The 288,358-nt window shown below is 35.0% G+C and overlaps 11 protein-coding genes, 1 long non-coding RNA gene and 1 other non-coding gene across 16 annotated transcripts in view; 6 read left to right on the top strand and 7 right to left on the bottom strand.

The window, feature by feature from the left end:
• The window catches only part of LOC128548772 (achacin-like), a 21,942-nt gene extending 12,911 nt beyond the window's left edge, over positions 1 to 9,031 (bottom strand). Inside the window, exons 1-3 of the mRNA XM_053524222.1 lie at positions 8,255 to 9,031; positions 7,988 to 8,032; positions 1 to 87 (exon numbers count right to left, since the gene is read on the bottom strand). The exon at positions 1 to 87 is cut by the window's left edge and continues 123 nt beyond it. Of these exons, the coding sequence (XP_053380197.1) occupies positions 1 to 87; positions 7,988 to 8,032; positions 8,255 to 8,375 (253 nt within the window). The 5' untranslated portion in view covers positions 8,376 to 9,031. The remainder of the gene's footprint in view (positions 88 to 7,987; positions 8,033 to 8,254) is intronic.
• Positions 9,032 to 12,776: 3,745 nt separating this feature from the next.
• LOC123561733 (L-amino-acid oxidase-like) lies at positions 12,777 to 29,133 on the bottom strand. Its single transcript, XM_053525154.1, has 9 exons — positions 29,002 to 29,133; positions 26,974 to 27,163; positions 26,291 to 26,398; positions 25,495 to 25,713; positions 25,097 to 25,211; positions 22,796 to 22,924; positions 21,982 to 22,156; positions 21,547 to 21,707; positions 12,777 to 21,064 (listed from the first exon to the last, which is right to left on the bottom strand). Exons 1-9 carry the CDS (start codon positions 29,027 to 29,029, stop codon positions 20,861 to 20,863), a joined length of 1,329 nt encoding a protein of 442 aa, XP_053381129.1. The 5' UTR covers positions 29,030 to 29,133; the 3' UTR covers positions 12,777 to 20,860.
• A 16,101-nt stretch (positions 29,134 to 45,234) lies between these two features.
• Positions 45,235 to 78,155, bottom strand: LOC128548771 (uncharacterized protein DDB_G0271670-like). Its single transcript, XM_053524221.1, has 8 exons — positions 78,151 to 78,155; positions 77,491 to 77,663; positions 77,153 to 77,227; positions 75,909 to 76,392; positions 74,785 to 74,961; positions 74,436 to 74,592; positions 73,159 to 73,261; positions 45,235 to 45,302 (listed from the first exon to the last, which is right to left on the bottom strand). Exons 1-8 carry the CDS (start codon positions 78,153 to 78,155, stop codon positions 45,235 to 45,237), a joined length of 1,242 nt encoding a protein of 413 aa, XP_053380196.1.
• Positions 78,156 to 83,100: 4,945 nt separating this feature from the next.
• On the top strand, positions 83,101 to 116,841 carry LOC123553611 (L-amino-acid oxidase-like). 2 transcript variants are annotated; one of them, XM_045343295.2, is made up of 12 exons: positions 83,101 to 83,235; positions 88,684 to 88,797; positions 90,734 to 90,913; positions 93,736 to 93,936; positions 95,055 to 95,244; positions 95,770 to 95,853; positions 96,145 to 96,372; positions 96,723 to 96,837; positions 98,906 to 99,034; positions 114,079 to 114,247; positions 114,690 to 114,850; positions 115,872 to 116,841. In XM_045343295.2, the coding sequence occupies exons 1-12, from the start codon at positions 83,178 to 83,180 to the stop codon at positions 116,079 to 116,081; spliced, it is 1,839 nt and encodes a 612-aa protein (XP_045199230.2). In that variant the 5' UTR covers positions 83,101 to 83,177; the 3' UTR covers positions 116,082 to 116,841. The 2 variants fall into 2 exon arrangements, 1 of the variants encoding a protein (XP_045199230.2); XR_008367452.1 differs by lacking the exons at positions 114,079 to 114,247; positions 114,690 to 114,850; positions 115,872 to 116,841 and adding exons at positions 103,600 to 103,762; positions 105,176 to 105,462.
• On the top strand, positions 105,076 to 108,288 carry LOC123553648 (uncharacterized). Of its 2 annotated transcripts, none has more exons than XM_045343303.2 (4): positions 105,076 to 105,233; positions 106,578 to 106,685; positions 107,274 to 107,366; positions 108,011 to 108,288. In XM_045343303.2, the coding sequence occupies exons 1-4, from the start codon at positions 105,200 to 105,202 to the stop codon at positions 108,157 to 108,159; spliced, it is 384 nt and encodes a 127-aa protein (XP_045199238.1). In that variant the 5' UTR covers positions 105,076 to 105,199; the 3' UTR covers positions 108,160 to 108,288. The 2 variants fall into 2 exon arrangements, with proteins under 2 accessions (XP_045199238.1, XP_053381132.1); XM_053525157.1 differs by lacking the exon at positions 105,076 to 105,233 and adding an exon at positions 105,977 to 106,016.
• On the bottom strand, positions 108,793 to 113,148 carry LOC123553632 (putative nuclease HARBI1). 2 transcript variants are annotated; one of them, XM_053525155.1, is made up of 3 exons: positions 112,948 to 113,148; positions 111,089 to 111,271; positions 108,793 to 109,391 (listed from the first exon to the last, which is right to left on the bottom strand). In XM_053525155.1, the coding sequence occupies exons 1-3, from the start codon at positions 113,109 to 113,111 to the stop codon at positions 109,172 to 109,174; spliced, it is 567 nt and encodes a 188-aa protein (XP_053381130.1). In that variant the 5' UTR covers positions 113,112 to 113,148; the 3' UTR covers positions 108,793 to 109,171. The 2 variants fall into 2 exon arrangements, with proteins under 2 accessions (XP_053381130.1, XP_045199237.1); XM_045343302.2 differs by having other exon boundaries at positions 108,802 to 109,391; positions 111,017 to 111,271; positions 112,948 to 113,145.
• A 1,710-nt stretch (positions 116,842 to 118,551) lies between the features above and the next one.
• On the top strand, positions 118,552 to 130,107 carry LOC128546172 (L-amino-acid oxidase-like). Its single transcript, XM_053525153.1, has 10 exons — positions 118,552 to 118,788; positions 120,077 to 120,286; positions 122,593 to 122,782; positions 123,308 to 123,391; positions 123,685 to 123,912; positions 124,265 to 124,379; positions 125,940 to 126,068; positions 127,589 to 127,757; positions 128,205 to 128,365; positions 129,143 to 130,107. Exons 1-10 carry the CDS (start codon positions 118,710 to 118,712, stop codon positions 129,350 to 129,352), a joined length of 1,575 nt encoding a protein of 524 aa, XP_053381128.1. The 5' UTR covers positions 118,552 to 118,709; the 3' UTR covers positions 129,353 to 130,107.
• A 21,529-nt stretch (positions 130,108 to 151,636) lies between these two features.
• LOC123553597 (aplysianin-A-like) lies at positions 151,637 to 166,492 on the top strand. Its single transcript, XM_045343288.2, has 10 exons — positions 151,637 to 151,753; positions 153,252 to 153,461; positions 156,427 to 156,616; positions 157,133 to 157,216; positions 157,535 to 157,762; positions 158,121 to 158,235; positions 160,544 to 160,672; positions 164,479 to 164,647; positions 165,097 to 165,257; positions 166,065 to 166,492. Exons 1-10 carry the CDS (start codon positions 151,675 to 151,677, stop codon positions 166,272 to 166,274), a joined length of 1,575 nt encoding a protein of 524 aa, XP_045199223.2. The 5' UTR covers positions 151,637 to 151,674; the 3' UTR covers positions 166,275 to 166,492.
• Positions 166,493 to 179,179: 12,687 nt separating this feature from the next.
• On the bottom strand, positions 179,180 to 206,109 carry LOC123553585 (L-amino-acid oxidase-like). Its single transcript, XM_045343281.2, has 12 exons — positions 206,008 to 206,109; positions 204,657 to 204,766; positions 194,070 to 194,123; positions 192,699 to 192,908; positions 192,029 to 192,218; positions 191,217 to 191,300; positions 189,831 to 190,058; positions 186,907 to 187,021; positions 183,056 to 183,184; positions 182,530 to 182,698; positions 181,742 to 181,902; positions 179,180 to 181,125 (listed from the first exon to the last, which is right to left on the bottom strand). The coding sequence occupies exons 2-12, from the start codon at positions 204,742 to 204,744 to the stop codon at positions 180,913 to 180,915; spliced, it is 1,641 nt and encodes a 546-aa protein (XP_045199216.2). The 5' UTR covers positions 204,745 to 204,766; positions 206,008 to 206,109; the 3' UTR covers positions 179,180 to 180,912.
• A 2,409-nt stretch (positions 206,110 to 208,518) lies between these two features.
• On the top strand, positions 208,519 to 240,268 carry LOC123553574 (uncharacterized). Its single transcript, XM_045343272.2, has 28 exons — positions 208,519 to 208,663; positions 209,650 to 209,758; positions 211,019 to 211,205; positions 211,595 to 211,678; positions 212,039 to 212,186; positions 212,538 to 212,677; positions 213,185 to 213,367; positions 214,349 to 214,574; positions 214,955 to 215,544; positions 216,511 to 216,759; positions 217,173 to 217,373; positions 218,189 to 218,416; positions 218,953 to 219,210; positions 219,897 to 220,088; positions 220,304 to 220,456; positions 220,954 to 221,115; positions 221,832 to 222,018; positions 222,962 to 223,149; positions 223,865 to 224,026; positions 224,776 to 224,913; positions 226,326 to 226,496; positions 227,901 to 228,077; positions 229,211 to 229,498; positions 233,945 to 234,136; positions 234,394 to 234,555; positions 235,146 to 235,181; positions 235,393 to 235,477; positions 236,664 to 240,268. Exons 2-28 carry the CDS (start codon positions 209,663 to 209,665, stop codon positions 238,450 to 238,452), a joined length of 6,672 nt encoding a protein of 2,223 aa, XP_045199207.2. The 5' UTR covers positions 208,519 to 208,663; positions 209,650 to 209,662; the 3' UTR covers positions 238,453 to 240,268.
• An 11,599-nt stretch (positions 240,269 to 251,867) lies between these two features.
• Positions 251,868 to 287,960, top strand: LOC123562676 (NXPE family member 4-like). The gene is made up of 7 exons (XM_053524220.1): positions 251,868 to 251,872; positions 259,903 to 260,037; positions 260,696 to 260,841; positions 276,446 to 276,723; positions 278,487 to 278,770; positions 282,497 to 282,681; positions 284,506 to 287,960. The coding sequence occupies exons 1-7, from the start codon at positions 251,868 to 251,870 to the stop codon at positions 285,171 to 285,173; spliced, it is 1,701 nt and encodes a 566-aa protein (XP_053380195.1). The 3' UTR covers positions 285,174 to 287,960.
• On the bottom strand, positions 262,985 to 263,056 carry Trnat-ggu (transfer RNA threonine (anticodon GGU)). The gene has a single exon. It is a non-coding gene; the product is annotated as a tRNA-Thr (tRNA).
• Positions 266,881 to 272,413, bottom strand: LOC128549062 (uncharacterized). The gene is made up of 3 exons (XR_008367451.1): positions 271,705 to 272,413; positions 268,649 to 268,734; positions 266,881 to 267,513 (listed from the first exon to the last, which is right to left on the bottom strand). It is a non-coding gene; the product is annotated as an uncharacterized LOC128549062 (long non-coding RNA).
• Positions 287,961 to 288,358: the final 398 nt, after the last annotated feature.

Here is a 288,358-nt window from a genome sequence, read left to right as displayed (position 1 = left end):
TGTCTCGAAGACGCCAGGCGGCGTAACTTCCGGAAATTCCGGCGCCTATTATAGCAATATCATCACAGCTGGACGTATCTATGTCGTCTGGAAGTCAAAAACATATATATATAAGACATATCATTTCATATTTTAAAGAAGTACAATAACGCGTTGTTCCTTGTATAACACACGTCTTTTGAAATTGCTAAGAAATAACCTTTGATTGCAAATATCACAAAAGCCGGTAATATGGCGCTGCCGGTAATATGGCGCAAATGACGTCGCCATTGAAAATACATGTAAACCACGCGTTTGTGGCAAATTTAGTTTAAACAGTATTTATTTCAATCAATCAGGTACACATAACATAAACATCATTGTAACAAATACAGTTAGGATTAGGAAAAAAGTTACAAGGTAACTTATATGAATCCATTTCCTAATACATACAAATAAATTTTTGTTATGACAGGTTGCAACAAGATTAGTACTGTTAAATGATTAACGTCGTAGAAAAATGAACTTAGAAGAAAATTGAAGTAGAAAGTGGTAAAAACTGAGTATTTTTCAACCTAATGTAGACGGATGAAAAAAATACGAAAATAGAAGAAAGTAATGTAAAATATATATATATTCAGCTACTCGGGGACCTCCACTCATCAACCGTTGTGACTCGGATCAAAACGACCTGTCGCAGCTATAAATTGCTGAGCTTTGATTATGACATGCTTATTTTGTTCAAAAGACAGATGCTCGTTGCCTAACAGAAGGTTGTCAATCGTAGCGGGACAAGGGAGGTTAGTCAAAAGATTTTGCCTTTGCTGGGTGTAGTTGGAACAGGATAAATAGAAATGACTAACTGTTTCGACTAAGCCGCAACTACACAAGGGAGAGTCAATTAGTGAACGCCGATGGAGATCAAAGTTTAATGAACTACAGCCCAGTCTTAGGCGAGTATGAAGCATCTGGAGCTTGCGCTGACCAATTTTAAACAGAGCGTTGGGTTTCAGATTGCTTCTATCATTTAAAGCATTTTTGAAAGAATGGATGGTCGTTTGGTCTGTAATAGAAGCTGGTAAACTGTTCCATTCCCGTATAGCAGAGGGTAAGAAAGATGTTCTATAGAACTCTGTTCTACATTGTATCAACGGTAACCTTTGAGAGTGTCTAAGTTCAAACCTATGATCAACTCTGGGAGGAATCAAATTGCATAAGTAGCTCGGCACTAGTTCATTTTTCATTTTAAATAAAAGGGAAAGTTTATGTTTTCTACGTCTTTTAACTAAGGGCTCAATACTGGATTCGTGGTAAAGTTTATCTAAGGTACAATATTTAGTTGCTCCCGTTATTATTCTTAATGCTTCAATTTGAACGGACTCTAATTCTAATTTTAAGTAGTCGGAACAGTTGTCCCAGACGACATCGCCGTATTCAAGTAGAGGACGAATAAACGAGACATATAGTCGTTCAAGATTCTGTCTAGTTAAAAGGTATTTAAATGAACGTAGAAGTGCAAGCCGTTGCCAGGCTTTATTGACTGTGTTTGTGATATGTGCATTCCACTTGCAGTCTTCCGACAATGTTAGACCTAGATATTTGTGTGTACTTACAGGATTTAACAAGACATTATCAAAATATAGGTCAGGATGTACAGGTTTTGTCGTTTTTCTAGAGAAGGTGAGAGTCTCAGTTTTGGAAGGATTAAAAGTGACCAGCCAAGTCCTAGACCATTTCCGAACTGTCTCGAGATCTTGGTTTAAGGTTGCTGCCGACGTAGCAGGATCATCGACAATAATGTACATACTAGTGTCGTCGGCAAACAACCTCACATTTGAACGTAAATTGAGAATAATGTCGTTTATGTAGACAAGAAATAGAGCAGGTCCGAGGATTGAGCCTTGAGGGACACCAGCATTGATGGATGACCAATCAGACGAGGTATTGGCAAATACCACTCTTTGCTTTCGAAGAGTGAGATACGATTTGAACCACTGAAGTAGGTTACCACAGACACCAATTGTGGACAATTTAAAAAGAAGACCTTTATGCCATACTCGGTCAAAGGCTTTGGAGATGTCGCAAAATACTACTCTTACTTCTTTACCGTCATCCATAGCCTTGCAAATGTCATTGTAGATATACACAAGCTGATTAATTGTTGAATCACCACGTATAAATCCTGATTGATAACTACTGAGTATGTTATTTTGTGTAAGAAAATTGAAAAAATGTTTGTGTATACATCGTTCCATAAGCTTCCCAACACAGCTAAGAAGAGATATTGGTCGGTAGTTTTGAGGGTCTGATGGATTAGACTTTTTGTAAATTGGAGTAACATTTGCTGTCTTCCAGACTGAGGGAAAGTACGACTTGGTAATTAGTTTATTAAAAATATAGCAAGCGGTGCAGCTAGGACGGAGGAGCCTTCTTTTAGAAGCCTTGGACTGACCATGTCCGGACCACAGGATTTAGATGGATTAATAGTCGATATTGCATCTGTAACATCTTGTTGTGAGATATGAATAGATGAAAGAATATGGGATGGTTGTTCTGGGCTAGCAGGTAGTGAGTGATTGCTGTCGTTAATGTTTGATTGTTCGCAGAAATACGAATTAAGAATATTGACCTTGTCTGTGTCTTCAGACGCTATCCTACCATTGTAAGACAATACAGGTAAAACAGTTGACTTGGATTTATTGGTAATTTTCTTAGAAAGTTTGAACCATGTTTTAGTATCAAAATTTTCTTGATTAATTTTCTCAATGATTTCATTTTTAAAGTCGCTTTTGGCTTTTCTTAGTTCTCGAATGGTTTCATTTCGTTTTTGCTTGAACTTATTCCAAGCTATTTCGCTTTTAACTAACTTTGCCTTTCTGAATAGTCTGTTTCTCTGTCTGATTAGTTTTCGAATTCCGGAATGAAACCATGGTATATCTGCAGGACGAATAGTGACAATTTTAGAAGGGATTGTTTTAGAGGCAACATCGAGTATAGTATTGCTCAAGTCTTCGGCTACGGAATCTAAGTCATCGATATTTAAAAGGGTATCCCAGTCGACTTGGTCAAGTTCTTCTCGATAACTATCGAAGTCGGCCTGGTCGTATTTCCATATTTTTCTTTTAAAAGCGGTGATTTTTGGTTTCTGAAATTTAAAAACTACAACGGTTGGACAATGGAATCTTGTGAGATCAGGTATAAAGGGATCTGCGGTGAAACTTGATATGACATGCTGCGGATTGTTTACAAATACAAGATCGATAAGAGATTGGGAGTTTTCAGTAAAATGGGTTGGCTCAGAAATTAGTTGCACAGAACTATATGAACTCATAAGTCTTGATATTTTGTTTGACTGGTCGTTTAGTACATTAATATTAAAGTCACCTGTGATAGCGACATTATTAGAATGATAATGGGCTCTATCTATGCTCTCTTCTAGGAGAGTCCAATATTCGTTGTTAGAATCGGGAGGTCGATAGAAGCCCCCAACCAAGAGTTTTTTGTTACGTAATGTAAGTTCTATCCATAAAGCTTCTAGACCAAGAATTTCCAAGTCCAGCCGTCGAGTAGCACAGAGACCAGATCTTACATAAATCGCGACGCCTCCTCCAAGTCTACCGACGCGATCATTTCTAAAGGGCGGATCAAAATTCTGAATGAGGATATCTTCGTTTGAAGTTGTATGAGAAAGCCATATCTCAGTAAACACCAAGATTTCATAAGGCTGAGATTCTGTCTGGAGAAGGTCTATTTTAGGAATGATACTTTGAACATTAAGGTGCATGATACTAAGACCAGAATTTATTACATTTGAAAAGGAGGTAGACATCTCTGAGGAGGAAGTTGTATCTAAGCCAGAAGGACCTGGATTCGGATGGATGTCGCCAGAAATCAGTAAGAGAACGTAAAGAAAATACAGCAAAATACTGCACAGAGTGAATGTGACAAAATGAACAAAGAACATGCAGTTGTCGATAGAGTGAGCTAATTGTGTTTTCCTGTAAGAATTAGTTCGAACTGAATAAGCTCTTGTGTTATCAAACGATAGTGTACTCGTAATAAAGAAGCATTGGAAGCCCGACGGATCTGCTAGGCTGACATAAAGTAGAAAAATAATGAAACGATAGTAGCGACAGTTGATATATTTCCAGAAATGCAAAGCACGACTTCGTTTTACTGAGGATCTAATCTTGACAATAGAGGTCGTGCATATACAGATTTGAGTGCGTCCGTGTCAGATAGCTGTAAGGAAGGGGAACGCCGAGTAGCAAATATATACTGGTAGACATCAAAATGATAAACATCGACATTAAGTTTAAATTCTGTGAGATGGAACTTTATGGATATGTAGCGCTCTGAGGGATGTGCATGATTGTTCAAAAAAATGTTCAATATTGATACTGCATTAGATTTTAGGATAATAATTTTGGCAAATAATTATCGTTCATTTAAACATGATCAATGTAACATCATATGGATAGTAGTAAATAAAACATTACATTCAATGAAAGTGAAAGTGGCAGAAAGAATGCGGACTGGCGGACAGTTACCATCAAACCAATTACATGCCAAAGACTTAACATCATACATATTGATAGACAGATAGACAATCAGTAGCAGTCAATGCTTCGCCAAAAAAGAGAAAAAAATAAAAAGAAATCTACATATAAAATGTACATATACCAGCCTAAGAGAGGTATTTACGTGATAAACAAATATAACAGGTGGACAATTGGACGGACGCACAGACAACATCAGATATCTTAATGTAACAGCGTCCTATCGCTATCAAACAACATGTGCACTATATATACATTGAAGTTACTTGTCATCAAAGTAGTGCGTAGCATTTATATATTTACATATACATACATAAATATACACATACATACACACATGTACATACACCACATGCACACATATATATATATACATACATACACCCACATATATATACACATAGACATATACATACATATACACACATATACGCACATATACATATACATATACATACACATACATATACATATGCATAAATGTACACATATACGAACGTAAAGTGTCAAGCGGACGTATGCCAACAGACATGTTAATGCTTCAAATTCATATTCGTACAACATCTGCATCAAGCTGTACATATACATCAAGGTTATATATCAACAAAGTAATGTTAAATAATTTCATCTATAGTAAATCTATCGTTTCATCTCATGAATAAAAGAATAGATTTCACAGAAGATATGCAGACAACCTGACGGACGGACTGCCACATCAATGTTTGCCACATCTATGTTTGTGTCAATCTAACATGCGGTCAAATGGACAGACAGACGAACAAACATCGTCAGGTTATTTCTAAATAGCTTGTACGAGATATACACAATTATATCGAAACATGTCAGTAAAGTTTATATGTGTTACAGTATATAATAACTTCATTAGGCAACGTAAGTTTTGTATTACATAAGTGTTTTAGATGAATACATGCAATTGTTATAAAGCACGGTCGAAATAGTAAATTTCTTGTTATATATGTAAACTGGATGAATGTCACTGCATTAAATACTCGTTGATCCGAGAGGACTTGTCAAAACATACACTGGATCAGTTTTGTATACTGCACACAATTAGTTGTGAATACCTATAGATTTCTTGAAATTGACTAGGGCGTCGTTTGATTTAATGCGATGCGTTCTCATGTTGTTGTCTTTGATAATTATTGTTCCATCAGACGTCCAGGCACTGTTTACGCGTCTTGCTTTGACGAGTTTTCGAGCATCAAAGAAGATGGCACTCCTCTCACGAGTAAGGTCTTCGTTGAAAAAGACACCTGAATTATCAGATGACTTAAGTTTCGTTTTCATAGTTAGAAGTTTCTGGCGGGCCCGATATGTTCCAAATTTGACAATAATATCTCTGGGGCGTGAAGAAATGTTCCTAGAAACTGCCGATGCATAGGTTTTTGGTCTACCTACTCGATGGGTCCTATCAATCTCGTCGATCGACAGATTTGCACCTAGATCCTTGGCCAGTTTGAGGATCTTCTGGTCAGTGTTCTCTTCCGGCTCTTCAGGAAGGCCAGACACCCTCAAACAGTTACGGCGGCTGTACTGCTCAGCCATGTCGGCTTTAAGTTCTAGGGAAGCGACCCTGGCTCTGAGTGCTGTGTTTTCCGACTCTAGCTTTTCAAGCTTGGGACTGACATGTGACATGACTTCCTCGACAACAGACGCTACAAGAACACTAAGTCGGTTATCATAGGTGTGGGAGAACGATTCATCCAGCATTCGGCTGATCTGGGCTAAGTCAGACTCGTCAAGAACAATTTTGTTAATAGGTTGATCAGAACTATGTTCAGCGGTTTTTTCTATGTGCTCATCAATGCACCCCATGGAAGATTCGGCTTTAGATTTTTAAGCTCGCTCTGCTCGTTGGGTGAGGACAAGTTCCTCTTTCTCTCACTCTTATCCGTGACAGGGGTCTGTTTATTCATGGTGCAACGTTAGTTTTTACGGACAGTATACCCAGAAAGTTTTTCAGCGTGGGTGGATGGGTTGATATGCACTGACTATATACTGATTTTGAGTGATAAGTTCATCAGAGCGTGACACAGGTAAACGATAGGTAAAGTCTTGAAATTGCAAAATGCTCAAATTTCCAATAAAAATAATTCACCTGGTCAATATCATCCTAAAGAATAACATTTCCAATAAGTCCTAGTAAGTTTTCACATCACTTCACACTAGCTTTACTTGCAAAAAAAGTTAGTTTTGTTCCATCACAACAAAATGTCAACCTGCCATAACAGGAACGATAACTAAATGTGGCAAATTTGCTGAATAAAAACACGGTTAGGGAGATACAAAACAGCAAAGTACATGAATCGTCGGCCATAGACATTTTAAGTAAGTGTTCATTTTACACTAAGCACAATTTTAGACTTTAGAACGACATCGATCATATGTTTCCATTACAACAAAAACATGCATACCACTGTGTTATACGGCGCAAATGGGTTTGGGTAGATTGGAATTATTATAATTTGAACGTAGAATACTTTATAAGATCCATGTTTTCTTGCAGAAATTTAAAACCTGATGAATACTCTTAACTCTGTAAATACTAAGCATGCGAACTAATGTTAAGATGTTATTGTCATGTTGTTTTATTGTGTAATGTTAGACACCGTGTTGCATTATTTTAGAATACTCTAATATTTTTATCACTTGAGATCACTCCTGTACTACTGATCCCTACTAGAATTACTAAAAACACTTAAAAATATACATATTGTACGTGCCAGTAGCTAATGACTTATATTATACGTTGCACACGGCTACGTCCTTGTGCGCCATATTACCGGCAATGTAAACAGAGAGCGCGGAGAGAAGGGTTGTGTTGTAATAGACGTGAAAACAAGTAATGTACAATTTTATATTTGCTTGAAAATCAGTATGATCGATCAAGTGTTGTTTGCTTTTATAATGAATTCACATTTTGGTAAAAAAGTATTTAGCAAATCAAAAAATCTTAACTGCACCACATTACCGGCCACAGGACTATATGTCGTCTCTTTTAAAATACCTTAATAATTCTATTATTGTGTTACACCATGGTCAATTAGCCTTTTTTAACTGATTTCCTGCAAAATTCATTACTTTACCATGAATCTTCGCACGCAATTTTGATCTGTTTAGAAAAACATCTCAATTTTTTGCAAATCAAGTGTAACCTTGACAACCGTTGACTTCTATTCGCTGCATTTTTGCGCTCAACATTTTCCATTGTGATGCAAATAATGGAAGTACTGGTATATGCGACTAAAATTTCAGACAAACCTACCGAGCGATTATACTTTAACGGAATATTCGCGTAATTCTGAATCAACACTCTTATACTTAGCATTTTGCTATTATTCATTAAAAGTATTTACGGTGCCAAAAATTAACCTAGTTTAAATCTAAAGAATATAAAAATAAATCAAAATAATTTAGTTCAAACAAACCTTCACCAGCATCATCTGTTTTAGCTGAGCTTTCATTTACTTGTACTGTAAAGACAAAAGAAACGTCTTTTCTTTTACCTATATATCGTCTGTATGTCGTCTGATTCTTATGTTTTATCTCTTTAGTATAAGTGATAGAAATGTATAATTCATAATTTTATGTCAGTATGACATTGTTTAAATTACGATATTCAATATCAGAAAAAACATATATGTTTAAATCTATAAAGTTTATGTTTTCGCAATTATATGAAATATTTTTCTTACCCGCAAGAACAACAATGGCAATAACTGCGGCTAGTAACATAAGACCCAGGATAACAAAGGCAAAGACTGTTTTTCTAGACATCTTGATCTGAAAATATATCCTTGTTAAAAGTGAGCACATACTTTACTTTTGTCCTACCTTCAAACGAAATAAGGGCAAAATCGATGGGTAGGGTAATTCGTCCTTGAGTCGAATTGCCTTAAAGTCGAACGACTTTACACTGGATTTCACAGTTTTGTGCCCTATCGTGATAGTTCTATTGCATGACACCTGATATAAATCGCCGATCCATTGTTTGTTCTATATAACCGGTATATGCAATAACAAAGTTATCATATTGACCTTGTTTTTTGTTTGAGGGTGGTTGTATTGACCCAGGGCTGAAGATCGAGGGCCAATACTTCTACCAGAGGAGAAATAAAATTTATTTCTGATGTTATGTTATAAGACTTGTTAGTCAGTAGTCAAAACCAGTGACCGGCAAGCCGTTCAGTAAGTATATTATTATGTTAGTGATGTAATAAGGCTTGGTCCGTATTTTTTAACCTTGGTCATACAGGTGAAAAATTGTAGAGGATAAATACGTTTTAAAGATCGGAAACAATCTAGCTTTTAAGTGTTTTAATATTTTTGGATTTAAATAAGACTAAATATATGCATTCAATACACAAATATGGAGTTATAGCGCGATTTCAGTTAGCAAACGTTTTTGTACATATGACATAACAGCAACTAACATTCCACATGGCCTTTAAAGGATCATAATGCCTTTGTTTAAAATGTGCCTGTCACATTTTCCGTTATGAAATACATTAATTTCTTGTTAACTCCTATTTATGACAATTACTTTCTGTAACATTTGCCAAAGGATGGAATATTGCTTAATATTAGGGATGTCACCGAATACCAAAACTGGTATCCGAATATTCGGTCAACCATCCGGATATTCGTTCCCGCACATAACCTCTTTTTTCTGATGATCTAAACGTATTTATATAAGGGCTTATGATGTTTACTAGAACCGGTACTTGCAATTAATTAGCGATCGCCATTTTGAAATGGATGAAAGGTAACTCTGACAAGACTTTTCTACTTTCGGTTTCGGTTTAGTTTTATTATGCAAATTGGACAGATTCGAATCCCTTATATGTAGTTATTCATTTAAGTCCGGATCCAGGATATTTTTAGAAGTTCCTCCAGAATAAGCAGGGGTAGTCTCACACAGGTTGCATTTTGCCGATTTTCGAACATTCAAACGTGTGAAGTACTTCCAACGTTGGAAGTAGTCGGAGGCATATTGTTGACACGTTGTATCAGTTGTTACGCCTAAAATTCTAAGAACTGAACGGAGGACATTAAAAAGTTTTTCAAGCTTTTGTTTTCAACAAATAGAAAATTAATTCGATACAACTGAGTAAATTATGAGTAAATTTGAAAATGTAGAAGGGCGTAACCTTCTATTGACCAGTAATATACAGTGAAACATGTTTCTAGTTGTTAATCTATTTCATAAAGCGTTAAATTCAAATATGTATGGTTAAAAGTGCAATACTGATATTTATCAACAAATGTTTTGTTGCAGCCGGCGTCAATAAAAGAGCATATAATACACTTGTACTAATTATCAATTTAGCACTCTCTAACTTCTTTTCTTTAAAGCTGCAACATTTGCCGACGACTTGTAAACAGGTGTTTTAAATTATGTATAATTATTAATTGACAATAATTGCATTGTTTCACCAAACAGGACATTAGCTAAGATGACAAGTATGTTTCGCACAACCGTTGGTTAGGTGTCATCACCATGGCGACTGTGTATTACGTTTTGACATGCTATTACGTGACGAAAAATAATGCTATGAACTTTAAAATAAATATTTCAGTAATCTGTATGTTACTACCGAATATTCGAATACTTAAATTAGATCCGAATATTAGGACCCGTGACCGAATAACCGGATATCCGTTGACATCCCTACTTAATATACTAGAATGTTTTATTAAATCTATTGTTTTTATTCCTTTTAAGTCTCTTACTATAACAGGTCATGTGCAAAATTAAGAGTAGTGCTTTTCTAACTATGTAAGTACGCATAACATCTATTTAAAAGGTTGTTTCATCTGTTTTTAATATAAAACTTTAAAGCATTTTGAGCCTTTAAGAGATTTGTCTGACCATGATTTTAATTAAACGAATTCCATTGTGGAAGTAAGAGCACTAAATTGAGTCATGTTTACGCTCTTTGCACAAATTACACATGGATGATTCCATCATGAAAGATGAAACACGACTGATTCTACCTTTTCGACCAGTGAGATATTAACGCAAATTAAAAAGGACATACAAAGCTTTTTTTTGTTCGATAAAGACTGGAGATCATACCCTGAAATTGTGGCGAAATTGCTGTAATACTTTTATATCTTTTTTTTTTTTTTTGTCTCTTTATTTTGTGTTATGTCACTCGTTAGACGAACGTTTTACAAGCAAATACCAAGAAATTATAGAGTCTTACCTCAGCTCTCTATCTCTTTATAGAGTGAAACTGTTTGTCAATCTTAATCATGTCTGTGTTACATCCATTCAATGGAAAAGTAGGCTTTGTTACCTGCTATACAGGATAACAAAGTCATGTATCTAACATTCCTGAAATTGTTTTCTTTGATTTTCTCATATTTCTAAATGTTTTTCTCATTCTTTGACGCATATAAATGGGTAGTAGAGATTGTTCTCTTTCCAGCAATAGCTTTCTCAACATATTTACCTCATGAAATTGTGTGGGTTTTAACATTTTAAAAAATCGTTTGTTTGTTGACAAATTTCGCCAAAAAATGATTTGATCTTTACATATTTTTCTTTTCAAAGAGCTGACCATGGCAGAAATTATGCATGATTTTCTATGCTTAGAGGTAAAAAGTGCATGGCTTGCATGAGATACTATGTACATAGTCACCTAAGCCTACAATAAAGTTTGATCGGAGTTGTCTCCATGTTTTCTCGATAACTCTTTTTCAGAAGATGATATTTTAAATATTTTTAAACTGTGTACTTTTATGCAGTTAGCTACACATATATCTAAGCAACAGTGCCTGCTTGAAGTTTGTATTTTAGTTCCAATGCCTACAATAAGAGCCATGTCAATTTTGATCTTTGCAGTTTTTATCTCAATGCATAAGTACCGTATCGCCCTACGGGAGATATGAAAAATAATATCACATGCGCAGAAAACTAAAATAGCAATCTTGCGCATGAGTTATTAAATCAATGGGGAATATGATATATTGTCAGATAGTAAACTAATATTTTCTGTTTCCGTATTTTCTATGAATAGATATACTTGCAAAATACTCAATTCTGCCCCTGCCTTAAACAATTGCAAGTGCAACGAAACTTTAAACAAACTTTTGTTATCATATGTAACAACCTCTACCTTTATCTGTTTATTGACTTTAAAATAATAATTCCGTTTGATATTTTATCTATCGTTTAAAAAGCTTGGTGTAAATTATGTTCTTACTATCATATATTTTCTAACACTACTAACTTTTTTAAAACATAAAATTATTTTTGTACTTACTTCTGTGCTGTATAAAATTGCAAAAATATCCTACTATCCCCTACAGCAAAAACAAGAATGAAAAACAGGAATGAAACATTGGTCACTGTGTATTGATCCGTGATTGAGTATTCCAGGTTATAAGCTGATGAGCCACAGGGTTGATTAGTACCATCTGGGGTGATTAATTCTCATAGTGATTTTGGCAAGGTATACAACCCTAGAGTTTGAAAATAATTATGTGATGGCATTGTATCTCCTCACAGGTCTAATCGCTTTGCAGACCTATTCCAAGAATGATAACTGACTTGCCTACATGCTCCTTTGTTTTACATGGTCTAGATTGGTTTCGGATTTGTAAAACGTTTGTAACATTTATGTATAATTAAAAACAAATAATTAAAAGAAGGAACAAGGCCATTTCTGCTATAATTTATCGGATATTATTAATATAACTAAATGCCCAACTTGCTACGCACCTGTAAATATATTTGTTAGCAATTAGGACATGACATGTGTATTGCATGAAAGATCCGTGCACATTTGGCAAACATTGAGAAGATTAAATAGTCTCTTTCTGAGGTCAGCAATGAGTGTCTAGTCAATTGATCAGAATTTGACGCGAATGGCATTTTATCAGTGTTTTGACATATTTGAAGAAGCTGTAACTTTATTTAGTTCTTTAATTTGCTACTTAGATATACATTGCCGTATAAATGTATTAATATATATTTATGACTACATTATTACAAGAAATGCTTGTCATCCGTATCACGTTAGCCAGTAAATAGTGCGTGCCCATGACGTTAAACACAAATCGCATAATTGGGTTCTCCTGTTTATTTTGGTAAAATAATCTTAGCAGGCTGGGCATTTCTCCCAGGGGTATATCGTCTCGATCGGGATAAATAATAAACACCAGTCGGTGTAACGGGTGTAACATAAGAACGATAGAAAAACACTAAAGTGTTGATAACTCTTTATTAAAAAAGTGCTAATGCTCATACCATCATGACAACTTTGTAAGATACATGTATAAAAGTGGGAGGGGGTTTAACAAAAGGAAAACAGATAAAACTGTACACAGTCGTGTTTGCATTGATGATATATAGGTAAACTAGTCAAAAATATAAACTATATAAAATATAAATGTCAGCACTTTTCTAGAGATACTGAAACTTTTGTGTTCTTTCTGTTGTTCTTGTACTTCTCCGATCCGGGCAAAATAATCCGACCGAAGTAATATACCCCGATCAGGCGCGCGACAAGACAACACAACGAAATGTGCTAAAAACAACTGCGCGCACACCATCGAGACGTAACAAGATGTCATAAATCAGCCACCATAGGAGTGGAGTATTTTAACTTGATCGTGATATAACAGTAACATAAGACATAAGAAAACAGTGTTTTTGAAAAGCTTATATTCTTGTTATCAGGCTCATTATGATAACACGTTTTATGAATATGTGAATTGAAAAGCCCCTTTCGCTTGTCAAAATACCAAATAACAAGCAAATGCTACATTAGAAAATTGTATAAGAAATAGGCCCCAATTTTTCAAATCTTCTCCCTAGGAAGACAGTTTCTAAATATATGAATACATTTCTATTGGAACTAATCAGCTTGATCAGGGTCAAAGTCTGCAAGTGTCTTAGCACTGGTTGGAAAGCCAGAAATAAGCAGAACATAAATATTCGGCAATTACATACAGCTTTGTTTTTGCAAAAGTAATAATGTATAGTTTAAAGGTACATGCCTCAATACGAATGTACCACTTTTCTTTTATATTATCTTTGACAATATTAATTACCAGCTGTTGATAAAAGTCTGTCTTGGACATACTACAAGATGTACTTTTTTCTCAAAAATAAGTGTAACTTTATTTAGCCGATAATAAATATTGAACTCAAAGAGATAGCACAGTACTACTAATTAAGAGGTTTGTAGTTCGAGGCCTTTGTTCTCTGTGGCATGGCAACGATTTGAATAAAACTAATTCCGTTTAAAATCGTTCTCGTCCTCCACATCTGATTCACGAGAAGATGTCAGGTACTTGTGGATGTAAAGTCAATACAAGAATAGATTCTGTTTTACACAAATGAAAGACTGTCATATAAACGGCATAAGAACGACAAAACTGTATACAGTGCAAAATATATAATAATATTTAAAGGCATAAAAATGTCAACCGTTAATTTGATATGGATTGACGATATTCAGCAAAATTAGAACATTATTCAGAAAACGAGAAATTTGCTTCGTCCAGTCTCCCAACCATTACCACTACTTAAAAGCTGCCTTTAAAATATTTTTAAACTTAATCTTATTTCAGACATGTCCGGAAGCGTTATAAAATATATCACGAACATTCAATAATTGAACGGAAATTCGTCACAATTTTCATAAGCAGATTAATAATTGACTTGGAGGAGATTTGTGGTGTTTGTGATTTTTGCAATTATTTTTCATTGTCATTATTTTTTTGTTGTTGTTAAATAAAATGTCCTGTTTCATGAAACAATCTCCATTTAGACAGAAGATTTCCCCGAGTATGCTCGTTTTAACTTTCAGACAAATCTCAAGACCTGTTTAAAATAGAATGTTAAAATTTTACAGCAAAGTCATGTTTAGATCAATTTTCAAGATATGTAAAGCTGGTCGAAAATCTTAACTTAAAACGGACTTTTTTTTAAACAAGTGATAACATTATTTATGGAGTCAATTGCGCGCGCACCGTTAATGACATGCACGGACTTCTCGTGCTTCTACTGCATTGTTACGGTCGCTTACGCATAACCTGTAAGTTTAAATTTAATCTCTGACGACTGCGTAAGTGTGTCGACCCTTTAGCTCAGAGGTTAGAGCATTGGACTAGCACCAAAGCGACCCGGGTTCCAGTCCCGCCACAGGCACTTGGGGGTTTTTCGTCATGAAAATTTTCGTGTAAACAATAGAAGTAGGACAGGTCTGGTAATTCTTATAGACCTCTGAAGTGCTCTATAAGGTGTTTATAGACCTTATCGAAACAAAGAAGCCGGTACTAATAAACTTTGATAATGTGGCAGTTGAGTTGAATTGGATAAAGTAGTTTTCATTGTTGCCCTCATGTATATAATGTCTTAGTTATATGAATGTATTTGTCTCATGCTTTTGTATATGTGTACAAACTGAGAGTTCCGGTACCTAAGAAGGGAGATCCTGGAGATGTAAATAATTATAGAGGTATTTCTCTCACAAGTATTTTCTCAAAAATATTTTCGATAATCCTTGATAATGGGTTACGTCAGTGGTCTGAAGTAAATAGTACACTTACAGATAACCAGTATGGGTTTAGAAAAGGTAAAAGCACCGTTGACTGTATCTTTATACTTAACTCTATATAGATAACTTTAAAGGTCGTTAAGCGGGAAAGAAAGAAGTTGTACACTGCATTGGTAGATTTACATACACAAATGGTATCTGGTCTAAATTAGTAGGTATGGGCGTGTCATGTAAAATGCTAAACATTCTTAGAAGTATGTATGAAAGTGTTAAATTATGTGTAAAGGTCAATGGTTCATTAACCGACTTCCTTGATATCTATATGGGCTTAAAGCAGTGGGAGCCATTTTCTCCCTTTCTATTCATAATGTTTGTCAATGATATGCAAGAATACTTAGCTGATGATAACATTGATGCATTTAGTATACTATTAGATGAAATACAAATATGTTTGTTATTATTTGCTGATTATACTGCTTTATTTTCGTATTCTGAGCAAAGGTTACAAATATTGTTAGATAAATTATATAATTAATGCAGTAAATGGGGTATAGAAGTAAATGCAGACAAAACGGTTGCTATGGTTTTTAGACAGGGGAGTAATAGGCCAACTAATGTATCGTTAAAGCATGATAATAAATTTTTGAAACAGGTTAAAACTTTTACAAATCTTGGTGTTACTTTGTCATCTAATGGTAGTTTCTATCAGGCCCAAAAGGCGTTATCTACGCAGGCATTAAACGCCCTATTTTCTCTAAACTCACTTTTTGATAATATTAGTTTAGATGTTATTCACAAACCTTTTCAATTCTATGGTATTACCGATATTGTGTTACGGATCTGAGATATTGGGTTTCCATAAGTCTCCAGACATAGAACGTAAATACCTAAAGTTTCTTAAACAAATTTTTGGTGTTAAGCAACAAACATGTAGCAGTGCAGTATATGGAGAATTTGATGTATTTCCTATCTATGTAATACTAAAAATTAGAACTATTAAGTACTGGTACAAATTTATGAATATGCCTAATTCATTGATGCATAAAGTAATGATGGCACAAGGACACAATTAATACATTGTTAAGTAGCTGGTCAGTTAACGTGAGAAACTTATTAAATGAACTTGGATTTTTTTTCTGGAATATTAAAATGTTAATGCAGTAGTCCAGAGAATGTATGACCAGTAGTTACAGCAATGGTTGGCTGAACTTGATTTATCTACTAAACTGGATTATTATAAACAATTTAAGTTAAGTTTTGTTTAAGAAAATTATTTAAGCATGATAAATAATGATGCTCATAGAAACGCTTTAGCATTATTAAGATGTTCGTCTCATAATTTACAGATAGAAGAAGGTCGTTAGAGAAGTGTTGTTAGATCTGACAGAGTATGTAGTCGATGTGATTTGAATCAAGTCGAATCAGAGTTTCATTTTCTGTTGGTATGTCCATTATACAGGGTTTATTGGTACTAACTTTTGAGACACATATAGTCAAATTGCCCAAATATGGAATACTGAACCGATATATACACTCAAAAAAGTATACACGCAATATCACTTTCTGGCAAGTATTTAATTTTGTTTTTGCAAAATGCAAAATATTGTGTGAAATATTTGATGTACATCGATACACACATATGAATTGGCAAACTTTTCAAAATTCCGGTGCATTTGAAGAATAGTGAGAGCTATTCTGTTCACTCTGGTGTTGGTGTCGCCTTTGTTGACATCTTCACCTTGGGTAAGTTTTGCATGTAAGTTCATATCTTAGCAATCAATATATGTGTTGGATTAAAACTTTACATAAGACTTTTATGTCATCTAACCTTTTGAAATAAAAATAATCTTGACTGAGTTTAATACAAAATATGATTCGTTTTCAACCAAGAATATTTGGTAAAAGTTTAGCATGTACCTAAAAGACAAGGTGTATTTCAGAAACTACATGCATTTGATTAAAATTTCACATAGTGCTTCCGGTCATCAAACCTCGGGAAGTAACCAATATATGGTTTTGTACGTCTTGCCCAGTCATGGTCCTTGTTAAACTTAGAAGTTGTTGAATAGTCGAGCGCAAGGCTTTTGGACAACTATTGTTATTAAAATATTTATCGGACTTTATACATGGCCAGAACAGGCATTTTACAAAAATATTTTGTTGAAGCAGTGGTATGCCATAAGACCAATTGACATTCAGTTGTTATGAAATGGTGGAGTCACCAGATATAATAATACTACTACAATATAGAAAACCCCGTGTGGCATTACACGTAAATGTTTGTAATCGCGTCTACATCACACACAAGTGTTTTGCAAGGTAAAAATTTCAAACTTATCAAACTTAAACTCTTGGTCAATTTATTAGTCTTTTAACAGTATCAAGACTTTTACGGATATTTGGTATGTCATTCCTTACTGATGATCGAATTTCTGTATATCGAAATGTAATTAATATGGATTTCTAAGGTGGTAGTGAAATGAATTACAACACTGGCGCCATATGCTCATGTAACACAAGTCATGCTTAGACTGTCCTAAAGAATGGATGTTGCATTTTTACTTTTGAGAGTATTTTCAAAGCACAAGGCTAGACAAAAAAAAAACGCAAGGACAAATATTCATTAACAAAACCTACGTTCGAAGAAAGAACCTCTCCTCTCAAACAAAATCCCCATATCAGTGATCGTATGGATGTGTACATGATTAACTTTACACTTAATATACATGAACAAAGTAAAATATATAGACAACGAGAAAGATACGGACAAACAAAAAGGAGCACAGATTTGGAACTGTCAGTTGCAAAAGCACAACTTGGAGATCAAACCAGTAAAAAGTGAAGTAAACCTTTCTCCTAATCTTTCCAACTTTTCAGAGTTGCATAACAGTGTAAATAAAAGACGTAATGGCAAAGTATGTACAATACGAAATGTTTCTGTAAATTTAGATACAAAGTAAGCCTAACAACTATTAAGACATGTACTCAGTTCTTTTAACCTGAGCAAAATAGGCTTCTAGAGCATAACAAGCCTAGAACTGAAAAAATGACCATTAACAATTTTTTAATGTTGAGCTGAAACTACCTGGAGGGCCCTCAGGTTGGAATCTAGCCCTGCTCATCACTAAGGTGCCAGGAAAATCGTTTCATGCAGTCATTTGTACATAAAAATGCTTTCTCTCAGGAATCCTTACAAGTATAACTATCGTTAATAACGAACAACAAAATATACATACTTAATCTATTATCAAAATTGTAAACGAACAGATTTCACAGGTCCTGGACATTCTTGTTCCTATACCATGAATAGAGGCGATAATATGAGGACAAAGAAGAGCCGATATCTACAATCTGCAAGGCACAAAATTACACAAAATACTAATGATTACATCATTTTTGAAAATATTAGAATTTTCTAGCCCCTTTGTGGCTACTTCATACACACCACCTACCAAAAACGTAGCTGGTTGGGAAAATAGGTACTACATGTTCACATGAACATCAGTGATCCTTTTCAGGTAATGAAATACTTACTATAACAAAATGTAACTATCAGCTGTGCAGTGTCATTGTGACATTTACTGAAGTGGACTTACAACAGTACTGTACCAGTACAGTGATGCTGACCTCCAGATTGAGCCGCGGAAACCTAAATACTTGACAACTGCTCCGCTGATACCAAACTGGTTAAAAATGTCTTTGACTTGTCTCTCTAGCTAGCTGAATCAAGTGATCTGATTGTTGTTTGGGGTATATTCCAATGTTACAAGAGATCAGATGAATAAAGAAACATGTATAGGTAACATTGCCAATGAATATAATTGTTGGCTTGCTACTAGTATATCAAGAGGGCACACATTTAAGAATAATCTGGTCTTTGAGCTATATTTATACTATGGCATATTAGTTAAAGTTCCACTTATATCCTATTAAAGAGATGTGAATACCACCATACATATAAGATGGTGAATCATAAATCGTCATATGCTAAATATATTTCAGCAATGATTCTGTTAACTAATTACTACTTACTAATCTAAATTATCATGAAATGTGAGTAATTTAAACCCCTTTGGAGCCTCATTTTTTTGGGGGTGGGGGTTGGGGGGGGGGGGGGCTGCGGTTAAATAACTACCTAAGAACAAATATGAAATTGCTGTGAAGAAAATATTCTGGTAAATTTTATGGTTTACAACATATGAAAGAAAAGGGCAATTTACCAAACTTTTTCAACAAACTTTAAAACTTGCTTATCAATTATTCTATAATAACATGACCCCACAGTGGTGCCTTTTTTATTATTTTGTGTATTAGAATGCCTGTTACACACCTGAACCTTAAATACTCAACCTTACTATCGTAGATATTTCAAAAATAGAGTAAAAACAATATAAATTATGCGTTACCTGTCAAAAATTTCAAAATATTTTTTAAAAACCCTGTAATGGGCCTCAAATTCTAAAATAATTAGTGTGATGAACATATTTATTCATATTACAATACATTTAATCTAAAACAGATACACATTTCATCAAATAATGATAAAAATGAAAATTTTCTTTAATTTCCTTTAAATTGAGAAAAAAACTCATTGTCCCCTTTTGGGCCTCACAAAAAAATAAAAATGGATTTTTGAGCCTGGTATCCACCCTGGTTGTATAGGAGAAAGAATAACGAACGTTTTAAGGTATCACACCATATTGTACTAAAAAATGCCTTCGGATTTGTTAACCAGGCCTCTTTTCCCAGTGAGCCAACTGTCTAAGTAAATTTATTAAAACGACAACACTATTATCGTTTTAAAGATCCATATATTCTCTCAAAATCAGCTTGAAATATGCGGTTCTCTTTATTCATGAGCAAATATTTCAAAAACGAGCGCACGGATATACATATATTCTATTTCACCACATTATAGACCATAGGTTTATTTATGATCGTAAAAATTTCATTAGAAAAGGTCAGTTACATCAAGGCATCAAATAACAAAACAATTCTTATTTATTAATGAATAACGCTGATTATCAATAAGATGTGCGACATGTAGAGCTAACATTTTAAAGAAATATGTGAACGTTAACCTTAAAGGAAATTAAATTGGAAGCAAAACATTTTCACCTCGGCAAGATTTTATTTCTATTTTATGTGAATACAATATCGGGAAACCTATTAAACTCAAACCTTTTAATTCTTAGCACTTAATTTGTGAACATCTGCGAAACGCAGTGTGATCTAAGGTTTGAAACACACAATCATTGAATTGTTTTACTTAAATGCTTATATAGAAATCGATATGCATTATGTTTAAGAGGCATTATTTAATAAAAATATATAGAAAGCATGAACACAATATCAACTAAAGCTTTGATATATTGAATGACAAGCTCATTATTAGAATATTTTATTGGCAATTTCACAATTTGTTTTAAATGGAACTAAGTCTTGTTCTAAGTTGTATGCGCATTAATTGATTTACTGGTTTAAGTACTTTATTTAAAATTTGATTCAATGTTTCTACAGAAGGCAGAGTCTCACTTTAGCTATCTTTAATATATCGGTTCTAAAATCATTTTCAGGAAAAGTTATATATTTATGAGCGCATCAGTGCATTTTCATTTTTTGGCTATCTCCCCGCTACAGAAACTTATCAAATTATTTTGAGAACTTTTTATATATTTCCAAGCGCAGAACAATATAAAACTATTTTGAGTAGACTTTATGTATATCCAAGCGCGTCGTAGCAGTTTTTCTGTCATTTTCAGCTTACTCTTGTGCGTCAATACCTGATCAAATTAGTTTAAGTACTTTCTCAACAACTTCAAGCGCACCTTCTGTCCATCCAGAGTTGCGGTTAAATGTATTTGATATGATATATACTTCTTCTGTAGTTGACGGTCTGAGCATTGTAGATTCAACCTCTTCCATTTTATAACCTGGCGCCCATGCATACCATGCGGCACCTATTGGATACTGGTCCCAGATCGACATCACCTGCGAAGTGTATACGTGAAACATAATCTAACGTGCAAAAATAAATTAAAGAGAGAATTTGTCCGCGGACGACGTGTTTAAACAGTGTTTATTCAGAACAGTATATCTATATATCTACACGGACGTCGAAATTGATATCCTACGTGTATCTCATCATTTATAGCAAACATAAACAAATGCAGTTTTCAAAATTCCACTATGAGAGATTTTTTTCAAAGTAATGACTATAGAAACACTATTTTTCCGAATCGAAATCTGATTAATGCTTTGTAATATCAAACTCTTCTATGTTAGCAAAATGTGATACTGCTACAACCGTCCACCAGTGTTGCTAATATCACATGGAAATACATTGACACAATAGTATCAACTTTTTGAGAGTAGTGACAGACACGTTTAAACATTATTTACACATATTCGTAACTTGAAGAAGTGCAAAAGGAAATTAAGCGAGAAACGGCTAGAATAACAGAAAAACCTACTGCAGATGTCGGTGATGGTATATCATCCATACTAACGTTGAAAATCTGAGATAAATAGTTCCTGGCAATGTTTACGCTCGTATTCGTCATTTCAAGTGACTTATCTCCTACACCTGGTACTGGATTACCAGATGCTTGTGCAAGCCTCCAGTACTCGTTACCTTAAAATAATTTATTTCCAATTTTAATACTTAAACAATCCTGGGAAAATAAGCCACATTGTATGCAACCACTATCATTTTTACATTTAACAAACCTTTGCAACATAAGTACATTCATGTAAAGTATCAACGCTACAGTGTTAAATGACGTTTAGAAACTCTGCTACACAATGAATACGACGTATGAAAAGAAATCGACGAAAATCACAAGAAAATAATTGTATTCATATAATGCAAAAAGTAAACAATCATTTCATAAGAAGTCGTCACATACTTAAATCTGGATATGCAATCATATAAACTGCTTTCGGTGTTGTTTTAGACTGTAGGTTGACAAAATCATACGTTGCTCTCAAATGTGTATCAGATACGATACTGCTGGACGATTTCTCTATATTTCTCCACCATATCTTGTCATAGCCAAAAAACATCTTCGTACCATGGATACTCTTAAATTGACAAAAATACATTGATAAATACCTTTATGAACTGGCATTAACAAAATAAGATATCTGAAAACTAGAACATATAAATTTACTTATAATTAATATACTTTACTCATACGTCACAGTGTCTCAGTGATACGATTTCACGGAAGAACGAGTGCATTAGCTAATTCACTTCTTATATTTCAATGAAATGAAATCATATATCTCGAAAGGGAACTTTCGGTTTCCGGTCACGTATCCGGTTATAGTACATACACTGAGATCATGTGTCGTGTGTGCATGCATTGGACTAATACTGATATGTTATGTCGTAAAGTAGCCTAATTTATCTAAGTTTAATTCTGATATGTAATATAATATAAAATCATTCTGAAATACTGTTGAAGAACGGCGTTAAACCCAAAACAAAAAAGTCATTCTAGTGTTTTGAGAGAGCAATTCTATCAACGATTTTAATTGAATATAAAAAAAAAGACGGATTTACACAATTTTGTCCTATGTACATCCGTTACTAAGGAACTAAGGAACTCGCCTTGTGTAAACCCGTATATTTTATATTCAACCAAACTCGTTTGATAGAATTACTCTCTCGAAACACAAAAATGATTTTGCATCTTTTCCCATTCAACTGTTCCTTACCACAAGGGACTTTGTTAGAATATCTCTAATTCGGTCGTTGTTTAAGACATCCCAGTCAATATTTTCTAGCGCTAGTTTTGGTACTGCTAATAACACTTTACGTGCACACATAGTCCGTGCTGCTGAGCCCTGTAAATATGTTTGATAATGGATCTGCACTGAACACATCGTCTAACACAGTACTTCATATTTGCCAAAATCGTAAACTTTTTTGGTGTAAATTCCTAAAACATTGCACAAGTTAACTATTTTATGACCTTACCTCTTTTTAAAAGTCATACAAGCACGAATGAAAGGGCTATTTTCAGTTTAACAGAACATTTATTTTAATGTTTAACGTCTACTTCGGTGACTTTTGGGGGTTGCATAAATCAGATATATATATCGATTTAAGTTATTGGAGCTTACTATTATATGTCGGTATTAACTTACATGTACACTTACACTTATGAAATCACAACATCTCTATTAACAACATATTTTTTTAACAAAGTTATCTTTTTCAACAATGTTTCAATCATAACAATTATCAACGACGGTAAATTAGGTTTAAACATTTTATTACTCTCTTTTTTCCATTTATTTCATTTTCAACATTTTATAACATGGTGCATAATGTACATATATAAAACAAAATAAAGCAGGTTTGACAACAGAAGAAAATGCATCAATAAAAAATGGTATTAACACAGATAAACTAGCTATAAGTTCTGTAAATAAGATTATTATAAAGGGTTGCATATTAATAAGAGATTTACAGTAGCAAGAGGACTGTGATGGCCCTAGGTCGCTCACCTGTGTAACACACCATAACAGTGCAAACTGTTTTATCTAGTAATTTCATGGAGACAAATATTCGGATTTTCATTAAGATTTGACCAAAAACGTGGCCTCTTGAGTGTAAACAAGCATTTTCTTTGATTTGACCTAGTTTCTAGTTTTTTACCTCACATAACCCAGATTCGGACTTGTCCAAAATTTGATGAAAACAAACATTCTGGCATATTTTCGGGAAGATTAGAGAAAGAAAGTGGCCTCTAGAGTGTATACAAGCTTTTCCTATAATTTGACCTAGTGACCTAGTTTTCGACCCTACGTAACCCGGATTTGATATCGCCTAAGGCTTCATAATAACAAAAAATCTGACCAAATTTTATGAAGATGTGCCACCTAGGGTATAAACAAGCTTATTCTTTGATTTTACCTGGTGTCCTAGTTTTTGACCCACATGGCCCAGATAAAAATTCATACGATAATTTATGCAGACAAACATTCTGACCAAGTTTAATGCACATCAAATGAACAAGAGTGTTAACAAGATTGTCCTTTGATTTGACAGGGTGACCTAGTTTTTGACCCATATGACCCAGTTTCAATCAAGATACACATTCTGACAAAGTCTGATGAAGGTAGGTCATAAATGTGGCCTCAACAATGTTAACAAGCTTTTCCTTTGATTTGACCTGATGACCTAGTTTTTGACACGACATGATCCAGTTTCAATCCAGGCCTAGAGATCATCATGATAATCATTTTGTGGAAGTTTGTATCAAATCAAAGCATGATTTAATCTAGTTAGTTTTCGAAAGCAACTGAAATCTTATTTCCTGACGTAAGTTGTGTGTAAGTGTGGTTAAAATTAAATATTAAAATGTCACTTCTTTCGTGTTCACAAGGTAAAAATTACCAAATGTTGGCAGTTTCAGGGGTCAATCTGGGGCCGTAACTCTAGAATCTATGACTGGATCTGAAAGATTCATCATGGAATCTAAGACTTATTGTTGTTGAAGATATTTTGCAAGTTTTTATCAAATCAAACCGTAAATGAAGTCTCTATATGGCTGCAACAGCCAAAATAGCAAATATTGGCTCTTTAAGGGACCATAACTCTGCAACCCATGATGGGATCTGGTCAGTTTTCGACAGAAACCGAGATATTATGCCAATACCAGTTGTGTGCAAGTTTTATTAAAATTGATTTCAAAATGTGGTCTCTATCGAGTTCACAAGCCAAAAAAAAAGCAACCCATGATAGGATCTGGCCAGGAACCGAAATACTATGCCAATACTCGTTGTGTGCAAATACAAAATGTGTCGTGTTCACAAGAAAATTGTAGACGGACGGACGACGGACGACGGACAAAGGGTGATCACAAAAGCTCACCCTGTCACTACGCAAATGCGCGGCAATAGTTTATAAATTAGAAAAAAATCGCAAACGTATGTGATACGCGTTTTCAAATTTTCGTGTGTTTTTTTTCAATTTCAAAATATATAATTATGACATGACTTGAAACTAACCTGTACATCTGAAGTAATACCAGCTACAGTTTCTGTTGGTTGAAATGTAATTAGATACATTCCATTCTGGTTTCTCTTGATGGAGCGCAAGTGGTGATTTCGGTAAAATCTATGCCTGGAATATAATTGAGATATGAATTAGCAATAACGTTATGAATGAGTTAAGTATAATTAAGTTTGTTACAGGCGCAAATCCAATTTAAACCCTTTTGTGACACACGCTAGGAAGTTTTAAAATATGCTAATTTGAAATACAACTGTAAAAAACAGCCGAAACCCGCTATGAAAGCAGTTACTTATAAAAGATTGGCTGTAAACAATCATCACTTGGAATCGCCTTTTGATTTTATTCTATATCATTGTTATATCTACATGCATCATTGTAATTTTGCACTCACTTAACGCTTTCATTAAGAAATTGTTCTAGCATTGTTGTTGGAAGGGCTTGAAATCCTTTCGTTATCGTTTTAAAGCGGGCTGAATTCCACTCTGACTGTTTAGACCTTGGTACATATTGTGCTGCAGATGTACCTGCGAAGCCGTCGTCGTAGCCAGCCGCATCTTCAATGTAAGCGGTTGTTTCTTTGTCAAGAAACTTTCCACTGAAAATATCCCAACTGAAAAGAGAATGTGCATGTTTTTACCTTTTCTCTTTCTTTTTCTCAACTACCGCCTCCGTGAAACAGTGAAAGTCATTGTAATGTATTGAAGAGAAGCTTGTGTCATTCACACTAAAATTGAGGCTTACATTTATTTAGACTGATCGTGTTTATATTTCCTGATCGTTTTGGGTATTGTTAGGATATTAAACACTGTTCTGATATATTTGTTCGAGTGCCAGATCGTAGAAATCATACTGTTTGTTTCTTTTAGATGGGTACGCATTAAAAAAATGTATCCTGTACTGTATATGACAATGTTAAGTTTTTTTTCTACGCCTATTTTTTCAGTAAAAGAAAGAAAACAATTCCATTTCTCAAAGCATACACCACTTATTGATGTTGATATTCAAGTGGATGCTTTTATAGATAAATAGCTTTTAGCCTTTAGTTAACATAGAGATTCGAATACACGTGTTTGCATGTTCAAAAACGGTAATGTAATGTACCCAATAATATATTGGATGGTCACGCAATTCAAATACAAATCGCTGATTGGAAGATATATGAAGAATAGATAAAATTATCAACATACCTTTGCATATACAAATCTACACCGTCTAAAGATTTAATGTATTGCTTATTTTCAGACGTAAGTGTTTCACTTCTGCTACTTTCTGTTGTGAAGTTCATGTATATTTGCCTAAAGAGAAAATAGATTTGGTCTGAAGACTTTATCATGAAGAGAAAATTATATACCACTACATTTACGATACTAAAATTTTAATTCTATGTGAATATTTAACTATTCATTTATACTAAAAGAATAAGCTCCTTGAATATGCGATCACTCCTTTCATATATTTTTTATAAGTCGATTACAAGAAAACAGAAATATGAAACAATGTTGTAAACTTACTACCTTACACTGTAGAAACAAACTGTGGTCTAAATGTAACTTAAAACATCAAGTACTGTGCATATTGCTACGGTAGTCAATGCTGTTTTGACAATAAACACATTGTCTTGGCCTTATATTAGTCACCGTCAGTTTGTAACTAGACACTAGAATTTTTCAATCTTACGATGCGTATCATGAATTATTTCCATCGGAAAACAGTTATTCTGTACCGGGTCTTTAAAACAGTTATCTGTAGCGGGTCTTTAAGTTACAGCTAAAGGATATGCTTCCTCTGTACGGTGAAAAAAAATTTTGACTAATGATTTATTGTTAGGTCGTAATTGTGTACAGATTAGTTGAACAAATTTGTAGATTACCAGTTAAGGGTGTCATAGTCAATTCGGTAATTCTCAGGAATGTTATACGGAGCTTTGACAGGGAGTTCGCTGTATGACATATGTTTGCCTCGAAGGTAGTAGAGAGTGTCGCCTTTGCCGGTCGGGGCCATTGTCACATCTTCTATTGCCAAACCTAACTCGTGTATAGTTTTATTTAGCAACGGGTGCCCTGGACAAGAAATCAACATAAACCGTGCGTTAGGCATGAATTAACAGCGTGTGTTCTAAGTAAAAAGGGGACATAATTCATAAAAATATTTGCACCAGAGTTATGAATTTGTGTTCTATGATGAGGACGACGATGTGGAAGAACTCTTTTAAGTCTGAATCAAATTCATTGAGTAATAACAATGAATACAGTGAAAGTGTACCAAATTTACCCTAAAATTCAAAGTAAAAAACGGCTATAAGAAGTATTGGTGCAACAGTTATCACCCTTGTGGCACAAGATGTGGATGATTATGTGAAACAACTGCTTACAGTTCGAATCAAATCCGTCTTGGAAAAAACAGAGATAGAGTGAAAGTGCATAAAATCTTAACTTGAAATTTTAAGTAAAAGAGGGATAATTCATCAATATTGGTGCATGAGTTATGGCCCATGTGTCAAATGATGTGCATTAACTATTTTAATTTTGAACCAAATCCCTTCTGTTATAATAGAGATATAGTGAAATTGATCAAAACCTAAAAATGTAAGAAAAAGGGGGTACAATTCATAAAAAAATTGGTTCCAGAGTTATGGATCATGTGTGATATGATGTGAGTGATGATGTGAGATAACTATTTGAGCCGTGCCATGAGAAAACCAACATAGTGGGTATGCGACCAGCATGGATCCAGACCAGCCTGCGCATCCGCGCAGTCTGGTCAGGCTCCATGCTGTTCGCTTTTAAAGCCTATTGGAATTGGAGAAAGTATTAGCGAACAGCATGGATCCTGACCAGACTGCGCGGATGCGCAGGCTGGTCTGGATCCATGCTGGTCGCATACCCACTATGTTGGTTTTTCCATGGCATGGCTCATTTTAAGTTTGAATCAAATCCATTCGGAAATAATTAAGATAGAGTGAAAGTGCAACAAAACTTGTACTTGAAATGTTAAGTAAACATTTGTTTGTTTGTCTTGGCGTTTTTAACAGCATTTCAGCTATGTATCGGCGGGCAGTTAACCTATCCAGTGTTCCTGGATTATATACCAGTACTAACCTGTTCTTCGCAAGTTACTGCCAACTTCCCCATATAAATCAGAGGTAGAGGACGAATGATTACAGACACACTGTCTTTTATCAAATCGTCATGGAGAACATATGCCCCGCTCAGGGATCGAATTCACGACCCCGCGATCCGTAAATCTGCGCTTTCCTTATTGAGCTAAGCGGACGAGCTTGTTAAGTAAAAAGGGGAGATATTTCATGAAATAGTGATGCGAGAGCCATGGTCCTTGTGCCATATTATGTGGGCGATGATGAATATATAGTTTAAGTTTGAAGCAAACCCATCAAGTTTTTACAGAGATATATAGAAGGTGCATCAAAACTTTAACCAAGGTGTGAACGTGAAAGGACGCCAACGCAGACGCCAACCCTTGGTCGAGTAGGATAGCTGTCCATACATTTCGTATAGTCGAAATAAAAACTATCAGAGCTTCCACCTTTGTAACGACATGTGACTTATATGTCCTACATGAGTTAAACTCTGCCTCTTGGATTAGTTAGCGCAGTTCGTGAAGCCTGAGCTTTCCAAGATGACTGCCAAACAAAACATTTGAAAGTAGAGGGACAAAAATGAAATACCGATTGCAATTTCATTCTATGTTGACAAAGTTTAAATGACTATTATCAACGGATTGCTTATACGTCGTCATTTCAAATGTACATGAACAGGGTTTACAAACCTGCAGTCTTTTTACATAACCCAAGTGACAAAAGTATACTCGTTTGCTTACATTTAGACGCTAGAGATAAGTAAGTAAGTCAGCTGAACTCGCTCAATAAAATAAAACTCACAGCTTGGAACAAACCGCAAAGCTCCCATTTCGATATTTACATCCGGTATGTCCGGAAGCTGTACAGTAAAACACCGTCCACCGATACTGTCCGAATACTCGTACACTGATATCTTGAGTCCATTGTCTCGAAGACGCCCAAACTCCAACGCAGTGATCTCCCTTGCCGCTTCGCTCATTGATCACTGCCACCACAACATTCACGTGACCATGGTTCATCACGTGATGTCAGATCGGTTAAAAAATTAACTTATGTATTAATATGTCGTTATGATATACCAAACTTTTGACAATAACATATCTTGGCCAGCAGGAAAATGTTCAAAAGCCTCCATCTGTTTCGGCTTGGGTCAAATGACAGCATTATAATAGTGAACGGCATCAAAGATCAACGTCGACATACTCGTTTGTTTACTTTCAGTTTCGTTTCAGGATATTTACCGGTCGTGTAAATAAATACCTATTTTCATTCAGAATCATTTTTTCTTCATTATGGAACATTCGCCTGTGCTAAAAGAAGTGTAAACTTCGAAAACATTGGGGAAAAAATAACTAAATAATCATATAACTAAAAGAAGTCCACTTAGCTGAATTTTAGCTAAAAACATTGTGTTGGCAGTGATCAATGAGCGAAGCGGCAAGGGAGATCACTGCGTTGGAGTTTGGAAGACGCCAGGCGGCGTAACTTCCGGAAATGCCGGCGCCTACTATAGCAATATCATCACAGCTGGATGTATCTATGTAATCTGGAAGTCAATATATATATAAAAGACATATCATTGTATGTTTTAAAGAAGTACAACAACGTGTCGTTCCTTGTATAACACATGATTTTAGCAATTGCTCAGAAGGAACATTTTACTGCAAACACATGTCGTCTCTTTAAAATACATGAACAAATGCATTATTGTGTTACGCCATGGTCAATTAGCCTTTTTCTTAATTGATATCCTGCAAAGTTCATTACTTTACCACCAATCTACACATGAAGCTATGATATGTGTAGAAAAAAGGTCTCAAATTTGCCCCGTTGGGCAAATCACGTGTTGCCTTAGCAACCGTTGACTTGTATTCGCTACATTTCTGCTCTCAATATTTTCCATTGTGATGCAAATAATGGAAGTATATGCGACTAAAAGTTCAGACAAACCTATTGAACAATTATAATTTAATAGAATGTTCGCGTAATTCTGGATCAATACTCTTAACATTTCGATTATTCATCAAAAGTATTAAAGGTGCCAAAAATAATCTTTTTTTTTCTAAAGAATATTTTCAAATAGATTAAAATAATTTGAAATATTTTTACAGCTTGGCTCACCCAACCAAGGGTTTAAAGATGAACATTTATATTACGTATTTTATTTAAAGTCACTTAAAACAAACATGTTTGATTGGCCTGAATACCATATTAACAATCGTGATATTTACATAAAAAAACGATAAATACTTTTGTATTGTATAACTTTTGCATGAATAAATTATTATGAATATTTACTTTTCGTCACTGTGATGATATCGCTCTTAGAAAATGGTGATATACAACTTATTCCAAAATATCACGGGTGTATTTTGATAAGTTTATGTAGCTGTTTTTCATGAAATCAAGACAAGATCATATTTTATCATATTGAAATTCTTGTATGGTTTAAAGGTGGTTAATCAGATTTTGGTCAACTAATAGATTATTTCGAAATTTAACCAACTGATCATTTACACTTATTTGTGTTCACAGAGTTCTTAATAACGTCAGATTGTCATTGGAATCATTTTAAAATTTCATATTCCTATCCTGATTGCCCAACCAAAAAAGCATTATTTTATCATGTGTGAATTAAATAAACATATTTTGCTTAAAGAATAACATAAATATGAACGCTACTGTATTAAAGTTGTCAAAGATTTGCATTGATACAAAAATGCAAGTTAAAAAAATATACCTCAATCTTTGGTTTCCTATCCTGGTTTCCCAACCAAGATAGCGTTATTTTAGCATAAGTATAAACTTAATCAACACATTTTGTCTAAGAAATGATACAATGTAAGCATAATTGTATTTAAGTTGTCAAAGATTTGCATTGACAAGTACATATTTTGCCAAAATACATTAAAAATGCAAGTTATGAAATTATTTTTACCTCACTTTGTCTATACCAGCTGCGCAACCAAGATAGATTGAAAATATATTAATGCCAAAGCTACACCTATTTTAAAACTTTTCTTTTGTTTCAGGTAGTTAAAATATCCAAATATTTATCAAATGCAAATGTAAAACTAGAAATTATATTGAAATAAAAAAAACAACAAGTGAATGAAGTATGGCCATGCAATAAAAAGTCCCCTACTGGAAGGCACCTAATTTTTCTCTACTGCAGTATAACATAATGAACTGATATCTGTCAATAATGTATAAACAATATTGTACTATATATACAATATGTTATAAACAAAACACTATACTTTTTGTAAACATAAAACCCTATAGTTGTTTTCATATAGCATTTTTTTTGGCCAATTATAAAAAAGGTACCATATTTATAGTAAAACAAAAATCTATATAAGTCCACATAAAACTCCTTACCAGGTAAAGATAGGTCAAAATACACCTAAAAATCGGATGTAACATGCATGTTGTACCACAGAAAACTGGTCTCGATTTTTCTCTATGGCCTGTAATAGGTAAGTTACAATATAAGTTATTTATATTAAAACAAAGGGACATAATTCCAAAAGCAAGAGTGCCTCATGGTGGTGAACATTTGTGCCAAGTTACATCAAAATCCCTCCATGCATAATGAAGAGATGCTCCGGATAAAGTCATTTTTGAATTTGGCATTTGACCTCTAAGTGTGACCTTGACCTAAGACCTAGGGACCTGGTTCTTGCACACAACAATCCGTCTCATGGTAGTGAACATTTATGCCGCGTTACATCAAAATTCTTCCATGCATGAAGAAGTGTTCCAGAAAATGCCATTCTTGTGTCTGACCTTTGGCGTCTATGTGTGACCTTGCCTTTGTCCTAGGGACCAGGTTCTTGCGCATGACACTCCGTCTCATAGTGGTGAACATTTGTGCCAAGTAATTTTCAAATCCTATTTTGCATGACAAAGTTATAAACCAGACAGGAAAAATGTCACATTGACCTTTGATCTCCAAGTGTGACCTTGATCTTTAAGCTAGGGTTCTAGGTGTTGCGCATGTTTTCTCATCATGGGGAACATTTATGCCAAGAAATATCTAAATCCCTTGATAGATGACAGAGTTCTGGACAGGACAGGAAAAAAAACTCTTTTGACCTTTGACCTCCTATTATGACCTTGACCTTTAAGCTAGGGGTCCGGGCTTTAAACATGACACGTCGTCTTATCATGAAGAACGTTTGTGCCAAGTAATATTAAAATATCTTCATTGACAGAGTTATAGACAGGACACGAAACAGACCCTGTTCATGCCGTATTAACATTTGACTGCCAAGTGTGACCTTGACCTATGAGCTAGGGTTCTGACAGTTGTGCATGACACATCGTCTAATTATGAGTTACATTTGTGCCAAGTAATATTAAGATCCCTTCATGGATGGTAGAGTTATGGACCGGACAGGGAAAAAATACCTGTTGACCTTTGACCTCAAATTGTGACCTTGACCTTTAAGCTAGGGGTCCGGGTTTTGCGCACGACACGTCGCCTCATCATAAGGAACATTTGTGCCAAACAATACTAAATCCCTTCATGGATGACAGAGTTATGGACCGGACACGAAATTGCGGACGGACAGACGGACGGACGCAATGACGGACGGACGGAAAAACGCATTTCTATAGTCCCCAAAACTGGTTTTCAACCAGTAGGGGACTAATTATCCACTTTTTAAACACTTTTGAATTAAAGAGGGAAAAAATCCACTTTTTTAACACTTTTATATGAAATGAAGAAATAATCTACTTTTAAAACACTTTTGTATTAAAGGCGAATGACTACAAATTTTCAAAAAAAGTAATCAAATGTTCATTTCGAACAGGGATCTAACTCTGTACAACGGGTTTTTCGTTTCTAAAATAAGTCTATAACAGAATATATAAAAACTTAAAAATGTCAGAAAATGTTATTAAATTGTGATTGACCACCTTTAACGTCACAATGACACAAGTGTACAATTGGAGTTCGTATGGTGATTTCACAGCTTTTGATGACGGAGAAAGACCGCAGACGCCCCTCCGGGTATTATTTCATCACGGGCAGGTACCTTGATAGAACCACAGACCTTCCTTAAGCCGGCTGGAAAACCATATTTGTGATACGATTGTGATAGAACAATGTCCTCTTAATGAAGACAATATTTGAGTAAACGTTCAACATTGATCTGTTATAAGATGTTAGAAGTATATGCGCCGGTATGTTCTTTGTAATTTAATTTTTTACATAGATACATGGTGTGGCATACGGTAAATACGACAAATTACTAACCTGTCCCTGCCTTTTCATTTTCTGATGATTTTTTAGTCTCATCATTGAGGCGTACTACAATAAGAAAATAAAGAATTGACATCAAATCATATCATATGTAGTTATCATATAATAACGAAATGATTCAGAAATTTACTCTGAATTTCTTGCAATCAACTTTCATTCACTCATTCTTTTGTCTAGTTTTGATCTTTGACTAGTTGGCTAGTGTTTAATATGCAATTACAAGACATCAACTCAAAGTTACGTACAGTGTCAGCATTTTTTATCTATCCACCTGTTTTTCAAGCTGTTTCTCTATGTTTACATGACTGAGCTCACTTTGTGGAATGCATTTTTGCGACGTCATAGTTATGTTTCATACTTCTTAAATCAATATTTCCTACTCACTAGTATCTTATCCATGGTTATACTTAATTCTGCATTTTATTTATCCAGACACTATCGTAATCCACAGGTTTTGATGTATTTTATCTGACCTAGTTTTGGGTCAGTAAAGTTGACAACTGTGTTCTTTTTCATTGTGAGCAGTTGCTTAGCAACTGTTTATCTCTAAATTTGGCAGTTTTGTGGCACCACTGCAATCTTCAGACATGTTTACTTTAAGTAGCTAAGAATACATTCCCAGTAGATGATCTTTGTGTGATTATTGTATTTTTAGGCTCATGTTGTTTTATAAATGTCAAGCGCACCTTGGACTCTTGTACACACCTTACAGATGTTAGCTGTGTACCACACGGTTTAAACATGTGAGAACTGTACCACACGGTACACACTTGAGAGCTGTTTGCCTCACATTACACAGTTTTGAGTTGTGTACCACATATTCCATGTTTGTAAGGTATGAGCACTCTACTGTATATACCCCAGCTGGTCGAGGCTTCCAGTGCATTTTATTTCTTCAGTTATGTTACGTTTATTTTGGCTCTTTCACGTTAAAGGTGCATTTTCAAAATTCTGAAATTTATTGCATTGTGTGTTTTGACGATTTTAGCTAACGGTTTCTTTTTAGTAAATAATTACTAAACAGGTTTTGGTTTTAATAAACATGTTCTAAAAGGTTTTTCATAGGATTTGCAGTTTATCTGTATAAATTGTATTCAGAGTTGCCATTTGTAAATCTAGAATGAAGAATTGTACATGCTTTATTTGTCTAATTGCTATTTTATTGAAAGTTTTACATTTTAAACATTTAACAGTCTTTTAGTATTTATTTTACTTAGTCTAATGTCTTTAGTTTTTAATCGCTACCCTCGCAAAACGACCACACTACCACTAGATAGGGCCAGCTCCCTCATTTGAGAGGGGGGAGCGCCTGTGCTAAGGGCAAAAATTTATATTTAATAAACTGTAGTTACTTACATCAAAATTTATTGAAAAGTGCAAATTTATAGTAATGGAAATGTAAGTGTACGTCATTTATATCAAACATATTCGACACAGAGCCTATTCTTGTTGCTGAAATATTGACTGCCAAACTTGAAAATAGACTTTGTTTCTTTAAAGGTAAGATAAAGTTTTATAGACGGCTTAGATCTTTAAAAAATAATACTACCACGGTATGAGCCATAAAACGTAAACTCCGCTTCGAATGTAATGAGCGATAACCTGCCCTAGTACGCATAACTAGCTGTCAGTATAATTTGTATATTTAATATATTACTAACGTAACAAATAAACACAGATAGTGCTTGACTCCTTTTTCATTCTATCATTTATTTATTCATTTATTTATTTGGGGTTTACGGTTCACCAACACAGTATAGGTTATATGGCGCCAAACAGGACTACAAATTTTGGTTTCGCATCTCATTTACATTGAAATATTCATTCTATCATTGCTATAATTTAGTTGAATTGCTGTTAATAATAGGATTTGGGTCATTTATGGCTGATTTGGGTTAATTACAGTGATAGCTGGATCCCAGCATCACACATTATGTTAAATACAATAGTAAAAGGGAGCCAACTATTTGTTAGAGCAAGTACTCGTTTTAAAAAACTATGTTCGAATTTGAACCAATCAGAAACAAGGTCTATAAATAGCACCAATCGAACTTCACTTCTACTAAGGTATAAAGAGGTAGATGATTGACAGAGAATTCATTCTGTATCCAGCAACTGATGTAGACACATCGAGGATTCAACAAATAATTTATCCCAGTATCTTGATGAGAAAGTTATTGCAACTACGCTGCCAGGGCGGATAAATTATTTAAAAAGAAGACGTTTGACGTTCATAGACTTAAGAAGAGTTGCAGAATTGTAACAACGTTTCGAGATATAGGGCCAGCGCATAGGAGTTTAACAGTAGTTGAGTGCTATAGACGATAGGAAATATAGGCTGAGCATCAGAAAGCTGAGGTTGGTAATCTACTGAGACAGTAGGAGAGTTCCAGCTTATAGGCGAGGTTCAGCGGTTTTGGCGAAGTACAGTCAAGGTATCGGGGTTATACCTATATGATAGTTGAATGCTATATGTGATAGCATATAGGCGCTGAGCATCCAGGAGTCAGGGCAATCATATTGAGTTGTAGCTTAAATTAGGAGGACATAGGCTGAACATCTATGCGATAGGACTCGTATGTTGTTGATTCAAAGACATTGTCTGACGGGAACTTCAACAAAAGGACAGTCAAGTATAGTATCTCCAGCCTATAGGAGTTTGAACTGATTATCATTAGTTGAAGGTTGTTAGTTTGAAACATTCAGTGATTTGCCTGATCCCTGAAATTATCTAGCTCACAACTGAAATCATTTACGAATCATTGGTACACGAATCATTTAGGCAAGGTAGCCAGAGAAAAAATATATAAGAGATATATTGTCTCACCAAAGGACATTCTACATCGTTTGTCAGCTTGTCTAAGACCTTAGCGATTGGGCTCACTTCATTGTTCAATATACTTAAGGCGTAGTCACACATCTAGGTCATATAACTCGTATCCTGACACTAGCCTAAAGGAACCAGCGTGGGAGTCATCTGGTCTAGTCGCATAATGGCATACAGACACTTAATATGACAATGGCGTGAAAAAAATGGTTGTCGAATAATGATGGATTCAAATAGTCCTCGTTTGTTTTTGCTCTGTAGAGCTTTTTCGGATTTTCTTTGCAATTTTTTGCTGAAATCACATGACAGATCTATGCTTGACATGTAGGTAGCATTTTCATAATCAATTATCAACATGACAGAATTTGTCATGGATACTTGAATCATACACCACCACTACACCACTACAATTTGTGGCCTCATTTTTAGCTGATTTTGCAGTTTGTGTGTTTAGCTGAAAATATTTTTTTGCATCATATATGACCCCCATTTTTCTTTTGATTTTTATTCAGCACTGACATTATTCTTCAAGAAAATGTAAGTTACAGACATTCAAAATTGTTCCTGAGGTGTGCTGCAGCCATTGGAAATATGTCAATTTTATATAGAATAAAGAAGAACATATATTTAGTGTGTTGTAACCTAATGGCGGACAGGTTTTTGAACACTAACGTTTCACTTGGCATGGCCACAGAGGCCTAAATTAAAGCTAGTTTTTGTTTTAATTTCATTGTGGGTGTATTTTTGACATTTTGGTGGAAAAACTGAGAGAAAAGGTTGTATTTGGTGAATCGAAAGTAGTACCACCAGGTTACAGCATTGTGATTTTGATGTGATTTCCAGTAAGCAAATGTGACAAGAGAAATCTCTCTTAGAAGATACATGGTCCCACTTTTATCTTCATTTTACGTCAGTTTTGTCATAATTCTTTAAAATGAGGTAATGATTTCTTCTCTGAAATGGGTCTAGCTATGTTTTGCAGCTCTTCCAAAAAAGTCAGTTTTATATAAAATATATAGGGAATACTATTTAGGCGTGCATGACCTATAATTCGTCAATTCACAGTCGACCGCCATTATGACCAGTTCAACCCAATCAAACCGGTCATCCTTTTTTAAACTGAACAGTTGAAGCGGTTAGTAACTGAGCTAATTTACTGCACCCTTTCTCTATATTCAATGTACAGTTCGGTTTTGAGGTCAGCAATGTTTTCGTACTTCTAAAAATGGAACTGTCCGTTCTTGATGTAATGTTATTCAGGACGATAGTGGTTCTTGCGTAAATAAGGTGCTGATTTCCCTAAAGGGCAAACGAGTCTATAAGTGGAACTCTCTAACGTCAAAATCAAACTATGGCAGTTCTTTTACACACAAGCATACGTTCTAACGTCACATTACAAGTTCAAAAAGTTGCGCGTTTTCTGTTATCTTCTCAAAAGTAATACTTCGTCTGAAAATTGAGTCAAAGGTTTTATAATTGGTATGAAATCCAGTCTTTAGCATGCACCCTTGTCATGCCATGAATATACTGCCACTTTAGATTCCCTACAGTTTGTTAGCGAGTTAACTCAGCGCCGGGTAATACGGAGTACAGCCAGTCTACCTACCCGTCTTACCTATCGGTTTCTTTTGTTATCTCTCTGACCCGATAACATCGCTGCATAGCATAGACACTACTGACTAGTGTACAAATTAAGCCCACTAGAGCTAATGCGGCTTTGTTGAATCGTAATTTTTACACTAACGAATTCGTCACACGTGTGAAAATTTCATACGAATTCCTCACACATTGCGTGAAATATACGTATGAATAAGTCACAAGTAGGTATTGTGAAATTTTCGAGCCCCATTGTTTAACCACTTCTTAGTACCTACGAAATTTTCACAAATATGTCATACAATTCGTACATACTCTCGATGACATTTTTTTTTATATGGGAACACAGTGAAGCAGACCTACTTAAATTTATTGACAGTTTAAACAATGTCCATCCCAATATAAAATTCACCCACAGTTATTCAAGAGATACAGCTACATTTCTTGATGTTAATATTGGTAGAACAGGAGATGGTAATTTTGATTTTTCTGTTCATGAAAAAGCAACCAATACACATCAATACATTGAATTTTCATCCTGTCACCCTCTTTCATGCAAGAAAGGGATCCCGTATAGCCAAGCTTAGCGATACAGGCGTCTCACTTCTAATGATGATTTGTTCACAAATGAATTGGAGAAATTGCGAACATATTTCCAAAATCGTAATTATCCAAGTCATATCCTTGATGATGCTTTAGATAAAGCATCAGCATTGTCAACCGAAGAAGCCATGACCAATCACAGGCAGAACACAGATGATATTATCCCCTTTGTTTGCGTATACAACCCATCCCTACCAAACATTGGTCAGATCCTTAATAAATATTGGGGGCTTTTTGAACTATCTGAGAAAAGCAGTGTACGCAACCTGGTTAAATGCAAACCAATTATTGCTTACAAGCGACCTACAAACCTTAGTGATATCTTGGTTCACAGTAGCCTGATGTCTTCGGATGTAAATGGTGGTGTTCTTAAATGTAATAGAACACGGTGTTCTCATTGCGTTAATATCACTGAATCTGTACAGTTTACAAGCTCTCAAACTTTAAAAACTTACGATGTAAAACAAAATCTTAACTGCATGTCTGAAAATGTTACCTATTTAATCACATGCAAAATGTGTAAGTTACAATATGTGGGACAAACACATCAGAAATGTTCTCAAAGAATGAACAGCCATAAATTTGATATCAGACATTTTCCTGATACTCCTACAAATGTATCTGAACATTTCAATTCTGAAAATCACTCTGTTAGTGATTTTTCTTTCATGCCAATCGACTTGGTAAAAAATGACTGGTTTAGGCTCTTGAAAGAGACTCGTTGGATTCATACATTGAATACAGCCTAGCCTCATGGCATGAATGCTAAAATATTATTTTAGTCTTTCATTTTTTCACACAGATTCTTCCTAATGTATTTTTGCATATAAGTTAGTTTTCCTTGCCTGTATTAATATTATTTTTGCTTTGCAATTTTTGCAGGGAATAAGTATCTATTTTTGATCCTATACTATATGTGAATATTACGCCAAAATGGGTAACGTCTTTTGACGTCGTCATTGACGTCGTACTTTCCTGTGACGTCATACTATTTTGTTATTATACTCTGATGAAGTCCAATGGACGAAACATGTTAGTTTTGAAGTAAAAAGTATATTTCTGGAGTTAGTTCTTCGCTTTATCTATTTCTTACAACTATATCTGAAGAACTCCGCATCTGTAACAGATCCTTCGGAAGAATGGAAGAATCAGAAGAAAAAATGATAAAGAATATTGAGAGACTTGCTGATTTTCAAATGCGAAAATCATTGCATATCAGATTTTTGGAAAATTGTTTGTCACAGAATATATCTCCAAAAGGACTACAAGTAAATTTAAAAGTTCAAGTGGGAGAAAATGACCGCCTCCAAGCTGCAGTTGATCGATTGTTAAAGAAAACATCGCTTGAAGTAACTCGTCTGGTTTGTGAAGAACATAGACAGCAACTGCATGAATCAAAACCTAAAATGACTGAACAGGAAAACAGGCTGAAGGCAAAACTAAAGAATGAAACAAGATGGATAACTGTCACACAGGACATCTTTGAAAAAACAGAAACCAAAAAGAATAAAATTCTACAAAAGCAAAACAACAAAATTGAAGTTTTGCAGAAAAGGATGTTAAATGTTCCAGTCAACAACACTTCCTGTCCTGAGATAAATGAAAATAACATTCAGAACAAGAAGAACAACAACATGAAGAAAAACAACAACAAGGAAAACAACAAAAAGAAAAACAACAACAATAAAAATAGAGAGAAAAAGAGACGAGATGATCCAGAGAAAACTACTGCTGCCACACAACAAAAAACATCATCTGGAAAAAATCAAGAAAACGCAGAAAAAAATCCAATTTTTTCTCGCCCTTACTTAAATCAGTCAAAAAACGGGATGCCCCCAGGCAACGCACAGAATATGACCTACGCGAATGTCACAAAATGGGGGAAAAACAACAGAAGAGAGACGAGAATCAGTCTCCGAGAATCAAACCTCGGGATTCACAGAGCTGCCTCAAGGAGTCAATAGATCACCTCATCAAGTGTCTGGGAGAAATAAAAGGAATAGGAGATTCATCCGAATTCAAAGTAGGAGAAAATGGCAACAACAAAAGAAAATACAGAAAGAAATACAAAGGGGCAAGGAGACCGTGGAAAATCTTTCTTCAAGGGAACTTACAAACTGTGAGTACAGACTTTTAGGTAAGGGACTAAAATTTTGTCTTAAACCTAAGCACCATGATGAGATACAGTTAAAACAAGAGATTTTTGAGTTCACGAGACGTTTACGGTTGAAAGAATATTTTACATGCCGGAAGAGGATTCTGATGGCGAAAATGATTGTGATAGTGCTGAAGGTGGGAAAAATAAACAGAAATATAAGAAAAAACATTCAATATTTACTCCACCTTCTGGAAGAGACTCTACACTTGATTTTTACATTGATGCTATAACGCATGAACTTCTTCAAAAGAACAGTAAGTACAGGTTTCGACCTAACCTATCTACTGATGAACTTTCTGCCCTGAAAAGTCTTCGAAATGATGATAGTATAATCCTTAAGAAATCTGACAAAGGCTCGGTTATTGTGGTAATGAACAGAACTGATTATATTGCTGAAGTCAACAGACAGCTGAATAATACTGCTTACTACAAAAAACTTGATCATAACCCTGTTGAACAGTTTTCAAAAGATGTTACTGATGTTTTAGATGTTATTTGTAGGAATGTTAATGGTGATTCTAATGATACTTTAGTTGTACCTAGTGCTGCCAGAACACCACAGTTTTACATCTTGCCCAAAATTCATAAAGATATTAACTCAGAACTACCACTTGGTTACCCGGGACGGCCAATTGTATCTAGGTATAACTGAAGGCATATCTGAATACATTGATAATATCTTGAAGCCACACATGGAAGCCCTGCCCTCATATGTTAAAGACTCTACTGACTTCATTAAAAAGCTAGGGTCTATGCCTAATATCTCCCCTAATGCATTTTTGGTTACTATGGATGTTTCATCCTTATACACTAATATTCCGCATGATGACGGGATAGAGGCTTGCCGGGAATATTTGGACAAAGCTCATTCATACTTGTCACATCAGTCAGTCAATGATATTTGCCAGCTTATTGAACTAGTCTTGACTAAAAACCATTTTCAGTTCAATAATGAAAATTATGTTCAAATTTTAGGTACTGCTATGGGTACACGTATGGCTCCTACTTATGCTTCACTTTTTATGGGTAAACTGGAAAGCGATTTCCTAGCTAATACTACTGTTAAGCCATCGCTTTGGTTACGTTTCCTCGATGACATTTGTTTTATATGGGAACACAGTGAAGCAGACCTACTTAAATTTATTGACAGTTTAAACAATGTCCATCCCAATATAAAATTCACCCACAGTTATTCAAGAGATACAGCTACATTTCTTGATGTTAATATTGGTAGAACAGGAGATGGTAATTTTGATGTTTCTGTTCATGAAAAAGCAACCAATACACATTAATACATTGAATTTTCATCCTGTCACCCTCTTTCATGCAAGAAAGGGATCCCGTATAGCCAAGCTTAGCGATACAGGCGTCTCACTTCTAATGATGATTTGTTCACAAATGAATTGGAGAATTTGCGAACATATTTCCAAAATCGTAATTATCCAAGTCATATCCTTGATGATGCTTTAGATAAAGCATCAGCATTGTCAACCGAAGAAGCCATGACCAATCACAGGCAGAACACAGATGATATTATCCCCTTTGTTTGCGTATACAACCCATCCCTACCAAACATTGGTCAGATCCTTAATAAATATTTGGGGCTTTTTGAACTATCCGAGAAAAGCAGTGTACGCAACCTGGTTAAATGCAAACCAATTATTGCTTACAAGCGACCTACAAACCTTAGTGATATCTTGGTTCACAGTAGCCTGATGTCTTCGGATGTAAATGGTGGTGTTCTTAAATGTAATAGAACACGGTGTTCTCATTGCGCTAATATCACTGAATCTGTACAGTTTACAAGCTCTCAAACTTTAAAAACTTACGATGTAAAACAAAATCTTAACTGCATGTCTGAAAATGTTATCTATTTAATCACATGCAAAAAGTGTAAGTTACAATATGTGGGACAAACACATCAGAAATGTTCTCAAAGAATGAACAGCCATAAATTTGATATCAGACATTTTCCTGATACTCCTACAAATGTATCTGAACATTTCAATTCTGAAAATCACTCTGTTAGTGATTTTTCTTTCATGCCAATCGACTTGGTAAAAAATGACTGGTTTAGGCTCTTGAAAGAGACTCGTTGGATTCATACATTGAATACAGCCTAGCCTCATGGCATGAATGCTAAAATATTATTTTAGTCTTTCATTTTTTCACACAGATTCTTCCTAATGTATTTTTGCATATAAGTTAGTTTTCCTTGCCTGTATTAATATTATTTTTGCTTTGCAATTTTTGCAGGGAATAAGTATCTATTTTTGATCCTATACTATATGTGAATATTACGCCAAAATGGGTAACGTCTTTTGACGTCGTCATTGACGTCGTACTTTCCTGTGACGTCATACTATTTTGTTATTATACTCTTATGAAGTCCAATGGACGAAACATGTTAGTTTTGAAGTAAAAAGTATATTTCTGGAGTTAGTTCTTCGCTTTATCTATTTCATACTATTCGTACGAAATTTTCACACGTGTGACGAATTCGTGTGTGAAAATAACGATTCAACAGAGGGTCTGTGTGAAGTAAGCAGAATAGCAGAATAGAAGAACAACTCCAGCAGAATAGCAGAATAGCAGAAAATTTGAGCCATGTTTCATGAAAAATCTTCAGTAGTCTAGGACATATGGAACGGAAACGTAATCCCAATGCTTCCTTCAGTGGTGACCTTGACCTTGTATCAGTGTGCCTAGAAAATGGAGCATGTCGTCTTGATGATTTGAGCATTTGACCCAAGTTTGAAGAAAATCCTTCAGCGGGTTTGGGACTTGTGGAGAAAGCACGAAAACCTATGACCATGAATTGTAACTTTGACCTTGAGTCGGCGTCCCTGAAATATGAGGTCTGCGTGTTGTTCTGATAAAGTGAACACATAAGTAGTAGGGAACTCAAAGTCTATTATTTGCTCAGAAGATATGAATCTACACAAACGGTACCATCATTAAAGAAAATGTCCGAAAGTGCACTGTGATCTTGACCTTCAAGGTATATGTACAGTTTTTGAATACGACACATCGTTATATTATGGTGAGTATTTATTTTTAAGTCATTTTAAAATCCCATCATGAATGACAAAGTCACCTTTTCGTTGATTACGGACCTGGGTCTTACACGCGACATGTTTTCATGTTAGACCGGCCGTCCACTAGGCCCCCGAAGGGTTCTCGAAGGCGGAATTTGCAAAGTCGGGATGTTTCGGCATGTCTTCGCGATGTTCTGGAACCCTTCCGTGTCCTTCTGGAAATCCTTCTGGCACTTCAGGGCCAAGTCAGTATCGAACAAACTTTTTAAAAACAGTTTTAAAATTTGGCCGCCGACTGTTTAATTCGGGACGGCGTCGGGATCTTTGCCAAACCATCGGCAGCCATTCGGGATGTTCGGGAACCAATTATGAACAATATTTTACACATGTCTTTCTTCTTTTCTTGACTTGTGATCTATACGTTTCTGCTTTGAAGGGGTATAGGTACAGAACTACACAAATGTGTTACATATTCGCACGTATTTGTCACTCCATGTGTGAGGAATTCGAACGAATTTTTAACACTTGTGACGAATTCGTATGTGTGAAAATTACGGTTCAACACGGCTTTATGTATTGTTCTTAAATTAAGTTATTAAGTTTATTATTAATTAGTGAGAGTACAGTCTTTCTTTTGGTTGCCATTTTGTGTACATAAATGTTATAGCAATACCATAGTCTAGAGATGGTACCTCAAATTGCATCTGATATTACTTTCTGTTGAAAACGTTGTACCCGTGTACCTCAATAATATAATGGTTTAACTTTCATACTTCATTTTTTCATGCTGAAAGGCAGTATTTAATATGAAAAATTTGATCCTACTTGGAAAAGTGAAGCCAGTGGAAGATAACTCATCTAGGGTTATTTAGTTATCTGAACAAAGTATGCATAGATTCGGAAGTGTTTACCAAAATTATAGTTTACTTTAAGATCTATGAATAATCATTCAAACAAAAAAGTTGAGCATTATCTTTCATTTTCAAACGAACCAATTCAAAGACAATCATATTTATTTATTACTGCCGATAATTTACTGGTTTGATATGATCATAGGAAAGAAAACATTATTCGTGAGAGAAAAAATATGAATAGACGATATCGAATCCCTCAACATTTTACAAAGTTCGTTTGCCAAGAATAATCAAGACCTCAAAGTGTATGAGTTAAAAACAGAACGATATAAAAATGTATATTCTGACGGTCGCACCAAAACCATACCAAAAACTGTGCCGAAAGAAGTTATTTCACTTTTTATGACATGCACCTTGTGTTTACAAACGACCTAATTTGCATATTGACCGAGGCTTGCGGAATCGCATTTACATTGCGGAATCTGCCGTTACAGAAACTTCTGTTTATATAATGCAGACGTTCTTTAGTATAAATAAAATGGTTGTGTTAGTTAAAAAGAAATGACAATCACCTTTCTTTAGCTAATCCACCAAAACAACGAAGCCGAATCGCTGTCAAAAGTTCCCGTATTTACTGCACGGTGCTATGTTAAAATGTTGCTAGAGTGAGACAAGCGATATGCACTTCAATTTTGCGCTTGATTTGTTGTTGTTGTCGTTGAATAAGAAGCCTCAGGTACCATCTCTACATAGTCTTTAAACAGAAGCAGTATATATAAAATAACATCACCTTATCAGATGTAATTATTTATATTAAATTTTTTCTTGTACTTAACACTGACATTGTTACATTTCAAGAACTAATTCCCAATGATAAAGTGATTCCCGCCGCAACGCGAGGACGAGTCCATTTTATGATAATTGATAATATGACATATCTTTTATTATCACTCTTTGCGACAACGTTTTGGCCCAAGGCCTTTATCAAGTCACATGCACAAGTCATAGATTACATATTCTGCAATTCTTCTGGCTAACACATACATAAGATAAATAACGCTATATGGAATCACGGAAATGACATTTTCGTTTCTTTCTTTGATGGTTGGTATTTGCATCTTATATAACATAATATTATGTTCATTATTCGCTTAAGTGCATGCATGTAATTAATATCATCTTTGATATGATGCTAAATTTTCTCATCTGCATATCGGCTTTAAATATTTCTCTGTCGTGTTGTCACAGAGCACATAAAGGAATCTAAACTATTTTGTGTAAAAATGAAATAAAAATTAAATGTCGATGCTGAGTTTCGGACCCACACGGCAAAAAAATTGTTTAACATGGACAGTATGCTTTACCTCTGAGTTACTTTGCAATTGGTACTAAAACTAGAAATAAGCTGAATTCACTATGTTTCATTTTAATCTATTTATAGTCATGGTAGTAATTTCCTGAATACCGATGGTTAAAAATAAATAGATATTAACGGTTAATGCGAAAGGGATAATGTTACACACTGCTAGCCACACGTGAACTACATGCAGATATAAACGTGCCATAGTACGTTTATCAGCGACCACTACTGCAAGAAATATAAAGTGGTAATATGGGACTGGGAATTCATGGTATGTTATTGGTCAATTTTAAAATTTAGCTTAGGATCAGCCAATCAGATGTTAGAAATTTGTGTTTGGACTCAAATCTCAGTTTAATAGTCCAAGACTTAATGATTATGCAAGTTCTATTTATCACTTAATGCTTTAACTATATTAATATTATATACGTATAATTATCGAATGGCTTGAATAAAATTTGACTAGGCTTGCAAGTTTTACCTGCTAAAACAACAATCGCAATCACACAGCCGACTAACAACAGTGCGAGGACAACAAGCCCAGCAACAACAGATCTTGACATTGACATTTCACCTTTCTGATATCAGTACCTGAAAAAGTGAAAACAGTTAAGCTACTCTGCATACGGGCCTCCGTGGTCGAGTGGTTAAGGTCGTTGACTTCGAATCACTTGGCCATCACCGATGTGAGTTCGAGCCTCGCTCGGGGCTGATGAATCATCCAGTTGGATTAGGGAAGGTCGGTTGTTCTTCCCAGGTGCCCGCCCGTGATGAAATAATGCACGTAGGAGCATCTGGGGCCTCACTCCACGATCAAATATTGGATAGTCGCCATATGACCTATATTTGTGTCGGTTTGACGTTAAATCCAATAAAAAAAATACTCTTTGCACACACTCACATTACCACAGCTATATCTTTGATCACCGAATTCATCAAACCGTTAGAGTTTGGGAAAATATTAGCATTGCTTCTTATAAGAATACAGTAATGGTCAGCGACTGTAAATTGAAAATACAGCGGGAGTATTTCAATGGAACTAAAAGTATATAGCATCGAAAAATATGCCTCTGACTTTTGAAACACTTAATATAATATAATATAATATAATATAATATAATATAATATAATATAATATAATAAGTTAATAGGAATAGACTAGCTCTATTGTCCTGTCCCAAATGTGTCCATAAAAAAGATTCTATAATAACTACACAGATATAGATATGAGCACAATTAACTTCTAAATCAAATAGTCGTTTTTGATTGGAGAAACTTTGAATAGTTTGTGTATCTCAGTAAAAGGCAAAAATGAATCTCAATTTCTGCAACTCATTACGCTAAAACGAATGTAAATCTACTTGTTTGAGATCAACCCTCCACAAAATATATCAGTGAATTTACTTCAATTTAAAGTATCCACTGGCATATTAGTTTCTTATGGTCGTAACAAACATAGAATATAAACACGGCAATTAAAATATATGATCAATATTTGTTTGCATACATACCTAAATTAGTGCAAAATAAGTATATTGTTTAATCCTTTTTTTTTCAAAAAAAAAATGTAAACCCGTGTCAATATAATACGCAACATCAAAACAGTTATTTACTGATTCACATAACATTACATTAATGTATAATATCTTAACTTAAACTTGCATATACCTTTACCCGTTTAGAGTAGAAGTAGATTTTAAAACACACAAACTATTTCTTGATGTTTAATATTTCTTTCTCATCGCGGGACATACATCGAATATGAAACTATGAAATAGTTCGTTATATTTTATAACATCAAAGTAAGTGATATCTTTTAACTTGACTCAAACAATTTCCAACACGTTTTACAAAGTTTCAGTGTAAATAATGGTGAATTCTCACATGACCACCAAATAACCTACATACATGTAGAGCAAAATCTATCTCAGGTTATTCTGCAATAAACTACTCGCGTGCAATGACGTCATCCGATCCAGGTGCGTAGTTACCTTTTTTCTTACACTGTTGATACTAGTATGTCGTGTTGGAATCGAAATAATAAGTTCCCAAGTGTGATTTATCGTAGTTCTTATGCGAAACAATTTCGTGATATATTCTTACGCATAAGAACTCAAAACTCGGGTTATTCTACGATTAACCACGTTTGGGAACTTATTATTTCTTGGACATGGTGGTCATTGGCAAGCGTATGAAATTTCAAGAATAAAATTGCTTAGCATTTGCTGAAGACGAATTTTAAATTCTGCCCTTGCCTTAAACAATTGCAAGTTGCAACGAAACTTTAAATAACGTTTTGTTATCATATGTGACAACATCTACCTTTATATGCTTATTGACATTAAAATAATTATTCCGTTTGATATTGTACCTATCGTTTAAAAAGCCTGGTATGTCCTTACTATCGTATATTTTTAACACTACTAATATTTTTCAAACAAAATTTATTTTTGTACTTACTTCTGTGCTGTATAAATTTTCAAAAATGTCCTACTATCCCCTACAGCAAAAACGAGAATGAAAAACAAGAATGATACATTGGTCACTGTGCAGTGATCCGTCACTGAGTATTCCAGGTTATTATTATGGAGTGTTTCGTAATGTAAATAAATGTAATTGACCAGTTGCCACCTATCAATCAAACTTATCTATGATCCAATCAGAAATCGATTTTAACACATACATGTGTATCGTTGCCAGTTAACTTCGACAAGCTTATTAGATTGTCCAGGGGTGACTAACTCAAAGGTCCCTTAAGGATGTACGAGGGAATTTGTTCTAACGTTAAGAATTTTTTCATACTCTGTGAGCTTGAAGAACATTAGTTTCAAAGACAAACAAGAGAAGAAAAAACACAGGTCACCGAACTTGTTTTAATTTTATAGGGCATTTTCTTCACCCACTGTTTAAGCATTTCTGAAATTTTGTAAAATTGAAAAAATGGTGGCACTTTATAAAACATATAATATCCCACTTAATATTATAAGGATTTCAGGTCTTACAGGTTAATGTGAATACAAGGTGATGTCAGTATTATATAAGCATAAATGTCACTAACAAATCTCTTTCATTTTTACATGTTGACATAATTACCCCACCCACTTTATTTTCAATGGAAAAAACGTATTTAGATCTATAAAAAAAATTCTGACGTAAAGATTTTCAAAATATTTTGCAGCTTTAATGACACACAAACATGCTTCAAAATGGAAAGAAAAAAAGTTGGGGTCACCGTGCATCTAAGAGATTTATTAAGAAAACATAGTTAAAAACTGGTCAATTTTGATAGTTTTTGCTCTTTTTGATTTAATTTATATTTTCTAGATAATATAAAGTGCTATCTTGAAAACTTTTATTTCAATGATAGCTTATCATTATATGTATCAGCAAGGAAAATATCAAAACCAAACCTGATCTACTTTAATAGATATTTGAAATTACCTACCCCTACCCCATTGTAAATCTTACGTCAATTTTTGGCAAATGCCAGCCAAAAATAAGGGTGAACATTTTTTTTCCCGCAAAAAGTAGAAACTATTTGGTTAAATGGTACATTATAAGTCATATTTTAATTATTTAGCATTAATTTTTGGCAAAACTTTTATTAGAAAGCAATATTCGAAGAAACATTTTTCAAAATGGCGGATATCCTGGAAAAAAAAACGCTCGTACATCCTTAAGTCCTAAGGTGGTCGTAACGTCACATTTTCTTGCTCGTAGGGATTTTTTTGATTAACTCAATCTTCTCGTAAAATACGAGATACCTTAAGTAATGCCGTATCTTAAGGTAAAAAAAACGGTGCCTTATCTATATCGTAAATAGATTAAGTTGTGTTTAACTTTCTGATTAATTTTTCATTTATAATCTAGCTTTTCCAATTCATGTTGTTTTTAAATCGATATAGAGGTAATTTCCTAAAATATCTGTTTTTGTTTTCGTCTGCCTGCAAGGCAACTATCATTTCAAACCATACAAAGTTGCCTTAATACAAGTATTGGGCAATGGCATTTTATTTAGTACAAAACCATAAGAGATACGAGTATTAATGAATATTTGCAAAGATCTTCAAATGACCTCAAACATGCAAGTCACTTTTTGAATTGATGGTATAAACATTCCGATGTGCATCAAAACATATTTTTAATCCCAACGTATATAGGAAATTTTCAGTCAGTATTATATAAATTGATAGAAAATTGAAGAAATTAAGTTTTGTTTTACTTTCTGAAACATGCAATAGCGTATACGTTAAAGGGAAAAGATGTTTCCATTTGTGAAGAAAGCACGAATCTTTTCATATAAAATTACTATTTTGAAGTGTGCTGAATCCACAAAAAGAGAATACATGCAGTTCGCTAACTTCAATTAGCTTAAAATGATGCCCCAAACAGGGACCTATGTTTTTTTTTCATTCAATCATATATTTCTGAAAGCAAATTCCAAATAAAGTTAATTGATGACTTCAATAAGTAATACAGTAAAACCTCTCCAGAGCGGCCCTCTCTTAAGCAAAAACCTCTCTATAACAACATCATTAAAATTTCCCTAAGCTGAAATATACTATCAAATTTACCTCTCCAGAACAAACACCTCTATATAGCAGTCAATATTTGTATCTCCTAAAGGGTGTTGCTCTACAGAGGTTGCACTGTAATTGTTGAGACAATATTTATTCGTTACATTTTATACACATTTTATATATAAGACAAATGACATAGATGAGGCCCTAAAAGGGGAAATTGTTTAAACAATCTCATTTACAGGAAGACTTTATTTTTAGTATGAATCACTTAAGTAAACAAAGGTAATTGTAGTATTTAATGATATCAAATCATTGTTTAAACATTCGTTACATTTTGAGGTTTATTAAGGGCATTTCATAAAACAAGTTCACAAATACGCACATACTGTATTTCATATATAGTCTGTAGTCCTGTTCCGCACAATTTTCATTCTCACATCGATTTGACAGTACTAATACTGTACATGCGGTACTGATAGTTTGATTTCCCTTTGAATATAAGTATTATAATATATGAGACAAATAAGGAAAGTTAGGTTCCAAATCAGCCTATATACTAATATCATGTATTTAATAAGAAATGACCATGCAGAGCATTGTACGTGTGGGTCAGAGTTAAGTATAATATTCTGCATCTCTGTATAGCCGATGGAGTTCAGTCAACACGTAAATGGCTATTGCAGACCTTCCTAGTTATTATCATAGCTGATATATGCTCTATGTCAAATATAGTATTAGGAATACCACTTAATACTGCAATTTTAAGGCCTAGAATAATTTCTTGTTCAGGGTAACGTCCAAGGAATTAGTTGATAGGTAGGTTTTCTACTTATTTCATAGAACATCAGAAAAATGATTATTACATTATATGTCAGATATAAGCAGCACAGCTACGAACCAAGCAGAGATGCTGCGAGTGTGGGGTAGGTGAGGGAGGGAGTCTCAATCTCCCGTCGGATTGGGTTTTTGGGTCTTCCCAAAAAAATGAAAATGTTGAAAACATTTGGCAAGAGATGTGTTCTCTTGCTATATTCCAACGTTAATATATTTTGTTTTGTCACATTTGTACAGAAATTACAATGATAATCATTTAAATTCATAGTTTATCACACCGCTCATGCTTACTGGCATGTATCGTGACAGTGTCTAAAATTGCAACTGGAGCAGCCCTGGATATTTTGAGGAATATAACCATTTCTCGTATAGAGTCCTATGTAATTTTACCCTTGAAAGTGTGTGCTTCAATAGATTGATCGCGCTCTGGCAGGATACTTGGCCCGTACCAGTATTCATTAATAATTTTTACTAAGATTTTAAAATGTTTATTATTTCACTGACTTTTCCTTTAGTTAGTTCAAAACAACGATAATTGGCAAAATGAATTATGCCAGACTTAGAATGTTGAAAACACCAGAGTTCTGTGTATTGTTCCATACAATACAGTCTAAGACACAGCTTTAAATCAACAGAAAAAGTAGATATATAGTTATGTCTAAAAATATATGCGTCATTGAAATACTGTCATTTTAGGATATATTTTATTTTGAAACTGCGAAGACCCTCGCAGGCATATTGTGTATCGCCAATGGGACATAACAATGTGTCTGTTAGGGTAATTGCATGTAAACTATTACCTAATCCTCACTGCTACACATGAACTAATCGCATATTCGAACCGTGTGCAAAGCTGTTTTTATAGCGAACTCGAAGAGCAGGCCCGAAGGGCCTGCTCGAGAATCGAGCTTTACGGTAACGCAAGTATACTTCCACACTTGGTGATGGATTTGAAAAGTTTCGTCGGAAGTTCTTAAAAAGCGCACCCTAACGGATAGGTGCTCACAGGAAGTACTTCTTTCCGGAGTGAATACAGAACTTCATTCAATTACTAAAAAATATTCATCACTCAACAATAATGAAAGAATGCTTTCCAGTTGTTTGAAAAAAAAATATTATTTTCATTTAAAAGATCAAGCATCGGCCAGAAAATGGTTAAAATGTCATTAATAAGCAGAAAGAAATGGGAACGCGGTAATGACGTCACCGTGACACCGGCTTCCCATAATTTTTGCAACGTATGATATTCACTGTTACAGGTATGGTGACACTAAATGTAGACTTTTTCAAGTGAATGGGTTGTCCTGAATTCTTGTGAGTAGGGAATAGTTTCTGTGTGACAAATAAATGATGCATAATATTTTTAGCTAAATCCGATTTCTTTGAGCTCGCTTTGAGGCTTTGCCTTATTTCATATTAATTTTTTATTTACTTATATAATATCCTAATATCCTTCCGTTGTATAGGCAAAACTCACAAATTAAGGATATACTAGTTTTTGTTGTTATCGTTTTTGAAATCTTCGTCAATCTTTAATTTAATGCATGCCTTCTGTTTCCGCAATTTGACAGGTTTTTGATCAGTGCATCTATCGACACATTGCAACTATTTCAGGTTTCTCACGGGAAAAGTGACTTCTTCTAGTTAACATAAACGACATCTTATATTGGCAAACGCAAATTAAAACTGCGTAAATTGCTAAATGGAATCTCACTATCCAGATTTGCATATAGATTGATAGATTTACTTGAATTGCAACCATTAAAAATCTTCAATATCACGCCGAGTGACTTCTTTCTTTCTCGAGACATCGGCTGATGATTTTTGTCCTTCTGCTGCTCTCTTGGTTTACAAATAGAGCACACGTCATTTGAAATTTGAACAGCAGTGTAAGACGGGTGTCCTGCTTTTGTGCAAACCAGTTTTCCGACATGCCCATATTGAGTACATCGAGTTTCGATGGACATACATAGTGTCATGTTGGTATGAGTGTAGAAAACAAACGCTCGGTCGTTGCCGTAGTATTGTATGTACAATAGACTTGTTAGGTAACTGTTCATAATGTCAAATGTAAAATTCGGATGTAAATTAGTAAACCTTTGAGATATGGTCTGTAGCTTGTATCGGCTCGTATCTTTGTATGTTTGAAACCCCGCACGAGTGTCTATGTTTTAATAAGAGTAAGCCATTAAGCTGGTTTTATGAACAATTTATGGCTTTATCCGGGTACCAGTTCATGGTTAAAGTTATGTCCGAAGAAGGCACCCGGGGTCTTACTCCTAACATTAAACACTGTTAAAAGCTCGATAGTTCTTTTGAGACAAATATTGCAATTTAACTTATAATAAACTTTCCAAACGTTTCATGTTTACCTGCATATTTTCCATGGCATTAGTACGCTTGCTTAACTTTCATTGTTCGATTTTTCTACTTATATTTGTCACTTTGGCATTTTGGTTCTTGTGAGACGTATCTATGAGAAATTTTTCTGCAGAAAACTGTAATCAAGGGATGCCCAATATACACATGTGTAATCAAGATCATATGACATGGTCGTAAAAAAAAACTTTAAAAGGTTAATGAAAAATATACGATATTTGAAATAATTAATATATTATCGACATCAGTTGTTATGTTTATACTCATTATTCGTGTCCATGTTTGGGGAGAGACATTAAGGCATGTAAATAGGAAATAGCTGGCCTTAATTTTTCTATATAAAATTGACAAATTTCAAATGATTGCAGCACACAGCAGGACCCATTTTAAATGTCTGTAACATACATTTCCTTGAAGAATATCTTCAGAGCTGGAAAAAAAAATCAAAAGAAAAATGGGGGTCATGTCTTTCAGCCAAACACACAAACTGCAAAATCAGCTAAAATGATTCCCCAAATTGTAGAAATGGTGTATGACCTTAACTTCTATGATAAATTCTGTCATGCTTTCATTGCATTATGAAAATGCTTCCTAAATGTCAATTATAGATCTGTTTGTGATGTCAGCAAAAAGTTGTAAAGAAGGAAAGGAACATAACTCTACAGAGCAAAATAGGAGTACCATTTTTTCGCGCCAGTTTCCTATTTAGTGTCTGTATACCTTAATTGCTTAATCCTGTTGACTCTGGATAGACCAGTTATATTACTTGAGTTCCATTATGGTGTACACTATATAGAACCGATTAAAGCCAATGCAATAACACAGCCATGTATATATTTGTCAAACAAATGTATTAGAGAAATACTGGAAAAAATATTACAGTTATTAGATATATATTTAAGCGGTGCAGATATCAGTTTCTTTTATTTTATGGGTCCTTGGATGAGTCATTTGATTTGAAAACATGATTATGTCAATGTAACAGACAAAAGATTAAGAGAGCTAATTTCGATGTTCCCTAAGAAAACGCACAAAAATGACCCGTTGCCCTAATAATTACATGTATAACACTTAATATTTACGTCAAAATAAACTAACTACAACGTTACTATTTTTAGATGTTAGAACGAAACTAGTACAGAACAGGATTGAAAACTGAATATTCAAATATTGATAAGCGGACTATTCATGTACATATAGGTACATTAAAGTATGTTATATAAAATACCCCATGTTCATTAAAATGTGAATAGCTTTTACCTTTTGATATCTTATACCTGATATACATGAATTCAGTTTACGTTTATGTTAAGTTCAGTAATATGATATTTTATCGATTAAAATGAATTAATTTGCCCTTTGAATGAGATATTTTAACAACTTCCCCTTTAGGCCCAAAAAATTGTTTGTTTCCGATATCCCGACCTACCCTAAATTTTTGACCCGACCATAAATAATTTGATGGCGTGGAGATTTTTTTCAACTTTTTTGTAAAACTGCACTTTTTATGCTTAAAACATGGATGGTGATGCTAGTTATCAACTTACTGATTCTCTAAAGGCATAACACCCTTATTTGTATTCATTTTTGCATAAAAATAATTTTTGAAATGTCTCACTTCATCAATAAATCAATAAAAATAATACCGACTTACCTACCCTAAATTTTTAGCATGTTACCGGAAGGAAACAATCTTCTTTTTAAGCCTTAAGGACCTCGTATCATTTTTCCTGTGCCATGTATTTAGAATGTCTATTAAATGTTATTGAATAAATTTTGTGTCAATGGTTATAGGTCATGAATTAACCTTCTGGAAATAGTTCCAGATATATTTGATTGAAATAGAAACGTAGGTTCCCTTTGGGGCCTTTTTTGTTGATTCAAGCCTACAGATCGTATATGTAATCCTTTCCTGATCCAGTATACTTTATTTTAGCTAAATACAAACTTTCATGCTTTCTACATAAGAAACCTCTTTTCACACTCAGTTTTAAAATTCAAAATAGAGTAAATATCTGATTACGTCCCTTTTTAGTATGTATCTTGAGAAATAGGAGTGTTTTGGGATAAACTCAGATCCCTTCCTAAATTCCAGTTTTTTTTTTATTTCTGCCCATTGTTTTCTCGTCTGGGGCAAACCCTTTACTTTATCTGGGGACCAAACGCCGCTCTTCATGGAATTACACGCCTCAACACGTGTATCATTGAAGGTTGAAGGTTCCATGTTCACGGCCGTTTGAATACATCTGCGGATGTCTCTAAATTGTTTTTGTACTTTTAGCATGTGTAAATGTTGAGTTCTGCTCAACCCGGGGCTAGAGGGCGTGGACGGTAGCATACATTTCCACTACCGTCCATGAACAGGCTCAATCAAACCGAGCCTGCAACATTTTCATTTTTGGCGTGTTGAGCGACCTGTAAAGTTTTCACTTTTCTCTATTTTTGTATAATTGTCAATACCAAAAGGTGGTCGGTCCATGTCCAGTAATATGTCATCCATGTTTAGATAATATGAAATATAGAGATTATAAATTTCAATTTAAAGGAAAAACATTTTTATTTCAAGTCATTTACCTGCCTTTAAATTGATTTAAAAGGCGGTTAAAGGGCAGACAGAGCTTGTCTCCTCCTCCTGTCGGATTTTGTATCTCTAAAAGTCATACAAAATTTGGTGCTTTCTTCGCAAACGGGAAACATCTTTGCCATTTTGTTCCATATCTTATTTGCCCAATCAAGTCAGTTTTTAAACTTTCTGGTTCATCAAAACATTATTTTTATAAATTCAAAACGTGTATAGAATATTGAATATTTTCAGTCAATATTATATGAAACGATATTTTGTATTTTAGCTATATAATACTGATACTTTTTTCTGTCTTATGTCATATATTTTGCTGTGTGATCAACGCATATATTTCGGACTCCTACTTACGAGGACATGTTTGAAGATATATTCTCGACGTACGTTTCAGTCGTTCAATTAAGATGTTCCACTTTTCAATGTAATTTATTAACTAGTTCAGTGATTGATAAAACATTTCTGTTGCATTATGCATATCTAAAACTCTAGATTACGGTCAAAATAAATGTACTTGCCTAATGCAGATTTTGTACTCCTAGTCCTACAACTTAGTAAATATTTCACAACTGTCATTCATATAATAATTTCTAATGCAGACGCGCACTTTTATTTTACTGTAAATGTTTACCGTGCTCAAATGTAGATTTATATCAACAAAAGTTGTACAACTATTACATAATGTGTATGCATAATTTGATTTCCTTTTTTTTTCCTTTTCACGGTCCTTTCACGATTCATAGCGTCAATAAAGAAATTTTAGTAATTTTCAAAAGCTTTACCAAATATGATACTGGATCAAGTTTAGCAGTCAAAATATATTCACTGTATGAAATTGACAATATATGTTATCAAGTACATTTGCATCATAATTTAAACACTGCTTAATGCAAAATGTATTTAAACTATTATAGAAAACATGGTCCGATGAAACTGCTTTTAAATGTAAATAGCGAAATGAATACAACAAGGTAAGTCTTTTTTGCCTTTTTAATTGCTTGGATCTATTTACTTGGTAATATGAATACAAGCATTTGTAAACCATATGAGAAAAAAAAACTCTTGATAATCTTAATACTGTAAATATTAGTAAATCCAAAAGATTAAAATGACGTGTTATATCAACTTGAGATGTATGTACAGTTCGATTAGGTCATACGTGTTTACACGTTTTCAACCCAAAATTTCTCTACTTACAAAATGACCTTTGTACTTTTTGATTAATATGTTTTGTTTTAGCTTGAGCCCACGTTTTTCTTATACAAGACTCACTTAAATATGGAGCCCTGAGTTAAGGTTACAAAACGCAATTTTTAATGTTTACAAACATGATGTTTACGAAAACGAACTGTATGTCTACTTTATTGCCAGAAGAGTGGAGGATTAAGTTTCCTGTCAAATTCTTCGATAGAAATTAAATACCAAAAAAGAATTAAACAAAAAAATAGCAAAACTAACTCGGTCAGATGTGTTAAATCTAACTTCTTGTTTCACGTTTACACATAGCATGGCTTCAAAACTGTATGAGTATTTTAAATGAATAAAAAATAATATATTGATCATACTAGAAAAAGTATATTATTTTATGAAGTACACTTTACGTCTTACAGCTTAAAATATATCCATAATGTCTGTCTCAAACAAATTATGTCATGCATTGTAGATACCAGTTTAAACAGTGGTTACCTAGGTGCCCGCTCGTGATGAAATAATGCACGGAGGGGCACCTGGGGTCTTCCTCCACCTTCAAAAGCTGGAAAGTCGCCATATGACCTATAATTGTGTCGGTGCGACGTTAAATCCAACAACAAAAAATAAAAGTCCTCTTCAATTTCAAATAAGCCCCCGTATTGTAGAATTAGCCAAGGATGAGGATCAAATGTGTTGTCCATAATTCCATAATTATGTCAAGACAATATCTTAGAACTTTTGATTCGCAACAATAGAAAAGTCAGTTTGGGAAGTTTCTTGACTGGCCACTTAAGGCGTGTGGCTGCTTAATTAATACCTATGGTTGAGCGGCTAAGACAGGCTGTACTGTATACCTCTATCACAGTTCAAGGTTAAATGTGTCCAAATGTCTCTTTAAATCTTCATTTCATCTTGCAATTCATCCCCTTAGCCTTAAAATTTTATTAATTGAATTTCTTTTTTATATATTTGTTATGTTTTATTGTCGAAAAATGACGACATGCCTGTGTGTATGTTAGTATGCTGAGCTATGTGTCTGTCATGTGCATTATAGATCTACGCAGGTCATACTGGCCAGTCGCTTTCACAACAAGCCACAGGTTCTCGTTCTTATGGTGGCATATTTCTGCATACGATAACCAGAAATGTTTCACGAAAAACAGAATTATTTTTGAAAAAAAAAACTTTTCGAGAAAAGAAATGCTGATATTAAGATGTTTTTGACAACACAGAAAATGACTTCAGCTTTTCCCGGAAGTGAATCGCATTTGCATTGGTCTATAGTAAGGGCCTACTCTATTTTATTTTTCTAATGAGGAGTCAATTTTTAGCACTTTCTAAAGATTTGAGAATGCCTGGGCTTTAGCACGACATGTCAGCTTTTCATCTACTAAAAATTATTTGCACTCGGAATAAACACAAATCCCAAAATCCAACTGGGGTCCGCAACGGAGCAAGAGTATATGGAAAAATTTTTGAACTTTGTGAAATCGTTCAAAAGGTCCTTTTAAAACTGTCAGTATATGCCTCGAATGTCAGATATTTCCGTATTTGAGAGCTGAAGACCTAGACATTTCAGAAATATTTTCAAAATGAATTTCGTGTAATAAATGTTGATCTTTCGGAAGCGTGAGAGGGCCACCAGACGTTACTACATTTTATTAGGTTACGGTCGCGGAAAGGATGAATTTTTATACAGATTTCCTAAAATACATTTTATAGCTATTTTTGTCTCACACGTCTGTTTTCGTACAAACGTGTTAAAAGTCTTGTAAAAAAACTCATTTTTAGAAAACAAATGATTTTCCTAATATCATCAGGATGGCCAGCACATTTTATATAACCTCGCCAGGCATATGATTGGTAGAAATACATTTGAAAGTTATAAAATTGTAGCTTGGCACCTATTCCTTTCAACGACACTAAGTTCTTTGAAATGTGCTTTTGAGCTGAACGGAAGAGAAGGTTAAAATTAAAAATATAGTGCCAAAAACCGGCATTTCTTGTTTGCGTTAATATACATATATTTGTAGAAAGTGGGGATTTTAATCTAAATTTAGGACCCAAAAGTTTAGCTTGCAATCAACGCTAGGGTAATCCCATATGACCAAGCATTTACCTAGTTTACGAAATAACAATATCAAGCCGCAAACGTGGGCCCTCTCTCTTTCAATTGCCAATTTTCTTCGGGTAAATTTCATCCCTGCTTGTATATTTCTTTACCCGCATGGTGTTCTCGTAGGGCTTATTGTTTGGTAGAAATACATCTAAAAGACATCATATTGAAGCTTTGCACATGTTCTCTCCAACTACACTTAGTTCTTGGTAATGTGCCTTTGAGCAGCATTACACTAAATATAGTGTCAAAACGGACATTTCTTCGTCATAATTATTTACATATCTTTAGGACGCCTAGCACATTTTTATACAGTCTCGCCAGGCATATGATTGGCAAAAACAAACGTTTGAAAGGTATCAAATTGTAGCTTGGCACATGTTTTTTCCAACGACACTAAGTCCTTTGTATGGTGGCTGATTTCTGCCATTTCGTGTGTTCGTGTCGGCGAGGCAAAATGTCGAAGTAACAAAAACTCGAAAGGTCGGACTAATGCATATTTGTTCGTGTTAGCGGGTCGAAATGACAAGACACGAAAACACGAAATGTCGACAACTGCTTATTTGTCCTGTGTCCTTTCGTATCGGCGGGTATCTAAATAATGTGTTTTACCATTTATAAAATAGTATTTGTCCTAAAACGCAAGGTGATGATTTATATTCCATAAAAGATGTCATTGTGTAGATATTTTATCACTAGTGTTAAATTTGTACATACAGTAAGCTTCTGTCAGTCTTACGGGGCATATGATTACTCCGACCTGAACTCTGAATGATATCTAGATAATGTGTGTAACAATTTATACAAAACATATTCTCAATTTATGACAGAAAATGTTTCATAATTATGTAAAAAAAAACATGTCACTCTTCAAGTATTTCATCTCTGGTATTAATTTTATATATACATTACGCCCCATTTTGCGCCATTATTGTAGTGTACTAAAGCAGTCCCTACACGAAACATTTGTCGTGTGTTCGTGTCTGCGGGTCGAAGTAACGAAAGATCGCAAACAGCTCACCTTTCGTGTATTCGTCTTTTGCCTTCCGAGGCGAATACACGAAGTAACGAAACATTCAACTTGAAAGCGAAATAACGAAGTTTTAATACTCGCCGATACGAAAAGTGATTAACATAAAAGTTATGTGTCCGCCTCTGAAATTTCTTTATTTCGCCTTCAATGTTACGCTACTTTCGTGTTTTCCTTACTTCGACATTTCGCCTCGCCAACACAAACACATGAAATCAGCCACCATACCTTTGAAATGTGCTTTTGAGCGGAAGCGAAACTTAATATTGAATATACATGTAGTGCCAAAACGGACATTTCTTGTTTACAATAAATATTTGAAGAAAGTAGGGATTTTGACCCAAATTTAGGCACAAAAATTTAAGCTTTTAGTCAACGCTAGAGTGATCCTATATGGCCAAGCATTTACCTAATGTGTATAAAAAAGAATGTAAAAACAATCCGAATACAAACACGTTTTCATCACTAAGAAGATAATTAGACTAAAATTAGTAAAAAGTCGGATGATAAGAATTCTTCGAACAAGTTGACCTTTTTAAATTGTATTTAAAATAGGGCAATTTTAAAACATTTGCCAAATTGGTTATTTTAATATAAAACTTGGGTGATGATTTTGTTAAAAAGTTGACTGTTCAATGGAAATTTTAAAGTCGGCAAATTGTGCCAATGATTGTGTTGTTTGTTTAGAAAACCATACTTTTTCTAGTCATATAACATTTTCCAATGTAAATATTGCTGCTCAAAAAGTTGACGATTCAGTGAATAATTTTTCTTTAGTAAATTTTGTTAACGATATTGAACATGCTACTACGAGTGTAAATATTATTACTATAAAGTTGAGTTGATACTTCAGGATTTTTTTTTTATTTCTCTTCAGTAAAATGTACTGATATCTGTTCAGACAACTCTGTTGATGATGGTTTTGATTATTTAGAAAGTAATTCCATTTCTGTCACATTGAACATGCCACTGTAAATACTGCTGTGTAAAAAGTTAACAGTTCAGTTTGTAATCTTAAAATTAATTCCAGCAAACGTTAGTTGTTGACTGTTTTGTTCATTTAGAAAATAATGCCATTTCAAGTCCTATCGAACATATAACTGCAAATACTGTAAATGTTACTTAAGAAGTTGATTATGTTAACAGTTCATTTAATAACTGTTTCATTAGTAAATTGCGCTGATGACTGTTTTGTTAATAATGCCATTTCTTATAGTATTGATTAATCATTATGTTCATGTATCAAGTTCAATTTATTTTAATTATACAAACTGGGATACAAATATTGTCACAATAACTCAAATGTTATTAATACTACGAAGGATGTTCAAGACAATAAATTTTGTATCTAAAAAGTTCAGATGATATTAAATTTTCCTTCATAAATATATGTGGTCTAACATGCAAACTTCTTATTCCTGAATTTGGAGAGTTTGTTGGTAACTATGTCATCTGTTGTACTGCTGAAACAAAAACTAAATAGGATTGATGATATTACCTTGCAAGGGTACAGTTTTACATAATGTTTAGAAGTTGTAGATCATTTTTCTTCTCTTGGTGTTCAATTCTCCTTAAATGGTAAATTTAGTCAAACTAAATCATATATGCTAGATCAAGCTAGAAAAGCAATGTTTGCTGCTATTAACAAAATCAAGGAAATTGTGTTTACCTATAGATATGCAAATTTTTCTTATTGATACAATGATAGCTCCTATTTTAATGTATGGATTGGAAGTGTGGGAATTGAAAATCTAAGTTGTTTAGATATGTTTCAATTAAAGTAATTAAATCTTAATAAATTATAATATTTTGAATATGAAACAGTCCAGCATATTGTATTTGTATCTTGAGTTAGGTGTTTTACCACTCTCTTTACAAATCAAATGCAGACTTCTTAGTGTTTTGAGTAAAATTATTAACTCTAAAGAAGGTAAAATATGTTTGACATTGTATAAAATCGCATATGTACTATCTACTGTAAGTGATGTGAAATGTATTTGGATTGAGTGTGTTTGTGAAGGCCTAAACAGTCTTAATATTTCTTGTTATTGGTTAAATCAAAGTGTTTAATTTAGTAATGTATTTAAGAAAGTTGTTGAAAACTGAGTTAAAGTTTATTCAGAACAGGAATAGTACAGTTTAGAATTAAAATACATGCCCTAACTATAGAATGTATAAAGAGGAGTTTGTATTAAAAACTGATCTTGCAGTTACGTTGCACTTACCAAAAGTTACCAGTGGAGAAGGGTAGATACAGTTATATTCCCAGAGAATAAAATTATTGTCATCTTTGTGCTTCGAATCTTTTAGCTGATGAATTTCACTATCTTTTTAATTGTAGTTATTTGTCTAATGCAAAAAAGATGTATATTGACAAGTATCATTTTGAAAATCCAAATGCTGTAAAAGTTTCATGATTTATGAACAGCAATTATAAAGACACACTGTTAAAATTGTCGATATTTTATAAAAAAAAATATCAATTTAACCTGTAAATGGCCCGTATTCTCTTTTTGGCTGGGTAGTAGATCTAATGAGTTTTCCATCTTGTGGTCGGACAGGGTTTATTTTGATTTTATTTTTTTTCATATTTTTATGCTTTGGGAAGGGACCTTATGTCTGTTGTAAATTTTGTAGATCAGATTGGATGAGGATTGAATATGGATGAGGATGGAATACTCATGATTTTCTGGTTAAAATAATCGATGTCTTATCCTCCACATTTTTAAAAACTTTCGTTATATAATAGTTGTGTTGCCATCTGATATAACAATGCTACACTGTTATATGTCATCCATGTCACATGCCCTTATATGCTCTGAATTTATCAATAAACTTGAAACTTGAGCGATGTCCGTACGGATATCCTACGATTGCATCCTCTAAAGATCGTATGATTGTACAGAGACCGTAAGGATTCTAAAATTGTTGGACTTATACGATTTTTTAAAACCGTACGGACATCGTACGGTTTTGTGACCGTTGCATTAATTTAGCTAAATCAACACAAAACTAAAGGAAGTAATTACAAGTTGTTATACAAATTTTTCTTTAAAAATAGGACAATTACAAATGTGAAAGATTCCCGTTTCATTTTTATGCACTTTTTCACATTTATGGTATCGTAAGTCAGGCTCAGTATACGAGGTTAATAATGTATGCTTAGAGTTATCGAAATAGCGTTCATAGTAAACCTTAGTGTTACCTTAACAATGTCGTAAATAGCATCGTAAATTCAGATGCAATATCGTACATTTTTAGTTAGCCACCCCAGATTAGCAGATAAATACACCGTTTTGGCTTCAAAATCTATTTAATAATATCCCCACTGAAGTCGGAGGGATATTTTTGGCGTTATCCGTCTGGCTGTTCGTCCGCCCCTGCGTACGTGAGTGAATAAGTGAGTGCGTACATCCGTCCGTCCTTTTAAAATTAAAAAATTATAATTCAAAAAGTATGAATCAACAAACCTATTGAAGCATATTCTGCCATGAGATAGCTAGGTAGCTATAACGATAATTTGTAAACTTTCCAGGAAATTTGTGCATTTCGTCTGAAAACATTTCAGCAATAAATAATATTTTTTAGATATTTCTATTTATTTCTTGAAAATGTTTTAGCGCAAAATTTCGCGTTGATGCTTGGAAATGCCACAAGATGCCCGATAGCTAAAGCAATAATATTTTAAACTTTCAAGAAAAGATTTTTCTGAAAACATTATCGCAATAAATAATTATTTCTCGATATGCTTTTTATTTCAAGGAAACTTTAGGTTATGGCGATAAAACTTTTCAGAAAAGTTCGAAATATCAAAATAATTTTTGAAAGTATCGAGAAAGCTTATCTAGCTAATAAATGGCAGTTGTGGGCACTTACACAAAAGGTATCGAGAAAATAGTGTAGATTTTCGCAATAATATTTCCAGGAAACCTTCCAATATTGAGATAATCTTTTCAGAAAACTAAACTTCGCTTTATCAAGATATTTTTGAAGTATCGCGAGAGCTATCTAGCTATCTCGTGGCAGAAATATTCCATCATACAAACCTTGGGTAACTAACACAAAGGTCCCTTAAGTCCTAAGGTAGTCGTAACGTCACCTTTCCTTGCTCTTAGAGATTTTCTTGATTAACTCAATCTTCTCGTAAGATACGAGATACCTTAAGTAATGCCGTATCTTAAGGTAAAAAAATGGTTCCTTATCTATATCGTAAATAGATAGAAAATGAAAGAAATTAAGTTTTGTTTAACTTTCTTATTAATTTTCATTTATAATCTAGCTTTTCCCATTTCTGTTGTTTTTTAAATCGATGTAGAGGTAATTTCCTAAAACAATATGGGTTTTTTTCGTCTGCCTGCAAGGCAACTATCATTTTAAACCATATAAAGTTGCCCTTTAAAAAAAGTATTGAGCAATGCATTTTTTTTAGTAAAAAATTTATTTCGAGATACAAATATAAAAGAAAATTTGCAAAGATCTTCAAATGACCTCAAACATGCAAGTCACTTTTTGAATTTATGGTATAAACCTTCCGATGTTCATCAAAACATTTTTTTTTTAATCCAACGTGTTTAGGTAATTTTCAGTCAATATTATATAAATTGAGATTTCGTAGGGTTTGTTATAATAATATTTATACTTCCTTCTTCTTAGATCATATATTTGCTGTGTGATTAACGCATTATTTCGGACTCCTACTTACGAGGACATTTTTGAAGAAATATCGGATCTCGACGTTTCAGTCGTTCAATTAAGATGTTCCACATTTTAATGTAATTAGCTAGTTCAGTGATTGATAAAACATTTCTGTTGCATATATGCATATCTGACACTCTGGGATACGGTAAAATAAAATGTCTTGCCTAATGCAGATTTTGGTATCCTAGTCCTACAGTTTAGTAAATATTTACAACTGTCATTCATATAATAATTTTTATTGTAGACGCGCACTTTAAATGCTTACCTTGCTCAAAAAGTAGATTTATATCAACAAAGTTTTTTCCACTATTTCAAAAAGCGGATGACAGGTTAAACATAATTTGATATCCTTTCATGATCCTTTCATGATTCAGACAGTTTGTAAAGAAATTTTTGTAATCTTCAAAAGATTTACCCGGAAAAATATGAATTTAAGTTTAGCGGTCAAAAAAATTACTTTATCAAAAAAGGGCAGTATTGTTTTCAGATACATTTGCATCACAATCTTAACACTACTAAAAGCAAAAGTGTCTACAATACTAAAGGAAAAAATGGTCCAATGAAACTGCTTTTAAATGTAAATAGTGAAATGAATGCCGCAGTTAATTCTTTTGCCTTTAAAGTTGCTTGGATCTCATTACTTGGTAATATGAACATAAGTTGCAGTGTCATTGCATTTGTAAAACACAATGAGGAAGAAAAGCTTTTGATAACTGCGATCGAATGATATAAACAGACAGAAACCTTAATACTGTAAATGTACAGAAATTGAACTAGAGATGAATGTATATCTATTTACATTTCAAGAAGAGTAGAGGATTAATTTCCCGTCAAATTTTTCGACTTACTTTACTCAAATTTAGAATTTAAACTAACAACAGCAAAACTCATTCGGTCAGATGTGTTGAACTTAATGATAATTCTTGTTACACGTTTACACATACCATTGCTTTTAAAATTGTGCGAGTTATTTTTAAGAATAAAAATTTATATATTTATCATCTAAAAAAAGTATATTCGTGTACTTTCACGTTAATTTTACAGCTTTAAATATATCCATAATGTCTGTCTCAAATAAGTTATGTCTCTTGTAGATACCAGTATAAACTTTGATCTTCACTCTTTAGTTTCAAATAAGCTCCAGTTATTTTAGTTCAGCCAAAGGGTGAGGGTCAAATGTGTTGCCTTAATTTTTATCAAAACAATATCTTAGAGCTTTTCGTTCGGAACAATAGTACGTCAGTTTGGGAAGTTTCTAGATTGGCTACTTAAGGCAAGTGGCTGCTTAATTAATACCTGTAGGTGACCGCTAAGGCAGGATGTACTGTATACCTCTATCACAGTTCAACATAATGTGGCAAAAGCCTCTTTGAATCTTAATTTCATCTTTTTATCTCAACCCCTTAGCCTTCAAATTTTATTTATTTGAATTTCTTTTTCTTTTCTTTTTTATTGTCGAAAAATGACGATATGCTGTGCGTAATTGTGTGCTGAGCTACGTGCCCGTCATGTGCATTATAGATCTACGCAGGTCAACCGGCCGGTCGCTTTTAAAGAAGCCACAAGTTCTATTTCTATTCCCCGAATGTTTACCCGTGGGGAGATTCAACTGACCCACACAAACGGAAGATGTTTCCCCTTTTCACATCCTCCCGCTGAGTAGCTTCAGAACTGGATGCGCTACGCCCTGACTCCCCTATATATGTAATAAAATAGGGTGTTAAATACCCACCAAATAGCTGTTTCCAAACATTCAAAAGGAATGCATTTTTCATTCGCGTGTAACATTCGGATCCGATTGAAATTCGCACCCCTCCCATCGTCATTTCGTACTTTGGCACTTAAAACCGGTGCAATAATTTACGGAACCTGGGAATTGGGAGGTTGGGGTTAATTACATCCTCCACCAGAAAAGTTTACATACCAACGTTTTCTGGCTATTTTATCTTCAATAAAATTCATTTTTTCCAAACCTAATCTGATGTCAACGTATGGTTAATATTCAAAATAAACCGATCAATTTGTTGGTGCCAAAAACAAAATCATTTGAAACTTAATAATTTTTTCATTTATAATTTATATGTAATTCTTTTTTATCAAAATATCATTGATGGACAAAAGGTGCGGTTTATTTCACTTGTTTTGAAGAATTTTAAGCGCGAAGTTGCTGTTGAAGCGTCATATGCAGACGATAGGTAATGCCGCGTGGACATGTGGTATCAAGGTCAATTGATGAAACTTCATTTATGCTGTAATCATTATTTTTAAAATATGTATTTGATTTTTTAACCTAATGAAGTTTTATTTTAATTTTACGTCGCAAACCCAAATTTTTTAAATGGCATTCTGCTCTTTATGTGTGGCAAGTTATACTGATATCCAGTCTTTTAGCAAAAATCCTCGTCATTGTATGAAAGAAGAAAATGTTTTCATAGAAAATAATGGCCTTTTCAGCATGGGCAGCAATTAAGACGGAACTGTGATTGTTTGGGTAAAATTTTTTGAACATTTTTACATTTAATTTTACTTTTATGAGTAAACCCCGGAGCTCCATCAAGAAGATATTATACATTCACCTCCCAAAAAAATAAGTCCTGTGTTGCAACCGAGACCTCCATCGCAAGAGAGACACATTACAAATGAACCATAAATTAATATTAATACCCGGGGTAGACCACGGAGTGGAAAGAGTAATTTTTTCTTTTAAATAAAAACAGCGCACCAAAGTGTGTTTTCATATCATATCTCCTATTATTCCTTGGGACCCCCCCACCCACCACAAACTATCCTGTGGAGGAGGTTGGGACACAACCTCCCTAACTAACCACTGTCGGCGCTTTGCCTTTACCATTCAAATTTACCTAACATATATATACATATTGTTTATAATTGTGTCGCTATTGTATATATTCAATGTATTATTGATCAGTTACAAACTGTTTTAGTACAATTACATAAGAACCTATTAACTTTTCCTGATCACAAATGTGGTACTTGACTTCTTTTACTAGAAAACACATTAGGGTGCCTATTGTAAGCCATTAATTTCATACGAATTTTATTCACTGTTTACTTATAGGCCCAGCCCGCCCGCTTAGCTCAGTAGGTAAGAGCGTTAGTCTACGGATCGCGGGGTCGTGAGTTCGATCCTCGGGCGGGGCGTATGTTCTCCGTGACTATTTGATAAACGACATTGTGTCTAAAATCATTAGTCCTCCACCTCTGATTCATGTGGGGAAGTTGGCAGTTACTTGCGGAGAACAGGTTTGTACCGGTACAGAATCCAGGAACACTGGTTAGGCTAACTGCTCGCCGTTACATGACTGAAATACTGTTGAAAAACGGCGTTTAACCCAAAACAAACAAACAATTACTTATAGGCTAACTGGGCCGGGTGTTTTTTTATATGTCTGAAAAAGGCGATAAATAATTATATCAACTATAATTATATACTTTCCGCGGCCGTAACGTAATAAAACGTATTTGCGTCTGATGGCCCTTTCACGCTTCCGTAGAATCAACAACTATTACACGAAATTCTTTTTTAAAATATTTCTGAAATGTCTAATTTGCCACTTTCAAATACGAAAATCTCTGACATCCGATGAATATACATATACTGACACTTTTAGACAACAGCATAAACGACCTTTAGAACGATTTCACGAAGTTCCAAAAATCTCTGGGGTTTAATAAGTATTTTCTAATTGCTTTAGTTAAACTAAATCAACACAAAAAAATGAAGGAAATAATTACAAGTTGTTATATAATTTTTCCTTAAAGATAGGACATTTACAAATGTGAAAGATTCCCGTTTCATTTTTATGCACTTTTTACATTTACGGAATCGTATGTCAGGCTCAACATACGAGGTTGATAAGGTATGCTTTGAGTTATCGAAATAGCGTTACCTTAGTGTTACCTTAACACTGTCGTAAATAACCTCGTAAATTCAGCGATATCGTAAGTTTCGAGTTAGCCACCCCTGATATAATTCTTTATAAGGACGTGACCTTTGCTCACATTTAGTTTTATCCCCTTCATCCAGTAAAATGTTTCTCCTCTTTAATTGTTTGAAAAATATTGAGAATGTTTATTAGTTAGAAAGTGTTTCAGCTTCAATTACCAAACGTAAAATAATTACTAATTAGCACATGATCTTATACATATTGCATTTGCATTGCTTTTTTCTCACATAGAGTTGCCCTAGTGTTACCTTAACAATGTCGTAAATAACCTCGTAAATTCAGCGATATCGTAAGTTTCGAGTTAGCCACCCCAGATAAGCAGATAAATACAACCTTTTGGCTTCAAAACCTATTTAATAACGGTGTGTTTTATTATCCCCCATCGAAATCGAAGGGATATTTTTGGCGTTATCCATCCGGCTGTTCATCAGTGCCTACGTACGTGAGTACATGAGTGCATGCGTTCGTGCATCCGTCCGTCCTTCTGAAATTAAAAGCTTATAATTCAAAACGTGTTTAAACTTGAATCACCAAACCTAATGCAATTCTTTATAAGGACATGAATTATGCTCACATTCAGTTTTATCCCCATTCACCCAGTAAAAGCAGAGTTTCTCCCCTTGATTTGTTTGAAAGATATTGAAAATGATCATTATTTAGAAAGTGTTTCAGCTTTCAAACATAACATAATTATTGATTAGCAGATGGTCATTGCTCAAATACTGTATTACCCTCTTGACCCAGTAAAAGTTTTTCCCTTTTACTGGTCAAAATATGAAAATGCTTATAATTCAAAAAGTGATTAAATTAGAAAAAACCTCACATAATGATTAATAAGCAAATGAGCTTTGACCCACTAAAAGCAGAGTTTTACTCTTTGCTTTGGTAAAAATAGGGATTTTCACTGTATCTAACTAACCTATTGATGGATCTTCATGAAACTTTATACAAATGTAGATCACTATAGGGCGGTTGTGCACGGGCAATTTCCTCAGGATCACTTCATTAACCAGAATTGTTGCACTTAAATTAGTTTACAATCTATTAATTCCCACTAAATAAAGTAATCCATTGATGGATCTTTCTGAAACTTAATAGAAATACAGATTACTATAGGAAAGAGTGTTCCACCTTGATTTTATAAAAAGTAGGAACCAAAAAAAGAAACGAAGAACGGTCCTTTTGTACATAACTTATTCGGCGGGGGATATAAATTCGCTGAATGTGCTTATTTTGAACAGTCGATGTGAACTTGCAGTTTTGCAAGTTATTTCTATTGGAATAGTAAGAAGACCCTTTGGAAGCAGATAACGCAACCATGCAAAATAATAGCAAACTCAGTTTGATTGAGATAATAAAATATGTAACACCCCTCAAATCCAGAAAAGAATGAAATCTGTGAAGAACGGGATGCATGTAAGTTTTACAAAACGAAGATTTTTTTTTTATAGCTTAATGGTTATAAATGTGTGTTTAAGGAGAGAAATACGGTCTCGACTTGCCAGGGCAATTACTCAAGTTCATATAACTGACATAATTAAAAAGCAACAAATGTTTATCGATGCACATGTATTTATTAACATAATTTGAACACATAAATTTCAGGAGATTACAAGTGTCTCTGTAGATATATTTGATGAAGTTCTACTTTTTACCAGCTGAAATAGAAATATCGGTATTTACTCTGAAGAAAATCCAGTCGAAAGCAACATTTGTAAGAACACTATTATCCAATATTATAAAGCATCTTTGAGACTGTAAACTTCGGTACTCTATTGCGTGTTTTCAGCACAATAATGACATAAGACGTTATAAAACATAGTGTCAGCAAATGACTTTGCAGCAATAAATCTGTCAAAATGATTGATGAATAAATAGAGGGAAAAAAGATGAAGTTTAAGGTCAATAAAGAATTCTTTGTGACATCCTGAATACTCTTGATTTAGGCTCAAAATAAAATGTGGGCTTGCAGTTTGTAAGTCACATTAAGTATTAATAACCAAGTCTCAAACTGAAATGTAAACTTTCCATTTGTTTGCTTCTGTAAGTATCGAGGACCAGTCTCAAAATGAAATATAAACCGTCTTTTTTGCCAGCCTCATAAAGTAGTTTTAATGTCCTGTCTCAAAATTAAATTAAATTTTTCCTGATGTCAATCTCACTAAATATTGCTTACAAAAATCAAAATCAACCTTTCCATTTGTCACACTAATAAAATATTGTTAACAAAAATCAAATACAACCTTTCCATTCGTTAGCCTCATTAAGTGTTGCAAAAAAATCAAATCAACATTTCTATCCGTCAGTTTCGTTAAAAAAATCAAATGCAACCTCATTAAGTATTGTTGGCGAAAATCAAATTCAACCTTTCAATCTATCAGCCTCATTAAGTATTGTTAACAAAAATCAAATTCAACTTTTCCATTCGTCAGCCTCATTAAGTACTGTTGACGAAATTCAAACCTAACCGTTCCATTCGTCAGCCTCATTAAGTACTGTTGACGAAAATCAAATGCAACATTCCCATTCGTCAGCCTCATTAAGTACTGTTGACGAAAATCAAATGCAACCTTCCCATTCGTCAGCCTCATTAAGTATTGTAAACAAAAATCAAATGCAACATTCCCATCCGTCAGCCTCATTAAGTACTATTGATGAAAATCAAATGCAGTCTTTCCAATCGTCAGGCTCATTAAGTACTGATAACAAAAATCAAGTTCAACCTTTCCATCTTTCAGCCTCATTAAGTACTGTTAACAAAAATCAAATGCAACCTTCCCATTCGGCAGACTCATAAAGTACTGCTGACGAAAATAAAATGCAACCTTCCCATTCATCAGCATCATTGAGTACTGTTGGGGAAAATCAAATTCAACGTTTCCATTCGTCAGCCTCATTAATTATTGTTGATAAAAATCAAATGCAACCTTTCCATTCGTCAGTCTCATTAAGAAAAAACAAATTCAACTTTTCCATTTGTCAGCCTCATTAAGTATTACTGACAAAAGTGAAATGTAACTTTTCCATTTGTCAGTCTCATTTAGTGTTGTTTACCAGTATCAAAATCAAATGCAGCCTTTAGATTTATCAGCCTTGTTGGCGAGTCTCAAATCACATGCAACCTTCATAGTTGTCAGATATTTTTAAGATTGTGTTCTAAACAAACTTACACAGTGTTTGTTATTTTTGTTACTACGGAAGTTGAATACAAAGACAGCATTGACCAGACAAGAAATAATATAGTAGGGACGGACAAAGCTTAATAAAGACCTTGTTCCACGTACATTGCATTACCCGCGGGAAATAACAAGGGATAGCTTACGCCATACAAATTCTGTATCTACTTAAACACCAGCCCTTTCATGTGTTTATACTAACATTTCAGTGAATATTAACAGGGTACGGGTAGATGCGTAAAAGAGTAACATGATATATCATGCGCCCGAGTGATATAATTCATTCGCATCTGAACTCCAAACAATGATTTTGATAAATGACAAATCACTGTTTGGGATATATTATATTTCTTATTATAAATGTATATACTTACTAGGGCATGTACAGATCGGACACCAGTTCTCGTCAAATGTTGCACATCCGTTAGATGCTCAACAGTCTACCGGGAAATCTTGATATATTCCTAAAATGGAAAATACACACGTCTTTTTTTCTTTCACTGTGTTATTATTGAAAATGATTAAATATATATTTTTCTTTTAAATTAATTCCAAAGTTATCGAGAAACTACGTTTCTATTGTAATACTACGTTCTTTTCTATTGTAAAACGAGGAATGCAAAACTGAGTGTTTTGAGAGAGATTTAATATTTAAAGATGAGGTTTTGATGAGGCTACCGTTTCATGGACTCAGTATGGTCTATGTGTTTGTTTTGATTGCCACTTTAGATCATCGCTTCATAAAATATTCATTTACCTTTCCATGTCGTTGTCAGTCCTTGTGCAGTTGTTGTAGTATCTGGTACTGGTGTGCTGGACACGGACACCACAGTTGGCTTTGTCATTCTTGGGGTAGTTGGCTGAAAAGAGATACTTTAAATTGTACCAAAGGGTTAGAGAACGCTGTCAGTTTCTGTACATGAAGAGATATTCAACGAGGTTAAAAGCAACTTTCCAAGTAAAGCTGAACTCGAATCTCGTATTCCAACGGATCGAGCGTTCTACTTCGAGATAATCGAAATTCGAGCACGTGATTTTTTGGACGGGACTTGCATAAACCGGTTTAAACTCCCCAGTGGTGTTTTCGCCACTGACCGTTCCAAGGCGGTGCCCGACTGTGTTCCTTTGTTTGTTCGTTTTGTCCTCTTGTGTAGGCTTTGTGTGTGTGTGTTCCTTTGTTTGTTCGTTTTGTCCTAATGAGTTGGCTGTGTGTGTGTGTGTGTGTGTGTGTGTGTGTGTGTGTGTGGTGCACGCGCCTGCGTGCTGTGGGATTCGTTTTGGGGAGGCTGCGTTTTTGGTGCGTGGCATTCCCTGTTTGATATTTATCTTTGTTTTTCTTGAAAATGTCTTCGAGATAGTCGAAGAGATAAGCATATTCGAGAATTCGAATTTCAACTGTATATTACTGACTGTGTTCCTTTATTTGTTCGTTGTGTCCTAATGCGTTGGCTTTGTGTGTGTGCGCGCGTGTATGTGTATATTTGTGTGCGCGTATATGTGTGTGTGTTTTAGGTGTGCACGTCAGCGTGCTGTAGGTTTCGTTTTGGGGAGGCTGCGATTTTGGTACGTGGCATTCCCTGTTTGATATTTGTCTTTGTTTTTTTGACATGTTTTGCACACATCCGTAAGTCACACTCTATTTGTGAGAGCTCAATAACCATCCTTTCATAAATGTTTCTGGACGGGTTACCCCACTTCCGAAATGCTTTAACCATAACATCAAAATTGCAGAATTACGGCAGTGTGCAAAACATGTGAAGAATTTTCCCGACTTTCCCGAATTAGACACAAATGTTTTAGATAGAACAATCTGTGAAAAGATAACTTTTAGATAACTTCAATTAACAGTTAAATGTGAGCGAGTTACGTAAATAACAATTCGCATTTTGCGAATTTTTAAAAATGAGTTGAGGTATTAAAAATTCAAAATAATATATAGAAACACAAAAACAAGTAAATGAAAAATCATTAAATTATTGAAAAATTAATTCGTTTAGTTAGCTCTTCCATAGCTGAAGAAAGTTGACTATTTACCCCTGTCGTGTGTGATGGCGCCGTTGGTTTGGTCATATGTGGTTGTGCTGTTGGTTTTGTCATGTGTGGTGGTGCCGTTGGTTTTGTCATGTGTGGTGGCGCCGTTGGTTGGGTCATGTGTGGTGGCGCCATTGGTTTAGTCATGTGCTGATTAGAGCTGAAGTTTAACAAGTACTAGCTAATTAAGGTTGTTCACTAAATTTGCAAAGTTGGTCATTGCCACACGGCATATTTACGAAATGAGATAAAACATAAAATAGATAAAATTTACTAGTCACTATGTTCGATATTGTAAGAAGTAAACAATACAATATAGACTGAGCGATATCAAATCTGCAAAAACTAGTACCTCGTTTTATTTGATGCCGACTGTTGCCCAGAGCCAGACTGATGAGAGCTTGAACTTCCGCTTGAAGAAGAATGGGAACCAGACTGATGGGAGGAACGTAAATGGAAGAATGGGAGGAGCTTGATTTCTTTGTAGTTTTGGCTGCAGTGGTTGTTGTTGGTTTTGTTGTTGTTGTTGCTTCAAAATAATAAATAAAATATTTTACTTTACTATAGCATACAAATGTGGATGAAAAGGTTATGATATTTTAACAGAAAACAGAACAAGACTTCTTTTTCTTAAAGAACAGCATAGCGTGCAAATGGCATGGCATAAGATATATAAGATTGTATGATTAACAAAACATGGTTGAAATGGGATGAGGGAGAGAACCGCTGTAGCGCAACGGCTGAAGCCGAAAATGAAAACAAGTTGAAAATGGTGAGTCTACTGGAATCGAGAAAGGATACTTTGGCTCATTTTCATTTCGTTTTGCCTTTCCGTAGATCTGGTGATACATATACACTATTTTATGACTTCTCTTCATGTTTTAATCCAGTGGACATCTTTTTAAAAAATCATTTCTTAAATGTTCCCCAGTTACAAAAGCTGTGCAGAGCAGAACTTACAGGTATGCCAATTCAAAGCAAAGGTTTGCTGTGAGATCAAAACTTGTGCAGTTCGCTCAGTATCGGTTGAAACCTATGACCAGTGATCATTTATCACATTCACGTGAGGCTTTATCGACACCGATGTCTTGGTATTACAATTGTACGACCAAATATTCATTACATGTACTAAATATACTCTCCGTTGATGTCATCTAGGAACCGGTATCAGGCCAAAATGAAATCTGTGTAAAGATCCTTTGGAAACATAGAACGTAACCAAACATAACAGCAGACTCTGTTTGACTGAGTCTGTTCATCACAGGTAATGAAATGTGCAACACCCATCACGCCCCCTAGCACCGGCTTAAGCGTAATTTATATTATTGTAAAACCGAATGTACTCAATGATCCAAAAGGACTAGAAAATATAACAACACTGGGTCATGGAAACGACACTTGTTCTTCCAAATTTTAAATCAAACTGAGAAGATACATAGAGAAATAAAAAAAAATTGAAGAAAATAGACACATTACCTTTTGTCGTTGTTGTTGGTTTGTGTGTAGTAGTTTGCTTTTGTGTGGTTGTTGGCTTTTCTGTGGTGGTAGTGGATGTTGTTGGCTGGTGTGTAGTTGTAGGTTTGTGTGTGTAGTTGTGTAGGTTTATGTTTAGTTGTAGGTTTATGTGTAGTGGTTGGTTTTTGTGTGGTCGTAGGCTTGTGTGTTGTCGGCTTATGAGTAGTTGTGGCTTTAGCAGCTGCCTTGGTTGTGCGGTGGTGGTGGTTATGATGCTGAGCTTTCTTTGTTGTGTGTGCAGACGCAGAGCTACTTCCGGACTGGTTACTTGAATGGTTACCGGATTGATGAGAGCTGACTGGATGACTTCCAGAATTACTGCTTGAAGATTTAGCCGTGGTACCCGACTGTTTTGTGGTGTGTTTTTGGTGACTGGCAGTACCTGCAGCGGTAGATGCTGCTGTGCTGGCTGCCGTGCTGGCTGCCGTGCTGCTCATACCGGAACCTTGCAAAGACATAGATTATATGGCTGTTACAAAGTTTCTGCCTACGAACGAAAACATGAATAGTATTGAATTAACTTTTAGTATCAATGGTAGATTGATGTATGCATTGTTTTCAGTACGAATTGGTTTTAAAATGACGATTAAGTTTCTTCACATAACATAAAGGAGTAGGAATTACTGAATCTATATCGGGATGCCTAAACCCGTAACATGAAATATCGGAAAACGATATTCCAAATTTATACGAGAGCAAACCTATCAAATTTAAATGAAACCAATATGCTACTTTGTAAATAGGAAAGGCGAACTAATGGCAGAATATTTTCCACTTCGGGATGAAGCCAGACCTACCTGAATTATAGGAAGAAAAGTTTCCACTTTGTGACGAGGAGGAAGATGGGGTTAGAATTGAATAAATTAAGAAAAAGTATCATTTTTAAAGATTTAAAGATATTACAACAACAATAAAGCTTGATATTTGTAAGCTAGAACTATTGGAAGAAATTTTAGAAAAGGGAAGTGTAATAAATCGAAAATAATACCATTGAATGTATTTCGGTGTAAACACCTCTCTCCGAATTATTTATAATCTTACACACGAAAGAAATTTTGGGTTTTTATTTGCATCAACTGGTCGTTACTGCCTAAATTTTGATAGATGCCTTTAATTCGGATATGTTACTATTTTTTCCTCCAATTTGTCATTTATTTGCATTAGTTTGTTATCTGAACGTTGATTGGACGTTTAAAGTGAGTTACCTGAAGTTTGATTGGACGCTTTAGATCCTGATGAGGATGTCTGACTTGTACTACTAGATGAAGTGGAACTCGACTCTGAACAAAGAATAGAGGATAGCATTTGACCGTTGTATGTTTGATAACACATTTACAGTAATATGTACGAGCATTTGTATTTGTACCATTTACATAAATGTTATAAAGACTAGATTATATTAGATATGAAGTCGATTTGTATTCTTAATTTTTATTTCTAAGAACTCATATTTTTAATTCATAAGCATTCATAAGGTATATGCAATTTTCCGTTTTCATCCAACATGTAGTTATATCATATACTGGTTACTGCAATTTTCTACTTGGACTATTATTTGCGGAATGGCCGCCATGATGTCCACCGGAACCAGCCGTGCTCATGTGACCAGAGGAACCAGATTGATTGCTGGAATGTGTGGAAGTTGTACTGGAAAAGTTATTTCCTCCGTATGAAGAGGACGAGCTCCTGTGGCCACTATGCCAGGCACCAGCGCTCCTGTTCCAGTCGACAACTGTATGTTACAAAATGTATTTTATTATTTTATGTTTTAGACAGAAATGTTAGATGAAAAGAATCAGAGATAAAAAGTCGATATATCTTCAAGTCATTTCCAATTTTCAAATCAACAATCGTATTTTTCCATATATTGCTTTTATTCATTTGTAAATAGAATACGTCCCAAAATTTCCATATAACGAGGGTCATTCGGTATACTAAATGCACTGCACGCACTAAGTGATCATCCAACATAGTTTCTAAACAGATTTAAATTCTATGACTATGTACACAGCAGAACCCTTCTGCCACTTTGTCAACCGAGATTAAACATACTTGAAACAAATTGCGGCAGACATATCAAATCCTTTCATGAATAACTTTGGCTCTCCGCAGAACAGAGATCCTACAGTGTATTCAAGCCAACTGACACAAATACCTGGCACGCAGCCTTGTTGTATTCTTGATCGAGAGTTAATGAACCTACCTCATGGCTTGTACATTGATGAAATAACTCGCCTTACACATGGGTCAGAATCGGATATACTCTCTTACAGAGATGTATTGTACAAAAGAGCAACGCTATTAGTAGACTGTCCTAAAGGGAAACAAATTAACCGAAGGGGATCACGCCGAAATCCTCCTTTCTTAAAACTGGCAAACGATTGTTAAATTTTGAATATGTTCCTACAAGGGGATAAAAGTGAAATTGATAGTATTTTTAGCAAATCGAAGGAAGTGCATTTCCCTACAGAGCAAAATCAATCACAACAAGAAGAGGAAGAAACATCAACAATACCGCGCAGGTCTTCGGAATTTACAATGGAATTCAGCAGACTTGTTTCATCTGTGATAGATCTTGGAAATAAATACTCAAAAAATCATGAAGAGAGAAAGACCGACAGAGACTTGATCAGCAAACTTAAATTAGAAGTATCTAGAATTGAGAATGAAAATAATAAACCATAGAGATGACATTAAGGTTTAGGAGTATATCACCAAAACACAGAAATATTTTATAAACGAACAACATCGTTACCAATATGTTACCTGACCATTACATGTTCTGCCGTACTGTCCCGTACTGAAAATATTCTGAAAAAGTTGGATGATTGCCGACGAGCGGTTTTTAGGCATAGTAATATACTGTAACAATAATGATAGGATAATTGCATTTTGCGTATACATGCCCTCTTCCAATTATCCAAATGATCACTATACAGACTGTCTCAATACATTGCAAGCCTTATGCAACTCGTACTCAGAAACTGGTACAATTGTTATTCTCGGAGACATGAATGGAGAAGTGTCCATGCACTCTTCTAATGACAAACCCTCGTACAGAGATCTTTCACTAACTAAATTTCTCAATGAAAACGAAATGTTATCTCTCGGCCATTTAACTTCGTGCAAGGGACCTAATTATACTTTCGTTACTATGGAAAAAACTATGGATCATATCATTATGTATAACTATGACGTAGATCTAGTTACCTATGTTGAAGTATTTTATAATGATATTTATCTTGTTTCTGATCATCTGCCAGTAATGGCTACAATAAAGACATCTGTTACACAAACACGTATTACCAACTAAGTCGCCAACTTTGCCTGGCATAGAATTACCGAAGATAACACTAAGCAATATCAATTAAACTTAAGCTTGCTGTTACAAGATGTTTGTAAGGAAGATGTAAATTCCATGTATAACGATATTATCAGAGCAATATGTCTTGCAGCAAACAACACCCTGCCCAAATCGAAATATAATAGTCATGCAAAACCTTACTGGTCGTCGGAAGTAAAAGACTCCCATGATGCACAAAGACTTGCGCGCCGGAAATGGTTAGCAGACGGCCGTCCGAGAGGCATGATTCACGAATCCTATGCCACATATAAATTATTCAAACGGAAATTTGCCAAAACCCAGAAACGCGCTATTGAGCAAGTAGAAAATAATTTTGTTTCACAATTAAATGAAGCGACCGAATGCGATAATCGGCTATTTTGGGGTCTTGGTAAATCAAGAAAACGAAAATCCCGTTTAACATGTACACAGCTTAAGAGTGAAAACGGCCTAACGCGCGATCCTGAAGGCATTACTAATGAATTGTTAACATATTTTCAGAATCTGTATTCACCTTTAGACAGCCAAAATTTTGACGCGGAATTCAAATTTACAGTCGAACAAAAAAAAATTTGAATTGAAAACTTCTGGCACGTACCATGCAAGTATACCGGATATAGAACCAAATATTACCACTGATTATGTTGGTAAATGTATCAGCTCACTTAAGAAAAATAAGGCAGCGTCCTTTGATACAATTGTAAATGAACACCTTAAGTATGGCGGTCATGACTTAGTTATTATAATCACCGAGCTTTTTAATAAGATAATAGCAGACGGTGTTCTACCAAAAATGTCTAAAAAAGGCACGATAATTCCAATTTATAAAGACAATGGCAAATCACGATCCGACCCAAGCAATTACAGGCCGATAACATTTCTCCCTGTAATCTACAAATTGTTTGAGAAGATTTTACATGATAAGTTAAATGATTGGACTTTGAGTACCAACATATCTTTTCCAAATAAACAACAAAATGCCTACCATAAACATATTGGGGCCATAACAGCTTCCTTTAACTTACAAGAAACAATCTCCACTTGGATGTACAACCTTTTTATAGACGAGCTCTTAAACATTTTAGAACAAAGTGGTCTTGGTACAACCGTCCTTGGCCATCAAACAGGTAACACGATCCTTGCCGATGATATAGTACTCTCGGCAACCAGTCCAGGTAATCTCAAAAATATGTTAGACATAACCTACCGCTATACATGTAGATTTAGATATATTATGAATGCCAGCAAAAGTTTCGTTATCGAATTTGGTAGACAGTCACGTACCTTAAACACAGTTATCGTAAATCTTGGAGAAAATACAATCAAGCAAACCCAAAAAGTAAAACATGTAGGTATACATTTAAACAGTAAATTAAATGACCAAGACAAAGTTGACAATGCATGCCAAAAAGCAAAGTCTTCATTATTCTCCCTCTTATCGATCAATCTTGATCCGGATTACATAAACCCCCTGAAATCAGCATCGCTAGTATCTAAAATATGCCTACCGAGACTGTTATTTGGGGCTGAACTATGGAATAATCTAAGAAATCAAGATTACATTTTACTGAAAAGGTTCCTTAGGTTTGCTGCTAAAAAGGTTCAAATCTTTGAAATCCGAACATGAACTGACATGTGCCTTAGCATGCTTGGCTGGAAATCCCTCCATTCCGAAGTAGATAAAAACAAGTTATTTTTTCTAGGTAGTCATTACAATATACCAAATAAATTGTTAGTTAAACAATTTTTTAAAGCGAGGCTGTCAGTGTACATATGTAGGAAAGACAAAAAGGTTTTATTCCTGATGTTGTAAATCACCTTGTCAAATATAGAATATCCCATTTTTAGCTCATCTGAGCAATGCTTAGGTGAGTTTTTCTGATCGCTCGATGTCCGGCGTCCGGCGTCCGTCGTCTGTCGTCTGTCTGTCGTCCGTCTGTCGTCTGTCTGTCGTCCGTCAACATTTAGCTTGTGTATGCGATAGAGGCTGTATTTTTCAACTGATCTTCATGAATTTTGGTCAGAATGATAACCTTGATAAAATCTAGGCCGAGTTCGAAAATGGATTATCTGGGGTCAAAAACTAGGTCACTAGGTCAAATCAAAGAAAAATCTTGTGTATGCGATAGAGGCTGTATTTTTCTATTGATCTTCATGAAATTTTGTCAGAATGATAATCTTGATGAAATCTAGGGTAAGTTTGAAAATGGGTCACCCGGGGTCAAAAACTAGGTCACTAGGTCAAATATGGGAAAAACCTTGTGTATGCGATAGAGGCTGTATTTTTCAACTGATCTTCATGAAATTTTGTCAGAATGATAGACTTGATGAAGTCTAGACGGAGTTTGAAAATGGGTCACCTGGGATCAAAAACAAGGTCACTAGGTCAAATCAAGGAAAAGCCATGTGTATGCGATAGAGGCTGTATTTTTCAACTGATCTTCATGAAATTTTGTCAGAGTGATTACTTTGATGAAATCTAGGCCAAATTCGAAAATGGGTTACCCGGGGTCAAAAACTAGGTCACTATGTCAAATCAAGGAAAACATTGTGTATGCGATAGAGGCTGTATTTTTCATTTTATCTTCATGAATTTTGGTCAGAATGATTACCTTGATGAAATTTAGGCCGAGTTTGAAAATGGATTATCTGGGATTAAAAAGTAGGTCACTAGGTCAAATCAAAGAAAACCCTTATGTATGCGATAGAGGCCGATTTTTCAACTGATCTTCATGACATTTTGTCAGAATGATAACCTTGATGAAATCTAGGCCAAGTTCGAAAATGGGTTACCCGGGGCCAAAAATTAGGTCACTATGTAAAATCAAGGAAAAACATTGTGTATGCGATAGAGGCTGTATTTTTCATTTTATCTTCATGAATTTTGGTCAGAATGATAACATTGATGAAAATCTAGGCCGAGTTTGAAAATGGATTATCTGGGGTTAAAAAGTAGGTCACTAGGTCAAATCAAAGAAAACCCTTGTGTATGCGATAGAGGCTGTATTTTTCAACTGATCTTTATGAATTTTTTTCAGAATGATAACCTTGATGAAATCTAGACCAATTTTGAAAATGGGTCATCTGGGGTCGAAAACTAGGTCACTAGGTCAAATCAAAGAAAAACGTTTTGTATGCGATAGAGGCTGTATTTTTTAATCGAGGTTGATGAAATTTAGTCATGATGATTGCCTTGATCAAATCTAGATCAAATTCGAATATAGGTCATCTTAGCTCAAAAACTAGGTCACTAGGTCAAATTGAAGAAAATGCTTGTTTACACTTAAGAGACCACATTTTTGATCCAATCTTAATGAAAATTGGTCAGAATATTTGTTTCCATGAAATAACATTTCGTTTAAACGAAGTAACTATTTCGTTTAAACGAAATGATTTCGTTTAAACGAATTAGTTATTTCATTTAAACGAATTAGTTCTTTCGTTTAAACGAAATGATTTCGTTTTTACGAAATGTGATTTCGTTTAAACGAAATGATTTCGTTTAAACGAATTAGTTATTTCGTTTAAACAAAATGATTTCGTTTAAACGAAATAAAAGAAGTCTCACATTACCTAAGTGGAAAAAAGTGCGTAACATGTCACTTTAGGGTCACCGTAGAAACAAACCTGATGAAAAACGTGCGTGCATTAATAAAAGTAAAGACTCAAACTAAGGTTGTATACTCTAAAGTGCGTACCAGCAGATGACACAAAGTGCAGAGCTATTGACATGACATGCGATAACATTTTGCCCCCTTAAAAGTAATGACGTGTTCGTTGTACTTAAGAGTCGGTCTGTTTGCACTATTATACAACGTGTGCGCACAGGTAACATCACATGTATCAGACAGTAGCAGTCGAGACTTATCTTCATTAGATTAGAGGCAATGATGTTCTGGCTGTTTGCTTTAATCCTTGCAATCAACAGTTCAGTTGATGCAAAAGGTAGGTTATATTGTTACTGATATTCATTCTTTATATCCACTGCAGTGATTCTTAGAGACACGGAATTTAATAATGGCTTTTACAGATTTTATTAATTCAACAGTCGTTTAAGGATCTCGTTTTTCTCCAGTTGTATAACGTCAGATATTGAATACCTTTTTCAACTTCAGCATGATGTGTTAGCTTTCAATTGAAAATAGTAAACACTAGAGGTTTTAAATACTTTGTCGTAGTTACTCAGTTAGCATGGCTTTTTTATTTCAAATTATCACATACATTGGAGGAAGCAAACAGTTTGAAAACATAAAAAAAGATATAATTTCACCTGGTTATCGACAAATATTAACCATGTCTGACTTAAGATTTCAGATACCCCTTTATTTATCATTTCTAGTTCTTTGTTAAATCGTATGCGCCAAACTAGATGACCCGTAATGACACTCTGCAATTTCTGTATGACAACGCACTTTTTGTATGTAGTTTTGTCATTCATCGGTATGAACAAAAAGCAAGGTGCTTCCTATGAACTACAGTGTTTTCCGGAGAATGCCAAAACGCCATAGAAGAATGCCTTAACAGACGGAAATTACCGATTGCCATTACGGGCCAACTACCTTAAGACTTACATTGATAGACTTAAAGGGAAAGGAACGTAGTTCTGGGGTTAATTCTGTAAGCTGGGATTATTTTAATCATTTAAAGAAGTGAAAGAATTTTCAAAATCGGAGTAAAAACGAGAAAGTTATGGGCATTTAAATATTTGGTCAAATTGGCCACCATTTTGTTTCCATGGCAATAAAAAGACAAAACTGCGGCTTTATTTAATTTTTAGATACACATTTGAAATGCATTTACTTATTACTGTAAAATAATTTCTCTACTTTTCCAGCTATAATTAAAGAAATTATCATGCTTAACACCTTATGCTTAAATCAGTGTCTCGATTAAGGGATTTGGTGGTGTGATACCTAAAGTCGTGTTTTTGTAAACAAAAGAAAATTTTATAGAAAATTGATTTTTAAACGATTTTAGACTCTATTTTACAACTTTTTGATATTGGAGAACACAATATGGACGTGCTGAGATCAATTATATTCATCATAGTTATTGGAAGAAAAACTGGTGACTTTATATTTACTGAAAAACCTGAGAATGAGCTGTACCCCACCCACTTTTTTGTAACAGCGAGTGATCCTACAATTTCATATGGACAAAATACGTTTTACCAGAACTTTGTCAATTCATTTACTGATGTTTCTAAAAGAACTTCACACATTCGCATTACTAAAAGTCAGAAAACTACCCCAGTGTGGCTTCTACTGTGTGGTACGTTCATCCATGCCCTGGCCCCGTCCATAGAGAAAATAGTGAAAAATCTGGCATTAACTTTCATCGAAAGCGTGGTTTGCATTTCATTCATCTAAATACACGTAGTTTGATACCAAAATTGGAGGAAATTCGTATTCTAGCCAGAAAATACAATCCTGCAGCTATATTCATATCTGAAACGTGGCTTGATACATCTGTGCCAGACTCTGAAATTCATATTTCTAATCATAATGTTCATAGAAGAGACAGGCCGGACGGTCGAGGAGGTGGCGTTTGCGCTTACATAAGGAATGACCTGGCGTTTAACCCCCGTCATGATTTAACCATCCCGGATCTGGAGGCTACCTGGGTTGATATTCTTCTGCCCAAATCCAAACCCATACTTTGTGGAGTCATCTACAGACCACCAAAACAGCTTAACTTTTATAACATCCTGGAAACACTGTGCCATTCATGTGATGATTTAATTACACGTGAAACCTTAATTTTCGGTGATTTTAACACAAATGTTACTGGTATTAAATGTTCACTTCTTACCAACCTATCATCTTTTTGTGAGCTTTTCAATTTCAAGCAATTAATAAAGGATCCTACCAATATCTCACAATTATCATCTACAACAATTGACCTCATACTTGTTTTAGACAAAGATAAAATTTCAAATAGTGGTGTTGTTGATGTATCTTTGAGTGACCATTCTATGATATTTTGTACTAGGAAAATTACTCGTTCTTCAATTGGTAAACACAACAATGTTAAAATCAGATCTCAGAAAAACTATAATAGAGAAGATTTTCAACAGTCATTACTTTCATCTGACTGGTCAACTGTTATACTCAGTGATAATGTTAGTGAAGCATGGTGTAATTTCAAAAACATTTCTATGTCTGTTTTGGACATGCATGCCCCTGTAAAGGAAGTTCGCATTAAACAGCGAACAGAGCCATGGATCAATGATGACATTCTACAAAGTATCAATGTTAGAGACAAAGCTTTTAATTTGTACAAAAAGAATAAAACAACTGAACATTATGAAAGTTTTAAACAACATAGAAATAGTACTCAAACTCTTATTCATAATGCAAAGAAAAATTATTTCAAGGAAAGTGTAGAAAGCAATAAATCAGACTCTAAATCTCTCTGGAAATGTTTAAAACAGCTTGGTTTGCCATCTAAGAAAGGTGTTAGTTCTTCTAGCAACATTGGTTTGAAAATTAATGGAGAAGTTAGCTTTGATTTATTAAATGTTGCTGAAAAATTCAATAGTTTTTATATAACCGTTGCATCAAAATTAGTTGAAAAACTGCCAAGTAGATGTTTTAAATATGGTAATTCATTTGTAAATAAATTTTATTTATCTAAAGGTATTTTTCCAAATAGTTTTTCATTTTCATTTGTTTCTGAAAACAATATTTTGAAGTACCGTATAGCGGGTTATTTCTGCGGTCAAAATATTCTGCGTTTTGGCCCCAAGAATTGAGAAACAAATTTCTGCTTGTTTAATTTCTGCGTTTTCACATAAAAGGAAGAGAAATTTCTGCGTTTTTATGCCAAAGAGGAGGTAATTCTTCGCATATTCGGGCGTTGTGAGAATGATAGCGTAAGAAAACAATAAACTAAATTACTGGTAACTGTATTAAAATAACTTTGCATTTAAGGAATACATTGTATGATATAATAACATATGAATTGAAAAATATAAGTCTAACAACAATTGCACAAGCAACAACTTTAAACTACGGTATATCGGCATTACAGTTACACTTATATAAAGGTTACTAAAGTAAAGTTCGGAAGATCTTCACAAGGGATTAATAACACAAGTGAAATTCACTCAGTTTATTTCATTCACAGAAGAAAAATGTTTTCTGAGGGATTAACAGTTAGGACTATGATTGACTATCACACCTAATTATACCATTATCGGTAATTGTCAGATGGCGGCGGTAATTTCCAATAATTAGACCATGCCATTGTGAACTTCGGATTACCTAGGGAAACATAGCGTGAAACAACGTTGGTGAAAATAATGCAGATTTTTTTGCGTTTTTAATGTTTGCTTGATGAATATTCTGCTGGAAATATTTTTGCGATTCTACCGAGAGACCGTAGAAACGCAGAAATATTCCCCCCGTAGAAGTAACCCGCTATACGGTATCTTAACAGATTCAGTCTTAATAAGGCTACTGGTTTAGATGGCATCCCCTGTAGGTTTTTAAGGGACAGTGCTTCAGTTATAGCCAGTCCTTTGACTCATATTATCAATCTTTCAATTATCCAGGGTTCTTTTCCCGATGATCTTAAGAATGCCCGGGTTATCCCTCTTTATAAGAAGAACGATAAAACCGATGTTGGTAACTATCATCCTGTGTCTATTTTATGTATACTTTCCAAGATTTTTGAAAGGGCCATCTATGATCAAATGGAAGGTTACTTGAATGAGAAAAAAAATTTATACAGTTTTCAGTCGGGGTTCAGACGTGGATTTTCCACGGATACCTGTCTTATCCATCTTTCAGATTTTGTCAAGTTTCAAATGGATAAAGGTAACATGGTTGGAATAATTCTGCTGGATTTACAGAAGGCGTTCGATACAGTTAATCATAGTATTTTGTTAATGAAACTGAATGCAATTGGCCTTAGTTCAGATGCTGTTCTCTGGTTCCAATCATATCTTTCTGATAGACACCAGTTAGTTGCTGTTTCAGGTGTCCATTCCAATCGTGCCCCTGTAACCTGCGGGGTTTCCCAAGGTTCAATCCTTGGTTCCCTTTTATTTTTAATCTATGTCAATGATATGTCAGCTGTGGTCAAAAATAAGTTATAACTGTATGCTGATGACTCTGGAATTCTTGTATATGGTAAAAGTATAGCTGATATTGAGTCTATTTTATCTATGGAAATGGAAAATGTAAGTGAATGGCTTATTGACAACAAGCTTTTACTCCATCTTGGTAAAACAAAGTCTATTCTCTTTGAGTCTAAGCCTAGGTTAAAGACACAAAATGCTTTAAATGTGTCTTGTAATGGTACAAACATTGAAGCAACCAGTTCAGTGAAGTATCTGGGTGCTACATTAGACCAAAATCTTTCCGGTGATGAAATTGCACGTTCAGTGGTCACAAAGTTTTCTATTTTGGCTGACAACTTTGTGATCATCTTATCCTTCACTGATCATTCCTCATGAAATATTATGTGATAAATCCTTTACTGTGATACATATATGTGATCTCAATTAGCTTTCATAAATTATTCAGTATTTAAGATTATGTATCTTGCTTTATTACTCAAAATATAACAGTTAAACATGACTTTCTGTATCATGCCGCCAATAACAGGGACCACAATGGAAATAAGAAGAATCATTTCATCTTTTTTGTGTTATCCCTGGTATTGGTGAGCATTACATGGCTTTGCTGAGTAATATGATATTACTGTCTTAGGATTTGTTGGTTTGTCACTATGTAATATTTATTATGCATTGATTTGTCATTTGTTTTATCGCTATATTGCCATGTCATGTACACTTGTGCCAAATAAAACTTACTTACTTACTTACTTACTTACTTAAGAAACATACAAAAATTAGTCGTTTAAAAGGTTATTTGCTAAATAAAGTATTCAGAAGTGTGTAAATGACGTCATAAACACACTAAAATGGCTGCCTCCATTATCAGCTATTTTTTTTTAATTTGAAATTGCCATATCTTTTTCAGTAGTTGTCCGATTTTAAAAATTCTTTTATGAAAGGCTTGATGATGGTTTTTATATAAAATTGACTTGTTGTTTTCAGACTTTCCTTTCCCTTTAATAAGTCAAAGTATTTGTTAACTCATTGACAATAGTTTAAATTAAATACATCTCAGTCTTTGCAACATGCAAATAAAGAGTTTATACAACAGTATCAGAGTTAATAAGAGAAAGTTGAAATTTAACCTCTTTGAAATGTTCACGCATGCCTTCTATCAAATACTAGTACTTTTAAAATATAAATATGAATTGAGAGGCAACGTCGTACTCTAAAATTGTATTGTTTGTTACACTTATTTCTCATTCACTTAAGAAATTTAATTTGTTGTCTGTAGTAAATATTTTATAAGGCATATTTTCTTCTTTAAGGTTTGCCGTCAGTAGAGAAGCGGGGCCACAACACTGATCCTGAAAGGTCCGCAAATTGCTGGGACCACTCCCCAGATCACATCACGGATCCATTATGTGCTTTTCTCAATAACAGTAATGTTTAAATACGTTTAATATGAATATACACTTCTAACACAACATATTTTGGCCAGTGTCTTAAATATTTTTTAAAGTACATTTTTCTTGAAATTTGGCACTGCTTTAGACAATTACTAGTTTATCTTAAATTACATGAAGAAATTTCGATAAATAGATTAAAGCCATGTCATAATTTCTTACCATATCTCTAAGGTCACTAGACTGACATTTTTTAAAAGGGATTAAATTTGATATTAACTAAATGAATAAATCGTAAAACGTACAATAACATCTTCGTTTGGTCAGTAGTTTTTGAGAATATTTTTAGGAAAGTAAGTATCTATAAAAGGTGCACTCATTTAAAGCTACTCAGTACTGGCATACGTTTTCGATTAATATTTTGAAAATCTTTGTTTATGCATAGTTTTATAAGGACAGTATATCTGAAATTTCAAAGTAACAAAGAAATGAAGTTTCATAATGCTTGCGTATCAAATATACACAAATGTACATATTATTCATACATTCAAAGGATTGTCCGGATGAGTTATTCATCTTTCAATATACTTTGATTTTAACAGGATTAAACTTGCAGCATTTCGTGTCAGAATAACCAACTTTCAAAAACGCATTTAAAACCAATTGTTTTAGATAACTCAAATATACAATAGAATTATGTCATTTACTTAAATTAATGCATTTTTTTCTTAATTTGGCTATGGTTTCATAGTAAGTAAAATTGTATTACTGAATGATTGGTGTGTTGTTTTTTTTTTTTTTTTGTTGTTTTTTTTGTTTTTGTTGTTGTTGTTTTGTCTTTGCGTATCGGAAAAAAAGTATTTTCCAAATAAGTTTATATTTTTCAAATTAGAGATTCTCAAGTTATTCGAAAGATATCAGAAAAAAAAATTAAGGCTTAGAAATATGAACAGCATGTCACTTTCTAAGGGAGACAACTTTTTCTCGACGAATACTTAAAATATTCGGAAAAAAGTTGTTTCCCTTTGAAAATGAATGCCATTTGTACTTAAAATATTCGGATAAAGTTGTCTCCCTTAGAAAGTGAATACCATTTGTAAAGAAATAAAGATAAACAATTGCTGAAAACTTGTTATGCGAAATTTCACCACTCGCACGCTTTTGCAAATGCATCAAAACGAACATGTGTCACAGTTCTTTGAAAATGGAGAATTTTTAAAGGCGTTTGACTGTCCGGAAGTGGGGCCCCTTTAGGCAGTCCTTTTACAAAATTCAATGTTTATATCAGTACACTGACACTTCTTTCGTAAAGTAATATACATGTTTTACATGCTGTTTAATTTTCTTGTCGAACAACTCTTTCTTTCTATGATTTGGTGTTTATTGATTTTTGTTTCTCAAGCCGTAATTCTAAACCTTAAGATTACAATAACGTATGACATTAGTCGACCGTAACATATGTCCTAAACGAATCAAACATAAGATGGGAGAAAGTGTTTTATAACAATACTTTAGCTTATCTAAATTCATTTCAGATAAACCTTCAAATGCCTTTGTATTTTCTTGTTCTATACGTGTGTTAAAAAGCAGGTGGTTTCTATTTCATTCTAACTGGTTCTCTCTTGCGAGAAAATATTAAATACTAAATTCGAATCACCTTTTTCTCTAAATATTTGTCATAAATTTAAAAGTTTACTGATCAGCTCTTAATATCCCGTACTTTATAACTATCATATGTATTTCAAATAAATAGAAGCATTACAATTTCTTGTGCGTAAATATCAGTCTTTTTTTTTTCATGAAAATATCCATGTATATTTAGTTCAAAAACTTCTATAGAGAATTGCCCGCCAGAGGTGAATACCTACACAGCTCTGGGCTGGGTATTCATCGTAAATAAATGAATTGAATTCCCAGCCGAGTTCGATTACCTAGCTGGCTTAGTGCTTAACATGCGTCATTTATAATTCAGATTGCTCCACAGCACCAGCGGTAGAACATGCTAACCATAGCAAGAATTATACAACGAGTGTTGGTTCTACAGTGTCTTACGTTTGTCTTGACGGTTACTACCTTACTGGACCGAAAGTGGTTACATGTGAAAAGACAGATGCAGGTCCAAAATGGTCGCAGACCCCTGTCTGCATAAAAGGTTGGTATGATCTGTTTTTCTACACCTGCCACTGTCCTTATCAAAGTCTTCATAATTAGTTGTGCTGCTGTTTTTGTTTTATTGAATCTTAATCGATTTACTGAATAGACAATTATTATGTAACGCCGTTAGTACATATGCATGCTTTTTCCTGCTGAGTTAGAAATTTGGAATTTAAATACATGATTGGAAGTAGGAATAAGTTGCATAATCTGTGTTAGGTATCTTGAATGTAAATAGTCTGAAGTAAAATAAGAAATTACAAAAACAGGATGGTGTCAATATATTGAATCAGGAAGTAAATTTTCAAAATCGTGCCTAAATGAACTAGTAAACGTTGAAGTGCATGACGGTTTTAGAATATGAGATAAGGACGTGAAAATGTAAAGGATGTATGAAAAGCCATATGAGAAGTCTATGACTTTGTTGAATATCAGGTAAGTAAGTACAATACAAAATACGCAACAATGTAACAATGTCAGAAGGGGCCGAGTGGGTGAGGTCACTTGCCCTTCAACATTGATGATCGCTTTGTTTTTTAAATTAATATTGTGAAGCCTTCTAGCTGGCTTACCCAAAGCCGATTAATCTATAAAAAAGAAAATAAGAACCAACAAACCAATGCACGTTCCTTTTGTACATAACTTGTGTAAATCTGGAAATTAAATATCTATCGAAATATAGTCCCCTCATTCACAAAACAACTTATTCGGCGGAAGTTTTTGTTTTGGTTGATCTAACCCGGTAGGATTTAGATTTTTAAAGCAACTACAGACGACCCTCCGGTCGAAAGCGCTTTAAAATTTTACGTAAGGATCTGTTTTCCTGGTAAAATCAAACAATCCTATAGTCTATCATTATCATAAATAAATACTCCCAAACGCATGTGTATTTTGTTTTCTATTTGCAAATGATCGTCTTATAGATCTATTTAAATATAACATCTAATTTAAGCGCTGTGTAGTGGCCGTGAAAATACCCATTACTTGGACATACCGTTAGTTACTAATTATGTTCCTTTAAGATCCTTTATCAAGTCCTTTAAATATTCCTTTTTCAAATATTTTTAGAGAAGACCAATATATTAACAGGTCAAATGGAAGTTTCTTAAGAAGTATGAGGTCTTAAACTACATACGTTTATTAATGAAATGATTACTTAGCGTAAGGTGTGTCAATACCATAATTATAATAAATATAATATAGCATCACATAGCGAAAATGGGGAAAAGTACATTATGTATCTTCTGACAGTACTTGTAATAAAAAATTTTGAACGTGTTCATCATAAAAAGGGTGCAATATTAATATGGTGCAACTGAACAATTTCAACATTCTGTATGGAACTAATTTAAATGTGGCTACTCGGATTACTTTTGCCTTCATTTAACAAAATTGTCTACCATAATTTATTCTTGTTAGGACAAACTACGTCATGAGGCAAAAAAATAATAAAAAAGAACTTGATTGACATTATAAAACGTTTAGATTAAACAAAATTTTTACTCGTGAAGAACAGTTTCATTAAAAAATACAGACTGTTAACGGTAATATGGTACGCTTTAATAGTATTGTTTTTTAATTTCTAGCGTGGTGGGATTCTATGTTTTTGATGAAAATGGTACGTCTATAATACATATTCTCATACAAATCTAAGTTGCTTCAGTATTTATATAAATCTAAGAGGTACAGAGTGAGACAAATCCTGCCAGAACAGAGAGAGAGAGAGAGAGAGAGAGAGAACAATTTTTGATACAGCTAGATATCTCGGTGCAGCTAACCGATGTAAGAACTGGCATCATTCCTAGGAAGGATTTATTCTGGCCTCTTAAATGTGTAATAGACACTGACACTCACGACCACAAAAGAAATTTCAACTGTCTGAAATGGATTTGAATCCTGGACATTACATATGGTTTCCATACAGCCGTTTAGAAAATAACTAGCCCCACTGTCCTGGTGGCCATATTTGTAGACAAATCAGAAGTTAAAAGATGAACAGAGAACACATTGCTGTGAAATTACCTGTAAATTGAGCCAGCGGTGTCAGGGGAAAAGAATTTCGACGTTTTCGAGATATATGAAACATTTACCTCGCCCCTAGGCGACCACGTGTTCAACGAAATAAAATGATTTGACGAACTTGGGTAGGGAGTCATACAATAAACATTTCTGTGAAAGTATTTTAACAGAGTCGGAGGTGTCTAAGGAGAACATTATTAAAAGTATTTCGGTTGCCAGCATAAGAAGAATTCCGCATGGTGATCTATATTTAAAGAAATCTGAAAGGACACCACCAAAGGAATCGTCCTATTAAGTTGAAACTTGTTAGGTGGTTTAGGAAGAGATTTGGATGACGGATGACTTAATGCTTAAATAACAATGTACAAAAACATTGAAATGTGATTTTGAAATAGTTTGATAAAGATGTTTTTGGGTAAATCTCTAGCAAGAGTATTCAAATTATTTATTCGCCAAAAATTATTTCCGCCTTATGGAGAGGGCGTGGACTTTAAAAGATCTTGTCAGAAATCGCCTGCCTGATTTAAAGTAACTTTTACAAAGGTTTCTCGTGTGGCCGTCTACTAGACTTGCAAAATCCATCTTGATTTGTAAAGTTTTGATAATTTTCCTCCCTCTCTGAGACAATCGTATCTGAATCTGCAGGCTAGTCTTAAGTAATTCCAGTTATATCTGTTGGAGCTGTGAAACTCTAGTGAGCGATATGTACCATGGTAGCCCTCTTGTTGTTCCACATTTAATTCATCATTCATTATTTTATGTTTTTAATAATTACATATATAACGCTATATAACGATTCAGAGATGTCACAGTGTGATGATATCGCAATAATTGGAGCGGGGGTTACAGGAAGTTATGCTGCATGGCGACTACGTAAAAGAGGTCTTAAAATATCAATGTACGAGTACTCGAATCGCATCGGCGGACGCTGTTTCACAGTACATCTTCCGGGCATACCGGATGTGAATGTTGAAATGGGAGCAATGAGGTTTATACCAGACGGTGAGTTGAATTATTGTAGAGGTCACAGAACGATTATTTTTTTAGTGTTTTCTTTAAGTATTCATTGGAAATTTCTCTCGATTGCACTTGTTATGAAGAAGTTAAACACCTGTTATAAAGCATCATATTGTGCTAGTGGCGCATCAAAACCGTGCTGCACAGTACATATGCTGGTTCGAAATGTGTACAAGAAGTCAGTTCAAAGCCCGATCGAACTATCATCCTTTCGACAAAGACTTAAGGTATCCGATCCACATAAAGATAACATTTCGATGCCTGGTGACCCTATGTTTGTTGTTGTTTTTTTTTTGTTTCACTTGAAAGAATTATGTCTGTTGCACAAGAATTAGTAAATACGATGACCATAATAATATGCCAAAATCCCCACAGCCATGTTGTTTGACTGCGAAATGATAAATTACTTATACATTTGAGCTGTAATCAATTATATATTTTGATATATTTTTAGTACAATGTTTTAGATCTAAGTTCTTTTATTTGTTTATAGTATGATTAACTTGCTAATTTGTGGACAGGATACCTTAATGATAAATAGACACAAGCTCTGGTGAATCTTGTTATAAACAATATAATTCATTGCTCGTTAACTTGTTTTTCGACAATAAATAATACATAATTTTTTCAACCATTTTATATTTCAGATTTCATTTAAAAACATTATCCATATTACTTTTTTGAGTGACGTTGATTTGTTTAAAACGTTGTTCTTAACATTTCGATTATGTTTTGTATAACTTTCATGCAGAGAAACACAAATTTATTATCATAGACGCAAAAAGGGCAAAACAAGCTTTTGGGAAAACAGACTTATTGTTTTTTTCTTGAAATTGGGGGCAAGAACTCATCAACTTACAGCAGCGGTGATAAGGAATATGTAACAGGTTTAGTTTAAGTTAATGGATCCGTAATTACAATCGATCATAACAGAAGTAATTTTCTTAATAACAGGAGCATTTGTCATTACTGGTCCATTACCTTAAGTACCTTGTTTGAAAGAAAGAACTGATACATAAGAGTTCCAGCGGCGCATATAGGCAAAGTAGAGGCGGAAGTTTGACACATAACCATTCATAAATATGTTATTTTTCATATTTCAGATCACTCTTTAGTGAACAAGACCGTGAGCGACTTAGGATTAAACATTGTAGACTTTGAACTAGGGTTCGGACCGAGTGGAGATTCGTTGTACTATCTTAGAGGAAGGCACATGACATACAACGAGCTCCCGACACATGCACCTTACAATCTTCCCCCAGAAAACCGCGTAGATCTAAAAACACTTAACTGGTAAGTGCGCTGTATTGGTTCCGAGTACGTATAATATTTTCTTAGCTTTCGATATGCCACTAAAATGTCTGACTACGAAACCAGGGGTCTTGAGTTCGAGGCCCTACCCCTCCAACTAGAAGGGTCCCGTGTATGGGTGCGTTACGCCTTGCACGCTAAGGACTTGGATCTTGAACTATCCTCCCAGTAACATTACTAAGAGTCTTCCAGAAGAGTTACCCATATGGGTTACCGATGTTGAGTAAAGTTAAGTTTACACACAAAAAAGATAAAAATAGAACATTGCATTTTCACACATAATAGCTGCATAAGTTCGAAATATAAGTGAAGTGAGCAAGTGGATTTTCTACAGGTAAGCGTACACGTGCACGTCTTGAAATTCCACTTCTTTATTGTCAGTGTAACAAGCTCATAATATTTTATACGATCGTCAGATAAGTATAAGTCTGAACCTATCACAACAGTTTCTCTTTTTATGACAAAGATTGATGGCTCTATTGTTCAACATTATCTAAATCTTTACAGGAACGTGTTTAAGAATTTTACAGTTTCATCTCAAAATGGAGACGTCCTTCAATCGCTGGATGGCGTGGACTTGTATAACCAAAGGTAAGTTTTACAGCATGTATAATGGCATGTGCATTGAAGATCTGATCAAAAATGTTTATATATAGGCTGTAAATCATTTTATATCATTTTGTAAGTACATAAACAAAAAAAACAGGAATCTAAACGATATATAGCTGATATAACATACAAGCGGAAATAGGAATAATGATTGATCAATTTTAACTTGATCAAAGACACGTATGCTCGTCAGTAAGCTACAGTTGATCGAAAGCATGCTTGAAGAACATGGAATTGTTAATATTTACTTGAATTGCACATCCATTCTTTTAGCCGTGATATGTATATGGCAAAATATCTGGACGCAGAAACTGCACATTATATCCGGGACAGTGATAGCTTCATTCAAGGACATGGTCCAGATGTTGCTGCGGCCGATAGTCTTCCAACTAGTGATCCAAGCTTGCCTTCCCCAAGCCCAAGAGTTGTGAAAACAGTCCAAGAAGGGTTTCAGGCTATTCCAATAGGACTAGTCGGACAATTTCTCCAAGCTAGTGATAAGTAAAGTTCTTTTGTATGTTTTTATCTATCTTTTGGGTGCTCTATAAACTTTTCAGATAAGGGTTATATCGTTTGTCATCCTTGATACTAAAGGCATTTTTGTATGCAACGCAGTATTGAAAAGTGTTATTATTCCAAGTACCAGACTGTTATCACAGCTTATAGAATATTATCTCGAAACATTTATTCCAGATATAAAGTGTTTCACGCTCTTTTTAAAAGGTTTGAGAACAGCTGAATTAGAACACATGATACTGGAACATTTGCGTTTTTGCTAAGCTAATGGAAACCCAAATATCTTCAAGAATGTTTTTTTTTTTTGTTTTCAGTATGCACAGTATATCTTTCAGGCACAGTTTGTACTACAATCGCCATCTTAAAGGCTTAAAGAGGCATGCTAACGGGAATTATTTACTGACGTTCCAGCCGACGACGACAGTAGCCGGTATAACTACTGACATAAAGGTAGAAGAATACATTATAATTGTCATAGCAACATATAATACTCTCTGTTGCAACGCTAACATATCCATAACTTATCATAAGCAATTGTCAACTTTTAAGAAGTTTTGATGATCCTGCAATTTCAAAACAAGACTATATACAAATTGTAGATAACTTTTCTTATTTGTTGAAAGACTGTGTTCACTATATAACATCTTGTCATGCAAGTGTGACTGAATTCATTTAAGCAGTCAAATATTCGTTTGGCCAACAATAATACATGACGAAATGTAAACCTTTCACAGCGACTGATAAGAGTAGATTTTTAATTTGAAAACCCTAAAAACAAAAACAAAATCAAGCAAATAGTGTGCATTTCCTCAAGTGTTGTATGCTCATTTGTGAATGCATAACAAGAAAGTTAAACATAATAAATTGTTAAACGATAAACCCGAAGGAATAATTATTGTTGAAGTTATGCAGATGCGATATGTTTGCTATCAGTTAATCGAAGAAACAGGAGATGAACTGCATTGTTTTAGCTTAAGTCAAATGGAAGCAACTCACAAGGTTTCTGATTGGTTGAAAAGGTATATGGTATTCCGCTGTGTATATTTACCATGTAAAGTGATCTCCCATCGGTGTAAATACTTTGGATGTGTTTGAAAACTATCTTAACTCTACTTCATGGTAACTGGCTAAAATTATATGGAATGATGCATTTTGCATAAAAATATGCATGCTTTACCAACAGAGCATTTTCATGAAAAAAAAAAACTAATACTGCCTAACTATGACTAACCGAGTTCAAAATGAAAAAATGCCCAAAAGTGACGGTCACCATGTGCATTTCCTGCAGTTCTTCGATAGCTTTTAGATAGTTCTTTCATCTTGAGTAGGTTCAATCAAAAGTTTAAATGTAAGGAAGGCCCATGATTGGAAACATTACAATGTGTACCTATGGAAATTGACTTAGTTCCCTTTGATCTAGTATACAATCTCCAACAGCAGATACATTCGCTAAGACAAAACCTTTGCAGTTAACTGTATTATCCATAAAGAGTGCGAAATTTGCACATTGGCTCGCAGTATTGTTTCGAATCTGTCAGGAATAAAATTATTATTGTATAGCCTTTAGCAATACAGTCGAATTTGAAACTCAGAATTAGACTAGCAGCATTATATTTACGTTTTACACAATAAAACGTTTATCTAGAGGAAGACTTGTTTCTAATTTAGGAAAATGGTACTGCAGTGTACCAGGCATGGGCTGATTGTGATTTTACTTTTTGTGATTGAGCACCTATGTGGTCTAGTGGTTACTAGCCCCTCACCTCTGATGTGATTTTGAAACATCACTTGGGGTGTAGAATTCTTTATGTAAGAAAGCCATCAGGCTGGCTTACGGAAGGTCGTAGGTCCTACCCAGGTGCCCGCACGTGATGAAATAATAATCGGAGGGGTACCTGAGGTCTTCCCTTCCCCACCATCAAAAGGTGGAAAGTCGCAATATGACTTATTTGTCGGTGTGACGTTGAACCCAACGAAAATGCTATTTTTGTTGATATCAAAATTTATGTCACTTTCATTTAGTGTGTACATTTATGGTGCATGACCTCCGATGCTTTCTAATGTATAGGACTTTATTCATCTTAAACAATTAATTGTATTTTTCTTTTTGTAATGTAACAGTCCCCCTAAATTCCAATTCAGGCAGCGGCGCAAATTACCGTTGTGCAGTCACGGAAGTGACGTCATGAATGTCTAAAAGTCAGAGCTTTAACAGATTTTATATTAAAAGAAAAACTTATACAATGTTCTGTATACAGTACTTTTTCATGTATCACATATTTTACATAAAAAGAATATATCCTACATTAAAACATTGCACACCATTTGCAAAATTATTAATCGCAGAAATATTTTCCTAAGAACAAAAGTTATCACTTAGGACTTTCAAGGAATAAAAACATGCTTACGTGAAAATGTGAGTGCCTGAAAATGGCGGTTAAGATCCGACTACAGTAACTAAATTATCAATTACTACAAAAATAATTAATACACCAAATTATTAATCTCATTTCTTCAGGGAAGAACGAACGTTACAGCTTGCGCTAAGAAGGTGATACTTGCAATTCCTAGACTGGCCTTAGAACATCTGGACTGGGAGGGACTTCGACAAGAGACTGTTCAAGATTACTTGAAACATTCACTGAAGGTAAAGCAATACGATGTATTTTACATTTTCTGACACTTTTAGAATCAAATATAGGTATTTTGCAGAATATATTTGGCGGTCAGTCTAACCTGAGCCTACAGCAGTTGTACTTTGACATATGAGAGTACTTGTATATACGAGGTAAATTCCTAATTCATATGCTTCTTACATTTTGGTCATTTGTAAAAATGACTAATGTATCAAGGTAGAGAGATTTGTGATATAAGAAGGTCGAGCACTGACAATGATGCTTGTGATGTGATTTATTTCAGAGATTTCAAATTTTAAAGTAACACGCTGTGCACTTCTTGCGAAAGAATGATTTTTTAAATTTTCTTGTGTGTTTTGGGGGATTGGAGGAGGGAATGCATTCTTTATATTGAATTATTTTCCCTAACATTTGTAAGTAGCCATATACGACAAAACAAAACATTATTTCGATTGCAGTTAAATAAACTTGAATATAAATTTGATTAAATCAGGTTTTCTCCTTTAAAACAGCCGTGTTTTTCTTAAAGATTTCAGGGTCAAACATTGTGGTGGTGTTAAGGGTTTATTTGCTCCATTATTATAAAAATTAAAAAGGCCTATTTTTCGCCTGTTAGCATAAATGATAGCAAGTGCTACACGTGCATCTGCAAGTATGTTTAGGCTTCAGGGGAGCGTTTCATCAAAGTTCCTAGGATTTTTATGATAGGACCGCTCCTAGGATGTTCTTAAGATTTTCTTAAGTGCGTTTCAACAAAAGTTCCTAAGACAAATATGGACTTAGGAGCTACTCTTCCGAAGGAGGTAAAATCACGGTCGGCGAAATCAACATCCGGTGTTTTCTATCACGTTCGCGCTTTGACGTCTGCTGTCAAAACTGTCAAACTATGGAGTCCAAGGCTTATTTCAAGCGTAAAGAAAACTGGAACACAGAAGAAGTGGAAGCCTTGGTCCAGGCAGTTAGTGAATATAAAGATGTGTTGACGGCCAGACTGTCAATGACCGTGACATCTGAGCGGAAAGCCAAAACGTGGGAAAAGGTGGTGGAGAGGTATTTTCTGACTGAGTAACTCACTCACTGACTCAGATAAATTTCTCACTCAAGTCAAGTTATCTGTACTCCAAGTCTAAAAATTATAGAGCCAGCTCAAACCCAAACATTAAAAACCAAATTATTGCTGACTTTCAGGTGACATATTTACCAATACCCAAATAAACGGCAAATTTATATTTTCAACGACAGTCTCCCATTGTAATTTCTTGTCGCCATTGGAGTTTGCTCTCTAAATTTGAAGTAGATCTATTACGAGAAACTTCATGTGAATTTCATCGGGTGCAACTCGAAATTCATTTCGTTTACATGCGAATCAATGCATGAGTAAACTGTAATTTTGTAGATTCTTATTTTAAAAATAACAACAATGAGCACGTTATTTAACAACAAAATGTAATTTGACTCACTGTTAACCTATCAAAGTTGTAATCACTCCAAAGTTCTTCAAAGTCTCCCGCAGCTCTGTCCAATCCTCGACAGAAAAGTTATAAACAAACAAGCTTTTTTCAAACATATATCGGTGTAATTCAGGCACCAATCGCACCATGCCCTCGAAACGATGATTTGTTCAATTAAACATCATTTCCAAACGCATGGTTCAAAGATAACCTGTATTTTAGCATCCTTACTGAAGTATTTCCAGTCCGCCACATATCCAATTTATTTCACAATGGTTAGTTTTCAATTGACAATATTCACCATATCGCATCCCGGTACATGTAGTATATTATGTAAAATTCTCCGATACAAAATTGTGACGTACGACATGAATGACGTTAGAATGCTATGGCCATATGCAAATTAATACGAGGCGCACAAGGGAAACATTACCTTTAGGTGGAAATACACAATCAGTCGATAGAATACAGTCTTTACGTATACATGTTACGCTAAAAATTGGATAATTTAGCTACACTTTGTATTTAGTACTTTTTGAATTATAAATTTAAACAATGCTTGTTTATCATTTTATCAGTTTTGAAGTTTTTGTTCCCTTTAAGACCGTGACTACATACCTATAATCTTTGGACATGTATGAAGCGTAGCCTACTGCATTGTTTTCATCAGAGCAGCGATGTCCAGAAACGGTTTAAAACATATAAGTACTAGTACCATATACTATGTTCAAATAATCCATGAATATTTACGGTAATGCGAGTTAAAAAGCTTTTTTCCCGTAAAATACCTTTTTTTAAGGTATAAATAATCTTTTTATATTTGGCATTCCTGTTGAATTTGCCATCTGGACTATGCTTTTTAAATTTCACAGGATATGTGCGTAATCATCGGAAGTGTTACACAGGTGTAACTCAACCCCTCCCCTACGTCCCCACACTTTTGATTAAACAAGAGCTGTCCGTAAGACAGCCAAGCTCGACTATTCGAAATATTGTCCCAGAAGCAGGAAAATTTTACCCAAAATGTTAAATATCTAAAGAGTTTTAAGTTCAAAAGGGGGCATAATTTGACCAAAAATGTATATCAGAGTTATGGGACTTGCTGCTATCAACTAGTTTTTCAACCCCGAAGACACATGTGAAGTTTAAGTTCAATATCTGCATTAGTTTTGGAGATAGTAACTTGCATGTAAAACCTTAACCAGAATTGTCTAAGTCCAAAGGGGGGCATTATTTGCTCAAAATACATGTCAGAGTTATGGGACTTGACCCAGTGAGGTTGGTTATTGACTTAGAAAAAGAAAAAATAAGTTTCAAATCTATATGCCTTTTAGTAATAGCTGTATGTACTTGCACGCAAAACTTAAACCAGAATTTTATAAGTCCAAAATGGGGCATAATTTGGCCAAAATGAAGGTCAGAGTTATGGGACTTGCTGCTATCAACTAGTTTTATTACCCCAAAGACACATGTGTAGTTTCAATTCAATATCTGCATTAGTTTTGGAGATAGTAACTTGCATGTAAAACTTTAACCAGAATTTTCCAAAAGGGGGCATAATTTTCTCAAAATACATGCCAGAGTTATGGAACTTGACCAGTGAGGTTGGTAATTGACCTAGAAAAAGAATAAATAAGTTTCAAAGCTATATGCCTTTAAATGATAGCTGTATGTACTTGCATGCAAAAACTGAACCAAGGTGTGACGCCGACGCCGACGTCAGGGTGAGTAGAATAGCTAGACTATTCTTCGAATAGTCGAGCTAAAAATGAGAGATTTTTCTTAGAAACAACAGAATATTTAGTTACGGATTTTATCATTTTATGCAATGCCTTTAGTCAAATACAACTAGTTCAAAAATTATAGATACGTATGGAGTGCATATAAAATGTATACATATATTGTTATAGTGTAATGTACTTTGAGAGAGAGAGAGAGAGAGAGAGAGAGAGAGAGAGAGAGAGAGAAAGGGGGGGGTGAGAGGGAGAGAGAGAATTTACATAACTATGCATACCAAACCTGAACTTGCCTTAGCTTCGTCGACATGTACGTTTGGGGCCTGAATTGGGCAGATGATGATTAAAAGGGTGAATTTACCAAAAATGGTCAATTTTTCCTTGTTCATGCAAACTGTATGTTAAATGACCATACAGGATCCTTGTCCTGCAATTCCACGAGAATTTGTCTCTCTGTGCATATGTATATGATATGCGTAAGTTGTTCGTTTTTTTATTTTGGCGGGAAAACTGCACGTGTCTTATATTTTGCTCCATCGGTTCATCTGGCCCTGTTGCTAGCAATATTATGCAAATACTAAATTTTCTGTATACACGCGGTCATCATGAAAGGATGTGCAGATTTCCCGCCAAAATAATTGAAGAAACGTGTTTCCCGTGCCATTTTTAAATCCATTATGGTGTATAAGATGGCCTGATATTTAAGTCGTGTTTTCATTCGTTAAAGGACTGACTCTTTACAACTTACGTCCACGTTCTACCAAATATACGGAAAGTTTGCCGATCTGACAGTGTACGAAAATGTATTTATAAGATCTATATCGATCTGAGACAAATACAGAAATACGGTTTTGGAAAAATCCAGTTGAGTCAAGGCCTTTTTTTATTTTAAAACATACGTGTATCGTGTCCCGACGCCGACAAGGCTTGTCATTTCTTTGGACATGATTTATCGAAAATTAGTGACGAGTTTTTAGAATAATGATATCACGCAGTACATGTTTTAGTAACATTTCAAGTGACCTATACTCATCAACAACGCAACCAACAATAATGCAAAGGAATACTTTTTTTCCTCAAAATTTAGACCAAGAAATGCGGCGACATCCTTTTTCTAGACTGGTGCTCAACCCCCCCCCCCCCCCCCCCCCGCGTCAAAAAATTCTGGATCCGGGCCTGCCTGAAGACACAGAATATGATTTGAAACTAACAGACGAGTTCACCTTGCAAATCAATTTGTTTGTTTTTTTTTTATCATGGAAATATAATGATTTCTTCATGTAAATATTATTAGTAGTAAAAATCTCAGCATTTAATGTAAAAATTAAGTTAAACATTGCATGTCTTAAACACACAAAAGATTAATAATAATTTCATTCTCATTTTCAGAGTAAACTCGGTAAGTGTCAGCAGGAGGGATGCTAAAGAAGTTAAAAAGAAGTGGCAGACGTACCAGTCAAATGTGAATGCCAAGGAGTGTCAGAGGCTGAGGGAGGCAAATGGGACTGGAGGTGGACCGAGTCCAAAAGACCTAACAGAAACAGAGAAATGTGTAAGTTCAACAAGAGCACTGCTGCAGGTGCCAATGACTGTCTATGCATTGCATTCAATTACTTTTTTTGAAGTCGTATTTCATTTGTATTGACGGTAAAATAGAATATAATCAGAAGCTTTTTTTCTTTTCATTTGTGACTTTATTTTTAATTTAAAAACTGAGTTTAATAATAATAATAAAATAATATTAATAACAATTTTATTTGCGCACTTCATGTCAATACAAGAGGGTTTTATAACAGTAGCTTGATACTGGATGCAGTATTCGGCTCGAGTGGATTTTGCCTCATCGGATCTCACGAGGCGCGCAAGCGCCGAGTGTGATCCGACCTTGCAAAATCCACGAGTGTCAAATACAAAGTCCCAGATCTAGCTACTGTTATAATGACACTTTTATTATATACCTTTACCATTTTGATTCTGTTTTGTTCTTAAACGAAATCTTCAATGTTTATCGATATTAAATGGAACATAGTGAAGTTTTTATGTGTGCTTTTTATAGAATTGTGTCGGATAATGCATATTAATGAAAATAGTCCGGCAGCATACAATACGGAAGGTACAATGCGGAATTTAAAAGGTACAATACGGAATTTTTGTCTGTCTGTTCATATTTAATTGTGAAATACAAGCACACTTTTTACAGAATTTATATAGGTATATAATAAAAATTACATAGCATAATCATAATCACAGTATTTGTCAGATATCACAGTTGTAATTTAACAAAGAAATGTCATCTATCACGTAAAAATGATTATAATTTATCACAAGATGTTATACTTGTTTTGATAATATAGTGACTGAAACAAAATGTAAATGATATCGATATTTCAGATAGTTGTAATACTTGTTCCAGTATATAATTATAAATAGTAGATAGTGCACTGGATTGCCGTAAAGCTTCGGCATTTACATGCAAAAACTTATTTCTAACGGGGTCCATGCTGTCATATTTAGATCTTAAGTGACTAATTACTCTTAACAAAATTGTGTCACCTGATGGTATAAAATAATGACATCTTTTGCCAATTAATATGACCATAAGACAATACATAGTGAAAAGGTGGGCCTAAAAAAATCTAAAATTTATGAAATGCTTAGGAGAGTTATGGTTCTATATCGTCCTCTTACGAAGATAAAAAAACATGCAAAGTTTCAAATCTCTAAGTGTTATAGTTTGCTTCAAGAGAAATGTTGGACCTAAACATAGTAAACAAGAAGCTCAAATTTTCTAATTACAAAAAGGCTACAATTCTGATAAATTGCATGTAAGAGTTATTGTTCGTGATCTACATAGTGAACAAGTGTGTTAACTTTAAAAGCACTAGCTGTTACTGAATTGTAAAAAGACCTTTCTTATAAACTCATTTCAGTGTTACTGAAGATAATTATTTTTATTCATTTTCAGGCACTGGTAACAATTCCAAAGACAATGCTGTCTGGGATAAGTGGTGGGTTAGACACTGGTAAGAACAACCAAGACATTTGGTCTGTAACCATTTACAACTTACATTGTATCTAGTAAATGTACATACATCACTGTATAGCAGAATTTATTTTAACAGTCACAAACTGCATTACTACATGGTCTTTAATTATAAGATAGATTGATATATTTATTTCTGCATAGAATGTATAACACATGGCTTAACAATACATGTACATTAACGATTAAAAACTGATAAAAACAGAAATTGATCCATGTCAACTACATTATATATACAAAGGATGACACAAAAAATAGACATGGAATCTTTCATTTCCATTGTGGTCCTTTAAACACAAAACAATTTGTCATAGGAAGACAACTTAAAAAAAATACCACAGCAATTTGAAAAAGTTTGGTTCACTTTTAAATGTTAGACATGGACTTTTCATGTATCACAGAATTTCGATAATCACTACATATTAAAATGATACATCAGTACATAGTTATTCATATATTCGATTGATATTCTTATACATAACAAAAGATTTGGCTAGTTAACAAGCCTGGGCGAGAAGCTATGGTCAAACACATTTGGTTAAAGTTTGGTGAAGATCCGATGAGAACTGTTCAATTCAGAGCGCAGAAAAGAGAAAAAAAATACCGATTTTCATTAATCCAGTGACCATAATTCTGAAGTGCTTCGGGCGACTTGGCTGGTTACCGAATTCGGTCGAGGATTTATTGGCACACACATTTTAAATTTTGTGACAGACAAACAGGAAGGAGGAAACCGATATGTCTCCCACACCACTATATGGTGGTATACATAATAAATAAGAAGTTATATGAGCCGCGCCATGAGAAAACCAAAAAGTGGCTTTGCAACCAGCATGGATCCAGATGAGCCTGTGCATCTGCACAGTCTAGTCAGGATCCATGTTGTATGCTTTAAAAGCCTGTTGCAATTAGTGAAGCTGTTAGCGAATAACATGAATCCTAACCAGACTGCACAGACGGGCAGGCTGGTCTGGATTCATGCTTGTCGCAAAGCCAATATGTTGGTTTTCTCATGACATGACTCATATATATATAATTATGCATTTGTGAAAGTTCAAAGTGGTAGGACTAAAATACAATATACACTATAATACATAAAATTTAACAACAGCTGTCCAAACAGCACATTCAACTATTCAAAAAAATTGAAAGTAAAATTCAAGCAATGCTTTCTAATCAGCTAAATTTTATTAAAATGTATGTTTCATAACTCAGTATTTCTTTGTTTAGTCCAATACTGCCTGAATACTACTAGTATTATGTTCCAGACCTATCTATTTGTCGAAGTTGAACACTGTATCATGTTTGAATACATAATTTACAGAATGTGATGACAGCTATGGAACATGTAGTACCGTTGAGGATTTAGATGACAGCTGTGGTAACACATGTACGCAAGTTGAAGATCATATAGTACCAGAAAAAGTAGCATGTAAGTATAAATGTAGATCAATGAAAAAAATTGGGCCGTGCCATGAGAAAACCGACATAGTGGCTTTGCGACAAGAATGGATCCAGACCAGCTTGCGCAACTGCACAGTCTGATCAGAATCCATGCTGCTCCCTTTCAAACCCTGTTGCAATTAGAGAAACCGTTAGCGAACAGTGTGGATATGCACAGGCTGGTCTATATCCATGCTAGTCGCAAACACTCTAAGTTGGTTTTCTCATGGCACAGCTAATATGTATGTAACGGATACTGTTAACATAAATAATTGCATATATCATAGTAACAAATTAATGTTTGTAAACTTTAAAAAAATCTTATGACATCCAAAATTTCAATTGTGGCAAGTTAACTTTTGAATGTTTTGGAAAAAACTTTTTACATGGCCGACTGACAATAAGTACTTGCATAAATTCAGAAGAATTAGATACTGTGTTTTTTGGGGGTTTTTTTTGGAGTCACCTAGTTTTTCATATTTTATAGTTTACAGTAGATATAATTAGATATAAGTTACTAGAACTATTTGATGTTACAATTGTTATTTTCAAGAAAGTGAATCCATTTGTTTCAAAGGTAATGCAGGAGAGAACAGTAAAAGCAGCACTATCGAAAACAGCAGGAAACGCAAAAGTGCTATAAAATCACCCAGTACTGACATTGACGAAGGTATATTCTAATCAGATGGGGTCATTTCTTATATTTTATCTTAAAGGCACAGTAACGTTTTTGATTTTATATCTGCAAGTAGCATTAATGTATATTTACTTAGAAGAGATGCGATACTAGTCAGACACTAGACCTTAAATCCAACTTTTTTCTAAGTGAGAATGGAGTCACTGTGTCAAACGTCAAGGCCACAGGAAAATGATAACTAAAATAATTTCCGCTCAGTAACTGGAAATTATTTCAACTTCATAGGTTTCTTGGCCTAGATGTGCTGATGAGCCTTACTGATCCTTTGGCATTTTGGACCATAACAAAACAACAAAGGAAACACCTATTCATATCAGTCATGTATTCATGTACATTAGACAGAAAACATTCAAAGATGGCCACCAAGATCCCAGAGATCTGTTGTTTGATAAAGTCATATACACTTGTATATTTTTTCTCTATAAATTTCATTCTAGAATGAAGAACTTTATAAATTATGTAACAGAATGCCATTTTATGAAGTTGTAACAAAGCAAATTCTAACATGAAATTATTCAATTAATTGTACACTTTATCCATAATGATTAAGTGACAGGGATTTTTGTAACAAATGATATGTCATTGAATAAACAGTAATACTGATATTTAATTTTCAGATTTCCATTCAAAACTATTAAAAATTGAAGAACGGAAACTGGAAATAGAGGAGGAAAAGTTAAGGCTCCAAAGAGAACAACTAGAGGCTATCAAACAAATAGCATTTGTTTTGCAAAGTTCACAATTAGACAATATTTTACAACTTTAAATTTATGCCTGTGTAAAGGACTTTTGGTGTGATATATAAGAGAGATTTGTTAGTCAGTCAGTTGTTTTTTTTTTGCAAATCTGATATATCAATGTTATAAAGTAATGAAATAAAAAATAAGTAGAGTGAGATGACTTAAGTTTTCGCTATGTACATTTACAGTGATTGTAAATGAAATAAGAGTATTATAAGACAGCACACTCCACTAGTTGGCAATTTGACAGTAAAATGGATTAAATTTTGTGTTTCAATAATAGGGCATTTATTTTAAGAACGAGATACACTAAGATGTAGAAAGACTCTAATAATCCTGGTTAAAGATAAAGAGATTATTTAACTAAAGTAATCATCTTTGGCAATATCGAACATTTGTCCCAAAAACAAAGCTTGCCTAAAAAATTTGACAAAGTAAGTAAGGGGCATAATTTTGTCACAAATAACCAACAATTCAAGGTTATTGGCATTGTTTCCACAAAATGCTGATGTTGTTGACAAACATCAAAATTCAAAACAGTTATAGGAATGCTTTCCTGGTGAAGATGTTAATAGTTAAGAATTATTTTAAGTTTCAAATCAATGCCTTTGATAGTATTCAAGATATTGACTATATATCAAAAAACTTTACATAAATATTTAAAATGCAGTGTTATGGGGATTGTTTTAAGTCAATAGCTTTGATAGTAACAGAGATAGATGACCCAATATCAAACTCGTCCATGATTTTTAAGAGGGTAACATTCTGACCAAGTTTCATTAAGATTAGGCCAAAATTGTGACCTCTAGAGTGTTAACAGTCAAACTGTTGACGACGGGCGGACACAAGGCGATCACAAAAGCTCACCTTGAGCACTTTATGCTCAGGTGAGCTAAAAAGCGAAAGTGTAAAAACAACTTTAACCAAGGCGGGGACATGGAAAGACGCCAACGCCGGGTCGAGTAGGATAGCTCTCCTTGTACAGTCGAGCTAAAAACAGTATGTCTCTGCTAGATTACATGTATATAGAAACATTATTCAAAATCTGCTGGCAATGTGGTTCCTGATTTCCTGGGCTCTTCCTGCAGGCTGCTGCATTGCAACATTGTTCTCATCATCATGGTTATCATCATCATCATGATTTGGAACTGGCATTTTCTTTTCAGTGGCAAAATTATGTAAGCTGAAGCAAGCCCCAATAATATGTACAGCTTTCTTTGGCTGGTATGATAGATGGCCACCTGATCTGTCCAAACATCTGAAATGTAATCACTCATGTAAGCAACTTTGATACATTTGTAGTAGAAAGTATGCATGTTGTGTATTTTTATAAACACAAAATTTAGAACTATGAAACCATGTCCAATGTGCTTGGAGATAGAAGTCTATGTCAAAATATGTGTCAGACTTCAAAAAAATATATTTACTTTTGTGTGAAGATGTAATTTAATTAATACTTAGTAAGGGGTCAACTTCTTTGAATTAACAAGTATCAAAATATGATAAATCTTCAATCAAGAGTTATCTTATATGACTATTTCTTACCCCTGAATACATAAACAACCGTCAAACCAAGCTCATTGAAGCTGCTGAGGTATATTAATTTACATATTATAGCATTAATGAAATTTCAAATCAGTATTTTCAATAGGTACTGTCCTAAAAGGCATACTTTGTCATGAATAGAATTTAATATCATGGCAAAACCTTTTCATGTATGGTATGTATACATATACCTACCATGTTTTCATTTTGGCAAGGTCGTGATCTTTGCGATAGTTAAAGAGTGAAAAGCATTACAAATTTTGCAATGAAACCATCACCATCATATTGGTAATGTTCAACCTAAAAAAACAAGAGGGCCAACAATCCCTAGATCACTAGCATGTGTAACACATCACAACAGTGTAAACATGTTTTACATAGTGATTTCATGGAGACAAACATTCTGACTGATTTTCAAGTTGTGTGCAAAGCCATATGTCAAACACTTTACACAAAATATTAACTGGTATGAAAAACTTAACCCAGATTTCTAAGTCAAAAGGGGCCATAATTCAGCCAAAATCCTTGATGGAGTTATTTACTCTTGCCTATAATTGGACATGGTGATGGTAAACAGGTGTTGAAAGTTTCAAAGCTTAATCTCACAAGACTTTGTCAAAATATGAACCGGTACGAAAAACTTAACCTAGATTTCTAAGTCAAAAAGGGGCCATAATTCAGTCAAATTCCTTGATGGAGTTATGTTCTCTTGCCTATACCTGGGCATGGTGATGGTAAACAAGTGTTGAAACTTTCAAAGCTTTTGTCAAAATATGAACTGGTACGAAAAACTTAACCGAGATTTTTAAGTCAAAAGGGGCCATAATTCAGCCAAAATCCTTGATGGAGTCATGTACTCTTGCCTATAACTGGATATGGTGATGGTAAACAAGTGCTGAAAGTTTCAAAGCTTTATCTCAAAAGACTTTGTCAAAGTACGAACTGGTACGAAAAACTTAACCATGTTCTAAGTCAAAAGGGGCCATAATTCAGCCAAAATCCTTGATGAAGTTATGTGCTCTTGGCTATAACTAGTCATGGTGATGGTAAACAATTGTTGAAAGTTTCAAAGCTTTATCTGAAAAGACTTTGTCAAAATGTGGACTGGTACGAAAAACTTAACCAAGGTGTGACGCCGACGCCGTGATGAGTAGGATAGCTCTACTTATTCTTCAAGTAGTCGAGCTAAAAATCAAATACAAAATGTGGTCTCTATCGTGTTAACAAGGATTTTGTGGACAGAAGACGGACGCCAACAGACAAAGACTGGTCACAATATCTAGCAATGAGCAGTTCATGAGCTAAAAATATTACCATTTGCAAGTAAATATTACAAACCGAAATCTGGATTTAAGCACACCAAATGACCGTTCAACAATATTTCTTGTTCTGGCATGTGCCGAGTTGTACCTCTGTTGTTGGACATTGACTGGGTGCATAAAGGGTGTCATCAGCCAGTTCTTTAATGCATAACCACTGTCACCAAGCAGCCAGCCATTGTTTCTTTGTTCTAACTCATTTGAGATGTTAGAGTTTGTTAGAATGAACGAGTCGTGGGTCGATCCTGGCCACCTGATAACAACATTTATGAATCTGAAAATAAAAATATTCATTGATTAAGCAGTATTTATCACATGTTTGACACCGCGAGAGTGTAATAAAACCATCATTTAACAAGAGGGCCATGATGGCCCTATATTGCTCACCTGTTATCAATGCACTTGAGGACAAAAAGGTCCTCAGAAAAAATATCTAAGTCCAAAGGACAGGAACAACAAAGGAAAGAAATTTAACCAAAAAGAAAAAAAATCTTACAAGGTGCAGATATGTCAAAATACACCTAAAAATTGGAGGTACCATCCATGTTGTACCACAGAAAAGTGGTCTCGGTTTTTCCCTACGGCCAATAATAAAAAAGTTACTAAAAATAAGCTATTTATGGTAACGTAAAATGGAAGTAATTAAAAAGAAAACTGTTGAAAGTGAACAAAAGAAGGATCTGCCAAATAAATCTGTTAACCTAAATGAAATTTCAGATCAGTGTCTTCATTAGTTACGGAGATATACCCATTTTAATTTGAAATAAAGGGGGGTAATTTGATATGAAATCAGTCCATGGTTATCTACCCTGATTGGCTCAGTCCAACTAATGACAATAATGAAATTTCAAATAAGTCCTATAAGTACTTACTGATATAAATCCATTTTGACTATAATCAGGGGAGATAATCAGATATAAAATAACCTATGATTGGATCTGATTTGTCATGGAATCCAAGATTTATTGTTGTTGAAGATATTTTGAAAGCCTGTGTAAAAAGAAACCATAAATGAAGTCTCTATATGGCTGCAAAAGCCAAAATAGCCAATTTTGGACCTTTCAGGGGCCATAACTCTGGAACCCATGAAAGAATCTGGCCAGTTCAAGAAAGGAACCAAGATCTTGTGGTGATACAAGTTGTGTGCAAGTTTGGTTAAAATCAAATCATAAATGAAGTTGCTATTGTGCAGACAAGGTCAAAATAGCTAATTCTGGCCCTTTCAGGAGCCATAACTCTGGAACCCATAATGGAATCTGGCCAGTTCAATTATGGAACCAAGATCTTATGGTGATACAAGTTATGTGCAAGTTTGGTTAAAATAAAATTACAAATGAAACCACTGTCGTGCAGACAAGAAATTGTTGACGGACGCACGCACAGACTGACGACGGACGAAGGGTGGTCACAAAAGCTAAACTTGCCACTATGTGACAGGTGAGCTAAAAATGATAATACACTAGTGTAATAAAGCTTTGACGTCGACATCATTTTAAGTATCGTTGCTGAAATTGACTTGTTTATTTAGCGAAAGAAAGTACAATTTTTTATGTATCTATTGGAAAAGCTGACATGTGATAAAAAGAATATTACATTTTGTGATTTTCCACATTGAACTTATTAAACGAGCTGAATAAAATTGATAAAATGCTCGGTAGAACCTCGCATTTTATTATTTTATTCAACTCGTTTAATAAATTCAATATGAAAACACTCATGTAATATATCCTCTATTTAGTCTCTGTGACTGAACTCTTTATACATCTATTTTGGTGTGAAAATTGAATGGGAAAATAATTAAAACACCCACAAAAATCGACAATAACAGTAATTTATGCTACTAGTAGGATCTATTGATATATTTACTGCTATTTAAAAGGTGCTGTTCTAAAATCCCTTATACTTTTATAGACAAGAACTGTGTTTAAGTTATTCAAATGTGTAACCAACTTCATCTCTGCATCCGCTATAGCTTGGACATTTAGGGCATGGAAACCCTTTCTGCTGACGTAGGACGCCTCATCTTGGTATGGTGTCTGTATGCCAATCAGAACTCCATCAATGCACCCTATCACATTCGGAAAATTAGCGATTCTGTAGAACTTAGTCTTCATATTTGTTATTGCCTGAGGGTCTGTTGGATACCTAAAAAGAAAGCAATGCTTTTAAATAGTCTAAGTTTAACTCTGAATGCTACCTTGACAAACATTATAAAAGCATGAATGATGACTTATTTGGGGATAATTTCAGGTAATTATTTAAAGAAAATTTCCATATAAACAATTATAGATTATATGATGTGTACCAAAAAGAAATTGTATTGATAATTTTTAAGTTACATGAATTATCCTGAAAACAAATGGGATGGCCCTGGGTTACTCACCTGAGAAACACACCGTAACAGTGTAAACATGTTTGACCTGGTGATCTCATGGAAATAAATATTCTGACCACTTTTCATTAAGATTGGACCAAATGTGTGACCTCTCGAGTATAAACAAGTATTTTCTCTGACTTGATTTGGTGACATAGTTTTTGAACCCACATGAACAAGACTCATGCTTGTCCAAGATAACATGAAAACAAACATATAGACATCCATATAACAACCTTTATAAACGAAATATTGACCAATTTTATTGATAAAGCGTGTTCAAGGTCAATGACATTAAGGTAAAACATTTTATATCAATTTTGATATTTTTCAGGCACTAATAAGATTAATGTACATATCAATAATGATGTTAAATCCTGTAATTCTTTATCACAGAACGATCAAACCATATTAATTATATTAATATCGATAAAACTCTCATCAATATGTTTGCTGTTTCCATTTCATATTAATAGAAAACAATAATTCTTCGTAAAAATTATAACGGTTGATTTTCATGGAAGTGGCACTAAAAATGATGTAAGAAAGAAATGCATTATTAGCAAGAGTGTAGCGTGAGTAGCAGTCACATACACAGCCGCAGCGAAAGAGACGTGAAATCATTAAAGTTGTGGTTCTGCCCTTCCATTCAGTAGCTGCAACGTTATGGAACAGGCACAAATGTATCCTAAACATTTTTCTTGTAGGAGATAAATGCCGGCAAAATCTTTTTTGGTTACGACCAACCTTGGTGGCGACAACTTTCCAAGGCCACTAAATACGCTGTATCGATGACCCCATTAAGCCAAACATACGACTTTGGTGTGTCGAAAACAACTTCCAGGGGAGTTTTGAATACTGCGTATACTGACGGAGGTACATATGCATTCGTTTAGAAGGCCAAATTTAAGGAATGTTTCATTTTTTTGTTTAACCTTCAGACAAGAAGGAATGGAAAGCGAGTAAGAGTAGGTCATGCATCTGTTCTTAATATTTTTAGCATCAAATGACCATAATCAATACGTATCAGTCAAATATCACGTAACCTGGATTATATCTCAATTTTATTTCTTACTTTACTAAGATTATGTGTATTTACTCGTTGTCGATATTAGTTTTTGTCAAAAAATATCAAGAAGTTATGTATCCGACTTCGACAACAGTTAAGAAACCTTTACCTCTTTACCTAAATTTAACGACTTCAGGTAAAAGCGTTTATTACCCGATGCCCAACCAACGTTTATGTAACAAAATAGACGTATCATTTTAATCTGAGAATGATAATACAATAAAACATGAAATAAATTTTTAACAACAGATAACAGAATATGGCGGGAAGCACTAAGATTTGGTGATCTTGTACCAGGAGTTGGAGACAACTCTATTGCTATGACCAATCTAAGCGTGTATCTGGCACGGAAGTTTTATGCGGAAGTTTTCAATATTCAACTAGCCGATGTACCAGAGCCAAAATCTGCTGTATGTCTTTCCTATTTGAGTAAACTGCGAATTTGAATACACGTTTATTTTGTAAAGTTGAGTTTATAATGATTATGAGAGATTTATTTACGAACCAGCAAACTACATTAAGATTCACCGAAAAATATCCATGATCATGAGATGGGCTTTGTTATAGTACAAGATCAGATAAATGTATGACGATTGGTGAAATGTTGCTTTATTCATGCAAAGTTGTAAAAAAACGGCAATATGTACTAAATGTCACGGGGGTATGCCACTTGAAGACTTTATAAGACGGATGTATGTTAACCTGATTTTGGGGCCTCCTTTAAATCACTTGCCCCTCATCGATGTGGTTTCGAGCCTCACTCGGGGTGTTGAATTCTTCATGTGAGGAAGCCATCCAGCTGGCTTACGGAATGTCGGTGGTTCTACCGAGGTGCCCGCTCGTGATGAAATAATGCACGGATGGGCACCTGGGGTCTTCCTCCACCATTAAAGCTGGAAACTCACCATATGACCTATCATGTATCGGTGCGGCGTTGAATCCAAAAAAAAAAATAATAATATGATTTTATTTAAGTTGGTAAATGTGTTAGACAGTATAGAAGTTTATTGAAGTAAGTAATGCTTGTTTGTGATAAAATCGACATATTGAATTTAGTTCATAGAAATTGATTTGTTATTTTTCTCCAATAAAATGCCGGAATTAACCACATTTCTTTAGCAGAAATGTATCGACATTTAGGTATTTTATATGGAAAAAAATATATGTGTTTGGTTTTCAATGTTGTTGATAGGCATTTACTTCGCAATATGAACTTCCTTTACAACGTGTATCATAATATCAAATTTGTCAATCCATTAACCATCCAGTGGAAATTGAGAATTAAGTAATGTGTTAAATGACTTTGATGTTTAAACTTATTCATTACTGTAAACTGCCTTGTGATATAACTTTTATACAAGTATGTTTAAAGGCATTTTCTTTTATCATTTATTTTCTTCTAAATGTAATTTATGTCTTCTATTTATTTAGGTAATGATCGTCTGGGATCAGTATCCAATCGGTGCTTCGTGGTACGCATGGGCACCAGGGTACAAGTGGGATGAAGTGGAGTCACGCATGATCAAGCCGTCCGCGAGCGATGACGTATATATTACGTCAAATGTTTTCTCAGGTAGTGGGCGTTCTGGATGGATACAGGGAGGAATGGAAATTGTTGAGAAAGTTCTAAACTATTTTTGATAAACGCTTCCAATATTCAATTGTCACTTAAAATATACGTTATTGTTCTGATTTAAAAAATAAATGTTTCATATAACTTTTTAAGTATCCACTTACGTCTCATTGATACTGTCCTTTTTGATATTGTTTTGATTCAAAAGTATATTTAGAAGAACAAATAAATCTACTTTATTAATTGTCAAAAAATTGTATGCTTTACATGAATGTTCCGAAACCTTTTTTGGTCTTAAAACTAGACAAATATTCTGTAGATATGCGACTGTAATAGAGTATGATAAAATGTTACATATAAATGTAAAGTTTCGCGAAAAAGGCATGAAATCATGTGTGAAACATGACTATGTCATCGGTTTCACTTATTTGACATACGTGAACTTACTGCAGAAGAGCTTACCTTTCGTTTGAATAAAGTGTTTTATTATGTATTACTAACATCTCCTAAGGTTAATACAAACAAAACATATGTTCAATCCTCAATGTAAAAATGCGAATCCGTTGTGTATCATGTAACCAAAGCAGTATAGTGCAGTCATATGACGAATAAAATCGTTCTATTTGCATCAGTCTTGGCAAAAAATGAAGATACATGTATGATGTATTCAAAAACGAAAGAAAGAAAAAAATCAAATTGACCGACATTATTGGAAATGGCCGTCATTCATAAATTGAGGATTAAATACGACGTTAAACTTTTATTCTAGTATTTCCGTGTTTTGTTCATCGTTTTTAATCAAACAGTGATTAAACATATTTATGTGAATAGATTTCAAATTATTATTGTTTTTATTTACTATATCATTGTAGGAATTGAGTTGTTTCCTTAAGTTACAGTTTCTCTCATTGTACTGCAGATAGCATGATCAGCGTAAAGTTATTGCAGAATGTTAACAAATTGTCTTAAGAATAATAGATATCAATTCAAATGACAAACAAAGGAAAAACATATCATCTGACCACATCCTGATAGAGAGAACAACTTAATTTTATATATATATATATATATATATATATATATATATATATTGATTGGCAATATAAAAAAGAAAAAAAAGCGGAAAAAAAGATGAATCAAGATGCCTTGAATTTTTTTACATATTTATTTATGCTAATCCAAGTAAATTATATAAAATTTTATATAATTTACTTGGATTAGCATAGGTAAATATAATTTTATATAATTTACTTGGATTAGCATAATTAAATATGTAAACAAATTCAAGGCATCTTAATTCATCCTTTTTTCGGCTATATATATAACACGTGTGCATACATATACTTACACACACACACACACACAACCTAAAGGAAAATGGCTAATGAAAATTAATTATAAAATGTGTACTATGTTCCTATGGATAAACCATTAAGCTTAAAGCTTATTTCCAATGGGGTCCATGGGTAAATTTGACATGCCAAAAGTTATAAAAAAATATTAATAATACATAAAAGAAATGAAATCCTTCTTCAAGATTTAAATTTAAAACGGGAGTAAAAGTAGACTATATATTACATTATTAATATTGATCAAAGAAGATAGCATCACATTCAGTAATACAGAAATGCATCTTCTGACACTCTCTTATGTATTTCTTGTAAGATGTAACATATTTCTTTAAGTGATACATGTTCTTCAAGGATTAAATACTTTTAGTAAGTGCATTCCATACTTTACTGCCATTAAAATCAAAAGTTTGTTTAATTAAAGTACAATGAGGTAAAACAAAGTTATGTTATAACCAATAGAGCGAATGTTAGCCTCATTACAATAAGTGAAAATTTCTCCGAGATAGACATGACTATTCCTGTAGTAAATCTTATGCATATGGTTCAATCTTAATTGTCTTACTCTATCTCCTACCTACATATAGTTAACATCCTGGAACTCTTTAAAAGTAATGGGAGTTCTAGAGCTATAGCCTTTAAGGAACCTAATGACTTTGTTTTGTGTTATTTGCAGCTTCTTTTTCAGCTGATATGATTCTTTGACACTGCACTTTGTTTCAATATAAGCTTTACCACTTGACGCGCATATATAAAAGGTGAGTTAACAGCGTGTGAGCGCGAGAATCTCTCTGTTACCTATTAAAACACCCTATAGAAACGACAAAAAACAACAACATTTTAATGCTATAGTTATGTTTTCGAAATAACGTGTTATGCTGCAAATAGCTCTTTGGGCTTTTTTACGAATTAGTGAAATTACTTTATTATAAAATACTGGCCACATTCACCATCAAAATATAGTAATAATACACTCATAAATTTATCGAAATTTATAGCCTCTGAACAGATTTCAGTTGGATTTTTATCCCGGCCATGGTTAAAGAAGTATTTGAGTTCATATTTAAAACATTGTCTTTATCCATAAATGTCATATAATTATATAAATTTCGTTCTACGGTACCTTTAAGAAGATGTAGATTATAATGAGTAGTGGTTTAATCATGATAAAAACGTTACATCCTGTTTTATTAATTATGATTTATTTTTTTTACGGACAAACTACGTCATGCGGCAATAAAATAATAAAGATGAACTTGATTAACATTATAACATGTTTAAATTAAACAAAAGTTAATACTCGTGAATAACAGTTGCACTAAACAAATATAGACTGTTAACGATAAGATGGTGCGCGTTCAAAGTATTGTTTTTGTTGGCATTTTAATTACCAGAGTGATGGGATTCTATGTTTTTGATGGAAACGGTAAGTCTATGGGTTTCTGAATATTCTTTCCTTTTGTCCCTGTGTGTATGAATATGTAATTAATTTTAACAAATAGTATAAAACATTCTATAACACATATTCACATACAAATCTAAGTTGCTTCAGTATTTATATAAATCTAAGAGGAACAGAGTGAGAAAAATCCTGCCATAACAGAGAGACAGAGACAGAAAGACAGACAGACAGAAAGACAGAGACCAATGTTTGATACAACTAGGTTTCTCCAGTTAACTTAGGCCTACCTCTTTGTGAATAGACAGCCAGATTCTTTAACGTACCTGTTTTAGATTACCGATGTAAGAAATGGCATCATTCCTAAGGATTTATACTGGCCTCTTAGTTGTGTAATAGACACTGACACGACCACAATAGAAATTTCCACTGTCTGATATGGATTTGAATCCTGGATATTACATATGGTTTCCATACAGCCGTTTAGAAATTAACTAGCCCGACTGTCCTGGTGGGAGCTGAAAGATGAACACAGGTCACATTGCTTCGAAATTACCTGTAAATTGAGCCAGCGGTGTCAGGGGAGAGGGAGTAGAATTTTGACGTTTTCGAGATATATGGAAAACTAACCTCGCCTCTAGGCGACCGCGTGTTAGAACGAAATAGAATGATTTGACGAACTTGAGTAGGGAGTCATATAATGAACATTTCTGTGAATCTATTTGGAGATGTCTCAGGAGAACATTATTAAAAAATGTTTCGGTCGCAGAATTCCGCATGGTGATCTATATTAAAAGGAATCTGAAAGGGCACCACCAAAGGAACCGTCCTGTTAAATTTTATGGAAACTGGCTAGGTTGTTTAGGGAGAGATGTGGATGACGGATGACAAAGACATTGAAATGTGATTTTGAAATAGTTTGATAAAGATATTTCTTGGGTAAATCTCTAGCAAGAGTATTCAAATTATTTCTTCGTCAAAAATTATGACCGCCTTAGGAAGGGTGCTAGGACATGAAAAGATCTTGTCAGAAATCGCCTGTCTGATTTAAAGTAACTTTCACAAATGTTTCTTGGGTGGCCGTCTACTAGACTTGCAGAATCCATCTTGATTTGTAAAGTTTTGATAGTTTTCCTCCTTGTTTAACCTTGAGACAGTCGTATCTAAATCTGCAGTCTAGTATTTCCAGTTATATCTGTTGGAGCTGTAAAACTGTGGTTTACGATATTACCAGTGTAGCCCTCTTGTTTTTCCACATTTAATTCATCATTCAGTTTTTTATGCTTTTTTTTAAATTACATATATAATGCTATAGGAAATTCAGGGATGTCACGGTGTGATGATATTGCAATAATTGGAGCGGGGGTTACCGGAAGTTATGCTGCATGGCGACTACGTAAAAGAGGTCTTAAGATATCAATGTACGAGTACTCGAATCGCATTGGCGGACGCTGTTTCACAGTACAACTTCCGGGCATACCGGATGTGAATGTTGAAATGGGAGCAATGAGGTTTTTACCAGACGGTGAGTTGAATTATTATAGAGGTCACAGAACGATTATTTTTGAATGTTTTTTTTAAGTATTCATTGGAAATTTCTCTCGACTGCACTTGTTATGAAGAAGCTAAACACATATTATAAAGCATTAAACTGTGCTAGTAGCGCATCAAAACCGTGCTGCACAGTATATATGCTTGTTCAAAATGTGTACAAGAAGTCAGTTCAAAGCTCGATCGAACTCTCATTCTTTCGACAAACACTTAAGGTATCCGATCCACATAATGACAACATTTCGATGCCTGGTGACCCTATGTTTTCTGTATCACTTGAAAGTGTTGTGTCTGTTGCACGAGAATTAGTAAATAAGATTACTATAATAATATGCCCGAATCACCACAGTCATGTAGTTTGACTGCGAAATGATAAATCTTGCACTGTAATAACAGGATTTCTGTTGAAGTATCATTCAAAAGTATAAAGTAAAAAAAACATTCTATAACATATTTTATCATGTATTTTTTCAGTAGACAGTACACTTCCATATGATACCAAAATTATATGAGCTTCAATATATATATATATGATATACTTTAATAGCACTGTTATATAACTTGCTTTTTTGTGGACAGGATACCGGTACTTTAATGATAAATAGGCACATTCTCTGGTGAATCTTGTTGCAAACAATATAATTCATTAATATATTAACCACATTGCTCGTTTACTTATTTGGTGACAATAAATAATACATAATTTTTTCAACCATTTTATTTTTCAGGTTTCATTTAAAAAAATTATCCATATTACTTTTTTGAGTGACGTTAATTTGTTTAAAATGTTGTTATTAACATTCCGATTATGTTTTGTATAAACTTTATGCACAGAAACACGAATGATTTATTATCTAATTATGTAGTAAATATCCTCAAAGGATAAATAAACAAATAAACACAAAATACAGTGTAGAAGTGGCAACAACTGGTTTTACTTTAACATGCATATGATATGCTTGAATATAACGACATGAGCGTCTGAAAATATATAAACATAACACTAATAATAATTCCTGTCTTTATTAAACATATTTCGATTTTTGAACATTTTTATCTCTGTCTCTGGACTAAGAAAATCTCCGTCTGTATTAAAAGCCGATAAGTCTGCCGACATTTATCGTATCTTTGTGATATACCGCCCCGATAGCCTGGTGGTATAGCGTCCGCTTAGAGTGCGGGAGGTCGTGGGATCGATCCCCGGCCGCGTCATACCAAATACGTGAAAAATGGTACCAGTAGCTTCATTGATTGGTGCTCAGCATTAAAAGGGAAACTGTCTTCTCTTTTCTACCAGAAAAACTCACAAAAAACTTTTCAGAATACATTGATATATAAGATCTTAAAAAACACTAAAATATATATACTTTACTATTAAATGGTTGTTGTCTGATTTGAATATTACAACTCATCAGTACATCAGCCACATATCAAAGGGTTTTAAATGTGGCTGCCACATATTTGTTATGGACATAGAATATGCTTCCTATTTTAGACAAATGAATTCTTGTATATTATATACAAGACACGGTTTTTGATTGTACATTTTCTGTAGCTGCCAATCAGATGTAAAAAGTAGTACCAAAACCAGCTTATAGATACGAATACGTAGACCGTCGAAACATACCACTTAATATTTATTCTATCTTTAAACTTGCAGGCATTGTTATGCACAAAAAAGGTACTTGAGTCCTACATTCTACTTTTGATTCTTTTCTCATAGCTGAAATCTCTTAAATGATATAATACAGTATATATAAATAAAAAGAATTGGAGGAAACGCCAGTCCGGTGTGCAAGAAATAACGAACTTAAGTATTCTCATAAGTATATTTCTTATTTCTATACTTCGTATCCCGTAAAATTTAGAACTGTGTTTTCATCTATGAAATAGTTATACGGCTCTGATATAGATGAAAAAGTTTGAAGACCAAAAAAAGGGCAATCATTTGAAATAACAGACTTAGCTAAGCAATTACTTTTTTTTAAGTTTTTTCTTGAAACTGGGACAAGAACTCATGAATTTACAACAGCGGTGATAACGAATATGTAACAGGTTTAGTTTAAGGTAAAGGACCCGTAATTACAATCGGCCATAACAGAAGTAATTTTCATAATAACCGGAGAATTCCATTTGTCATTACGGGTCCATTAGCTTAAGAACCTTGTTCGAAAGTAGAAGGGAACTGATACATAAGAGTTCCAGCGGCGCTAATGGGCAAAGTGGAGGCGGAAGTTTGACACATAACCATTCATAAATATGTTATTTTTCATATTTCAGATCACTCTTTAGTGAACAAGACCGTGAGCGACTTAGGATTAAACATTGTAGACTTTGAACTAGGGGTAGGACCGAGTGGAGATTCGTTGTACTATCTGAGAGGAAGACACATGACATATAACGAGCTCCCAACACATGCATCTTACAATCTTCCACCAGAAAACCGCGTTGATCTAAAAACACTCAACTGGTAAGTGCGCTGTATTTGTTCATGCACGAGTTCCGAGTAAGATTTTCTTAGCTTTCGATAAGTCACTAAAATGTCTGACTACGAAACAAGGGATTGTGAGTTCGATGCAATACTCCTCCAACTACAATTATTAACATTGGGAGATGGGTCCCGTGTATGGGTGTGATACGCCTTGCACGATAAGGATTTGGACCTGGAACTTTCCTCCCCGTAGCATTACTAAGAGTTTTCCGGAAGAGTCACACATATGGGTTACCAATGTTGACTAAAAATAAGTTTACAGACAATAATAAAAATAGAACATTGCATACGTTCGAAATATAAGTGAAGTGAGCAAGTGGATTTTCTACATGTAAGCGTACACGTGCACGGCTTGAAATCTCACTTCTTTAGTGTCAGTGTAACAAGCTCATAATATTTTATACGATCGTCAGATAAGTATAATTCTGAACCTATCACAACAGTTTCTCTTTTTATGACAAAGAGTGATGGCTACATTGTTCAACATTATCTAAATCTTTACAGGAACGTGTTTAAGAATTTTACAGTTTCATCTCAAAATGGAGACATCCTTCAATCGCTGGATGGCGTGGACTTGTATAACCAAAGGTAAGTTTTACAGCATGTATAATGGCATGTGCATTGAAGATCTGATTCAAAATGTTTATATATAGGCTGTAAATCATTTTATATCATTTTGAAAGTACATAAACAAAAAAAGAATCTAAACGAGCTATAACTGATAACTTTGAAGCATGCAAGCGGAAATAGGAAAAATGATTGATCAATTTTAACTTGATCAAAGACACGTATGCTCGTCAGTAAGCTGTAGATGATCGATAGCATGCTTGGAGAAGATGGAATTGTTTATATTTGCTTGAATTGCACATCCATTCTTTTAGCCGAGATATGTATATGGCAAAATATCTGGACACAGAAACTGCGCATTATGTCAGGGACAGTGACAGCTTCATTCAAGATCATGGTCCAGATGTTGCTGCGGCCGATAGTCTTCCAACTAGTGATCCAAGCTTGCCTTCCCCAAGCCCAAGAGTTGTGAAAACAGTCCAAGAAGGATTCCAGGCTATTCCAGTGGGACTAGTTAAACAATTTCTCCAAGCTAGTGATAAGTAAGATCGTTTTGTATCATTTTTAACTATCTGTTGGGTGCTCTATAAAATTTTCAGACAAGGTTATATTGTTTGTCATCCTTGATAATATAGGCATTTGTGTATGCAGCGCAGTATTGAAAAGTGTTATTATTCCAAGTACCACATTGTTATCATAGCTTATAGAATATTATCTCGAAACATTTATTACAGATATAAATTGCACGCTCTTTTAAAAGATATCGAACAGTTAAATTGGAATACAGAATACTGGAACAGTTGCGTTTTTGCCAAGCAACAAAACCTGAGATAAAGGGAATCTCAAATATATTCCAGAAATGTTTTGTTTCGGTATGCACATTATATTTTTCAGGCACCGTTTGTACTACAATCGCCATCTTAAATGCTTAAAGAGGCATGCTAACGGGAATTATTTACTGACGTTCCAGCCGACGACGACATTAGCTGGTATAACTACTGACATCAAGGTGATTGGAAAATATTATCATTGTCATGGCAACATATGGCTACCTTAAAAGCGACAAGACAAAGCTATTGCAGTTTTCTCATTCTGCATGAAGACTTGCGAATATTGCACATTAGTTTTCACTATTGTTTCGAAACTGTCAGGGCTATAACAATAATTATTGTATAGCCTAAACAGATCCAATACAATGTAACAAACTTCTGTGCCATACTGTCGATTCTGAAACTCAAAAATTAGACTAGCCGTATAATGATTATGTTTTACGCAACAAAACGTTTAACTAGAGGTAGACAATCACTTGTTTCTAATCAGCCATTTCATCTTTAGGAAACGGGTACTGCAGTGTACCAGGAATGGGCTGATTGTAATTTTACTATTTAGGTTTGGGTACCTCTGTGGTCGGGTAGTTAAGGTCGATGACTTCAAATCACCTCTAATGTGAATTCGAAACCTCACTAAGGGTGTAGAATTCTTCATGTGAGAAAGCCATCATGCTGGATTACGGAAGGTCGTGAAGAAATAATGCTCGGAGGGGTACCTGGGGTCTTCCCCACACCAAAAGGTGGAAAGGCACAGTATGACTTGTGATTTTGTCGGTGTGACGTTAAATCAAAATTTATGTCACTTTCATTAAGTGTGTGTACATTTATGGTGCATGACCTCCGATGCTTTCTAATGTATATGACTTTATTCATCTTAAACAGTTCATTGTAATTTTCATTTTGTAATATAGCAGTCCCCACTATTCCAGTTTAGGCAGCGGCGCCAATTACCACTGTGCAGTAAAGGAAGTGACGTCATGAATGTCCAAAAGTCAGAGCTTTAACAAATTTTATATTTAAAAAAAAAAAAACCTTATATACAATACTTTTTCATGTGTTGCATCACATATTTTACATAATTTCACAGGAAAAAAATGTATCCTACATTAAAACACGTCACACCATAAGCGAAATATTAATCGCAGATAGGCACCGCCTTCTGGTGGGCAAGTAAAAATTAATAAGTACGTTCATGTCAAACCATTTCATGTGGCAACATATGTCAAAGAAAATTAAAAACGCATGTGTGTGATGAAATACGTATGTTTTTGAACGATCATTAATCTATTAGATAAAGCTGTGCTGTACAGTTTGATTGTATGCCGTTTTAGTTATTTTTAAAAATTAAGTAGTATTCACCGTTATAGAGTAATTCCTAAATTTCAGTCCCGTATTTACATAATTTATAAACGAAAATTGGACTTGAGGATTTCAAAGACTTTTGAAATATTTTCATAAAAACAACTGCTATATTTATATATTATAGTGAAAAAATGAAATTACTTTGAATCTCCTCTTCAAATTCACACACTTCTGTTCAGTAAAATCATACTGATGTGTTATCACTTCGGACTTTCAAGAAAGAATATAAAAATACTTAAGGTGAAAATGTCATTTGTTCTTCTTAATTACGAGTGCCTGAAAAGGGAGGGCAGTTATGATTCGACTACAGTAATTAAATTATCAATTACTACACGACTAATTAATATACCAAATTATTAATCCCATTTCTTCTTCAGGGAAGAAGGACCGTTACAGCTTGCGCTAAGAAGGTGATACTTGCAATTCCTAGACTGGCTTTGGAACATCTGGACTGGGAGGGACTTCGACAAGAGACTGTTCAAGATTACCTGAAACATTCACTGAAGGTAAAGCAATACGATGTATTTTACATTTTCTTATAATTATTGCAACAAAATAGGTATTTTGCAGAATATATTTGGCGATCAGTCTAACCTGAGCCTACAGCAGTTGTACTTTGGCATCTGAGAGTACTTGTATGTACAAGATGAATGCCTAATTCATATGCTTGAAATAGTTTTTCTTACATTTTTTGTCATATATAAGGAACTATAAGGTATCAAGGTAGAACGATTTGTGATACAAGAAGGGTGAGCACTGACACGTAATGCTGGTGCTGTGATTCATTTATTTAAAGAACAGATATATCAAATTTTAAAGAAACACGCTGTGCGCTTCTTGCGAAAGGCCGCATTTTTAATTTTCTTGTGTCTCTTTTTTGGGCGGGATTGGGGGATTCATTTGTTATCTTGGAGTTGTCCCTAATATTTGTAAGTAACCATACACAAACAAAAACGTCAATTAAATAAACTTGAAATGTTCTTCTTTAATTTGATTAAATCAGAATGTTTTCCATTAGAATGGTCATGTTTTTCTTACAAATATTTCAGAGCCAGAACATTGTTGTGATGTTAAAACGTTTATTTGCTCCCTGTTTAAAAACTTGAAATGACCTATTGTTTGCCTATTAGCATGAATGGTATGGTCAGGTTTTAGGTTTCACAATAGTTACCACTTTCAAAACATGGGTTTACTGAATACTCACATGTAATACATATAGACATCCACGAAACAACCTTTAAGAACGAAATATTGATCAATTATATGGATAAAGCGTTCTCAAGGTCCATGACATTATGGTAAAACATTGGATATCAATTTTGATATTTTTTCAGGCACTAAGAAGATTAATGTACATATTAATAATGATGCTGAATCCTGTAATTCTTTATTCACAGAACGACCAAACCATATTAATTATATTGATATCTATAAAACTCCTATCAATATGTTAGCTGTTTCCATTTCATATTGATATCGTTTCACAATAGAAACCAATAATTCTTGGTTAAAAGTACATGTTTGATTTTTCATGAAAGAGTCACTTACAATGTTGTAAGAAAGGAATGCATAATCAACAAGAGTGCAGCCTGAGTAACAGACACATAGACAGCCGCAATGAAAGAGGAGTGAAATAACTTAAGTTGTGCCCGCCCACTTAGCTCAGTAGGGAGAGCGTAGATCTACGGATCGCGGGGTCGTTAGTTCGATCCTCGAGCGGGGCGTATGTTCTCCGTCATGATTAGATAAAAGACATTGTGTCTGAAATCATTCGTTCACCACCACTGATTCAAGTGAGGAAGTTGGCAGTTACTTGCGGAGAACATGTTTGTATTGCTACAGAATCAAGGAACATTGGTTAGGTTAACTGCCCGCCGTTACATAACAGTTGAAAAACGGCGTTAAACCAAAAACAAACATAAGTTGTGGTGCTGACCTTCAACTGGCTCTTATCTTTCAATATATTACTAAATTCCATATCTACAGTAGCTGCAAATGTATCATAAAAAATGTTTTTTTCACGCAGGAGATAAATGCGGGCAAAATCTATTTTGGTTACGATCAACCTTGGTGGCGACAACTTCCCAAGGCCACTAAATACGCTGTATCGATGACCCCGTTAAGCCAAACATACGACTTCGGTGTATCGAAAACAACTTCCAGAGGGGTTTTGAATACTGCCTATACAGACGGAGGTATATATGTACTCGTTTAGAAGAACAACTTTGAGGAATGTTTCTTTTTGTTGTTGTACCTTCAGGCAAGAAGGAAAGCGGTTACGAAGAGAATCTGGGTCATGCTTTTGTATTTTCTTAATATTTTTTGAGCATCAAATGATAATTATCAATACGTATCAGTCAAACAGCACGTAACTTGGACTTTTTATATCCTAATTTTATATCTTATTTTACTAAGTTTATGTATATTGATTCGTTGTCGGTATTAGTTTTTGTCAAAAAATATCAGGAAGTTATGTACCCGACTTCGACAACAGTTCAGAAACCTTTACCTAAATTTAACGATTTGAGATAAATAAGGTTTATTATCTGATGCCCAACTAACGTTTAAGTAAAATAAACGTTTTTTTTTTAATATTTAAGAATGATAAAACAATAAAACATAAAATAAAATTTTATCTACAGATAACAGAATATGGCGAGAAGCACTAAGATTTGGTGATCTTGTACCAGGAGTTGGTGACAACTCTATTGCTATGACCAATCTTAGCGTGTATCTGGCACGAAAGTTTTATGCGGAAGTTTTCAACATTCAACTAGCCGATGTACCGCATCCAAAATCTGCTGTAAGCCTTTTCCTATTTGATTAAACTGCGAATTTGAATACACTTTTATTTTGTGAAGTTGTATTTTGTCGTGAGAGTTTATACTGATTTTGAGAGATTTATTTACGAACCGGCAAACTACATGAAGTGTTTGTACTATACATCGAAAATATCCATGATCATGAAATGGGTTTCGTTATTTTATAAGATCAGATGAATGTATGAAGATTGGTGAAATGGTGCTTTTTTCGTGCAAAGTTGTGAAAACTGATAATATTAACTAAATGTCACGGGGGTAGACCACCTGAAGATTTTATAACAATGATGTGTTAATATGATTTTATTTAAGTTGGTAAATGTGCTATACAGAATAGAAGTTTATTGAGTAATGCTTGTTTATGATAAAATCGACATTTTGAATTCAGTTCATAGAAATTTATTTGTTATTTTTCTCCCATAAAATTCCGGAATTAACCACATTTCTTTAGCAGAAATGTATTGACATTTAGGCATTTTATATGGATGAAAAATATATGTGTTTTGTTTTAATGTTGTTGATAGGCATTTCCTTCGCAATATGAACTTTCTTTACAACGTTTATCATAATATCACCTTTGTCAATCCATTAACCATACAGTGGAAATTGAGAATTAAGTTATGTGTTAAATGACTTTGATGTTTGAACTAATTCATTACTGTAAACTGGCTTGTGATATAACTTTTATACTAGTATATTCAAAGACACTTTCTTTTATCATTTTTTCTTCTAAATGTAATTTATGTCTTCTACTTTTTTAGGTAATGATCGTCTGGGATCAGTATCCAATCGGTGCTTCGTGGTACGCATGGGCACCAGGGTACAAGTGGGATGAAGTGGAGTCACGCATGATCAAGCCGTCCGCGAGCGATGACGTATATATTACGTCAAATGTTTTCTCAAGTAGTGGGCGTTCTGAATGGATACAGGGCGGAATGGAAATTGTTGAGAAAGTTCTAAACTATTTTTGATAAACGCTTCCAATATTCAACTGTCACTAAAAATATACGTTATTTTTCTGATTTGTAAAATAAATGTTTCATGTTACTTTTTAAGTACCCACTTACGTCTCATTGATACTGTCCTTTTTGATATTGTTTTGATTCAAAAGTATATTTAAAAGAACAAAAAAATCTAATTCATCAATTGTCAACATTTTTTATGCTTTACATAAATGTTCCAAAACCTTTTTTGGTCTTTAAACTAGACAACTATTCTGTAGATATATGACTGTAATAGAGTAAAATGTTACATGTAAATGCAAAGTTTCCCTAACAGGCATGAAATCATGTGTGAAACATGTCTATGTCATCGGTTTCACTTATTTGACATACGTGAACTCACTGCAGTAGAGCTTACCTTTCGTTTGAATGAAATGTTTTTATTATGTATTACTAACATCTCCTAAGGTTAATACAAACAAATACATATGTTCAATCCTCAATGTAAAAATGCGAATCCGTTGTGTATCATGTAACCAAAGCAGTATAGTGCAGTCATATGGTGAATAAATTCGTTCTATTTGCATCAGTCTTGGCAAAAATGAGGATACATGTATGATATATTCAAAAACGAAAGAAAGAAAAAAAAATGACCGACATTATTGGAAATGGCCGTCATTCAAAAATTGACGATTAAACACGACATTAAACTTTTATTCTAGTATTTCCGTGTTTTGTTCATCGTTTTTAATCAAACAGTGATTAAACATATTTATTTGAAAGGATTTCAACTTATTTTTGTTTTTTATTTACTATATTATCATAGAAATTGAGTTGTTTCCCTTAGTTGCAGCTTCTCTCTTTGTACTGCAGATAGCATAATCAGCGTAAATTCATTGCAGAATGTTAACAAATAGTCTTAAGAATAATAGATATCAATCCAAATGACAAACAATGGAAAAACATATCTTCTGATCACATCCTGATGCTAAGTATAGAGAGAACAACTTAATTTTCTAATTATATATATATGTGTATTTATATATAGTTTTTAAAGTTGGTTAGTTAGAGTGTCGTTTGTAATTCTGGGAGTCAAAAGTTGGGTCCGAAGTCAAATGTTGGGTCGAAAAGTGGGTTAATGGGTCTTTGGCACCTAACTTTTTTCCACTTTCCAAACGGTCGTGGAGGGTTACCCCTATTAAACTAGCCTAATCTGTTAGGAACTAATAAGTGGGTCTCTTTGATTTTAACCGATTGGTGGGTCAAAATTGTATTTTATACTTTTTTGGGACCCTTTAATTCACCAACTAGACACTTGTTCCCCAGCCTCGCCCCTCCCAAAAAAAACACCAAAAATAGGCAAAGGACAAAAGTTCAACAGGGAAAGCCATATTCAAAGACCGCAGCCAATCATACAACATTCCAAACACTTTCTATATCTGCTATTGAATTGGACAATTTGTTATAATTATACAAGGAATGGATATAAGAACTCTTAACAGTACTCGGGTAGTACTTATCATAAAAAGACTGTAGATCTTTAAAGGATGATCCATGTGAAAGAAACCATACTACGAGAGGTGTTTAAAAATACCCCGATAATGCATTTATATCTTTAATTCTGGAAATAAATCTGAAGGTATGATGAATAAGAACATATCAAACGTGAATATTTAAGTTACAGATTTCAGAACATGCAAATTATTCATTTAAGATAACGTCACTAGCTCTAATGAGGCCCAACGTCATAAGGACACTATCATTTAACAAACAGTTAATCAATACAACTCGTGATTACCAGTGTCTTAATGTTTCTCCCTATTAAATGTATTTTCTACATCTTTCTACAGACAAAAATACTGTTTATGTAATATTCCTGTCGTACTGATGAAATGGGGCACTGGACTGTGGTGCACCGATCCGTATCGAAGTCTCTTTCGTTTTTAAAACGTGACTGAACACGTCTGAAACGTGAGTCGTCAGCAATAATCTCTTGACCACTTTTAAATCTCCCGTACCACTTACTTTTTTCAAAGCATTGTCTTTTTACTCTTATTTGGCAAAGAACTTGTCTTTTTCCTTGATTTTTTATCCAGAACACAAAATTTTATGTCATGTCTCAGTTCAACACTAATTTTTTTATCGGCGACCAACATAATAAGGCTGTCAAATATTTTAATGATGTCACATTTATAATATGACGTTTTAGGCATAACGCTAATATTTCACGTTAATATTCGTCCGATTCAAGAGAGGTAGCGTGAAAAGTAAGTAAGTTGTAAGTAATATTTCAGCGGAGGCAAAATAGGAAAAGAGATAAGATTGATAAAATCGAGTCATTGACCTTACTCGATATATTAGAAATGTGACTAGAATTATGCTTCACTTCTCTTGTTGAGTTTAAGGAAGTTAAGACACATCCACGATACGCCCAACAATACCGGTTCAATGCCTTACTCTTAGCTACACCTTTTATTAACTTAAAGGACGGATAAAGTAAGTAAGACGAAGCATCCCACAAATCAGTATCACCTTTTCTGATAGTCAAAGGTTTGAAATGCTGAGTGAAACTTTCTATTTTCAGACTTCAGTCACTCTTGAAGTTCTAGATGCTGCTCTTAAATGATATAAAATACCATTTCCTACACCTTTAAATAAATAGGAGACAGGACACCTGATGTTGTTTAGCGAGTGGTATAGAGTCGACTCAGCTGAGTGAAACTTTCTATATTCAGACTTCAGTCACTCATGAAGTTCTAGATGCTGCTGTTATAGGATATAAAATACCATTTCCTACACCTTTAAATAAGTAGAGACAGGACACGAGTATGCTGTTTAGCGAATACAGAGTCGACTCAGATGATTGAAACTTTCTATATTCAGACTTCAGTAACTCATGAAGTTTTTTTATCTGGATGCTGCTCTTACAGGATATAAACAACCATTCCCAGAACTATAAAAATAAGTTGGAACGGGACATGATCATACTGTTTTTGCGATGTTCGAATTCTTTGCATCCAAATGATCTTCTTATAGATTTCATTAACTATCACAACAACAGTCTTTTAATGCCTTATGGCGGTTGTAAAGAGTCTCCCCGTGCTTGAACTTAGTCTTGTTATATCTTCTGATCCTTTGTAACCATGGAGTCCAGTCAATATCTCTGCAATAGAATTCCACTTATGCCGATTGTAATGGGCGAAAGGGATGCTGCAGTTTTCATTTCCTCTCATGAACAGACTCGACGAAACCGAGTCTGCTATTATCTACCTTGGTTGCATTTTATGTTTCCAAATGATTTTATTCTTTACAATAGGTTTTATCCATATTTTCAAATAAACATTTGATACATATGCTATATCCTTAGAATATATTTGTAAATTTTGTCGTATTTGTTTAGAATTCATCTACATATTTCTTTAAAATTCATTTTGCCATGGTATAAGAGTATACAGGATTTGTTTAGAGCTTTTTATATAAGTGGTCGCCCCTTTTCTTGTGCTGAAGGAATTAAATTAACAAAACAGTTTGTTATTGCATGATGTCCTGTACAATTTCAGTCTATTGTCCTGATCTGATCTAAGTAATTCGTCTTTTGTTGGTTTATATAATTCCTTTGTTACCAATTTTATTGATGAAAAATCTTAAATCCCGTGCATAAATTGTAAGGAAATGCACAATAACTATTTTCGCCCTGCAGAATTTTATTTCTTAGGAAATTCCCTAGGTTATTAATAATTCGAGTCGCTAATTGACTGTGACTTTAGTTTTACGTTACTAACAATCAAGCTTGAGGTTCAGATGGTTATACTCATAAAACTTGTATGATAAACCATGGACAGCTTAGTCGAATACGAATGATCTATTTGCTGCTTGCGAATACTTATGATCTATCTATCTATTTACAAGTTTATTCACGTCTGTGAATGACACATGTATATGCGACACAGAAATGTCCTGACCATGTTTATAAATGATCATGTGATATGTAGACAGTATGATACCATAGACCATGTCAATTAAATGTCTTAACACTGGAAAACTCCAGTTATTATAATAGCTTGGGGTCAGCATCTGTATGGTGCTTCCCTAAGTGATACAATGGGTTTAACTAGACATTCGTGACGAATATCAAAATTTTGTGATGTTTGAAGGTTTTCGTATAAAAATTGAAGCCCTAAAGACTACTTGTGACTTATTTGAGAACTGGAGTTTAATACATGCAAGTATTGTCTCCTCTGCAATGGCTGTAATGCTTTGATCCCTCATTGTCAATGCGTTGTGATTGTGACAAAGGTTGATTAAACTAATAAACTGACAACCTGGACAATGAATATAGATTCTTTGTATTTCCAAGGCACATTTATAAACATTAATGCGAATGAAAACGAACATATTCATCTAATTTGAAATAGCATTTAACTTACTTGCTTACAAATTACATAAAACGATAGGTTGTGTATGCTGTGTAAAATGGTTTTGTTTCTTCATAATCTTTTTGATATATTATCACAGATTTGCATAGTAACATACAATAATTATATGTCAATGAATAGACTATGTACCCCTTACATATCATACCATGCTGCATTTTTGTGTGTGTTTTTTTGTAGACGCACTACGCTTTCCTACGGAAGTTAAGGATGTAGTATACCTTGTCACTAGGGTAGATTCAAATTAATTGAACCTGAGCAATTTATTGTATTTCGTGTAATTTAATTTTTTAGCTGCTACAATCTCAAGTTGGTTTATCTCTGTCGCATTTTTTGATCTACAATTTTAATCCAGGTTTGAAGTACGTACATGACCGTCAAAAGGTATTTTGTATTGAAAGAAGAAGGAAAATATGGATATTTAACATTTTTCAGTGTATTTCGGTTTCACTGGTATCTGTAGAAGTCTGCGTACATGTAGATGGTAATGTTATTAGTATGTACTTGAATTTTACATTTACATAATTTATATAGGTCACGTGGTTCGTTTCCATGGTAACATAATTTAGTTCAAAATATTACTACTATCTACTGAAATATGAACCATTTTAGAGAATACTGTTACTATATAAGTACCAAAGTATCAATGGAAACGGAAAAATATGTATTACAAATCATACTGTCCAATTTTTATTTGAAAATGGCCGTAGTAAGTAACCATGCACTCAGCTATATTCCAAATAACATCAGTTACCATCATCCATTTTCTTATATTCCGCTTGACATTTCAATATAAATACAAAAAAAGCCGCAAAGAATAAGTTTAACAGAGCTTGACATTTTGTAAGTACTTTTGTAATGCTTTAGTATTTACCTGTACGTTAAAAACAATGTAAACATTTAATCAAATTATCAATACGTTTGCTAGTGACTTTACAACGGTTGAGCGACATTTATATTGGTTCGATATTACATACTGCTATGGAAAAAATAGTGCAAATTTATCTTTGAAATCGTTATGTTGTAATAAGAATCTGGATATGATTTTGTCATTTTGATTCAGATCTATTATTTAACATAAAGCAAGAAATTTAATCCACAACTTAGAGAAGCAATTCAGTGTCTGTAATAATATAGTAAATAAATATTAAAAATAGCTGAACTCTATTGAAATTAAATCAATATGTTTCATCAATTTTTGCATAAAAATGAAGAACAAAGCACATGTGTCTTAGACAAAAATGTTTAAAGCGATGTTTTATCCTCACTTTTTTCATACTATTCATGACTGACGGCCATTTTGAATATAGTCGGCCATTATGACTTCTTTCATTCTTCCATTAGTTGACTTATATATTTAACATATATTCACTTTCTACCAAAATTAATACTTTTCAAGAAATTTTTTTTTCACAATATGAATGCACTATGTCGCCAGGGTAACATGTTATACAAAGGAGTTCCCATTTCGTAGTTAGAATTGAATATACATATTTGATTTTACTGAACTTTTCGATTCAGCCTACAATTGTTTTTATCAATTTTAGAAAGAACAAGTTTTAAGTGACAGTTAAATACTGGAAGCGTTTATCAAAAGTAGTTTAGAACTTTCCCCACAATTTCCATTCCGCCCTCTATCCATCCAGATCGCCCACTACTTGAAAAAACATTCGACGTAATATATACGTCATCGCTCGCGGACGGTTTGATCATACGTGATTCCACTTCTTCCCACTTGTATCCTGGTGCCCATGAGTAGCATGAAGCACAAGTGGATACTGGTCCCAGACGATCATGACCTTAATAAATAGAAGACATGAATGACGATTAGAAGAAAAAAATGAAAGTTAATTCTTAAACCATTATGAAGTAATGAATTAGTTCAAATTCAAAGCCAGTTAACACATCATTTCACAATTTCTAGTATCTTGTATAGTTTTCCATCCACATAAAATGCCGATATGCTGATACAACATTAATTCTGGAGTTTTACTTGAGGAAAAAAGCAATTTGTTTCGAAAACAAGCATTACTTCAATAAATGTTTGCGTTATAACAACTAATATACCAAAAAAAAATACAATAAAAAACTTCAGTATAATCATATCAACATATTAAAGCCTTCAAGTGACCTAACTTTTACATTTAATAAATATTTCCATTTTCTACAACTTTGCATGAAAAACAAATCAATTTCAATAGACATCATACATTCCCGATTGACCTTATACAGTAACAAAGCCCAATCATGATTATCGTTACTTTTCGGTGAATAGTATGAGCATTTACGTAGTTTGCCGTTTCGTAATGAAATATAATAGCTTTTCAGACCGAGGATTCCAGAGTTGTTCTAAAAGGTGGCAAGCTTTCTTAACAAACCTTTGCAGTCATTATAAACTATCACTACAGGACAGAGCTGCACCAATTTATAGGGTAAAGACACGCAGTGTACTCAATTAGGAAAGACGTACAGCAGATTTTGGCTCTGGTACATCGGTTAGTGAAATGTTGAAAACTTCCGCATAAAATGTTCGTGCCAGATATACACTCAGATTGGTCATGGCAATGGAGTTGTCACCAACTCCTGGTACAAGCTCTCCAAATCTTTGTGCTTCCCGCCATATTCTGTTATCTATAGATATAAAACTTTATTTTATGTTTAACTGAATTATCATAATCCGTTCATTATTAAGCATCACATTTTTTGCTATTTTAACATAAGTTGTTGATTTGTTAATATCAGATAAAAGATTATAAATTATTGTAAAATTCGTGTACGTAAATTTCTTATATATCAAAGTTACATGTCATTTTGACTGATTCATTTTGAATAAGGTTATATGTGGCTAAAACATTTAAGAAAGGGAGAGAAGCATGACCCAGTTCCTATATTTGCTTTCAGATACTTCTCGTCTGAATGTACAATAAAAAATGGAATATTCCTAAATTTGGTCATCTAGCTATATACATACGTACCTTCGTCTGTATAAGCAGTATTCAAAATTGCTTTTAAAGTTTGTTTCGATACACCGAAGTCGAATGTTTGTCTTAATGGGGTCGTCGATAGAGCGTATTTAGCGGCCTTGGAAAGATGTCGCCACCAAGGTTCGTCGTAACCAAAATAGATTTTGACGGCTTTTATGTTCTACGAAAAAAAGCATTTTATCAGTTTATGATAAATTTATGTCTGTTCCGTACTTTTGCTGTACTTTAGTAATATATTGATAGATGACAAGAAAAACGTACAAGGAAAAATATTTCCAGCCTTTGCATTAGTTGTTCCTTCAGTATATGCAAGTACTCTCATACGCAAAATTACAACTGCTTCAGGCTTAGGATAGAATGACAGCCTAATATATTCTGCAAAATAACTATTATAACCATAGAACATGGATTCCCACTGACCAAGGGAAATCGCCACAATAATTATTAATGAATGCCGGGTAAAAACTTAAATGCACTCGGTTTAAACGACGATAAGATATTAGGTTCTGTAAAAGTTTCTAAATAATAATCATGAATCAAAATACTAAAGCTAAAATTCCATGACGTTTACCCGATCTTTGTACAAAAAGTCTGTAAAAACGATGTAAAGTTGAGAATCACTAAATTTTAACATTAAACTAGATAAATTAAGATGACCTTCATCACTTCACTTCCCTTTATGCACATCCATAAAGTACGCGGCTGCCTAACATGAAATAAAGATGACTGCTATGGTATACAATTGTAAAGTACAATGTATTGTTAAAGAAAGCCCTCTGAATTAAAACGCAAGGAATCGTAGAATGTATAAATACATATATATGCACTAAGTGAAACTGCTGTTAATAAATTTTAGTATAAACACAAACAGTTAAATCATAGCCAGCCAATTCCTAGGGCACTACAATACTCTTAAGCTAAAGACAAAACAAATGATAATTGTTTACCTTCTGTTAAAATTTTATTAAAATGTATAAAAAATAATGGGGCAAGTTTTAATCTCGAGACAAAAAGAACGCTTGTATGATACAAGGGCTCATTGTACTTGACCTGTTTAGGCTATATCATTATCTTTATTACTATTATAGTCTAGACAGGCTTAACCAGTGTGTTATATAAGCATGACGTCATGCAGAATGCAGTTTACTGCAATTGGTTTGTTGCTGGGTGCTCTAATCACATTCTGTAAAGTGTTAAATCTCATCTAACTCCTATAAGCATGAATAAAAGTTAGATAAAAAATCTTTGTTACTTAAATAAATTAGTCATACTAATATGATTGTTATATACTGAGCAATGTCTTTTAACAAATAAAGATTATTTAATTTGCATATCATTTTTGTTTTAAAATTGCGTCGCCATCTAAACTTTTCAAAGTTTTAGTAGTTGCATGTGATACCGTTATGGATATGTTAGAACTACAACAGAGAGGGCCATATGTTGCCATGACAATGATGATGTTTTCCAAGCACCTTGATGTCAGTAGTTACACCAGCTATTGTCGTCGTTGGCTGGAACGTCGGTAAATAATTCCCATTAAGAGTGCCTCCTTATGTACATAAGATGGCGGTTATAGTAACATTTGTGCCTGAAAGATATAACATGCATATAGTGAAAGAAAAACATATCTTAAATATCGTTTCGATTCCTTTTATTTCGGTTGTTGTTACTTGACAAAAACTCAATTGTTCCAATATTCGGTATTCCAATGCATCTGATCTTAAATCTTTAACTTAGTGTACAATTCATGTATATCATAAATGTTTCGGGATAATTTTCTTTAGGCCTCACCAAATTAAAAAGATGTTCATCGGATTTGCCGCTCGTATATTTTCAGAAACACAAAAAAATTTTTTTTTTCGTTTTTGGCTTGCGCTCGCCCCATTGTAAAAAATCAATCCAAAATTTTTTGGTGCGCTTCTTTTTACGGACGTAAACGTGTATAAATGCTTATAATTCCAGTCCCAGATTGTTTTTAAATGGATTTTAATCAAAATAAATACTTACTATGCTCACATCATCTATAATAAATCACAACACTTCTATTTAGTTGCATTAAAGTTATTTCCCCTTTATACAGCTATGCCATTTTCTTCAAATGTTTACCAAATTACATACTACAAAAATCGATATATTTCACTGAAAACTGGATGAAGAAAAACATACTAATTTATTTGATACCATCAATCTACATTATTTTGGTAAGGGTAAATACTTATTGATGCATGTCACTTATCTGTTTTCTGTTTTTCCTGTCCAAATGATCAGCATTTGCATACGAAAATTGGTGGGGTAAGGAATTTACATTATGAGTTGTTTTCAGAACAGTTTCTATTTTCAAATTTTCCAATCATTTAGTAGACTAATGTTAATGCATGTTAATCTCCATTTCAGACCTTAATTGAGACTTTGTTTCAACAAATTTAATATGTTATAAAAGTTTAAAGTTAGAAAAAGAGCTGTACATAAGACATCATGCTCGACTTTTCTGAATCAGAGCTTTGCAGTAAAAGGGGCATAATAGTCAGAAGCTTTGAAAGTAACAGAGCTATTGGTCATTATATAAAACTTAATTAAAAATATTCTATGTTACAAAGGAGCATAACTCTGTCTATATTCTGACTTAAGAGTATTGTTTCTCCTGCTGTAGACTTTGAGAGTAAATAACTGTTCTAAGTTTCAAATCAAAAGCTTTAATAGATCTAGTAACACTCACAGAGATATTTATGTGTCAAAAACTTTGTAAAGTCAGCTAAAAATGCTACATTTTAATAGCAGTAAATATTCAAGTCACATATGTATGTGATAAGTATGGTGTAAGGTTATGCACTGTTGTTTATTACATATTTTCTAACAGCATTTTCAAAAGCATGCATTAATTGATTACAGTGTACTGTATGACAATGTTATTACCTTTTTTCACGAGTTCGCTTTGTTGTGCGTCTGCAGGTCGGATTTTCTCAATCCCTGAGGACTTACTTTTTAATTTAAAAGGGCTATACATTCTATTTTAAGGTTTTTATTAGTCAGTCGAGAGCCAAATGAAGACAAATATATTTCTTCGCTCTTCGCTCGCTCCTGATTTTCTCAAAAACCAAAAAAAATATTTAAATTATTTTTTCGCTCGCCGCCTCAATTTTTTTTAGAAAAAAATCCGATGAACAACTTATCAACTTGGTGTGGCCTTAGCATGGTACTTAGAATGATAATCTTTTCGCGAGAAAACGTTTATATTATTGCGCTACATACAAAAACAATGCCGACAGTATCAACGATGACAAACAACATAGCTTTGCATATAATAAACAAAGTATCATACTTATGACTAGCTTGGAGAAATTGTCCAACTAGTCGCACAGGAATAGCCTGGAACCCCTGTTTGACTGTTTTGACGACTTTTGGGATTGAGGAAGACCAGCTTGGAGCACTAGTTGGAAGCTTATTGGCGGCAGCAACATCTGGGCCATGTCCATCGGTCAAGCTGTCACTATCCCTGATATAATGTGCAGTTTCTGTGTCCAGATACTTTGCCATATACATATCTCGGCTAAAAGAATGGATGTACAATTAAACAAATACAAGTGAATCAAGTATTGCCATGCAATACAAAGTCCCCTTCTGGAACGTGACTATAATTATCTCAACTGCAGTATAACCTAATGATCTGTTATTTAAATATCTATACATGGATGAAATAGCTGTAGATATGACAAGAAAAACACCTTAAATATTTTACAAACATGACAACAAAGCATAAATGTTAACTTTTGATCTCAAAAGTAACCTTGACCTTTGAGCTAGGGATTTGGATATTGGGCATGATACATTATCTTACTATGGGGGACATTCGTATCAAGTAAAAGAAAAATCACATTGATGTATGACATTAGATATAGACCGGACAGGGAAAAACACATATTGCAGACGACTTCAAATAAAAATCTATGAACTTTTCACCTCAAAGCGTGACCTTGACCTATGTGCCAGGGGTTTGCTATTGCGCATAAGTCTTGTCATATGGGGAACATTTGTACCAAGTAATATTAAAATCCATTAAATCCTTGCCGGCAGGAAAAGAGACTACTGGCCTTTTATCTCAAAGTTTAAATCTGGCCATTGGGCTAGGGGTCTGGTTACAAATGAAACGTCGTCTCATTATTGAGACATTTGTGCCAAGAAATATTAAAATTCCTTCACGGATGAGTTACCGACCGGACAGAATACAAATCGTACTGAGCTTTGAGCGAGGCGAGCGATCTGGGAGTTGTGCTTAGAACATTGTCTCATTATGGGGAACACTTGTGCCAAGTAATATTAAAATCCTTTAATGCATGACAAAGTTATGGACAGGACAGTAAAACAACCATATTTACCTTTGACCTCTATGTGGGATCTTGACCTCTGAGCTAGGGGTCCGAGTTTTGCGTATGACACGTTGTCTTATTAAGGGGAACATATATGCCAACTAATATTAAACTTCTTTGAAGATGACAGTTATGAACGGAGCACGAAACAGGCCCTGTTAACGCCGTGCTTACCTTTGACCCCTAAGTCTGACATTGACCTTAAAGTTAGTGCATGACAAATTTTCTTGTTATGGGGAATATTTGTGACAATTCATATTAAAATCCTTTGATGAACTGTTGAGTTACAGGCCGACAGGGAAAAGTCTGTTGTCTTTTGACCTTTGAGATAGGGGTTAGGGTTTTAAACATGACATGTCATCACATTATGGGAAGCAATAACGCCATGTAATACTAAAATCCTTGATGAATGGCAGAGTTATGGACCAGACACGAAATTGCGGACGAACGGATGGTATGACGGACGGGCGGACGGAAAAGCGCAATTTTATAATCCCCTAAACCGGTTTTTAACCATCATGGGACTAATCAATCTTCATCAAGCAAGATATCGATTAGCTACAAATTACAACTGAGCATACGTCGTCTTCAACCACGATACAGATCAGCTAAACATTACAGCTGTGCTTGCATTGTCTTCAAGCACGATACAGATCAGCAACAATAATCACGATACAGATCAGCAACAATTACAGCTGTGTATGAATCATCTTCAAGGATGATACAGATCAGCTACAATTACAGCTGTGTATGCATCAGTTTCAAGGACGATACAGAACAGCTACAAATTACAACTGTGCATGCATCGTCTTCAAGCACGGTATCGATCAGCTACAAATTACAGCTGTGCGTGCATCGTCTTCAAGCACGATATTGATCAGCTACAAATTACAGCTGTACATGCATCGTCTTCAAGCACAGTATCGATCAGCTGCAGATTACAGCTGTGCATGCATCGTCTTAAAGCACGGTATCGATTAGCTACATATTACAGCTGAGAGTAAATATCTTAGATCAAATTCAAATTAAACATTTATCATATTTCTGCGTACATGCTTCTCCATGTAGTATCAGTAATATTTCATTCATATTCCTTTTTGTTTACGTGTTTTCAAAATAAAATCAAACGCTCATTTTTGAGGACTTATAAGCTATATATTAACATATCAAATCAAGTATTCAGTTCATAATGTCATTATACATTCAGTAAAAACTCACCTTCGCATGTACAACTACACGCAATCCAGTGATTTAAGGGCATCTCCATTTTGAGACGAAACTGTGTAATTCTTAAATATATTCCTGTAACAATTTAGATAACAATGTAATTATGAAACTATTTTCATGAAAGGGAAACTATTGAGAGAACATTAAACTTATACCTGTCTGACGATCGTATGAAATATAATGATCTTGTTACACTGACTATAGAGAAGTGAGATTTCAAGACGCTTACATGTATACTTTCGTGTAGAAATTCCATACATGTAGTAAAACTTTGTCCCATTTGCTCGCTTGTGTGAAAAATGTGTTGTGTTGTTTTTTTCTATTTTTGTGAGATCTGAAAAACTTATTAAAATAAAGAAGAAAGTCCTACAAGTACTCGTATCAATGTATGAAATCCTAGTCCCGCTTACATAGTGCACTTACCAATTAAGTGTTTTTAGATCGATGCGGTTTTCTGGTGGAAGATTGTAAGGTGCATGTGACGGGAGCTAGTTGTATTTCATGTGCCTTCCTCTTAGACAGAACAACGAATCTTCACTCGGACCTAACACTAGCTCAAAATCTACAATGTTTAATCCTAAGTCGTGGACGGTCTTGTTCACCAAAGGATGATCTGAAACAAAAAAGAACAATACTTTTATGAATGTTAATATGGCAAACTTTCGTCGTTATCTTGATATCTCGCCAGGCCCTGCCCAAGGAATTAGTGGAATTCGAGGTTAAATCAATCTTGGTACTTTTTTTATTGTTAAACCCGGTGGACACTAGATAGACACTACTTTGGACACTGGACTGTGAAATCCAGTTCTGTGGTCTTCCTTTTATTAATCTGGAAGATCCTAGACAGGTCCTTAGATGTTCAATCATTAGCATTTAATAGATCAAGTGACCATTTACAGATCTTTCTATGGATGAAGCTTAAGGATATTTCCCATGGCATTAACGTTTGATACTCCGTAATATTCAGCAATGAACAGAAATTTTAAATAACCTAGTTGTAAGTGTTATATCACACTCCTTATCTTTAATCATGTCATTTCTCTGGAAACCCTGGTGTGCCATTTAAAATTAATACTTAAAATTTACAATTAAAAGTAAATTATTAATATTAAATAATCAAAACTTAATTTTGATATTGAATACTTAGTAAAAAGAAAACACAAGAAGCGGGTACATGCATCTGGTGACAGTTTTCAAATGGTATGTGCATGGCCAAGAGAATAATTCTGACCAGGTAAATTGATTCTGTAATACTGTTATATGTACATTACGTTGAGAATGAAATAAAATTACCAAAATATTCCAAGTTTGTAGCATTTACTTCTCGGTATATAGTTTCAAAAACTGCTATTGTCATTGACGTAAGAGTGGCCCGTTAAACTGTATATGTTGTTTGAAAACCTTATAATTACAAATATTATGCACGAAATTGTTTGATCTCACCTTTTTAAATACTTGTAGATAATGAGCCCCGGCTGCTACCTGCATAATATCTATAACTGTGTAATTCATCGTTACAGAAAGAACATTAATTTTGAAGACCGATGGGAGATTTGTGAAGGTTATACGGACCGAACAGAAGACAAAAAGAGTAGGAAGCACAATGGTAACTTTATAATGACAATTGATAATATATGCTCTCTTGACTCTTGCGGCCAGGTTTTACCCCTCTGACAATGTTGAAGAGATATAGTAGTCATGTAGTCTACCCGTCTGTGCTCCCGTCCGGAGTTTATACAGTCCACTGTCCAACACAAAATCTCTCAAAGTTTTATAATAAACGCCAGGAATTAAACAGCGAACATTTTAGACACTGATCGGGTTGCTCGGAAGCTAGGGTCTCTCCCACCAGTTTTATACGATCATAAACAATGACATTTAATATTGTGTGTATAAGATTCTGGACTATAACATAATTTCAGTTCAACAGTCGATATGCATTGTATCTGGTCTTTTTAAAAACATTTGTCTTTAAATAAATTCATGGAGATTTAAGAATTCACTAACAAATTTCAAAATGTAAAATATCTATTCTAACTAAACATAGGTTGCACATGAAAGAATAATGTTTTCAGGTCAAATGGTATAAGGGTTAAATAGATAATATTACAAGTGTACATGGTTTTATCATGGATTCCTTTTTAACTGTATATGAACATTTTAGATTCCAACAGGAAATATTCCTTGCTTCTCTTAATATCATTGACATAAGAGTTATGTTTTAAAAGATGATAGAGTATTTATTTCAGAAATAGTCTCATGTAATTCAGTTTTGAATGTCTTTGTGCACTTAAAACTATTTTATTATGTATATATAATCGGTGTACATTGATGAGACGTAAATAAATAAACAAATGCTCTAATATTTAAGAACAAAAATAATATTCAAAATTTAATTTGAGTTTTTAAGATGTTAATTTTAAATTTTATCATTTAAGATTAAATTTTTAAGATGTTAATTTTAATTTTTAATATCTAAATTTTAAGAGTTCATTATTAAATTTTGATATTTAAGATGTTAATTTGACGATTTAAAAGACTTTTACTTTTCAGTTTAATACATTCATTACGATTCAAGTCAAAATATTTATTGGCATAAACATATATACATGCTTTTCGCCAAAAACTATCATTTGGCGGTTTGCTTAAGGGGACGCATATTGCTACATTCACAGTTCATACAGGAATGCGGAAGGGGTGCATATTCAAGAAATCGATGGTGGGAAATTAAAAAACATATTCCTAAACTGATATAATACTGATGGACACCTGTAATATTCAGTATTTTGTGGATAAGGATGTGGTACTATGAATGTAATAGGAAAACAGAGGTCTTTGTGAAAGTACATTCAACACAAAATATTAAGCTTTTGTCTAAGGAAAAAACAGGTTTTTTACAATAACAGTGTTCCAAATAATGTTGAAGGGCTGAGATTTTCTTTCTAACACACCAGGTTTGCTTAAACATGTAAATATTTAACGCCACGTCATTTCAGCTCGGGATGGACGCCATATTTCTCATTGATAAAAATGTAAACAAAAAAAAATCAGAGTGGGATTAGCATTGCAAGGGCATAACATCACACTCTACACTATGAATACCTTAGAACAGATATCTAAGATGCTACACAGGTCAGGCGGGTTAAATGCATAATGGCGATCACTTGAAATTCATCTTGAAAAGGTGGTTAATTTCAGTTTGTTTACATGGTTTTTAATTTTCCCACGACTTCTCGGCGATTCACTGCAAATGTATTACTGCGCCGGACGAAAGATAACATTATTGTTGTTATAACATTATACATGTTCGTTACGTTATGAGATAAAGTTTATCTTGAACTGCATAATCCATTAATTACGTTTAGATGATATTGCATTTACAACTTATTTGACCCCATTTTTTACGTGAATGACAGCATTCTCGTGCAACTCGTGCAAAAGAGTTATGAAAAGTATGGTGGAGAATTCAAGGACAAATTATAAATGACATTAAAGTGAGGATAACTGTATATTCGTCCAGTTTTGATCATTGACATGCTTGCTGTGTATTAGTAACTTTTGTGAACAAGATTAGAATGTTACTTTTGCACATATACACATTGATTGGACCTCTCAACCAAATTTCATACCTTATTTTAGGGATTTTTAAGACAATACATTTTCAAAAGTTTGTTGAATGTGTTTTGATATTTAAGTGCATTGTAGTTCATGAATACCAAGTTAAAAATTAATAATGGCAACATTTCTAGGCCCTTATTGTAAGCCACTAGACTTCTGTAATGATAAATGTTTAATGTATTAATGGGAATATACTCTTTTAGTTTTGGAATATGGCATTCCTTGACAACCGTATCTTTTCTTATGCACTACTTTGTAAACAAACTAAATAATGTGTTTTAGCTTACATATGCGAAATGAAAAGCAAGACAGTGACCATATTTCACATTCTTTCTTTAAATTAGAATCTGTAGGACATTGATAAATGTTTGGACAAGGTGAAGCACTATCATTTTCGCACCAAAAAGTCTTAATTGTTGACTTTGAATGTACACAATAAGTCTTATGTAATTCAACAATAACTTTCTTGTTTCAGTTTTCTCATTTTTATTTTAGTGAGCAATCCTTTGTGTACTTATAACAGTTGAAACAGTATCCATTTCATGTACCAAAACCTTGTACTTTTTTGCAGGTAAATTTTATCATACCCCACCCATTTTTTTCTAATTTCAAAGTATGCGTCCCCTTAACAAAAGTAGATTGAAAAGCATGACAATTTTTTACAAACGTGGCAATACTAGTCATAGCATGAAAATACGAAATATACAAATGTATGTACCGTATTAAACACATTAACTTAAATTCATCATATAATACAGTAAAATAACTTTACAGTATATATATATATCATTTCTAGCCCTCATAGCAAGGTAAACAAACTTCGCGAGCTTTTTTGATGTAGACATCAGTTTTCTAAATTTCATCATATTTGGCCATGTATAATAATATCTGTTCAAAAGACGTGATCTCAGATCTCTGTATAAAGGACAAACTAACAGAAAATGAAACTCTGATTCAACTTGATTCAAATTACATCGACTACATAATCTTTCAGATCTAACAACATTTCTATAACGACCTTCTTCTATCTCTAGATTATGAGACGAACATCCTAATCTTGCTAAAGCGTTTCTATGAGCATCATTATTTATTATGCTTAAATAATTTTCTTGAACAAAATTTAACTTAAATTGTTTATAATAATCCAGTTTAGTAGATGAATCAAGTTCAGCCAACCATTGCTGTAAATACTTGTCAAATATCCTCTGAACTACTGCATTAGCATTTGATTCAGATATTCTATCATAATTCCACACAAAGGAAAATCCAAGTTCATTTAATAAGTTTCTCACATTAACTGACCAGCTATTTAACAATGTATTATTATGTCCTTGTGCCATCATTAATTTGTGCATTAATGTATTAGGCATATTCATAATTTTGTACCAGTACTTTATAATTCTAATTTTACGTATTACATACATAGGAAATACAACAAATTTTCCATACACTGCACTGCTACATGTTTGCTGCTTAACACCAAGAATTTGTTTAAGAAACTTTAAGTATATACGTTCTATGTCTGGAGACTTATGGAAACCCCATATCTCAGATCCGTAACACAAAATCGGTAACACCATAGAATTGAAAAGTTTTATCTTATCAGAAACATTTAAACTAACGTTATCAAAAAGTGAGTTTAGAGAAAAAAGAGCTTTTAATGCCTGCGTAGATAATGCCTTTTGAGCCTGATAGAAACTACCATTACATGACAAAGTAACACCAAGATATGTAAAAGTTTTAACTTGTTTCAAAAGTTTATTATTATATTTCAACGAAACATTAGTTGACCTATTACCCTGTCTAAAAACCATAACAACTGTTTTATCTGCATTTACTTCTATACCCCATTTACTGCAGTAGTTATATAATCTGTCTAACAATATTTGTAAGCCTTCCTCAGAATACGAAAATAAAGCAGTATCATCAGCAAATAATAACAAATATATTTGTATTTCGTCTATACTAAATGCATCAGTGTTGTCATCAGCTAAGTATTCTTGCATATCATTGACAAACATTATGAATAGAAAGGGAGATAATGGCTCTCCCTGCTTAAAGCCCATATAGCTATCAAAAATTCCGTTAAGGAACCATTGACCTTTACACATAATTTTACACTTTCATACATACTTCTAGAATTTTAAGAATTTACAAGACACACCCATATCTACTAAGTTAAACCAAATACCATTTCTATATGTTAAATCAAAGGCCTTACGGAAATCTACGAATGCGGTGTACAACTTCTTTTTTTCTCTCTTAACAACCCTATCAATAATAGAGTTAAGTACAAAAATACAGTCAACAGTGCTTTTACCTTTTCTAAACCCAAATTGGTTATCTGTAAGTGTATCATTCATATCAGACCACTGACGTAATCTATTATCAAGGATTATCGAAAATATTTTTGAGAAAATACTTGTCAGAGATATTCCTCTATAATTATTTGCATCTCTAGGATCTCCCTTCTTAGGAACTGGGACTATAATTGCTTTAGTCCATGAAATCGGATAAATACCACTAGTGAAAATATGATTGAAAAGTCTACACAAAGTTGGTGAAAATAAATTATTGCTTTCAATAAATATCTCAGGTAAAAGTAGATCATAGCCTCCACTTTTGTTTCTATTTAGAGAAGAAATAGCCTGAGCGATTTTTACTTCTAGTTTCCTTTGTTTGATTTTCCGCCGAATTTTCCAAAGGCGTTATTGTCTCAAAAAAACGTTTTTACCCATTTATCTGCACTAACACCATATTCCATTTTAATATAACATTTCACTGATGATCATTATCCCAAATAGTCCATATTAAGTCACTCAAATAATCATAAATTCCATTTTTTCTTTATTTTTATCTCCGCGTTTTCAAATACAAATCGCCATATCAAGGGACATAACTCAGACACTTCTGCAGATGTTAAATGCGGGGGAAAAACATGAGGAAATATGGTTTTAAACCCGTTGCATTGCGTTATAGCTCAACTGAGCACCTCAAGCCCTCCGGATGTGCTTTTTAGGGTAATAACTGATTGCCGTCTTTCAAAGTCAGTCAGCTGGTTCGTGAACTTTTTCTTCGAACATTTTTTCTCCTCAATGCTTTCTCAGGTTTAATCATTATGTATTAACACATATTGATCAATATAAAAGTACATGTTAAGCAGAAGATTACTTGTCTGATTTTCGTGAATTAGAGATAAATGATTTATAATTGACTTTGCAAATATATTACAGTTATATTGAAGTTACATTACACAGATGAGCGAAAAAGGCCATTTTGACCCACATCTTGTTTCTAAACAAAACTTGATTGATAAATATAATAGCTGATATACTTGTGTTAGTCCTTGGACCATTTTATATTGCATTAATATAAGTATGTGACGCGACGGGTAAAAAGGACAATAAGGGCAGAATTACAAAATAGATATTTCTATTTATCACATACACATGTATTAAGAAAAGATTCTATCTGAAATATATACACCGTATGCTTACGCCTTCAATGATTTAGTCATTCAACCTGACCATTAAAATGTGCAACGTTTTTAACTCGTTAAAGTTATTTGCCCTTAAGTACCATTTTTACACACGTCGCTTCAAGTATATTTAATTATGACCCTTTCCGCTGTCCATCCCCCACCACACATGCACCCGATTGAAGATTGGTATTAAACATCGAAGAATTACTGGAGAATGACTAAGCCTCAGGTCCTTTAAGCTAGTAGGGAGTTGGTCATGACAAGTAGATGACAAGTATTAATAACGGGATTAAAAGGTCAAGGTCACTGTTAAAACTGACTGATCAGCAAAACTTTCTCTTACAAGTTGGAGTATCATGACTTAGTCTAGAGTCCTTAGACTTGGTAGGTGATTTGCCGTGACCAGTAGATGGTACATACTAATTTTTGGTTTAGTATGTCAAAGGCAAAAGTTTCCTAGACCTTGAACAACATTTTCTTGTCCGAACATTAACAAGAGAACGGGTAAGCCTTAGGCCCACAGTCCTCAAATTTGGTATAGATATATGAATGTTCTTCATGACTAGTAAATCGTTCTTTAGTTTTGGGGTCATTATGAATTTGCATATCAGAAAATCCTTGCCCATCCAATTACCAAACCAGTGCTTCAACCTAGAGTCCTCGAACATGGTACGAATGTAGGTGAATATCAATACATGACCTCTATCTATTTTGGTAGAGACATCAAATTGTCTGACAAAATACTAGACATGGTTAGGCCTAGAACATTCAAACTTTTAGAGACGTTCGTCATAATCATATGATGTATATAACTGAGTATAAGATTAATAGTCAAGGGCGCTGTGGATCTTGTCCGACAAATTTCCTGAGACCGGTTAGCTTAGAGTAACTAAACTTCGCGGATAAGCTCCTCACTAACCCCTAAATATTTCTTGGTTGAAAGATCAAAGGTCAACGTCAAGTTGATTTTGAACATAAAAATCTCATTCCAGCAATCACGGTGACTGTAGAATTATTAATCCCAAAGTCTTTAGTTGTTTGAAGAGGTTCGCCATGACCATTAGATGATCCTTATTAATTTTAGGGGTTTAAGGGAGAATACTCAATTCAAAATAAAATTTCACATAAATTAAGACCATTTGGTCTTTTTCCAGTTGACCTAATATCACCAAAAAGACATACGTCTGAATAAAGTTATTTCAACACTGAAAACAGTGAAAATGTAATCAAACACGTTTGGTGTTACCAATAATTGTGTAATTACTGTTGAAATGAGAATGTTTGTGATACATGTTCTCTAAGACAACTTAAATATGCGTATAGGTGATTTTCGTTTTAAATTACACTATTAACTTTGCATATTTCTTGTATATGTATATGCAGAAACGCAGAACATAATATCGTAAAACTTGTACTTTCCAAACATTCTTGCTCACAATATTTTGGGTATTTTTCCAAATTTTCTACCCCCTCATCATAAAAGTCTATCAGTTTACACACTATATAAATATTTAGATATTGGCTATATTATGTTATTGCATATTTTATTAGAAATACTATTTATTGTTTTATTTTGTATAACTTTAGGCGCGTGAAAAGCATACGAATCGTACTAAAATCTAACTTGAGCTACTAAATATTTAATTTTCGGCGAATGATAACAAAACTAACCGTCTAGATTATCGATTGAGCAAGTTATAGATTATTACAAATCAAACATACAGATCTTATTCATAGATTGTCATTAATATTTCATCTAATTCTAATGTTTTAGCAGTATTTAAGGCATTTTGAATGTTAGCCAATCGTTGAAAGTGTCTGCATATTTGTTGTGGTGTGGTATAAACGTAATACTGGCCACATTCAGCATCAAAATATAATAATAACGCATTCATAAATTTATCGTAATTTATAGCCGCTGAACTGATTTCAGTTGGATTTTTATCCCGGCCACGGTTAAAGCAATATTTGAGTTCATATTAAAAACATTGCCTTTATCCATAAATGTCATATAATTATATAAATTTCGTTCTACGGTACCTTTAAGAAGATGTAGATTATAATGAGTAGTGGTTTAATCATGATAAAAACGTTATATCCTGTTTTATTACTTATAATTTATTCTTTTTACGGACAAACTACGTCATGCGGCAATAAAATTGACATTATAACATGTTTAAATTAAACGAAAGTTTTTACTCATGAATAACAGTTGCACTATAAAATATAGTCTGTTAACGATAAGATGGTGCGCTTTTATAGTATTGTTTTTGTTGCCATTTTAATTACCAGCGTGATGGGATTCTATGTTTTTGATGAAAACGGTAAGTCTATGTGTTCTGATTGTTTTTGTTTTTTTTTGGGGGGGGGTTTGGTTTTTTCCTTCTTCTTCTAAATAGTCTTTCCTTTTGTCCCTGTGTGTATGAATAAGTAATTAATTGTAACAAATAGTATAATACATATTCTCATACAAATCTAAGTTGCTTCAGTATTATATAAATCTTAGTGGTGCAGAGTGAGACAATTCCTGCCAGAACAGAGAGAGAGAGAGAGAGACCAATTTTTGATACAGCTATGTATCTCCAGTTAAGCCTAGCTCTTTGTGAATAGACAGCCAGGTTCTTTAACGTACCCAGTGTAGCTTACCGATGTAAGAAATGACATCATTCCTAGGAAGAATTTATACCGGCCTCTTAGTTGTGTAAAAGACACTGACACTCACGACCACAATAGAAATATCCACTGTCTGATATGGATTTGAATCCTGGACATTTCATATGGTTTCCATACAGCCGATCAGAAAAAAACTAGTACCGCTGCCCTGGTGGCCATATTTTGAGACAAATCAGAAGTTGAAAGATGAACACAATGCACATTGCTGTGAAATTACCTGGAAATTGAGCCAGCGGTTTCAGAGGAGAAGAATTTTGACGTTTTCGAGACAGCCGTGTATATGGAAAACTAAACTCCCCCCGCGCGACCACGTGTTTTAATGAAATAAAATGATTTGACGGATTGGGTAGGGAGTTATACAAGGAATATTTTTGAACATAGTTAGATGTGTCTGAGGAGAACATTTTTAAAGTTTGGTCTTTTTTATGGTTGCTATCATAAGCAGAATTCCGCATGGTGATCTATATTTAAAGGAATCTGAAAGGGCACAACCCACGGAACCGTCCTGTTATGTTTTGTTGAAACTGGCTTAGTGGTTTAGGAAGAGATGTTCTTCAAAGAAATTGTGGATGACGGATGACTTAAGCTTAAACAACAATCTACAAAGACATTGAAATGTGATTTTGAAATAGTTTGATAAAGATGTTTCTTGGGTAAATATATAGCAAGAGTATTCAAATTATTCATTCGTCAAAAACTATGGCCGCCTGGTGGAGGGGGCGTTGACTTTAAAAGACTTTGTCAGAAATCGCCTGTCTGGTTTAAAATAATTTTCACAAAGATTTCTTAGGTGGCCGTCTACTAGACTTGCAAAATTTATCTTGATTTGTTTAGTTTTACTACCGTCCATGAACAGGCTCAATCAAACCAAGCCTGCTGCAACATTTTCGTTTTTGTCGTGTTGAGCGACCTGTGAAGTTTCCATTTTCTCTATTTGATAGTTTTCTTCCCTGTTTAACTCTAAGAAAATCGTATCTAAATCTTCAGGCTAGTCTTCAAGTAATTCGACAAAAATGTTTTTGTGGTATCTGTTGGAACTGTGAAACTCTGGTGAGCGATATGTACCATGATAGCCCTATTGTTGTTCCACATTTAATTCATCATTCAGCTTGTTTATGCTTTTTAATAATTACATATATAATGCTATAGGCAATTCAGGGATGTCACGGTGTGATGATATCGCAATAATTGGAGCGGGGGTCACCGGAAGTTATGCTGCATGGCGACTACGTCAAAGCGGTCTTAAAATATCAATGTACGAGTACTCGAACCGCATCGGCGGACGCTGTTTCACTGTACAACTTCCGGGCATATCGGATGTGAATGTTGAAATGGGAGCAATGAGGTTTTTACCAGATGGTAAGTTGAATTATTATAGGGATCATAGAACGTTTATTTTTGAGTGTTTTCTTTAAGTATTTACTGGAAATTTCTCTCAACTGCACTGGTTATGAAGAAGTTAAACACCTGTTGTAAAGCATCATAATGTGCTAGTAGCGCATTAAAACCGTGCTGCACAGTATATATGCTGGTTCAAAATGTGTACAAGAAGTACAAGTTCAAAGCTCGATCCAACTATCAACGGATTGCTAGTTTATGTGTCCTATAATTCATATTATTATACAAAGTTTATATAGCACCCTTTTCATGATAAATACAAATGTACGTTCAAATGTGCTTTACATGCATACATATATACAGACAAACGCTGTCACTGAAGGGCATTAAATTCATCCTCTGCCAGTAAAGATACAGAACAGAGAGAAAAAATTATTATAACAATCTCGTGCATTTAAGTTGGCTTCTTTTAAATTGACCTAACCCATTGATTCGTGATCGTTTCAATTTTTCAACGTTTTATTCAGTTACATTTCCTTTCACACCTTTTCATAAAATATACAAAAAGATATTTTGGAAGCAAGCATGTAAAAATTACCAGAATCAGTTTGTTTAATGAAACGCGAAAAAACCTAATGTCCTCTAGCATTGGCTAAAGCGGAACTCTTTTATACGTACAAGTATGTACATATTGAATGGACTCCATGATCATAAAGGACCAGAAAATATAACAACAATTATACATGTGTAAATCATAATTACCGTTGGCAATAACAACATTACTGTTATGTCTATTGAAAATTTTACTTATATCCCACAGGATCAGGCAAATTAATAATGCAGAACTTATATCAATAATTGATGTAACTTTATCCTTTTGACAAACACTTAAGGTATCAGTTCCACAAATAGATAACATATCGATGCCTGGTGACCCAATGAGTTTTTGGTGTCATTTGGTATCATGTGTCTGTTGAACAAGAATTAGTAAATAAAATGACCATAATAATATGCACGAATCACCACAGTCATGTTGTTTGACTGCGAAATGATCAATTTACGCTGTAATAACTGGATTTCTGTTGAGTACCATTGAAAACTATAAAGTAGAAAATAAAAATTCTATAGATCTAACATATTTTTGTCATGTAATTTTTTTTCAGTAAACAATACACTTGCAAATGATACCAAAATTATATGAGCTTACCGGGCATCAATATTCGATATATCTTAATAGCACTATTATATAGAACTTGCTTATTTGTGTACTGGATACCTTAATATAACATATGATAAATGGACATGATGTGATGAATCTTGTTGTAAACAATGTAATTATCACATGTTTGACGTCGCGGGTAATAAATGTAATAAAGCCATTAAATGAAAATGATAATACACTAGTGTGATAAAGCTTTGACGTCAACGTCGTTTATAGTATAGGAGAAGTTGGTCAAATTGATCTGTTTATATAGTAAAGGATTAAACTCGTTGAATAAAATTGATAAAATGCTCGACAGAGCCTCGCAGTTTATTATATCATTCAATTCGTTTAATAAATTCAATATGAAAAGACACTCATGTAATATCTTCTATTTCATGAATAACCACATTGTTTGTTACTTGTTTGGCGACAATAAATAATTCATTTATTTCCAAACATTTTATTTTTCAGATTTCATTAAAAACATTATTCGTAATACTTTTTGAATGACGTTAATTTGTTTAAAACGTTGTTATTAACATTCCGATTATGTTTTGTTTGAAATTCATGAGAGACACGAATAATTTGTGTATTAAATATCCTAAAAGGATAAATAAACACGAAATAGTGTAGGAGTGGCAACAACTGGTTTTACTTTAACATGCATATGATATGCTTGATTATTACATACTCTATTGCTATTCCCCGTTTGTTTTCAATACACTGACGCCTGAATTATATATCAGGTGTGTGACGTAATTTAATGTGTGTCGTTGCATTAATTCTTTTATTTAGTTCAGCATTATCAATCTTATTCAGGCATTTGAATAAACTCATAATATTTACATTACATTTTTGTGTGTAATATAAAAATTATTATTTTTGCATCGGGAAATATACACTCGTTGTTTAGGGGAAGAATATATTGCGCTTCTTTTTATTTATATATATTGTATTAAATCATATAAGAGATTTCAGCCATGAAAAAAGAATTAAAAGTAGAATGTAGGACTCAAGTACCTTTTTCTTTTTTTTTTGTGCATAACAATGCCTGCAAGTTTAAACTTAGAATAAATAGGTGGTATATTTCAACGGTCTATGTATTAGTATCGTATAAGCTGGTTTTGGTCCTTTTTTTTTGATATAATTGGCAGCTGTCTAAAATAGGATTTAACAAGGAAGTGGTATATTCTATGTCCATAACAAAAATGTGGCAGCCGGATTTAAAACAAAGGCGTAATGACCCTTTAAATATGTGGCTGATGTACTGATGACTTGTAATATTCAAATCAGACAACAACCAGTTTATTGTAAAGCATATATATTTTAGTGTTATTTAAGATCTTTTATATCAGTGTTTGTTGTGAGTTTTGCTGGTAGTTTCCTTTTTAATGCTGAGCACCAAGCAAGGGAGCTACTGGTACCATTTTTCACGTCTTGGTAGGACGCGGCCGGGAATCGATCTTAAGCATTTGAAATAACAGACTTAGCTAGGCAATTACTTAATATTTTTCTTGAAATTGGGGCAAGAATTCATTAAGTTTCAACAGCGGTGATAACGAATATGTAAACGTTTTAGTTTAAGGTCACCCGTAATTACAATAGGCTATTTCCTTCGGCCATAACAGAAGTAATTTTCATAATAACCGGAGAATGTCATTTGTTATTACGCGTCGTAAGTACCTTGAAGGAACTGATACATAAGAGTTCTAGCGGCGCAAATAGGCAAAGTGGAATTTTGACACATAACCATTCATAAATATATTATTTTTTATACTTCAGATCACCTTTTAGTTAACAAGACCGTGAGCGACTTAGGATTAAACATTGTTGACTTTGAGCTAGGGGTAGGACCAAGTGAAGATTCGTTGTACTATCTAAGAGGAAGGCACATGAAATACAACGAGCTCCCGACACATGCACCTTACAATCTTCCACTAGAAAACCGCGTTGATCTAAAAACACTTAATTGGTAAGTGCACAATGTAAGTGAGGCTATTGGTTCATGCACGAGTTCCGAGTACGTTTAGAATTTTCTTAGTTTTCGATAAGTCAACTAAAATGTCTGACTACGAAACCAGGGGCCGTGAGTTCGATGCCCTAACTTTGGGAGAAGGGTCCCGTGTATGGGTGATTTATGCCTTGCACGTTAAGGAATTGGATCTTACACTATCCTCCCAGTAACATCCGGAAAAGCCACCCATATGGGTTACCAATGTTGACTAAAAATAAGTTTACACACAAACAAACAAAAATAGAAAATTGCATTTTACGCACATAATAGTCGCACACGTTCGAAATGTAAGTGAAATGAACAAGTGGATTTTCTAATGTGTTTTTCTACACGTAAGCGTACAGGTACACATCTTGAAATCTCGCTTCTTTATTGTCAGTATTACAAGCTCATGATCGTCAGATAAGTATAAGTTTGAACCTCTCACAAACAGTTTCTCGTTTGATGGTTCGGTTGTATTCTAAATATTTACAGGAATGTGTTTAAAAATTTCACAGTTTCATCTCAAAATAGAGACGTCCTTCAATCGCTGGACGGCGTGGACTTGTATATGCAAAGGTGAGTTTTACAGCATATATAATGGCATGTGCATTGAAGATCTGATTCAGTATGTTTATATACAAGCTGTAAATCATTTTGTATCATTTTGAAAGAACACAAGCTAAAAAAAAAAAGGAATCTAAACGAGCTATAACTGATATCTACCAAATGATATCCTTGAAGAAGCACCTATGCGGAAATAGGAAAAAAATGGTTGATGAATTTGAACTTGATCTAAAACAGTTATGCTCATCAGTAATCTGCAGTTGATCGATATCATGTTTGAAGAAGATGGAAGTGTTTATATTTGCTTGAATTCTACATGCATTCTTTTAGCCGAGATATGTATATGGCAAAATATCTGGACATAGAAACCGCACATTATATCAGGGACAGTGACAGCTTCATCCAAGGACATGGTCCAGATGTTGCTGCGGCCAATAGTCTTCCAACTAGTGATCCAAGTGTGCCTTCCCCAAGCCCAAGGGTTGTGAAAACAGTCCAAGAAGGTTTCCAGGCTATTCCAATGGGACTTGTTGGACAATTTCTCCAAGCTAGTGATAAGTAAGATCCTTTTGTATGCTTTTTATATATGTGTTGGATGCTCTATAAAAATTTCAGACAAATGTTATATCATTTGTCATCCTTGATACTATAGGCATTTTTTGTATGCAGCGCAGTATTGAAATTAAAGTGTTTTTATCCCAAGTACCACATTGTTATCATAGCTTATAGAATATTATCTCGAAACATTTATTACAGATATAAATTGCAAGCTCTTTTAAAAGATTGAGAACAGTTCAATTGGAATACAGAATATTGGAACAGTTGCGTTTTTGTCAAGCAACAAAACACGAGATAAACAGAATCACAAATATATTCCAGAAATGTTTTGTTTCAGTATGCAGATTATATCTTTCAGGCACAGTTTGTACTACAATCGCCATCTTAAATGCTTAAAGAGGCATGCTAACGGGAATTATTTACTGACGTTCCAGCCGACGACGACAGTAGCTGGTATAACTACTGACATAAAGGTAGAAGAAGACATTATAATTGTCATGGCAACATATGATTCTCTCTATTGCAGCACTAACATATCCATAACGGTATCAGAAGCAATTCTCAAGTTTTTAGAAGTTTTGATGAAGCTGCAATTTCAAAACAAAGATATTGTTCACTATATAATATATGTCATGTAAGTGTGACTGAATTTAATATCAAGCAAATATTGTGCGAAAAGTAATGCATTTCCTCAAGTATTATATGCCAATTTCCGAATACATTACAAGTAAGTTGAACTTGTATCGTAGCTCGGTGTTTTTTCTTAACCAATTTGGTGCATGTAAATCGTATACACTGAGTACAGGGTGCGGTAACTAAAAGTGTGCAGGTATTTAATACCCGCACGCTAGTTACCGCACTGTTGCATAGGAAAGTATGCCAGCGTGTCTGGAACAGTAGACAGCGAAGTGTATTTTATTGATTTTCTACTCTCGTATTGGTTTATTTTACTTGGGCTTTACACATTTGTAAAGCAAGGATTTTAAGTACTCACTTGAACTGCTGTATATGGCAATGTGGAACTCCTACAACTGCCATATATGGATTGCTATGATATAAAACACAAAGAACATTAAAATGCACTTTCTATTACATAATTAATTGTTAAACAATAAACCCAAAGGAATATTATTGTTAAAGTTATACAGATGCGATATGATTAAAATCTATATCGAAGAAACACGGGATGAATTGCATTGTTTTCCGCTTAGTATACAATCGCCAGCAGCAGATACATTCGCTACCTAAAAAGCGACAAGACAAAGCTATTGCAGTTTTCTGCATCCTGCATGAAGACTTGCGAATATTGCACACTAGTTTTCAATATTGCTTCGAACCTGTCAGGACTATAATAATAACTATTGTATAGCCTAAACAGATCCAATACAATGTAGCAAACTTCTGTGCCATACTGTCGATTCTGAATTCAAAAATTTGAATAGCCGTATCATGATTATGTTTTACGCAACAAAACGTTTAACTAGAGGTAGACAATCACTTGTTTCTAATCAGACATTTCATCTTTAGGAAACTGGTACTGCAGTGTACCTGAAATGGGCTGACTATGATTTTACTATTTAGGTTTGGACACCTCTGTGGTCGGGTAGTTAAGGTCGCTGACTTCAAATCACCTCTAATGTGAATTCGAAACCTCGCTAGGATTCTTCATGTGAGAAAGCCATCATGCTGGATTACGGAAGGTCGTGATGAAAAAATGCTCGTAGGGGTACCTGGGGGTCTCCCCCACCAAAAGGTGGAAAGTCACAGTATGACTTGTGATTTTGTCGGTGTGACGTTAAACCCTACGAAAAGGCTATTTTTGTTGATGTCAAAATTTATGTCACTTTCATTTAGTGTGTGTACATATATGGTGCATGACCTCCGATGCTTTCTAATGTATAGGACTTTATTCATCTTAAACAGTTCTTGTACTTTACATTTTGTTATGTAGCACTTCCCCCAATTCCAATGTTAAGCAGCGGCGCCAATTACCACTGCGCAGTAAAAGAAGTGACGTCATGAAGGTCTAAAAGTTAGAGATTTTAAACTTTAAATCGCTTTAACAGGTTTTATATTTAAAAAAAAAACCTTATACAATGTTCTATATACAGTACTTCTTCATGTGTTGTATCACATATTTTACATAATTTACATCAAAACATGTGTCACCACATGCGAAAATATTGATCGCAGATAGACACCGCCTTCTGGCGGTCAAATAAAAATCAATAAGTACGGTCATGTCAAACCATTTCATGTGGCAACAGATGTCAAAGAAAACTAAAAACGCACGTGTGTGATGAAATACGTATGGTTTTGAACGATCATATATCCATTAGATAAAGTTATACATTTTGATTGTATGCCGTTTTAGTTATTTTTTTAAATTAATAGTATTGACCGTTGTAGAGTAATTCCTAAATTTCAGTCCCGTATTTACATAATTTATAAAATTCAACTTAAGGATATTAAAGACTTTTGAAATATTTTCATAAAAACAAATGCTACATACATGTATATATTATAGTGAAAAAAAATGAAATAACTTTGAACCTCCTCTTCACATTCACACACTTCTGTTCAATAAAATCATACTGATGTGTTATCATTTAGGACTTTCAAGAAAGAATAAAAACATACTTAGGTGAAAATGTCATTTGTTCTTCTTAATTACGAGTGCCTGAAAAGGGAGGGCAGTTATGATCCGACTACAGTAATTAAATTATCAATTACTACACGACTAATTAATACACCAAATTATTAATCCCATTTCTTCTTCAGGGAAGAAGGGCCGTTACAGCTTGCGCTAAGAAGGTGATACTTGCAATTCCTAGACTGGCTTTGGAACATCTGGACTGGGAGGGACTTCGACAGGAGACTGTTCAAGATTACCTGAAACATTCACTGAAGGTAAAGCAATATGATGCATTTTACATTTTCTTATAATTATTGCAACAAAATACGTATTTTGCAGAACATACTAGGAGATCAGTTTAGCCTGAGCCTACAGCAGTTGTAATTCAGCATCTGAGAGTACTTGTATGTACAAGATGAATGCCTAATTCATATGCTTGAAATAGTTTTTCTTATATTTTTTGTCATATGTATTAGTCCAGTAGAATAACAGAGAAAAGAGACCGAACCTTGCAGCAGGGTATATACAAGGTTTTATTGCAGTTTCCTGTCATTTAGGATATGTTGATCAAGAAACTGCCGGCTGACATCTTGTCATCAATTGGGAATTTTTTTTATCAGCAAATCTTGAACCCCATGTAAAAGTGCCAAATATGTAAATAGTGTAAATATGTTCTAAACAATCATTTAACATAACTATGAAATTTCGAACATTAAGCTCACTATAAAAGTATAAAGAATGTATGGTTATATTTCTTTAAACTCTTTATTTGATGATAAATTACCTTTCACAATAAGGTACCTGTTAAAAAAATTTCAAAATAGTTTCAAAAAAAAATTCCTTGCAATACTTCAATTCTAAAGATGTTCGATCTGACACAGAATGTTTCAATCATAATCTGATCAAAATTTATAAATGTTTCTTAGTTTAAAACTAAAACTCCTTTTAGTACATTTAGTTGTGTTCCATTTATGTGAAAACCTTGAAAATACGTTACAAACACAATCTTTTAAAATCCAAATTACATTTCAAGATAACATATCATGATGTAAAATGATAAAAATGTGAACACATTGTGACATTTTCTAAAATTCCCGCAAGTATGCTTTTTACTGTTTAAATAAGATTGAAAATGTCAACATCTTTCTTAATAATTAGCCATGTGACATACATAACATGATTTGTTACCTTTTCTCTTCCTTTTAAAATAATTTTGGCAAAAGGCAAGTAACAGAACATTTTTTAAAAAATTAAAACGTGATGACAGTTAAAAAAATAGTTAAACTATTGAAATGATATTAAGATCATTACTTTCTTTTGAAAATGACCTCAAAACAAACCAGTTATGTATCTGATGCTTTGTCAATGACCCTTTTGAGGGTTTTAGTACAAATAAACATTCTTCTTCTTCATGATATATAATAACTATAGTTGGGTGTATGGTAGTCCGGTCCGGCTGCTGTTACCCATGGATGCCACAAACGAAAAATGAAGTGAATATAGGAAATATCAACCTGCTTTTCATAATCCAGTGTTACTACTTTTCATAGAAATGAGTATCCCGTATTATAAATGTATACTGGAATAGTGAAATAGGGCAAACATAGCTTAATTAATGGGTACAGAAGCCAGTCGGTTTGCAGAAAGGCTGAAGCTGAATTGTACATGTCTGAGGAGGGCCCGTGAGAAGTTCTAGATTTAAATTGTTCTTTGAGTGCTAAAATCTTGAATTAGGTATTTTAGATTCACGTTATGGTTGATACATGGACTAGGTTCAATTTGATTTTGTAAAATACAATAAGGGGATGATTTAATACAGTATTATTGGGGAAACACTGCTTCATGTTGCAGGCATTCCTTGTACCATTTCATTTTTACCAACTGATAGATTTATATAAAATTGAAAAAAAATCAAACAATATTCTAGTTAGGGACTGACACTGAATGCATTTCAATTTTCTCATTATTTTTCTTTACATTTCTCCTAATGATATGGAGATAATTGCTTGCCCTATATGTAGTTTTATGATATCGATCTTTTACAATTACAACATCAATAATCAGCGTTATTTGAATTTTCACTCATCTGCGTTATGCAAGTAATTTGAACTTGGTGACGTAGGTAAGTATATGACTATATATGTGATACGGATGTTACAACAGGTCAAACACATGTGTGTAAATGTTTAAACAATTTTAGTTTTTTGATATATTACTTACATATTCAAATTGCGCTTCTCTATTCCCAATTCGTTTTTACATTTTTAAGTTTAGAAAAGTTGTTGTTGTTGATGATAATGCTGCCACAGCTGCAGCTGTACCTATCTGTTTGTGACGTATTAATTGTGTTTCTTTTCTCTCAGTAGTTTGTTATTTCTGCGAAAATGATATTGCAAAGAACAACAACACCTTTATCAGTCACTAAACAATCAACTGATATACAATATGAAAAATACACTATCATATGATTCTAATGGCAGCCATTTTGGATTCCATAAATAGAAAAATGCCCAGGGATCTCGCGAAAGTCATAAGATACTATGTATGCTCCATTTAATGAACAACATTAAGCAATAGAACCTTAGATAATCCCCACTACAAAGTTTCTCTTTTTTTTCAAGCAGAACAACATTGAAATTCGACGATGGCGGCCATTTTTAATTTTCTTAAATAAAAAATTTTCCCCAAAGATGACAAGATGTCATCCGGTGGATTCTCATTTACTGAAGTCTAAAGAACAGGAAACTGCAAAAATACCTTGTATATACCCTATTGCAAGGTTCAGTCCAAGTTCTACTGGACTATATAAGGAACTATAAGGTAGAACGATTTGTGATACAAGAAGGGTGAGCACTGATACGTAATGCTGGTGCTGTGATTCATTTATTCAAAGAACAGATATATCAAATTTTAAAGAAACACGCTGTGCGCTTCTTGCAAAAGGCCGCGTTTTTAATTTTCTTGTGTCTTTTTGGGGGCGGGAAGTGGGAGTTCATTTGTTATCTTGGAGTTGTCCCTTATATTTTTAAGTAACCATACACAAACAAAAAAGTCAATTAAATAAACTTGAAATACTCTTCTTTAATTTGATTAAATCAGGGTTTTTTCCTTTAGAATGGTCGTGTTTTTCTCACAAAGATTTCAGGGCCAAAACATTGTTGTGTTGTTAAAGCGTTTATTTTCTCCCTTATTAAAAACTGAAATGACCTATTGTTCGCCTATTAACATGAATGGTATGGTCAGGCTTCAGTTTTTACAATAGACATCCACATAACATCCTTTAAGAACGAAATATTGATAAATTATATGGATAAAGCGTTCTCAAGGTCCATGACATTATGGTAAAACATTGTATATATTAATTTTGATATTTTTTCAGGCACTAAGAAGATTAATGTACATATTAATAATGATGCTGAATCCTGTAATTCTTTATTCACAGAACGACCAAACCGTATTAATTATATTGATATCTATAAAACTCCTATCAATATGTTAGCTGCTTCCATTTCATATTGATATCGTTTCACAATAGAAACCAATAATTCTTGGTTAAAAGTATATGCTTGATTTTTCATGAAAGAGTCACTTACAATGGTGTAAGAAAGGAATGCATAATCAACAAGAATGCAGCCTGAGTAACAGTCACATATACAGCCGCAATGAAAAAGGAGTGAAAAAACTTAAGTTATGCCCGCCCACTTAGCTCAGTAGGGAGAGCGCAGATCTACGGATCGCGGAGTCGTAAGTTCGATCCTCGGGCGAGGCGAATGTTCTCTATTATTAGATAAAAGACATTGTGTCTGAAATTATTCGTTCACCACCCCTGATTCAAGTGGGAAATTTGGCAGTTACTTGCGAAGAACAGGTTTGTACTGGTATAGAATCAAGGAACATTGGTTAGGTTAACTGCCCGCCGTAACATATCTGAAAAACAGTTGAAAAACGGCGTTAAGCCTGAAACAAACATAAGTTGTGGTGCTGACCTTCAGCTGGCTCTTATCTTTCAATATAGTACTAAATTCTATATGTAAAGTAGCTGCAAATGTATCATAAACTAAAAAAATGTTTTTTCACGCAGGAGATAAATGCCGGCAAAATCTTTTTTGGTTACGATCAACCTTGGTGGCGACAACTTCCCAAGGCCACTAAATACGCTGTATCGATGACCCCGTTAAGCCAAACATACGACTTCGGTGTATCAAAAACAACATCCAAAGGTGTTTTGAATACTGCCTATACAGACGGAGGTATATATTATGTACTCGTTTAGAAGACCAACTTTGAGAAATGTTTCTTTTTTTTGTTGTTGTACCTTTAGACAAGAAGGAAAGCGAGTACTAAGAGAATCTGGGTCATGCTTTTGTATTTTCTTTATATTCTTTGTGCATCAAATTACCATTATCAATACGTATCAGTCAAACAGCACGTAACTTGGACTTTTTATATCTTAATTTTTTATCTTACTTTACTAAGTTTATGTATATTTATTCGTTGTCGGTATTAGATTTTGGCATAAAATATCAGGAAGCTATGCACACGACTTCGACAACAGTTCAGAAACCTTTACCTAAATTTAACGATTTGAGGTATAAAGGTTTATTCTCTGATGCCCAACCAACGTTTAAGTAAAATAAACGTATTTTTATTATCTAAGAATGATAATACAATAAAACATAGAATATAATTTTATCTACAGATAACAGAATATGGCGGGAAGCACTAAGATTTGGTGATCTTGTACCAGGAGTTGGTGACAACTCTATTGCTATGACCAACCTTAGCGTGTATCTGGCACGAAAGTTTTATGCGGAAGTTTTCAACATTCAACTAACCGATGTACCGCAGCCAAAATCTGCTGTAAGCCTTTCCTTTAATTAAACTGCAAATATAAATTCACTTTTATTTTGTGAAGTTGTATTTTGTCGTGAGAGTTTAAACTGATTTTGAGAGATTTATTTACGAACCGGTAAACTACATTAAGTGTTCGTACTATTCATCAAAAAATATCCATGATCATGAAATGGGTTTCGTTAATGTATCAGATCAGAATTGATGAATGTATGAAGATTGGAGAAATGTTGCTTTTTTTCATGCAAAGGTGTGAAAACTGGCAATATTAACTAAATGTCACGGGGGTAGGCCATTTGAAGACTTTATAACATGGATGTGTTAATATGATTTCATTTCAGTTGGTAAATGTGTTATACATATAGAAGTTTATTGAAGTAATGCTTGTTTGTGATAAAATCGACATTTTTAATTCAGTTCATAGAAATTTATTCGTTATTTTTCTCCAATAAAATAACGGAATTAACCACATTTCTTTAGCAGAAATATATCGACATTTAGGCATTTTATATGGATGAAAAAGTATAAGTGTTTTGTTTTCAATGTTGTTGATAGGCATTTACCTTCGCAATATGAACTTTCTTTATAATGTTTATCATAATATTACATTTGTCAATCCATTGACCATACAGTGAAAATTGGGAATTAGGTAATGTGTTAAATGACTTTGATGTTTGAACTTATTCATTTCTGTAAACTGCTTTGTGGTATAACTTTTATACAAGTATATTCAAAGGCATTTTCTTTTATCATTTTTTTTTCTTCTAAATGTAATTTACTTCTTCTAACCGTCATTCATGTCTTCTATTTTTTTAGGTAATGATCGTCTGGGACCAGTATCCAATCGGTGCTGCGTGGTACGCATGGGCACCAGGATACAAATGGGATGAAGTTGAGTCACGCATGATCAAGCCGTCTGCGAGCGATGACGTATACATTGCGTCAAATGTTTTCTCAAGTAATGGGCGTACTGGATGGATACAGGGCGGAATGGAAATCGTTGAGAAAGTTCTAAACTATTTTTGATAAACGCTTGAAATATTCAATTGTCACTTAAAATATACGTTATTGTTTTTTTTCTTCTGAAAATGATAAAACATGTACATTTTAGTCCGATTTAAAAAATTAATGTTTCATATAACTTTTTAAGTACCCACTTACGTCTCATTGATACTGTTACTTTTAAATGTTGTTTTGATTAAAAAGTATAATTTAAAAGAACAAATAAATCTTATTCATCAATTGTCAAGAGTTTATTTTGCTTAATGTAAATGTTCCAAAACCTTTTTGGTCTTAAAACTAGACATTTATTGTGTAGACATGTGGCTGTAATAAATTATGATAAAATGATACATGTAAAAGCAAAGTTTCACCACAAGGCATGAAACCAAGTTTGTGTGAAACATGACTACATCATCGGTTTCACTTGTTGTGACATATGTGTACTTGCTGCAGTATTACCTTTCGTTTGAAAAAAAGTGTTTTATTACGTAACAGCTCCTGAGGTTAATAAAAACAAATACTTATGTTCAATCCTTACAGAAAAATGCAAACTCCATTGTGTATCATGTAACCAAAGCGGCATAGTGCAATCATATCTATGGTGATTTACATCAGCCTTAGCACGAAAATGAGATTTGGTGTATTCAATTACGAAAGGAAGTCGGGAAAAAATCAAATTGACCCACATTATTCAAAAGGGCTGTCATTCATAAAAGATATGTAGAAAAATGAGAATGAAACACGTTATTAAACTTTTTTCTAGTATTTCGTAATACTGTTATTTGTTAATCGATTACATATTGATTAAACATATTTATTTGAATAGATTTCAACTTTTTATTGTTTTTATTTACTATGTTATTTTAGAAACTGGGTTGTTTTTCTTAGTTGAAATTTCACTCTTTGTACTGCAGATAGCATGATCAGCTTAAATTCCTTGAAAAATAATACAAACTGTCTTAAGTATAATTGATATAGATCAAAATGACAATGGATAAAACATATCATCTAATCATATCCTGATACTAATTATAGAGAAAACAACTTAATTTTTAAACCACTGGTAGAGTAAATGAATATATTTTTATTTAGTTTATTTTCGGCACATAATTTTATACTACCTTTTGCATATTTCAAAGATGACTATGCACAGCTTTTTTTACTAATTTACAGTTTTAAAGATGTAAAAATAAAAGTAGTAGGTAAAATATCTGTAAGAAGACCTGGAAACATAGATCATGTATTTTATGCCAGGATATTGAATGTTTTAAAAGACGAAAAAGAAATTAAATGTGGCACTGTGATTGCTCATTTTGAACTTGTTCGTGACATAGAAACACTGGACTTATCCGCAGAGAGTCCGCCAACGGACGCTCTTAGAACGGAGCGAATGACACATGTTAAGGAGCATACGGATCCGTTTACAACGGACACTGTGCTTTCCAGGGAGTCCTGTGCTACCGTTTACCATGTAACAGGAACTCAAACGGAGCCAGTGTTACCAGACCATTTGTGTGAAATGTATAATAAGGATAGCACCGAGCTTGAGGAATGTCAATCAACTCTTTTCAAAAATCATTTGATTGACAAACAAGTTATCGGTGAAGGTATATTTCGATATCATACTGCAAACAAACATAGGTTCTTTTTAATATATGCTAATTGGTGAAGATCAACGAATTTTCTGTTTATTACATGCTAACGTGTTCAAATAAAACCAATACTTGACGATGATATTAGGATTTATTTAGGCTACTGTGTTACATATGATGCATCCGCTAAATTACCATGGGCACATTGATATCGAATATTGGTAATTACGTCCGTGAAATCAACACGACGCCATTTTGTTTTTTGAAAACAAAAACTACATTTAAAATATTTTGTTAATAAATGCACAATCTGCGGCCAACAGACTGTAGTTAAGTAAGCATATAAAACTTTTCGGTCAATGCCGTCAGTTCGTTCAATAACCGGAAGCTTGCTTTGTTTACAAACGCTGAAGGTCAGATTAAAAAACAACCCGAAAAACGTAAACAACTTGGGAATATCCGAAAGTCCTTAGAAAATCAAGCTGCAGAATTAAATATCATCATGGATTTAATGGAAATATTGGTCTAGGAGCTGTATAGCATAACGAATATGGATGGAATTTGGAACACAACTTGCTGGGTGGGGAAGAATGTCGACGAAAATGCTGTCATAATACGTAAGGTTGAGTTAATGTCTTGTGATAATAAACTAAGACAACAACCAACGTAATGTGTTGTCGCCAGTAAAATCTACCATACGATAGTGAGAAACCGATGAAAAGTGGAGGAAAGACGTATCCAGTATAGCTACCTTAACGACAAGGCCAAGCAACCACTTTTGAAGGTAACATTTCTAGAGCATTAGATCTATAATATAATTTCTTCTGCAAATTTTATTTTAGCTAGGATTGTCTAGCTGTACATGTCTCCTGTATGGCTTGAATGTTAGGATAATAATAGGATACCAGCAATCATAAAAGCAACAAAGGGAGTTAATTAAAGAATATATTTCAAGGGAGATATTTTTATCTGAAAAAAAGAAGTTCGGCACTGTGAGTGATATAGAGAAATATCTCACTGATATTTTTCAATATTTCACCAGTTATCATAAAATAATTATATGTATTCAATTCTATACAGTAAATGCATGGTTACCCAGTTTGGTTCCTAGATAGTAGACCGGTTTCCAGAAAAAAGACCACGAGAAATTCTACTGTAACAGGTGCTGTTATTCAATGCCTAGGACTACAGAGCAAAATATAATGGTTGAAATGCAGCAAGATCGAGAATTTTATGACTCGAGCCTAACAGGAGTTAATGGTAGATGTCACTCAACAGAAAGTTCTTCAGGGCTACCAATCTCGGCCTTTAAGCAGAACGTATCGCCAAAGCCGTCATGTGGAGTCATTCAAACAAGAGTGCAGGGGTCGTATTGATAAAGCGTCTTAAGTATAAGTTTTGACTGAAGTTGGAGATTTTACTTAAGTTTGTGGTGATAACAGCTTAAGTCTAAGTAAAAACCTTAAGTTCCATTCATAAAACAGCTTAAACTTAAGGTACGAATTAAATGACTTGAGTCAGAAAACAAAATGGCGTCGCGGGTACGATTAAAGTGTTGTTTTCAGATAAAATCACTTTAAACATAATTGTGCATGTTGTATCTGTCTGAAATTAATGTTGTTTTTTTTTTTAATGTTTTCGTCCACAATAAAAGCCAAGAACTACTTACTAAGTTGTTTTATGAATAACAAATATACTTAAGTAAAATAAATTTCTTACCTAAGTAATATTTAAGTAAATAATCAATTTCTAATACTTATACTTAAGGTGCTTTATGAATACGGCCCCAGAAATCAAGTTTTGGGTTTCAAGATGGGATCTTTTATCAATTCGTGGTGGATTACTTTGCATGAGATGGCAATATTCAGATACGGATATACGTTGGAGAATTTGTCTTCCAGTAAATCTGCGACCTGCAGCAATGAGGAATATCTACAATGCAAGCGTGGCTGGTCATATGGGTATAAGGAAGTCCATAGCAAGAGCGAAACAATCTCCATTTTACTGGAACGGCATGACCCAGTATGTTATAGATTATGTATATGCATGTCAACTGTGCGGAAAACCAAAGGACCCCCAACGCAAGAAAAGACATCCGTTACAACAGTACGTAGTTGGCAATAAGTTTGAACGTATTGCAGTAGATATTGCCGGACCTTTTCCGAAGACGGCACAAAACAACGTTTACATACTGGTCATTGGAGATTATTTCTCAAACTCATCGAGATCTATCCAATGCCTGATATCAGTGCAGTGACTGTGTCTGAGTGTTTAATCAGAGGTTGGATCAAATGGTATGCTCTAGGGAAATACATTCCGATCAGGGGCGCCAATTCGAAAGTGCCTTATTTCAAGAACTGTGTAGGTTTTGGAAATTAAGAAGACTGGAACTATCCCACTTCATCCTAGCTTGGATGGATTCGTGGAAAGAATGATGAGAAATATTCAAAGCATGTTACCCAAAGTCGTTCAAGATGACCACAAAGATTTGGACAGACATATTGACTTCATCGTTATGTCATATTATTATTATTATTATTATTATTATTATTAAACCAGATTTAAATAGCACCCTTTTCATGATAAAAACTCGCTTTACATACATCAAACGCAGCCAAACAGGGCGCGAGCGAAATTCATGCTCTACTAGTACAGTCACAGAGCGATCTGACCAGAGGGACAGAGTTAGATAAAGTCCCCAGAACAGACAGAGAGAACGTTTTAGATACAGACGTGTCCGGCTTACTTAGCCTAGCTCTTTGCGGATAGACATTCTAGTTCTTTAACGTGCCTGCCCGGTGTATAGCACCGATACACGCGATACATATACATGTAATACTATTCCGTGGGAAAGTACTGGTATGGTGAAGAGATGCTCCTTCCGTTGGATATAATGACGGAGTGTGTGACGATTGAAGAAACGGAGGCACAGACCTATTCAGAGTCTTTGTCTGGTGTACGGACAAACATGAGTGAAACAAACAAAATAGTTAGAGAGAACTTACGAAAGGCGTCACAACGTCAAAAGAAGCAGTACGATACACGTGAAGCAGAATATACATATAAGGTGGGAGATTTGGTGTGGCGAAATCGGCAATCTCCAGCTGGATTGAAATCGAAAATTCGTCGCCGCTGGACGGGCCCATGGAAAATCATAGCGAAACTTTGTGACGTAATCTTCAAAATTAGGCATTCTGATACGTCACCAGCCAAAGTGGTGCACGGCAACAATCTGAAGCGAAATTATAAAGATAAGACGTTGATATTGACGTTGAGATTGATTTTCAGAGAACCACGGAACCAAATTTACCAAACATTCGAGACTTTGTTTCGCACGCTGAAAATAGGACATCCGAAAACGTTTTAAATGAAACCAGTGATAGTTTGGGAAGAAATCAGTTTGATACAAACAGATGCACTGGCATCGATGTTGGAACAAATGAAACCGGATTCCAGCGAAGTATATCCGAAAATGATATATCCGGAAATAGGATATCCGAAAAGCAGACAGCCGAAAACGTTTTTAATGAAACTAGTGATAGTTTGGGAAGAAATATTGGAACAAATGAAACCGGATTTCAGCGAAATTTATCTGAAAAAGATATATCCGAAAATATGATATCCGAAACATATCACATGCTACAGAGGATCATACGAGAGTAAATCGCTTTGATGCAAGCATTCACAGTGACAACGGGCCGAGAACAAGAGAAGATAAATTACAGCAACCTGTATCCGAAAAGTCGACATCCGAAAATGATATGTCCGAAAATCCTTTATTTGAAAATTTGTCGGTTGACCGGAACCAAATGATCTTTGCTCGAGAAAAAGATACTGGAAGTAATGATGCGCCAGTATTTTCTGGTCATGTTCCACAGTAATCTGAGAAACTGACTACATCCGAATGCGAGACATCTGAAAACCTATACACTATGAAACGTAATTCTATCTCGAAAGATAAATCAGGCGATTTCTGTTTACAAAATTCTAAAACAGGTGCATCTGGCTCTAATTTATCTGCATCATTTTCACTGGGTTTTGATAAAAACGGTCATAACATCAATACGCAAACAGTTCATAGTAATTCAGCTTTGCATTTTGACTCTTGTTATACAAAGTACGAAAATAATGAGGGCGAAATACGCTCTCTTCAAGGCGACGGAGCTGAACGGAGCGATTTTGAACAATTACCGAAGCCTAGAGATAATTTCCCGCCAAAATTTGCGATTGCACGGGAGAAGTGTGCAACTAATGAGACAACGCGTGCAGCGGAGCAATTAGAACAATTAACGGACCCCTTTATGCGTAAACGCACCAGTGCTCACAAAAGTGGTCAGTCTAAATTTACACGCTCAGGTAGATGGCTAAGGCTTCCAGATTATTTGAAAGAATTTACAATCGGAACAAAACTGGAAATAATGAGACCAAGCCAAGTTCCACATAGTAGGAATAAGTGCTTCTGTGATGATTGTGGGAGAAGTTATACCAATAAGAGAAAATTGCGTAGACATGTGCGTGAAAAACACGTTGGTACTTGTCGATTCGAGTGCCCCGTGGATAGCTGTTACGAAGTTCATTAGGAAGAGTTATGCCACGTGTCATCTAGTCAAGACGCACCGTTTTACCAAACTTGAAGCTAAGGATATGGTGAATAGACTTAGACCTATTCATGTATTGCCACGCGAGGAGTATGAGGATGTCTCAAGTTTGGAGGATTGGCTTGGCGAGCAGTTAGGGGACGATAGGCTTGATGAATAGGAGAACGCTAATGCAATACCTGAGAACGCTAATGTTGTTTCTGAGAACGCTGACATTATTCCTGAGAACACTAACGTCGTATTTGAGAATGCTAATGTTTACGTTGATGATGGATAGGGTAATTACGAATTTGAAGAAATCATCCTAGAGGACGGTGGTGAAAGAGATACGGACAATGTAACTGTCAGAACTCAAGTAACCACCGACGAAATTCATGATGAGACCGCTTCCGTCACGCTGAACGCTACACTACAGGATGTTGACGTCGCACCGCAGCAGGATGCTGACGTCGCACCGCAGGAGGACGCTGACGTCCCACCGCAGGAGGACGCTGACGTAGAACCGTAGGAGGACGCTAACATCGCACCGGAGGAGGACCCTGACATCGCACCGGAGATCCCTGACGACCGTTACGACCAATTCTATGCAAGAGAGGTCGACGAGGAGACTATTGTTCAAACCATTAATGTGTCTGTGAGTAAAGTTCGAAAGTTTGAAAACGAGATTTCCACGTCTGAGGAGTTTATGTCATCCATTGGATATTCAGAGAATATTGATATTGAGAATGTGGATCCCATGGAGGTATTTAACTGTGCACAACGCGTGTTTATTGACTTTACGGGAAACTACAAGCAGTGAATATCTACAGTGTTCGTATCATTGGCTGTGAATGATAGTAAAATTTATGAACAATAGACGATATATAGAAAAGTGATGGACTTGAAATCACTGTGTAAGGGTGATCAATCTTGTAAAGACTTCATCTGTTTATTTGAACAGACTTCAACAATGTTTTATTACTTTAGTTTGCATATCTGACGTTTCCTATAAACAGTGGAAGTTCATCTTTTTAAAAGCGAGGAGATGTGTAATAATTTCATCTTTTGTTTATTGTTTTGAATTATGACGTTGTCATGGTAACAGTCGGCGAAGTCATTTTGGTCGGAGGCTTTGCTGCTCTTTCCGGGCCTTGGCGCTCTGGTTGGAGCTGCACTCCCTCCGACGCATACATTTGATTCAGCCCATTGTTACCATTGGGGTATATATACCTTGATTTTGTCATACTTTTGTGAGAGTGTTGTTGGATGTTTGGAAATTAAATATTAAACTTGTACGGAGTTGCGCTTTACGTTACAGAACGAAATAAAAAAAATGTGTAGTAAGATACGACTATTCAAAGAAGTCTCTAAAGTCAAGCTGATACATAAATTAAACTTAAAAGAAAACAAGTCACATAATGAAAACAGTTTGTCAGCAGTTTGTCTGTTTATGGTTTATCTCTGTGCAATAAACCTTACCAAGGTTCATGGACTCTGTACCAGTATTACAATGTAAACTGTTCTCTACAAGTGGATGTGGGATTTTATATTTGTGTGTATAAATAGTTGAAACTCGATATCTCGAACTCGCTTACCTCAAAGCTCCGGCTACCTCGAAGATATATTCAAATCACGTCTCGGAAAAACGTGCAAAAATACCATTTTAAGGGCGTATGCTAGAATTTGGTGCGAAAATTTTCTCAATAACAGAATTTCTTCAAACTTTGAATATTGAAGAACAATCATCTAAGACAAAAAAAAATGCAATAAAAATCATAGGTCACCGGATTTGAAAAAGAGTTATCTGCCCTTGGAAACGGCATTTCCCCCAAAAATGACGTTTTCAAGGGCAGATAACTCTTTTTTGAATCCGGTGACCTATGATTTTTATTGCATTATTTTGTTTCTTAGATGATTGTCCTTCAATATCCAAAGTTTAAAGAAATTCTGTTATTGGGAAAAGTGTCGCCCATCTCTTATACAGGGAATTCTAGCATACGCCTTTAAGTCGAATTTCAGATGTCTTGAACTAAAACGTACGATCTCTTGGAATTGGATAAATCGAATTTTAATGGTACGTGTACATGTAAAGTAACTTGAACGTGTGTACTGTATAAACCTGGTAAAATTATATAAGTAACAGGACACTTAAAACTCTAATCCATCTATTGTTCGATTGATCGTTATACTTATATATATACTTACACCTGTAGCTTTAAACAGACTGCTTGTACACTTCTTGAGCCAGCATATATGTACTACTACGCCACACCTGTACATCATCCTTTCAATGCGTTACTACCTCAGCGGAGGGCTTTTGTACATACAGTACAGACCATACAAAAGGCTTTATAAGGTTAACTACCACAAACTAATCGATTCAAAATTTATGTACCGTCATAATCAGTGAAATTGAAAGAAATTTCAATTACATACTTAAAGGTATACCAGACTCAAATTTCATACCTGGCAAAAGAAATATCTAATATATAGTTTATCTAAACATACAATTACCTTGAAACATGCACAGCTAAACACAGTATAAATGTGTACTACTACTAAACAAGTGGACGCTTTTTTAGCAATAAACGGTTACTGCATGACATTTAATTATGAATACAGCTCTACATACACATCTAATTGATGTATTTAGTAAAGTTAAAAACATTTTATGAGGATTTCTACATTTGAAGTAAATATCTAAAGATAAAATATTTTAGTGAAAGATGGACACTTGGTATCTTTAAAGAAAACACTGCATACCAAACCTGTTCGTTGACCTCTAATAAGATTCAACTCACCGTCAGGTAAAAATCTCATTGCTCCCATTTCAACATTCACATCCGGTATGCCTGGAAATTTTACAGTGAAACAGCGTCCGCCAATGCGGTTCGAGTACTCGTACAGTGATATTCTTAAATTCCTCTGACGTAGTCGCCACGCAGCATAACTTCCGGTAACTCCTGCTCCAATTATTGCAATATCATCACACTTTGACTTTCCAGAATGTCCTATAGTATTATGAATATAACTATAAAGTAGTATAAGAAAATGACTGCCAAAACTAAATGTGGAACAAGAGGATCGTTATGGTATAAACAGTCCACCAGAGTTCACCGCTCAAACAGATATAACAAAAACATTTATGCCGATTTACTTGGAAGACTGACCTTCAGCTTCACAAATGAATTTCTTAGAGCTTAACAGGGAGGAAAACTGAACGTTTCTGACAAGCTCAGATGTATAAAATTAGTAGATGATCATCGAAGAAACCTTTGTATAAATCATTTTAAAATTGGAAAGGCAATTTCTGAAAAGAAGATTTTATCTATCTCTGTATATGAGAAAAGGGTCATGCCTCCTCCCCTTGTCGGCCATGCGTATCAAAATAATGTTAATACTCCCGGCTAGAGAGTAACCCGATTTCAAGGCAATAATGCCCTTTGTGTGATCGTCCACTAGATTTTTTCAAGTTATTATGATTTGCATCAATGCCCTTCAGGGCAGCGGAGCTAGATTTCTCTTTATGGCTATATTGAATGGTCTCTAGTGCATCCCATCCAACTAAAAAGCCAATACTTGTTCTTCCTAGAAATACCGCCTTCCCGTACATCGGTGTTCTTCTTTGGGAACGTCAAAGATACCAGGCAGTCTATTCATAAAGAATGTATACACACCTGTATCTAAGATTGCTCTTTCTCTCTCTCTCTTTATTATACTGTTTGTTACATTGCATATTCATGCACACTGGGACAAAAGCAAAGAATAATTAGAGGCAAAAAAATAGAATAAGAAGACGTCAACTTACTGTTTTCATCAAAAGCATAGAGTCCTACCACGCCAGTAATCAAAACTCCAAGAAAAGCAGCATTTTAAATGCGTGGCATCTTCTCTGTCCTTATTCTTCAGTGTCACCGTGGTTTGCCAATTGAAGATTCTGCTTTATTTCAAACATGTTCTTATGTCTTTCATGTTTTTTATTGTTTATTGCCGCATCACGTAGTAAAACAGTAACATGAATAAATTAAAATTACTAAAAGTGAAAAAAAAATCGATGTGACGTAACTATCATGATTGCACCAGTTTTTCACTTGAATTATGTCATTAGAATCCATATCGTCTTAAACTCACTGTTAAACATGATTTATATATATGTCATTTATGGAAAAGTTTTATTTAATATTGTTCAAATTTTGCTTTAAACGAAACCGGGGTTGAAAATCTAGTCTATGATATCTTTCATATTAAAATGTACGCCTGCATTCGTGAGCTTTATCACGTAAAATATGGCGATTTTTTGTCCGCGTACGTTTTCTGAATTTAATAAATGGGTGTATTGTATACGCATTTATATTCAATTTGTTATTCATTATGTTTACAAAACTGAATATTTCCACGATTGATTAAATGTTTGTAAAATAAGTGAATGCTTGAACCGATTTCCCTAGCCTCTTACTAACTTTAAAAATTACACGAGGTATTGGAAGACAGTCTAAACAGGAAGGATGATCTATACATCTACATAAAGCATAAATATGCAAAACAGTAAACGGTTATGAGACACTTTTCTTATTACCATTGGTTGACGCCTAAGTCGCTTGCTATCTAGTTATACATGCGTTATAGTTGCAGGTGATTGGGGACAGACCCCACTTCCTGTCCAATCTAGACATTTCTACCTTAATTTAATGTACTCAAACCTATATATTACTCGTTTTCATCTTAAAACTCCACGGCAAGGTCATTCGACGCATGCGATACATAAGTTGATAATCTAAAAAAAAATATTTTATTCCAAATTTTAGTCACATAAATAGTATCAGCACATTTTCGCAGAATTTTTAAAATTTACAATTCCATGCATCCATACATGTAGTTTCCAATCTTAAATGTCTAAATGTTCCATTACCTTAACTTCAAACATTCTGATAATAATATTGGCTTGTCTGAAAGAAAGCCCTTATTAACACTCTTTTCCGTAATTTCAAATTGCGTTATTTACAAGAGGATTGCAGTCATCAATTTACGTCCATGATTATGAAAGTTTTATACTCATAAGGCTTAACTGGGCTTTTCCCTTTGCCGTAGCCCAAATCAAATATGCCTCAGTGTAGTTTATTCTGTGCTCTTTCCTACGACATCTTTCACGTTAAAAAGCATATCTTTACAAGTGAGGTGTATCACGTAATATATGTCTATTTTTATCCGGGTACGTTTTCTCAATAGAATACGTAGTTGGATGTATTGTATAGATTTATATTCAATTGCTTTTTTATTATCTTCATAGGACTGAAAATTACCACACATAAGTAATTGTGTAAAATACATGAATACTTGAATCTATTTTCCTAGCCTCTTACTGCCTTTAGAAATTGCACGAGGTATCGGGAGCCAGTCAAAACGGAAACACTCATCCATACTTCTACATTAACAACAACTTTTGATGAAAAGTAAACGTTTATCAGTCAATTTTCTAAACATTATTGTTTTACGGCTAAGTCTCTTGCTATCAAACTATAACAACATTCTAGGTCAGTCACTTGCAGATACATGTAGTACGGGATATGTCTTGCTTGATGTGTAATCTAGGCATTTGTACCTCAATTTAGTGTCCTGAATCCTGTAATTTGCTCGTAACTGCATGGACATTCGTTGTATTCCTAATTGCATGCGATACATAAGCGGATAACTTTCAAAATCTATTTTATTCTATACTTCCGTCACATCAATTGCATCTACGCACTTTCGCAACATTTTCAAATAAACTCCATGCCCCCATAATTTTCAATCTTAAATTTTCTAAACGTTTTATTAAAGGTGTCTCCTTAAATTCAATCATTCTATAAATATTTTTAGCCTGTCTGAAAGTTAGGCCTTACTAAAATTTGCTTTCCGTAAATCCAAATTTACAATCATCAATTTACGGCCATGATTATGAGAGCTTTATACTCATAAGGCTGTACTGGGCTTTCCCTGTCCCGTAGCGCCACATCAAAGATGTCCCCATATACCTAACTCCGTGTTCTTTCCTACGACATCTTTCACATTAAAAAGCACATCTACACTGGTGAGCAGTATCACGTAAAATATGGCGTATTTTTATCCGGGTACGTTTTCAGAGTAGATTAGATTGGTCTATTGTATACACGTACGCATTTATATTCAGTTGGTTATTTATTATCTTTATAGACCTGAAAATTACCACGAATGACTAATTGTTGTGTAAAATACACGAATGCTTGAATCGATATTCCTAGCCTCTTAATAACTTTGAAAAACTTCATGAGGTATCGGAAGCCAGTTAAAACGGAAACGATCATTCATACATCTACATTAACAACACATTTGCGAAAAAAGTAAACGGTAATGAGATATTTTTCTTAACACCATTGTTTTACGTTGTTATAGGTCAGTCACTTTTGTACATCAGTTTAGTGTCCTGAAGCCCGTATATTACTCGGATTCGATGCAGTGCTTAGTACACAAGATACATAAGCTGATATTTTTTTTAAAAAATGGGTTTTATTCCAATTTTTTGTAACATCAGTTGTATCAACGCATTTTCGCAGAATTTTGAAATTTACAATTTCATGCCCCTATAACATTCATTGTACAATGTCCAAAACATTTCATAATCGGTGTCCTCCATACATTCAAACACTGTAAATATTATAAGCCTGCCTGAAAGTTAGGCCTTATCCGTTTCTAAAACTGCATCATTTGCAAGAGGATTACAATTATCAATTTAAGGTCATGATGATTATTATTATTATTATTATTATTATTATTATTATACAACATTTATATAGCACTCTTTTCATACAAAATATGTGCATTCAAAAGTGCTTTACAAAGACATTAAAGAACACATACATACGTATATATATATGTAAATATATTGCTAAAAGATTAAAAGGAATAGTAATTAAAACAAGATCATCCTTAAATTATGCTCAACGTTAAATTACATTACATACACTATTAAAGGAGAGCAATCCCTTTCTCAACACGAAACAAACCTGTCATGATTTTGTTATTTTTGTTTGTTTGTTTTGGGTTTAACGCCATTTTCAACAGTATTTCAGATTTTGTTATTTTATAGAACATGTGTGAAAGAGATGTGTTTTCAAAGATTTTTTAAATGCGGACAGTGAGCTTGAATCTCTGATGCTTGCTGGGAGGACATTTCAAAGCTTTGGAGCTGCATGCTTGAAACTTCTGTCACCATACTTTACTGTTCGACTCCTCGGAACAACCAAACACACATTATAGGAGCTTTATACTCATAAGGTTGTCCTGAGAGTTCCCTTTAAATTTCCTTAGCGCCAAAACAAAGATGTCTCCGTGTAGCTTAATGTATGCTCTTTCCAACGACACATTTTAACATTAAAATCATGTCTGCACTCGCGAGCAGTATCACGTGTGGCGTATTTTGTCCGAAAGCATTTTCTGAATAGAAGAGATTGGTGACTTTTTAGGGAGAAACATAATTCATCCCTTATTTCTAAAAGGATGTAAAATAATAATTTTACTCTACATGAAACGATGCAGAGAAAGCTTTTCGAACTTAAGTTGAATAATCTGATCATTTTAGGGTAGTGACTACACAATGACACTTGGCATTTTTCGTGTGATTATGTATTTTCTTTCGATAATTCGACATTATTCGAACGTATAGTTTAACGCGCACATGGCTTTTTTGAAATACATAAGATTGACGAATTGCTTACGGAGAATGCGTTCCTATCCTTAATATTCATTTGACAGAAATTATTTCGTTTTCTGATGTTAGATTTTTGGAAGAGGTTCTGTCCGTAAGAAACTACACAAAAAAGTTCAAAAATTAATATTTAACATATTTTCATGTAGAAAATACTGATAAAGATTATTGTAATTAGAACGATTTTTTCTTTATCATAAGGACCTGCATGTAATCCAAGATGCCTAATTTCGTGAATAAATCTCTTCCACTTAGTTATAGCAGGAATTTGTGACTTAAGGACGGGCAGACAGATGGCTAGCAAATAGAAAAAATGAAGCGGATGAACGAGTGAACTGTCAAAAAATGGACAAATTAGAATAATATACATATTTTAAATTTTTCCTTTTGTCAATGAAAAAGTTTTCATGCCAAAATATTTTGTGCATTTTTATGGCAAAACCCACTTTTTCGTGACTGGACGGGCGGATAGAAAGTTGGAACTGACACAATATTATATTTTGCGTCCTTTCTCTATGTCTATATTGCTTTCTGTCTATGTATAATATTTCATAAAAATATCTTGTACTTTTGAAGTTATCAAAGGATAATTTTTGCCATTTTGCCATATTTTGCAACTAGATGTATCTGTTGTCATTGTTACAAGTTTTTATGAAGCAACAATATAAAAATTCTGCACAAGCTGATGCCATTATGATTGTCTACCTGGTGATCTTTTCGATTTCGATTAATGCTTTCTTTTCTTAAACTCATACTTAGAAAAAAATGTACAATTATTCAAAATGTTTTAGAACTTTCTCCACAATTTCCATTCCACCTTGTATCCATCCAGAGCGCCCGTTACTTGAGAAAATATTTGACGTAATGTATACGTCATCGCTCGCGGACGGTTTGATCATGCGCGATTCCACTTCATCCCACTTGTATCCTGGTGCCCATTCGTACCAAGAAGCACCAGTTGGATACTGGTCCCAGATGGCCATTACCTGAAATATTGAAGCGAATGATTTGTACAATCGAAATCATTTTTCAAGGTATTCCGCAAAATGAATAAATGAGACCATATTGAAAATTGCGAAAGAAATTGATTAAAACACGGGTAGGAACAACTTGAACAGTAATTTTCACTTCTTACGTCAAGGCTTCCGACTGCTGGTAGTCCATATGGCTGACTCCTCCAGAAGAATGGTAGTATTTTTATTGGGAAAAAAGTGCAAAAGACAAAAGAAACTTCAGTTCCAGCAGCTTCCCTCGTTTTTAGCGTGCTGTGTGTAAATCACCCATTTACGAGACTATATTTCGAATGATAATAATTTTATTTGGAGTAGCTGGGGCAGGAACTCATGTCACTTGGTTTCGAAGTCAGACAGTGTTACCGCTGGACCATTGCGTCCGCTCTTGTACATAACATTGTAACAAGTAGGTCCGTGTAATAATTTTTAATTTTAACCAGGATAACAAGCAAATAACTTGAGAGTTCCATTTCGTTTTCCTGGTATTTTAGTTCTCAATAAAAGGAGAAAAAATATTGTACACGTATGCGAAATAAAAACAAATATGCTTGTAACACAAACATAAATGCAACTTTTGGTAAAAACTTACTGCGGAATTAGGCTCTGGCACATTATCTAGCGTTATGTTGAATAATTCGGCATAATATTTTCTCGCTAGATACACGCTAACGTTGGTCATAGCAATAGAGTTATCCCCTATCCCAGGTACAAGTTCACCAGAGCCAACTGCTTCTCGCCATATCCTGGCATCTTGAGATCAAATAACAGAGTGTTTAGATCATTTTAAAGCTTATCCGTCTTAAATATTCTTGAATGTATTACACTTGCCTTAATAATACACACATGTGCATATAAATAACTTTTTCCCCTGTTAATAAATGTACTGCAAAAACAGACACCCTTCATATATTCTTAGAAGAAAGTTATATATATGTCATCGAATGCAAAATGACAGTTACTCAATTGTATATTGAGAGAACACTCTCTCCTCTAAATCGGTATGTAATTTTATTTATGTGTCTATCAATCATTATCTCTACTTTTCGGAAAAACTTAATCCTAAGTGTAGCAAATGCTTTTACATTATTTTCAAATGTACATGTGTAATAGAGGTGATTTGAAAATGACTTCAAATAACACATTTATGCCAGTAGTCTTTGTCTCGTGAACTAATTTTAATTCGATTTGTTCCAAAAGTAATTGTCTGCTTTTCCATCATATTCTTAATACCGTTAATATTGTAAAGATGTTAACAGATTGACCGAGCATCTACCCAGAATGCCCTGCTTCTAAAGCGGAAGTGGAAGAACGACAACTCTGAATGGGTGTATTCTTTAACTTTAACAAAGTTCTTGGTATTTCAAAAATACATCTTACCGCCATCATTGTATGATGGGTTCAATACCCCTTTGGAAGTTGTTTTTGATACAGCAAAGTCGTATGTTTGTCGTAATGGAGTCATTGATATAGCGTAACTCGCAGCCTTGTCCAGGTTTCGCCACCAAGCGTTGTCGTAACCAAAATACATTTTGCCTGCGTGAACTTCCTGCGACAAAAAAAAACAATATTCTATCAAAGTAAGATCTTACTTTTGCATATGACGTTATTACATTACATATCAGAATGCAGTAACATTATACGGATACAGGAAATGAGAGTTTACCTTAAAACCACCCATGAAGAATATTTCTACGTACTTTATCGTGTAGTATCAGTAAAACCGATCATACCCAAAAAAACAGCAAAAACTAGATGACGACGTCAAACAAATCTAAGTAAATAGTCACAGATGCTATTCTTGTATGACAAGTAAAGTTAAGATTTAACGGACGTATACTTTTTCAACATTGCTAAAACATGATATCATGCTGGAGTAATTTTAAAGTGGTTTAGGATTAAATACCGTAACAGCATTCTTAATGTAGTCTTGAACAGTCTCCTGCCTGAGTCCCTCCCAGTCTAAATGTTCAAGTGCAAGCCTAGGAATTCCAAGTAGCACCTTCTTAGCGCACATTTTACTAGGTGAACGATTCTGAAATGTAAAATTGAATTGCGCCCTTTATTAAAAGTACATTTGTAGAGACATATCTGTCAAAATACAGAATTATCTTATATCACTAACAAAATACTGAGCTAGGTTTCCTATTCAAATGTTACCGATACATCCATCAAAACATATAATATTTATGTTTCAAGCATGTAGAGTTATTCAGTTTGAGGGAGTTGTACAGGTGATGATGCTACCAGTGTGCCAGATAGCTACTGTTTTAACGTCCTTGGGTCTTTCACTGAAGCCAGATACTAGTAGTCGACATAAAGGCATGATTGCTTCAGTGCCTAACACTGAAAACAACCAACACATCATAAATATAATAAGTAAATACGGATAGTTCCTGCGTGCTTTTCCTCCACCTACTAACGTTGTTCTCGGTCTTTAATTCTAATGGGCTAGTCCAAGATGAGAAGAATTCTGACCTGTAGGACTACTTTTGTTATGGTGTTTATGACGTCTTTTTGAAAACAGAAAGCCAATGAAACAATCACAGACATTAATATGTGATAATAACATGACAACATTTACAAACATCCAGAAAAGGTAGATTTTGTCAACACGAGATATGACTATGACATTGGCATGAATGTAGTTGCAGCGAAGAAAATCTAAACTCCTAGGCCTGATCATATCAAGATGGGAAAATAGAAAAATCAGAACACACTGACAATGTACGGAGAACTTACATGGAACATTTTTGACAGTTCAGTTGGACTAAATCAAACCGGGTCTGCAATTTTCACTGTTTGCCTTGTTCTCGGTGCTTCCGGGGGATCTACTTTTCAGATTTTATATACTTCACAACAGCGGGTGTTAAGTGCTGTGTGGCGGCCGTAAAAATATCGCCCCGACTTCATCTCAGTGTTGTTATATTTCCTGGTCCTTCGGGATCATTTATTTTAACTCATTTAGATTTGAAGATTGAATACTGCTTAAGCCAGTGCTAGAGGGTGTGGACAGTGTTGCATTTTCCATTACTGCTCATGAACAGATTCAATCAAAACGAGTCTGCAATTTTCACTGTTTGCCTTGTTCTCGGTGCTTCTGGGAGATCTACTTTTCAGACTGTATTGGTAAATGGTGTGATAATAGTTTATTAATTGAAAAGAATTAGTTAAAATTATTGGTAACTAGTTTATAAACGATTTGAAAAATATAAACATGACTGAACTGCCGCCAGGTTACGCTGTTGCTGAGTCGACTTGGGCTTTAGCAGCATTGTTCTGGCCATTCTTAATGTTTTAGTTTAAAGGCATTTAAATATAAGTCCATTTGAATGTTGGTCAACGAATATCTGCACTCCTCCAGTCTTTACAGAGCTAGGGCTCTTTACCCAAACTAAAAATATTTTTAAAGGGTACAAGGGTTCTGATGTTAACTAACTGCCAGCACTAGGAGATTCGCCTTATAAGTAAGAGAAGCAAGTAGAGAAGGCCCATCGCATACAGTCAAACCTGTATTGAACAGCCAATCAAGGGCGCGGTACAATCTGGCTGCTAATGACAAGATAAGTAAATGATAAGAAGTCAATTTGGGTAGTTGGCTGACTGCCGGCTTAATGCAAGTTTAATACAGGTGACAACTAAGGCAGGTTCACATGTCATGTATACACGAAATAGACAGTAAGCCAGACGGGAGATACTGTTGAACTTAAACAACAAATTCAAGTCATGGGCGAGAGACTGGACGTCAACGTTAGATTAGTTTCCCCGATACTCTACAGACATCCTTCAATGCAGACTTATTAATGTCATCTAGCAGGTACACAGTATCACGACAGGAGCGTACGATCAGATGAACCTTGTGGACATTGCATGCATCCCGATTTCCCCCCACAACTAAAAGTAATTATGCTCAAGATTGACAGACCTGAAGAAATACTACCTATTATGTTAGGAATGCTTCAGAAACAACTTTAAGTTTGATGTGACCTCGCGGAAATGACAGCCTAGTGGTAGGGCGTCCGTTTCAAGAGGTGGATGTCGTTGGTTTGATCCCAAGCCGCCTAAGAAAAATGGTACTAGAAGCTGCGTTGCTCAGCGCTTAGCTACTCCAAATGAAATTACTAACATTTGGATAATAGTCTCGTATATGGGTGATTTACAATTAGCACGCTAAAAACAATGGAAGCTGCTGGAATTGAAGTTTCTTTTGTCTTTTGCATTATTTTTCCACTAAAAATACTACCATTCTTCTGGAGGAGTCAGCCATATGGACTACCGGCAGTCGGAAGCCTTAACGTAAGTAGTGAAAATTTACACGTTTGAGAACTATATGTGAAAAGTATCTAAGTAATCAGACGTCGATGCAAGAAGCTGCCGTCAAACTCAGAGGAACATCACTCAGTGGATCCGTACTGTTTGAATGCCGTTTCTCTGCGCATCATTTACAACTCTGTGGTAATGCCAAAAGCCCTGTTTGGGTGCGAGTTATGGAACTCCTATTCTCAAACGGATATATCGCGACTGGAGATTTCGCATAGTTTTGTTTTTTAAATATACTGTGAAATCATTTTTATTCGCGTAGGACGAATGTTCGCGTATTTCGCGCTAGGACCGATGCGCGAATTTAAGACCGCGCTATTGTTATTTTTTTTATTATATTTTCCCTTTCTAATATTGAAAATGCGCGAATTTAAGCCCGCGCGAAACAGTCCTTCTTCACGTTTGCGCGAAATTTCATGCCAGCGAATTTAAATGATCTCACAGTATACAAAATCTATCTATAAATACAGATACAAACTATGCATTATGTGCAATCAATGTGGATTCTATGGTAGAGATAATATGAAATAAGGCACTGCCTCAATCGGTAATCGATTCTACTTCAACTCATCACATAAGATTTGAAAAGAACTGTCTAATGACAGCATCCATTCCGTATCATTTTAAAGGTAGACTTTGGAATAAAACAACACTTCCCATATTTGTACTGATGTGCAAGACGTTGTGGTTCGGACAAGTTATGTGGACGCTTATCAGGCACAATGAAAAAAGCGTATTGTTCCAAAAAATCCGGAGTCAGACGCTCTGTGCACGTGCCGGAAGGCCACATTTTTATTTCGATAGTATATACCGTATCTCATTCGGTATATCGCATGTTACCGTAGAGGGATCGATCCCTCGGTAGAATAGATTCCCTTATAGATAAAAAGAAGCTTACACTTTTTGGTCAGTTGTGTTCTCTACCATGTAACTTTCTAGCAAAGCATATTTTTGTTAATCGACATCCGATACATGAATATAGATCAACAATACAAAGGCTATATTCCAGACATTTATAGGTTGCAACAAAAGTACAATCTAATTCACGTTTCTTAAAAACTTCTTAGATACCAGTCATTTTCCAAATAATGCTCGGAAGAAAACATTAGAAGCTAGTGTCTCGAGGACGATTAAATGATGTGATTGCATGTGAATCAGCTGTTGCACATTTGTAACACCGTGATAATCCTTGCAGTCTACTTACAAGCTGTAAATCAAATCCATAATTACGTCCTCTGATGGATGGAGAAAATGAACTTTGTTAAGAGCAGTGTCTTTTTTAGAACATATCCTGTGCAGTATCATAACAGATATTATGGAGGAAATAAATGTATCTATCTATCTATCTAACTTAAAGGGGAAACTGCCTTCTCTTACCTTGTATTCTCATGGCGATAGAGTCCATCATAAATGCGGTAACGAAACATAACAAACTACCTTTATTTCCGTTGTTATTCCAGCTTTCGTTTCGGTAACTTGAAAAGTTAGTACATAGTTTCCATCGCTTTGTTTGTTTATCGCTTTGAGATGGTGATTGCGAAAAAACTTGTGCCTGAAATATCATAAAGTTCCAAATGAGTTCAAATTATATCGTTGTCTGCAATATAAATATAGATAATTTTGCAGTGACATCCTTAATCGTCTCTAACGTTAGAAAGCCGATTTACATATATACATACTGTCGCTCTATTCTCTTAAGTAACTATCAAAATCAAAGACAATGTCTTCATATAACACTGAGCAAGGTGTAACATTCTAAAATACTAGCAATTATATTGCAAAGGTTTTCAGACACGAACTCTGAAACTGAAATCGATAATTCTTTTTATTTGATAAAACGTGTATTTTTATACGAGAATATATTACGTACTGTCGCGTTTTTACCATCGTAATATCGTGATATCGCGTTTTTATTATCGCAGTATCGTGATTTCGCAATTTCATTATCACAAATACACATTATCGTCATCGTACTGTCGCGTTATCACCATCTTACTATCGCTTTATCATCATCGTACTGTCGCGTTATTACCATCGTACTCTCGCGATAGCACGATAGTAAAATTACGAAATCACACACTATGATATCGCATTATCATCATCGTACTATCGTATTATCACGTTCTCGTTATCGTAGTACTGCGTTATCATCATCGTGTTGTCGAGTTTTCTTAGTTTCGTGATTTCGCGTTTTCATCATCGCAGATCATCGAGTATCGCGTTTCAGAACAACACATTCAAAGACGATGGCCGTAACGGAATTTCGTATGATATAGCTCAAAACATTAATATGCTATATACCGTTTGTCATAAACATTTAGTAAGAAACGATTTGTTATATCAGTATTGTACGCACTTTCTAGTAATAAACAATTCGAAAGATTTCCTGCGGCCAGAAGTTATACAGACCAGAAATTGTTATGTGTATGCGTGACCACTCAGCCTAAAAAGTAGCTTATGGGTGAATAGCGTGCTTGTTTGTTTTTTTTTTTTTTTTCATACCATTACGCTTTAATATAGGAAATATTACTCCATTCTACATGTTTTACAAGTAGATCTATGAAATATGTATTAAATTTTCTTTTTTCTGAAAGTTATTGTTTTGAGCAATAATAACTATATTTCCCTTTCATGTATAACATAACTTTTAGCTCAACTCGTCACATTCCTTGACTATTGAAATACTGTACTAGAGCTATCACAAATGTGATTCACGCCTTAACCTGGACTTCGTTGAAATATAGAGCAAAACAACACAAGACCATCATCCAGGAAATTTAAGAGCAATTTAAAAAGAAATCCCTTATGCACAACTAGGTATCAATATTGATCATTGCTGAAAATTTGAATAAATTATATGATATAAGGAATTCAGGTCACAAGCATTTCTCTATATATCATATAGAGTTCCAGCTATATTGCAAAAACGGCGTTCCATAAAAGCGATAAGCCAATCGCATATCGGTAAAAAATCACGTGAAATCGTCCAGTCTCCATGTGCTACACTACTTGTTGTATTCCAATATACCTGCGGCCTCCAGGCCGCAGGTAATGATAATCCTAGTAAATGTAAATCTTGTATCAATGACTTCTGATGTATTTACTACTAGTATATTTACTATTATATCTAACAGCACAAAATGAATGCCTTAAACCTACTGTCACACATACGGATATGTCCGTGCGTTTAGGTACGGTGCGGATGAGATTGGTCTTGGGGGCGGACACGGATAAGTACGGAGCAGTACGTCTTAGTACGGGGAAAATTCATTATGACACTAAAGACAGTTTCTAAAAATGTATAGTTCAGGAACGATAGTATTTTACCCGCCGATTATCTGTACGCGAAATATACTTCAGAATTGTAGAAATATTTCATAGTTATTATGTCATATGTGAATAGGTATTTAGGTAAGAATATTTAGTTTCTTATAAAATATTTATTATTCAGGAAATTATATGCACGACTTATTTTTAATACGAAATATTCCCATCGGAATTCATTCCCGTTGGAAATATTTCCCATGCGAAATAACTCTCACAGGAAATACTTCCTATGCGATTAATTTAAAAGTATTCCCGTCGGAAATATTTTCCATCGGAAATGATTCCCATAGAAAATACTTCCAACTGCCAAAATACGGGAACGGTTTCCCATCAAAAATCTAAAAAAGAAAGTGATAACTAACTTTTTACAAAGACATTTTATGATGTTCCGGGTGTAGAATAAGTCAAAAACATAATGTTTTATCATTTTAAGAAATATATATTTCCCATGGGAAAATTTACCAAATTTCTTTCCCATTGGAAAGTCATTTGCCCATGGGAAAGTTATTTCCTCATGCCTTGGGAAAGTTACTTTCCCATGAGAAGATACTTTACCATGAGAAAAGACAGCATTCCTATGTTGATTGTTGCTTTGTTAGTGGCATTAAATCAAATTAAAAAGTATGGTGTGCATGAGGACTTGACGTATTTCACTGTCATGAAAGATATTTAAGACAACATGTACAGAAGTTCTTCCTGTTTTTGCCACATATTGGGGTGTCAAATTAAAATTGGCAGCCATTATATATCAAATGGCGATATACGATATATTCTAAAACATACACATGTTATTAAGATGAACAATACAATTAAAATCCATATTGTGTAAAAAAAAGAGTACATGTGTATCAATCCAAAATAAGTATTAAATTAAAAGAACGAAAATAATGCCGCCAACCACAATACCAAACGCTTGTGTCCAAAAACAATGCATAGATTATCCGTATACAAAAATGTTTTCAGGTTCTACTTGATACGTCTAAGGATTTAATAATACTCAACGGTATAACATAATGGTAAAGAAACAACCGTACTTATCACTAGCTTGGAGAAACTGCTCGACAAGTCGTTCGGGTATAGCCTGGAATCCTCTTGTCACTGTTTTCACAGCCTTTGGAGCCGGGGACGAAAGGCTAGGATCATCCACTGGAATGTATCCGATCGCAGAAATATCTGTGCCATATTCACTGATAAAGTTCGCACTTTCCATCAAATACTGTACCGTTTCTATGTCCAGGTACTTATTGTTGTACAAGTCTCGACTTCACCAAGAAAGGAAACAATGTGAAACAATGTGATTTAACCACGTGATACAGAAAAAATGACAAAACAAAGGTTTAATAGTTTTTCTGTTCAAAATGGTTTTTCTGCAGAAGCCCGAAGGAGTGTTTTTGACAACAATTGTGTGTTATCGCTATTCGAGCATAAAATCATCGCACAGGCGCAAAATGTATCGTTTTATATGGGTGACGATTTCACGATTCCGGTACCGTTATTAGTCGCCATTCTGTCGTTATGGGACAGTCAGCATGTTTTAGATATCCATAAACGGGGCATGCAAATGCATAAATGCAAAACTGTTAATCGATAATTTCTAATTCTTTTCTTTACATGCATACATTTAACGGTGCTTTAGCATATCATTAGTAATAAGGTAAACAGGAGCACAGTTTGAAAAAAAAACGCGTACGAGTTGATTTGACTTTCATGAATTTTATAAAAAAACGAACAATACTTCCAAACACCTTTTGTAAGTACCCTGAAAATAATAATCACCGATTGTGTGTGCAATTCATTATATTCACAGTTATCGGTGAAAGAATTATACAGCTACATTGTCATGAGGTGACCTGTATTGGGGTTTGCAAGTTATTAGTTGTGCATGCTTCAATAAAAAATACGTTTATGCAACAAAACGGACAAGGCGCAGATTCGTAATAAATATTTCGGCATTGCGAAGCAGCTGAAAAATAAACTACAACGTAGCTTGTCGCACGAGTCGAAAAAGTTAACAAGAGCACATTCTTACGGGGGTTATATTTAAAAGTATACTGTTCGGCTTAATTGAGTAGGAAACAACCAAAACAATTCTGAGAAACACACACAAGAAAGTGAAAATAAAAAAATATATATATCAAAGTATAATGGAAATATATTAACAATGGAGATTATCCCTTAGAAATAGATTAATGAAAAGTTTGGTAGTACTGTATTATTTTAGGTCTTATTGAACATGTCTAAATCCATTTCAAAACCAAGGACATTCTAAACTTCGTACACATGTATGTGTCAGTACATTCACATTTAAACTTAACATCTTGATATAGTTCCATTTAGGACTTGATTTGACAATTTCCTGATTTCGAGCAAAACAAAATTGAGAAATTGAATGTGTAATACAGCTGAAAACTTACTCTTACCTCTGTTTATACAAATCAACTCCATCCAGAGATTTAATCTCGTCATCATCCTGAGACCGTATTGTGAAATTCTTAAACACGTTCCTATAATGATAAGTGGTAAAATTAAACATACGATGTGAGACAGTGGACCGACACTCGTTAAGTTCCGTTTGGTTGGTTTTGCTACTGCAAGAAAAGCTGTTTCTCTGTTATGATGGTGATGATATAGACTGAACAACTAGCCTACTTCGGTGCTTCTAGATAAAACATGCAAGCAATCTTTTTAATGAAATGTTGATGAATGACACCATTGAAATGTATGAAGTATACAGAAAAAAATAAAGTGACATGCACACGCGTTTTGCTCATAACTTTATGTATCACCATTGTTCTTCGACTCGTTAAAGAACTTTCTCTTTTGAAGCCCCGAAGAAACTTTTCGAAACCTACAAAGCTAAACATTTGTGGAATTCAATTCCAGCAAGATAAACTCTTATCAAATAAGAAACGCAAAATGTATGATTATTTAATACAGGAAGAACATTGCGGAAGATTTTACATTTTGTCCTGACAATATATTTACATACATTTCCATATATTTCGTATCTGGTACCCTGATAATGACGGATGTGTGATAATGTATATTAAATAAAACACTTACTTCAGATAAATCACTGTATTGTTTAAATCTGCTATTTTACGCACTTGAGTGAATGCTAAAGGCTAATGTAAGCTGGTAGGTAGATGGATGAGTGGGTAGGTGAGATATTGGGTTGATAAAGTTGCAAATTACTGTGAATAGAAGCGAGGGAAGTTGATTAACAACATACCAGTGAAGAGTATCCAGGTCCACGCGATTTTCAGCAGGCAGGTTATACGGAGCCTGTGTTGCTAGCTCGTCTAGCGTCATGTGCTTCCCTCTAAGATAATATAACGTCCCTCCACTTGAACCATAACCTAACTCGAAATCTACCACATCCAGTCCTAAATCATGGACGGTACTGTTCACCAAATCATGGTCTGGAACAGAAAACCCAGCAATTTTACAATTTTTCCTTCGTTTTCTAATCAGTTCTAAATCTACGCCGAAAAAAATGCGTTTAGGGACGAAATGTTTGATTTTTCTCTCGCTGAGTTTCCGTGCGTTTTACCGTAATAATGAATAATAAATGCAATGTATTACAATAATAATAAAAAATATATTGATCAATGCTTTTGCAAAAATTCAATTTATTATTTTTAAAGTCAGGGTTCATGTAGAGCATGTGACATATATAACGAACAAATAGGACGATTAGACAGCAAACACTATAACAGAATATAATTAACAACGTTGAGATGTGAAACTTGATTGAATTAACAAAACCAATTAAGTCAAAACATAATTTGAAAAAAAAATGCCATTTTTTTTTTCTAAAAATATGTAATTAAATACTGTGTGACAAGTGTATCGAATAATAACTTAGTCATGATACTGGAATTTCCGCAACTGAATCTCACCAGCAGGTCTGAATCTCATTGCTCCCATCTCAACATTCACATCCGGTATGCCCGGAAGTTGCACTGTAAAACAGCGTCCACCAATGCGATCTGAGTACTCGTACAGTGCTATTTTTAGATTTTTATCTCGTAATCGCCATGCTGCGTAACTTCCGGAAATCCCGGCTCCAATAATTGCAATGTCGTCACAGTCTGACATACCCATACTATCTATATTCAGCGAAAACAATGTTTATAAATAGGTGATGTTTTGTGGTAAAGATATGTGATGATTTATTTTGTTTATGCTTTTTTAAAATATATAATTCATAATCGAAGGTTTAACGTTTTCACATTGCACTTGGAGTTGTACATGTTTAGGCCGAAACTGCACGTTTATATTCTATAATTCTATTCTAACAGGACACGATTTGATTCCCAGTAAAACAAAGAAATACAAGCTCTGTATCTTGGCACGAAATAGGAAAACCCTATACAACAGATCAACATTGAGAGATGGCATATAAATGGAATGCTGATTAATTGGATCGTGACAACATCTTATAACGCTGCACTATTAGCCCTTAGTAGTCACTTTATGCACAGATAATTAATTTATTTATTTGCAGAATATTTTTACAGTTCAGTGCACTATTTCCTGCTACAGACAGAGTTAGGTAAATAATTGCTAAAATCAATCATAGTTTTTAATAGAAAATAGAATGAAATACTGTTGATTTTTAGACAATAAGGAAAATAGACATGTATCTTTTGTAATATATTTATAGCTTAGCCCATCCCAATAAATATCTACTTCATTTGAGACAACTAAAAACAAATATGTTTGATTGGCCTCAATGCCCTATTAACAATAGTGGTAGTTTTATAAAAAGACGATAAATACTTTTGTTCTGTATAACTTTTGTAGGAATAATTCATTAAGAATATTTACTTTACATCACTATGATCTTAACGCTCTTAGAAAATGTTCGTGACGTGCAACGAAGTTATAGGTCATGAAATCCGAATACATGTGCAGTTCATTATTCCTGTTTAGTGTAACGTCACTATGACACAACTTGAATTCGTATGGCGATTTTCTAGCTTTTGATGAAGGAGGAAGACTCAAGATGCCACTCCGGGAATTATTCATCATGGGAAGGCACCTGGATAGAACTGACTGGCCCTCCTTTTAAAAGCCCACTGCAAAACCATATTATAGTATAATGTCCTGTTAATGAAGGAAGGAAGCAATGTTTTTGCAGTAATTGAGTAAAACGTTCAATATTGATGTTTTATAAGATGTTGAAAGTATATGCACTGTAATGTGCATTGTAATTTAATCTATTACATAAATCTTGCGTCATATGGTATATGTGACATTTTACAAACCTGTCCCTGCCTTTTCATTTTCTGACGATTTTTCAGTCTCATCGTTGAGGCGTACTGCAAAAAAATAAAGAATTGTCATCAAAACATGTAATATTTGTAGCAGTGCCATTATGTTGATATACAACTATTATGTTGTTTTAATCAAATGTTAATCACATAATGGCTTTAACTTTCACAGCTGACAAGTCAGACAGTGTTTAGTGTTATTGAATTTCCAGGATTGTTTCATACAGGCTTATTTTTAGACTTGTTTAGTTAGTTTCCTCAGCCAATCATATTGTTCCATTGGTTGAAATTTGTGGTCACATGATTAGTAGTATTCATAACAGCTGGTGATATATTTGGAGCTTTCATAAGTTTTATTTGGTTTTAAGAAATGTTGGATAGTTGGATTCAAGTTGATTCTATTTACTTCTTTGGTTTGCAGTTTATAATTGCTATGCCTATATTAATGTGTTTAATCATTCTGCACGTGTTCTTCTGTCATTCTTGAATTGGCACTAGTTTTTGTAATGGCTTGTGATATTGTTCTATTTTTAGATATATGCGACGTCATTACCATGCGACGTCGTCAACGTCATTTCTTTTGTTGTTCCTGATCTACTGATTAAAGTTAAAACATGAAGCTGGTTATTTATTAATTATTTTTAAGATTTAACATTGGCGACGAGAGTAAAATCGGACAATGGATAGCCATTGATGCTTTTAAAATCATAGCACGGAAGGATTATGAGCGAAGGAAATAGAAAATTAGATTTATTACCGTTTAGAGTGGATGCTGCAGACCACATAGCAACGGGCGATTCATGGGACGAATAGTTGGATTATTTTGAAAGGCAGCTTAGATATTTTCGGATACAAGAAGATGATGATAAGACGGATGCAATACTTATCTACGGCGGGCCAGAAATTAAGAGGCTTAGTAGAAGTTTGCCGGATCCGGAAACTGGGACAAAATATGAGAAGTTGAAAAACAAACTGACAGAATATTTTTCGCCGAAGAAAAATAAACATTATTGTAGATATGTTTTTTTCAAAATGCGACCCATGAGTGGAGAAAGTACTGTTGAGTACGCAGCACGGCTTAGGGAAAAGGCATTAGCGTGCGAATTTCCAGATATGGACGATCGTATTCTGGAACATATTATGCAAACAACGAGCAACTCGGACCTGGTACGCAAAGTCATTCATAAAAAATGGACACTTCAACAAGCTTTGAGTGAGGTGCAACTTCAAGAAGACACTTCAATTCAAATACAAGCCATGGGTCATCAGGAAGGAGACATTGCGAGGATAAACAAGAAGAAGAAAAGGCCTTCAGCTACGAGAGATGAACGAGACAATGGCAAAAGTAGAAACTGTAAATATTGCGACAGGAAACATCCTTTTCAAAAAGATCAGTGCCCAGCTTATGGTAAAAAGTGTGATACATGCGGGAAATTCAACCACTTCGCAGCAGTTTGCAGGTCTGGCAGATTACATAACAGGAATAGATTTCAAGAAAGAAAACAACAGACACCTTACAGAGGTGCACAAGATGTCAGACATACAAGCAATGATACAGATTCTGAACACGAAAGTGATGAAGATACTGCATCAATGAATGATTCAGTACGACATCTCACAATTAGATGTAACAAGATTCAAGTTAACAAGGTAAAAGATTTTGATAAGACTATACCAGTAGCAGTTAATGATGTTATTGTCCACATTGAACCAGATAGTGGAGCAGATATGAATGTAATGGATGAATATCAATATCGAAAGCTGAAAGGTAAGTCTTATGATGAAATTTTACTAGAAGACTGCAAGACAAAATTAAGCACTCTCCAGTATAAGCTTCCGGTATTAGGCGAATTCAAGGCTACTGTCAGCAACAGAACAAGGGGAGTAGAGACAAAATTCCTTGTCATCAAGGGAAGGATAAACTCTCATCCACTGCTTAGCAAAAGTTCCTTATTTGATTTAGGGATGATGGAAATAAGAGCTGATGGTTCATTTAAAGAGAGAAATGAATTACGCTTGAAATACAAGAATGAATCGAAGTCCATTTTCAGCGTACAAGAGATGACAGAGATAGGCCAGATTCTTAAGAAATATGATGATATTTTCCAAGGAATAGGTAAAATCGAAGACAAGAAAAACAAGGAAGACTTCTTAGTGAAATTTTCGATGAAACCTGATGCTGCACCAGTTGCTCAGAAACCACGACCTGTTCCCTATTATCTTCAAGAACCACTGAAAAGATGGTTAGATGAATGCATAGAAGAAGAAATTTTCGAAAAGGTGCAACCCGGAGAACCTGTGACTTGGTGTTCTCCACTTGTCGTTCAACCTAAACCAAGATACTTAGAAATCGACCGAGAGAAACTTGGACCACACATGATCCGAGCAAGTGTTGATCTTCGAGTTCCAAACAGGTACATGGAGCGAAACAGAATCTTACAAGCGCCAGTGGTAGAAGATTTTACCTACAAATTTCATGACTGCAAAGTATTCTCAAAAATGGACTTGAAACAAGGATATCACCAGCTCATGTTGCATCCAGATTCCAGATCGATAGCTACATTTAGCACACCATGGGGAAATATGAGGCCGAAAAGACTGATATTTGGGGCAAAATCATCACAGGACCTATTCGACGAAGCGATGTTCCGAATATTTGGGGATATTCCTTTCTGTCTTAACCAGAGAGATGACATACTGATTGGTGGCATCAACATGGAAGAGCACAACAGAACACTAGAAGCAGTACTACAGAGAGCAAAAGATTTTGGCATAACATTCAACAAACAGAAATGTCAATTTGGAGTGAAAGATTTGGAATTTTACGGCTACAGATTCACAAGCGATGGACTAAAACCTACTTATGAGAAAGTCAGGGCAGTCAAAGAATGTAAAGCACCAGAATCAAGAGAAGAGGTACGAAGTTTCCTAGGTATGATAGGTTACCTATCAAAATTCATTCCGAGATATGCAGTACTTACAGCACCGTTACGAAGGTTAACGAGGAAAGAAATTCCGTTCTCGTGGGGACCTGAAGAAGAGAACGCATTTCAGACACTGAAAAACAGCATAACGAATGAAAACACGATGGCATTCTTCAACCCAAGAAAACCGATAATAGTCCGCACTGAAGCTAGCTTTCATGAAGGTCTGTCAGCTGGACTGTTCCAGAAGACAAACAAGGGACTGCAACCTATACACTATATCAGCAGGTCAATGTCACAGGCAGAGAAAAGATACAGCCAAACTGAGAAAGATGCTTTGGCTGTGAAATGGGCTAAAACGAGATTCAGTATATATCTTCTCGGAGCACCGAGGTTCAAGATAACCACATCTCACAAGCCGTTAATACCAATGTTCAACAAAGCATGTGCTAAATTACCACCACGAATCGAAAAATGGATCATGGAGATGCAAGATGTGGACTTTGAATTAGTATATGAGCCAGGCAAGGACGAAGCAGATCCAATGGACTATTTATCGCGACATCCACTCAATGAAACAGAATCCGATGATACAGATCATACGATCAAGATGATAGTTGACAATGAACATGGGCCGATGCTTGAACGAGTAAAGTCTGCTACATCAAAAGACGACATTCTTCAAGATGTGTTAGACCGCATGAGACGAAATGACTGGGAAATGCACAAGAAGCGACCAGAAATTTGGTAAGACATGACCTTTATCGCTGCCAAGGAATGATACTACACAACAGACAGATAGTTGTACCTGAGAAACTACAGAATGTGGTTGTCAAAGCAGCTCATAGTATGGGTCATTTCGGCATAACTAAGACAAAGCAGATGTTGAGAACTAAATATTGGTTTCCGTGTTTAAACGGTCTGGTTGAGGATACAATCTCCAGATGTTATCACTGTCAGATTTCAACTGTTGAGCAGAAACAAGAACCTGTCAAACCATCAGAGATACCAGAGACAGAGTGGCATACAGTATCCATGGATTTCGGTGGACCATATCCAGATGGTCACTATAATTTAGTGATTATTGATAAGAGAACGAGATATCCGGTGGTTGAGCAAACTAGATCCACATCAAGCAGAGTAACATGTGAGAAATTACGTGGAATATTCGCGACGTACGGAGTTCCAGAGAGGTTAGAGTCAGATAACGGACCGCCGTTCAATTCTGTGGAATTCAAAGAATTCTCCCAAGAAATGGGGTTTTACCACCATAGAGTAACACCTGAGCATCCACGTGCAAACGGAGAAGCTGAACGTTTCATGAAAGTACTGAACAAAACAGAGAAAATAGCTCACAGTGAAAAAAGATCCAGCTATTCTGCAATACAACAAATGCTTATGGGTTATAGATCTACACCTCATCCAGCAACAGGCTATTCTCCATACGAAGCCATGATGAAAAGAAGCGTCAGAACACTGCTTGATCATCTTCCAAGCATTAAACCAAATATAGAAACAATGGAGAAAGAAATAACAACAAAAGACAGAGAGTACAAAAAGAAATGGGAGAAACAACAAAGACACCCAATGGTCAAGAAGCACCAGTTTAAAATTGGAGATAAAGTGTTGGTGAGAAATCAGATGATAAACAAATGGTCACCGGCATATGAGAAAGAACCAAATGTTATAATTGACATAAATGGATCAAGCATAACGGTACGACGACAATCAGATGGACGTATTCGTGTGAGAGATGCTTCAAAGTACAAGTTGTTCCACGAATCAAGAAATGATGACTGGAGGGAGAGATTGCTACGAGCACCTGTCCGAAACCAACAAATAACTGTCAACACGCAAAACCATCAAACACGAGAGAGTGGCAGGGATGTTGAGAGCACTGATAGCGATAACCAGTTGTCTGGACATGAAAATGATGAAACAAACACACAGCAACCACGCAATACATGGAAATCAAAACGTACAAGACGGTTTCCATCATGGAAATTTAAAGATTACATTTTAACATCCAAGAAGAAATAATTTAACATTTGTTGTACTAGAAGAAATTCAGAATTTTTATTTTTTAATGACACATATTGGAACTATATATTTTTTTTTAAAACTTGGGAGATATGTGATATTGTTCTATTTTTAGATATATGCGACGTCATTACCATGCGACGTCGTCAACGTCATTCTTTTGTTGTTCCTGATCTACTGATTAAAGTTAAAACATGAAGCTGGTTATTTATTAATTATTTTTAAGATTTAACATGGCTGATCTACGGACTGCCGCTTCATTTTGTAACACTTTGCATGAATATTTACAGCACAGTTGTTTATATAGTAACCGCACAGAGAACAGTGTATGTGTGGATGTCTGTTGTAGAAATGAGAAGGGTAACTTGTGTTACACACAAGGTATGTTATATTCTGCGTTGTTAATCACATGTTATACATGTACTTGAATATAGGATATGATTGGATAAATTAACGTTGCATCAATATGTGATATGTTTAGGTTCTGTCAGATACACTGACCACTAGACTGAGTAAGGTTTTATCATTGAGAACTATGTGTTTTATATGTATTAAAGGATATCTTGTAATGTATTTATATGTAATATACATGATTCTATATGTGATTAAGTAATTAATTAATGGGTCTGTTACAAGTATGTTTTAATAGTGTTAGATGTCATAAACATTGATATCTTAGATGTCATAAACATTGATATATTATGATATCAGTATGGTATCCTTTGATATCACTCATTTAGATATGATGCTCACATGTGTTTTTCAGAGATGGTTGGCCTTAGGCTGATTATTCACATCGATTATTTCATTGTAGAAATAAAGGGTGCAGAAAATCTATATCACGATAAATGTACGTCAGTTTTAAATTTATGAATGCAAAGATATAACGTGTTTTACGTACGCTCCTTTTCAATAATAGGTTGTGCCTCGTTATGTATTAGAATACAAAGGTCAACCATCGGGGTCAAATTGCGTCCACTTTACAGTCGTTTGGCCCCGCTGGATATTTATCATATATTAACGATGTGATTCAGAAATTTACACTGACATTTTTTCATTCATTCAACTTTCATTCACCCGTTCTTTTGTTTAGTTTCGATCCTGGACTTTGCAGCTGTTATTGGCGACAGCACTCTATGATGGCTACTGTTTACTATGTAATTACAAGACATCAACTTAACGTTACGTACTGTGCCAGCATTTTTTCATCTATACACCTATTTTTCAAGCTGTTTCTCTATGTTTTCATGACTGAGCTCTTGTTATGGAATACATTTTCGCGACTTATAATCATACGTCATAGTTTATCTTTCATACTTATAAAATTAATATTTCCTATCACTAGTATTTTATCCATAGTTTTACTTAATGCTGCTTGTTATTTATCCAGACCTGGTCAAATCAAAGAAAAACCTTGTGTATGCAATAGAGGCTGCATTTTCATTTGATATTCGTGGAATTTGATTAGATTGTTTGTGTGTGCATTAGGGGCTGCATTTTTGCTGGATATTTATGAAATTTAATCAGGATAATTGCCACAAGGAAGTCAAAGTGAAGTTCGATTATAGATCAACTGGGGTCAAAAACTAGTCACTAGGTCAAATCAAAGAACACTCTTGTGTGTGCAATAGGTTCATTTTACACCAGATATTCATGGAATTTGATCAGATTGTTTGTCTTGATCAAATCAAGATCAAATCGGAATATAGGTAATCTGGGTTAAAAACCTAGGTTACCCGGTCAAGTCAAAGAACAATCTTGTGAGCACTAACTGCTAAGACTGTGAAGAGGAGTTGACACTGCAAATAGGAGCTGCCATTAGGTTACGTGCTACTGCTAAGAGGGGAGTCTGACACTGCAGAGAAAAAGCCGCCACTGTAAAAAGGGTCGAGGTGTCACTGCTGATAGTGGGAGTTGACACTGCAGAGGCTGGCACTGCTGAGAGGGGCAGCTGACACTGCAGAGAAAGGAAACCGCCCCTGATGAGAAGGGGTGTTGACACTGCAGTGAAAGGGAGCCGCCGTCACTGCTGAGAGGGGGAGCTGACACTGCAGAGAAAGGGCGCCGCCACTGCTGAGAGGGGAGTTGACACTGCAGAGAAAGGAAGCCGCCACTGCTGAGAGGGGGAGCTGACACTGCAGAGAAAGGGAGCTGCCGCCAGTGCTGAGAGGGGGAGTTGCCTCTGCAGAGAAAGGGAGCCGCCACTGCTGTGAGGGTGAGCTGACATTGCAGAGAAAGGGAGCCGCCACTGGTAAGAGGGGGAGTTAAAACTGCAGACAAAGGGAGCCGCCATGGCTGAGAGGGGGAGTTGACACTGTAGAGAAATGGAGCCTCCACTGCTGAGGGGGAGGCTGACACTGCAGAGAGAGGGAGCTGACACTGCAGAGGCGCCACTACAAAGAGGAGGAGCTGGCACACCAGAAAAGCGGAGCCGTCACTGTTGAGAGGAGGAGCTAATACTGCCACTGCTGACATAAATGTGGAGCTGTCACTGTTGAGAGGGTGAGCTGACATTGTAGAGAGGAACCGCCAGTGTTAATGAGAGGGGGAGCTACAGCTGCTGAGAAAGCTACCTACCACTTCTGAGGGGGGGAGGGGGAGAAGCGATCTACTACTACTGAGAGGGTAAGCCGCTACTGCTAAAAGGGTTACATACCACAGCTTATGGGGCGAGCTACGGTAGGCTACCACATAACCGAAAGGGCTACCTACCAATTCTCCGATGGTGAGCTGCCACTGCTGAGGGGCGAGCTTCAAGTGCTGAGAGGGCGAGCTGCCACTGATGAGTGGGGCGGGCTACCACCGCTGATGGGGCGAGCTGCCACTGCTGTGAGGACAAGCTGCCACTGCTGTGTGTGTGAGCTACCACTACTGAGGGGCGCTCTGCAACTGCTGTGGGGGTAAGCTACCACAAATGAGGGGCGCGCTGCCACTGCTGTGTGGGTGAGCTGCCACTGCTGAGGGGGTGAGCTGCCACTGCTGTGTGGGCGAGCTGCCACTGCTGTGTGGGTGAGCTACCACAGCTGAGGGGCGCGCTGCCACTGCTGTGTGGGCGAGTTACCACTGCTGAGGGGGTGAGCTGCCACTGCTGTGTGGGTGAGCTACCACTACTGAGGGGCGCGCTGCCACTGCTGTGTGGGCGAGCTACCTCTGCTGAGGGACGCGCTGCCACTGCTGTATGGGCGAGCTACCACTGTTGAGGGTGCGCTGCTACTGCTGTGTAGGTGAGCTACCTCGCTGAGGGGTTGAGCTGCCACTGCTGTGTGGGTGAGCTACACCTTGGGCAGCTGCACTCAGTGTGGGAGTACCACTGCCAGGGCCGCTGCTGCTGTGTGGTGAGCTGCACTACAGGGACTGCATGTGTGTGGCGAGCTACGCTACTGAGGCGCGCGCTTCAACTGCTGTGTGGGTGAGCTGCCACTACTGAGGGGGTGAGCTGCCACTGCTGTATGGGCGAGCTACCACTACTGAGGGGCGCGCTTCAACTGCTGTGTGGGTGAGCTACCACTGCTGTGTGGTTGAGCTACCACTGCTGAGGGGTTGAGCTACCACTGCTGAGGGGTTGAGCTACCACTGCTGTGTGGTTGAGCTACCACTACTGAGGGGAGCGCTACCACTGCTGTGTGGGTGAGCTACCACTGCTGTGAGGGCGAGTTGCCACTGCTGTGTGGGTGAGCTACCACTACTGAGGGGCGCGCTGCCACTGCTGTGTGGGTGAGCTACCACTGCTGTGTCAGGGGCGGCGAAATCTGATTTTGACTTGCTTGTCCGGTTTTGTCAATTGCTATTTTGTACTTGTCCGTATGATAGTTATATAGTAAATAACTTATTCTGGTAAATTTTCACTTGTCCGGACAAGCTTTGGGACAACCTGGGCAATACGGACAATCGAATTTGCCGCCCCTGTGTGTGGGCGAGCTGCTACTGCTGTGTGGGTGAGCTACCACTACTGAGGGGTGCACTGCCACTGCTGTGTGTGTGAGCTACAACTGCTGTGTGGGCGAGCTGCCACTGCTGTGTGGGTGAGCTACCACTACTGAGGGGGTGAGCTGCCACTGCTGTGTGGGCGGGCTACCACTGATGAGAGGGAGAGCTGTCACTGCTGAGGGGACGAGAAACCACTGCTGAGGGGACGAGCTGCCACTGCTAAGGGGTCGAGCTACCACTGCATAGGGTGAACGTCTACTTCTGAGTAGACGGACTACTATTTCGAGGAAGGTTGACTATCATTCCTGAGGGAGAATCTTGACTGAATATTTACCCTGACCCGGTCATTGTGTTTTCTCACATTTAATAGAAAAACATCAACCGTTGCTAGAGCGTAACAATATCCAGTACTGGACCGTTACAATATTATTATAATATCATAATATACTGCGACTTTATGTGCGGTTGGCTGATTTAGATAATCTGACGTCGCATCAACCATAATGTACGGATGGCGAAAGTTAATATTTAATTAAAATGTAGTTATTTACATCTAAATTAATTGAAAAGTTCAAATTCATATAGTAAGATAAGTGTAGGTCATTTCAGTCAAACATTTTCGACACAGGGCCATATCTTTTTTTGTTGATGAACTTGACTTTGCACACTTTATTCCTGTAAAGTTGAGATAAAGTTTGATAAACAGTTTGAAAAAGATATTACTACTACGGTATGGGCCATAAAATGTACACCCCGTTTCGGATGTAAGGAACGATACCCTGCCCTAATTAAAATTATCCGCATCGATTCACAGTCAACAGCCAACATCAAGACCAAATTGAAACCGGCCAAGTGTGGCTGACGTATGATATGTGAAAGAAATATTATTTACTCGCATCAGCAATCAAGTATTGAAGATAAAATAATTTTGTTCAGTTATCTTTTTCGATATCCAACAAACATAATTAATGTTTACCTCAACATTGAATAGTTAACATTAAGTATAATGTAAAAACCTGTTTTCTATTTAAGGAAATAAAAAAATATGTAGCTACAATCTCAATGATAAATACATTATGTTTAACCAAATTATGCAGAGATATATTATGTACTATAAACACAAAGTATCTTTAAAAAAAAGATTCACGTCCGCATTATAGTCAATGCACACAAAACGTGCATACACTCTGCACTTTTAAATACGATCGGGTATTTATAAAGTGAAACAAAATGCAGTTTTTAAAGTAAAATTTTCATGCTTTTTATGTAGAACACATTTTATAAAACACATATTTTACATCATGATTTTAATAGATTAAAATAAGACAAAGGGGGGGGGGAAAAGTGTGGGGGTAGGGGAGGGCGGGGGGGGGAGCAAATGACCATTTTTGAAAACGTCAAGAGACACGAAATGACCAAAATGGGGAAGGGTTGACTGCGGGAGAGTTGCCTAAGGGACGACGTTTTACGGGAGATCACTTCGTATCAGTGGCAGAGTAAAACTGTCGTAGGGGATTCAGGTTTTTGACGTTTTACAAGCTATTTCCACAGGAGCCTTGCAACGGAATATATTGTCTAACAATACAGCTCAGAGCACCTGCACACCTCTAAAAAAATATTAGCTATTCCATTCGGAAACCTGTGGGAAAAAATGGCCTGACTAAAATTTAAGTAGAAATACGAGTATTACCTGCTAAAACAACAATTGCAATCACACAGCCGACTAACAACACTGCGAGTACAACAAGCCCAGCAACAACAGATCTTGACACTGTCATTTCACCTTTCTGATACCAGTACCTGAAAAAAATAACAGCCTTAAACCACAGACACAATACTAGTAGTCAGAACAGTACAGGTACTCTTATATATAGCATACGGGCCTCCGTGGTCGATTGGTTAAGGTCGTTGACTTCGAATCACTTGCCCTTCAGCCGTATTCTTCATGTGACGAAGCCATCCAGCTGACTCACGGAATGTAGGTGGTTCTATCCAGGTGCCCGTCTGGAAGTAATACCGCTCGGCGGGGCTCCTGGGGTCTTCCTCCACCATCATAAGCTGGACAGTCGTCATATTTATATAAATGTGTAGGCGCAACCCAAACAACAACAAAATGTTCTTTGCATACACTCACATAACGACGAAAATCCGCGATCATTTCATCTTCCATATTGGTTACTCTGGGAGGACTAATATCAAACCGTTAAGCGTCACAGTTTGGGAAAAACTTGAACATTATTTCCTATCAGAATGCATTTATGGTCAAGTGCGAGCGGGGGTATTTCAATGAAACAAAACGTAAAGTACGTCGAGAAACCTATGACTTTAAAGCACTAAATGTAAAGGGTCATCTGAAATTTAATAGGGATATACTAGCTCTACTCTCCTGTCCCATTGTGTCTGTAACTTTATAAAGAGGGATTTATAATGGATTCACAATTACTAGTATGAACTCAAATGGCTTCTTTCTAAAGAAGACGTTCACGTCTTCCAATTAACGGGAACGGCTGTATGTTGAGTTGAAATAACTCGTAGTTGAATCCCTTTTGTTTTGTGGTACAAATATAACATACTGTAGTTTGCGTATCTTTGTAACAGAGAACATAAATCTCAGACTTTGCATCTCCTTGCGCTGAACCGCATGATAAAATTTCTCCGCATCTGAACTCAGTTAATTTACTCTGCTAGCTTCATATGGTCGTAACAAATATGTTTATTACATAATCATTTAAAAACTCCGTAAAGTTTCAGTGGAACCTGAAACATCAATATTTTTCCATATTGACGTTTAAATTTTATATCGGGCTTAATAACATCTTTGAATCAATAATATAATAATTGTAGATGCGCATGTAGTAAAAAGATTATTAGATTTGCATCGGGAAATATGCACTCGTTCTTTCGCGGAATAAAATTGCTCCTAAAGTCGCGCAATATTTCCGCTGCAGAACTCCTGCATATTTCCCGATACAAATCTAATAACCTATTAATATAGAATATAAAGCATGACAATTACAATAAGTAAATTTTTGCATAGATACCTCAATTAGAAAAAAAATAAAATATTAGTTTATCCTCCTTTTTCAAATAAATGTACAACTAAAGTTGCCGTCCCCGAATGAAAAATGTTTTACTCATATCAGTAGATGATTTAAAATACTTGTTTAGTGAAGCGCAAAATGATAAATGTTATTGAGAAAAAATGACTGACTCATATATAACATGTAAAGTGTAACTTATCATACCTTTAAACCTTATTATGCTAGACACGATTGAATCTGCTTTGCGACCAGTGCAGATCATGATCAACCTGCACATCTGTTCAGTCTGATCATGACCTACACTGTTTGTCATTCGGTCAGTATCTTTTTGGTATGCACCCCGTTGAAAAGTTTATCGTACTGTCCAAATTGAAAGATGGACAAGTTCATTATAGAAATTTAGCAGGGAAAGGTTTAACCGCAATACATGACTGTATCCGTTTAGCGTTGAAGTACATTTTAAAACAAATTATTTCTTGACGTTTTTCTTTTCTTTCTAATCGCCGGACATACATCGAAATTCGAATATGAAACAACGGGCTTTTAATGTGTGCCGTGTTACATTTTTACGTCAGTATTGTCAACTTTATTCAAGCAGTTAATGAATTAATGATACCATTGGTAGATATAGTCCATTTTAATCGATCTGGCGGGGCGGGGTTTCGCGACGGTCCACTGCATTATTGTGCAGGATATCTGAGTAGGGCTTTTTCTCCGCTATTTATAGAACGGTGTCAGGTAATGAATATTTATTGATAAAAGTAGTCCGACAACATGCACAACATACGGAATTTTGTTTTCTGATTGTTTGTATTTACTTATGAAATTCTTTTATTTACTTGTGAAATGCAAACAATAATATTTACATTTGCCCTATTCTTTTCCATTGAAAAAATTTGACTTTCATTTCGTATGAAGTTGAACCGCGAAAGTTATGTCTACGCTGCTTAGTGATTACGGGCCGCTGTTTTGACAACGTCCTCGTATAGTCAGGAAGAACGTTCCTTAGATGACGTCGCAGTTGTTCCATCTGGTGATCAGAATGGCCGGGAAGCTGAATTTAATGTTAAATGCAACAAAATGTGTGCAGTTTATTATATTAATCTTGTTTACAAATGGAAAGAAAATATAATGTAAATATAAGAAATGAAATGTATTTTTTCGGTGTTCATGCGAAATGAACGACAGAATAGGATCCGTAAATTAAAGATAGCGCGATTCATGGATTTGTCGATCCTATTCTGTCGTTCATTTTGCATGAACATCGAAAAATACATTTCATTTCGTAATTTCAACAGAATTTTATACAGGTATTTAATGAAATCTCTTTCTTTAACGAAATAAGATTGCGCCCCTCAAGTCTAATAATAATACCTTAGCAGAACTCGTGCATATTTCTCGAAATAAAGCTAATAACATGTAAATATATATGCTTACTTAAGCATGACTGAGTTATGGTGGCTGATTTGTGCCATTTCGTTATTTCGTTCTGTCGCCGCGAACGTCGCACTGCCGAATGTTGCCGAACGTCGTCTTTTCACCTTCTGAATTTATATGATTAGCGACGTTTGTCGGGACACCGTTCGGTCGGCCGGGCGCCATAACGACGTTTGTCGAATAACGAAATGGCATAAATCAGCCACCATACTGAGTAGTAAATTATATAAACCATATTGTTTGGTTTAAAAGGGAGAGAATTATTTTGTGAGAGGTTTTCTTGTTTTGTTGTTGTTTTTTTTGTTTGTTTGTTTTTTTTTTCTTGTTTTTTTTTCTTGTTTTGTTGTTGTTGTTGTTTTTTTTTTGGTTTTTTTTTGGGGGGTGGGGGGGGGTTGGTGTGGGGGTGTTGTTGTTTTGTTGTGTTTTTTTTTTTTTTTGTTGTTGTTGTTGTTTTTTTTTGTTGTAGCATTGAGGCGGTAACTCTGCCCTAAAAACGAACACAAAAACGAAAAACTAGCAGCGCTTTTGCATCGTCGCGGCTTTTCGCGAGTAAAAACAATACTGTGTGTAGTTCTGTTGCACACTAACTTTATTATGTGGAATAATCGTTCCTACTATAAAGGTCATTATGTGCACGTAGTTCACGTGCGGATACACGTATACCTATAGTAATAGAACAACATAGCTTTATTTCATTTACTTACATAATAAGTTTAAATTCTTTTTAAATTCGAAGGAAGGTAGACAACTCGCTTACAATCACAACAGTACTGTAGCTCTCGTCAACGCTGGCATATTATCGCGTGATTTATGTAGCTTCAAAACTCTATTTTTTGTCATTTAAAGTATTTAAATTAATAAATCGCATTAACCTCTACATTATTCAGCGTATACATGTGAGACAGACGAGCCAAGTGCGTAAAATGAACAATTGGTTTTAAATCTAATGTAAAAAGAATCTTCGGTATGGTTTTATGATCGTTAAATAAGACCCGGTTGATCGGACGTAGATGTTTATCCCATATCCTCTGTATTGTCATTTCTAATTGTTATAAAACAATATCAAAATACAATACATATTATTCTTTTGTCATTTTAAAGCCAATATCAATGTTGAAATTATGTTATCGTTGGCAGAAGAAAAAAAGTAACGGATATTTAATTTATGCCATTTAATATTAGCTTCAGTTGAAATGGATTTTATTAATTCAAAAATGAGGTTTGAATTTTTCTTTGTCGCTTAAGCACATGGTAATATACCTTGAACATGTATTTTTTTAACTTATTTTGTGTATTCTAATATATTTCAATTGCGATATTAATGTTAATAAATAATGTTAATAGATAAGAAATGAAAGAGTTCGAGCCTCACATGGGGCGTTGAATTCTTCATGTGAGGAAGCCATCCAGCTGACTTACGGAAGGTCGTTGGTTCTACCCAGGTACCCGCTCTTGAAGAAATAATGCACGGAGGGCTCTTCCTCCACCATCAAAGCTGGAATGTCGCAATATTGCCTATAATTGTGTAGGTGCGACGTTAAACCCAACAACAAATGATAGATGTATGAAGATCGGGGAGGATTAAATATTATTTATTTCCTTTACATTTCAGATACCTTCTGAATCACTAATTTTAAGTGATGAAAATGGTTTTCCAAATCAATGAATAATTGTAATATTTTAAGATAGCAAGGCCCAGTTAAACAAACTTACCGGGAAACAGAATGGATTTCAAATCATTTTAAAAATCGATAAGTTTGAACAAAGCGAAAACCTGAATATCCAGTAAAACACCAAATAATATCGGTTTACAATTCATGTTTTTTCGTTATTGAAAACAACACTTTTATATTGTACTATCTTTTAACCGAACTAAATCCTTTTGTTGTTGTTTTACATTCTATGCACTGCGAAAATATACCTGAAATTATTCAAACAAATTTGTAATACAGTCAAACCTGTCTATAAAGACCACCCTCGGGAGAGCCAAAATGTGGTCTTTATTGGGAGGTGGTCTTTATTCACAAGTTAAAACACACTGTAAATGTTAAAATGGGAAACAGCACAGGTGGTCTTTAGAGCCAGGTGGTCTCTGTTCAGAGGTGGTCTTTAACACAGGTTTGACTGTATAAGAGTTCACGGAAATAATCATTAATTAGACGCAAACGTATCAGCAACCAATGTATGAATGACATTTTCTTGTAGGCGCCGGTTATGAATGATGCGAATACCAAGTTATATATATGTTTTGGTCGTCCTCATCGTACCGGTCATTTCACACTATCTTCAAGCAGATGACCCACTGTACCATGCCGTAAGTATATTCTTTGTATTTTTGTTGTTGTTGTTGTTGTTTTATTTTCAGTTCCGAGATTACAAACCAATCCTAGCCTTGTCTTCAATCAAACAATATTGTATATGAAAGAGGATTTGTTTTAATGTATTTGAACAGTTTATAGCAGACTATGATGTATTTTACATCTATATGTTCTCTAGTGAATACACCCATTTCTATTTCCAATACAGTATAATTATCTATTTGAGAAAAGCTCCAGAATAGACTGGCTTTTGACTCTCATGAAATTACTTTGAGATAAAATTTAAAAACTATTTTTTTAATTCTCAGTATAGTGGCTAGTCTAGTTCTAAAATAATATTAGTATCATTTTCTACAGGATGTTCAAATACCCTGTTTGGTTCAGTTCTATCCCTTTTATGATAATAGATGCAACTTACGGCGGACTTTCAGGGTCACTGTTATACTTAAACTGGCAAATGGAATGTCCGTGTGATTTCTTTTTTCAAATTCATATTTCGCCATTTTTTAAATATTTCTAATGTTGTTTTTCCTTTGTTGTTATTGTCTTTTTCTAAGTTGGCGCGTATTTTCAAGAAACAGATATGAAACTAAATACACAGACAAAATAATATGTACGTCAAATAAAAATGTTCCGTTAGAAATTTACCATGTGTGTATTCACCTTTTATAACCTGCATTTTTTTACTGGTATATAGGTGGTGCAGTTAAACGTTTAAGTGCCAAGTCCGTCGTCAACATAAATCTCTTGTTGAAGGATCTGGCTATCTATACTTCAGATTTATTCAAGATAAAAGAATGATATTTGCAGTTGTTTTAAATTTTTAGGTGCATTTTCAATAACATTTGAGCCGCGCAATGAGAAAAAAAAATAGAGCGTTTCGACCAGCATGGATCCAGACCTGCCTGCACATCCGCGCAGTCTAGTCAGGATCCATGCTGTTCGCTTTCAAAACTGTTGCAATTGGAGAAACCGTTAGTGAACACCAGGGAACCTTGGTAGACATCTGGTATGCGAGAATGGTTCATTTCGTGTTACAACTTCTTCAGAATCCCTCGAGGACCAACTCTGCAGATGCTATAACACGAAAAAAATGTTATCCCTACAAAATAATTTTGGCAGGATTTGCAGTTTGAAGCCGTTCTCTAGTTGTTGATGTTAATGATGTTCCTGATGATGACGATGATAATGGTGATGATGAGAATGATTTATAAACTTCTTTGCTGTCTAACAGATTCATTTATCATGCATTTCAGTTCATACATTTTGAAAATATGGCCAAAGATGGCTGCAATATTGACGTACTTCCGGACAGTATAGACTGGTGTGACGGGAAGCTTAATAAGCGCGGGAGATTGCCTGATTATACCGTGTGCCAGTCTATTTATAATGAAGACGTTCATCTCCTGTGCAGAAACGGGCGATGGGTACCTTTAAAACATGGTAAAGTTACAAACTTCACTTCTCTTCTTAAAAGTAGGCTGGCGTAAACCTTTAAAACAAATCGAGGGCTTGGCGCAAAACTATTGTATCTTGTTCTTTATTAATATAAACTTACAATAGTTTTGCACCAAGCCCTCGAAATGACTTATCATAAGAATGTAGTCAGTTTTGTCTTAGCTAATGTGAAATATATTAAAAAGTGTAGCCTACTATATCTTGACAGTGTCAATATTATTTACACCCTGCTTAATTATTAATGTCATTAGGTTATTCTCCATCAGTTACCTAGTAGATTTGAGCAACTGATATTTTTGCAATGATACTCATAAACCATGTGACTTTTACCTTGACCTTGCACGATGAAGTGGTACTAGTTAATATATTCACAGGTCGTGCACAAAGAAGCATCAGTGACGCATACACTGCAGAAACAAACACTACTTGCACAAGATTTTGTGTTGATGACACTTCCGGTAAGTCAGTTGTTCAGCTATTGTCTTCCTAAAACCCAAATTGAAATACACAAAGATGATGCATAAGTTCACTGATCTACACATTATAGGTATAAATTTCGATGGCGCAAACATTAAACTTCCGGCTACCACACGTGATTTTAATGCATGCAGTTTGCATTTTGCACTATATCGTAGATTAAGCCCATGAACCAAACGACATGAAGATCATATGTTTCAAAGGCATTCGTTGAAATTTCATTACCATTTGTAAGAGCAATCATGTTCTTACACTATTTGACAATCTTCTACTCTGAGCTTATAAAGAAATTAATGAAAAAGTTTTTATTATAAACTATAAACAGCTTTTTCTTCTTGCAGAATTCTTCGGTAAATCAGCTCCTTATTTCGATTTTTGTCCGTCACCGGTTACACTTTATCCCGCCGGTAATGAGTACGGAAATGAAACAGAAGTCCGGCACACTTGGAACGACCCGCATGCTCTTGACAATGACGGACACATCACATCGTAAGTTTCGCATATGAGCGCTCTAAGTTTTGACTTTTTGTAGGGCGGGTACATTTTTCATAGTATACTTATTTGAACTATTTTAATGACACTTTTACAAATAATACCATTATGATGCATAAACAGGTCCACGAAAACTTAATTTACTCCGCCGTTTCTTGTTTTATTGTGAGTCTGCTAGAGTTTTCAGCATTTGATTATACGTCCATCTAAGATTCATATCTGCCGGAAGACTTCTTCTCCCTAATCCCATTTGCAAAAGCTTGATGCGCTCATACACCAATATCAGTTGTTGTGGTAAGTTATAAAGTAAAGCGAAACGCTCAAAATGATAAACTATTTTGATTGCAGTTTAGTACAAATTGTTGGTCCTGAGACAAATTCAACATTTGAAGGGTCGCCATCACCAGGCACACGTCACGTGATATCATACCTAGCAACGGATGACGACAATCTGAGCCGAATATGTTCATTTGCTGTCACTGCTGAAAGTAAGAATATTATGTCGCCTGCTTAACGCTCAAACCGATATTTTCAATATTTTATAATGATAAGATAAGATGTATTAAAACTCTATGCTCTGTTTCAAAAGAAAATGTTTAGTGTAGTTTCCCCCCAAAATTTCTATTTTTATAAAATCACATAACATCATGTTTGGGTCAAAATTTTGAAGGTGTGTTAATGTGTTTGTTATTCAGTTGGTCGTGTTCATGTTAGATTTTGCTACCTAACGACCACCAGAATGAAATAAAGATTGCAAATAATGGTCACATAGTACCACACATGCTGTCCTGTGACGGTACGTTCTTGGTAAGGAGTCCACAAGGATGGTCACGTTATTGGCAAAGAGCCAACAGTCGTTTTTGAAAACTCGAAAAATAATACGAATTCAAGAAAATCAAATTACAGGAATCGGACATTTATTTTTGATAAAGATGGACACAAATTGAGCACGACAAATAACACATCACATCATTATGCTACATTATATTTTTTAGTTCCAACCTGTCCACCTATTGTCCACATCACGAACGGTAACTCTAGTTGCACGAACCGCAACAGTCGCTACAGTGTATGTTCCTTTTCGTGTAACAATGGTTACAGCTTGAATGGTACTGGGAGTGCTGAATGCCAGGAGAATGGCACGTGGTCTTATGGTGACAACATCCCACAATGTATTGGTAAGTTAATCGGAAGTGGACAATGACTGATTTCAAACACAATGTTTTCTATCAAATTGTAACGGAGAAATTACGCCTTGCCTTGGGATCGAACTCACGACCCCGCCAACCGTAGATCTGCGTTCTCCCTATTGAGCTAAGCCGGCTTGCTAGACAAAAGTAGTGACCATACAATCAAACGCGTACATAGCACATTAATCTGGTCGAAAACATGGCGGGCTTAGATTCTGGAGCTATAATTACAGCTTGTTTCGAGACACATATCAACAAAGATGTAAAGAACATTTTCGGCCATGGCAGTGATCGTTGATAAAGTAGCCATATAATACATGAAGCCGATTTCATCCGAATGCAAGGGAATTTGTTGCACACGTCTGAAGTTCTTTCTATTAAAGCCCTGCACCGCGGCTATTCAAATTCTTTTGTGTGTATGCAACCCATGATTACAAGAGGTAACTGTTAACAGCCACGTGCCACACTTTAGCACGCAAAACCACAGGTATTTTATATAGAATTTTATATAAAATAGATTCTATTTTGACAGGCATCACTGTTCATAGTCAGGATTATAATGCTTTTTCAATGAGAATTCAAGGTTAAAAGGTAGGACGGGAGCAGGGCTTTAAGTTAATTACGCACAAATAAATTCAAGTGTAACAGTTCTTGTTAAAATATATTTTTAATAAAAACATACATTGTAACACAGATAGCTTTTTAATGGCTGTATCAATAACACTGACAACATGGTCTTATATGTACCAATATAGATATTTAGAACATTTTATGATAACATTGTTTTACGGTATCAAGAATGACGTTGTAGAAAGTTTTCCATAAATCATGGACGTGGCTACCTCACCAGCATCAGCCCTTCCCTTACGTGGATCAAGGGCATTGCGACCCGTTCTTATGACGTCATATTTTACGGGCATGACTCCACTTCTTTTTTATTCATTTGAACGAATTCTTGATATTTTTCAGCTGTGACGTGTGACGGTCCAATTGTTGTTAATGATACCGACATTGAAGTTACCTGCAGCAACAGCAGTGATGGAAATGATACTAGCACAGATTCAGAATTCGGCAGTGTATGTTGGATGCATTGTCCGAATGATTTCTTACTGATAAACGATATTTTACTAGAAAACACCGTACAAGAACTAAATGACAACGTAGATCTTCTTATCCAAATAGGCGGACTCGCTAAGTTAGTAGTTTTTGTGAAATTTATTAATTGATAACAAAGCAATTTTGATACTTCTGCAATTAAAAGTTATCCAGTTATTACAGAGAACAAATATTGGTTAGCACACATAGATATATTTTAATACTTTTAATTCAATCTATGTATGCGTCTCATTAGCCAAATTGGCTGGCCCTTTCAGGTAGGGGTGACACTATAATAAACAAACACTTTACTTTACTTTACTTACTTTCGCTTTTCTGAACTATATTTTATACAAAAGAACCTTACCAAGGCTTATGAGCAATATGAAAATACGCAATTCTTACCGTTGAAAAAAGGGCAGTGTATTTAAATTTTAAAAGCAAAAGTCTTGCTATTTTAGTCTCGTTTATACATTTCAGAACAGAATCAGACAATGCTCAAGAAGCCGCTGATACCGCATTAGCCCTTGCTGCTGAATTAGACTACAACGCAACCCTTGCAGAAAACTATACAACTGCTTTAGAATCAGCAGTTCAAGTTGTCGTTGACGAGCTCATTGCTCTCAATAGGACATACAATGAAACAGTATTTGCAATGGCAGAAAAGCAATTAGAATATGAAATTGCGATAGAAGCAGACGCAGAAAATATCGACGATTTACACGCTGATATACATGGGTTAAATCAAACACTTATAAAGCTTGAAGTGCAAATTGCATCCCTCCAGGTGAATGTAACTGCTCTCACTGCACAACTATCGTCTGCCTTAAATGCCTCAATAAGCGCAAGAAACGCAGCGGATCAGGCGTTACTGTTCGCGGACGAAGAACAGGCGATAGCAGACGAGAAGAAAGCTATTCAAGAAGAAGCAGCCATGGAGGCCTCACTTGCTCTATCAAACTTCAATATCCAAACAGCATATGCAAGTGTCACTAATAATATTGTTTCGTCGTACGCTATCTGCACTGCATCTGGGGAATGGGAAATACCTGGAAACCCATACTGTCTAGGTCAGTGTCAGCTTTGATACACTATAAAACTAAACCCTAATTTAAGGCCGACAAGTAACGGTACAACAGGGACACTGATGTTCTCACAATTTCTGATGAGGACATTCGCTTCGACGGGTATCTTGCCTTAATTCTTAGATTTCTCACAATATAATACATGTAGCTGAAAGAGTTCTTTTTAATTTAATCATAGCCTATAAAATTTCAAGTAGATCTACATGTACAGTGCAATTTGCAAAAAGGCACCACCTGAGTATAAAGCATAAATTGGTCTTTCAATACAGTTTGTATATTTTGTGGTAAGTGATAACAGACGCGGCCTCTCGAGGAAGTATGCACGTTCTACACATTTTCAAGTATGCATGCAGACATTATAGAAGTGTCTGTTCTAAAATAGATACACTTAGTCTTATAGGGGATGAAAATCCCCGAGACGGTAACGTCCGTATATAGATATTCGTCTTTGCTGTTTGCATATACTGAGGCAATTTTTTCGATGTTTTCCGGTTCCGGTTTATGTAAAATCCGCTGATTGGTTGTCTTTATGAACATCCGAGCACCCCGAATCAGTCATAGAAACTCATAAACCGCGCTAACATGATTATTTTACTTCTTTTTCGTAATGAAAACTGTACATGCAACTGAAAAACACTTTTAAAACAGTAAGGAAGTGTAAAGACCGTCAAGTTTCTGCGTGGAGTGCAAACAAACAAAACAAAATTCTAAAAGCTAGTGCGAGAACGCTGAATGACGTCACCGGCATGGCTTCCGTAAATTTTGCAAAGTATGATATTCGCTGTAAGAGGTATGATGACACTAAATGTAAACTACAGTTTAGAGCAAAGTTTCACTTTCTTGAGCGTTGAATATTTCTTTCTAAGCGGATATATAAAAGATAAATCCCCAATGCTAGGCGGTGCCTTAATTCATATTACTCGCTATATTTTTGTTACTGATTTATTGCAGATATCAATTCACCGGAAATCAAGTGCATTCCTGTTGTCACTCACTATCTAACTCCTGGACAGACTTCCGGTGTGGTCACGTGGGCGGAACCGGAAGTCAATGACAACAGTGGAAATGTTACTGTGTACAAAATATCGGGTCCATCACCGGGTAGCAATTTGTCACGTGGTCAGCATACAGTGGCTTATCGAGCTATGGACGAAACAGGGAATTTATCACCAATTTGTAACATAGTGATTAATGTTAATGGTAACCATGTTATGCAGACTGATAAGTTGTTTTTAAAAGAAATCATTAATCTAAATTTTAAAGACCTTGATATCTTCTTAGTTTATTTGACACTGATTCATTTTAGCTATATTATGATGAAAGTTTTCAAGCTTATTTGAACACCTCTCGAGTCCATTTCCTAGAAAAGCAGATACTGTTGTCATAAGAGAACATGTGCCCGTGACCTTAGTGTGACTCGAACCCACGGCCGCTGGGTTGAGCAGTAGTCACCGTAATCACTAGACCGCCGCTAAAAATTATCATTTGAAAATAGTAGAACACTAAGTAGACATATGATTAATCGTTTTAAATAATTGGTCACGTACAGAGGCTTTATTGTGTCAAATTTTATTAAAAGAATTAAGAAAAGTCATTTTCTGTTTGCTTTAAAGTATACAAATGTGAAGACATTTCCCCAGCCATTGAAGACGAGTACGTCATAGTGACATGTGACAATTTCGAACTTGGAACCACGTGTAACCTGGCCTGTTCTGACTACCGCATGTTTGAGGGTACACCTAATGTCACATGTAAACAGAACACCACGACACACCAAATGTACTGGGATTTTGTAGATACGCCAACATGTACAGGTAAACATAGGCCTTGTTTACATTGAAAATGTCCATTTTTATCTGTTTGTCCTGTACATTATGTATATTGGTTTCCTTATATATTACTATTGTAAACCTTTTTGCCTTTCTGTTTTAACTTTTTACTGCATTCTTGAAATATTTTAACCGCAGTTTTATCTTAAAGCCATTTTTTTAAAAGTTACAAGCATGACTGGTAATACTAGAATGCACATCAAGTATATGTTTAAAATTCAAAGTGTATATGATATGATATGATATGATATATATGATGTGATGTGATGTGATGTGATGTGATGTGATGTGATGTGATGTGATATGATATGATATGATATGATATGATATGATATGATATGATATGATATGATATGATATGATATGATATATGCGATATGATATGATCATGCATGGCATGACATAACATGACATGATATATGTTTGAGTAAAATAGTCTCAAAACTTTTATTCACTGACGTCTTTTAAAGAAATCATTCATTTACCAGGAAACACAAATGAGCCGCACCATGAGAAAACCAGCATTTGCGACCAGCATGAATCCAGACCAGCCTGCGCATCCGCGCAGTCTGGTCAGGATCCATGCTGTTCACTTTCAAAGCCTATTGCAATTAGAGAAACCGTTAGTGAACAGCATGGATCCTGACCAGACTGCGCGGATGCGCAGTCTGGTCTGGATCCATGCTGGTCGCAAATGCACTATGTTGGTTTTCTCATGGTGCGGCTCAAATGTATGTGCTTACTATAAATATGCTACAAACTTTTGCATTTAAGTACCTGTATCATTGATACTCTTTCAGTTGAACTTTGTGCAGAACCTATAGCACCTACAAACGGAGAGGTAGAATGCTTAACAGGAACGACTGACTTCAACAATGATACAACAAGTAACACGACAATAGACACGGGAATAACGTGCGTTTTCACGTGTAACGACGGTTATATGCTACCGTATAGAACAGATAGTGTGTACAAGTGCAGTGAAGATGGTGTTTGGGATACTGAAGACTTTCCGACGGCATGTGTCGGTAAGAAATACTTGGTCTTTTGTCACGTTGTATTAAAGGTGGTAAATCAGATTTTGGATATTACAGTATATAAGTAATGTATTTGTTCAAATCTTTACCATCTGATAATCTGCATTTACTTATAAATGTCCATTGAGCGCTTGTTCATGTTAGATTTTCACCTGGAGATACATTTAAAATTTGACTTTCTATCTTTCTTTGGCTAGGACGCATGCATACTCTTTCATGAAGTTATTCTTTTGTAACATATTCAGCCTTAGAAGATATTTTGGAAAATATGATTATGTAAAGAAATGCTGAACGAGTGAAATAGATTCAATTTACAAAATCACGCAAGTTGATTTAGATTACAATCAAATGAGATTTTCCAACGTTTTTCCAACATAAATGACGCCCCTCGCCCACACCAGACCTCCAACACCCCGAAATCCCGAAACAGCTTTGCGATATATAACCTTGATGACATATCACTGTGCAAAACTAAATGAATGAATTTCTGAACTATTCTAAATACTTTGATACTTTTGTATAAACAGAAACAGGAGGGGAACAGAGCACAGAATATACCTTTCAGTTACGGTACAAAGTAAACAATAGTTGCAGTGAAGAAGACGTGGACAAATTTGCGGACGATTGGTCCGCCATTTTGGCAGAGAAAATGACGTCATACACTGCATGTATGATGGGATTTCTGTGTGATACTGGCGACTCGACACCACCAGAGTGTAGTGATATCAATAAAATAGTCACGGTGGAGTTCAAAATTCTAGTCACGTGCGAAGGAGTAGCGACAAGTACGTAAATGGTCTTTTTAGCAGCGGGATACGGACAAAATCCCCCACCCCAGCGCACTCAGTATGATCAAGGTGGACAAAACCCGTCCTTTCATTTTTTTCCAATTATATTTAAATCATCACTATCGATAATTATCATCTTATTTTTTTCTTCATTTTTATTCATATTTGTTTAATTCAACGGAATCAATGGAGGGTTTGTCCGCCTCTGTCAAACTGAGCAGGGGTGGGAATTTGTCCTGGGGATTTGTCCTACATTAATTTGTCGCTGAATGAAACCAGGCAAACATTCACTCTTTGTAAGCGTTTTTACCTAACATGAGTTCAAATGTTTTAAGAATTATTGATAGTATTTAATTTCTGCCTTATATTATGCAATGTATATATATTCAGACATGTGTATTTCTATACATTTATTAGACAGTGACATCAAATGTAACACATGTATGTACTGAAGTGGAGAACTAGTACGACTGCCGCGGTCGTCAATATGCATGTAGACGTCAAACGATGAATTATTTAACTATGTTAATTTCTGCTAATAAAAAAGACACAATTTAATAGATTTAGATTCTTCGTGTACAGATTAATCCTAAAAGCGGTTACAGGGTTGAAAATGTAGCCAACACAGATTAGCTTGACCATGCTTTTCCTTTTCATTTAATGTTTTACTCATTTGTGGATAGGTTTGCCAATTGAAGAAACGTGTGACCTGCAGAAGGATAGTGGATCTTCTCTTGAAAGTGCGATAACCAAAAGTGTAGAAGTAGATGGTGTACTTGGTACGGATATTGAGCTGCCAGCAGACTGGTTGAATACATTGCCGACGTTGATCCCTCAATGTCCATTGGGAGCCGTTCTTGTCGGATCATATTGCTGTAAGATATTTAGTCAGTTTTAAAACAGTGACAGTGAAACATTTATGTTAATTTTACAATAACTATTTGCTAGGAATCAGTTATGTCCAGTTCTTAATTTTGCTTCTATTGCGCTAATTTAGAAGCTGTTTCTAGAACTATTTGCGTTTCAAAACGCATATACATGTATGCTACTCATACTCAGTATTTTTTTTAATTTTTTTTGTATTTTGTAGCTCGCTGTGCGGAGGGATATTTCTACTCAACGAGTTTAGACAACTGTGTACAGTGTGGCACTGGTTATTACAGTAACATCACTGGCAGTGTCAACTGTACCCAGTGTCCAGAAGGAAGCTCTACTATAAGCACGGGATCATCAGAATGCACGGGTAAATTAGTTTAGGCACTATAACCCAGCGATTGATAGCAGTTTTAAACATTAACTATTTTTAATATGCAGAATTATATTTGAAAAATGCTAAATAAAGAAAAAAGTGTCTGAGTTGGAAATAGAACCCGGTTTCCTAGGATAAAAAAAAACAACTTTCCTTCCATCTTGACCAGTACACCATGAAGGAACTCGTACTTAATGGTTATGCATATAAAGCTCTATAAATTCGGTACACAGTGACCAAACCCTTCCTAAGAAATACAGTAATAATTTTCTGATATCTTAAACTTTTCTGTTTTATTTGTTGTCGTATAAGCTAGAGTTCAGTCCCTTTAAACTGATGATAGAACTTCATTTAAGAAATAATTTATAGCAAAACCGCGTTTTTACGCTTTATTCACGACGGGCGTTATACGTCGTACAAAATAATTTCACGAGACAGTATTTCTTTTGATTATAACATATTGATTATTTATATATGTTTGCTTCTTAAAGCCATTTGTACCCCTGGAAGCTACTCTAGCACAGGGTTGGAGCCATGTGCTAACTGTAAGACAGGAACGTACCAGTCGAACTGGAACAGAAGCATGTGCATCACGTGTGAAGCTAACACGTGGACAACAGGAGAAGGAAGTGACTCAGACCAGGATTGCGTCGGTACGATCATAACTAAATTCTTATTTTCAGTATGTTATATTCTTCATCTAATGTTACGGGGGCCTCCGTGGCTGATTGATTAAGGTCGCTGACTTTAAATCACTTGCCCCTCATCGATGTGGGTTCGAGCCTCACTCGGGGCGTTGAATTCTTCATGTGAGGAAGCCATCCAGCTGGCTTATGGAAGGTCGGTGGTTCTACCCAGGTGCCCGCTCATGATGAAATAATGCACGGAGGGGCCCCTGGGGTCTTCCTCCACCATCAAAAGCTGGAAAGTCGCCATATGATCTATAATTGTGTCGGTGAGAAATTAAAACCAACAAAATAAATTAATAAATCATCTAATGTTACATTAGTCTAACTCTCATTTTTCACGAATAACAAGGGAGGTAACTTGAAACGTAAATTGGAAAGCGGTCCTTTGGTCAAAATTATGCTTTATTGGTGTAATCGAAAAATAATCCGTCACAGATATGTCCATTTTTTCCCATTTCTGCACAGAGCAGGTCTAAGAGCGCACTATTTCATTTAATACAAGGAATATTATTTTTACAACAAACCGAAAAAAAACTATCCCCTGCTGTAACATAAGTCTAACATGTGACGGAACTACCACACTCATTTCATTTCAGTACGGAATAGCCGAGTCACCGCCATTTAAGTAGGTATTGTGACTTGTTGCGATTTTGAAAGAATGTGTTTTATTCTGTTTGTAGAATATGACCTCTATTTTGATTCGGACGTATCTGACTTGCTCTTGACAACAACTGGAATGAAAGCAAGTGTTGTTTTCTGGATGAAGTATTACTACGCCACGCAACTAACGTTTGGAATATTTAATGATAATGACGATCCAGTCTTTCAGCTGGAGGTATCAGAAAATCCACAGGTCATTGATGGATGGTAATTATCAACCATAAACTTCAAGAAATTCGACCATTTTCACTCTTTTACTTATATATTTAAAATGCCAATTGAAAACTACCTTTAATCTAGTTCAAATGATTAATCAATATATGGCTCATAATATCTTATCATACTTATGTACGCGAAAACTTTAATGTTGCGCTCAGAAGTAATTCTGCGCGTTTGCACATATATATTTGTACACAATAGAATTTTACTATACCATATTTCTTCAAAGCCTCATTGTAACCGAATAAAAGGTAGGATTGTGTGTTTGATTAATGTTTGTAAGACCAAATTGGACATATTTTTCCTTCTATCAATCTTTCCCGCGATCTTCTACGGTAAATTTACACTTTAAGTTGACATTTTCGAGTAAAAAATGTTCCAAAACATAATTTTTTAATGACAGTTTTTATGCTTGAAGATCTTCCTAATTTCAATCATATAAACAAATAAAATGTGTAGGTTCGCGTGCTTACTCTTTCATTCGCCGAATATGATTTGGAATCCTTATCATGCTGCTTATTTCATGTCATTATTTTGAATTGTTCTACATCAAAACCTATCTATTGCTAAACAAACACCTTCATTAAGAAAGACAGTGGGACTGGCTGTTTTACACTAAATAAACGAGATGTAACAGATTCCCGGCAACATTTATGCCACCCGGATTGGGTTACAATGTATTCTAGAAAGTTTTCCGGGATAACAACGTTACGCCGTCAGCGTGCAGAATCACCTTAAAATACTGTGTGCAGTTTCCCTTTGCACCTAAATGTAAGCCATGGAACTGACCGTTCGGTCACTTTCTGTCTTTACTATCCGCAATTAAGTATAATTTTGTTGAAAGAAATGCAACATTTTTCTCCGACATATATCATAAGAGTGTTTAGATTGTTTTACCTTTTACGATTTAACTATGGCTTGTTTTGTGCAGGAACAACGAGCCATTGGATGTTACTATGGAGACAGGCACGTGGACGATGTTTGGTTTCACGTGGGACGCTACTTCCGGTGATGATTATGAAATTACCGTGTACAAGGATGGTGAAAATGTTCGTCAGATGAATATTTCACAACTGGACAGTGCTGAAAAACTAAAGATGTCTGTAAACAATGGAACATGTAATTATCTGCTTGAAAATATGTGTCAAATCTTAACATCATCACAATGAATATTCTAAAGAAATATCTTGGACTCTCGTCTCTTGTCCCTTTCTTCGGCTCTTTTCCACTACATGAAGTTTATACAGGAGCCCATCTGCATTACAGTATGCGGTAATCTATACAAAAATGTCAATCAGCTGTACAATGGGACATGTCTGTATGCGAATTGTTCATTTCCTCTATTTATGTTATTGTTATCTCGATTTTTGTGCTACCATGAATTATTTTCAATAGTCTAAATGACTAAGGAAGAAAAGTAACAAGATCGTATCCGCTTAATTGCGTTGTGTAATTTCCAATAAAGCTGCGTTGCATTAGGTTTTTGTTTGTTTATTTAAAAAAAAACAGAAAGAATTCTATGAGCGTTATTTTTTTCTCACAAGTAGGCCTTCGGATGTGAAGTGTGTCTAAGCAGATAATTGTGCAATTCACCCATTCCGTTGCTCAGATTGTAACAATTCTTTGAAATATTTACTACCAAACTTGAAATGTTACGATTTCACGACTCGTCCTGTCTGAAATCCATCACTTGAAATATGTTAGAACCACTTGTTCTGAAGATGCCCTCGACGATTGATTTTGTTTTCTGTTGATTATTCCAAAAATATGTTTTTCACATATCTCACGTCGATTTATCTTTAAAAAAAACATACATGTATTACCTATATTTTAGTTCTGTCTAGCCTGAGTGTTTCAAATATCACTGTGGATGCTGTTGAGATGTCACGACTGTACAATGCCTGTGCACTGTCACTGTCTGGAGCATATTACATCTTAGATGATCTCGCTGTGACCAGGATTTCCGCCATGAAATATGCCGCATCGACTTGTAAAGGTAACAATGCCTGCTTTGTAGGCCTACTTCATATAACGTACAAAGTCATGAAACTTCTAAATTAATCTAAAGTCTTCATTTACGCTGGATTTTGACAATTCCATTTTCAGAAATGTACTAAAAATCAAAAATTACAGGTAAGATAATTGAATATATGCTTGGCAGACACAAGGAAACAATGGATTAACCTGTGTGTATAACTCTTTCAAATGAATTGTCCACTTACAGCATGTCTATATCTACAAGTCTGTTTTTGAAGATTATCTATGGAAGGCAATTGCGAAATGCTGAATGACAAATATTCAATGCTAAATGCCGATCACTTAATGCTTAATGTCAAATACATGTAGTTTATACTAAACACTATGCAATATACAAAATGCTAAATGCCAAATGGTAAATGACAAAAAGCTTTAGCCAAATGTTAAATGCTAATTGTAAAATTCATTATATATTAAAGCTTTGTATCTCTTAAACTAATATGGAAGGCCGGTGGGCCATGATATTTGCCAAAAACTTTTTAGAAAAAAAATACTTTAAATGAGATAAAGTAGTGTAACAAAAGTCCAGTTGTTGAAGGATGCATTCGTTTATTGATATATTCAGCTGTTTAATTTAATAAGCATTGCGTACCGGCCTTCCATAGATATTTTATTCTTTATTTGTTTGATCGGATATTTTCGTGCTGTATATCTATTTTCGAAATATCCTTTCCATAAAAATTAATGTACGGTTTTCCTTGGTTTCAGCTTCAAACGCTAGCAGCGATGCGGACCATTGCGGCTCTAATCGTTGTAAAAACAATGGAATCTGTGTTCCTAGTACCGCAGGATACACGTGCAACTGCACAGAACTCTATGGAGGCCCTTTCTGTGAGGAAGAACTAGGTAACCTACAGATAACTGCTTTATTCTTACAGTGAAAGTAATGTACGTTTTCTCACCAGGATTTAAATATTTCAGTAACAAACAAATATATATTATACGTTTAATGATGTTAGATTCTGTTATGTCATTAAAGCGATATATACCTAGCAGGGTTTAGAGGGCACAGCATATATTTTGTTGCTATGCTTTATGTATTGCAAATGTCTTTGCTATTCTATTCTTAAAAGTTCACTGAACGAAATCTCATTTGGCATATATACCATTAAAGTATGAGTTAACCCGCGCAGATCAAACTGACAATTTAAAATTCCAGCAATAAAGATAATAATATGTTCTTTCTGTACCAGAAGGCTATAATTTCAGGGGGATGCTTGTAGGCCTATATACGTTAAAAATGAATATGGGAGCATATGTTCTGTTCATACAGTCCACGGGTGTTTATTTAATCTAGGAGCAACCAGAATAATACATCTTGAGATTGAAGGAAAACAGTGCGATTTAATTATGTACATTTAGTTACTTTAGAACTATAAAATACATTGGAATGTTTAAGTGTGAGAAGCATTAATGCGTACTTTGTACAACCCAATGCATGTTGTGGTAACAATATCACAATGCTTTATTTAATATCTTTCAGTTTTGTTTTCTCATTGTTTAAAAACTTTTCGAAAAAATAGAAATATACCTCTGAAAATGACAGAATCTTATAGTGGTTGTTGAAATAGCGATATTTCAAAGTTCAGCTCCACGGGCAGCTTCCGGCAAAATACATACTTTTGTGCGCAGTCGAACGTTGTGACCTCTGTGATTCTCCGCCATTTTTATCACTCTTAGTCACTATATGGCTGATTTAGCTTTATCGTATATGAAATATCTCAACATGAGCCGTGCCATGAGAAAACCAACATGGTGGCTTTGCGACCAGCATGGATGTGCGCAGTCGAACGTTGTGACCTCTGTGATTCTCCGCCATTTTTATCACTCTTAGTCACTATATGGCTGATTTAGCTTTATCGTATATGAAATATCTCAACATGAGCCGTGCCATGAGAAAACCAACATGGTGGCTTTGCTACCAGCATGGATCCAGACCAGCCTGCGCATCCGCGCAGTCTGGTCAGGATCCATGCTATTCGCTAACGGTTTCTCTAATTGCAATAGACTTTGAAAGCGAACAGCATGGATCCTGACCAGACTGCGCGGATGCAAAGCCACTATGTTGGTTTTCTCATGGCGCGGCTCACATCTTTTTTCCTGAAAATGGCAAAGACTTTCGCAACATTAAAAAAAGGTTCAATTCTGTTGTTATGCAACCCTTCCACTTTTAATGTTTCCTAACACATTTTTTTTTCATAAACCGATGATGTCACATATCAAAAAAGTTGTCTTTAATATCCATTGTATGTTTTCAGTTCACGGTAATTGGAGCGAATGGTATGACGCAGCCGGATGTTCTGTCACGTGTGGCACTGGTTCCCAGCTGAAGTATAGGTTCTGTAACAATCCAGCCAAAAGTCAGTATGGTGACGACTGCGTAGGAAACAACACTGAAGTGTTTGATTGTTTTCTTACGAACTGCCCTGGTAATTAGATGCTACTTTTGTCTATTAAACACTTCAGAACCAGGCTTTTAGGTTCATAAACTTGCATTTTAGAGACAGGGTTACTAGGGTAAAGTGAGCCTCTTTCACAATACAATTTATGTTTTTGAACGACAAAAAAGAAGTAATAATTAGTTCTTAATGCATGTTGGCTCTTTAAGGGCGTGTTCTCTCAAGCAAGTGTGTGCATTGTTTTAATTTGATTGCATTTATTTCTTAACAGTATCTCTTACATGAATATCAAATGCCGCCATTTTAGCATCGAAAAAAAAATAGGATTTCGACTTTACCCAGCTGAATACATATCTCCGTTTCAATATCCAAGGGCTAAAATTTCTCATAACTAGGTGAAACGTAGTTTTCAGTCATTGTTTATATTTATTTCTGTACAAATCACGTTCATTCCTAAAGGGGGACAACTATTTCAGAATATTCTAATTATTTATCATACGGGACAGTACGGTAGAACATATAATGGTCAAGTAGATTGTAGGCAAAGATGTTGTTTTTATGCCCTCGAAGGGAGGCATATAGTTTCTGAACCGTCTGTCCGTCTGTCGGTCTGTCGCAATTTTCGTGTCCGGTTCATATCTTTGTCATCCATGGATGGATTTTCAAATAACTTGGCATGAATGCGTACCACAGTAAGACGACGTGTCGCGCGCAAGACCCAGGTCCGTAGCTCTAAGGTCAAGGTCACACTTAGACGTTAAAGGTCATTTTTCATGATAATGCATTGATGGGCGTGTCCGGTCCATATCTTTGTCATCCATGGATGGATTTTCAAGTAACTACGCATAAATGTGTGGCACAGTAAGTCGACGTGTCGCGCGCAAGACCCAGGTCTGTAGCTCAAAGGCCAAGGTCACACTTAGACGTTAAAGGTCATATTTCATGATAGTGCGTTGATGGGCGTGTCCGGTCCATATCTTTGTCATTCATTCATGGATTTTAAAATTATTGGACATGAATGTGTACCACAGTAAGACGACGTGTCGCGCGCAAGACCCAGGTCCGTAGCTCAAAAGTCAAGGTCACACTTAGACGTTAAAGGTCATATTTCATGACAGTGCAATGATGGGCATGTCCGGTCCATATCTTTGTCATTCATGCATGGATTTTAAAATAACTACGCATGAATGTGTGGCACAGTAAGACGACGTGTCGCGCGCAAGACCCAGGTCCGTAGGTCAAAGGTCCTAAACTCTAACATCGGCCATAACTATTCATTCAAAGTGCTATTGGGGGCATGTGTCATCCTATGGAGACAGCTCTTGTTTAACCAAATATTTCTGTGTTTTGACGATAGGCCTACACCTCTAAACCTTTAGTAAAACTATGATGCAATCCATGCAATTTTACAAGTTACCTAAGTAACATTTACAGCTTGTGATCCACCGGAAGTTGAAGGTGTAGCCACGTGCAACATAACAGACGATGAATGTGAAGCCACGTGTCCCCCAGGATACGTAATGCCACGTGGACAGCAGCAACAAATGTTCCGGTGTGGCGAGTCGACTAATTACAACTGGATTCCAATGAACAGACTCCCTATTTGCGCAGGTAGTGACTGTTCATAAAGATCATTGTCACTTGGTTTCCCTCTCTTCCTGACCGTACTTTCTATATTCTACCTTTTAAAAACTTTACTTGATAGTGCTTTCATGTAGGCCCTTGATTAGAAGATATAGTGTTGTTCACGCTCAAGATGAATTGGGCACTTCCGGATGTTTTAGGTAACAAGTTCAGTTTAGACAGTGTCTTTGGGAAGGTAAATTTCGTATTCCAGAGTTTCAGAGAGAACGATGTCTTTATAAAAAAAGAACAAGTTTTATAACAGATATTGACAAGAATGCAAAGTCATTGATTGGCCTTATCCCCCAATAAAAAGAGGTATTCACGACTTACAGGGAATGGCAAGGTTATTTGCTAAATAAAAAATTCAGCAGTGTGTAAATGACGTCATAAACACACGAAATGGCTGCCCTGATGGTCAGTAATTTTCTTAAATTTCAAACTACCATATCTTTTTCAATAGTGTTCCGCATTTAAAAATTCTTTCAGCATTATAAAAGGCTTGAATATGGCTTTCGTGTGAAATAAACTCATTGTCAGGTTTTCCTTTTCCTTTAAAAATACGGCCCTAAAAACTTCCAAACGATAGCTAAGTTTCTGTTTTGTTCTGCTGATGTACAGCGGTTTCGCTTCTGTTTCAACGTTTGAGTTCCTTTTATGTATTCCTAAATGAAACTCAGCTTTAATAATTGTTGATACACTGAATCTAATCTAAATGTCCTGAAGTCAGAGGGATAGATATTCTCTCACTTAGCTTTTATATGAACAGAATTGCCGGGAAGCTGATTTTAATGTTAAATGCCACAAAATATGTGCACTTTATAATATCATCTTGTTTACATATAATGTAAATATAAGATATGAAACTATTTTTCGGTGTTCATGCGAAATGAATGACAGCATAGGATCGGCAAATTAAACATGAATCGCGATTCATGGATTTGCCAATCCTATTCGGTCATTCATTTCGCATGAAAACCGAAAAAAATCATTTCATTCCTTAACTAACTAAACAGTATGAAAACTGCAATCTTCTCACATTTGGCCATCACAGTGATTTTTCTAAAAGATCTATTCTTATCTTAAAATGTAAATGATATTTATGAAACGTTCTGTTGCAGAAACCAGAAAACCACAGGGTTACACTGCGACCTTAACCTTCATATTTATTACACCAGTGCCGTGTGAAAAAGTTGATGCAGTCAAAACCATATTGGAAAATGTGACGTCACATCAACGATGTGAAACTGAAAGTTCTTTTTGTGTTTCAAGTATTGAAATCACAGATTGTGCAAATGGAGGACAGAGACGAAAAAGGGCCACAGACACACAGCTGATCATTAATCTATTTATCCCATTAACAAGCAATGTGACTTTTGACCTTGCAGAGTACTTCCAGACGTCTAACAGTAAGTGTCACATACAAGATTGGTTTCACTTGATTTAAATCAATTATAGAAAGTGAGTTTTGTGCCCTCCACAAAAACTAGTGATCATAAAAATTTCAGTATACAGTATTTTCAAACTGCACAGAAAATTCTATTATCTGTTTTGCATTGTATCATTAGTCAATAAAACAGATGAAGTTTTTGATTGATTGATCAATTTATATTTCAAATGGTTCTCACTTAAGAAATATTATCGATTACCATTCAAACATTTACGTTCCATACCCCACAACTAGTCTAGGCGAACTGTCCAAAAATACGAGGTTCCATACCCCACAACTAGTCTAGGCGAACTGTCCAAAAATACGAGGTTGGATACCCCACAACTAGTCTTGGCGAACTGTCCAAAATACGAGGTTCCATACCCCACAACTAATCTAGGCGAACTGTCCAAAAATACGAGGTTCCATACCCCACAACTAGTCTAGGCGAACTGTTCAAAAATACGAGGTTCCATACCCCACAACTAGTCTAGGCGAACTGTTAAAAAATACGCGGTTTTTTATGTTGTTGTTGTTGTTGTTGTTGTTGTTTTGCTAGAGTTTCTAGTTCTATATTTTACGAACTTGTACTTTTTTAAATTTTATTATCAAGTCTTTCAAAATCCATTGGTATGCCTAACAATTTTATCATCAGTATTTTGGAAGCCATCTTGATTTCAAAATATTCGCTTCAGACTGTTATTTTCCTTTTTTTATCAGTTAAATTTCTCTTAAATACACTGTATGCATGTTATATGTAACGCAAATGCTTGTGTATGTTAATCAAGTTCAAGGGAAAATAGAAATCCATCCTACATCTTTAAGACAGAGTTTTTTTTATGTTTAAAGGAGATAAATCTCATTTCTCTTATTAACAGTTTGCTACTTTGACTTGAAAATGAACAAAATAAGTCTTTCAAAAAACGTCTATATCAACCATATTGAAACACAGAATGATACTATATTAAATCACAAACATTAATTAACCTTTCTACAACTAGAGTGACGTTAAATTTATCTTGCCTGTAACTGCTGTGACGGTTAATTTACCTTGCCTATAACTGCAGTGACAGTAAATTTATCTTGCCTGTAACTACAGTGACGGTTAATTTACCTTGACTGTTACTACAGTGATGGTTTATTTACCTTGCACAGAACTACAGTGACGGTTTATTTACCTTGCCTATAACTAGAGTGACGTTTAATTTATCTTGCTTGTAACTGCAGTGAAGGTTAATTTACCTTGCCTATAACTAGAGTGACGGTTAATTTATCTTGCCTGTAACTGCAGTGACGGTTAATTTACCTTGCCTTTAAATAGAGTGACGGTTAATTTATTTTGCCTGTAACTGCAATGACGGTTAATTTACCTTGCATATACTGCAGTGATAGTTAATTGACTTTGCCTTTCACTGAAGTGACAGTTAATTGACCTAGCCTATAACTAGAAAGCCGGTTAATTTACCTTGCCTATAACTGCAGTGACGGTTAATTTACCCTGAGTATAACTGCAGTTACAGTTAATTGACCTTGTCAATAACTGCAGTGAAGGTTAATTTACCTTAGTTATAAATGCAGTGACAGTTAATTTATCTTGCCTGTAATTGCAGTGACGGTTAATTTACCTTGCCTGTAAATACAGTGACGGTTTATTTATCTTGCACAAAACTGCGTAGACGGTTTATTTACCATGCCTATAACTAGAATGACGTTTAATTTATCTTGCCTGTAACTGCAATGACGGTTAATTTACCTTGCCTATAACTGCAGTGACGGTTAATTGACCTTGCCTTTCACTGCAGTAATGGTTAATTGACCTAGCCTTTAACTAGAAAGCCGGTTAATTTACCTTGCCTATAACTGCAGTGACTGTTAATTTATCTTGCCTATAACTGCAGTGACGGTTTATTAGTCCCCTACTGGTTGAAAACCAGTTTCGGGGACTATAGGAATGCGCTTTTCGTCATTCCGTCATTCTGTCATTCCGTCATTCCGTCATTCTGTCATTCCGTCCGTCCGCAATTTCGTGTCCGGTCCATAACTCTTTTATCCATAAAGGGATTTTAATATTACTTGGCACAAATGTTCCCCATGATGAGACGATGTGTCATGCGCAAAACCCGGACCCCTACCTTAAAGGTCAAGGTCACAATTGGAGGTCAAAGGTCAACAGGGCTTTTTTCCTGTCCGGTCCATAACTCTCCCATCCATGAAGGGATTTTAATATCACTTGGCACAATTGTACCTCATGATAAGATGATGTGTCATGCACAACTTTGAGACCCCTAGCTCAAAGGTCAAGGTCACACTTAGCAGTCAAATGTTAACATGGCATGAACAGGGTCTGTTTCGTTTCCGGTCCATAACTCTTTCATCCATGAAGGGATTTTAATATTACTTGGCACAAATGTTCCCCATGATGAGACGACGTGTCCTGCGCAAAACCTGCACCCTTAGCTCAAAGGTCAAGGTCACAATTTGAGGTCAAAGGTCAACAGGGCTTTTTTCCTGTCCGGTCCATAATTCTCCCATCTGTGAAGGGATTTTAATATCAGTTGGCACAATTGTACCTCGTAATAAGACGATGTGTCTTGCACAACTTTCAGAGCCCTAGCTCAAAGGTCAAGGTCACACTTAGCAGTCAAATGTTAACATGGCATTGAACAGGGTCTGTTTCCTGTCCAGTCCATAACTCTGTCATTCATTAAGGGATTTCAATATTACTTAGCACAGATGTTCCCCGTGATGAGACAACATGTCCTGCACAAATGCCGGAGCCCTTGCTCAAAGTTCAAGGTCACCATTGGGGGTCAAATGTCAATAGGGCTTTTTTCCTGTCCGGTCCATAACTCTGACATCCATGAAGGGATTTTGATATTACTTAGCACAAATGTGCCTTATGATGAGGCAACATGTCCTGCGCAAAATCGGGACCCCTATCTCAAAGGTCAAGGTCACAATTTGAGGCCAAAGGTCAATAGGGTTTTTTTCCTGTCCGGTCCAGAACTTTGTCATCCATCAAGGGATTACAATATTGCTTGGCATAAATGTTCCCCATGATGAGACGACGTGTCATGCGCAACACCTAGAACCCTAGCTTAAAGGTCAAGGTCACACTTTGAGATCAAAGGTCAATAGGATTTTTTTCCTGTCCGGTGTATAACTTTGTCATGCAAAACAGGATTTGAATATCAGTTGGCACAAACATTTCCCTGGATGAAACAAGATGTTGTGCGCAAAGCCCCGGCTTTAGGTCTAAGGTCAAGGTCATACTTAGAGGTTAAAGGTCAAATTCAAGAATGACTTTGTCCGGAGCATTTCTTCTTCATGCATGGAGGGATTTTGATGTAACTTGGCAGAAATGTTCACCACAATGAGGCACACTTTTTTTAGAATTATGTCCCTTTGTTGTTACTATAAATAGATTATATTGTAACTTTTTTATTACTGGCCATAGGGAAAAATTGAGACCACTTTTCTGTGGTACAACATGCACGGTACATCCAAATTTTAGGTGTATTTTGATCTATCTCTACTGGCAAAGAGTTTCTCGTGGACTTATATTTTATAGAATTTTTTTAGGGTTTATTTCACTTTGTTGTTACTATAAATATCTTTTATGATAACTTTTTGTATAATCGGCCAAAAAAAAAAATTCCAAATGAAAACAACTGAACGTTTTTATATATGCAAATTTTAATCCAAGTGCTTTGTTATATTTTATTGTATATATAGTACAATATTGTTCATACATCATTGACAGGTATCAGTTCATTATGTTATACTGCAGAAGAGAAAATTAGAGTAGGGGACTTTGTATTGCATGGCAATACTTCATTCACTTGTTTACCTTGACTATAACTGCAGTGACGGTTAATTGACCTTGTCTATAACTGCAGTGAAGGTTAATTTACATTGGTTATAACTGCAGTGACACTTAATTAACCTTGCCTGTAACTGCTGTGACGGTTAATTTACCTTGCCTATAAATGCAGTGACGGTTAATTCACCTTGCCTATAACTGCAGTGGCAGTTAATTTATGTTGCCTTTTACTGTAGTGATGGTTAATTTACCTTGCCTGTAACTACGGTGACGGTTTATTTACCTTGCACAAAACTGCAGTGACGGTTTATTTGCCTTGCCTATAACTAGAGTGACGTTTAGTTTATCTTGCCTGTAACTGCAATGACGGTTAATTTACCTTGCCTATAACTAGATTGACGGTTAATTTATCTTGCCTGTAACTGCAGTTACGGTTAATTTACCTTGCCTATAACTAGAGTGACGGTTAATTTATCTTGCCTGTAACAGCAATGACGGTTAATTTACCTTGCCTTTCACTGCAGTGACGGTAATTGACCTAGAAAGCTGGTAAATGTACCTTGCCTATAACTGCAGTGACGGTTAATTTATCTTGCCTTGCAGTGACAGAGAGTATTCTGGAAGCTGTGACGGCAATATCTGTACTGGAGCAAACTATTCAGGATATTCTGGACAGCCCTGGACGGTATACAGCGCAAGTAGATGGCGTAACATATACGATTGTTGAAAATTCGGTTGTTGTTATGACAACCATAAATTGTAATACTGGTGAGGTGGCTGTTGGAGCAGTCTGTGGTATGTAGCCCGTGATTGATAATAACAGTCTTAATTTTATTATCCAAACAATTCGAGCATTAATTATGCGTTTGTATTGCAATATCAAACAAAATAGAACATAACTTTGTTTAAATCATTTCACCATTTCATTTATCATAACCGGAAGTGATATAACATTACTTGAAGTCATCGATTTACTATAAACCTCTTACTATTAACGTTTTACCATGATCCTTATACTTTAACCTTTAACTATTAACCTCTTATCATAACAGCTGAATGTAAGAAAGGCACATACGCGGTGGACGGATGGTGTATATATTGCGACAGTGGAACTTACCAGGCGACATCCGGTCAAAGCTCGTGCATTGCGTGTCCGAATGGAGGGACCACAGCTAACGTTGGAGCTAGAAGTTCGGCTGAATGTGTATATAGTTGTAAGTCGTTCACTACATTTTTCTCGGTATATACTTTGATTAAAATTTAGGTTACCGTTACCACGGTTACATGTCGCATAGAACATTTTTTTCTGTACTGCGTACGACCATCATGTATCAAATTCTTATGAGGAAAAGTCTTTGTACTTTTAATTTCATCATAGAATATATTCGATCACATCATATAATAAGTTTGCCATAGCAACTAGAGTTTTATATGTAACTGTAAAATGAAGAATGTTCTCAATCTCCTTACGTTCCGTTATCACCGTACAAAGTTTGAGCAGAATGTCTTGCAGACTTGTCAATTTATCGCAGGATCAAGCCTGATTTTCCGAACGGATATCGACTGAGGGCAAACCTGTATAGGGGTCTCGATTAATATGTACAATGCATTTTATAAATGTGTATTTTTGTGATTTTTTTTTTAAATCATAAAATAATTTGAAATTTATTTTAGCATAATTCAATATTATCGCTATTATCAAAATTTCGATATGTCCTTACTCAAAACTGTAATGTCATTTTTGAGAAAAACAAGCATGGCGTTAGAAGACTTTTTTAATGTAATAGTATTTTTTGTATTACAGTGCCTCCAGAAGAACCCAAAGTTACGGATCTTACAAGTTTGTATTCCATTTTTTACACTTTTCTATTATCTTCTCTGTGCATCTTTTTTTATTTCAAACTCGATGTATAAATGTTAAAACACTGCAGGTTTCTGACTTAATTAAAAAGGGCCTATATTTGAGACAATATCAAACTTAAAGCTCTGTAAAACATGTTTACCACCTAAGAGAAGAATATGATATCTTATGAGTTAACTATACATTTCAGCAATAATCGTAATTGTTGTCGTGGTGGTTCTTGGACTGATCGTGGTTATCCTTCTCTCTATTATCGCCAGAAGGTTCTATCGAAAGTAAGTTCACTGTGCTTTTCTATTATCGCTACTAGGTTCTATTAAAGGTAAGTTAACTATGTGAGTGGTCATCTTGTTTTCTGTAATAGCTTGGGAGTTGTGTATAAGGCAAGTTCACTGTTACAGGGGTTATCTTGTTTTCTGAAATTGCTATAAGATTTTTGTCGTAGGTAAGTATACAGTCAGATAGTATTTACCCTGCTTTCTACAATCACTAGGAGGTTCTATCGAATATAGGTTGAGTGAGATGGTGATTTTAATATGTAAGCGGTTCTATCGAAGTTAAGTTTACTGTGATAGTGGGCATCCTGTTTCCAATAATCGCTTGGGAGATTCTATCGAAGGTAAGTTCGATGAGATAGTGGGTATTCTATTTTTTATAATCGCAAGGAGGTTCGATCGAAGGTACACTGTGATAGTGGTAATCTTGTTTTTTTCTATAATCTTCACTGTGATAGTGGTTATCTTGTTTTCTATAATTGCTATATGAGCCGTGCCATGAGAAAACCAACATAGTGGGTTTGCGACCAGCATGGATCCAGACCTGCCTGCGCATCCGCGCAGTCTGGTCCATGCTGTTCGCTAACAGTTTCTCCAATTCCAATAGGCTTTAAAAGCAAACAGCATGGATCCTGACCAGACTGCGCGGATGCGCAGGCTGGTCTGGATCCATGTTGGTCGCAAACCCACTATGTTGGTTTCTCATGGCACGGCTCATATAACGTTCTGACGAAGGTAAGTTCACTGTGTAGTGACTACCTTGTTTCCGATAATCGCTAGGTCTTAATTCTAGGTAAGCTATATCTGTTATTAATAGAAGCGCACTTGTAAAGTTCTTTAGCCTGCTGGCCGCAAGTGATTGTGCCTTTCCTACCAGTGCAGACCAAAATCAGCCTGCACTTGCAGGCTCATTTTGGTCTGTACTGTTGGCTATTGAAGTCAGTAATTTTTCAGTGAATACCCCTTTGCATAATAAGCCCAAATTGAATGATGAACCAGTCCATTTTAGAAATGAAGCGGGGTGAAGGTTAATAGACGAAAATAATTCTCAGCGTCATAATGAAATGTCCTTGGCATAGACATACAACTTTTACTTTAAATGTGTTTTGTACAGTTGGAAAGGAAATTATGTTGCGAACATAAACTTAGCAACTTCAAATAATTCATATTATAATTATTTCTTCAGCGCCAAGGACCGTGAAAAGTACGACATGGAGGCAGACCGAATCTCTTTATATACAGACTTCCCCGATATAGCGTACAACGTATATTTCAAACGCAGACAGGTGCTTGGCTTTGACGAAAAAGGCTATCCAGTCATTGGCAAAACCAAATTCCAAAATGGACCAGTCAAAAAACCAAAGGTAGGCAAAGTTCCCCCTGAAGAAGCCAAGACTTCAGCGATTTCAAACCAAGACCCAACAACCGATCAAGATGAGCATGAAGGGCCTTTTAACTACAATCCTTACGCATTGTGGGCAGAAGAAACGTTTGTCAATCCTTATGAATACCCACAGGAAGATACATTTGACTTCCCTAAAATAGAGCACGCAGTACGGTACCGTGTACCGGGACGTAAACATTTTCAGAATAGTTATCCATTATCTCAGTTCGGATATACTGATAGTGCGCATGGGCACTCCAGAAAGAATCTTCCGCTTCCGGTGAATATTCCTATACCGAAGAAATTACCACAGCTCATGTATAGAAAACCCGATACCATGTCTTTGGCAGATGTACTCAAGAGTCAGTTTGGATTTAAGAAAATGAAAAATGAAGAAGAAGAAGGTATACCATTTCCCTTTGTAAGTGAAGAAACCCCTGTCCCTCCTTTATCCCTCAAGAAAAAACCTGGAAAGAAAATTGTTACGAACGGAAAAGGGCGGAAATTGTCCACCGTCAGCACAAGCGTACGATCAACACGGTCTGATGGCGTCTCCCTACGTGCACATGGTAAATCCGCGCGGTCGGCTAAATTTAAAGCTAGTGCTCTTATGATATCAAAGCTTGCCAACAGATCACCACGCTCGGCCTCGGCAATATCTCCACGATCTCTCTCTACAGGTTCTCCTTCTCCTCGTCCTGCAACTACACTTGGTCGTTCTCCGAGAGAAATTGACGAAGATGCACCTCATCCGAAACCATCTAGATATGTAGTACCGAAAGAAGGGCCTTTACCAAAGCATTTACCTTTACCTCCAAAGTCGGCTCTAAAGGTAACGATTCCGGATGAACCAAGGCCAGACACAGGCATGACTACAGGTCGTAAATCTGTGACAATTAGAGAGGATGCAAATATAACACGGCCTTCAACGTCGGCGACTGATTTCCGGCCGTCAACAGCTGGTGCTTCCGGGTGGGCTCATCCGCGGCCAACATCAGACGCTGTGTCTGCTAGGGAAACGATTGTTGCTCCATACTCGGCAAAACCAAGGTCAGGCTTTAGGACAATATCGGAACAAACAATACCCCTACCGTCGGAGATCACAGAAGCGTATCGACCTTCGTCATCTTTCTACCGACCAGTCACGCCAGCAGAGCATCCTAAACCAACCCTACACGGCGGTGTAACTGTGAAGCGTTCGTCAGATCATGCAATGTTTTTCCCGCCGACCAATATATCTTTTGAGCAACAGCCGCCAATAGCGCATACAATCCGGCAAATGCAGCCACCGCCATTCTTGAACAAAGTGAAACCGAACGTGAAACCGGAAACACGTGTCAGAAGGAACTCTAGTTTAAAGCGAACGCGGTTCGACATGGGTGATAATTCGGATGATGTATCCACTAACGGATCGTTTTTCCTGACCGAATTACCAGAAGAGCTTTCAGCATCCAGGGCGTCTCTAGCCGGATCTATTTTATCAAGAACAAGTAAATCCTCCAAGAAACCGTCACCGCCACCGGATTATAGCTCTTCCGCGAGAGATAAACTTATCGAGACATCTTCAATGAGAAGTCAGTTCGATGAATAATAGTAAAATGTTCTCTTTACTTGACAATACTTTTATACTAATTACTAAGTTTCGCTTCTTGGATTATATTGGTTTATCAAGAAAAACAGAGAGTCAAGTAAAGTGTATGCTATTTTCTGTTCTAGATCAGAACTAGCAACATAGCTATCTCCCGAACTAAAGAGATGTGGCTAAAAATAGTCTTGCCCTATAGTCACTGAATAAACAGTGATTCGGCTGGTTCTTATTTTCGACAAAGGAATGGTAAAAGAATTCTAGATAGTCAAACATTCGTCTCCATAGTGTTAAATGATCGAAAAACATGACTGCAAGATTGTCTTTTTCATCGTAACAGGACATACTTTTTTTTCATTCGTTTTATACTGAACATTGAATACCTATCACTGAGATTAGTCTCTATCTGTAGATATAGATTTTAAAGGCCTTTTTATGGCGATTTTTATGACGTGTGTGTTGCACTAAGGTTCTCCCTTGTAGAAAATCCTCCTGACTGTAGCATATGTAACAGTCAGTTCTTTCGTGAAATTGTCTTACAATTCATTATAGTGATAATTTGATATTAGCTAGACTTATAAAGTCTGTTGGGATTAAATATTTCCCATATCATTTCAGAAAAAAATATATCAATAGGCCAATTTCAAAAAAAAAAATCCTGTTTTGGAAAGTTTTATGGCAGAGTGATTTACTTTTAATTGACTCGATTCATGCCAATGTAGGCATGAGGTAGCATATGATAGTAACACAAAATTAACGATTCTTCAAAAATTCCCGCCAGGGCCCTTTTTTATTTTGATAAAAAAAAAGATAGTTTTGCGAAATATGCAGTATTGTTGCTATTTCGTCACCTTAGTTCCAGAGTGTTTGAACAGGTCAAAAATTTGAGTGATTTATATATTCGTATGCTGGGATATAATATGGAATGTCAAAATTCTCCCTTAAAGTTCCTTAAGGCTTTAAATTTTGTGTTAAAAGCAAACGAAATAGTTGTTTATTATGCATATTTACATGTTCAGAAAAACACTATTTTGAACATTGCACAAGAACCTGTACAGTTAAACCCATAAAGGAAGGTAATCATGAACAATTGATTCGATAGTATTTTCTACTAAATTAACTTGTATTCAAAACGTTGGCAAATATTTGGGAAAACAATTATCGAAACTAGTATTATTTGGGAAAACAATAATCGAAACTAGTATTTAGTAAGATATAGACATATTTTTCATTCATAACAAAAACATGTGGGCAGTCACAATGTAAGCAAAGGCATTTTGGGCCTTTAATATTAAAGTTATAACATTGAATAAAAGTGTCTAAGTGTCCTAATGATATGCATAACTCAGAAATGTTAGAATTGAGCCGATGATTTGTTTGCGAAAAGACATCTCTTGATCCACCCCCCTTAATGTTAACAGTACTTGACGAAATCATGAAATTGATTAATTGCGTTACACTGAATTATTTGCAAAATCATTTGAGCCGCGCTATGAGAAAACCAACATAGTATGTTTGCGACCAGCATGGATCCAGACCGCATCCGCGCAGTCTGGTCAGGATCCATGCTGTTCGCTTTCAAAGCATATTGTAATTAGAGAAACCGTTAGCGAACAGCATGGATCCTGTCAAGACTGCGCGGATGCGCAGGCTGGTCTGGGTCCATGCTGGTCGCAAACGCACGCACTATGTTGGTTTTCTCATGGCGCGGCTCATTTACCATTTACATCTTTATATGAAACATTTGTAAATATCAAACGATATGAATTATTTATAAAGAATGTAAATATTTACTGAAAGTATTAAATATTATGTTTGTTTATTTAATTGTTATATTTTCCTTTTTATGACAATGAAAACTAAAAAGCGAGATTAAACCTGAGGTGAATTCAGGAAGTTAGTCAAAATTCTCATAGAATCAATGTCAACTTTGTGCGAGCTTTTTCTTCATGTTCATGCAGATAATTCTAAAAATTAAGAAGTATTCAAATTGCAAGCTTATTACTTCAAAAGATGGTCTTTTTACCTAACTTGCAACAGATTTGTTCTACGTTTACCTGCTATAGCTCTAATATAGGTTAGAGACCACCAACTGTTTTACCATGGACTTTCATGATAACATTATATAGCGTGTCCGGCCTGCCATAAATCGAAACCTAATCACATTGTCTTCGAGACCTATCTTACTTCCACCAAATAAGGGATGACAAACATAAGACTATTGACGATACTTTATTTGAGTAGTTTTCGCGTAAATGGTATAATTATAGGTTATTAACTGTGTATGTTCTGCAGCGGTAAAATCGCGCAATATTATCCGCGAAAGAACGAGTGCATATATCCACATACAAAGTTGATAACCTTTTTTATTACATACCCACTATCAAATAATTAATTTATGTCTAAATTATCGTTCTGTAACGAAAGACAGGTAAAATACGAAAATAATTTCTTCGAAAATGTAATAAACAAATCAAACTGACGCGCATTAATATTTTCCGCGAAAATGACGTCAACTTGTTGTCGCAACGTGCGTGTGGACGCCATGGACGTCACGCGATTCTTTCCATTACAACGTTAAGAAAACATTCCACGTTCGATATGAAAGCGTTCCACGTCAATATGGAAAAATATTGCACGATCGCGGTCCATTGAAACTCTATGAAAAATAATTTTAGGTATGTAATAACATCTTGTATACATTTTTGCATGGCGGGAGAAAACTGCTTCATGAAACATAACAGAAATAGTAAACAGTGTCAAAATATATAACAAAATACGGTAAACGCTGTAAAATTGTGAAAAAAAAATCACTTCTTTTACAAGTTTACAAGAGATTGTTCTATTCCCAGGTTTGTGATGTCCTTATTCCCAGTAAGTACCATGTTCTTTTTTTAAATTGGTGGTCTTTGACCTTTCCCTGTTGTGGGTGGACTGATTCCCTTTTTATATTTATCGGGTCGAGCAGAATGATACGGCCTAAAGCAGCTTTTCTTATTTTTAGGGCCGAGGCTGTGATTAGTCAATTTTTAAAAGGTGGTATTATTTCATATTAGTTCGACAGCTACCCTACCTTACAGCTATCTAGCCGAACTAATGAAGAGTGGACACTTCCCGTTACTTGGAAGGATCAAACTATAAATGGGATATTATTGTAACCATTCCATCTGCTCAGACTTAAAATAGTGCCATCTTAAGCTGATTCTGTAGGATGCACTTAACTAGCAACCCTCAGGTTCACTCAAGTTTCACTAAGCATGCAACTTTCCAGCCATGCTATAATTCTAAAGGGAAAATATATAAACAGGGTGGTTACTACCCTAGGTCCGTACACTGGGTATATCAAGTTTACTCTAAAGTTAGATCAATGAAATACCAAGTTGAGTAACAGTTTTCAAATTTATTTACAAAACCCTTAACAACAGTGATCAGACAAGTTAATACATCATGAAATAAAATGTGACAAGTAAAATCATGAATACTATGATGAGGCTTTGCTAAGAACTTGCGGGTTGTGACGGAAGAGGGCCGTCCGTAACCCATATACTATATAAGGGTTATGGCAGAATTGGGCTGTCTGTACCCTTTTAGATGTAGAAATTTATGTGATCCGCTGGGTTATGACAGAAAATGGCTGTCCGTAACCCACGGATTTGTGACAAACAAATATGCTAGTTGCTGACCAGTTGCTTCTTCTTCTTCTTCTTATTTAAGTTTAATAAGGGTCCATCCGCCCGTAAGGGCACAGTATAGCATGAAAGCTATGTGGAGTATAGACCCCCGGCATGTCACCAGGCATGCCGTTAAAGATACTTTTTGAAGCCAAAGTGGTGAGAATTTACCTCTACGCAATTTCCGTAGAGTATATGCCAAAGATAAGTAATTTTGATGCCGAAAATGAGTCACTGTCGCGGCCAATGAGACCTAAAAAAAAAAAAAAAAAAAAAAAAAAAAAGGCTGACCAGTTGCTTTGATTTCATTAATATTTATATAAACTTTCAGTAACAGTTAAACTGGTATGAAATTAGCATATTAACATATTCATAAGTAATAAATATTTTACTCATATCATAATCAGAATTCTTTCACGTTTTTAAAGAGAAATAAAATTGCTCTTAAAATAATTATTAATGTATTATTCTAACAAACTGTTCATTTGCTGTGAAGCAAATGTAATTAAATTTTCAGAATAAAAGGGAATTAATTCATGTGATATTACGGAATTAAGACTCGTATAATTTTAAACATTTACCATTTCATTTCAACTGTAACAACGCAGCTTAATTACATTTATGAAAACATCAAAGGTTGCTTGTTTCTGTCTGCGGATCACCGTGTTTTCACGTTATCGATAGTCCAAAAATTGGGTTCAATATGTTTTCCATTTCTTGCGTCCTTTTCTTCCTTTCGTCTGTTTGAAGAATGCAGGGATTGAACTTGTAATGCAATAGCACACGACAATCAGGCGTAAACAGTTCATCAGGAAGATATAACCACGGTGTTCTGCAGCCTCGTACGTCACGTCAACACCACCAAGATATCTCCGTAATGTCCGATATCCTCCAAAAACCAAGACGTCTGCGAAGAACACTTGTGACAAAACAACAATGATGTCACGAATTAGTGCCATGTTGAGTTTCTTCCACAAGACCGGTAAACAACAAGTACACCAAACGGTGTACACGAATAACAGCGTGAATGTGTCGCAAAACGTCTCCCATTTTTTCCACAATGAACCGGATATAATTAATGCAAATGCAGCGCTGAATAAAATCTTTTCCCACATTTTAGCAGTAACTGCTCTGTTGTATCCAGATATAACTCTCTCCATCTTTCACGATTAGTTTAAGTTTTACGTTCGTAAGGGTTACATGACTTCACATTCATTCGACTTCCTTTGTTTTGATACTAATGACGTCACTGACGTCGCAAAGCTAATCCGAAAATATCACGTAAATTTACCCGGAATCGAAAATAGGGCAATTCATTCAAGGACTAAATTTAGGTGGCCCGTGAAAATATTTTGTTTCTTCTGCTTTTAGCCAATTCATGCGAGTGATCTGTGAGTTCTTATTCAAAAGGATTTTGCCGTTTGTATATTCTATTCTAATATGACTAACAATGCTTTAATCATCACAACGATATTATGTTGACGTCATGTCAACGTGATATTTAGCGCCACGTACGCATCAAGAAATAGCGCTTTCAAATTTCATGAAATATTTTACTTAATAACATGTTTTAAACGAAATGTCAGATACCCAAAATGTAAAAATGGACCCTAAAACGTCTTAATTTTGATAATTTTTAGCAACTTTTTCAAAAAGTAGCTTACCGGTTCTAAAACTCTAGATAGTCATTGAAAATGTTGGCAAATATTTTAGAAAATAATCAAACTTTTTTATTCAACATCATATTATTGATGGTATGAAAGAGGCACTACAACCACAATTGTAATAAAAACCAGATTTGTAATAATTATAACAATTCTCGTTTTTATTACAGAAGTGGTTGCAAAGGTTCAACCACATTTGTAATAACCAGATTTATAATAAAAATCGCAAACTTTTTTTTGAGAGATGTGTTTTCCCACGTGATATTCAAGCTTATGCATGCGTTATTAAGCACGTGCAGGTCGAATTGAACTGTCCTGGGTCATTTAAGACTCCCAATTGTTTTACCAGAAATCCTTGTTCATGGATATATTTTACTTTAAAAAGTTATTTCATTTCTCGTTTTTATTACAAAAGTGGTTGCAAAGGTTCAACCACATTTGTAATAACCAGATTTGTAATAAAAATCGCAAACACTTTTTTCCGGGAGATGTGTTTTCCCACGTGATATTCAAGCTTATGCATGCGTTATTAAGCACGTGCAGGTCGAATTAGACTGTCCCGGGTCATTTAAGACTCCAATTGTTTTACCTGAAATCCTTGTTCATGGACATATTTTACTTTAAAAAATTATTACATTTCTCGTTTTTATTACAAAAGTGGTTGCAAAGGTTCAATCACATTTGTAATAACCAGATTTGTAATAAATATCGCAAGCACTTTTTTTCGGGAGATCTGTTTTCCAATGTGATATTCAAGCTTATGTTTGCGTTATTAAGCACGTGCAAGTCGAATTAGACTGTGGCGGGTCATTTAGGACTCCAAATGTTTTACCTGAAATCCTTGTTCATGGACATATTTTACTTTAAAAAATTATTACATTTCTCGTTTTTATTACAATAGTGGTTGCAAAGGTTCAACCACATTTGTAATAACCAGATTTGTAATAAAAATCGCAAACACTTGTTTTCGGGAGATATGTTTCCCACGTGATATTCAAGCTTATGCATGCGTTATTAAGCACGTGCAGGTCGAATTAGACTGTCCCGGGTCATTTAAGACTCCAATTGTTTTACCCGAAATCCTTGTTCATGGATATATTGTACTTTAAAAAAGTATTACATTTCTCGCCGGTTACTAGCTAGATAAAGATACTGTTGTATGATTTTAAATCATGACATTTTTATCATCATTATACAACATTATCATAATAATAATGGTAATAATAATAATCCTCATTCATCTTGGGCTGGTCCGTCTTAGGATCAATTGTAGAATTATTAAAATTGGCCCTAAAACTGTATAAACTAAATACTGTTGAAAAGCAGGCTCTCTGAATCCAACAAACAAATATAATATTCATTAAAAACCATTATACAGATTGCCAAAATTCGAGACGTTTGCAGTAATAGGTGTAATATGACCACTACAGATTGTCAATAAATGGTGGTTATTTATATCAAAGTATTTGGAAATCTGACTAAAGCGAGTTATGATTCGGGCACAAACATTATATATTACACAAAATAACAAAACAAATCTAAGTTCAAAGCTGTGACCTTGATCTTGGAGATAGCAACAAGGATCATGATCGCAACACACCTTTTATTCATGCTGGTTATTTGTACCAAATAATTTGAAATTTCTGACTATGCATGGGCAAGTTATACCAAGGACAAAAACTTATACATGTATATATAACTGCACGAACACACAAACTCCGCTGTTTCACGGCGGGATTATGATAAAAGAAGGCCTGTTAACTCATAGGCGGGCTCGATGAGGTGAGGGTAATTAGAAAATAAGGTGTATTTTCTTAGAATCTCATAGACATTATTTCGCAGCACAAGATCGGGCCGTCCTAGACTTAAGGTTGACAAGTAGTACATAATTTGTACCATGACATAGCAACTTCCTGTCTGTCAACCAACTTGAAACAGCTCGTTGTTATATTTTCTGGTCCTTTGGGATCATGGAGTCAATTCAACATATGTGTAATAGAGTTCCGCTTAAGCCGGTGCTAGGGGGCGTGAGAGGTGTTGCACATTTCATTACCTCTCATGAACAGACTCAATCAAACCGAGTCTGCTATTATTCTTCTTGGTTGCATTCCTTGCTCCCAAAGGATCTTTTTACAGATTTTATTGTCAACCTTAAGTCTAGGAGGACCCGATCCGTTTTTGTCCTTGGTATAACTTGCCCATGCATAGTCAGATTTCCAAATACTTTGGTACAAATAACCACCATTTATTGACAATCTGTAGTGGTCATATTACACCTATTACTGCAAACGTCTCGAATTTTGGCAATCTGTATAATGGTTTTGATGAATATTATATTTGTTTGTTGGATTCAGAGAGCCTGCTTTCAACAGTATTTAGGTAATACAGTTTAGGGCAATTAATCTTACCATTGATCCTAGAACGGACCAGCCCAAGATGATGAGGATTATTATTATTACTATTATTATTATGATAATGTTTATAATGATGATAAAAATGTCAATGATATTAAAATCAGTACAACAGTATCTTTATGCTAGTAACCGACGAGAAATGTAATACTTTTTTAAAGTACAATATATCCATGAACAAGGATTTCAGGTAAAACATTTGGAGTCTTAAATGACACAGGACAGTTTAATTCGACCTGCACGTGCTTAATAACGCATGCATTAGCTTGAAAATCACGTGGGAAAACACATCTCTCAAAAAACAATTTGCGATTTTTATTACAAATCTGGTTATTACAAATGTGGTTGAACCTTTGCAACCACTTTTGTAATAAAAACGAGAAATGTAATAATTTTCTAAAGTAAAATATGTCCATGAAAAAGGATTTCGGGTAAAACAATTGGAGTCTTAAATGACACAGGACAGTTTAATTCGACCTGCACGTGCTTAATAACGCATGCATTAGCTTGAAAATCACGTGGGAAAACACATCTCTCAAAAAACAATTTGCGATTTTTATTACAAATCTGGTTATTACAAATGTGGTTGAACCTTTGCAACCACTTTTGTAATAAAAACGAGAAATGTAATAATTTTCTAAAGTAAAATATGTCCATGAAAAAGGATTTCGGGTAAAACAATTGGAGTCTTAAATGACCCATGACAGTTTAATTCGACCTGCACGTGCTTAATAAAGCATGCCTAAGGTTGAATATCACGTGGGAAAACACATCTCCCGAAGAAAAGTGTTTGCGATTTTTATTACAAATCTGGTTATTACAAATGTGGTTGAACCCTTGCAACCACCTTTGTAATAAAAACGAGAAATGTAATAATTTTTTAAAGTAAAATATGTCCATGAACAAGGATTTCGGGTAAAACAATTGGAGTCTTAAATGACCAAGGACAGTTTAATTCGACCTGCACGTGCCTAATAACGCATGCCTAAGCTTGAATATCACGTGGGAAAACACATCTCCCGAAAAAAAGTGTTTGCGATTTTTATTACAAATCTGGTTATTACAAATGTGGTTGAACCTTTGCAACCACTTTTGTAATAAAAACGAGAAATGTAATAACTTTTTAAAGTAAAATATATCCATGAACAAGGATTTTGGGTAAAACAATTGGAGTCTTAAATGACACAGGACAGTTTAATTCGACCTGCACGTGCCTAATAACGCATTCCTAAGCTTGAATATCACGTGGGAAAACACATCTCCCGAAAAAAAGTGTTTGCGATTTTTATTACAAATCTGGTTATTACAAATGTGGTTGAACCTTTGCAGCCACTTTTGTAATAAAAGCGAGAAATGTAATAACTTTTTAAAGTAAAATATATTCATGAACAAGGATTTCGGGTAAAACAATTGGAGTCTTAAATGACCCAGGACAGTTTAATTCGACCTGCACGTGCCTAATAATGCATGCCTAAGCTTGAATATCACGTGGGAAAACACATCTCCCGAAAAAAAGTGTTTGCGATTTTTATTACAAATCTGGTTATTACAAATGTGGTTGAACCTTTGCAGCCACTTTCGTAATAAAAACGAGAAATGTAATAACTTTTTAAAGTAAAATATCCATGAACAAGGATTTCGGGTAAAACAATTGGAGTCTTAAATGACCCAGGACAGTTTAATTCGACCTGCACGTGCCTAATAACGTATGCCTAAGTTTGAATATCACGTGGGAAAACACATCCACCGAAAAAAAAAGTTTGCGTTTTTTATTACAATTCTGGTTATTACAAATGTGATTAAACCTTTGCAACCACTTTTGTAATAAAAACGAGAAATGTAATAATTTTCTAAAGTAAAATATGTCCATGAACAAGTATTTCAGGTAAAAATTTTTGGAGTGTGAAATGACCCAGGACAGTTCAATTCGACCTGCACGTTCTTAATAACGCACGCATAAGCTTGAATATCACGTGGGAAAACACATCTCCCGAAAAAATGAGTTTGAGATTTTTATAACAAATCTGGTTATTACAAATGTGGTTGAACCTTTGCAACCACTTTTGTAATAAAAACGAGAAATGTAATAATTTTCTAAAGTAAAATATGTCCATGAACAAGGATTTTGGGTAAAACATTTGGAGTCTTAAATGACCCATGACAGTTTAATTCGACCTGCACGTGCTTAATAACGCATGCCTAGGCTTGAATATCACGTGGGAAAACAGATCTCCCGAAAAAATGTGTTTACGATATTTATTACAAATCTGGTTATTACAAATGTGGTTGAACCTTTGCAACCACTTTTGTAATATAAACGAGAAATGTAATAACTTTTTAAAGTAAAAGATATCCATGAACAAGGATTTCAGGTAAAACAATTGGAGTCTTAAATGACCAAGGACAGTTTAATTCCACCTGCACGTGCCTAATAACGCATGCCTAAGCTTGAATATCACGTGGGAAAACACATCTCCCGACAAAAAGTGTTTGCGATTTTTATTACAAATCTGGTTATTACAAATGTGGTTGAACCTTTGCAACCACTTTTGTAATAAAAACGAGAAATGTAATAATTTTCTAAAGTAAAATATGTCCATGAACAAGGATTTCGGGTAAAACTTTTGGAGTCTTAAATGACCCAGGACAGTTCAATTCGACCTGCACGTGCTCAATAAAGCATGCATAAGCTTGAATATCACGTGGGAAAACACATCTCCCGAAAAAAAAAGTTTGCGATTTTTATTACAAATCTGGTTATTACAAATGTGGTTGAACCTTTGCAACCACTTTTGTAATAAAAACGAGAATTGTTATAATTATTACAAATCTGTTTTTTATTACAAATGTGGTTGTAACAAGGCACTAACATCCGAGTTCTAAGTCGGTGAAAGATAACGAGTTTTCCATACTTGCTCCGATAGGCATCGAATGCATTGTCACGCGTGAATTTCAAGTCAGGAAACTTAATGAGTTTTCCACATGTATTCAGAAAGGCAGAAAGTGCACTATCACGCTTCAGCGCTATTCCGGAAAGATAATGAGTTTGCCACATGGACTCAGAGATGCAGGAAGTGCACTTTCACGCCTGAGTGCCAAATGGAGAATTTAATGACTTTTTCATCCGGTATAAATTTACGCACGAATACCAAAAATCAACTATCAAAGACTTGTTCGATTTATGACCACCGCTATGAGCATACAATACCCTAAAAATAATTGCACCAACGTCGAAAGCTCATTCTAAAATTAGACTATGAGCTAATTTGAATGACCTCTTGTTAAAACAGATACATGGTCATTTACTTAGTGGACGCCGAGGGGTACACATCGTGGCTAAAAGGTAATCTTCAGTAAATCTTGCTTTTTTAAACATGTATTTATTTTAAACAATGCTTAATGTTTTAGTTTTAATGTGATAAATATTTCGATTTAAATTAATAATGTTCTTTGCTTTTTAATATAATCTGTTTTGATTAAAAACATGTATTTGTTCATTTATATATGGTTAAGTATAATTCATATTCTATTTGATTTTCTTGTAATATTTTGTTTTCATGTTATCTCCCCGTCTAGGGCTGAGCACCTGACCCTCAATGTGCGCGACCATGCCCTTGAGGGTGTGACCAAGGCAAGGTTGTGACCAGGTGTGGGTTCACAACTTCACATGTTTATAATAAATGTTCATGGAAAAGAATGAAAGAAGTTTAATGTAATTCTACCAATTGGTTGGTTTTTTATGTACAATCTGTAGATTTTTAAACAATTAAAGGGCAATAACTCTAAGGAAGATTGGCCAATTAAAAAAAATGACAGGCATCATCGAAGTATATTGGTTCATATTTTTTTCAAGTTCATGAAATTCTACCAGCTTGTTACTGAGAAATGGCTGCAAACGTGGATTTTTCATTAAATCAAGGGCAATAACTCTAAGGGAAATTGACCAATCAAAAAATAAACTTGACGGGCATCATCGCAGTTTGTTGATGCATGTTTATTTCAAGTTTTATGAAATTCTACCTTATAGTTACTGAGAAATGGCTGCGGACGGACACTTTTGGGCATTTTTCCATTAAATCAAGGGCAATAACTCTAAGGGAAATTGACCAATCAAAACAAAACCTGACGGGCATCATCACAGTTTGTTGGTTCATGTTTATTTTAAGTTTCATGAAATTCTACCCGCTAGTTACTGGGAAATGGCTGCGGACGTACGTGACGGACGGACAACGCCATTTCAATACCCACCTCCCGATTTCATCGGCGGGGGATAATAAATAGGACCTTCTTAAAAATTCTAAAGAACATACGCGACTATTTAAATATGAAAGGGGATTCACAAACACATACTCTCCATCTATTCAACGTTAAGTAGTTGTGAAGATACTTTTGAATATTATCATATTAATACCAAATTTATATAGCAACGATTCCTGCTAAACACGTTCAGTGATGCTTTACATACAAACAGACAGGTAGACAGACAATCAGCAACTTCTCACGGACGCAGAATTCATCCTCTACAAGTTATTTCTACACGCTAGTATACGTGATATCTAGTTTGACCAATGTGTGGGCAAAAATAACTGAAATATCAGATGAAAATCTTTTTTCCAGCAAAACCAGATTCCGAGGCTATAAAGCATAGTTCTGAGACCAGTCTAAGACTGCTACTTTGCCATTGGTCAGTTTCAGAAACGTCTCCAGAAACAGCCAAACAGTTGCCTTATCTCCAAACTAGGGATTATAACGAACGGTAACTAATAATCAATGTAATTGTAGCATAGTTACTAGATAAACTGTTCATTCCCCTGCTTCTTTCAGATCATGATGCGTCTTGACTAACAGTTGCGTCTATAATAGGCCTTTCCTGAATGAGTGAATGATTTGTAAATTCAGACTGGAATGAGGTTGCTTCTGGTACATCTGAAAATGGTTAGATTACTTTTATTTCAGTCCGTATATTGTTCAATGAAAACGACTAAATCCGCAATGTCAAATTCCCGGCGTGTGCAAGCGTTATCACTATCAAATGTAAATTGTTTAAAGGGGCACCACAAAATAACTATTCTTTTGTATTTCCATAATGGTAATTATACATGATTTGCATAAAAAAGATGAGATATACAAGAATTTAGTTTCAAATTGACAGTGATATTTTAATTAGCCAAGACTATGTGTTTAATGTCTTAATATTTTAATGAATTAATGAAGTAATATGTACAATAAATCAGTGTATTTAGTAAAGTTTCAATTACATTTTGTTTCTACAGTGTAAGACAGTTATAAATCTATATTCTTAAAGCTATGCTGAAAAGAGATTGACTGAATAAGTTTGCAGGTAAAGTTGTGAAAACACATTTATTCAGGAAGGGCCTAAATTGTCCACCTGAAAACTTGTAGTATAACTGTATTTTACCTGTATTATAAGAATGATTTTCATGAAGTTTTTGTGGGCGAAAAAGGTAGGTCACTAAGTCGTGGTGGGTCTTTAAAACATTAGAAATAACGGTTAAATATTGACAGGTAGTAAACACGACGGCTTTACTATCGCGCACGGTATTTGTAACGATAACATGTTTATGTTATTATTGAGAAAAGGGTAATCGGGTAGTGAAACCATTATTCGTGAAAAAAAAAGTGTACTACTTTTGAATCTTGTTGACTGATTTACCATGAGGTAATCCCTGAATTACTAATAAAGACTTAAACGACTTTTCCGATAATGTTTTCGTTATCGTTTTCTATTTTCTTATACGTCCATTCGCAGGATACTTGCGGGTGCAAAAGTTTTTAAAAAATCAGAGAATCATTTCGTTGGCAGACGGGGTTCAACCTTTAGTCCCCTCCTGTCTCATCTCATCGATATTTTGAAATCGTCAGGTAACATTTCATTGTGTGATATCCATAGGGAATCGACGGTTAATTTCTTGCATGACATAGTAGGGACCCTATGTATACTTTCAGTTTCTAATTCTGTATTTTGTGATGGTATATGTGTGTAAAACCAACACGGAATACTTGCATGTAAGCGATGAAGCATTCAATTTATTATATAATTAAGTAGGATAGCGAGTCACAGACCCTCCAACCCCACCCCAATGGATTAGTACAAGCATAGCACAAGGGATTCGACATTAAATGACAGTATATACATGACGACTGATCAATAGAGACAATTTTGTATGCATTTTTATTTCATTTACACCTTTAAAGGACATAAATCGCCTACTGTAGTCGCAAAATGGAATACAGTGTCACACGCAAATACGCGTTCAGATCAAATATCGATATTGGCAAGTCGGCATACAGTGAATGTTTTTTCAGCGACTAGATAAAAATTATTTTCATTCAAAAACGCAACAGATATGAAACATCTTATTTACATATATTTATGGAGTATGCATACAGAAAACAACATGGAATATTGGATTACAAATCAATTTGACGTGTCATTCATCGGTTTCTTGACTTGCTGGAGTGAATTTTCATGCAATGACTTCGAATTCAGACTAATAGCATAAACGTTTTAGTTACATGTACGTCTCGAGTATTCCAAACAAATCTAAACTTGTATAGAAAGAAGATGCATAGCTGTTTTAGATATATTGTTTCTTTTTTTTTAAACAGGTTAATAATTTTTTCAGCTTGACTATTCAAAGATTAGATAGAGCTATTGGACTCACCCATGCGTCGGTGTCGGCGTTCTGATTCGTTAGGTCTTTGATGGCTTACATTGCACAAGTTCCATAACTACATAACTTTTTCTCTTTTTTTCCTTAGTGCCCACTGATGGGAGAGAATTGGACTGAAACTTCACACACTTGATCAGTATGATGATCTGACATGCAGTGCACAGGTTCCATAACTCTACTTGGCTTTAAAAATTTTTTTACAGGTTTATGCCCCTTTTTTCGACTTAGATGTTTTTGGTTAAGTTTTGGCAGCGCCCACTGATGGGAATTGATTGAGTCTTCACACAATTGTCAGTTGTCATGAGTTGATATGCATTATACAGCTTCCAAAATCCTGTTTTGCAATTTTACAAAATTATGCCAATTCATTCATTTGACAATACTCACGGTTGAATGGTCGAGTGTTGCTGTCAACCGACAGTTCTTGTTTATATTTTAGCTAACATGTAACACAGTCAGGCTAGATATTTCAAGATATGTTGAAATTTCAGGATGTGTGATAAGAGTATTTTAATGATTTACTTAATAGTCTCGTAATTCAATATCATGAATGGCATTGTACTTTTTTATGACCTTTATATTTGTTTGTACAATGATGAGACTGAAATAAACAAATAAACTAGCTGCTTTTCTAACATAATGTTACAGCTCGTTTAACCTTTAGCATGCTAGATAAATTGTTGTCTGCTGGAAATGTCGACTGCTAAAATTGTAAAGTTCATTCAATTTGCTCCAAAATTGGAAGAAATATTGTCAGAGTAGCAAACAGCTTGGAACCTGATCAGACGCCGATTGATCTGGTTCCAAGCTGTTTGCAAAGGCTGTTAAATTCGCCTGCAGCAGGCTAAGGGTTAAATGGGTCAGCCGTGTTGATGTACTTATAAAATAGACTTGCCCAGTTTATAGGTTGGTCAGGGCTACGGATATGTATTGTATTTTGCCATCGGAATATTTCTATAAAATGCTTCTTCCTCTTCCGTTTGGATCCGTCCATGTTTTCAAACACGTTTGTTTATTTTATGGACTGTATATAATAACCGGTCTATGGCAAAAATCAGTATTGATGATCTACTTCATTAATTACACAGCTGTCACAAAACTTTCAACACAGTGTTTCTTCCCCTTATTATTACATTGTTTGACAATATTCCTGCTTTGTCGGTTGCTTTGTTACATTAAAAGTTTTGATTTGGATTTAACAGATGACGAAACCTTTAACGCAAGTATTTTTTTCTCTTGCTCTTTCTTGTAACTTTTTGCTTCTGTTTGTTTTTTGTTTTGAGGTTTAACGCCTTTTTCAACAGTTTTTTAGTTGTGTAACGGCGGGCAGTTAACTAATCAGTGTTCCTGGATTCTGTAGCAGAACTAACCTGTTCTCAGCAAGTAACTGCCAACTTCGCCACATGTATGAATTAGAAGTGGAGGACGAATTATTTCAGACACAAATTCTTTAATCAAATCGTCACGGAGAACATACGCCTTGCCAGGGCATCGAACTCACGACCCTGCGATCCGTAGACCTGCGCTCACTCTAGTGAGCTAAGCGGGCGGTCTTATCTATAATATAGATTAATACATACAGTAAAAGAAATTAATTATTCCAGGTTTACAAAATATTGTCTAATTAGAAAATCTTCGGAATGTATATAATTATATAGTTCCACAGGTAGAATTTACTAAATTTGCTCATGTTGTAACATTGAACGCCAGAATTAAAAAGAAATCGATTAAAGGTTTTGGGGACGGAAAGGTCCTGAGCCCAGTCTACTACGCGATTTATCTGTTCACCACTTGTAAAAGCAATAATATTGGGTCATCTAATAGTTTGTGATCATATCTTTTATAAATCAATAAATACCAAAAAATCAAAACATTGACATATGTACATGTATGAGTCTAACATAATGTATAACAATAATTAACGGAGAGTAATAATTAATATTATTAACATAATTTTAGCTCATATGGAACATTTCCAGCTTTTGGTGGTAGAGGAATACCCAAGGTGCACATCTGATCATTATTCCGGGCCTCAGCGGGCACCTGGATAGTATCAACAAATTCATATAAGTCCGACGTTTGCAAATAGAACAGGTTTCCATTTCGTTGTGCAGACACGACCTCGGTTAGCTGTTCTCTTTATAGTACATAAAAACGCATGGTATACAGCTAATCAGGAACTCTTTCTAATGCACCCACTACGCAAATATAGTTTTGTCGTTGTTTCATTATTATAGAATCGACTTTTTGATATATCTTATCTCTAACTGCAAAATAAAAATTCATTTGCAATGCGAATCTCAAAATGCAAAATCTTTTGCAGTTTGCTTTTCGAATGGCGAACTGCAACAAACTGACTGCAGTTTTATCTTTTATCACCTATTGATTATTATCATAGTTGTTCTTTGTCTGGTATTATACATATCAATGAAAGCTGTTGATACAGAGCAAAAGCTTCAGTATTAATGTTATTGTTTTTTTCCAACAGGCCCAGACGAAACATTTTTTTTTTCATCATAAAAACATTGACATATGTAAAAACGAAGATTAATTTTCATTTTGATGTGCTTCAGCTGATATTTGTTCCATTGAAGGACACGTGTTATCTAAGTTATTTCATTAAGAATTAAATGTTACCTTTTATGCGTTTATACTGGTATAAAAACATTCGGACTTTTTTGCAAATCCACGAATCGCACTTCATGGATTTGCAAGACGTCCATGTGATTTATACCCGCTTAAACGCAAAAAAAACACAACAACATTAACTCCTTAAATGAGGTAATGACATGTAAAATGCAGCATACTAGTATGTCACTGTGGCCAGTTTATTAATATATACTGGTAGATATGGTAAAATATTTCATCCCCATTCATGAATTTCTCACGAACATCTTTCAATAGAAGACAGATATTTCGTACTAGTGCACATTTAGTTACATGGGGTCTTTCTTTCTTCTGTGTGATAAACATTAATTTGAGTATCAACAAAAGCAGTAGAAGGTCAGCAACGTCCGACTTTTCAAAAGCCTGGTAAACAAAAAAAGTTAAATTTTATGAAAACAAGCACATAAACAGATACATAAGATACAAGTGTGTGTCATAGAATTTTTTTCTTAAAATATAATGTTTCTTGAGTTAACAGATTTTTCTGCTAATTTCGAAACAAGAGCTGTCGGATGACAGCGCGCTCGACTATTCGAAGAATTGATTGAAGAATGGGGTCAAAATATTTCCATAGATTTTCAGACAAAAGAAAAAAATGGATTAAACAAAAAATTTTCCTGTATTTGTGGATTTCGATTAGTCTTGCACCAAGTGGCAATGTGTGACCATGATGGCAAATATGTTATTAAGTTATATGTTAGGCAAACACAGACTTGTATGAAAAGTTTAACTAATTTCCAAGTCCAAAAAGGGTCATAATTCAGTCAAAATAGTTGACAGAGTTATGTACACTTGCCTACAGATGGAAATCATGTTGATATACTAGTGTTAACAGTTTCAAAGCCACAGTTCAAATATTTTGACAAAAATGTCAAAGTCCAAAAAGGGCCATAATTCAGCCAAAATAGTTGTCAAGAGTTATGTACTCTTGCCTGCAGATGGAAATCATAATGATAAACGAGTGTTTAAAGTTTAAAAGCCATATGTCAAATAATCTTGACAAAACATGAACATATACGAAAACAGAACCAATTTCCAAGTTCAAAAAGGGCCATAATTCAGCCAAAAAAGATGACAGAGTTATGTACTCTTGCCTATTGATAGAGACTATAATACTGAACAAGATATAAAAGGTTCAAAGCCATATGTCAAACACTTTACACAAAATATAAACTGGTACGAAAAACTTAACCAAGACTTCTAAGTCAGAAGGGGCCATAATTCAGCCAAAATGCTTGATGGAGTTATGTACTCTTGCCTACAACTGGATATGGTGATGGTAAACAAGTGTTGAAAGTTTCAAAGCTTTATCTCAAAAGACTTTGTCAAAATGTAGACTGGTACGAAAAACTTAACCAAGATTTCTAAGTAAAAAAGGGGCAATAATTCAACCAAAATGCTTGATGGAGTTATGCACTCTTGCCTACAACTGGACATGGTGATGGTAAACAAGTGTTGAAAGTTTCAAAGCTTTATCTCAAAAGACTTTGCCAAAATATGAACTGGTACAAAAAACTTAACCAAGATTTCTAAGTCAAAAGGGGCCATAATTCAGTCAAAATGCTTGACAGAGTTATATACTCTTGCCTATAACTGGACATGGTGATGGTAAACAAGTGTTGAAAGTTTCAAAGCTTTATCTCAAAAGACTTTGTCAAAATGTGGACTGGTACGAAAAACTTTACCAGGGTGTGACGCCGACGCCGTGGTGAGTAGGATAGCTCTACTTATTCTTCGAATAGTCGAGCTAAAAAGGGGACAACTTTCGCGTGTAATAAGTCTTCATCAACCCCCACAGAGGAAACTGACATACCAACACTGATAGAACCCTATTTTTAACCAGGTTTCTACTAATGACATATCATCACATAGCTCATAAGTATAGTGTAATATGAGCCGTGCCATAGGAAAACCAACATAGTGGGTTTGCGACCAGCATCCGCGCAGTCTGGTCAGGATCCATGCTGTTCGCTTTTAAAGCCTATTGGAATTGGAGAAACTGTTAGCGAACAGCATGGATCCTGACCAGCCTGCGCATCTGGATCCATGCTGGTCGCAAACCCACTAGGTTGGTTTTCTCATGGCACGGCTCATATATCAATTTTAAATCCATTTTAATTGTGTTGTGTGTTTTTTCTTTTTTTTTTTTTTTTTTTTTTTTTTTTTTTTGAAAAATTTACTGTCCTGTCATCTTTGGCCGAGAGTTGTTAAAATGAAATTACTTGACTATAAACTCTTTGGGTTCCAACCCTGCCCAGGTCACCATGTGAGCCATCTAGGTAATTTTCATATTATATATTAAATTGTAAGAATAGAAGGCAGTGTTATTGAACTTGATGTGTAAACTAACATAATAATCTCAAAGATATGCCAGAAGTTTCAATCAAATGCATGAATAGGTTTCAGAAATATTAAAAGAAGTGTTAATTTATTGAAAAAGGTTTAAATAATTTTTTCAAAATAAAAGTGAGAGTTATTGGACCTAGTATGTGAATTTGTTTTACGATCTTACAAACATTTTGTAAATTTTATTAATATTTTGAAAGTAATTAAAGTGAATCAGCATATTGAGCAAATTATGGTGCGGGTGACAGATTTGCTATGATCAGTCATGCAATTTATCTTATTGATTAACTGTTAAAAAATGGCAAAATGGTTCATATATAACTGTAAATATAAAAACTTTGTTAAAATATCAAATGGATATGCTGGTACAGTTGCAACAAATGAGTATTTGTGTTTAGACAAAACTGACAAGGCTGACAGCAGAATGGATCAAAACGCGTATAATGAAGGATTTGCTATGCTATAGAAATTGTCAAAGATAAGGAACACTGTTAGTACAAGAATATCCTTACTCATTTAGCTTCATGGGCTTCCTCGCACTAAATTACGTTAAATTCGACTGATGATAGTAACTGTCTCTTTACAGCTGCATCAGCTGACCGTAGACGTGTTATTATTCACAAAAAATGATTTTATGGATTACATAGATTACTATTTAATTCAGAAAGTGTGTACTTTATAACTAACACTTAAATTTTAATCAAACAATGTAGTTATTTACGAGAAATATTCCAAGCACTCTCACACAAGACAAATGAGTCTGCAAGGACTAAAATTCCAATAAATTACGTCTTCTCATGTATCGCTTGATAAATCTACAGAAACGCTTAATGAATCTAGAGAGAAGAAATGCTTGATGACTCTACAGAGAAGGAACGCTTGATGAATCTACAGAGAAGAAACACTTGATGACTCTACAGAGAAGGAACGCTTGATGAATCTACAGAGAAGAAATGCTTGATGAATCTACAGAGAAGAAACACTTGCGGAATCTACAGAGAAGGAACGCTGGATGAATCTACAGAGAAGGAACACTTGAGGAATCTACAGAGAAGGAACGCTTGATGAATCTACAGAGAAGAAATACTTGAGGAATCTACAGAGAAGGAACGCTTGATGAATCTACAGAGAAGAAACACTTGATGAATCTACATAGAAAAAAACGCTTGACGAATCTACAGAGAAGAAACACTTAATGAATCTACAGAGAAGAACCACTTGATGAATCTACAGAGAAGAAATGCTTGATGAATCTACAGAGAAGAAACACTTGTTGAATCTACAGAGAAGGAACGCTTGATGAATCTATGTAGAAAAACCGCTTGACGAATCTACAGAGAAGGAACGCTTGAGGAATCTACAGGGAAGAAACGCTTGTTGAATCTACAGAGAAGAAACGCTTGATGAATCTACAGAGAATTAACGCTTGATGGGTCTACAGAGAAGAAATGCTTGATGAATCTACAGCAAACTTGTTCTTATCATCCTTATATGGACAAGTCTACATTTGTTCGCACGGTTCTGTTTGACCCAATTTGGCGGCCAACAGGACTATGAAAATAAAATGTTTTAAACCAGTTCTTCTAATGATTAACTTTATGTGTCCTCATCAAAGTTGGCCTGCATTATCTTTGTATGAACCTCTTTCAAATTTGTTCAGTTGATTTTGTTTACTCCTTCTAGGAGTTGCCATGTCATAAAAAAGATCAGCATTAAACGACTTCTTCTCATCCAAGTTGTGATGTATATACTATGTCTTCACTAAACTTGACTTTTACCACACTTTTATGGACCTTCGTTTTATGGACCTGTTTAAAGGGCCTTCCAAGCAGTTAAAATTGATTACATTAACTAGTTTCGGACGAACCATTTCTTGTTTCCTTTCATGATACATGACATATATACCAGATTAAAACTCTTAATGTCAGAGCAGCGGTTTGCGGCCATGTTTGCCCACATGTTTATTCTATCTCTAGTTTTTAGTTATCTTCATTTGTTTCAGTTATGGACACACACTGGCGGTTCTTTTGGTACTGTTAGTGAGTTTTCTATTCTTCGTCTTCAATGATACACCCATAACAAGCACTGCAAGTCAATTATTATTGTCACAACTAAATACTACAGAACAAACACTGAGGTAAGTTTCTGTCGCTTGACTTTATGCCCTTATGGCTAATGTGAAATCATTTTATGTCGTGGGCACAAACTTTTGTGGCTTGGGATAAAAATGGCTATTTTGCGAGGAAATGAATTCTTGAATTCATATTTTAAATATAAAATAAATGCATTTAATTTCGTGGATTCACTCAGACAATAAATCCAAGAAAAGTGGTCCTTCATGAATATTTATGACGTCAGATTTGCGTGTAAAAAATTGAAGGCTATATCTTCAGTTTTGCCTTCATTTTGTTATATATTTGTATTTAATTGTATGGTTGCATGTTGTATTTCATTTGCTTATGTATGAGTTTCTTTAAAGTATTGATTTGTTGATGTAGTTGCATTAATTAGCTGCGCCTTAACCCATTCTATTTTTGTTCTTGTTTGCCTAAAATAAATATAGAACATTCTTGCAGTTACCAATTGTTACATACAAATAACCTTATTGAAGCTTTTCCTTTCCAAATAACTTGAGTAGATTTATACACAGACACTTGGGGTCAGCCCCCACCTTGTTTTCATCACAAGTCCGATCTTCTCGTACTTTAAGGTCTTCATGTTTACATTAATGACCAGGATAAAAGAAAAAGCTGTCTCTGAGATTTCTATGGATTTGTTTGTTTTTTTGTTTCCAGTTGTGCGGCAAAGGTCTATGGTATATGTGACCCGCATGATCCCAGGTTTTACAACATTATACTAGAAGAAGAAGCGCTCAGATTCGAGCCTTGCCAAGATATAAATAAAACCGCTTCTGTACAACACTCAAAACTAACACTAAAAGGTATACATGCCCGTGTTTGGTGTTTTGACGGACCACCAAGATTTTTATGATTTTGAAATTTGACCAGAACAAATGTAAGGATACTTTACCTTTTAAATTCATGGAAGGAGAACGGATGGCGTGTAAAGGTTTATGTGCACTCTTTGTAGCCAGTGCTTTAGCAACTTGCTATAGCTCTAACTCAGCTACCAAGTTTCAACCTCGCGTCGTTTGAGTTTTCCTTCTATTTCTATGTGACCGCATCACACAAATATTCTGGACGTGTAAAAAATAGTCCCATATCTATTTTTTATAATCTTGGTATTGTGTGTGTGTTAGCAACTGAGGACTACTCTTTTAAACAACAACAAAAAACTGCAACGGATTCTATAATAATTATGAAGTTTTCAACATTATATTCACATTCGAAATATACGGAATCATTCCGCTCACTCTTGTCCTTTGTATCACTTTTTGCTACATGAACCCACTCTCGCGCATACCTAAAATTCTACTCGTAATGCAACACGCATAAATAAAAATCCGTGCGCTTTTACTGATTAACAGCACGGAGAGACGTTGTTTTGATTGGTAAACACCATAAAATGGCGCCATACTCTAGGAAAGTCGAAGTTAACCCTAACCCTGAAATATCACGCAATAAGCACTGGCTATCAGTCCTTTTAGGGCTTTGATTACTTTATTCTTTAATTTACTCCATTGGTGTGATTAAACCTTCTAGTATTCATTGTGTGCCGTCATGATCTTCTATAACTCGTGTAATTCAAGTGGAGTAAAAACTTTTGCGCATTATTTCGAAATTGGTTTGCTTCTTACAGATACCAGTTTCAATATTTGTTCATCATCAACGCGTATAAAATCACTAGGTACCCAACAATGGCACAAGTGTTTCATGACGTGTGATATCAAGGTGACTGTCTACCGTAATTCTTTTAATTATTGCCCTAGGTTAAAAAAATGCGCTAAAAATGGGAAAAAAATAGAATATATTTATTAGGGACTTATCTCGATACACTACGGAAGCACATTTTTGACCGAATTACTGCTATATATTGTCCGTAAGTTTTGACCTGGCACTCATGAATATTCCGTGTATTTCCGTAAATTAATTCGAACATAAATAGCCATATAACTAGTACATATATAATTCTTAATTGGTATACTGCCGCATGAGCAAGTATCTATGTGGACAAAGCGTTTAGCTGCCAATATCAGGGTTGTGGGTTCGAGTCCTACGTCTGACCATATATTTTTCCCCCCAAATTATATATGCAAACTTAGCACTTATTTGATCAAACGTATCGTGATATTTATTGTTCATTTATCAAAAGTTGTCATATTTACCCGTTGTAAAAAAAAGTAGAATAAAATTGTTTTAAAAGTATCTTAGATAAAAAGACAAATTACCTGTCACCAGCGTTCCAGAAAATAAATACTACAAGAGAAAACAATTAAATTTCATGAAATATAATACATAAAATAATGTAAAAATAAAACAGGTATCAATAATATTACATTACATTTAAAAAAATAATCTAAGGTGATTTCAAACCCGTGGTAACGTGCGTGGAAGTCAGACACCTTACCACTAAGCCACTGTGTCATTGGTTAACTGTATAATGTTACTTGAGTAATATAGATATTTTCAGGATACAAATATTGCGTAAATTAACGAAAACGCCCGAAAATGTTGGCGAAGATTAATGAGTGCCATGTCAATACCTACGGACAATAACCTCATATACAGTGCTTATCGGGATTAAGTGATTATTGTAACACTTCATATTTAAGGACTACTTTTAAGGTATAGGTCCATGCTTCGGAGAAAAAAAGTTCAAACGTCATCAAATCATAGAAAGAAAGCATTGTTTTACATGAAAATATAACAGCATATAAAACATTTATATTATTGTACAAAACAATTGTCAATTTATTCATATATGTATTGAATTCCGGAAAGGGACTACTTGAAGGGGCCACACTTCTGGACAGTCCAGCGCCTTTAAAGACTCACCATTTTTAAAAAGCTGTTACTTGTCTTCGTTTTGATGCATTTGCAACATCGTGCGAGTGTTTAAACTTTACATAACTAGGTAAAACATCGTTTTGACAATTGTTTATGTCACAGGGTGAGAAAAATGTGCAGCCAGACCGGGACTCGAACCCGGGGCCTCGGAATACCGTTCCGATGCTCTACCGACTGAGCTACCCGGCCGCCTACACACTTTCTCCCCTTTTTAATATTCAAGTTCTATACCGTGACACATTTCCCCACCATTTTGAAATTCGTCCTCGAATTTCAGCGGGTACTTTATATATAAGCAATTACAGGTGTCGGAGACTAACCAGTGTAATGCCGTCACGGTCCCATGTTGGGCGCCATTTGTCGCCGAGGCGCTTTACGTCCCTTTTATTTGTTTGAGTAGGGATGCTGATTCGTCTCAGCGGTAGAGTGATTTACTATCTGGGGACTGGGGATGTTCAGTGACTGTAACTGTAACAATATATAATTCCTTTATTAATATATTATATGATATGATATATAATTTATTTAGGTTATAAAAACCGAACAACTATACACTTTCAAAATATCATCGTAAACTAATACGTTCATATATAAGCAAATGTAAACAAACATGGCCGACGACGATTACTTAGAATATACTTTGAACATAATTATCTATTCAGAAATGCAAAATACATAAAACATAATTAAATGAGTTGTATGCAATTGAAGATATGCAAAGTGACGTACCTGTAACAATATATAATCCCTTTATTAATATATTATATGATATGAAATATAATTTATTTAGGTTATAAAAACCGAACAACTATACACTTTCAAAATATCATCGTAAACTAATACGTTGATACGATTGGCTGAAAAGTATAGGAATAATAATAAATAATTACCATAACAAAGGGATAATATGAAATAAGGCACTGCCTCAATCGGGAATCTATCAGACTTCAACTCATCCCTTTAACATTAAAAAAAAACTGTCTACTAGGGTGTTTAATAACAAGCAAACTGTTGAGAAGCACAATGACAGACTTAAGGTGATCACAACAGCTCACACTTTGCCCAGGTGAGCTAAAAATCATACAAACTGAAAAGTTACTAGATTGCAACTCACTGTTAACAAGACTTAACAGAAAGACACACATCAACAATCTATTTGCACCACGGCAGGTTAAGAGCTCAGTCTAGGGAGATATATTAGCCTTCTTGTGCAGGCTTGGTTTTTTCTATTTGTGTTAATTGTAATTCTGAAATTACTCGTACAACAAATCCTAATTTTGTTTTTATATACACATCAAAAAGACTTGCATTACACTTTATTTATTGAATAAACTGTTCACATGTTTAAATTTTATCTGTATACACATTATAATGATCACAGATCACACAACTTGTTTTATCCATACATGAAATATAGCTGAACTGTGAATAACAACTTTTAAAAACAGTACTGGATGCTTTTGTCAGGCTTTGAAATAAGTATTGTCAAAATAAAGAAACGTGACTTGCTGTAATCTGTATTCTAAAATGTACAAATTTCTCTTACAACAAGAACAAATAAACAAGAGGGGCCATGATGGCCCTGTATTGCTCACCTGACATATTGATGTAGAAAGATCATCAAGATCAACATTCTGACCAAGTTACATTAAGATATGATCATAAATGTAGCCTCTAAAGAGTTAACTAGCTTTTCCTTTGATTTGACTTGGTGACCTAGTTTTTGACCCCACATGACCCAGATTCAAACTTGACTGAAAGATCATCAAGATTAACATTTTGGTGAAGTTTCATGAAGATGCAGTCATAAATGTGGCCTCTGGAGTGTTAACGAGCTGTTCCTTTGATTTGACCTAGTGACCTAATTTTTAATCCCACCTGAACTAGATTTAACTTGGCCTATAGATCATCAAGATTAAAATTCTGACAAAGTTTCATTAAGATTAAGATATGGTCATAAATTTGGCTTTTAGAGTGTAAACTAGTTTTTCCTTTGATTTGACCTAGTGACCTAGTTTTTGACCCTACATAACCCAGATTCAAACTGGACCTTGAGGTCATAAAGATTAACATTCTGACCAAGTTTCATGAAGATATAGCCTTAAATGTGACCTCTACGGTGTTAACAAGCTTTTCCTTTGATTTGACTTGGTGACCTAGTTTTTGATCCAAGATAACCCAATATCAAATGTGTCCAAGATTTTATTGAGGGTAACATTCTAACCAAGTTTCATAAAGATTTGGTCAAAATTGTGACCTCTAGAGTGTTAACAGTCAAATTGTTGACGACGGACGGACACAGGGCGATCACAAAAGCTCACCTTGAGCACTTTGTGCTCAGGTGAGCTAAACGCTAGAGTTGTCACAGGAGTGAAGAATTATACTCTACAATATGGCCTTATCACAGAACTAAGCCAATATCAAAGCAGCATTTTCTTGAGCTATGACCTAATGACCTCAAATTCAATCTCTATAGTTTCATGATCCTCCGCCAAAGTGTTCTCAAGTTGTTGTATGGAAAAGGTTTAAATGTTCCGGGTCATCCTGACCTTTGGAACTCTAAATCAATACAGGTAATCTGCTGGTCAAAACCAACCTTGTACTAAATTTTGTGTTTCTCATCCCAAGCATCCTGAAGTTATTGTCCAAAAACCGTTTTAAAGAACAGTTATTTATTTTGTTGAACTTAACATCACACCGACACAGGATAGGTCATATGGCGACTTTCCAGTTTTAATGGTGGAGGAAGACCCCATGTACCCCTCCGTGCATCATTTTAAAGAACCGGGTCAGTATGACCTTGACCTGTGACCTAAACATCATTAGGGGTCACCTGCTGGTCATAATCAACCTCCCTTACAATTTTCATGATCCTAGGCACAAGCATTCTCAAGTTATAATCTGAAAAACATTTCACTGTTTTGCCTTATTGTGACCTTGACCTACTGACCTCAAAATAAAACTTGACCTGTATTTCATGATGTGACACCTGTGTACCAAACTTTATCATCCTAGGCTCAAGGTCTCAAGTTATCATTCGGAAACAGCTCAACTGTTCAAGGTCACTGTGACCTTGACCTTTGATCTATTGACCTCAAATTCAAACCAACCTGTATTTTATCATGTTACACCTGTGTTACAAAAGCTATGATCACAGGCCAAAGCGTTTGCAAGTTATCTTGACCTTTGACCTACTGACCCCAAAGTCGAACTTGACCTGTAACTATGTACAAAAAATATTTAAAGCGGTCAAGCTTTTCATGAGTTATCACCTGGAAGCCATGAAAACCTACTGACTGAAAGACAAACAAGCTTACTACATGGGGGTATAACAGAACATTCTCTTTAAAATCTCATGAAAAATATGAGAACTAGATACCCACGGGCAATATGTCAAGCCCGCCAACTGTCAAAAGGACTGGGAGTTGTGCATGACACTCCTTGTCTCATTGAGGCAAACATTTATGCCAAATAAAAGAGATTGCAAAAAGTTACAATATAAGTTATTTACAGTAATAACAAAGGAACGTAAAATTTTAAAAAAAAATTTAAAAAAAAAAAAATATATAAAAAAAATTCTAAGTCCACACAAAAATCCGCACCAGCAGAGATAGGTCAAAATACACCTAAACATTGGATGTAACATGCATGGTGTACTACAGAAAAGTAGTCTCGATTTTTCCCTACGACCAGTAATAAAAAAGTTACAAATGTAAGCTATTTATAGTAACAACAAAGGGAAGTAATTCTAGGATCTTATGCATGACATTCCGTCGCATGATGATGAACAATTGTGCCAAGTTACATCAAAATCCCTCTATGCATCAAAAAGAAATGCTCCAGACAAAGTCATTTTTGTATCTGACTTTTGACCTCTAAGTGTGACCTTGACCTTAGACCTAGGGACCTGGTTCTTCCGTATGACACTCCGTCTCATGGTAGTGAACATTTGTGCCAAGTTACATCAAAGTCCATCCATGCATGAAGAAGAAATGCTCCAGACAAAGTTGTCATTCCTGTATCCTTTGACCTCTAAGTGTGACCTTGACCTTAGACCTAGGGACCTGGTTCTTGCGCATTACACTCCATCTCATGATGGTGAACAATTGTGCCAAGTAACATCAAAATCCCTCCATGCATGAAGAAGAAATGCTCCAGACAGTCATTTTTGAATTCGACCTTTGACCTGTAAGTGTGATCTTGACCTTTGAGATAGGAACCTGGGGCTTGCGCATGACATTCCGTCTCACTGAAGTTAACATTCATACCATATATAAAAACAAGATTGCTCCATGCATGTCCAAATTATGGTCCGGACAAACAAATCCGGACGGACGGACGGACGCACATATGCCGAATAGACATTTGGACAACTATGTCTTCGCTTCCGCAAGCGGGCTCGACAATAACAAAACCAATGTGATAATACATTATCTCTTAAAGTAACTGAGCTTTGTCAAACACTGCTCTTCTCAAAATAAATTTAGTTTCTAAATAAATCCTGAATTCCTATCCTTAAAAGTTTTTTTTTTAAGTTCCCTTGTTCTTCTGTCTTTTTATATTTTCTGGTGTTTCTTTCTTGCTTTTCAAGTATACTGGATTTGTTGACCTTCCATTTTGTAGCTGCCTGCTCTCAAGAAGTGAACCTGTAAAACAGAAAATCAAATATTGTAAATTGATAAAAAGAGACCCTAACCAACTTTCATAAAGATCCCATGAAAAATGTGACCTATAGAGTGGTCACAAGCAAAAGTTTATCGACGCACGGACGGACGCCGCCGCGCTATCACAAAAGCTCACCTGTCACAAAGTGACAGGTGAGCTAAAAAATCAATATCTGAGAACCCCTTCCTCCAGTCATAAATTAAACTATTTGTTGATGTGATTTTTGGGAAATGTTACCTTTCATTTTGGGATGTTGGGAAAATATAAGGATGAAAAGCCCTGCCGGCTAACAATTTCTGACAAGAAATCATTTTCAAAGTTTTTCTTTCCGGTCAGTTCTATATGGAATTAAATTCTTTGGGTAATTTTGAAAGAGGACCATCCAAAGATCATCCTGTGAAGTTTGGTGTAAATCTGCCCAGAGGTTCTGAAGAAGATTTTTTACAAATTGTTGGCATATGACGGACATCAACTCATGTTGTCACCCTGTGACAGGTGATTGAGCTAATAATTGTTTAAATTTGCATACATGTATTAAATTTTATGGTTTTGTCCAGAAATGCTTTATCATCAAGAAAATGAAATGGAGTCTTTACTAAGGTCTAAAAAAAAATTGTTTCCGGTAACATGCTAAAATAAATTAGGTTAGGTAGGTCGGAAAAACTTTTTCTTTGGATTTTTTGAAATTATTTTTAGGGAGACTTTTTGGAAATTATTTTTGTGTCAAAAAATAAAAAATAGGGGGGGGGGGGGGGGGTTATGCCTCTAGAGCATCAGTAAGTTGATTTATAACATCACTGTCCATGTTTAAAAGCATAAAAAGTGCAGTTTTGCAACTTTTTATCAAAAAGTTGAAAAAAATGTTCTCAAAGACAAAGGCGGGACGGACCGTCCATTTAGGGTCGGGCCAAAAATTTATGGTAGGTCAGGATACAGGAAACAGACAATTTTTTTTACGCCTAATGTTCCTTGATATTTGATTCTATGCACTGACTCAACTGAAAAATCTGTTCACACAAATACTAATTAGTATACAGTATATCATACTTTTTGAATGATTGAAACTGCTTCCCACAGCTGCAACTATATAATAAAGAAACAGATTGATAGAAATACCTTATGAGCCGCAAGCAAGTGGTTTCAGTCTGTCAACAAGCACTCTGGAGCAGTACAACAATACTCTGTATAATAGACCAAGATGCCTGAAAAAAGTGAAAAGGGAGCAAATTAAGAAAACATGGACAACCAGCTGTTTTGAAATTTCAAAGGTCTAAGAGCTAATATCCTTTTCGCAGTTTTTCAATTTTCATGCCAATAAGATGACCCCAATTATATCATTGGCATGGCGGGAGAAATTTGTTAAAGTGGAATTATGGACATTTTTTAAGTAAAAATCTGGCTGAAATAAATGTGTGTGTAAACAGGGTGTAGAAAATTATAGCTTTTAACCCAATATACTAAACTATTCTTGTTAACTGTACGAAATAATAACTTTCCAAATATGACTTTTCTTATCTGGACTGGGGCGGTCATTTTAAGAAAAGTCGAACTGCACGAAAGAGTTGCTTCCCTTCAACTTCAGAAATCTTTACCTATAGGTAAGGGAGATCACTTCGTAGAAGATTGAAGAAAATAACTATTATTTTATTAGTCCATTTCTTTATTTCTAAAGCATCAATTTCAAATGCTTATGCGGCATCATCATTGATTTAACACATTTAAATGTAACCCATGCTGGCAACCAGATAGAAAATTTTCAAAGCTTGACACCAATTTCACATGCCTGAACTTAAAGCTGAATTTTGAACCATAAAACAACTGGTCTAGCTCATACCCTCAAAATACTTCATCATATTGTTGGGGACATGCTTGACTGGGGATTCCTAGGAGAACAGGAACTGAATGCATCGGACCAAAAAGTAATGTGAGCGGCTTCAGTTTAACTTTTTTGACCAACATAAAAATTGTAGCATGTAGCTTTTTTTTCTTGTTGCTTAGTCTGAAATCATCTTGCAAATTTAGACTTTCAATTAAGAATTAGAATATCCTAAAAAATCATGCTAAAACATCAATATTGTTTGCACGGTTTTCCTTGGCATACAATTTTGTTCGTTATAACTCAAAATAACCTTCAAAGTAATTCGGAACGCATCATTGATGGCGTAACTTAATTACTGGCTGAAACTACGGCAAGGCAAATTTTCGTACCTAATATTATAAATAGCGATTCAACTGTATACATGTACGAATTAGTAAGATGCATTCTAGATTTAATTATAAGATAGACCTCTACATTTCTTTATAATCAGTAATCCATTCAATAAAAAATGGCTAACCAAAATAAGATGTTGTGTTTTCTGTTATCCTCAAATGAAAGCGAATCTACAAACATTAACAAAAACCGCAACAATTTTGACTAAATTATTTGTATTTGCAAAATAAATTGTGTGAATTTTTGATCTTAACTTGCATTCCATGAAATTGACTTGCATTTAGCGAGTCCAAAATTTGAGCCCTGTGATTTGTGAAAGTAATTACATCTTCTGCATGATTATGGTTCTGACTAACTCTTAAACTCTTGCATTTATGGAACAGTTTGAATTCAATTCCTTCATAATTCTGACCAACTAATTGAGCATGCTTCAGAACTCCAGATTAAGGGCTGTATTTTTGTAATTACAAACTTGTTAGGGATCAGATATGACTTTATTTTAAAATGTGGATGTATCAATAAGAATTTATTTTAAAATGTGGTTGTATCAGTAGGACATGTAAACAGTATTACATATATTCCAAAGAAAGATCGAGCCGAATTGCATGTCTGCGCCAAGTTGCACTTATCAACGCTATCCTGACTGTTGACAATTTGCACGGTGTCAAGTGAGTGTGGAATAAACGAAACAAACGCCAATAGCATAATGTAATGCATTAACACATAATTTTTTTGGACTTCAAAAATTATGCGTCATAAAAATCTGAAAAGGGGAAATAATTCTACCAAAACTGAAGGCAACCAAGTTATTTTTTATTTCAATTTGTGTCATATGAACAGATGAACCAATTTGGAAAGAAATATCTTTACTATTTTTCAAAAAATGTTAGTTTTTATGTTGAAAGCCCGATTGGGCAATGTTTCCAGCCTGTTTAAAATCTATATTTTTTTCTATAAGCCGATCCGATTCCCTATATTTAGGCCGAGCACAGCTTATCGGCAGAATCATAAGCTCAACTCAATCACTGTGTCAGTGTTCGAAATTTGCGGTAGTCCGACAGCCTGTGGCTACCAAATTTCAACTCGGGCTATCGATTTTCCGCAGGTACAAGCCCGACCAGGCTACTAAATTTTCCTATAAATTTGTTTTAAAAATCATGCTAATTAAACGAACTCGTACAGCATGGTGATTTCATATGATCTCCATTAATAAACACTAAGAAGACATCACGCATCGTCCAGACTGAGGAATGCTTATTGAATTGTTGTGTTTTTTTTTGCACTCTCACGTGTTGACAATCAAACACGAAGTGTCAAAGATGTAACCACAGCGCTAATTGGCTGAATACAATCACCTCTCACAAGTACCTGCAGTAGGCAGAGCTTAAATTATGCTATCAGTGTGTGTGTAAATGTGTATTCAGCACTCGTTATTTTATCTTGCAAATTGTCAAAAGTCCGAGTAGCAGTAATTGGCAAGTGCGATCTTAAAAAAATCGGGCGTTATAGTTTACAAAATGTTATATGGTGCAAAAATTAAGTATTTTATATTTTAAGGTGTTAAAGTTCGGGGCAGTGAAATTAGTGTCGGGCTAGTCCAAATAATTGTACTCGAGAGTTGAATATATTTTTTTTTTTGACTTGTCGATATCCGCCTCCTCTAGATAGACAACGTAAAATATCAAAATGTAATATCGGCCTACTCCAGGTCTCATTATTTAGACTAAGTGTCAGGCTTGGAAAATTTCCTATCTGGTAGCCCAAATGGTCTAGTGGATTCAAATCTGAATTTCGCACACTGCTGTGTATACATGCAGTGAGCCTTAAGAAATAATAATCTAAAAGGCCTATTTCAAATTGATGAATAAATAAAAATGTAAAAAATAAGGAATTTCTATGCTATTTATGGGTGGGGTGTTTGTTTACATTATTATTATACAATGGAAAGTTAGTTACTCACGTTTCTAAAATTGTCAACTGGCCAACCATGCACATGCTGTACTGGAGTGCCGTCCATATTCTATATAAAAGTAAAATAATTCCATTAATCCGTCATGCCTGCAAGTAAAATCACGGATTTCTTAATTTTAAAAATTCAATATAGGCTTAGTAACAGAGAAGTTCAAAGAAACTAAAGTACCGGAAAGGAATTAAAATACGATCTGAAAAGCGACACAAAGGTGAATCTATTCTCTCATTCCCCGAGCTGAAGAACTCGTTGGAGAATGTTTTTGTTTCCTCAAATTTTCAAAATGTCGGCGCCAGTGTAACGTGTATCCACTCTCACTCTAAATATAAAAATGTTCAAAATGTCGCCGTTTCAAAATGCTACTCAGTATGGAATAAAGCATGTTTGTATCACAAATTATATCAGTGTAGTCACGTTACCGGCTGATTAGCTTCTGACGCAACAAAATTAACAGCTTACTTTGAATATTCTTTCGGGTCGCAGACATCTTATTGTGCGGATATTGCGTTTCCCCTACTGATCTGACGGACGCTTATTAACATTAACGAAGACCGTGATATCCCGAATTTCATCGGGGTCGTCGCACGCCCATGGTCTAAACCGGAACTCCATATTTTTTTATTTGGATAGTATGTGTTGTTTGGATACCCTCGTATGTTACCGTAGTGGGATTCGATCCCGATTTTCGTCGCTTCGCGACGAAAATCGGTAAGATCGATTCCCTAATAAGATACAGGTAAAAGGACAGGTAATTTGTTAGTCACGTTAGTCATCTGTTGTATATGTTACGGCTTACTACTGATAGGTAAATATAGGAAATAATTATAGGATTCAATGTATCTTGGTGACTCTCAATGAATAAAGGTAAGTATAGACATAGGTAAATACAGACACAGGTAAGTATGGACACGTGTAAGAATGGGCTAGGTAAGTATACACCGAAAACTGAAACACAGGTAAGTATACAACCTACTTGCAAGTATACGGCCTACGTCACGACAATTTCACCAAACACTACCATTTGATTTATATGTCGTTAAGTGTATACATAATTTACATTCGTTTAGGGTTCTATCACACCTGCGACATTTACATTTATTTCTTTACAAATGGCATTCTTATTTAAAGGGGGACAACTCATTTAGAATATTTTAAGTATCCAACTCCGTGGGACAGAACAGTAAAACATGTATTGGACAGATAAGTTGTGTGTCAAGATGCTGTTCATTCGCTAAAAAGTCTGGGTTTTTTTGTGATATACTGCTAAACCTTAACGACAAACCATGCGTATTTTCACCGAATTATTCAGCTTTGTTTCTGAAAAATCGGCCGAAAACCTAATGCAACGCAGTTTCGACTGGGTCACTACGCAATGAAATCAAGAGGATAGATACCATTCTGATTCTTCATGCCGAGCCTTTTTCCTCATAAAAAAAGTCATCTTAGCCTCACACAAGGTAGCCTAAGAACGTTCTAAATAATTATACTGATCCTGCCATTCTTATATATTGTATCTGCATTTTTATTTTCGCTAAACATTAGACATATTTTTGCGGAAATCAATGAAAAAAAAAAGAACAACAGAAAACCAGGATGATGTGCAAAACTGAGGGAAAACAACGTACCTCAAATGCAGCCTCCCCAAACTTCAGCTCTCAGCATGTTGACGTGCACACGACTAGCATAAGCGTAAACGCTCAGACAAAGCAAACACACAAGGACAAAAGGAACTGGCTGGTTTTGTCTTTTCGCAGTCAATTTTGAAAGTATGGAGGAAGAACATTAATCTTGCAATATCGTCAACTTAATACTAGTTACATGATATAACAAGTAACCGTCGTATCACATATTCGGCCAAAACAATTACAAGCGGGTTAGCTCTTAACTTTTAATTTCATTTATTTTACACCCTTAAAACAATGCTTTGACATATTGTGCAATTAAACCTTTTTTAGAAAATACATAAAATGTGATCCATGGTAAATCTTCTGTGTGTGACGTCATGTAAAATCGCTGAATTTCAGTCTCGTCTGAAACATTCCATATAATAACAAATTTGCAATAGGTAACATATAATAATTGTAACCATATGGCTATAACTTAAATCGCTGCTTGCTAGCTTTTTCGTTTCATTATCATGAAAAGAATTTGCGCATGGTCAAGCATTTTCCTTCTTTCGACATTGAATTTTCTATCATATCACAAATGAAAATATGTTATCATATGTTACAGACTGTTTCTCTTGCCAACAATTCGTACACTCCAGCTGTCACAGTCAAGGAATTTAAATCAATTTCATCACCATATTGATAAATAGGGCGCTTGCAGCTGTTGTGCCGAGTTAGCTTATCTGTGTCTTGACTGTGTTCCAATAATGTGCATAATTATATATATGCGTAATATTGTAATTATATTTTTGTATCAAATCTGTGATACTTCAAGTAAACTGCCTTCTGAAATTAGATTGTTTTAAAAAGTAGTTGTGTTATAAAAAAACACTTTTTTTCCACGAAAATTTTCGAGCTTACATGGATTTTTCTTTGCATAGCAAACACGCATTTCGTTTGATTAACGAAAACAACAACAGCAGCATCAGAAACAAACACAATACTAATTTGCATCAAACCTGATTGTACGTGATTTTTTCTTTTAAAAAGTCCAGCATTTTCCAGTACGATCGCCAGAGAAAATATTTATACATAGATTTATACAAAACAAATAGCACAAGTTCTATACTAATAAAATTTTATTTCACCGCACACGGGTGGTAAACGCGCAATCCAATTCCCACTGGGAATACGCTAAAAATGGGCTGCGCGACTTCCAGTGCTGGTGTTGCGCATCAATATAAACAAAATCGAGGTAGGTGGGTTTTTGTTTTTGTAAATAATGACATATTTACGAGTGTTTTCGAAAAAGCAGAATGCTATTCGACACAAATATGATAATACATCATATGTGTAAAATATCTGGTTTGTAATTTATGATTCGACTCTATTATCACAAAAATCAAAAAAATCATAACTTCACATACCTCAATTTCGTCTTTTTTTACGCGCAACACCAGCACCGGACGTTGAGCAACCCATTTTAAGCGTATTCCCAGCAGGAATTGGATTGCGCGTTTACCACCCGTGCGCAACTTATGAACGTGTTTAAACAAAAGGGGAACCAGTGTTCGAAATGTATGGTTTGTTACTGTGGCTGTCTGTTTGGAAAAACGGGCATGCGCAGTGTAATAGTATACCAAAACGTCTTTTCTTACCTCTTTAACCGGATGCAATAGATAATTAACTTAGCATGTTTTATCCGAATGACTTAAAAATAAAACCTTTTCTTGCAGGCCGGACAGGATTTTCCCGTGTTTTTTTTTTTTTTTTTTTTTTTTTTTTTTTTTTTTTGTGTGGATGTAAGATAACTCTCGCGCCGTAATTTATGAATAAATGCATAATGTCATACCAAATTATAATAAAGTAGTACATAAAAAAACGCATATGTTTTCATTATTAATTTTTATTATTTGAAGAATACCGCATGAAATAAAAGGAATTTATCTGTGGTTGTAGATATGGATGGAAATATCCGGCGCTCGATTAACTGTTTTGCGTTAAGTATGCAGAGTCTCGTTGCCGTCTAAACAGTTATCTTCGAACCGGATATGTCCGTCTGCACCTACGATCAGCGAAACAGTCTTATAATCTAGCATCTGGAAAAAGAAACGTACCAAGGATAAATGACAACCCGTTTGTTCATCTAAAATACCGGTACTGGTTTTTCGTTACTATCTCATATTAACGAACATGAAACTGTTCCAGATAATGTCATACACAATGTAAAGTGAAAGGAAAACTTGGTTTTAGCAGAAAGAAACTACAGGTAGTTCTTTAGAGGAATAAAATATAGAAAATGTTACTGAAAGGGCGTTCGCATGAAGTTACATGTGTTAAAAAGGTAAATATCATTTATATAATAATTGTAAGTGTAATATGTGCATGTAATAAAAAGATTATTAGATTTGCATCTAGAAATATGCACTCGTTTTTTCGCGGAGTGATACTGCGCTCCTAAAGTCGTGCAATATATTCCGCTGCAGAACTCGTGCATATTTCCCGATGCAAATTTAATAACCGATAAATGTGGTGCAAAACTAAGTCATAGACGACTTTTAATGAGGAATACAGTTCAGCAAGTAAGAAACAGAACTGCATAGTTCGATTGCGTTGTGTAGTGACCCGCTTTGAACTGCGTTGCGTTAGTTTTTTGGCCGATTTTTCAGAAACAAAACCGAAAAATTCTATAAAAAATACGCATGGTTCGTTGAGTAGCCCTTTAAATATGAAGTATTTCAGTCATTACTTGATCACGATAAGCACCTGATACAATGCGAAGTTCTCAAAAAGTGACAAAAATCCGCTCCTTCCCTCGCCAGACTGTACAAATGTATTTGATTAAACGGCACAGATCTGAGCTTAATGCATATACGTGCTAAGAAAAGGACACATTTGCGCACTAGGTGCACCCATCGTTTTCATTTAATTCGGCATACAACGGGTAGAAATTCCTATTAGTCATACTTACAAGACAAGAAATGTGTAATTTCGTCGATATTTCTCCACTTGTTCTGCTTAATCCGAATGCACGATTATTGGCCAGATATCTACGAAGTAGTTATGGACGATATGTGTAACATCTTTCTCTCCAGTTGAAGTAAAACATTACCTTTCTCTTTAAGACCGTGTAAATAGGACATACAATATTGGTGAAGAAATTATAGCTTTGGTGAAACTATACAATGGTTATGGTAAACGTAAACATAGTGGTGGAGATCATTTGAGAGCGACGCTAGAAAACAAAAAACATAAGGCATCGGTCCCTTGTGTGGTGACTGACAATAGAGATGGAACACAAACGGTGGCGTGTGAGTCATTATGGACCGGGACGGCAACAATAAATGTACTTCTAGCATATACAAGGGAGACAATTACATCAATCTATCGGATAAGAACACAAGTAAGTGTACACCTGCTACACACACTTCAGAGTAAGTGAATTGAATTATTTATTTGTTTGGTTTAACGTCGCACCGACACAATTATAGGTCATATGGCGACTTTCCAGCTTTGATGGTGGAGGAAGACCCGTGCATTATTCCATTATGAGTGGGCACCTGGGTAGAACCACCGACCTTCCGTAAGCCAGCTGGATGGCTTCCTCACATGAAAAATTCAACGCCCCGTGTGAGGGCTCGAACTCACATCGATAAGGGGCAAGTGGTTTGAAGTCAGCGACCTTAACCACTCGGCCACGGAGCCCCCCCCCCCCCACCCCCACCCCTACATGAGACCTCGGAGTAGAATAACATGACAATAAGAAGTTAGACAGAACGGCAATAATTCAATATTTACTTAAAACAACTTGTCCATGAACAATTTTTTGGGAAGGAATGGAATTTAGTAACAGATGGTCTCTTGTAGCAATTAACAAGGCAAGTATATATCCACCCCGCTGTTGTCGGTGTTGGTCTCCAAACAACCTTTAGATCAGTTTGAATATCACATTTACTGCTAAGTTTACTTGTAGCTTTTTAAACACCCCTGTATTATTTCACACCGTTGCTATATTCTAGGAGCAATAACGAATTAATTATTTGAACAAAAGTGATACAATATAAAAGTTTTTATCATCGCTTTGTAATAATAAATTTAATTTAGCTTTTTGATATGACATCGAAATCAATAAAATATTTTGTTTTGTTTAAAAAAGAATAACTATTCGCCTTGACGCACTTTGTAGGATGAATCCTGTTGTACATGTAGGCATTGGAACAAATTTCTAGTAAGCACTATCAATTTTAGATATGTGTGTATATAGCTAACTGCACCAAAGTACACAGTCTGAAAAAAATACTTAAAATATCATTTTCTGAAAAAGAGTTACATGTATCTGAGCTGAAAAAAAAATGATCTAGGGTAAAATATTTGGAAGAAATTGAGACAAATTCGCTAAAACTTTATTTTAGGCTTAGATGACTATGCACATTTTACATCTAGGCATGAAAAAAACATGCATAATTACTGCAATGGTCAGCACTTTGTTAAGAATAGTATGTAAAGTGTAAAGATAAAATCTTTTAATGCCCTAATGCCCTAAAATTGAAAATAAAAGAAAAGGAAAGTGTGTCATTTTATGTTGTGAAATTTGTCAACAAACAGGCATGTATATATCCACCACCAACCAAACCCCTCAGTTGTCGGTGGTGGTCGAATATAGCATATATTCACACCGTTACTATATTCTAACAGCTATAACGTGACAACGAGGATAAGTAAATGTTAGAAATTAGTTATTTCCACATAAGTGATATAATGCCGTTAGAAACATGTTGAGTTAATTCGAAAAGTAAAACATTAAATTATTAAAGAAAAAAAACATTTATATTATTCTTGTCAGATATCGGAAACTTGAAACCTATGTGGCCTTTTCAAAACAAACATGAATCAATGGCGCAGTGGTTAGCAGGTTGGACTACAGCGCCAGCGGTCCGGGTTCGATTTTCGGTCGGGGCTGATATCCCGACTAGTATTTAGTGCTGGGTGATTTACTTAAATTGGTACTGTTTCTAGCAGTAGTGGCCTAGACTGGATGCTGAGGAGGTAAATATGACACCTGCCATGGGCTCGGCTAGAAAAAAGTTGTTCAATCCATTCCAGCGGCTACCGACGTTAAACAAGAAACTGTTTTACCTTTACAAACATGTATCTTATTATTGTCAGGTTTTAGCCACTAGAAACATATATGGAATGTTCAGGTGTAGAACTTACAGCTCACAAATTTCCTACAGCGAAGATACTATCTGTCATCCGAACCATACCTATCTGTTAAAGCTTACAAACTACACAGAACTTTGTAATATGACATACATCAACTCAGGGATGCCGTTTTATTGCGGTAAGCCAAAGGATGAGCATTTGCTGTGCCAAGACTTGGAGCTCGTAAGAACGCGGCAACCATTTCCAGAGCTTCCGGTCACAGAATGCGAGGACACATTATTGAAAAGGTATGTGAATAATTATGTTACTAACAACAGTTCATTAGCTGAACTGATTTTATCGAAGAATATGTGGAAAAAATGCATGTAATAAGACTGAAAAGAATGTTATTTAAATCGAAGATTTCAAATATCTGAGAACTTTTAATTTATATTTAGTTGAAGACCGATAAAGCCTATAGTATTTCTATCACCTTTCATACTTAGATAGATGTATATTATGTAATAACTGATGGAAATTGGCGAATATGGGTGTCCATATTCTTCGTCCATCTTAGAGAAAAAATGAGATGTTCACTACTTTTCATTCATTTTCGTTATAGAAGACGGGTGATGATGTGAAACTATTATTTGAGGTATGAATCAAATTCATTAAGTTGTAAGAGACACAGAGTAAAAGTGCATCAGAAGAAAAACGAGAAACTCTTAGTACTTGTGTGAAATGACCATAATTCATGGACTGTTTCTGGCAGGGTTATGGCTCTTGCGTCATTTGATGTGGGGGGATGATGTGGAACAGTCTTCAAGTTTATAACATTTATGTTTGAATCATATCCATTCAGTAATAACAGTAATAGAGTAAAAGTAGATCTGTTCAGAACATTGACAAGAAATTCTAAGTACAGAACGGTCATAATTCGTAGAATATTTCTTCCAGAAATCCATTTTCAAATCCATATTAACACAGAATGAAAGTGCATCAAAACTTTTACTAGAATCAAAAAAGTATAAAATACACAGAATGGCAACTGACTGTAATCTCGCGTGATCTCGTGTCAGAGTGTGAATCGGCGTTATCTTAGTAAAAACAAACATCGGCGAGCATAGAGTTACAATTTGTACCTTTAAAACTACATTTAAAATACATGTTAGCTTCTAAAACAACATTAGTTTAATGTGAAATAGTCTTAAGACACAGAGTACACGTTTCTTACCATCAAAAGAAGCTAGGTCATACGGTGATTATTAATTTACCAATGAATAATTGCTTTCGCATACAAAATGGCGCGTGGAGAACGCGTCACTTCCGGTAAACGAGATCTCATTCAGTTGTCACGGGATGTTGCCGAGATTTGCTCTATACGCCTTTCAAGTTGCCGATCTATTTATTTTTTATAGTTCTTTGCTAGAATGTAAATTTAAGTTTGTCGGATGAAATCGACATAATGTAAATGGTACAATATGGTCACAATAAACATACACTGTCAGTTTTAATCCTTCAATATTCATAAAGTATATCGTAACAACAGTTAACGAAAGGATATAGCACGCTAACATGTCACGAAGTAGAAAATTAACACTAAGTTAATTGAAATAAATAAAATGAAAGTCCTGAAGTATAAATTTATCGCAAAGTTTCTTTAGAGAGTAACACACAGTCGAAATATAATAAAGCCAGATTTTTTCAGTAAACCACAACGTTCTTACACACAGGTAAAACTATCACTTACAAACGTAATTTGTAGACACTTATTTTTATATATGTTTTACAAAAAAACGTGATCTTTATAAGTGATACTTTAGAAACACTCAAGATGCTGTTTGTCTCGAGAAGATTGACACATCCTACATTCAAAAGTTGTAATAAGACTGCGACCAACCAATCTGTCGATATTCACGCTAAATAATATATGCAGACTGAATAAATACGACCAAAAAAACCCTGCAAAAAACGTGCAATATTTGTATGTATAATAGTTTTAATTAATATCTGATCAAGGCGAGACATGCTAAAATCTGCCGAATAATTGATTTAATGGCAATAGTAATGGTCACAATGAAATAAAGGAACCCTAACAAATGATAAAAAGACGAAAACAAATATTAATAAATTTTCACATAGAAACCAGATATTTATAGCATGAATAGTTAAGGTACGAAGGTAGTAAGTCGCCGGATGTGCTCCGTGATCGAATGTAGTCCATATCAATATATAGTGCCATTTTCTCATGCCAGATATAAGCTTTATTGATGCTCGATTGTAAAGAGGAATGTTTGTGGGTGATTTTAAGCTACGTTTCAATTATGCTTCAAAAGTTGTATGGAGGCTGTTTGATAAAATGAAAGTTTCCTGATGTCTACCTACGCAGTATTAGCGTTTCGATGTAACTCATTGCAGACTTGGAGCAGTCTTCTGTAATTTATACCGGCGCTCCAAGTCTGCATTGAGTCACAGTCATTAGTGTTTTCATCACGTGTTTCAGTCACGTGACCATGGTTTCATTGCATTATGGTCAACCCCATATTTTTTTTATTCTTTGATTGCCTAAAGACAGACATTTAAAGGGTAGTCTCACAAGAAGTGGAAAGCTAGAAATGCTTATAAAAACATGTTATAAATTGTTATTTTTAATTACGGTGTTCCGTTTGGACAATCGTGACTTTTTATTTAATACTGAACCGCGATGCATGATGGTACGATGACGAAAACGCGATGGCGCGATGATGAAACAACGATGGTACGATGGTGAAAACGCGATGGCACGAAGAAGAAATCGCGATGGTGCGATGGTGAAATGTCGATGTAATATCGCGTTTTCATCATCGTACCATCGCGTTTTCACCATCGCACCATCGTGCCATCGCGTTTTCATCATCGTTCCATCGTGCCATCGCATTTTCACCATCGTTCCATCGCGTTATCACCATCGTACCGTCGCATTTTCACCATTGTGCCATCGCGTTATCACGATCGTATCATCGCGTTTTCACCATCGTGCCATCGCGTTATCACCATCGTACCATCGCGGTTTCACCATCGTACCATCGTGTTTTCACCATCGTACCATTGCGTTTTCGTCATCGTACCATCGCTTTCCGGTTAGAAATGCGTAGTTCAGTGCACTTGTATTTTTGTCAACAATAGATGAATGTATCTCAATGTATTTTGTGAGAAGAAATTTACCATTTAGATTCTCCTGTTTTGCAACATGTTTTACAAAATGTTCAGTGCTCAGTTCATTAAAACTGTGTAAAGTCTTCAAGGACACGTCCTTTGTATTTATTTTATGTATGCAGGAAAGTAAATAAAAAGCTGGATGTAATAGTCACATGATATATATCATTCAAACTCAGCTTATTCTTGTTAGGATGTAGAAGGTACATAGTGCAATGTGAAAATGAGATTGTATCAAGACACATATACTGTACCACTGCGCATGACCACCGAAAGCCGATGGTACGATGGTGAAAATGCGATGGTACGATGGTGATAACGCGATGGTACGATGGTGAAAACGCGATGACACGATGGTGAAAACGCGATGGAACGATGGTGAAAACGCGATGATACGATGGTGATAATGCGATGGTACGATGATGAAAACGCGATGGCACAATGGTGAAAACGCGATGGTACGATGATGAAAACGCGATGGTACGATGATACGATGGTGAAAACGCGTTGGTAAGACTAAGTTATAACAGGGAGAGAATGAAATTGCGCCAAAACTTTAACCCGAAGTTTTAAGTAAAAGTGGGCATAGTTTATAAAAAAAATGGTGCCAAAGTTTTTGCCCTTGTGCCATATGATTTAGGGGATAATAATTTTGAAGAACTATTTTCAGTTTGAATCAAATCGTTTTAATTATCAGGGATTGGCTGAAATTGCATCAAAACTTTAACCTGAAATTCTACGTAAAAATGATACATGTAAAATTTTCAGATTAATGGCCCGTCTGTCATATGATTCAGAATACTTCAGTGTTTTATATAGACATTACCTTTGAATTTCAGCGGACAAAGAGCATTGAAGCAAACTTTAACGGTTAATGTACAGAACAGCAATGGAAATGATAGTGTATCTATCATAGACAAACCGTCCGTACCTTGTTCAGAGTACAACATTGCCCTTTTATGGCAGTCGGGACAACCAACTGGCTTCTTCTATAATGGAGAATGGATTCTGCGAAACTGTCTCGGTAATATATGTCGTTTCCTAAAAAAAATCATTTCAATGCGACGATCTTGTTGTAAAAGCTTGTGTCACGGCACTGCTTTCATATATTCCGAAAATGATAACAAACACTGCAAGTAAATGATGAAAGAAAGTTTATTTAACAAATAATCAAGGCCTTCGAGTTGTTTATCGTCTGATGAACCGTGGTAAATTAGACGATAAATAACAAGAAGGCCTTGATTGTTTTCATTCTGACATGGTCATTGATATATTTTAATAGATATTATACTGGACTTAGTTTACGCGAGGAGTAATGTATCGAACGTCATGCGGCAATATGACGTCATAATTGACGTCATAATGCTCTCTTACCGGTCCGCGCGTCAACCGTTGTTTATCGCAGAATATATAGAGCTTGATTTTCTTCTTTGCTTAACTGGAAATAAAATCGAGCCATGTTAGAATAGTATATAAAAAAAGTGTATACAGACTTTTTGTTGAAATTTCGATTTCGTCCGACTTTGTTGTATAATATTTTCATGCTTTTAAGTAATGGTTGATATTATTAAACAAATGGCATTGCGTTGATATATATATTTATTATATTACATTAGTTTAACTTGAATAATATATCATATTCCCCAGTGATTTTATATCTCATGCGCAAAATCGTTATTTTCAATTTCTGCGCATGTGATATGATCCATAATTTCATATCAGATGCGCAACAGCGCTATTTTGTTGTTTTTTTTTCTGCACATGTGATATTATTTTTTCATATCTCCCGTTGAGAGATTGATACTTTCGCATTGATTAAAAGACTGAGACGATAAATTTTCAGACGGGGCGTTAGCTCGAGTGGTTTAATATCCAAGCATCTGAACAATGAACTGTGGTAAATTAGGCGACAATACACAAAAAGGCCTTGATTGCTTTCATTCTTACATGGTCATTGAAATAGTTTGATAAAAAATTATGTTGGGCTTCATTTATCCGAGTAGTAATGAACCGAACGTCTTGCATCAGTATGACGTCATAATGTTCTCTTACCGGTCCGCGCGTCAATATAATATATTTTGCACGTTTGGCTGAGTAAAAACTGAAAATTATCGACGTTAATATACTTTAATGCGGTGTCATTAGTGACGTCACACACCTAATTTGAAATGTACATGTTAATATGGGAAATACTGATGAATGTTAGATATTAATTTCATAAATTACACACGCTCTATATGTACTGCTGCCATTAGCATTTACAGATTATGTGACTTTTGATTTTTAGGTCACCATTTTTGCAATTGTTGTGACTTAAGGCAAAGAAGTATAAAATATATTTATATTTTTATAGCTCTTTGCTTAAGGTAATGGACCCGTAATGACAATCGGCAATTTCCGTTCGTTTCCGTTCGTTTCCGTATTCTATTAATGCGATCATTGTTCTGTTATGACCGAAGGATGCCGAAAATCGCATACGAATGTTACGCACGGTGGATTGTCATTACGGTCCAATACCTAAATGTTATCGTTACACAGACTAATTGTTTAACAATGTGTTCAAGGGTAATATTTTACAGAGACAATATCAAAAATCGAAGTATACAGTTAGAAAAAATGTATTAGTAAATTTCTTATTCATATTTTGATCACCTAGATCCTTCCAAATATTATTTATATGCTGAATGGTCATTTAGCTTCGAAAAATGACAGGCTGTAGAGAATGTTCTAATTAACTTGTTTTCCATATTAAAAGTTTCTTTAAAACACGTGTGTATTATTAGATAAGAAAAGGGCATACTGTGTAAACTGGTCTTTAAAAATTGTGATGCTTTATTTCACTTTACAGGTTTCCATGAAAATCGGTACATGAACTGTCTTAGAAATAAGCGTTTATATTTATTTGGTGATTCTACGAACCGGCAATGGTATACAGCAATAATGAAGCGTTTTAAATGTCCATCTGTTACAGAGAAATGGGATTTTGAAAAATGGCATAAAGACGCAGAGTGCTACAATAAACGAATTAATTTCAAAGCAGGCTGGTACCCGCATGCCCAGCCGTTTTACGTCGGAGAATTTTGGGACGACGCAAAATACACTTTATATTCCATCTCGCGGCGTATAGACAATATACCACGGACTGAACATGCTATTGTCATAATACATTGTTATTTGCATTTTGTGTCATTTCATCATAGCGTTTTTAAACAAAGAATCGAAATCATTCGTAATACCGTTGAAATGTTTTTAGCAAATAACAAACATTCTATAGTTATGATAAAAGCACCACATACATTTGAAGATTCGTCAGCCGGAAGATTGAGAATCAATGATTATTTTGGTTATGTTTACAGTAAAATTCTATATGAAGAATTTGAAGGTTTACATGACCGAGTTGTTTTGTTGAATAATAGAGACACTACTATAGCCCAGCACGTGAAATGGAATCACCCACCTGATAACGTTGTAAATGCTATGATTGATCAAATGTTAAGTTTTGCATGTGATCGGTGAAACTGATTCAATTGAATTAAATGCTGTTTTTGTGCGTTGAGACGGGTATAAACATAAACTGCGCGAGATATGTCTTTTTGAAAATACAAATTTCTGTCTTCTCTCTAGCCCAAACTTTTTCTCGAAATACAGCTTTTTGAAATGTTCAGTTTGATCCCCCAACATGCTCGCACGAATCCATTATAATTATTATTATTATTATTTTTTGTTGGAAAATTGAAATTTAGATTTTAGACCCGGTTTGAAGTTACATATTGGCTCGAAGTTAGCGTTTGGTCTCCTAGCTAACTGAGTTCGATGCCAACTCGAAATACTGCCTTTCGAAAATTGAAATTCTGATTCTCAAACTATTTAAAATCGGTCAGATTGAATTTAAACAAAATAACACGCTGGAGCTGCCACTGAGAGCGCAATTTAGCGGGTTTACAGGAAACCAGTCTTAACCGTTAGGAAACGTAAAGTTTGTAAGAAGTCACTGATATTATACAAGTAGGCTTCTTTTAAAAAAAGAAACCAAGGAGAGGTCCAGTGTTGCTTCTTTTTAAGTTATATCAGAGACATAGATCACAATCGTTATCTATGTCTCTGGTTACATGTATATGATAGGTTGTGCTATAGACGAAAAACAGTTTCCCTGTTGCAGGTCACTGTGACCTATTAGGTTATAATGCAGTAATTCGGTCAAAAATGTGCTTCCGTGGTGTAGAAGAAAGAAGTCCCTAATAAATAGATCCTAATTTTTCCCTTTTTCGCGCATTTGCGCGTAAATCGGGGACCAAATGGGCATTATTTTACTCGTGGAATGAATTTTACATAAAATAGGACACTTTTCATGCTAATATTCGCATGTTTTTGAGTTGTTTACTTGAAAACGAAAGTAGGGTGTTTATTCTGCGGACCGCTTTCTGAAATGCGGCAATATGAGGGTACCTGACTTCAGTTGACTTGCATTTCACTGCATACTATTCAACACCCCTTTTTCTTTTCGTTTTCTTGAAGCAAATGTATGGATATCTTGTGGAAAATAGGTCTACGACGGAGTGAAAATCTAGAAACTGTAACAAAATTGTTCTGAAGTAGCTGAATTTTATATGAAACAAAGAACAATTTGTTTTATTGGTATATAGCCTATTAGGGGTCATAGTCACTGTGACCATGACCTAATGACCTCAAAATCAATAAGTCATCTTCAGGTTATGACCAACCGCCAATCCGACTGTAGGCCCAAGCATTTCCTAGTTACTGAATTGAATTTAAAAATGTTCAAAAGCTACCACTGCAATAATTGTACACTGAACATGGCCTTGGCGAAAGCTATCAAATTAGCATGTTACCATTTTTGCGAGAACCTCACCTGACAGGCTTATTTGTCAACTGCCCCGTTCGTTTGCGCCCGAGAGAATAGCTTAGAAGAAAATCCCAATCGAACGGACGTTTGTAGGAAGTGATAAATTATATCATCCTTTTTTCTAATGTATTTTTTTCAGAGATTTTTTTATTAAGATAAGATAAACTTTATTTAGCGTCGATTATAACAAACATGTAAACATTAGCTAATACAAACTATTTTCCGACATAACATGATTAAACTACATTATTCTATTGTTAATGTGCTATTTGAAAAAGAAATCCTGACCATTTTATTTGTTCTAGTCTATTACTCAGTTTGTAAAGTTTATATGTCGAATTGCCACCTTGTTTCGATCACGTGATTAACATCTCCGACTATCGAAGCTCGGACTATCGAAGCTCGGAAGAACTCTTCTCATTCCGGCAGATCTCCCGAACGGGGCAAACGAACCCGCTAGTTGAACAATAAATTCATTTAACTGGACGAAATACATTTTAATGTGATTCAGTTCATATGCATATATCTTTGAATACTGCGAACACAGAATAGTAAATATATATCTATATATTTATTTTGTTAATAACTGAACCGTTTCCAACATTTGTAACAATAGTATTACACTATATTTCTTTATTTTAAACGAACAATTATTTTCGTCTTAGAGGATTTCAAAACTTACTTGTGCGCAAGCGCATTTTGGGCCATTTTAGACTGGCTCACCGTAATTTGCGGTAGAAAGTGAAATCTAACGCCGTAAAATCAGTAGATTAGTCTAAATCCTCCTAGTCTAAAAGCAAACTATGGAGAGGTCTTGATAGACCTCTCCAATGAGAATGGTCGAATTTTAGCGATAACGAAAATTTACGGAAGTTGCGTGTAGAGAAGCAAATTATTGTTTTCTTTTTCAAATCATTTTGAATAATCTATATAGTCACCAGAGGCTTTGTAAAATTATATTTCTAAAGTATAATTGATATTGTATTCCTTTGCACAACCCGTGAATTATAATGTGTGCAGTAATTGCAGTACAGTCAAACCTGTGTCAAAGACCACCTCTGAACAGAGAACACCTGCCTCTAAACAAAGGCACTTGAAGGTCTATCAATAAATATATACATTATCGTATCCCACCTACCTAATATACTATGAAATAGTACTGGATCTCATTCAGAGATCGAACCTGCATATACATTTTTATTGATGGAGCTTCAAACACCTGTGCTCTAAAGACTAAATGTTTTGTTTCGCATTTTAACATTTACAGTGTATTTTAACCTGTGAATAAAGACCACCTCCCAATAAAGACCACATTTTGGTTCTCCAAAGGGTGGTCTTTATAGACAGGTTTGACTGTATCTTATCTTTATTTTGCAGTGATAGTTACCGTTATTTCAGTGTTATGTTTTACGCCTAATTATTATGGATAATAAAGAACGAACTTACGCCGGCTGTTGGTATTTCCCAACCCTATGACACTCCAGATTTTTGTCCAATAACACTGGTTGTAACTAGACCATTTTACAGAATTCCAGCTTTGACCGAAGGAAATTCTGAAAATTAGTCAACGAGTTAATCTAAAAGGTTCATGAACAAGACTGCATATTTTTGCAAAAATGTATGCCTGTGTCTCAAAATAGCTGTTATCTATCAGTGACAAATATGCTATCAAAACCTTTTTCGGTATAAATTCAAATAGATATCTACTGTAGGTCGAAATATTTCATTTATATATTTTTTTTTATTCAGACCGCTCAATCTTTGGGTTCTTTAGAATGAAATATGCTGGTATAGTTAAATATTTTTTAATGAAAACAAGCCACAGAAAACGTAAAAT

The sequence above is a fragment of the Mercenaria mercenaria genome, chromosome 15, assembly GCF_021730395.1.
Source record: "Mercenaria mercenaria strain notata chromosome 15, MADL_Memer_1, whole genome shotgun sequence".
In the NCBI taxonomy this organism is placed as follows: domain Eukaryota; kingdom Metazoa; phylum Mollusca; class Bivalvia; order Venerida; family Veneridae; genus Mercenaria; species Mercenaria mercenaria.
Note: the sequence above shows the minus strand (reverse complement) of the source record. Positions and strands in the feature narration are given on the sequence as shown.

Coding starts and splice junctions, on each gene's coding strand:
- LOC123553632 (XM_045343302.2), bottom strand. CDS start 113,111: ATGAAGACTAAGTTCTACAGAATCGCTAATTTTCCGAATGTGATAGGG. Junction 111,272..112,947: donor ATAGCGGATGCAGAGATGAA/GTTGGTTACACA, acceptor TTTTATTTTCAG/ATTCATAAATGTTGTTATCA. Junction 109,392..111,016: donor GTGCTTAAATCCAGATTTCG/GTTTGTAATATT, acceptor ATTACATTTCAG/ATGTTTGGACAGATCAGGTG.
- LOC123561733 (XM_053525154.1), bottom strand. CDS start 29,029: ATGGGAGCTTTGCGGTTTGTTCCAAGCT. Junction 25,714..26,290: donor GTAGATTTGTATATGCAAAG/GTATGTTGATAA, acceptor TTCTCTTTTCAG/TTGGGATATTTTCAGTGGAA. Junction 22,925..25,096: donor GTATTACTTCAGATGTACAG/GTTAGTTTCAAG, acceptor ACATATTTACAG/GGCTCAGCAGCACGGACTAT.
- LOC123553611 (XM_045343295.2), top strand. CDS start 83,178: ATGATGTTCTGGCTGTTTGCTTTAATCCTTGCAATCAACAGTTCAGTT. Junction 83,236..88,683: donor CAGTTCAGTTGATGCAAAAG/GTAGGTTATATT, acceptor TTCTTCTTTAAG/GTTTGCCGTCAGTAGAGAAG. Junction 90,914..93,735: donor GACCCCTGTCTGCATAAAAG/GTTGGTATGATC, acceptor ATAACGATTCAG/AGATGTCACAGTGTGATGAT.
- LOC123553648 (XM_045343303.2), top strand. CDS start 105,200: ATGCTGTCTGGGATAAGTGGTGGGTTAGACACTG. Junction 105,234..106,577: donor AAGTGGTGGGTTAGACACTG/GTAAGAACAACC, acceptor CATAATTTACAG/AATGTGATGACAGCTATGGA. Junction 106,686..107,273: donor AGTACCAGAAAAAGTAGCAT/GTAAGTATAAAT, acceptor TTTGTTTCAAAG/GTAATGCAGGAGAGAACAGT.
- LOC128548771 (XM_053524221.1), bottom strand. Junction 77,228..77,490: donor TTCCGCAAATAATAGTCCAA/GTAGAAAATTGC, acceptor TTCTTTGTTCAG/AGTCGAGTTCCACTTCATCT. Junction 74,593..74,784: donor TCGGCATCAAATAAAACGAG/GTACTAGTTTTT, acceptor GTTAAACTTCAG/CTCTAATCAGCACATGACTA.
- LOC128546172 (XM_053525153.1), top strand. CDS start 118,710: ATGGTGCGCGTTCAAAGTATTGTTTTTGTTGGCATTTTAATTACCAGA. Junction 123,913..124,264: donor TTTCTCCAAGCTAGTGATAA/GTAAGATCGTTT, acceptor TATATTTTTCAG/GCACCGTTTGTACTACAATC. Junction 127,758..128,204: donor TACTGCCTATACAGACGGAG/GTATATATGTAC, acceptor TTTTATCTACAG/ATAACAGAATATGGCGAGAA.
- LOC123553574 (XM_045343272.2), top strand. CDS start 209,663: ATGATGCGAATACCAAGTTATATATATGTTTTGGTCGTCCTCATCGTA. Junction 218,417..218,952: donor CTTTCCGACGGCATGTGTCG/GTAAGAAATACT, acceptor TTGTATAAACAG/AAACAGGAGGGGAACAGAGC. Junction 229,499..233,944: donor GTACTTCCAGACGTCTAACA/GTAAGTGTCACA, acceptor CTTGCCTTGCAG/TGACAGAGAGTATTCTGGAA.
- LOC123553585 (XM_045343281.2), bottom strand. CDS start 204,744: ATGACAGTGTCAAGATCTGTTGTTGCTGGGCTTGTTGTACTCGCAGTG. Junction 191,301..192,028: donor GACCTGGATACTCTTCACTG/GTATGTTGTTAA, acceptor TTATCATTATAG/GAACGTGTTTAAGAATTTCA. Junction 181,903..182,529: donor CCCATCATACAATGATGGCG/GTAAGATGTATT, acceptor TTTGATCTCAAG/ATGCCAGGATATGGCGAGAA.
- LOC123562676 (XM_053524220.1), top strand. Junction 260,842..276,445: donor CTCAAAACTAACACTAAAAG/GTATACATGCCC, acceptor TTTCTCTTTAAG/ACCGTGTAAATAGGACATAC. Junction 282,682..284,505: donor GATTCTGCGAAACTGTCTCG/GTAATATATGTC, acceptor TTCACTTTACAG/GTTTCCATGAAAATCGGTAC.
- LOC123553597 (XM_045343288.2), top strand. CDS start 151,675: ATGGTGCGCTTTTATAGTATTGTTTTTGTTGCCATTTTAATTACCAGC. Junction 158,236..160,543: donor GTATAACTACTGACATAAAG/GTAGAAGAAGAC, acceptor TTTCTTCTTCAG/GGAAGAAGGGCCGTTACAGC. Junction 164,648..165,096: donor TACTGCCTATACAGACGGAG/GTATATATTATG, acceptor TTTTATCTACAG/ATAACAGAATATGGCGGGAA.